The sequence below is a fragment of the Tiliqua scincoides genome, chromosome 5, assembly GCF_035046505.1.
Source record: "Tiliqua scincoides isolate rTilSci1 chromosome 5, rTilSci1.hap2, whole genome shotgun sequence".
Taxonomy (NCBI): Eukaryota; Metazoa; Chordata; class Lepidosauria; order Squamata; family Scincidae; genus Tiliqua; species Tiliqua scincoides.
This window is the reverse complement of record NC_089825.1, coordinates 77,251,768-77,512,290: the sequence shown is the minus strand read 5'-3', so window position 1 is coordinate 77,512,290 and position 260,523 is coordinate 77,251,768. Positions and strand designations below refer to the sequence as shown.

General features: G+C 44.9%; 5 protein-coding genes and 1 long non-coding RNA gene across 12 annotated transcripts; 3 read left to right on the top strand and 3 right to left on the bottom strand.

The window, feature by feature from the left end:
- Nucleotides 1-8,352: 8,352 nt before the first annotated feature.
- Nucleotides 8,353-62,327, top strand: PCGF2 (polycomb group ring finger 2). The gene is made up of 10 exons (XM_066628427.1): nt 8,353-8,518; nt 32,293-32,435; nt 33,643-33,739; nt 44,330-44,385; nt 46,947-46,997; nt 47,104-47,212; nt 49,966-50,014; nt 51,921-52,019; nt 53,046-53,126; nt 57,451-62,327. The coding sequence occupies exons 2-10, from the start codon at nt 32,324-32,326 to the stop codon at nt 57,808-57,810; spliced, it is 1,014 nt and encodes a 337-aa protein (XP_066484524.1). The 5' UTR covers nt 8,353-8,518; nt 32,293-32,323; the 3' UTR covers nt 57,811-62,327.
- A 52,381-nt stretch (nt 62,328-114,708) lies between these two features.
- ARL4D (ADP ribosylation factor like GTPase 4D) lies at nt 114,709-117,626 on the bottom strand. Its single transcript, XM_066628047.1, has 2 exons — nt 117,538-117,626; nt 114,709-115,550 (listed from the first exon to the last, which is right to left on the bottom strand). Exon 2 carries the CDS (start codon nt 115,476-115,478, stop codon nt 114,885-114,887), a length of 594 nt encoding a protein of 197 aa, XP_066484144.1. The 5' UTR covers nt 115,479-115,550; nt 117,538-117,626; the 3' UTR covers nt 114,709-114,884.
- A 4,415-nt stretch (nt 117,627-122,041) lies between these two features.
- On the top strand, nt 122,042-125,451 carry LOC136651625 (uncharacterized). Its single transcript, XR_010794532.1, has 3 exons — nt 122,042-122,063; nt 124,852-124,925; nt 125,261-125,451. It is a non-coding gene; the product is annotated as an uncharacterized lncRNA (long non-coding RNA).
- A 484-nt stretch (nt 125,452-125,935) lies between these two features.
- TMEM106A (transmembrane protein 106A) lies at nt 125,936-140,270 on the bottom strand. Of its 5 annotated transcripts, none has more exons than XM_066628196.1 (9): nt 140,103-140,270; nt 136,487-136,689; nt 135,244-135,490; nt 132,579-132,642; nt 131,294-131,453; nt 130,861-131,001; nt 130,686-130,729; nt 128,022-128,075; nt 125,936-126,889 (listed from the first exon to the last, which is right to left on the bottom strand). In XM_066628196.1, exons 3-9 carry the CDS (start codon nt 135,467-135,469, stop codon nt 126,757-126,759), a joined length of 822 nt encoding a protein of 273 aa, XP_066484293.1. In that variant the 5' UTR covers nt 135,470-135,490; nt 136,487-136,689; nt 140,103-140,270; the 3' UTR covers nt 125,936-126,756. The 5 variants fall into 5 exon arrangements, with proteins under 5 accessions (XP_066484293.1, XP_066484292.1, XP_066484294.1 ...); XM_066628195.1 differs by lacking the exon at nt 140,103-140,270 and adding an exon at nt 139,820-140,076; XM_066628197.1 differs by lacking the exon at nt 136,487-136,689.
- Nucleotides 140,271-143,529: 3,259 nt separating this feature from the next.
- NBR1 (NBR1 autophagy cargo receptor) lies at nt 143,530-172,478 on the bottom strand. 3 transcript variants are annotated; one of them, XM_066628276.1, is made up of 22 exons: nt 172,362-172,478; nt 167,258-167,368; nt 164,550-164,612; nt 163,729-163,747; nt 161,941-161,963; nt 161,108-161,311; nt 159,418-159,474; nt 158,651-158,847; nt 157,417-157,578; nt 156,560-156,766; nt 156,067-156,223; nt 154,651-154,929; nt 153,107-153,259; nt 152,852-152,927; nt 151,407-151,517; nt 149,408-149,569; nt 149,207-149,311; nt 148,281-148,602; nt 147,864-147,961; nt 147,530-147,605; nt 146,466-146,571; nt 143,530-145,512 (listed from the first exon to the last, which is right to left on the bottom strand). In XM_066628276.1, the coding sequence occupies exons 2-22, from the start codon at nt 167,357-167,359 to the stop codon at nt 145,333-145,335; spliced, it is 2,859 nt and encodes a 952-aa protein (XP_066484373.1). In that variant the 5' UTR covers nt 167,360-167,368; nt 172,362-172,478; the 3' UTR covers nt 143,530-145,332. The 3 variants fall into 3 exon arrangements, with proteins under 3 accessions (XP_066484373.1, XP_066484374.1, XP_066484375.1); XM_066628277.1 differs by lacking the exon at nt 172,362-172,478 and adding an exon at nt 171,897-172,162; XM_066628278.1 differs by lacking the exon at nt 153,107-153,259.
- Nucleotides 172,479-172,946: 468 nt separating this feature from the next.
- On the top strand, nt 172,947-257,789 carry BRCA1 (BRCA1 DNA repair associated). The gene is made up of 22 exons (XM_066629218.1): nt 172,947-173,012; nt 173,840-173,933; nt 186,281-186,334; nt 188,702-188,779; nt 189,608-189,696; nt 192,428-192,573; nt 194,731-194,824; nt 195,444-195,492; nt 208,966-209,093; nt 210,971-214,156; nt 216,875-216,963; nt 217,747-217,906; nt 232,316-232,462; nt 238,687-239,030; nt 241,923-242,010; nt 243,581-243,658; nt 245,361-245,401; nt 247,229-247,312; nt 254,280-254,334; nt 255,039-255,112; nt 256,228-256,288; nt 257,197-257,789. Exons 2-22 carry the CDS (start codon nt 173,854-173,856, stop codon nt 257,304-257,306), a joined length of 5,235 nt encoding a protein of 1,744 aa, XP_066485315.1. The 5' UTR covers nt 172,947-173,012; nt 173,840-173,853; the 3' UTR covers nt 257,307-257,789.
- Nucleotides 257,790-260,523: the final 2,734 nt, after the last annotated feature.

Here is a 260,523-nt window from a genome sequence, read left to right as displayed (position 1 = left end):
AGCACCCCCCCTCCAAAATCAGTAAAGTTTTCAGCCCTACCCAGTGCCCAGTTCAATTTAAGAACTTCTGTTTAAACCAGATCACTGTCAGGATCCACCTGGCTTCGCAAGTCTCAGAAAGGTTCACCTTATCAGCTGAAGCCTCTGTTTTGATCCTTTTTAGTGGGGGGGGCTGCCTTCTGGAGCACTTGTTGAGCTCCAGGTGCATAGGATCAGGACCCATGCTGATAGCCTTGCATTCTCCTTCACTTGATCTTCCACACCAGCCAAGGCACATTTGCTTACTCGTGAGTAAACGCGACCATGAGGCTTCGTTTCGCTTTCCATAGGGCTCAGTACATTCGTCTGCTTGGAGGGAAGGACTTCCTTCTCAGGTGTTTTTGGGGACAGCATTCATTTGTGTCGTTGGATTCCTCTCAGCCTGCCCTTTCTGACAAACTAAGGCAATTTTGCCTACTCGCGAGTAAATGCGCGATACGACTCACTTTCACTTTCCATAGGGCGCCATGCATTTTTTTGTTCTCCAGTTTTTTTGACCCTAACTTTTGTTAGAAAGGAGAGATTTCACTCTAGTTTGTTGCATTGCATTCTACTCGAAATTTCGCATCCAACGGTGTATAATATGATGGGGTTATTCCTAACCACCGCGATTTTAGCGTGTCACCCCCCCAGTGTGCGCCACCCCCCCCTGCGCCTCACCCGGTGCGGTCGGCACCCCCCGCACCCTCCTAGCGACGCCACTGATGACAACCACCACCATCCAGTTCACCCTTTCGAGAGCGCGTCGGTTTCCCTGGACGCCCAGGATTTGCCGATCTGCTCCATCCAATGGTGTAGCTAGAGAGGGTGGCTTACTTCCAGATAAGTGAAGAGAGGGTTGCACCCTTAAAAACTGTATTGACAAGACCGAGCGGGAGGGGAGAACTGGAGACCAGCCATTCAGCATTACAGCTCTGCACGACTCTACCACTTTGGGCTGCTGCTGGGGGAGAGCGAAGGATTTCTTTGAGAAATGGGTCTCCACACAACAACGACTCCCTGCATATCGAAAAACAGCGCATCAGACAGAGAGAAGGTTGGGCTGGCTCCGCCCTTCCCCTTGGCAGGCTAGTTTTCCAAGTGCAGGTCTTTTGCTTTGTGACGTTTTTCAAAACAGCGGTTGTCCAACTTTTGTGGCCCAAAGTAAATACACTCTGGCTAGGACTTTACCACATGAAGCTGCTGGAAGTGTAAACTGGCCCAGATTCATGTGAGAAATGAGAAAGGAAGGGGGAGAATTTAGATAAGATAACGTGATTGCTCCTGACATGAAAGATAAGGCCAGGAAATAATGACACATAGGACCTTAAATGAAAGAATGGGGATTTATTTTTTTATTTTATTTTAAGATTGATGGGAACTTATACAGGTCAGGCCCGGGTTGAACCGAGCTTTCCAAAGACGGAAGACCTCCTAAATGACAACTCAATCCTATGCGTGTCTACTCAGAAGTAAGTCCCACTATTGTCAATGAGGTTTACTCCCAGAAAAACGTGGATAGGATTGCAGCCTAAGAGCCCAATCTTATGCTTGTCTACTCAGAAGTAAGTTCCATTATAGTCAGTGGGGCTTACTCCCAGGAAAGTGAGGCTAGGCTAAATCTTCTATTTGAAGAGGAAAGGCTAATATGATCAAGGACTTGAAGAGGAGGGCTATATGAGGGTGGTGTGAATAGAATCCTGCTCTCACGAGAATAGATTTAAAAAATACCATCAACACACTAGTCCTCTTGGAGGAGGCCCGATTTGATGTACACCAGTCCTGGCTTTCCTGGACCTTCTGAGGAGGAGGCGAAATTAGATCAAAAACGTCAGCCCTCTTTCCCAAAAGAGCTACACGCTTTCAGTTAAGAGAGAGAAATTATTTGCTGACCAGAATTGAGACTTGGGGTGATACACTGCTAAAATAGAACTGGACAGGCACCTTTTTTGTTCTCTTGTGGTCCTTATTGTAGTGGCCCCCGGCCTCGAATTTACTCACGAAGGGAGGATTAGAGTCTGACGCGCCCACTTGTGTGCGGTCAGGATCAACAGCACGAGGCTGAGCTGACCGAAAGTCAAAACAACCTTTCAGATTAAGCTTTTAGGAGTTGCACAGGCGGCGCCATAGGGGGGCCAGAGGCCCACCAAGACAAAAAGCTAACTCCTCCCCCCATGGCTGGACTCCTGAGGTAATTAGAAGGAAAGGCACTTTGCACATTCTCAGAGGGCTTGTCTTTATTATCACCCAGAAATTGAGATGTTTTACATGAATTTCTGGGATCTCTTTGATTTCTGGGATTGAGATCTCTATAAAGGGCTGTTTCCCATGATCTGCTCACTTTAATTTCTGTTTAGGGTGGGAGCTTTAATATAAAAGATATGGTGATTTTTTTTTCTGTCAAAACTCTAACACAGTGGTCCTCAAACTTTAGCACCAGGACCCACTATTTAGAATGAGAATCTGTCAGGACCCACTGGAAGTGATGTCATTAACCTAGAAGTGATGTCATAGCCAGAAGTGACATCATCAAGCAGGAATTTTTTTAACAATCCTAGGCTGCGATCTTTCCCACTCTTACCCAGGAGTAAGTCCCATTGACTATCACTGTTCAAAGTACAGATGTGTAACGTTTCCCCAAATGCAGGCACATACCATGATGCTAATCAAATCTAATATATTAAAAATAAATTGTTGAAATGAATGGGGACCCACCTGAATGGCTCGCGACCCACCTAGTGGGTCCCGACCCACAGTTTGAGAAACATTGCTCTAACTTATGAGATAAATTAGTTAGCCTCGCCAGAAATGCACTTTGCTCCTTCTGTGCCCCCCATATATGTATTTCCCTCCCCCGTGCCGCCTCTACGTGGGTGTCATTTCCCCTGTACTTATCCTAAAATGGGAAGGAAAAGGCAAGTTCAGATCTATGGAAAGAGGAAGTGAGAGCCTCGTCTAGAAGTGACTGAAAAAAAACTGTTTGTGTTCCCGAAGATCAGGTTTTACAAAGGACACTTTCTTCCCTGTTCTCCATCACCTTGGTGTTTGCATCAGTACATCGAACTGCTGCCCTTTTGCACGCGGAAAAGAGGACAGCATTTCTGCGCCAAGAGAGAAGCGGTTTCCTGACATGCTAGTTTTCTTCGTGCAGGCAGTTCTGCCCGTGGGTTTCCATTCAAAAGCGCAGCCACGGCGTCCTAAAGTGGGGCAACCCGGGGGAAAAAGCTTGACCACTGAGTTCTGCCAACAGTATGAAATGGGCTCCTCAGGGTCGGTTGGTGTTTTCGGTTCACGTGGTGCTTGGGTGCCTTGAGAGACGCTCAAAGTAGGAAGGGACCCTCTTAGGCTCAGGGCGGTTGCGGGTGCGAAACGCACAACTCGATCCGATGCATGTCTACTCAGAAGTAAGTACCACTGAGTTTCATGCGGCTAAGTGTGGCTAGGGTGGCAGCCCAACCCTATCCATATCTACTCAGAAGTAAATCCCGTTGTAGTCAAGGTAAGCGTGGATAGGAGCGCAGCCTAACTCACTTTTGTTTGGGCACCCATCTGCACGGGCTCAGATTGACACCCAATTCTTTGACGGGAGGGTAATAGTCGTGGTACTGAAGATGTCCTGGGCAATGCCGCTCCCCCCAATTCACCCTCGAAATGCTTCTTGTCCCTCCCTGCCAGAGCCCCTTTCCCCATCTTCTTCTCCCACGGAGAGTCGCAGCTGCGTTCGCTCCCTCGTGTCGTGGGCCTAAGAAGGGCAGACAATACAGCATGGAAGTGAATCCAGAAGAGGGACTGGAGGCGAAACTCCCTCTGCAGGCTGCACGACGAGGCACTCACCCCAGAGGAGCCTCGTAGGCTCCGTGGGAACAGCCTGGGGGGAAGGGGGAGGAGGAGGGAGGGGATCCAATCGCCCCGGGGTTTGGGCTGCGATCCCACTTTCCTGAGAGTAAACCTCGTTGAACACCATCGCACTTACTTCTGAGTAGGCATGCCTAGGGCTGTGCTATAGGACTACCACTGCAAGGGTGAGACGGCAGCAGGTCCAGTTGGCCTCCAGAGAAACGGGCTTTTCAGGAGCCACTGAAACCAGAGCTCGAGGAGTCCACGGCTGGTGGCGATTTCCTTCCTCTGCTGGCCCCAGAGTGGGCAATGTGCTGGCCAAGAATGGACGGGTCTCTGGAGGGTGGCCACCCACTTTCCCTCCCCGCCACCCCCGCGGGTCACCTCCTGAGCCTGGAACAAGACCGCTGCCCAGCCTACCGCACTCACCACCCCAGAAGCAGAAGCAGGCTCCAGCGGGGCTGCGTCTAGAGGGGGTGGAGGCAACCCCCCGGCGAACGCGCCGCTGCTGCCCTCCATCGCCCCAGCAACACACGCTGCAGAAAGTGGGAGGCCGCTTTCGACTTGCCCCGCTGTGATCCACGACGCCGCCTTCAGAGGCGGACGCGGGCACCTGAGCCGAAGCTGAAAACAGGGAGGTGTGGAAGGGAGCCTCCAAATCCCAGCGAAGTTAGGCGAGCTGGATCCTGCCTGACCTCGGGCCAGTCACCCTCTTTCTCTCAGCCTCACCTACCTCACAGGGTTGTTGTGAGGGCACAAGGAGGGAAGGAGCCAAGTACTGAGCTTCTTGGACGAAGGGTGGCGTATAAAAATGTGAATGATTGTTGTTGTTGTTATTAAATAAATACCATCTCTCTCCTTCCTTCCTGCGTCCACTGTTCGCACGGATCTAGCCCGTGAACACACAGACCTGCCTTCTTGTCTTGGGGACTCCCTCCTCCGTCTCATGTTCCGCCTGACAGAGACCCACCCGTGATGTCCGCCCCCCCCCCACTACCGCCTCCTGATTCCCCTGGTATTTAACAAGGAGATCTCCCGTTCTCCGCCACTCAGAACTTGTACCGATCTCGATCATACGCCGCGGCCCCTCATTTGTTTCCACCGCCCCTCTCTCGACCCTTCCAGGCATCCCACTGACTGTGCCTTCCTTCTATTGGAAAGTCCACGAGAAGTGGTGTGGAGGAGGTCGCGATCCCTGCCCCCAAGAGTGAAGAAGGGCTGATCCCCACCTCCTAGGCTCCTTCAGAACCCAGGCAGAAGCGCCCCCTCCCCAGATCCATCACCTCGCCGACCATTCTGACAGTCCCAAGATCTCGGTGGGACCCACGCGGTGCAAAGTGACTTCCTTCGGGGGTTTAGAGGCGCTGCCTGAGCGGGACGTTGGGCTCAATCCCATGCATGTCTACTCAGAAGTAAAACCCATTGTAATCTGACCCATTGTAAAACTCATTGTAGTCTGGGAGTAAGCCGTGGGGCTTACTCCCAGGAAAGTGTGGATAGGATTGTAGCCGTTGTCTGGTGGATAGCCACTGCCCAAGAGACTTCTGAAGCCCCAGTGAATGTTCATCTGAAGGTCCAAGATTCCTTGACTCCGGAGGGCTTCTTCAAAGGGGAAAACTGAATTCATCGAGGCTGCAATCCTATCCACACTTTCCTGGGAGTAAGCCCCATTGAACACAATGGGACTTACTTCTGAGTAGACATGCAGAGGATTGTGCCCCACGTAAGCAGCTACCAAGTCCCTCCCTCGGTTCTGGTTTGACAACCACGATCCACACTCAGGAGTGTCCACACCAAGTCCTTCGGATCGGGAGTAATTACTGCCGCGACAAGGGCCAGCGGAACTCGTGTTCGCAAGGTTGTACACGTGACAACCACCGCGCAGTCCTAACCCCATTCTGATTGCCTGCCTGCCTGTCCACTCATAAACTGCACGGAAACAGTGAGGACGAACAGAGATTGCTTAATTAATTGTACTGTACATTCCTTACGAGGCAGGCGATGTATGTTTATTAATACCGAAGTGACAGCCCGATCCTAAGCGGGTCTACTCAAAAGTAAGTCCCATTATGTTCAGTGGCGCTTATTCCCAGGAAAGCGTGCATAGGATTGTAGCCTGACAGCCCAAGCCTATGCATGTCTACTCAGGAGTAAGTCCCATTAGTGTCAAGGGGGCTTACTCCCAGGAAAGTGTGGTTAGAATTGGGCTGTAAGGCTACAATGGTACAAAGTAGCTTTAGTTCCATGCTTTCCTGGAAGTGAGTCCCATTGACTATGATGGGTCTTACTCCAGAGTAAACATGCATAGGCGTGGGCTCCTACCTAGTGTCTGACCCTGAGCGATGGGAGGGGGGTTTCGCTTCCGCGGGGTGGTTTGACGTCGCTGTCAACAACAGCTGCAACAGGATGTGGTTCACACGGCGCTTGGAGGGACCTTTGGACCCGGAGCGCGCTGAGGTGCGGGAGGGAGGAGAGAGATCGTGTGCACCTGGAGTTGCGTGAAACTGACAAGACGGCACAGACAGTCCTCCTCTGGCACACGCACAAGAGCTCTCCTTTGGGAAACAGAGGAGTGAAAGGTGATTGACAGCCCAATCCTATCCACACTTTCCTGGGAGTAAGGCCAATTGACATGCATAGGCTTGGGCTCACAGATCTGTCAGGATAAGGCGCAGGCTCCCACCTGCCAGCTCCCAGGAAGATCCTTGGGAAGCGAACCCCAAAATAGAGCTCTTCCCAAAACAGACGGAAAATGTTTTCAAGATCTCCATTCACACGTTTGCTTGCTTGGGGGTACGTCCCACTCATCTCAGCCTTTCAGAAACACAGGCTGCAACCCCATCCACACATTCCTAGGAGTAAACGCCATAAGGGGACTTACTTCTGAGGAGGCAGGCACAGGATTGCCACTCTGTTATTGTCGCACTTTGGGCTTCCACAGCCATGGGGGCAAGAGCCCTGAACTTGATTGAGGAGCCACTTTTTCTTGCAAAGCGTTCGAAAATACAGTCCGGTCTATTTTCAAATATGCCGGTTCCATCCTACGTCGGCTAGATCGGTGCCCGATTGAGTTTTAGGCAATCGCACCTTTCGACACAGATGTGCTGTATGTTTTGGTAGAAAAGTGGGTCCAACCTCGTCCAGTCCGTACAAATTATCAGGTCCATTTCGGTTTTGCAACCAGGCAAGACAATAGTCTTGTGTTCTGTGTGTGCAGAAGATTGTGTAATCTTTATTCTGGAGGAGGGAGTACACCTTTGGTGTCCAAAAATGCCTGGGACTGTATATCAGTTACTTGTAGAAATAAGGCAGGACGCTTGGGACACCTCCAAGAGAAGATAAATATGGTTTCAACTTGTCAGTATCATCTCTCTCTCTCTCATTCCGTCCCAGCTTGTAGATTTTAATGGCTGCGTTAAATCGCATCGTGGAATCGAGTCTAGAATTCCTTCATCTCTCTACTGTACACGAGTTCAGACGTTCAACCCTCACCTCAAACCCAAGCACGCCATTTAGGAAGTTACAACACAACCCTGTGCATGTCTACTCAGAACTAAGTCCCACCGAGCCCAACCGGGCTTACTCCCAGGAAAGTGTGTATAGGAGACACACACACACCCGTGTCTCACGGTGTACACATCTCCTGTAGTCAGTTTGTGTAAAATCCAAACTTTAAATGTAAAAAATCGGGTTTTGTTTCATATCTCGGACCATACGAATGCCTTCTTCTGTTCCCCCTCTCCTTCCTCACACTAACAGCCCAATCCTATCCACACTTTCCTGGGAGTAAGCTCTATTGACTCTCATAGGACCGACTTCCGAGTAGACGTGCATAGGATTGGGCTGTAAGGCTGCAATCCAATCTACACTTAGGTGGGAGCAGGGCTGCAATCCACACTTTCGTGGGAGTGAGCCCCATTGACTTACCTCTGAGTACACACGCATAGGATTGGACTGCAAATCCCTTTTCCCCAGCAAAGGAAGAGGGGGCTGGGGCCAATGCGAGGAGGGACACACAGCCCAATCGTTTGCATGTCTACTCAGAAGTAAGTCCCATTAGAGTCAATGGGGCTTACTCCCAGGAAAGTGTGGCTAGGATTGGGCTGACACACACACACAAAACGGCGTCGCTTTTGTTCCTGCCACCATCACAGCTAAAACCTGCAGCTTTCTCTTTCCCTCTCCGTTTTGTTTCTGCTGGGGAGAGAAACGTGCCATGCTGGCAGTGGGGCTGCTTTTGGGGTGGAGGTGTTGGGGGGGGGCTTTTGCTGTATTGTCTGGATGCGCAGCGTGCCTGTCTGGGGAAGGCGGCGGGAGTGAAGCCGCCCCCCCCATTTCCCCTCCCCTGCGCAGGACTCGCCGCCAGCCCAGCTTTTTTTGCAGGCACTTGGCCCTTTTGCAAACACCCTGAAGGAATGAAATCACGTGAGCCCCCCGAAAGGGGCGGGACTTTTGGTCCGGAGGAAGGGGGGAAGGGCCATTTTGTCGCTCTCCCTGCCCCCCTCTGTAGCCCCGCCGCGGGAGGAGGGACTGCTGGCTGCTCCGAGGGGCTCCGCCGAGATCTGGATGCTGAAAGTGTAGCTGGAGCAGCGGGAGGAGGTGGCTCTGCTCTCCCTCCAGCCTCTGCTGCCTTGGCGCGCCCCTAGGAAGGACCCGGGACCAGGTAGGGCTTGGGTTCCTTCCCGTCCCAGATCAGCCCCCTCCTGGCCACGGCGCCTGGCAGCCTCTGCTCCCCCGGTCCTTTGTCGCCCCCCGTCTCTCTTCCCTTCTCGTGCTATTTCCACCCCCCCCCCGCCACCCTGGGTTGCTTTCAAGATGGCCGATCTTTTCTCCCTCTCTGGAAATTGGTGAGCCCTCCACGGTTCTCTTTGTTTGGGGAGCTGCTGGAAGAGAGGCTGTGGAAACCCCAGTGGGGGTCTCCAGCCTGGGCGTTTGAGCTGCCTCCCCCCCAGTGCTTGTCCTCCCCCATCCCCTTTGCAAGCAGGGAGCCTGCCTTTTTCCCTCTCCTGGGCTGCTGCTGCTGCCTCCTTCGGCTCTGCCTGAGTGGAGAGGGCCCTTTCCCCCCGCTTGCAGGGGCTGGAGAGGTAGCCCGCCTGTTGGGGCTGGGGGAGGGTCTCTCCATGGAAGAGGCGAGGCTTTGACAGCCAGCATCTTGCCCACTGTGCCTGCGAAGAAGGCTTGGGGGCTCTCCACCCCGGGGAGGGGGCTCCTTGGGCGATCCAAATGGGAGGCTTTCCATGCGCCAAAGCCTGCGCGCTCTTTCTCCAGGGGCGCACAGGCTGGAGGGGGCGCGCTATTTGAAAGGACTGGGGGGTACAGGGGGGCGAGAGGCACAACGTGGCGCGCTGGGTGTGCAGAAAATGGGGAGGGGGAGAAAAGGACGGGATATTTCCTATTCCTCCTGTCCAAGCAGAGCTGGTTATTGTGTTTTCTTTCTTTGGATCTGCGCCCCAGCCCCGAATGGGTTAAAAAACCTGATCTGGAGAACCTGGAGGAAGGGGTGTGTTTCTGTCATTCTCCAAATCACATGGGAATCTGCCTTGAAAAAGGGGTGGGGGGCAGGTTCAGCCACCTCGGTGTGTTTCCAGACTGGCGGAGGGAGGGGGGGGTTGACAGAGGTGAACAGCATTGGATGGGGAGGTCGGGAAGCCGGCAGGAGTTGGGCTTCACTGTCGCGATGTTTGGTGAATGAATGCGGTATGGAAATGAAGGGGTGTGTGTGTGTGTGTGTGTGTGTGTGTGTGTGTGTGTGTGTGTGTGTGTGTGGTGGGGGAGGGGGGAGCCGCACCACATCCACACATATATGAATGACTGAATGAAAGGGAGGTTGTGATAGAAAAGCGGCGTCGCAGAGCATTTTTTCCTATCCTGCTAAATAAATAAACCTCCTTCTAGTTTTTGTCCTCCCTCCCTCCCTGGCTCCGTTTTTCTCATTCCGTTCTAAAAGGGACACCTTGTAGCCGGTTAATTGTATCCGCTCTTCATTCGTCGTCCCCCCCCCCCCCACGAATAATAGGTTATACTGTGACATCAATTGGATCCGCTCTTCACCCCCCCAATAGTAGGTTATACTGTGACATCAAAACAAACGTGTGGGTGTGTGTGTAAAAGTCATCTAGGCGCGCACACAACCCCCCCATGTGAAGGTGGTTCGACCCTTCCCCCACCCCCAGGAAAACAGAAACACCTTCCCTTATGTCCCCCATCAAATCTGTATTCCCTTGCAAAAGTATCATTTATTCTTATATTAAATAAGCCCCCAATATTTTTGTTGTATCTGCATGTCCAAAACTGAAGGAAGGAGCATTGTCGTCCTTACTTCTCGAATATAGTAAAAATAGATGTTTGCATTCTCTAGAGTTCAGGGAAGAAAGCTCTTTTCTGTACCCTCTAGAATTCAAGGGGGGGGGGAAACAGGCGTCCATATTTCATGTAAGTTTCTAGATCTCAGAGAATGAACGGATCGCCTCCTTCTCTCCACTTTGCTGTAGCTAGAATTTAGCGTTGGGGGAAGAGGCCGTTTTTTCTGTGTGCCTTGAGAATTCAAGGGAAATCTCTCTTTTTTCCCCCCTCACCCCCATTATTCGCCTCTTGATTTCGGGGATAAAAAGCTGGACCTTTCATTCTAGAAAGGAGCCAAGCTGCTTGTAGAAATTTCAAAGAACCCTTGTTGGCTGCTCTCAGGTCAGTATGTTCCAGGTTCCAGCAGAGGGTTTTCTGTTGACCTTTTCTGGAGTGCCTGAGCTAGAATTCAAAGGTAGAAGACCTTTTCTAGAAAACTGAAAGACAAGCCAAGGAGAGACTAGGGGTCCAATCCTATCCAATTTTCCAGCGCCTGTGCAACCCTGCCACTGAGGCATGCGCTGCATCCTGCGCTGGGGAGGCAGTCACAGAGGGCTCTTTGGGGCTGCACCGGTGCTGGAAAGTTGGATAGGATTGGGCTCTAAGCTCCCCAGAATCTAGCCATAGATGAGAGGGAGCTGTTCAGACGAAGTGAGTCTCAACCACGTGAAAGAAGCTTAAAATTTGGACTGCATTGCGCCTTATAGAAAGGAGGGAGGCTTTTCCCATCGACCGTACATATTCATGACAAGCCCCCCCCCCAATCTTTTTTACTGGCTTAAACTGGTTGGGGGTGGCGGTGAGAGGAACGACTGTTCTGGGTCGAGATACTCTTCGGAGTATGTAGGCTGACCTGGTTTTCCTCTGTTGATCTAGAACAAGGACGCTCTCTTGTTGCCTTGCGAGTTCTTGCCTTGATATTGTGATCCCCATGTAAGCTCACGGAGTTTGTCAATGGAGGGGGCGGCGGGGAGATGAAGAAACTACTATACGTAGCTTTGGGGGAGGGCTGTCACAATGCGCTTTCCTTCTCGTACTGGATGGTACTGTGACAAGGCAACTGACCAGTGCTGGTCTGGGAGTACCATCTCAGTTGGCTTGCCCAGGTTGCGGGTGAGATGAAGGAAAGCCCCGAAGTGTGCCTCGCGGCTGGGCATCTCCTTCACCCCCACGGAACGGGGAGGGGGGCAGGATTCTGGCTTTCAGCGGTCGTAGGGTGACTTTCAACTTCAAGCCAAGCGAGCCGCAGCCAAAGGAAGCTTCCTGCTCCGTGGGGCTCCCCTGGGCTATCCCCCGCGTCTGAGCAGGGAGCTGTCGTGTCCACGCGTGTCCCAGTGGGGCTCGTGCAACAGAATTCCCCGGGAAGGGGCTCGTGCTGTCTCTCCTGGACTGGTTGCAGCGCCGTCGAAGGACAGTGGCTCAAGGGAGATGGGGGTCGGGGCTCGTGGCGGTGCCTTCCTTTGCCGCCTTGTGGCGGAGCATGTGCTGTGCCCGGGTCTGGCTGGAGTTTGTTGAGTCTGCCTTGCGAGAGCCTGTTGTGTCTGCTGGCGCGTCGCGTGGGGGTGAGAGACGGGGCGAGGGAGCGGGAGGGGAGGAGAGAGAAGAGGGCTTTCCCACCCCACACCCGCCGCACTCGGGGCGTCTGAGGCTGCAATCCTATCCACACTTACCTGGGAGTAAACCCCACTGACTATAATGGGACTTACTTCTGAGTGGGCATGCATAGGAGTGGGCTCTGATCTCCCAGCAAACGTGCGTGTGATCCGGGCAAGGAGCGTTGGAACTTTTGGATGTGGTCCTGGGGGGAGGGGAAATCCTATATAAACTTTAAAAGATCTTTTTAATTCGGAGGTAAATGTCATGGATTTCTATGGGCTAACAGTCCAAACCGAGGTATGTCTACTCAGAAGTAAGTCCCACTGTAGTCAGTGGGGCTTACTCCCAGGTAAGGGTGTATGGGATTGCAGCCCTAAGCCATTTCTGCCTAGCGTTGCATGTGCGCAACAGGGATCAAATGTGTACAGCTGTGGGCCGGGCAGAAATGGATTTAATCTCGCATCAGTTCACTCCGTATTGCAGTCCTGGCGTGCTGTGATCATATTTTTGGACTTGGTTTTAACCATGGTTCCCCTTTCAATGGAGGTTTGGAAGGTGTCCCGTTTCCCCTTAAAACTCCAGCCGAAGTGAACCTTATCTGAATGCTATGTAACCCATCCGCATCCCCAGGAGGGTGTCGAATTCCTTTTGTCAGAACCTGGTTCCTTCCAGGTGGATAACTCAAATGTGGAACTGGGCGGGATAGAGCTGGCCAGGGCGGTGGAGATGCAGATCCTGTAGTTGAGATCGGTGTCATCTCTAGTCGAAAGCCAGGCCCATCACCGCTACCCATAGCGGGGAGGGGGGTAAGCGCTAAAGGGCGGTCTTTCGGTGCTGGGGGCCCACTACTCTGTATATGTGCAGCATTCTGTTCTAGCTTATGTAGATGTAGGTTTGCAGCCTGGGAAAGGAATCCAGCAGTTCCAGTGAACTGAACAGAGGGAGAGGTTGAATGTGGAACAATGAACTGTTTTTTCCTGGAATTATAGGAAATGAATAATGCCTGGGGAGGAGGTCTGTCTTTAAAGGTGGGGTAGAAAAACCAGCTCTGCTGTGAATTCTGGAGAATGTAGAGAGTGGGCCCAGTTCCACAGGATGGCAGTGGAACTTGTAGGACTTCTGAAACCTTAGGGGTTCTAGACTGCATGCCTGTATTCCAAGAAAGAAAGAAAGACTGCTTCCTATCCTTGTCTGGTGAAATATGAATTATGCTCTTGATGTATATGCAATAGTGTAGTTAGAATAGGCTCAGCCTCTGAAGTTGTCTGTAATGGCTATGCTCAGAAATTAGAGCAAATGAAGTACTGTACTGTAATTGCAATAAAGTGTCTCTGAGCATTTGGAAAGTGCCTTCAATTCATTACTCAGTACTGGCCCATATATCTTGGGTAAGGAATTCAGGCAGCTTTGTACTCTGCCCAAAAGTAAATAAAAGTCAACAGTTAGGTGGTGATCCTAAGGTACTAATAAATGATCTGAAAGTTATCCTCTGTTTATTTATTTCTATATCCTAAACCTCCTTGGGCAGGGATCTCATTGTTTTATTTTTTTCCCAGTGCTGTGTGTGTGTGTGTGTCTGTCTACCCACACACACAATAGGCAATATATAAATACCAGATGGTGCCCTTGTCTGTTTTTTGTTCTTGTGTGTGGGGGCTTAAAGGTGGTGGTGTTTGATCTGTTTTGAGCTCAGAGAGGTGAGGAAAATGGTACATTCAATACCTCTCCAGATATTGTCCCTTGTGCTGTTCCTGTAGGATCACAATCCCAAGACTCCCAGTCCATTGTTAAATGTTATGATTTAGCCCTAGAATACGTGGAATGATAGAGTGCGTTTGAACACGTGTGGTGGGTTATGGAGAAAAGCTTCTTTGTCAGAAAACATGCCTTGTGGGGAAGCTAGAACCTGGTAGAGTGTGTGTGTTTTTTGGGGGGGGAGCTTTGCCTTATCTCATCTACTTGAATGCAAGTTCACATGGGACTGAAGGCTTCTGGGGCTGCAAATCCTAAACACAAGTACCTGGGAGTAAATTCCATTAACTCAATAGGACTTCTGAGTAGATATGCATAAGATTGCATAACCACACAATCCTACAAGTGTCTATTCCATTGTAAAATCCATTGTCTTCAATGGGGCTTATTCCTAGGAAAGTGTGTACAGGATTGCAGCCTAAGAAAATGTGTTGAGAATCAGTAGTGCCCCCATTTGCAGGAAACTCCATTGTTTGATATTCTAAAGAAAAACAATGAAATAGAAATTAAAATGAAAACCAACAAAATCCAGTTATCTCTTTCACCACTGACTTGCGGATTATCCCACTTTCTGTCCTCGTATATTTTTATTTCAATCCAGTATTAACGTTTCTGAATTTATCTAATGGATCCTAAATAAATTGCCCAGTAGTACAAATAACCAACTTATTTCCTGCAAATTCTTGTTCTGGGTTGCAGTGCAATTCTCTCTACTTGTTTACCTGGAAGCAAATCCTGCTGTATCCAACATGGCTTGCAGCACAACATGACTTGCAGTGTGTCTACTCAGAAGTAAGTTCAATTACATTCAATGGACTTACTCCCAGGAAAGTGCTTATAGGATTGCAGCTTTGGTTCCTAGTACTATAATTGTGTTTTAGGATTGTACATTCAGGGCAGGCAAAGGAGCAGGATTCTGCCCTCAAGGCTGCAATCCTCTTCCACTTTCTTGGGAGTAAGCTTAACTGAACTGGATGAGTTGTACTCCTCAATAGGTCTGGGCAGCACAGCACACCTTTTATGGAACTGCAGTCCAACATACACTTTATGTATGGCTTTAATAAGCCTCACTGAACCACACACTGGGACTTTTGTCTGTAAGCCTGAATGGGACTGTGCTGTGGATGTAAGCCTCTCAGCGCAATCCTCTGCATGTTTACTCAAAAGTAAGTCCCATTAGAATCAGTGGGCTTACTCTCAGGAAAGTGTGGATAGCATTGTCGCCTAGGCTGACTATACATTTTCTTCCCTTCCCTCTCTGGATTGTTGAATGCTTGAAAAACAGATTTAGCGAAGATGCTGCATTTAAATGGTCCATAGCCAAGATCAACATTCGGTGAGTGAGTCTCCTGGAGCCCAGTTTTGGGGTCGTGTGCCTTTAACAGTTACACGAAGGCGCAAACTCAGCGAGGGCTGCTTCCCCACGTCGCCAGGATTTTGCATAGTACATTTCTTACACCATCTTTCCTCCACGGAGCTCAAGGCGGCTTGCGGGGGATTCCCGGAAGGATGCCCAGAACCCTTCCTTTTAGCGAGATCGCCTCCCAGCTCAGCAATCTTGAGTTGATTTGCATCCTTATCAAATAACCTTTGGATGACCTCCTCTTCTCTGCGGGGGCGGCGTTGCCGGGGAAGGGGGTGGGGAATAGGAATCCAGACGAGCGTGCGTCTGAGCACGTGCAGAGTGGTTTTTTGTATACCACCAACCAACGGCAGGCTAACCATACACCTCCCAGGCTAACCATACACCTCCCATATTAGGACACCTCCCAGGTGAGAGGATGAGTATTTCAACGAGGTGTGAATCCTTTGTTTTAATTTTGGTACATTTTAAAAGTCGTGTATCCTGGTACCTCGTGACTGCCTGACTCCCTGCCCTGAGCACAAGTTTATTCCAAATGACCAAATGACCAAATGGAATTCCAAATGACAGGCGGCCTAGGGGTAATTGAAATTAATAAACACCCCCCCCCCTCCAATATTATTACAATTTCAAATAGGGGTCAAGCTCCTTTCCCCACCCCTTCCTCTCCAAACGCCTTTGCTAAAGGCTTCACCTTCTCATGAGATCCAGCCTGATGGACCCCTTTTTGCGCAAAGGTCTCAAGCTAAAGTCTTTTGCGCAGGTACTCCCTCTCCTCCCCCTCCTACTTTCTTTCTTGGGTTTTTTTACAATGCCCCTTGGGATCGCCATGGATTTTGTCCTGGGAAGAGTAGGGTTCCAATCCCAAACACACTTTGTAAACCCCATGGACTACAATGGGACTTACTTCTGAGTAGACATGCAGAGGACTGGGCTCTAAGTAATGCATTTTATATAGAAAGATACAAAACAGCTGCTCTATTTTTTTATTTTTATTTTTTTACTGCCAGTTTAAAAAAAAACCCCTGAGATTTTTAAATTTAAAAAATGTCTTTTCCCCCCAAAGAAAGATCGTAATAAAATATAATTCTCTAACTGCATTTTTAAAAAATTGACCTCAACCGTTTCAGGTCATAAGCTGCTGGTAGTAAACTTTTCTTAAACGGTGCAATGGAGAGAGATCTCTTTTCCTTGTACAGTTTTCAGAGCCTGCTGCAATCTGCGTGTATCGCCTTCCCTGCCCTCGGGAATATTCCGGGAACTATTTCGGGTTAAGAGATGTGCCTGCTTTTTTTTTTTTCCCCCTGATCCTAAACGTTTTCATCTTGTTAAACGCTTGGCAGTGTATTGTGGATGCCGAGTAAAGAAAGGCACAAGGTAGTCAGAATGAAATACTGGCGTGTGAGGAAATCCCACTATGTAGATTTACTCCCGGGGAAGTGTGTTTAGGATGACCACCTTCGCCCCTAAATCAGCATAGGTAGAAGGGTGCGTTTTAAACACAAATCTATACTTTCCCCCTAGAGATCGAAGGAGCTTAAAATGTTAGAGCCCAATTCTATCCACACTTTCCTGGGAGTAAGCCCCATGGACTATAATGGGACTTACTGCTGAATAGACATGCCTAAGATTGTGCTCTCAGGTTGCAAATCGATCTGCCCCCTTTCCTGGTAGTAAGTCCCATTGATTCAATGCGACGCACTTCTGAGCAGACACCCAGAGGATGCTGTTGGGTTGCATTGATCGGGCCAGTGGAGAACTTGCAAGCTCTCGAGTCTCACGGAGCTCTGCAGCAGGCAGCGGGACGAAAGGCGCTGTGTGGATACCTGTGTGTGTCTGTGTCTGTGTGTTTTCCTGGCTCTTGAACCAGTGGCGTAGCTGGGGGAGAAAAGCACTAAGTTTTGCAGGGAGCCTCACCGCGGCGTGCAAGCGGCCCTCCCCTTTGGAGCCATTCCAGGCGGAAGAGCAAAATGCCCGAATGGTTGCGAAGGTGAGGCTCCCTGCTGAACTTAGTACTCTCCCCCCTAGCTACGCCACTGCTGAGTTCATCCGACTCGGGTTTCACTGAACCTGGCTGGAGTCCGCTCTCTGGCGAGGAGGAGGCTGCTCGGCGGGAGGGCTCCTTGGGAAGGAAACCTGATTCAAACCAGGAGCGAGACGAAAGGCGAGACCCCGGGCGGGGACTGATCGCCCAAAGGCAAGCCGGAGACGATGGCTCCAGAGGGGGTGCAGGCTGGAGAGAGCCAGCCAAATCTCTGGGCAGGCAGGACACGTGGAGGCCGGGAGAAGGGAAAGCTTACCTGGAACAGCTGAGTTCAGGTGACTTGAGAAAAGAGAAATCTCCCTCTAAGCGTGTCTACTCAGAAGTAAGTCCCATTATAATCAGTGGGGCTTACTTCCAGGTAAGTGTGGCTAGGATTGCAGCCAAACAGCCCAATCCTGTGCATGTCTACTCAGAAGTAAGTTGCATTATAATCAATGGAGCTTACTCCCAAGTAAATTTGGATAGGATTGTAGCCCTAATCTCCCTGTTTCACCCTTTAGGCTGCACCCTATGCAGTCTGCACCTTCACTGAGAGTAAGCTCTGCTGAACAGAGCCAGAGTTACTGAGTTCACATGCAAGGGAATGGTGCTGTTAGTGGCCTCTGTAATCCTCTTGATTTCTTAAGCATGTCTTACTTTTTGTTAATGTAAGGACCATTCTCAAAGGTTGTACATAAGACCCCATGAGCAACTGGGGTGTACATTTCAGGCCTACCTTGGATGCAGGTTTAAAGGGAAGGTACCACTGGGAGTTTTGCTGTGTGTGTGTGTAAAAAATGCTTTGGGAAATTTGGGCTACACATCTGTGCAAATATTTTTCCTGGTTTCTAAGCAAGTTAGGAAAGGGGAGGGGGTTCTAATGCTATGCATGACCTGAGAGTAAAAAAGAGGGAGGGGAGAGAATTGGAGGAGTCCGGAATGCCCTTAATGTTGAAAAGTTGATTCATGGGTCATTGGTGTGTCTAGGAAAGGCTGTTTGATGTATCCCACTCATGGTTGGAAGGTCGTGTTGGCTGAAGCACATCTGAAAACCATAAAAGTTGGAAGGTTGTGGAAGTGGGGAGGGAGGGAGGCCTTTTTATTCATTATCTCTACACCATGGGAGGCGAAAACGCTTATACTGCAGCTGTGAGTTTTTTGGTTTTTGTTTTGAAAAATATCTGCGTGTCCTAATCCATGTAGTTATCTATTCTTTGAAATTCATTCATCATTTTGTAAAATCTTTTCTCTATCTCTGTTTCTGCAGATCTTTCTGCAAATAATCTATTCCATCTCTTGAAGGGGGAGAGGAGAGTCCTTTATAACTCAGTGCCTTTTGCGTGTTTGCAAGTTCTTACATAGCATGTCTTTCTGTAGAAAGTCATTAGGTTTCCCCTCTAATTAATGAGAGTTGGGGGCTTCTCCCCCTCATCTGTAGGTTTTTCCCCTCTCCCCAGACCCTTGAATTAGACCTAAATGTGTTTTAATTTTTCCTTGACCTGGAGGTGAAATAACAGCTGAGATGTATGACAAAACAAGTAGACCTTGATCAGGTGGATTCTTTGGCTGTACTGAGTATGATGATGGCCAGATCCCAAAGGATCTCCTCTATGGAGAACTCGTGCAAGGAAAGTGCCCGACAGGTAGACCACAGCTGCGATACAAGGACATCTGCAAGAGGGATCTGAAGGCCTTAGGGATGGACCTCAACAAGTGGGAAACCCTGGCCTCTGAGCGGCCCGCTTGGAGGCAGGCTGTGCAGCATGGCCTTTCCCAGTTTGAAGAGACACTTGGCCAACAGTCTGAGGCAAAGAAGGAAGGCCCATAGCCAGGGAGACAGACCAGGGACAGACTGCACTTGCTCCCGGTGTGGAAGGGATTGTCGCTCCCGGATTGGCCTTTTCAGCCACACTAGACGCTGTGCCAGAACCACCTTTCAGAGCACGATACCATAGTCTTTCGAGACTGAAGGTTGCCAATACAGACTGCTTAGCTTAGAGTGTGTGAGAGTGAGTGAGTGTGAGAGACTGACTGACTACAAAGAGGCTGTTGGGGGGGAGAGATAAGATAGGTCATAATATTCACAAGAATAACTTCTCCTCCTCAATTTTAGCCAATCATGACCCCTTCAGCCTTCTACAAATAGTAGCTAAAGGGGCCAGCCCCTCTCTGCAGTATGAGCACAGATTCTTCTCCTTCCTCTTTACACACTGGTCTAGTTTTTATCTAGGTCAGGAGCCATCACTGAACACTGTAAATATGTGTATAATTATGTGGCATATAGATCAATCATACTTTTGCTGGACCATGTTAGGCCAGTGACGTGTAAACTTTTTGGTTTGATGGAATTTAGCAGCAGAATGGGATGTATGAACCTTTAAGGAAGTATAAAACCTGAATTATAAGAGACTTGGCACATTTTTTGCAAATAACCCATTACCAGCAGTAAAGTTGCTAATATTTGCATGTGGTGATGGAGAGTTATTTGAAACTTATGCATGGGAGATAGCATTGGTCTTACTGATAAAAGGGTACTTTACACATCATCCTGCATTTGAAAATAAATTGCAATGATTGTAGCAACCCTGGAATCTCTACTCTACTCAAACCATTGACAACCTTGTTATTTTTCTATGTAGATGTTGGGCTTAAAGCTCTCTGCTTTGTAAAAATAGTGAGGCTGGGCTTCTGCAGCTTCCATGCGCCTCTAATTTCTTCAGGAAAGAATGAAGTAAAGGCACAATTGGTACAAGTAGATGGGTCTGGGAGACCTCTGTTCAAATAATACCTCTGCTCATACCTCATACAGGTATGTGGATACCTGTAAGAGGATGATAAAACACTATCAAAACATACCAGTCAAAAGAAAATGTGGGTGCAAAGAGTCTCCATGAGTGGAGTAAAATTGAAAGATTTATTTCCAAAACAGCAGCATCTGCTAGTTAATTACCCTACAAAGGAGCTTTTATAGGATTAATGTGTAAAAAAGGACTGCCAATTGATTGAAAATTTTGGTGGACTAATATGGTTTCTGATTAACTTTAAGAAATACGTACATTCCTTCTTGAGGAAACTGTTGAAATGATATATTTGATAAATAAAAGCTACCCCCCTCACTGGTAGAAAGAAAGGTCATCTTAAATATTTTGCATAAATATACCATATTTTGGTATATAGAATATTCCCTATGCCAGTTGACCAAAAAATGACTTTAAAAACAAATTCAGGAACAATCAACATTTGTAGATGATCCATGTTAAAAATATATATGTATTCATGTTAATGTTATTGGAGAATTGTCAACCCTTTGGTATTTTTATTGCTAGAAGGAAAGCCACAGTTGTTTCTTCACCCTGAAATTCCAGAATTGTTCACTTTGTTGTATTCTAATTGGTAAAAAAAAAAAAATTTCCTCCAATAAGGAAAGCCAAGGCTTTTATGCAATGTGTTGCCTTTCAGTCTTGTTGACTAACTATAAACATTTGCAACCTGCAATTTAAACTTTGGTAGAATCAAACTTTGCAGTTCAAATAAGAGAGGGGCTGGAACTTCAGACTTCTTGGAAATCTCACACCTTCTGTCATGGTGTACTTTAATCCCAGGTATAATGGGATAAGCTGTGGCTGCTTAGTGGTACAGGAAATGTACTCTGCTTATCTTCAGAGATGCTCTTGTTCAAACATTATTTTGAAAAGCATAGCCCTTGAATAAATTAAAGCTGTGAACTCAACTCAGATTTTATGTACAATTCTTATTCTACATCTTATTGTACATACATAATGAAGGGAGTGGTGGGACATCAAAGCAAAAGTTTATTTGAACATAGTTTTTTGAAATGGGCACAGTTTCAAGTCATCTTTATTATTAGGATCAGGGAATGGGAGGCATGGCTTGACTTTGGGGGAAAAATTGATTGACATTCTATATGCATGTAAGCTTGTGGAGGGGACCAGGAAAGACTAATGGCAATTTAATGTTACTTTATAGAACAGCTTGATACAAGGAATAGGCAGCTTTTACATGCCATAAATGAGATCCTGATTGTTAGCATCAAGATTTTATTAAAACCAGCTTTCTTTGGCAGCTTCATTGTTCAGCTTGTTTCCAGTGCTTGCTTACTTTTTAAATGGCCCTGAAACTGTATGCTTCAGTTTGAGTTTGGAGAGCCTACACCCTAATGCCAGGTGTGTGAGAACTGATAAAAAGTATTCTGCACATGCTCCTTTTTTCATGATACAGTAAGCTGCCCACAAGAATAGCTGTATGAATGAGTAGTCTGCACCCTTGTACAAGGTATAGTGCGTATGTAGTAGGCAGTGAGCTCCAGAACTGTTTCACTTTCCCTCATCCTAGATTTGGAGGGTCTCCAAACAGTGTCTTGTCAGTGTGCCGCAAGCTGAAAAAGGTTGAAAATGGCTGGCCTAGAGCATTCCTGTGCACTGATCAAGTTGAAAAATAAGTGGCGCTGCAGCAGAACAGTAAGGGTCACTCACGGGAAGGGCTTTTTCCAAATGCTGGATCTGGCACATGGGCCGGAATTTGGAGTGCCTTGTCCTAGATGTTTGGGGCTAGATGTGGTTAATGATTGCAGTAGGGCACTCTCTCCACATGTTCAGGAATGCTCTATGGAAAAACTAATGAGCTCTGACTTAAATTTAACCCTTTGTATCTTCTTTCAGAAGAGCGCAGTTGTCCCCCCCACCTGTGTCTTTGTCTGCTACATTTGCAGGTAGAAGGGATGACATTTTTTATTATGAGGAAGGAGTAGGGAAAGAAATTGCAAAAGACCTCTCTCAGATGTAAGAACAGAAATATGACACTTTGTAACTCAAAAATCAAATAAAACATTTTGAGGAGGAAAACAAAGAAATATTTAACTTCCCCATATCTCAAGGGGAGGAGGCTCCCCAAAGTATCCAGATAGGGAATTGAATTTCAAGAGCACGTTGAAGAGACTTAATAGGCTGGATTTTTCTGTTTTGTTGGCATCTTGCCATCTGGACCAGGCACGTAACTATAGAAACTGGTGTAAGAAGATTTGAGCCAATCAGGAAATGTGATGTCACCTGAGTGTGCAATGGAGGGAGCTACTTTGTTGATGCTGTAAGGGGGGGAGGGAGAAATGAAAGGAGGAAGAAACCCCCCCATATCCTTTTTTCTGATTATTCCTCATGTGAAATTGGGAAAAGTTAGGCATTATTGCATGGTGGGGGAGAAGGATCTAACTTTAAAATAAATTTTAAAAAAACCAATACCTCTGTATGGTTTATTTTCAAAATGTTTCCTACTTTATCTTGTCAGATGAAATTGCTGCTTTGAGATAGCAACAAACATTAAAACCACCAAAGCAGAAAAGCTCCATTGAGGGTTGAGTATGATTTTATCTCTGCCCATAAGGAAATTGTGGGTTGAAAATTAGGGTGGGTGTGTAAGTGTGGGGGGGACGGGACGGGACGGGGCAGACACATGGGCTTAAGAAACTCACAAACACAATATGTTTATACTTCAGTTATTGATTAATGCTGGAGAGAATAAACTGTTGGTTTTTATTTTTATTTTTTAATGGGAGGTACATCCATTGCTGTTTGCCCCAGTAGCCCTAGTTATACCCTGAGATGGTGTCTGAGGGTAATCTAGTCTCTAACATATGTTATACTCCATCTTAAAACCCTTGTAAACTGTAGACTTTGGGACTTTTCTACCAGGCACAGCTTTCCTCTTCCCTCATCCCTTTGTTTTGCTTAACATGTAGCCTGAAGCAAAGCCCAAAGCTTTGGATTCTCTAGAGCCCAAAAGCTGACTACTTGGAACTTTGTGTCTTTTCGATTGGTCCTAATAAAGGTATTGCCAGACAATGGTTTTTGAATATTTTCTGATGGGTCAATATGACCATGTGCCATTTTTGTGCACTTTGTTCCCTCCAACTCAAAATTAAGTTTTTGTTTTGGGGTTTGTACTGCTTTTGTATTTTTGTTGTTTTAATGTTTGTGAACACAGAGTGGATATTTCTTCTGAAATGGGATACACATTTTGAAAAAAAGTTTTTAAATCTATATTTGTATTTGCAAGCTAGATTTTTAGAGAGTGAGGAAGGAGAAATGCAAGCATCCATCCATGCTCACATATACCTTGTAAACTTGTGGAATACCTGCAGGACTAGACTTGGGGCAATTTGACCAAATTGTGCTCTGCGCATACAGGGGCCCTGCACTTGGTTGGCGAGCAGTCAGCCCCTCACTCTGTAGCCAACACTTCCACATGGAATCTTCCATACCAAGGCAAGGCACAGAAGGTGTGGTGGGTGGAGCATTGCCTACTGCCTGCCAGTCAATGCATTCAGTTGATTTGAAATCCCCCCCAGCTGGTGGTTTTGCATTGGGCCCTGCACCTAAGGCTGGCCCTGAATACCTGTGTTGATTACAGGAAGGAAGTGCAGAGGATTTGTTCTCAGTCTGCTTTGCCTCCTGCTGTTTTAACCATGCTCTTTTCATTCTTGGTGATTTCTTTTTGATCTTTGACCAGAGACTACCCTGCAGAATTAATTTGGGCAGGTCTGAAACCCTTTGTCACAAATATACTTCTTTCTTTGTGTGAACGTCTTATTTTTATTTTTATTTTATTTTTATTTTTCATTTAAAAAACAGAACCCCTTATTTTCCATAGGATTCATCTTAATAATAATAATAATAACAACAACAACAACAACTTTATTTTTACCCTGCCTTTCTTCCCTAAGGGACTCAAGGCGGCTTACAACAGGTTAAAACAGATTAAAAACATAATTTAAAACAAATAAAAACATATTAACACATATCATAAAAACAGCAGTCAGATAAAAAATAGTCCGGTAAAAAGAGCATAGAGCAGCAGCAAACCATAAAAGAATCAGGCTTGTAAAAAATATAAAAGATGTTAAAAAGATGTTTAAAACACTGAGAACTCAGAAGGCTTGTTTAAACAGAAGGGTTTTCAGGCCTCGCCAAAAAGTCTCAAGAGAGGGAGCCATTCTTAAGTCAAGGGAAAGGGAGTTCCATAGCGTTGGTGCCGCTACTGAGAAAGCCCTATTTCTTGCCGCTGCCCCACGTACCTCCCTAGGCGGCGGCACTTGTAAAAAGGCCTTCTCTGATGACCTAAGAGGATGAGCCGGATTGTATGGATTCTTTCCAGTTCTTTCCAGTTCATTCTGAAGAAAGCCCAAAAGCTCTTTAAAAACTTGGCTTGTGTTTCCAGAGAGGAATAAAATAGTGAATAAGGGGCAGTGAGAGAAGCAATGTCTGCATGCCCCACTTGGTGGGCACTGCCATTAGTACTGAGGGCTAAGGTGTCAGCCTTGTCAAGGGATGGGCATTGGGCATCATGGGCTCTGATGGGCATGGATCCCCAGCCAGTGATTGATGAAAGGAAAAGTAGAAAACTCAAATAAAAATGTGCCCCTTCTTTCTGCTCTGGAATCTCATCAAAAATTGAAGAATTAATTTACATTTCAAATTTTAATAAATTTACATAAATGAATACAGTAGAGTTGGAACTTATATGAATGAATGAATTTTACTGAGCTTATTTATAATACACATGAGAACTATAATACTGGCATGTAGAACCACATGAGAACTATGAACTGTTTGCCACATAACTCTTGCACAGTGAAAACATAGTCCAAGCCAGAAACACATGGAGGCATAAGTTGTTCAGAGGCAATGGGGACTTTAAAATAATGCCCAGGGGAAAGTAGAAAACACATGGACACATGAATTGATGCACTTGGGACAATTATGGATGTGCTTTTGCCAGATATGTAGACCAAACCAAAAAAGTGAAGGGGGGTATAAATAACTCCTGAGCACACAGCTTCAGCATAATGCACAGTTGCGGGCCAGCACAGGCTCCAACAGTCTCTGAAGGGCCAAAGGCTCATTGGTGACTGGGAGCTCCCAGGCAGAACTAGGGGTCCCCAAGGGCTGTAAATGCCCCTGGGCCAGGGTTGTCCTCTCTTAAGAGAACAATGTACTAGAACCTGTAACTTGGAGGTTTTGGGGGGGAGGGCTCTGGGGGGGTAGGAAATTAACCCTAGCAAAGTGTGAGGGTTAAAAAGATGGAAAACTTGACTTTCTGGGAGAGACAGGAAGAAGAGGACCAGGGTAGAGCAGAGGCTTTCTGAGAGACAGCCTCCAACAAGCTTCATATTGTGCTCAGAGATGCTGCTGTGAAAACAGACCAGAATCATTACTCTATGCCCTGTTGGACTGGCTATCTCTGAATCAGTTTTCTTTGCAAGTAAATGAATTCCCTCCCTATCTGGAGAACAAGAGCTCCCCTTCACGTCAGGTCTCTTGCACGTCATGCTTCGAAGATATTGTAGGAAATACAATTGGGCACCAGAGCCCTTTGTACATATGGTTTACGTTTTGTGTCTGTATGTGGGAGTGTTAGGAATCACCCAGCCGCAGAAATGATACAAGTCTCACACCAATTTGCAAATGCCAAGGTGTCTTTTTTTAACCCACTTCTCTCCCACTCACCCCCCCCCCCTTCTCCCTTTTCCACCTCCACCTTGAATGGTTGCAATAATAATCTGGCTGCTTGCCAAGTATAGGAGTTGCTATGGAAACAGTAAAGCTGCCTGAGCAAGTCAGGGTTTGTGGCTCCTAATGTCTCCTATTGTACATATTCAAGCATATATAGGGTTGGGGGGGGGAGAGAGAGATGCAATTACATTGGTCCCCCCCATGCCCTTATTACATTTGAGTACATCAAATGAGGCTCCATTTTCCAGTAGGAATAAATGGGGGGAGATAGAGGAAAGGGACCTCCCCTCCTTGAAAACAACCAGCATCCCACTAAATTTCTGTATCAGCTATGAAGGGGGGTTGGAGAACAACCTCCTTTTCTTCTTTGTGTTATAATATTGGGAGGCAAGTGCTAGGGCTTTCAGAAATGCTTTCGGCCACATGTTCTTTGTCTCTTCCCCTTAAGAGATGGCCCTGATCCAGGCAACTACAACTGCAGTAGTATCAATGGCTGCACCTGTGCAGAAAGTGTCTACTTGTGCCTCATGGGGGTTCCCAATGCAAGGGTTGCAAGGTGCCCACAATTACTAGGTGCTGTGCAAAGGTTAAGAAGAAAAGAAAAGGTCAGATCCTATCCTCAGGCTTTTCATCTAGGGCTAAATGTGCCTTAGGGAGTTCTTCCTCTTCCCCACCCCCATGCAGGATTTGCATTTCTGGTGCAGTGGATATGCAAACATTAACCTGTTTTTCATGCAGAATGGGTTGGTTGGCTTTTGGCATACAGGTTCTGTTGCTGTTGTGATTTGGAAGCTCCTAACTGTAGGGATTTTTTTCTTTCTTTTCTAGGTAAGGTGCAAAAAGCGACTCCCCCTCCCCCCAAATGTATTAAGATATGTGGAAGGAAAGAAAACCATGGGGAGAACTCAGAGGGAGGATTGGCAAAATTAACAAAACAAGCAGCAATAGAAAAAGAACTAGGTCTAGCACTAAGGTATTGTCTTGTTACCCAGAGAGAAGCCAATGAAAGCCATGACTGCCACTCTTCACTGTCTGTTCATAGCAAAGGGATGCGTGAGACACCCTGCAGTATTACAGAGCATGCTGTAGCACCTCCTGTAGTGTCCAGAGAGAGAGCCTAGTTAAAAACTTGGGAGCGGGAGTGCTGGGACTCCAGCATTCTGGTGGTTGGGAGACTGAATTTTGGTGCTATGCAGCAGCCATTTGCCCTTCTTCATGACCTCCAGAAGTGCAACCTGTTCTGCAAAACAAGCAGCTGTACGCACACGTGTATCGTTTTTACAGATCACAGAATTCAGCTTTTCTGGATCCAGAATTGTGATATATATTTAATCACACAGTGCACACAGCCAGCAGTAGGGATTTCTAGCTGAATATGTTTCTCCGAGGGCAGATGTTAGTTCTTTCAAAATCACTGTAGGAGCCGAAGGGCTGTGGCTCTGATCTCCAAAAAGCAAATAAACCACAAGAGCAGCAAAAGACGGCATGCACCTGCAGAGAAGAGGTTTCCCAGTGCACAGGCTTCTACATGAAGATACCTGGCAGTCAGTGAAGGAGGTCTGGCACTTCTCCGACAGCAGGAACAGTGACATCATGTGCAGAAGTGCTCAGGTGCTGCCTTTGAAACTTTTTCAAAGGATCTTAGCTGAGAAGGAGCGTCAGGCTCAGCAGGAGGCAAGTGGATAAATTTGTTTAGGGGGCAGTGTTAATGTCTAGGAAGACTTTAGAGCAGGGGTGTCAAACATAAGGCCCAGGGGGCTGGATGCGGCCTGTGGAAGAGCAACATACGATAAAAGGTGTTTGAGAAACTGCAATATTTAAAAGCCATTTAAATTCTTAAATATACTTACTCATCATAAACATTAAACTTATGTTTTAATCCAGTGGGCTCTAGGTTTATACCTAGTGAATAATATAAAGCTTGAAATTTTGTTCATTGTGTTTTTTATGTTCATTGTAATGCTTAAAGGAGCTGAGCCAACATGTTTCCTGGAGCTGTAGGTTGTATGTGAAAGAGCCGCATGTGGCTTGTGAGCTGTGGTCTGGCCGCCCCTGCTCAGACCATTTTCTTTCCCAAAGGCTGCCTCAAAGATATGTCACTCATTTCAAACTAAGGCTACTAGACTGATAACAGCTGCTTTTCCTGTAATAATATTGACACTGTCTTCTTTGGCAGGGGTGTCCAAACTTTTTGGCAGAAGGGCCACACCATTTCTCTGACACTGCATTGGGGGCTGGGAGATAAAGAATGAATTTACAGTTCAAATTTATATAAATGAATATATTAGACATGCAACTTATATGAATGAATGAAGGTCTTGCAATAGCTCAAGACCATAGGCCTTGCACAAAGCAAGGCCAGCCTTTCCTTCACTGCCGTTGCTGCATCACAGACATGAAACAACAAACAATGGAGGGAGCTCTCATCCCACACCTCATGCGAGAGGTCAAATAGTCACCTGCAAGCTGAGAGCAGTTGCACCAGACCAGCAAAGGCTCCAGCAAGTCTCCGGAGGACCAGAGTCTCATTGGAGACTGCAGGCTCCTTGTGGGCCAGATTGGAAGAGTCCTCGAGGGCTGCAAGTGGCCCCCGGGCCGGGGTTTGAGTACCCCTGTTCTAACGCAATTAAAACAAAAAGTAGTTCTGACTTTCTCTTACTGCTCTTCCCACAGGCTATCTACAACAAATGTTGTCCCTTTTTGTGGTGTTATAAGTCAGTAACTCAAAAACTCTTATTCTGACCCAAACAGAATATTGATCAATGACATCTCCAGACTTTTTGTAATCAGAAAACATGTGGTAAGAATATAGTAGTCATCAAAATGTCCCTCCAGACAAAAGCTGAAACATCAAGACAAAAACCTGATGATGCAACAGCCTGGCTACTCCTAGTCTCCAATGTTCTAGTTCAGCACTCTCCAAGGAGTGGAAGAAGGAGTAGTGGAGGAACATAGGAGGATGGAGATGGGTGTGCCCCCCACCAATCTGCCACCTGAGGCAACTGCTTCATTGGGGTGCATGGATAGACCGGCCCTGCCTGGACTGATGCTTGGGTTTAGTGAACAATTGGATGTCAGCCAACAAGCTGAAGTTGAATGCAGACGAGGTAAAACTGTTCTTGGCCAGTAGAAGAGTCAATTTGGGGTTTGATACAAGGCCTGAATGAAGCCATGTTCTCCTGGAAAGACCAGGAGACCAAGTTCTTCTGGGTCATTGGGTAACAGCTGTGGCAAGGTGTGCCTTTGCTCAGTTTTGACTTCTGTGCCAGCTGTGCCTTTTTTTAAGGTTGAATTTTTTAAAGGTTGAATTTAGCCGTTGTTGCAATACACCTCAATCATGTCTGAGTTGGATTAGTCCAAACGCACTGTACTTGTGGCTGCCTTTGAAAAGCATTTGGAAACTACAACTGGTGCAATTTACTGCCCCTGGAATTTTGATGAGAGCCCATTTACAGCTCCAAGTTATTCTGTCTTCACAGGTCTGTTTCTGGGCACATTTCAAAGTAGTAGTGATCACCTTTGAAGCCCAAAATAGTTTGGGCCAAGGATATTTAAAGGATCACTTCCTCCCACAGTCTTCCCTGCCCACTGAGGTCATCCAACAGAGGTTCAGCCTTGCACCTGCTGTTGTCAGAAGTGCAGTTGATGAGAAGGTGGGGGGGAGGCCTTTATGGCTCCCATGCCCAGATGTGTAAATCTTGCCTCTTTTATTTGATTTATGACTAAATTTGTCTAAATGCATTGTTAACATTGTGATCTTGGCTATTTTTGTCAAAAGTTGCTGTTGTGTTATAAAAATGTTATATTTTGAGATATAGTAGATTCCTTTGAAATGCTTTACAGTGGTTCTCAAACTTTTAGCACTGGGACCCACTTTTTAGAATGAGAATCTGCCATTGGAATGATGTCATGACTAGAAATGACAGGAAAATTTTTCACAATCCTAGGCTGCAATCCTATCCGCACTACCCAGGTGTAAGTCCCAATTTTTATCATGGGGATATTCAGAAAATACTTTATTGCTCAAACTTGTCCCATGCAATAAGAGTCATGCATGCTCATAGCCTGGTCTCTCTTCTCACTTTCTGGAGAGTCCAATACCGCTTTTCTTAAATCATGTGTGGGACAGCCTCCCCATTAAGAAAACTGCAAGCTCCCCCTCCAATGGAGGGGCCAGGATGCATGCACAGTTCTTGACTCTTGTGATTGGGGGGGGGGGGTCAGTTTGGCCCTTAAAATATCATCCAAACCAGCCCATTCTGATTGAATGTCTTGGTTTTGTTTGTCACTTTGAGTTTTCATTTTTGTAAAGAGAGACAGGATATAATCATTTAACATCTAAGCTGGCTCCTTTCCCTGGAGGCTCAGTTGGGCCTCTCTATATTACTGTTTTGTAGATTGTGAAAGACTATTTTGTTGTGTAACACTCTGGAGTTAGATTAATTTTGATTCCCTTGTGACTTTAGTTGCTGATCTCTATCATTCTGTTGATTTGTTTTGATGTCTGTTTTTTTTTTTTAAAGAAGAATGTTGTAAGCTGCCTTTTGAAACTTCATTTCCTCAGCATTGCCATCCCAGATTTCAGGGGGTGAAAGTGGAATAATATGCCTTGGTGTCTAGAATAGGGAAAGGCTACATAACTACAGGATGTTCCAAAAGCCTTTGTGTAGGTTTTACAAATGGACTTGTGGATGAATTCAATACTTGTCTACTTGGAAGTAAATCCTGTTGCATTGTATGGAACTTTGAGATGAGAGTGCGTAAGATTGCAACCTGGGTCTTCATTCTTTCTCCTAACCAGGGACTGCAGTCCAGTGCATAATTACCTGTGATTAAGCTTCACTAAATACAACAAAATTTAGGACCCAATCCTATCCAACTTTCTAGGGCTGATGCAGCCCCAAGGTAAAGAAGCAAATCTTCCCTTACATTGAGGGGGCCTCTGGGACTGTTCCCATGGGTGCAGTGCATGCCCTGTTGACATGGCTGCATCGCTGTTGGAAAGTAGGATAGGATTGGGCCCTTAGTTTTAAGTAAAGCATTCATAGGACTCCACTGTAAAGTTAGATGTGAGATAAACTATTCTCTGAAATGTCTCTATGATGCAGATAAGTGAAGGCTGTGTTCTGGAGGCTGTATGCTACACTGTCCTTTAGAAATGCTGCACAGCACTAATGGATGCTTGCTACTGGGGAAGGGAGCCTCTCCTAGTTTTGCAAATATATACTAATGCTAATTTTTACCTTCCTCCTCCTCCTTGGCTGTTAATCAGTACTTAGTCAAAGGACTTTCCTGGAAGGAATTATTACTCAACCTGAGCAATTGGCAAAATCTGGCTGGCAACTGGTGCTTATTTCATTGTGCTGTGCGTATCAAGCTCCAGAATAATGTCCCATAGGTCAATATTCTGAATAAAGACTGTACTCTATGCATTAAATGTTTGACTTGTTTTGATTTTGTTAGCCATCCTGGAAACAAAGGAGGGAGGAAAAAAGCATTTGAGGTTTCTGCACTTGAAGTTGCAGGACACCATTCCAGATATTCAGACTTTGCACACATGCCCCTTTTCATGTTGTTTCTGGTGGCAGTAGCCAGACATCCCATGAAAGGAGAATGGTCACTCCCCAGAGAGCATGGAATCTCATAAAGTGGACAAGAATAGAAAAGTCTGTGTGCGTTCTGGGATGTCAAGCACAGGCGCTACATGGGTGCTGAATTTAGCATCCCAAGAATCTTGGCTCTCACTTTAAACCAGTTTTTCTCAACCAGTGGTATTTGTACCACTGATGGTACTTGATGTGGTATCTGGTGGTACATGGGGGACCCCCAGCCCCTGCCGCCTGGCAGCAAGACCAGTAACACAATATGGCAAGCAGCAATAGGAGACTTAGCTCGGTGGGCAGAGGTCCAGTGTGCACTTTTCTTGCACTCAAAAAAGCCCTCCTGTCTACCCTGAGCCCCTTATCGGTGTTTGTTGCATTGCATCCGGCTTTCCAATCAGGAAGTACCGGTAACTGTTGATGCCAGTTATTCCAGTGGAACTTCCAATAGATGGACCATGCAAAGTGGTATGGCAGGGATAAATGTTGAGAAACAAAAGGAAGCTCCTTGTTCTTATGGGTGTGAGTAATGACTGTGAAGTCGCAAAAACCAGAGCAGGATGGATGCTGAGCAGGCTCCAGTGAACTGCATAGCTCTCTATTCCTCTCCAGGAACTAGCTCAATAAATGATATACATTGGGCAAATAAGTGCAGATTTTATGAGTATGTGTGACCTATATAGCTTACAGAATTATACTTTTCTTGATTCAGAATTCTGATACAGCAATACCTTGCACTTTTGCCTGGTTAGGGACCAGAGCATGGACAAAAGTCAAAAATGGATGAATGTCAAAGCATAGCTTTATCTAGGCTTGCCTTGCAAATTTATTTTGCCCAGTGAAAAACATAAAGAACAATAAAACACATGCAAATGCACATGAAACCTAAATGAACATAAAGAAAAGAAAAGAAAACATAAGAACGTTGACAAACGTCTTGGAAGTTGAATGAAAGAGAAAAGCATGTAGACATAAACTTGAAATATGGTTATAATTGAAAACAGCTGAAAGAGCAAAGCGATGGAAGTCAAGTGGCCAAAAGTCATAATGTCAATATAAAGTAAATGTAAATGATGCTCATGCTTGCTCATGGGAGACTTCCTGAGTGGCCTTTGTATAAATCCATATTGTGTCCTGCTGTGGCACTTCAGTTTTTAAAAGTGACTACTGTCATCACCTCAGTAAGATGGACTGAAGCTGTTTTATTAACTCATGGTCTTTCTGTTTTGTTTCCAGAGAGGACCTGTCCAGCTCCTTAAGATCCAAGATGCACAGAACCACCAGGATAAAAATCACAGAGCTGAACCCTCACTTGATGTGCGCCTTGTGTGGAGGCTACTTCATAGATGCCACAACCATTGTGGAATGCTTACACTCTTGTAAGTTTCAAACCAGACCTGGAAGCCCCCAGGGCTTCATTTGAGACCCGTCTCATTCCTGGATTTTTTTTAGTGCTGGAGGCCAGCCCTAGAATATGCAGAAAAAATAATCATAAGCTCAAAAGGCATAATTAAGATCTTATGAAGAGCTTATGCAAGTATTTATCTGCACAATCATAAAGGAATCTTTCCTTCTCCCCCATAACACTCTTAAAATAAAGAGGCAGAGATTATAGGCATTCCTGATCCTGACACTTCTCATCCTAGCAAATTAAAACCACTTGCCCCTTAATCACAGACGCACAGGGATGAGATGTGAGTACATTCAAGTGTTCAAGTACATTCTGCACATTCTCGGAGGCATTCACTTGATTGTGCATAGGCAGGCATAGAAAACCTTAAGTACACATGTGGTCCCTCAGTGGTTGTATGGGGCACCTGTCCACAGGAAGAAGGGGAAGTCTTCATGCTAAGAAAACCAGAGGTCATATTGCATGTTATCCCTTGGCATGTGAATATTCTTGTCCTCTGGGAGCAGATACCACATACCCACTGTTAACGATCTCATCTGAATTTTTAGCAAATGTTTCCTTTTACATTTTGGGTAGAAAATCCAATTGGAAAACCCAGATCACTAACTGACAATATGTTGCTTTTGTCATGGCTTGCCAAAATCTGCCACCAAAGTGGCCACAAGGGCTGGCCCAAGATTTGTTCATCCTCCCTCCCCCTTGTGTCTTGTATGCTGAGCAATATAACAGTAAGACATTAAATGATCAAGGTTCATCAGGATACCTTTTTCTCCAAATCTAATTTTTCCCGTTTGTCATGTCTTCTTCACTTTACAACTATGTGCTGAGCAGCTGATGGAGATCAAAAGGCTCTCGATCAGTTGAGCACTCTGGAACGTAGGAAACAGTCTGCCTCCACAGCAGGCAACCTGAGAACTTGCCTCCGTCTACCACTTCCAAAAGTACAGAAAGTGGCTTCCCTCTACCCCTGCCCCAATACTGCTATAACAGAGGCGGGGGAACCTTAGAGTATGGGCAAACAGGTAGTTAAGTTGAATCATTCTTGGTGACTACATCACTCTGCCTCATGGTAGGGCCAGCCCTGAATCACAGCTGAGCTGCCATCCTCATATCATACATTTGAGTCTCTTTCCCTCTGGTGACTTTCTCCTCCAACCTGTTCTTTCTCTTTTTAGTCTGTAAAACCTGCATTGTCCGTTACCTGGAGACCAACAAATATTGCCCGATGTGTGATGTTCAAGTGCATAAGACAAGGCCTCTCCTCAGTATCAGGTACAATATTTAATAATTTATAACTCCAGAGGTCTCTTCCAAGGATTAATTCATATGGTGGGAGCTGCCTGATAACAGCTAAAAAGACATTATGTGACATCTATAACTGTAAGGGGAGGTCTGAAGCCTCCACATGTGTGGCTAATTGTACTGCTGCTGCCAACCCCACTTTCCTGGATTTCAGAGATACTGTATGGGTTTAGCAACCACATGTGTGGAGGCTCCAGGCTTCTCTTCTCTTCTCCCCTCCCGCTGCCATCAAGTTCCACCTTTGCTCTGGTTTCTGCTCTAAAGCTTGCCAGACAGATGCTTCTGCACTAGTCAGGAAGGTCATGCCCTTGCACTGTTGTTTGTCTTGTTACTCAGTAGTATACTACTTCTGAAGATGGAAGCTAGCATTTAGCTAGCATTCCTAATAACCATTGATAGATGCCTCCTTGGCTCCACATGCAGCTGCAGTCTCAGTCTAACCCAGAGGTCTCCAAACTTTTCAATACGAGGGCACATTGTATATTTTACTCACATTTACAGGTTAAAAAAAATCAGTTTTATAAATGGATGAATGAAATTTAAATGAATAAGAACATAACAGCCCCACTGGATCAGGACATAGGCCCATCTAGTCCAGCTTCCTGTATCTCACGGCGGCCCACCAAATGCCCCAGGGAGCACACCAGATAACAAGAGACCTGCATCCTGGTGCCCTCCCTTGCATCTGGCATTCTGACATAGCCCATTTCTAAAATCAGTTGGTTGCACATATACATCATGGCTTGTAACCCGTAATGGATTTTTCCTCCAGAAATTTGTCCAATCCCCTTTTAAAGCATCCAGGCCAGATGCCATCACCACATCCTGTGGCATGGAGGTCCACAGACCAACCACACACCGAGTAAAAAAATATTTTCTTTTGTCTGTCCTAACTCTCCCAACACTCAATTTTAGTGGATGTCCCCTGGTTCTGGTGTAATGTGAGAGTGTAAAGAGCATCTCTCTACCCACTTTATCCTTCCCATGCATAATTTTGTATGTCTCAATCATGTCCCCCCTCAGGTGTCTCCTTTCTAGACTGAAGAGGCCCAAACGCCGTAGCTTTTCCTCATAAGGAAGGTGCCCCAGCCCAGTAATCATCTTAGTCGCTCTCTTTTGCACCTTTTCCATTTCCACTATATCCTTTTCGAGATGTGGCGACTAGAACTGGACACAATACTCCAGGTGTGGCCTTACCATCGACTTGTATAATGGCATTATAATATTAGCCATTTTGTTCTCAATACCTTTTCTAATGATCCTAAGCATAGAATTGCCCTTCTGCACTGCCGCCGCACATTGGGTCGACATTTTCATCAACCTGTCCACCACCACCCCAAGATCTCTCTCCTGATCTGTCACAGACAGCTCAGAACCCATCAGTCTATATGTGAAGTTTTGATTTTTTTCCCCAATGTGCATGACTTTACACTTACTTACATTGAAACGCATCTGCCATTTTGCTGCCCATTCTGCCAGTTAGGAGAGATCCTTCTGGAGCTCCTCACAATCACTTCTGGTCTTCACCACTTGGAAAAGTTTGGTGTCATCTGCAAACTTCACCTCACTGTTCACCCCTGTCTCCAGCTCATTTATGAACAGGTTGAAAAGCACCGGTCCCAGGACAGATCCTTGGGGCACACCGCTTTTCACCTCTCTCTATTGTGAAAATTGCCCATTGACACTGACTCTCTGTTTCCTGGTCTTCAACCAGGTCTCAATCCAGGAGAGGACCTGCCCTCTATTTCCCTGACTGTGGAGTTTTTTCAGTAGCCTTTGGTGAGGGACCGTGTCGAACGCCTTCTGAAAGTTCAGATATATAATGTCCACGGGTTCTCCCGCATCTACATGCCTGTTGACCTTTTCAAAGAATTCTAAAAGGTTCGTGAGGCAAGACTTACCCTTACAGAAGCCATGCTGATTCTCTCTCAGCAAGGCATGTTCGTCTATGTGTTTGGAGATTCTGTCTTTGATGAGGCATTCCACCATCTTACCCGGTATAGATGTTAGGCCTATAGTTTCCCGGGACACCCCCCCCCTTTCCCTTTTTAAAGACATTTGCTATCCTCCAATCTTCTGGCATCGTGGCCATTTTGAGGGACAAGTTGCATATTTTAGTTAAGAGATCAGCAACTTCATTCTTCAATTCCTTAATAACTCTTGGGTGGATGCCATCAGGGCCCAGTGACTTATTGATCTTTAATTTATCAATGAGGTCTGAAACATCTTCTCTTTTAACCTCTATCTGACTTAATTCCTTGGTCAGGAGGGGCCGTTTGGGCAGCGGTATCTGCCCGAGGTCTTCTGCCATGAAGACAGATGCAAGGAACTCATTTAATTTCTCTGCCATCTCTAAGTCTCCTTTTATCTCCCCTTTCCTTCCCTCACCATGCAGAGGGCCAACCACTTCTCTGGCGGGTTTCCTGCTTCTAACATATTTGAAGAAGCTTTTATTATTCCCCTTAATGTTGCTGGTCATGCGTTCCTCATAGTCTCTCTTGGCCTCCCGTATCACCTTCTTTCATTTCTTTTGCCACAGTTTATGTTCCTTTTTATTCTCCTCATTAGGGCAAGACTTCCATTTATGGAAGGAAGGTTCCTTGCCCTTTACGGCCTCTCTATCTTCGCTGGTTAGCCATGTGGGCACCCTCCTGGATTTAGTGGAGCCCTTCTTCCTTTGCGGTATACACTTCCTTGGGCCTCTGTTACTGTTGTTTTAAGCAGCCTCCATGCACTCTGGAGAGATTGGACTCTTTTTACCTTCCCTTTCAACCTCTTTCTGACCAGCCTCCTCATTTGAGGGAAGTCTGCTCATCGGAAGTCAAGGGTTTTTGTGAGAGATTTGCCCGGTATTCTTCCTCCGACGTGCATGTCGAAACGGATCGCAGCATGATCACTGTTCCCCAACGGCTCAGTAACATTGACATCTCTAACTGGGTCCTGAGTACCGCACAATATTAAATCCAGAGTCACCTGTCCTCTGGTGGACTCCATGACTAGCTGCTCTAAGGCACAGTCATTTAACATGTCAAGAAATCCGGTCTCATTTTCGTGACCAGAACACAAATTGACCCAGTCTATATGAGGATAATTGAATGAATAAGTTTGACTTGGATCTTTTTTGTAATCAGCATAATATGATTCAGAACAAAAGATAAATGTGACAATTACAAAGACACAAGGCCATGCTTAAACTGAGAAATGATATATAATGATTAAAAATGTCAAACATTACCAAATGCTGTGACAAAAATAAAGCTGCTGTGGGCTGGATAAGGTCCCCAGGTTGCAGTTTGGAGTCATCTGGTCTAACCAGAAACACCCAAACAGGGGGAATGGGAGTTGCTACAACCCAAAGCTGCTCTTCTTCTTCTGAAGCCTGTATGGATATCTTAGAAGTAAGGGAAAGGCCCTCTGTGCAGGCTCAGGGGCACTATTTCTTTCATAGGTCCTGGGGATAAGACCTTGTTTCTGAGCCAAGCCCCAGTGAGTCCTGGCTTAGATGAAACCAGGGTCCCTTGCTTTCCACTTATTCAACTAGCAAAAGCAGTCAGAGGACTGCCATGTTGTGGAGCAGTCTCTTTCCAAATTTTGACTTCCTGCAGCACCATAAAGAGACTCCTCCATTTGGGAACAGAGCTCTGGATCCTCACTCAGCCCTTGCCTGTATGCAAATCCTTCAGGTGGAGACTGGGGAGGCAGAGCAGAGCAGGGCTGTATTTCTGTAGACAGAGGTGGAGGTCTGCCAGTGTTAATTAAAAGGCTGTGTGAATGAGAGCCATGACAGAGCCCTTAAAAACAATCTTCGACCACAGACAAGCAGTCCTTTGAAGGCGCTACAATAACTATTTAACCTGAGTACAATTGTGGTTTATGGCACATTGATCCATGTGTCTCAGAACTTTATATTAACCTCCTGCCAGAGGCATGCTTAGAGCTGTGCATGCTCTTCCTTAAGACATCACAATTCTGCACCAATGTGAACTATCAACTCCCGTCCCCAGAAAAGCCCGTTTCTTTCAGCCTGAATAAAATTATTTAAATCCAGCATATTTACATCTGTTTAATTCTGTATAATCTAGTTGCTTTTATGAGGCTTGGGGAGGGTCAATGAGCTTTGCCTACCCCAGGCACTGGAAAACCTGCCCCATTTTAATAGGCACATCTTGAGTACTTTCAAGACTCTCTATATTTGTGAAATATGGAGAAATATATTTGTGAAATTTGTGGGGATGGGGTGGGGGGTTAAATGAAAGCAGAGCTTCTCAGGAGTCTGAAAGTAGACAATAATGCAGCTCTTGACTCCTCACAGCAATGCCTGTTTTTGGATGCCACTAACAACACTTCTTTGTGCGTGAGGTCTGCATTTTGGGATGGAGCCTCTCTTTCCATGTGCACAAAAACTAAACCGACCCAGGGAGGCTTTGGCTTTGAAGCTGTAATCTTGCTGCTTCCCTATTAGTCTGGATTTTGGGGGAAGCCAGACGCACCTTAATGAACTCTGCAGATGGTTGGCATAGAAACCAAGAAGGCAGCCTGCCATGGATGCATCTCTCTGGGCTTATTTTTAGCTGCTGCTCAGTGTAAATGAGTTTCTCTTGTAACACTTTAGGCTCTCTGCAAAATATTTACAAGCCTTGATCCCACTGGTCTCTGCTCTGAGGCCCCCAAATTTCCGCACACCCAGACACACACACCAGAGAGACTCAAGCTGTTAATACAGAGATGCACACAAGGGGAAACAAACACACAAACCACCAAGCAGGTTAAAAGTGCAGCAAAATGTCATTAGGAAACAGGATTGGTGCCAGGCTATTCTATGCCCTAGGCAAGGCTAACTACTTGTATTCCCCCCCCCCCCCAAAGATTGCCAACTTTGATTTTTTTTAAAGACTTTATAATGAATTATAGTCCATGGCACTGTTGTGGTATTTCTCTTAAAATTAAAAAAAAAAAAATGTAACCAGTTGCTTTTTTACATGGTTTTTTAAACAAACTAATTGAATAAAGCATTGCCCCTTAAAGGTCTGCACTGCACCCTTTTGAGGTCTGTGCCCTAGGCTGGCTTAATGATAGCATTGGGCCTGCTGGGGTGCAGCGATCAAGATGAAACCTCAATCTTGGACTAATTTCACATGTGCCACACACAGCACTCTTGATCCTTTCTCCTACTGTTATTGTTGCTTGCATGAAAGAGCAATGCAGTTTTAAATGTGCTTGTAAGAGGTTCTCAAAGTGACTGACAACATGCAATCAGGTGGATCTGTAATCACGTTTCAGCCTTTCTGAGATTTTTGGGGCATGTGGCACTTGTGAACAGAAAAATGTTCTATCTGAAGCACACCCATTTCTTTTAGTTGCACGCATCTGAGAATGGTTTATTGGTGGCCTTACATTTTAACTGTTCCCCTGTCTTTTGTCAATGAACATATTTTAAAAATTAGAAAATTTTGCCACCCTAGCAGGGTGTCTGGCACCAGCTTTGCCTTCCCAAAAACATATTTTCCTCCCTCTCCCGACCCTGCTGTGCACACATTGTTTCCCCCAAAGGAAGTTTATGAACATATGTAGTTAAATAACTAAATGTAATTAAAGGCAAAGGGACGCCTTGTTTTCATCTGTGCCTGAGATCATATAGCTGGAAATGTACTCATCAGTTGTCATCCCATGACGTCTTTCTCCATGTCTCCAGGCTCAAAAAACTTTTTTTTTGCTTTGTTCTATTTCAAAGACCATGTGTGTGCACCAGTGCTGAAGTGCACAATAGAGGGTTTTTTTTTAAAGGGCAGCTCAAATAAATAAGATTAAAGTTACTATAGAAGTGAAATGGACCAGAATTTTTGCCAGATAATTACTTTATGCATCTGGGTTAGATGGGCAGGTGATACAGAAAGGTGAGGCTTCATGCTGCATTATGGGTTTACATCCAGGTCTAGTAAGAGTATGACCTGGTTTACATCCAGGTCTAGTAGTATGACCAGCATCCAGGTTAGGCAGGAGAGAGTGTTTTCCTGCTGGAGTTATATGATGACACTTGAAACCAAGAAACCATAATTTGTGATGCACATCAATTGAAAAGTGATGCTGCTTTCCTGTAACTCATTTGCAGATTCTATCATCTCCCTTCACATCTATCCCTTATCACCTGAATTTGAGCCAGGGCTGGGCCTTGCAACCTATCTCAAATGCCAGGGCTCAAGCACTTCTTGGAACATGTGGTGGGATCATCAAGAAAAGTGATTCTGAACATGGCAGACTGCATTTCCTTCAATACTGCTGGTTGTTGATAGCTAGCTGGGATGGGGGAAGGGTCAGGCTTCCAGGTCAGAGGGTGTGACTTCTGGGCACCTTTGTGCCCTGACCTCTCTTAGTTTTAAGAAATTAAGTAGCAGCAGGCATTGTACCAATTACACTGTCTCTTCAGGGTTCAGAATGGGCTTGGGGTTAACTACATCTTAAATCATAGTCATGTAAGCCACTGTATAACTATTTGTGGGGAGCATCTTTGTCTCTCCTCCCCACTTCCAATCTGAACTCAATGTTTTAGAGTGTATGCTTAAGGGCCACAACAGATGATTGAATTATTGTCCCCAATTCTCTAATCACTCTGTCACTTCTAAGTGAAAGGTCAGAGGTATGTCTGTGTGTGTGCCTGCATGCATTTTAAGGGTAGTTCAAATAAATAAGATCGAAGGTACTATAGACTTAAAATAGACCAGGAAGTTTGGGGGTAGGGAAGTGAGAATTCTAAGCTGGTAGTTTAAAAAGCAAGGGCTGATCGTTATTACGAAACCAGAGCTAAAAGGCATGTGCAGGGTTAAATATAGTCAAATCCTGTATTTAAAACAAACTATGCATATACTATATTGTGGAAGCTATGTTTTAGCCCGTATGTTTGAGAAGATTCCCTATATTTGGAAAGTGTGAACTGCAGTGTGCCTAACTGACTGAGAAACTGGAAAATGGTTACTTCTGCTGTTTAAGTCCTCTGCAGTGAGATTCTAAGCACATTTACCTGGAGGTAAGTTGCACTGGGTTGCATGTGTCTTGTTTCCTAGTAAAAGCATTTAGGATTGTTGTGTTCATGTCTAGTGTTTCCTGGGTGCTGGAGAAAACTTAGCAATGACAACTATTCCTGGTTATAATCTATAGGTAAAGGTTGCAAAAGTATGCAATCTTTGTCAGTTTAACAAAGAAGAATATAGTGGGGATAAGGCATTGTCAAGTAACTTCTGAAGACAAGGAAGGAGAGAGTCGCAGGAAAAGAGGGGCAAACGTGGCAATGGTGGTCAAGGCGACTTGGAGGAGATATTTTAAAGGAGTCTTTAATCATGAATATGATGAGGATGATGATACTATGTGTTTGGGAAGCTGCCAGAACCACAACATCCAGGGCAACCCACCTGAAACCCTTCCTAATTTGCTAGGTTCTCCCCCCCCTTGCCTGCCCATGTTGTCATACTACATCTGACTGCTTTGGGAGGTTTTGTTTCATGGCTTCAAAAGACTGGGAGTTCACCACTGCTCTAGCCTCTTAGTTGCAGCACCTGGCTTCAGACCTCCCTTGTGATGAGGTGACTCATTGCCCATTTCACAACACCCCTGGAATAATTGAGTGTCCTGGACACAGGCTGGCAGAGTGAGTTAAGCGGGTTATTGACTTGAGCAAATATAATGGCTTTTCTTGTAACCTAGCTATCAATCATACAGCCCTTGGGCAAAGCTGCTATTTTCATTAGCTTGCCATAAATTATAAAACAAAGTCAATATGTACACGTAATTAAAAAATTACAACATTGGACTGGGGGTAGCGAAGGGGGGAGAACCTTAGGATGCCAAGTGGGGCTAATATCAGAGAGGCATTGTAGATTAAAAAGGAATACCGCTGGTCTAAATTTAAAAAGGCTAAACAAATCAAGCCTTTTTCCATCCAACTCTGAATGCTGCTGAGCAAACAGTGGTGTGCTTGCTTTCCTTCCCTCAGAAATTCCAAATTCATTGACGCTTTTTCAAGGTTTATCAATGGATCAAAGCAGCAGTAACAGTGATGCAAGAATTTTCCTTTCAAAAGGAAATCAAAATCAAATCACGGAAATCTGAACTCTGCAGCCTTCATCAATTATGCATCTTAAACAAATTTATAAGTATCTGCTTATTTTGCATAATTATCTTTCTTGCTGCTTATGGGGGAGGGGCATCACAGGGCTCCTTTCTTCTACCATGGAATACTTGGGAATTAGAGCATCGCCAGTAATCTGGACCACCCCCCCCCCGACTTCTAAGATCTCACAAGACTTTGCTCACACACAGTTCAACCCTTTCTCCTAAGATGTAGAAATTTACCTTTTTGAGAAATAAGAGCTGAGGGTTTTGAACATGCTGAACTGCACACTGCAATCACAAAACACGAAGCCCTGGGTCAAAATAATGTTTGTTGATGAACTTCAGCCTAATTTATTAACCAATTACAACATCACAATATTAATTAATGTGTGTCAGTGCTGAAGATACGGAATGAGATGTACTGTACTGTGTCTCAGGCCTCTTTACTGAAGTTAGATGCCAGCTTGCGGGGGTGCGGCTCTGTGGTTGCTCAGTAGTTAAACAATGTACTCTGCATGCATACACAGACGTACTCCCCTTTCCTGGCAGTGAAAATGCATTCTTGGAACCTTAAGCGTTGAATTAAGCCATGGTTTTAGTGAGTGCAATGTTTTAAAATTTGAATCTCTGATGTCTCTTATCACCACACTTGCTAAAACCATGGTTCAGTTTGCAGAGGCAATCATCCTGGAATGGTAGGTTATTGTAATAGCTTTAAGTCTGAATTGGGTGTGCATGTGTGTTTGAAAGAAGTGGGCAGAGATTGGCTCTATTTTCCTGTCATTATCAAAATGGTCCTGATATAGAAAAATTACAAGTTGATGTGTAATTATAGGCTGTGGTGTTTTTTTTTATTTTAGAGAGAGATAAATAGGCTGAAGCAATGTTTCAAGCTGTTAGTGTGCTTCCTGTGTGGCTCATTTAAAAATGACCAAATGGCAACTGGTCATTGAAATCAATTTTATGGAGGTCACAGTGTTATTACCATACCCTGTGGCAGGGGTGTCCAAAGTTTTTGGCAGGAGGGCCACATCATCTCTCTGACACTGTGTTGGGGGCCAAGGGAGGAAATAATTAATTTACATTTAAAATTTGAATAAATTTACATGTTTACATAAATGGATATATTAAAGATGAACTTATATGAATGAATGAAGGTCTTGCAATAGCTCAAGACCTATAAAAGACCTTGTACAAAGCAAGGCTGGCCTTTCCTTTGCTGCCGCTACTGTATCACAGATGTGAAACAGCAAGCAGTGGAGGGAGCCCTCATCCCACAGCTCACTCGAGAGGTCAAACAGTTGCCCTTACTGTGCAGGCTCCAACAAATCTCTGGAGGGCCAGAGGCTCATTGGAGACTGGGGGCTCCATGAGGACCGCATTGAGAGTCCTTGAGGGCCTCAAGTAGCCCCAGGGCCAGGGTTTGGGCACCCCTGCACTATGGTGGCACCATGTACCTGCATTCTTTAGATAGAAAATAGGCGGAAATGACGTCTGCATAGAGGCGGCCCCTTTTTCTAGCTCTGAGCTCACTTTTTCAGAATTCTAGTGTGGCTAGCATGCTAGAATCCGAAAAAAGGATGCAGCCATAGAGTCAACTATGCAGGACCTGAATGAAGAAGTCCTACCCATTCTGGAAGCTTCAGGCAGAGGCCTGTATAAAAGACAACTACCCTGAAGAGGGAGTTAGTTCTTTGCTGGCATATGCAGAAGAAAGAGAGGGGTAAAAGAGCTGAAAATAAATCACCTGACTAAGAGGTGAAGGAAGAACAGAGCTACAGAAGATCACTTACCTCTGAGGCCTTCTGCAGGCCTTTTGCTGGCATTTTCTGGGTCTGCTGCTGAGGAAGAAAGAAGTTTGTTAGCATTAGGATTGTGTTGTTGCTATATAGGAGAGGCAATAAAAGTTGGGGGTTTGCCTGTAATTTGGCTGTCTTGTCTTCAAATAAATCTGTTCACCATTTTTTATATCATCTTGCTGTGTCTCTCCCTTGCATCTCTTTCCTACAAGTTCCTGGTTGCGGGGGAAATTTCCACAACAGTCCTTGAATCTCCATACAGGAGGAACCCATATCTGCTGATTCACTTATCCGCGGATCAGATCCATGGGCCTCCTCATGCATTAAGAAGGTCACTTCCGGTTTTACAGAAAAATCAGAAGTGACTTTTTTTAATTCTAGGGTTTGGTCTGAGTCCAGAAGAGGTTGCGCATGGATGTCTGCGGCCTCTGCTTGGCTCAGAGAACCCTGTGGAGCACCCCTCACCTCTGGAGGATGGGGGGACATTTGCCTGTACGTGCAGTTTCAGTCAACCATAGCAGGTTCCGAAATAGAACCCCTGTGGATACAGGGCACGCCTGCCCTTGTTTTCCTTTCAGGAAGGTTTAAATTGGGAATTTTGTATTTCTCCCCACCCCCCACCCCCACTGCTAATCCATTCTTTCTCCTCTCATTTCAGATCAGACAAAACTCTACAGGATATAGTATACAAGCTGGTGCCAGGACTTTTCAAAGGTATCAGTGAGTGGTTGAGTTACATATACCTCAAGACCGAGAATTTGTCTTTATGTTGCAGGGTCAGTCCTGGGACCAGTCTTGCTTCTGTTGATTTCCAATGCAACCACAAGAAGAAGTTTGCTTCTGGTGTTGGGCTGATTTTTAAAATCTATTTATTGGTAAAATTTATATCCCACCTTTCATATGTCAAAGCAAATGCCCAAGGTGGCTTACAAAGTCCCATAATAAAATGTACAATGGATAAAAACAATGAGTAAAGTCATTAAAAAATGAAACACAAAACTGTAGAGCCATTGAGGGAGATAGCTTGAAGCAGCTGAGCCACAGCACAATTACAGAAGTGTAGAGGGCAGACATCAACCCATCACCCAAATGCCAGACAAAACAGACATGTTTTGAGCATGCACCAAAAAGCCAGGAGGGAAGGGTTGGTTCTTAATTCCTCTGAAAGGGATGGGAACTTGCAAGAAAATGCTGCTGTGTATCCCCAACTACTAAGAGGAGTGCTCCTGTTCAGGGCTCCAGCAAGCCCAGAATAACAGCCTTGTAGAGCTGACGAGGCCCACATAAGACACCTTTTTTTTCCTTTGCCTCCTGAAATCTTCCCCAGCTGTGCTTAAAAAGTGCTGAAGGGCTCAGAATCGGAGCTGGCTGTCAGCCAGGAACCAAAGCACTTTATTGCTGTATAGCATGGAAAGGAGAGATGTTTGCATACATCCCCTCCCCATTTGAAATTGCCTAATTACTATAAGCTGCTGCAGGCTCAAACAGGCCACTTTCCTGTTTCTCCCCTCTGAACTGATACCTTCAAATAGCATGGCAAAACTCCTCTCAACCATAGACTTCATGGATTCAGTTGTGCAATTTGTCTAACTTCCAGTTCCTTTTGGCTGCCCGCCTTTTCTTTTTTCCTTCTCTGGGGTGGAAGGGAGAGCTGCCCACAGTAACAGTGGAGAAAGCCAGGATTTTAACATAGCAGTTAAGAAAGGAATTTTGTTTTACAATCAATGTGAATCTGGAAGTTCCCACTCCTAAAACAGGGCTCTCCACACCCTGGCCTGCGGGCCGGATCTGTCACATGGCTGGATCCGTCCCCTGGGTGAACAGCACTTACCATTCCACCAGGGAGCTGCTGTTCCACGCCACTGATCCCTGTAAAAACATGCCCCAGCCAGCTACTTTTGGGTTCCATTGCCCCAGCAGTCTGGAAATCCAGATGCAGTTGGCTGGGGCAGTTTTGGGGAAATTGGTGGCACAGCACAATGGCTCCTTGGCAGAATGGTAAGCACTGTTCACACCAGGGGAGACTTTCCTAGCATGCAACAGTCTGGAGACTGCTGTCCTAAACCATGAGATGAGTTGCTCTACTACTTTCTTATCTCTGTGCTCTCAACATTCTGAAGGTCCTGAAAGCTCATAACACCATTTTTGTTTAAACCAAAGTTATTTCTGTTTACCATCATACACTTATGTATATCTAGGGAGTTCCCTGAATATGTAGAAATCACTACCTTAATTTTGGGCAGCCTTGTTTTACTTCCAGCCTGATAGGCAGCACCTAATCATCATTTAGAAGCAGGCTACTTTAGAATGCCAGATGTGAGGGAGTGGAAACAGGACACAGGTATCCTGTGGTCTTGTGCATTCCTGAGGCATCTGGTGGGCCACTGTGAGATACAGGAAGCTGGACTTAAATGAGCCTTTGGCCTGATCCAGCAGGGCTCTTCTTATTTTCTTACCGTTTGCTATCAGAGGTAATGATAAAGTAAGGCTGGCCAGGTTTTCAAATATTACTAGTTTATATTACCCAACAATTAGAGGTGCAATCCTTGCCAGCCCAACAGTGTCATGAAAGTACTGTAAAGCACATTCCTGCCACCATTTGAGGAGGGAGGCTATCCCAAGCCCCTCAGGATTGACGGAAATGGTACCAGAGCGGGGGTGGCGGTGAATGATGGGCGGGTCCTTGGACTGTTGTGAGTTTGAGCAGCAGGTGGGACCAGGATCCAGCACTTGTGCTGAATCCTTACCCTAGTCCTGGGCGGTCTGGAGCAGATCTGTGCTGTTCAGATTTGTGCCACTTCTTGAGGTGACGCAGATCCGTGTAGCCCCATTGGGGCTGCTGCGGGTTTACCCGGGGTAAGGGAAAGGAGTTCCCCTTGGCCTTGACTGAGCTGCAACCAGCCCCAATCCCACTCTGGATATGGGGTAGGCCAGCCAGCCTCCCTGTTCCAGCACGGGTTAGGATTGGGCTACCAGTCATATGAAAATTCTTTGTTGCATTTTTAAAAAGTGCATCTTGACTAAGTACCATCCAAAATCAATAGAGACAAGTTAGCTGTGTCCAATGTAAGCCCCATTAATGTGAATTGTGGATAGTCAGGAATCACTTTCTTTGAATTCAACCCTCTGAAAATGTGGTTGTAATATTCCTTGGTCCTAGTCAAGAGTAATTCTGATTGCTCTTAATTATGATGTCCTTTTATTATTTAATGTCTTATTGATAAATGTTTTTTAAAAGCAGAGTTTTGTTAAATGCCATTTCCTTTTCCTTGCAGATGAAATGAAGAGGAGGCGTGATTTCTATGCAGCATATCCCATGGCAGATGGTATGGTGCCTTTCTCTGTGTGCATGTGTTCCTATGTGTCAGTAGAAATGTTTGTTTTGTTTTTGAGTAGCTGTGGTTTTCATTTCTCTCTTGCCTGCTTACTTAGTTCCAAATGGATCCAATGAAGACCGGGGTGAGGTGTCAGAACAGGAGAAAGGAAACCTGACAGATGATGAAATTGTCAGCTTATCCATAGAGTTCTATGAAGGAATCAGGTAATATAGGAAGTCTAAGAAATTATGTTGCTCATTTGGTTGACTTGACTGGTGTTTCTTAATCTGTCTCGGCTTTCAATAATGATGAACTCTGTTATTGTTTTTGGCTTTATCAGCGTGTGTGTGTGTTTGGTTTGTTTTTCCTTTTAAATTGTAAAAGTGGTTTTATATCTGTGGTAATAACCATTTTTAATTGTATAATCAACTTGGTATTCTTATTGAAATGTGATGGATAAGGACAGTTTAATAAGAGCAGACTAGTAAATATTTATCACAATGTCTTTGGTTTCTTCTTGCTTCGTCACACCCCCAAAGAAGAGAAGGGGAAAACTTTTTCTCCTTTTATCTTGCATCTCTGATGCCCATCTCTGCTTTCTCTCCCACCCCTCCCTTGTCCAAAGAAGGTGATCACACTCAAAGGAGTCAGGCCTTCTGCGATTGTGTCACTTGCACAGTTTTGAACCATAGGCCTAAATCAGATGTGTATACAAATGCAAATCCTAGCACAGATGCTGTCTCTCTGCACCTGTGTTTTTAATGATGCATGCGTTTGGATTTGCAGGTTAAAGATACTGTGTGGGAGCATCATGCTTAGAGAATGCACGCTTCTTGCCTATCCTCCCCACCAACCTTTGGCCGCTTCAGCATCTGAGGAACTGTGGCTAAAGGGCATTTCCGCAGATGCTTTAAAGGACCACTGAGGAGGGAGACGTTTGCCTTGCATATGGGCACATGGTCTCTATCCTGCTCCGAGTACTGCTTTATCAATGTTCATTGTTAGCACAGTGGATCTGCACAATCCTTGATCCTCATGGTTTTGGGGAGAATGGCTTCTTTCAATACCAGGATTTTCTTGCATCTGTTAGCTGTGTCCCAGCACATCTGTGTCCTTTTAGAAATAATGTGTAGTATTTGTATAGTGCTTTCTAGTGTTCAGGGTACCTTGTGTATTGTGGTTCTTACAACAGCTCTGTTAGATAACTAGTATTATCCCCATATTGTTACTAGGGAGCTGAGAAGGGATTCCTTGTCTAGGGCCATCTAATGTTCATGGTAGAGGTAAGATTTGAACAGGGATAAGTTCTGATTTGTAATTCAGTCTCTTAATCACTGTACCACCCAGCTTTACAAATAGGAGGGATGATTTAAACTGTGTTTTAGGAGGAAGGCCCATACAGCCCAGGGGTGTCAAACATAAGGCCCAGGGGCCGGATGCGGCCCCCCAGAAGCTTTTTATCTGGCCCTCAGGCTCTCAGCTGCTGAGGTGTTATCACTGAAACGGCAACCAACATGAAAATTGGGCTTTCCCAAATCTTGAAATATGATCAAGATTTGCATATTTTCTCTTCTGTCATTTGCAGTTAATGAGTTTCTATGAGAACAAGGTCTGATTTCTGGCCATTAGCTGCTTAATGATGTCACTTTCTGCTTAATGACATTACTTCCGGCCCTTAACAGGAGACCTGAATGCTAACTTTGGCCCTCTCTATGAAATGAGTTTGACACCCCTAACCTATACCAATATGCTGTCAAGTGTCTGCTAGGGTTCACCAGAAAATAAAGCTCGCCCCCTTTTCAGGGCAATCCATGGGGCAAATGATGTTGTTTTGCCTCTTGGCTATTGTAAACCCCCCCCCCCCCATTTGGGAGCTGGCAGGGCTCCTTCCCCAATTCATTTAGCTTTGGGTCACTCCAATGCTTTTCCTTCAGGCTGAGGCCTTATGATTTGGTCCACAGTGGCCTGCTTGCTGGTGAAGCGGTCCACAAAGAGTGTGTTTTCAGAGACGCTCCCTATTTCATGGTCCCTGGTAATATACTATTCCAGTTTTACCTTTTGAAGATATTTGGGGGTGCCTTTAAAAAATTATAATAATAATATAGTAAGTTCTCTGTATCCATGGGGGATTAATTCACAGACTCCTCATGGACACAGAAATCTGCAGATAATGAAATCCATGGTAGGACCATCTGACAGACATTTCTGGTTTAGCGAAAATCAGAAGTGCCTTTTTAAGACCTCTGGGAGGCTTTATAAGACCTCCACATGGCCTCACAGGGTCTTGGAAAGCCTCCCAGATGTGACAGAGGTCACAGTGAGGCCATCTAATGAGGTTTGGAACCCACACTGAGTCAAATCCGTGGGCTCCAAACCCATGGATAAAGAGGGCTAACCTATAATTTGAACATATGAAGCTGCCTTATACAGAAGCCCCTCACTGGGACACTTTTTTTTGTGAGAATCCATCATTGCTAAAGCTCTTTGGCCCTTTAATTGTACTACATTTCCTTGGGTTCTTTGGTGGGTAGGGGCAGGTTGGTTAGGATCAAACTGGTTTAAATTTTTTTGTGTTGTAAATGTAGTGCATTTAGGGCCCAATCCTATGCAACTTTACAGCACCGGTGCAGCCGCACTGCAGCCTTGAGGTAAGAGAACAAATGTTTCCATATTTGAGGGGGCCTCTGTGGTTGCCCCACCACCACAGGATACAGCACATGCCCCATTGGCATGGCTACACCGGCACTGGAAAATTGGATAGCATTGAGCCCTTAGTCTGTAAAGCGCCACAGCATATTTCTGAGTGCTGTGACTTTGATACTGAATAGCATTTGGCTAAATCTTCTGTTGGCTCCACAAAGGCTTTGGGTTATTACGTTTTCCACCAGCAAGATCACCCATAAGCAGTCCTTTCCATTAAGCAGAGCATACTGAATTCCCTTTTCATTAATTTCACCTCTCATCCATTCTCTTTCAGAGAAGAAAATAAAGGTGCAGTTGAAAACGGGAGTGTGGACAAAGACAAGGTGAGTTCCATCACAGTGTGGCTCCTGAACAACTTTGGCAGCATATTCCTGCCTTGCTAAAGAATTCTGAACAGTTGTAACTATGATGCCCCCTCCCACCATTCTCTGGATGGCAATACAGCTGTGTTGAATGTGTAAGAAAGAGTTGAAGAGGGTCTTCTGAAAGTTCACCCTCTGAGCTGGGATCCCAGACTTGTGTCAAGGACAACTGTTATCTCTAGAATAAGAGCTGCAGAAGCCCAGGTGGCCATCCCTGGACATGGAAACTCCGTTGATTTTTAATGTCTGAGAACTGGTTGTGGTCATTCATTACCTATTCCTAGAAGCAGGGCTGGCCCATCAATGCAGCCAACTGAAACAATTGCCTCAGGGCAGCAGATTGCTGGGTTGTGAATGCGGCGGCCTGTGTGGTCACTGGAGCTAGGCGGTTTGACTCTGTCAGCCCGCTTCTCCGGGGGCTACATTGGCTGCCCATTCATTTCCGGGCCTAATAGGTGCTGGTTTTGACCTTTAAAGCCCTATACTGCTCTGGGCCAGGCTATCTTAGAGATCGCCTACTCCCGTACAATCCGGCTCGTCCTCTCAGGTCATCAGAGAAGGCCTTTTTACAAGTGCCGCTGCCTAAGGAGGTTCGTGGGGCGGCGGCAAGAAATAGGGTCTTCTCAGTAGTGGCACCAACGTTGTGGAACTCCCTTCCCCTTGACTTGAGAATGGCTCCCTCTCTGGAGACTTTTCGACGAGGCCTGAAGACCTTGTCCTCTCTGGAGACGTTTCGGTGAGGCCTGAAGACCTTGTTGTTTAATCAAGCCTTCTGACTTCATGGCCTTTTTAACATCTTTTATACATCTTTTAGTTGCTTTTTACAGGCTTGATTCCTCTAAGTACTGCTGTTTTATGCTCTTTTATTCTGACTTTTATCTGACTACTGTTTTTATGGGTTCTGCTAATGTGTTTTTTAATGTGTTTTTATCTGTTTGTGAAATTATGTTTTAATCTGTTTTATATGTTGTTAGCTGCCCTGGGTCCCTTTGGGGAGAAGGGCGGGATAGAAATAAAGTTTTATTATTATTATTATTATTATTATTATTATTATTATTATTATTATTATTATTATTATTATTATCTCTGTCTGCCTTCTTGCTGCCACTGCTCCTTGTGTTCCTTCCTCTCCCTGGATTGGAAAAGGAAGAGGAGGGCAGAAGAAGAGGAAATGTGGAGGAGAGTGCTGAATTAGAATATTGGAGAGTGGGAGGAGCAGAGGTTGGCACATCACTGGGTAAGGGAGGCAGCATTTGACATGCCAGGTGTCAGGAGGTTTTGGGCCAGCCCATCCTGAAGCACCCTACTTTTCCTTGTTACTTCATCTCTTCTAGGATTAAGCCATGGCATTAAAAAAGGGGCCCTAGGTTGAGCCCTGGCTTGAATCAGCCTTTCTTTGCCTTTTTGATTTTTTTCTGCTCAGATGCTGTCTCCCCCAGTCCCAGCCTACACCCCCAAATTTGGCAATTTCTCTAACACTACAGTGGCATGCCAGCTGCCAGTGGCATAGCTAAGGCATCTAGCATGTGGGGGGCACAAAAATCCCCCCCAATGCTAGATGCAAGTGCCTTTCTCAGGCTTCCTGGAGACCGTAAACCGCTTTTTTTGCCTTGGGTCTGCCTTCAGAAATGAAGGTTGGCACTCCCTAAAGGCATGGTACCCAAGGCAATGTATCCGCTCCCCTCTTAGCTATGCCACTGGCAGCTGCATCAGTGCCCTTTGCTTACGACCCATGAAGCTTCCAGTACTCCTTCCCCAACATCCTTTTGCCAGATTCACAGTTGCTCTAGCTGCATAGTTGCTAGAGTCTAGCAGCTTAGCCCTCTCCCAATGAAGTGTGTGTGCTCTCTCTCTCATCCCTCCTTAGAAGAACAGCATGAGGTTCCTCCGCTGTCCTGCCGCCATGACCATCATGCACCTGGCCAAATTTCTTCGCAACAAGATGGACGTTCCCAGCAAATACAAAGTGAGTCACGTTGTGCCACATTGTTCTTGGCAACCACAATTGCTGCTAGCCTGTGCATGTTCAGAACCATTTGTGCTTCCACAACCACTATAAACGATGCAGCTATGCAAATCAGCAAATCATGCAGATGAATCGATGTTTTGGTCATGATTTCTGCCTGCCCAAACCTGGGTTGTTCTAACATAAAGTCTTACGAGTGGCATAGGACAGTGGAACATTTTCTTTTAAAGTAAAGCATTCTGTGTCACCAAGTGCTAAATGCATTTTAGAGGCACCTGGGACCCACAACCCCCAATGCCAGATGTGTGGGGTTTTTCCCCTGCTGTGGGAATGGCACTTTACACCTGCTTAGAGCCACTCTGCTTGATATTTTTCAGCACATATCCTAGGATTGAGCCAAGATGCTGAAAGCAAGTTCTAGGGTGGCTAAGCCTTGGTGAGACTTCCCTTAGACGTAGGTATTGCACAAAAAGTTGTCCAATAGGTTCTGTCATTGCTAGGTCTGTGTATGTCTTAAAAATATAAGCATTTTTTCTGTACCAAAATAGCCCAGATTCTGTAAGCAGAAAATTCTGCCATCTGCACAGCTTATGCCAATATGCCTTTGTTTGCTTACTCTGCAAAATTTATTTTACATCTGCTAAAGTAAGCAAATAGGAGCACATTTTTGCCATTTGCATCAGTGATGTAAACAGAACAAAAATATTGATGGAGTCATAGAAAGAGCAAAGTACATTTTGGGCAAATTGGGATGGAGGCTTTGTCTCATGGGTAGGTTTCTGAAAGAGGAAATAATAGTATGTTCTTCAAGACCACAGGGATCCAGTAATGAGGGAACACATGTGTGAGCTGCTGGTTTGGAGGTGCTCTCCTCCTGACACCACCTTCAGGGCTAGAAAACAGCTTTAAAAAAAAATAAAAATAATGTTGTTTAGGATCCTTAAATCTGTGCCTGGTACAGTGCTTTGCTTGTGCCACATAATCAGGTTTAGAATGCCTTTTTAATTATAACATTTTCTGTGGTAGGTGGAAGTTCTCTATGAAGATGAGCCCCTGAAGGAATATTACACCCTCATGGACATAACTTATATCTATCCCTGGCGAAGGGTAAGAACTTACAGAATTCCCTTTCTTTGAGGAAGTTTGTCTTGTGAGAATGCACTGCAAGCAGGACCTTGTCTATTGGCACCCAGATGAAATCTAGTGTCCAAGCCATCAGTGGATATTGTTGGAATTTTCCCAGTTTTGGCCTGCCAATAGATGGACAAGAAATTTTAGACTTAAAAAAAAAATTAAGCCTATGATTTTATTAAAAAATCTGCATGCAACAAAGAAAAGGGTGAGGCAATATCAGCGAAGGAAGACGCAACGGATGTTGGTCATATTGGAAAGTGCTAGCAGGTCTGATGTGGCTTAAAATCTCTGCACCCAGTTGCTCAGACCACCTTGTTACACAAATGCAGGTGAGACTTGGTATCCACTGATTTGACTCACCACTGATACCGAGGTCCACCTTTAAATCCCTTGTAACAAGGAAAAAAGCACCAAAATCCAATTTCCTACCTTCGCGCTGTTAAATAATTATAATTTTGTTCCATTAGATTCCATTATTCACCCCATCTAGTGGCTAAATGAGGTATTACTCTATACCAATGCATTCTGGAGTGACAACAGAGGAGCAAGAAACCTGGAAGTGGGTCTTTAAAGCTATTTTTCCACTGATTTGATATTCCCTGATTTTTTTTTTTATCCCCTAGGGGTTCCGGAACAGAACCCCAGAGAAGAGACACAGACTGTACAGGTCGGGCCTTGGTGTTCTCTGGGGTTCCATTCTGGAACCCACTGTGGATACCAAAATCCATGGATACTGGAGATCTGCTGAAATGTGTGTGAGGACAGGCAGTCTGGCTGATAAAGTGTATATAAGCATCTAATTTTTGCACTTATTTACAAGCTGTTGTTTTAAACACTAGTACAGTATGATATAGCATACTGGCATTATCTCTTGGTTAATACCTTAATAAATCTCTTGGCATTTTTGGAGGGGGTGGATCCATGCAGGGAATGTGGTTCACAATTAATTGGATGCACAAACCTGCTGAGCCCACACGTGGCTCCAGTCTTTGACCAGAAGGTAAAATGGAAGTGTATGAAACCTTTTTTTTTTTTTTAAAAAAGCCAAATCCACACCCTGGTTTTTGTTGGAATGTTTAAGCCAGATGTTTCTCTTGTGCATTTTTATCTGGGTGGTTGGAGGAGGTGGGGGGAGGGCTCTCACCAACTGCATTCCACCTATAGACAAGGTTGCAAAAATATGGTCCACCTCTTTTTTTAAATTTGGGGGAATGTCACAGACAGGATTTTATGTTGCACGCTGTCACTGACCCTGGAAAGGCTATAGCCAGTCTTCCTTTCTTCATTGGCAGCCACATTTCTAGACAGAGCCCAAACACATGAATGAGAAATTGACAATTTCCTCAGAACCAACATAAACGTGCATCACGGGCTATGTAAATATCAAGTGGAACATAATATAACTGGCACATATTATTTCATAAGAAATAAGGATGTTAAGGATACAGTGAACAAGGGGACAGCAAAAGATGCAAGCAGAACAAATAACTATAACTAGGAAGTAAAAGAGTGGCACCTTGTTTCTTCAAAAATTCAAATGTTATATTACAAGATGAACCTCTGCGAAGGAACAGAGTAAGCACACAGTGCAGCCAAACTTATACTACAGTGTTGGGGGGAGGGAGAAAGCACAAGCTGGCATAGATTTTTTGTTGTTTTTTTTTAACTGCAGTTGTTCCTGTACTTAAACTAAGTTTTCATTCTTTAAATTGGGGTGATCATGTCAAAAATTAAAAAGCTGATTTGCTCCAAAAAATCCTAGGTAGGGCAGAGCAGTTCTCCTCCTGGTGGAGCAACACCACCCCATTAGCCCCCACCCCTCCGTAGGCCTTGTAATGTGAGCACAAATCATTAGCATGCCTATGCAGTTGGGACTGGAGATGAATGAGGAAGGTGCTTCAGAATTGGCAGGCTCTCCACTAACACTGATGGGTTCTAGCAATCATACTGACGCCTGGCTAATTATAACAAGGCAGGGAAGACAGGGAAGTGTGCAGTCACCTGGAAGTGGGGCTCAAGATCCAAAGGAGATGGTAAATAATTTCAGCCAGGCCTCTGTGGCTACCAGTTCAACACTAGACCTCACAGGTGCAGCAGTGTACACGTTCCTATTCTCGACAGCTTCCCCAACACAGCCTGTGCAACAACAGACCCAGAGCAACTTTTGCTGCTTCTCTACAGTCAGTCAACTTTCATTCCAGTTCTTCACTGTCACTGACTCCCAGCCTGTCACTCTCTCCCCTCCTTTTTTTTAAAACACCTCTCTCCCGCAAAGCTCCCTTGCTCTGTGACTTGCTCAGAGTCACAGGTCACAACAGGGGCTTTTGGGAAAATATACCTAGTAGGCACACCCTGAATGGGCCATATAATTAAAATGGGAACACTCTGTTGGTTAATATGGAGCCAGGAACACCAATTGGGGAGGCTGTTGCCCCCATGTTCTGCCAATTACTCCTGGCCTAGGGTAGCCAACTCTGACTGAAGCTATCTTTGGAGATATTTTTTTTCCCAACATGATGGAATTTGGAAATTCCTGGAGGCCCTGTTGACGTTTCCAAGAATGATGTCAATCATCTGGGAATTGATGCTGATTCCTGGAAATGCCAGACCTCTCTCCCTGGCACAGTTTTTATGTAAATGGGGTATTCTTGCTGCTTTTACCTCCCTATCAGAGACCTCTTGCCATGGCCAAGACGCATAGTATGTTTTCAAAATGTTGGTAGTACAAGCACGATGGTGAGAGGAGGTAGTGCTTTCATGGGGCCAGCAGAGGAAATGACATGAAATAGTGGGCAGGGGGGCAACAGGAACAAGAAAGGTTCCATATCTCTGTGTTACATCTCTTGAGGAGAATCAGAGCCATGTTGGCCCAATTCAGTCTTATTGTAGTTAGGAAGCTGAAGCTCCATATATAACGTCAATGGTTTCTTGGTGTGTTTCTCAGGAACTTGGGGACGGGGTGGGAGTAGGGTGGGGTGTACACAATTGGATTAGACCAAGACTATGGGAAGGAGGAAACTTCATTTTTACGTTAAGGTCAGCTTGGCATAGTCTGCATATTGGGCAAGGGAAGAGATTTTTTATTTATTTCAAGGAAAAGAGGGGAATGTGGAGGAACTTTGCAGCCCCTGGTTAAGTCTGCCAGTAGAGAAGTGTACCATGAAGAGAAGATTACAGGAAGAAAGAATACCTACAGAAAAGTGAATTTTGATTTTAAAATCAAAGACATGGAAAACTGGTATGTGTCCCAAGACTTGAGGACACATAAATAGGAGCAGATCAGATCAGAGGGTTCTTGGAAAAAAGCCACACAAGAACTGCCCACAGAAAAAATACCCTAACCCTTACCCTAACCTGTGTGTGGACTTTTCAATTTGGGGTCTTATTCCTGGTCACCAGATGAGAGCCATCCCTAGAAGGGTGCAGGCAGGATGCACTGCCTAGGCAACTCGACCAGTGCATGCCCCCACCCATTATAGCCTTATATTGGTCATGACAGCATGTGGCCCAGGTTGGCTGCCTCAGTTGCCCTACCCAAGAGATGGCTGAGGGTTAGATACTAAAATTATCTTTCTTTTAAAAAAAAGTTAATAATAAGAGTAGCACTGGAGATTTAGAAATTTTGAGAGAGAAGAGATGAGATGAGCAGATGGGAAAGGAGTTAAATAGCTCTGTAATACATGGCTGAAGAACTTGGTGAAATCATCAAGAGAGAATATTAGAATGGAGAAGGAAAGGAAATGGAGACTGAAGGATGCCAACAACAACATATACTGCACTCACTGCCAACCTAGCTCCATGCATCCTTACAATTCACATCCTTAGTTTTGGGCAGAGGCTGTCTTAGAGTTCAAGCAGATTCTGACCACGCACGGCCCATTTTGTTTCTGATTGAAAAGAACAAGGACTTCATAACTTCATTAAGAAGGCATAATGGATTTTTGGAAAGTGGGAAGGGCAAATCCTCTTCATTTAAAGGGGCAAGGGGGGGGGAGACTTTTTGTAGATCTAAAAGCCAACAGTTGCATGTAGAAGAGAAATGCACAAGAAAGAAAAATAATTTTAACTGCTGCGTCTTGACAATTTCTCAGTGGATCTGGTTGACATGTGCCCCCAATTTCAGACATTCATGAACAAACCATGTGGATTTTAATAACATTTATACTGTTCAGGGCTTTAAATGGCAGAGGATGGTTTGACCTTATCCACCTCAACTTATATAATGTATTGGCAAAAGTGTTTCATACACAGACATTTTGAAAACACTCAACTGACGATTGTTGCTTCCTCTCTGCAGAATGGCCCTCTTCCTTTGAAGTACCGCGTGCAGCCAGCCTGCAAGAGGTTAAAACTCTCCTCCCAGCCGGCCAACTCAGAATGCACCAACACTAGTGGCGCGTCAGAGTGTGAATCTGTCAGCGACAAGGCAAACAGCCCAGCCACCTTGCCAGCCACCACCTCCTCCTCCCTGCCGAGCCCTGCCACACCTTCCCATGGATCCCCCAGCTCCAACACCACCACCGTGAGCATTCCCACCAACCCTGCCTCTGGTACTGTGCTCAATGGCACCTCGAACTGCCACCAGATGCAGCCCTTGGCCAGCAGGGGGCGCAAAGCCATGGTGAATGGTGGTCCAGCTATGTCAGCTTTGACTTAAAGGAAGGAGCACCTCTTTTTCCTTTTTTGGTCAGATCCTGAGTTTTATAAATAAGTATATTACATGTAGATAAGGGGAATGGTGGGTGGGTGGGGAAATTATACATACTTATTTTCTATTGATCAGCTTGATTTAATTTAAGAAAAAATGGACAAACAAAAGGAACAAAAATTCAGTGGTGTATTTTTAAAGAAACGCCCCCTTTTTTAATTTTTAAAAAACAAAAATGTGTTCATGTACTTGCATGATAGCATCTGTGTAAAAGCTACAGCCTGTTATAATTTTTTTTTAGTCCTCAATAACAGTGAGACTTAACGCACAGACTGAATGGAGAAATGCACAGTCCCAAATCAGCCAGGCTTCATTCTTTAGAAGCGCATATGGCATTCTTGTGCTCTTTTTGTTACTTTAGCCCCTCCCCTGCAGCCAGTGAGATCCCATTGTGTCCCATCCCCTCATGCTGCCCTTCAGGCCCAGAACTTAGCCCTCAATCCCATATTCCTACTTCTACCTCTCACAGTTCCAGCCTCTTGCAGAGCAAAGATCCTGCTGTAAGGTAAGAACGAAAGTCCAGGTATCTGTGTGTGTGAAAGGACTGATGCCAAGGCCCTTCTCTATGTTATGAAGGTGAGCCACCACTAGAGATGCTGTGTGCCACAACAGAAGATGGCAACTACAGGACCAGCAGCCATGATAGGCAGCAGGGAAAGGGCAGAGGTTTACAAAGACCTGGAAGTTTATGGGTTGAATGCTGGCCATTGTGTCACTGGTTAATAATGCCACATGCATTCTCCCACATCAGGGAACCAAGGCTGCTGGAGTGACATGCTGAACTGTAGAAAGGAACAGGAGTGTCCTGCTAAGTTATATTTTTGCTTGGACACTAGGACAGGCTGCTTATTCCTCCAGCAGACCTAGATACAGGCTGCTGTGGCTTCCTCCCTCAGTATCTGAAGCAACCTTAAGGTAATGATCCAGGCATTCCCCAAATCCACCTCTTTCAGTGCCCACATCAGCACAGTGGTGCATCTAGGGAAGGGCAGCTATGGCTAGCATAAGCTGGCCAACCCACACAGCTACAGTGCTGCCATGACACCAGTTTGTGTCTTGTGCTAAGCACTGACTGGCTGGGGCAGCAGGTCTTGGAGCCACACACCTGTGCTTTCTCTGCCCACCCTCATTTGTGAAAGGTTTTCTACCTGTGTCTCAGAGCACATCTCCCCGTTGGGTTTTAAACCACTTCTGTCATAGTTCCTTCCAACAGACCTGAAGTTGTGGGGCAGGGGATACTGCTGATACTCTTGCATGTTTACAGACCTGCAGTCCCCCAAGCTTAGTCAGAGAACTGGAACCTCTATGCTCAGAGACAACCTCAGAACAAGATGCTGGGGAACAAACAGGAAGACCATTTGCCTTCATGCCCTGCAATGTGGCTTGGCTGGCCACTCTCAGACTGCTGGGCAAGGTGGATATGTTTGTTCTTGTCCCGAAAAACTGCTTGCATTCTTATGGTTCCTTGGTTGAGAACTATGACAGTTAACGTAAGTTTAAAACTGCTTGAAATGTGTAGCGTCAACCCGGTCCAGGTGTGAAATGCTAACACATGAACCAAGAGCCCATTCATTTTGGCCACCTTGGAGGTTGAGGGAATGTGCCCTTTGAATTCACAGGACCTAACCTCACCACAGTGCATAGAATGTCTGGCTGTCATGTCAACATTTCTCATGTTAGTGTGTGGGAACACCAGAGTCCACTCATGCCAAGTTCTCTGTGAATCAACTCTTAGAAATACTGTCACCTTGTTAAAGATTCTGGTCTATTATTTTTCTTTTTTTTTAAAAGAACACTTGCTTACCCTTCTTGTAACTTGAGTCTGAAAGAAATAAATACAGTGCCTTTGGAAAGGAAAACTTTTATTTATTGATATGTTGAGGCAACAGACAGGAGTCCATGGTTTAAACTGGATAAAAGAAAAAAGAGGGCATCTTGTCTTCTGCTAACTTAGGGTTTCAAGACTGCCAGGTGGAAACGCACAACTTCCAGTGGGGAGAGTTTTTTTTTAATTCTGCCACCGGCTTGAATCCTCTCACCTTTTTCTTACAAAGGAAAAGAGACCCAGAGTGATTTCCCCCCCTCCTTTTTGTGGCGATAGGAAGGGCTAACTGGACTGAAGCACATTTTGTATCCCTGGATGTCAAACTCCAGGGACTTCAATAGTCTTTCTCTGGTTGACTGTTTAAAGCAGTTGACCCAACAAAAGCAATTCAGGTTTGGAAATCAGTTTTGCAGGTGGATCTCCTGTACCAAGTGTGCAGAAACCAGCTGCAGGGGGGAGCAGGAGATGTGGGGAGGGTGCAAATGCTAGCGGCCTGGCAATGCTTCTGGACTCCCAGACTGCCCCACCTGCCCCAAACTTGAATTATCTGTGAGCACAACAGCATGGGTGCAAGCCTGCTGATGCCATGATCCCATCGATCAGGACTGCTAAGCACCACCTGGAATGCACAAGAACAGAAAGCTCTTCTAAGGAGTATACTGGATCTCTCACAATATAAAGTTAGAAGAACTGTTTACTTTTCCCCTCTGCTCCTCCCTTCTTGCTTGTAGAGTGGCAGAAAGAATCCTAGCAGGGGGCAAAGAATCCCCTTCCTCCCTGTCCCCCATAAGAGCATATGGTTGCCTTACTGGATTGAGGCCAAGAGTCCTGCTCTCCAGTGCATTGACCAAGACCCAAAGAGCCACCTAAACTCTTTCATGGGGCTTGCCTGGGCCATCCTGAGCTGGTGTGCCAAATGCTGCCAGATCCCCAATTTTCTGATGATGTGCTAGCCTCTCTTCCCCTCTCCCCCCCCCCACTGCCTAGATTGAAAAAGGAAGAGTGGGAGAGAGTAGAAGAGGAAGTGTGAATCTCCCTTCCAATCCATGGAGTGGGAGGAGGGGCAGTGAAGTTGAGTGGGCGGACAGAGGTGGATCCCAATACGTGACTGAGGTGACTGCCTCAGTTGGCCTTCTGGATGGGCCAGCCCTGGGGTCTGCACTAGCCCAGTGGGAATTTTGACTTCTTTCTTTACATGAAAGAAAACATCCCCTTCCATATTGCAAGCCAATTTAGGAGGTCTGTTTTAAAAATAGCTTGCTGCTGTCCAGCATGGGAGGCTGTTGGTAAGGAAAAACAAGTCTAACCTGCCTCCCCTGGGGCTGTGGAACTAGTTTCACAGTTATTTGGGTAACCAGCATCTGGTAGTGGGAGAGACTGCCTCTGGAGGTTCCGATTTTGGATACCGGGGCCAATAGTCATTGGAAGAATATCCTAATTTATATATCCCAAATATGTCCAACTGCCCCCTGAAAACCACAGCCTCATGAAGGCACCTTTATCCTGCTGCTGTGCTGCTCTCAGAGTTGGGAAGATTCTCTTTCCTGATCTGCTCTTAATTTTCTTCCCCTTGCTATGAGTCCTGTCACTGGTGGACAGGCTGAGCAGTAGTTCCCTCATTTTTCTTTCTGAGATCCTTTTAAAATAAGTGTAAAAAAGATCTTGCAGTGTTATAATATGCTTTATCAGCATTTGCAGCTATAATGTCGAGAGTTTGAGCATATGCAGGGGGGATCCCCGTACCAGTCCCCCGTCCCCCCCGCCAACAATTCAACATACCATGTTATGGAAGCTGAACTCATAGTGATGGGGAAGGGCTGTAACTCAGTGGTAGAGCCCATACTTTGTATATACAAGGTCATGGGTTCAATTCCTAGCATCTTCAGGTTAGGCTGGGATTGACTCCTGCCTGAAATCCTGGAGAATACTCAGGCAGACAAAGCTGAGCTGTAGATGGACCAATGGTCTGATTCCAATGGACTAAGGCAGCTTCATATGTTCATATATCTTTGGGGGAAGTAATTCCAGTGTGGGGACTGAATTACCATTTGTTCCTCTTGGGGGCCAGTTTAGGGGAAAAAATAGTGTGGAAAGGTGGGCCTTCGCTGTCCGAAATCAGTCTACTGGCAGACATGGTCTGTATCTCTTGTAGCATCTCTCCTTGGGTCAGATTTGGCCTTGGGGTCTCCCATGGGGCTAAGCCATTGAATAGTTTTTGTCCTCTTACAAGGAGGTACAACAGGTCTTGGAGGGAGCAGTCAGAAGCTTCTGAATAAATCCTGTTTTTCCTCTTGGCCAAGATTGGCTTTCAAAGAGTGGTCGGCCTTTGGCCATCCAAGACATGTTTCCTATCTCCTCATTATCTTTGTACATACCAAGAAAATTAATTGACAAAGGTGGGGAAAAGGCCTCATGTTTTTCTCTTCCAGTCCCCAGACTTGTTTTTTGTTTTTTTGTTTGGTTTTGCTGTTGTCATTTTTGTAAAAAAAAAAAAAATTTTTTAAATGGTACAAGCCAAATCGCTCTGTATGTTTGCAAACCTGTATGATGTTTTAATGTGCTGTAATATATTCTGATATTCATATATTGTTATTGGTTAAAACATTTGTATCAATAATGGAGTTTGTAAATGGTAATAAATGCTACAACTTTGTCCTTCAACTTTGGCATTCGGAGTATTCGGACAGGATTGTTTTGCACATTTTGTCTCCCCATTGGTGCATCTTGGGACCTGAACCACTTCATGCACAGAGAGCAAAACCTTGTCAAAGAGAAGACCTTGTCTGGTCAGAGACAATATACAGATGAAAGTTTTGCTGAACAGAATTTGGTTGTTTGAAAGCCTTATCTTAATATAACTGGCTAGGCAGCTAGCTAGCTTGCTTACTTACCTCCTTCAGTGGAGAAAACATTTCCCAGGATGGCTTGCAAGGTAATAAAACCATAGCCATATCATTCCAAGCAGAGTGATCAAGCCATCAGAACTGAACTGCTGTAGTTTAGTTTCTAGTTGACTAGAAACTAAAATTAGTCCTGATGACATGGTAGAGGACCTGAGTCAAATAAAAAGGTCTTTTGCCTGGTGCCAGAAACACATTGGGGAGTGGTTGCCCAACCAGTGTTTGAAAGTGGTGCTGGGCTGCTTGAGCTAGCAAATGGAGACATAATGAGTCCTCTTAGGGGGAGGCGGGATAAAAATATGATTGATACATAAATTCAGACAAAAAGGAGGTGGCTGATGGTCACTAAAAGAGCTGATAAGACATTCAGCTGGCTTTTGATGGGATTGTGCTTCCTCTGAAGACTGTGCAGCTTGGGGAATGCTCCTGGATATGACCCTGCTCCTGGAGGGACAGTGGGCAGCCCAGGCCCTGAGCACTCTGCTCGACTCCAGCCCTTCCTCAAGAAAGAAGATCTGGTGACAGTCACTGTTTTTTGGTCATGTCTCAACTGGATGATTGCTACACATTCTATGTGAGATTCCCCCTTGATGAGTGTTTGAAAACTACAGCTGGTTCAGAATGCTGCAGCCAGGTTGCTGATGGAGTCTGGTTGCTTATGGAGGCCATGCAAGGAGAGTGAATTATTCCCATACTGCAGGAGCAATACAGGCTTCTCATCTATTTCTGTGTTCACTTCAAGATACTTGTCCTTATTTTTTAAAGCCCTACACAGCTTGGGCCCCTGATACCTTAGGGAATGCAGAGCCTGTCCTTCATTGAGGCTTGATCAGTAAGCACACAGAACAGAGCCTTCTCTGAGGTAGCCCCCCCCCCCCCAGAGCCTGCCCTGGATGTGGGATTCCCTGCCTCCAGGAATTTGGGAGGATTCCTCTCTCTTAGCTTTTAAAAGACACTCAAGATGCACCTGTTCTGCCATGCTTTGGGCTGCTGCTGAAAGTCAGTATTTTGGTCAGTCTCTGCTTCCAAGGGGCTGGGTTTTGTGTCTATTGTACATGGTTTTCATGCTTTTCTACTCCTGTGGGCTGCCTCATGGGTTATCCACAAAAAGTGAGATAGATATTTGTCCTTGCAAGCCTCCCTGGGAGAACATTGCAAAAGCGGAGTGCCACAACTGTAGTCAGTCACCTGAACCTGACCCAAGTCAAACTACTGCCTGAATCAGGACCAAACTCTCTTCAAAACAGGCTGGGTTGGAGGATCCTGTTCATTATTTCCTCTGGACTCAGCTCCCTCAATTATCCATCTGAGCATCGGATTTTAATTATACCAACACCATCACCAGTGACATGGCTAGATAGAGGAGGGCCTGAGAAGGGAGAGAGACCTTAAGCAGTAATGATTGCCCTTAGAGAGTTTAGTTTTCACAGAGAAATTTTTTTACAGAAAAATTGCCTCCCTGTTGAAACTCGGCTTAAATCTTGGTACAGTTTAAACTTGAGAAAATTAAAGCCTTTTAGGATTTCAGTAGAAAGGGCCACCACTCCAGCAATCAACCTGCCACACGATGGCAGTAAAACACCATGTTGGAAAGTAATAGCTCGACGTTCTACAATACACTGTCTAAAATGCCCCCATATAAAAAATTTCAGCAAGAATGGCTTAACTCTGGGGTGCAGCAGCACTTAAGGCTGTGTCAGAGACCTGTTCTGCATACCAGGCTTCTTGGTACCAGCTGCGGTTCATATTCAGTAATATGAAAAGAAGGTGCACCAGGGCATAAGCAGAGTTCCATTTTCAGCACCACTGTGTAAAATACTACTTCTGCATCTCTGGAATTAGGGAAAAGGGCTTCCAGGTGAGCTGATGTGTCTTTGAGCCCTAGTGCCTTCCAGAGGTGGTATGATACATTTTGAAGTGCAGCAGCTGTTGTCATGCTCCCATAGCCACAAATCACTAAGCCTGTAAACAAGAAATCAACTTTAAATTTCTTCTCCTGTAGTGTTTTCTTCTCCTCCCATTTACTTCTAGTATAAGTATAAAAATATATAACATATTGAAAGGTGGGATTTTAAAAATCCCAAATAACATTGCAAAAGTTTGGATGAATGGGCAAAAAGCAGGAGCAGAGAGTGCCCCTCCCCCATGTGTTGGCTATGCAGTCTCTCTCTCTCTCTCTCTCTCTCTCTCTCACACACACACACACACACACACACACACACACACACACACACACACACACACACACAGAGCCTAACAGCACAATCCCATACATGGCTATGCTGATGAAAGTTCCATTGTCTGAAATGGGCCCACGCCAGGAAAGTATATATATAGGGATGCAGTTCTAATGGGCGAATGATTGTGTCAACTGGCTTTATTGAAAAGCACTGGGTTTGAAATAATGTGAGGAGACAGAACATCTGTCTGCAGAATTCTGTCTGTGATGCCCATTCACACACACAACCCACATCTGATGTTGCAGCTGTCTGAGTGATTATCACAGCTGCAAGAACATGGATGGACCAGGCTCAGCCTTTGCTCCTTCCCTGCATGGAGCAGGCAGAGCCATCTTGGGGCTGCAGCCATGCGCTTGAAGCAAAGTCCAAACCTTGGAATTCCTGACAGCAGTACACATAACTGAAGTAATACATTTTCCAGCCACACAGCATGCATATGGCTTGGCAACTGGAGAGTTACTTACTTACAGCCCAATCCTATGCATGTCTTCTCAGAAGCAAGTCCCATTGAATTCATTGAGGCTTACTCCCAGGGAAGTTTATATAGGATTGCAGCCTTAACTTACTTACTAAATTTCTTCCCTGCTTTATCTCCCCGAAGGGCAATCAAAGCAGCTATACTGGTTGGGTCAGGTGTTACTTCCTTTGCAAGTCTATATAGTGTTCCAGCCCCAGGATTCCTCTGAGAGCAGAGATGATGCCAATTGATCAAGTTGTGCTAAGAGAAGTGATCTGGAGTGAATTGAATACCCAGTTTCTTGTGTTTTCTGCTGTTATTCTTTAAAATGTGTCAGCTGTATGTACCTTTTAAGTTTTTGCTATACAGACTCCTAAAGAAAGTCCAAAGAGAGTAAGGCTGAATTCAGAATTGGAGCCAGCATTTAGCCCCCAAATAAGTTTCCAAAACCAAGGTATAATCCTGAAGCATCCCAAATAATACCATACGCCAGGGCTTTTCAAACTGGGGCGTCACGACACCCCAGCCTGTGGGCCCTGGCCTCTGCCCCCATAAGGGGCAGGGGCAGCCTGGAGGCAGGGAGGAGGCAGCAGCGCCATCCTGGGGATCACACCGACGTCTTCCACCCACCCCTGCTGCCTCCCCTCCCCCTGCAAGAACTTACAGTGGCTCAAAGTCTCCTGGAGAGTTTGAAAACCACTGCCATACACCTCTGGGGCTTTTCCTTGAGCCCAAAAAATGATTTGGGGAAAACAACCATGTTAATGTAGAAATTAAATTTCAGGGGGGAATTCTTTCACTGTATACATGAGTGAAAGAACACACAACCCAACTCTGACTCTGCAATCCTATACTCATGTAACTGGAAGTAACTGGATTTCAAACAAGACCCCTTCCATGCTTAAACCTAGGATGCAAAGGTCTGAATTGTGCAGGTCTTTATGTAATAAATGGAGCATTCACAGCCAGGTATTCTGTGGAGTCAATTCTGCAGGCAACATACTCACATGTACACCAGGCTAAAGCTCCATGCTTGGAACATCACATGGCAATGACACCTGTACATTGGAATGTGGCCCAGCTGTTTCTGCTGCCTCTGGGCAATTGTGCTTCTTGGAAACAAGGTGTGCTGAATTCCTTAAGTGCCAGCATCGATTGCACTAGTGCTGCAGTGTCCTTACATAAGAACATAAGAACATAAGAACAGCCCCACTGGATCAGGCCATAGGCCCATCTAGTCCAGCTTCCTGTATCTCACAGCGGCCCACCAAATGCCCCAGGGAGCACACCAGATAACAAGAGACCTCATCCTGGTGCTCTCCCCTACATCTGGCATTCTGACTTAACCCATTCCTAAAATCAGGAGGTTGCGCATACACATCATGGCTTGTACCCCATAATGGATTTTTCCTCCAGAAACTCGTCCAATCCCCTTTTAAAGGCGTCTAGGCTAGACGCCAGCACCACATCCTGTGGCAAGGAGTTCCACAGACCGACCACTCGCTGAGTAAAGAAATATTTTCTTTTGTCCGTCCTAACCCGCCCAACACTCAATTTTAGTGGATGTCCCCTGGTTCTGGTATTATGTGAGAGTGTAAAGAGCATCTCCCTATCCACTCTGTCCATCCCCTGCATAATTTGACAGCTTAATAATTCCTTGACAGCTTGCACTTACTCTGCAACCTCAAAAGTGGATCTCTCCCAAACAACACTTTGCTTCTTGTCCCAGTCAAGAATTCAGTCATACAGGCCTGGCCCATCCATGAGGCCAGCTGAAGTAGTCGCCTCGGGCAGCCGATTGGCGGGGGTTGCCTATCTCTCTTTGTTTACTTGCCTCCACTGCTCTTCTTTCCACTCCATGAATTGGAAAAGGAAAGGGGAGACAGAGAGGTAGAGGAAAGGAAGAGGAGGGAGAGTGCTGGGCGGGAACATCAGAGAATGGGAGGAACAGAGGCTGGCACATCATTGGGTACGGGGTATCAGGATCTTAGTCTCATGTCTTGTCATTTGGGTAGTGGGGAATTACACAGGCATATATCGACTTTTGATGATTTTGTAAAAGCTACATTTAACCCAAAAGCTTGCTTTCAGTTCTTGGAACCAGTGAAACAATTGAAGGAGAAAGTGTCTCTAAGCACAGGCAGTGTGTCTTCCCCAATCCCTCATCATGAGCTCTGGCAATTCCCTCTTTAGAAATTAAGCACTGGGCTTTTGAGGTGAGGTGGAGTGTGGGTAAGCAATCACATGACAATTTCAGCAGGAACCAAACTCTTCACAGATCTCCTCAGTCCACAATCATACCATGCCAAAATGAGGGTGTGAATGCAGCCTTACCCCCAACCCAACATATCTTTGGGTAATGAAAATTGCATCCTTATTGTATGGAAGTACTACAAGTCTCCGAGTAACTCCAAGGGTTCTGAGCTACCACTGGTGAAACATTAACACAAAGCCCAGGAAAGTTCCAGGTGAATGAATCTCAATTAGCTCCAGAACATGCATGTCATGTGAAGCAAGTCTGGGTTTATTAGTGGTGTAGTAAGCTTGTTCCCCTGAATAGCTTCTGCGATAACTATAATATTGGAGTCTCAATTTATAAAATGAAAGGTGTCAACTCACATCTGACAGGAGTTATTATTATTATTATTATTAACAGTATTTATATACCACTTTTCAACTAAAAGTTCACAAAGCGGTTTACAGAGAAAATAAAACAAACAACTAACGGCTCCCTGTCCCAAAAGGGCTCACAATCTAAAAAGATGTAAAAGAACACCAGCAGACAGCCACTAGAAAAGACGCTGCTGGGGTGAGGCGGGCCAGTTACTCTCCCCTGCTGAAAAGAGGAGCACCCACTTGAAAAAGTGCCTCTTACCCAGTTAGCAGGGGTTGAATTCACACCAAAATTTTTAGTCCAAGCTCAGATGGCTCAGACTAGTTGGCTGTCATTCCTCTACGGTCAGAGAAAGACACTCTGCACTGACTCAGAGGTGCTTTCCTCTGTCTTATTCCACCCAGGGCTGAATGCCAGCATTCAAAAGATATTCTAGTGCTAAGCCGTGGTGCAGATTAAGATCTATTTCTGCCAGTTCAATAAGTGCTGCAAAAAATAGCAACGTGGTACACGTGCATGGGATCAGAAGGGGCTGGTGCAGGATCTGATGTTATGCTTTCCCCAGCAGCTGTGCATGGTCACCACTAGTACAACCCAGTCTCCAGATTTAGCAAAATCAATTATTTTTTTTTTATCCTGCCAGCTTATCCCCTGGCTCAGTTAAATGGGGCAAACCTGTGTATTTATGTAATGGTTCATCTGACCCTTCTGAAGATGGCATCCAAACAGACAACAAGTCACAAAGTGGGGGAAAAGGATCAGATAATGAAGAACTGATTAAGGATAACAAGAGATCAATCTCAGGCACATCTGAAAACAACCTGCAGTTTCCCCAGCTTATCTTAAGCAGGCATCGTCACTGATATGTGTACATTTAAATAAGACACATAAATAAAATCTCTGCATCAAGAGAAGGCAAAACATGACATTTCCCTGATTTTCAGGGTGCTGAATAATATAATGGGCAATGTTTTCCCAAGTTATACCAAGGGAATATAGTACTGAATGTGTGAGAAGAGCAGCACTCGACTACTGTACTGATCATTCTTTCAACTTCGCTAACAACAACTAAATTATTTATTACTGTCACTGAAAAACGCCCAATTCCAAAAACACTTAAGACCAGTGAACAAAGAACAAACATAACTGCAGTGGATTGACTCTCATTTGTACTCCAGGGCTTGGGTCTATGCAAGCTCCTCAGGAGGCCAGACAAAGGCCCAACTATTCACACAGATTTTGAAGTAAACTGACATTGTTTCTTCGATGTTCTCACATGACCTTTTCACCCTGAGGCCCTTCTCGGCTTGCCTCTTATGGAGGTGGGACACAAGGCTTATGTCAAGTGCTTACTACTCAGCTTTGCAAGGCAAAATTGTTATAGCTCTTCAAACCAAAGCCAAATTTCGTACCCTTTTGGAACATGCCAAATCTTTGCAGCTTTCCAAATACTCAAATGTTGACGGCTACAGTGAAATTTTTCATTTTGAGTGACTTTTTGATTTTTTGAATAACGTAACCAAAGTTTTGTCTAAATACGTACGCTTCAGGCAGTCACTTTTCAAAATCAAAATGTTGCACTCATTTCTCTCTAGGAGTCCCAGCAGCAACTTCCAGGGTGTCCTCAATGTTCCAGCCAGGATCCAGAAAACCTTCCATACCTCCAAGCACTTTTAAGTATCTGTTTCTATGTCAGCAGTTTTCGTCCTGTCCCCCTTCCCCATGCAACTGGGGACTGCATGCTTCTGAAGATTAGAGGGAATTTCAAAACTTAAGCAGTTTGTAAGATAGAATTGGTGGGGGAACCGTATAACCCTCTGGATGCAACTCTAGTGACTTTTTCCTTCCTGTCCCTGCAATTTACAAGTGGTTGAATTTTTACAACCACATTCAAGCAAGGTGAAAGGGAGGCACTGTTTTCTCAAACCGGTTTCTTCTAGCTCTGAAATGTCTTCCATTTATTTTTATGATTTCTGCCAGGTTGCACAGTGAAGAGGGAGGGCTATGCCTTGTCCCTAGATGCTGAAACCCTGAATTCTAGAGACTTTGCAACTGGCACAATTCTCCCTCTCACATCTTTAGGGGGAGGTTTTGCTCCCTCTCTAATTATAGGGGACACAGCAAAATGGTTCTTGATAATAAGCTCTTCTAAATGATATCATTTGTAACCTGAGTGCCCCCCCCTCCAATCCCATAGAAATGGAAATGAAATGTCAGGCACAAAATGAAGCTTGTGGTTATTACGCAAATTTTGTAAACTATAATGCTCCAGTAATGGTAAGGGGCTGTTTTTTTTAAGCATGCAGCTGCCTGGCGGCTGATGCAAGCATTCACATGTGTCACTGAATCAATATTTTGTCAGTGCTTACTGAGCTACATGGAACAGTATTTAATTTTAGTTAGGACTGAGTCTCAGAACCTGTTCTGAATTCTCCTCTGTTGGGAGAATTCTTGGGAAGAATCACCAGAAGTAATCAAGAAAAATGTGCCTTCAGGTTGCCAACCTACATAAACATACCTCAGCTCCATTAAATGGGACTTCTTTCTGAGTAGACATGCATAAGATGGCACTGTCAATCTGGTGGATGAATTTTAACACAATAAAAATCAATGCTTCTTACACATTTTTTTTTCTAAAAGTGATTCCTCTCTATGGATGGATGGATGTGCTGCCAAGCCACAAGCCTGCATGTTGGAGCCTCTGCAAACTGAGGTCCTCCTCCTTCCTGTCTGCCTGTATGAACAACATGCATTTCACTCCTGGATGTGAAACAGCAATTTTAGCTCAGAGAAAGGGGGGTAGGATGACTGCATCCATGAATCACAAAGTGTTGGTGATTTATAAACTGAAGCAAGGGCAAGAATTTTCCGTACTGTGGTCTTCCTGACTCGTGCACGGACATGAGAGCGTGAAAGGATGGCTACAAAAAACCTGCTCACACAAGAACAGCTGAACACAAGAGTCTCTTGCCTGGTTCCCAAGGGATGCCAGTAGCAAGCTGTTTTCAACCCAGGACAATTTGTTCTCACAAAACACACCACGTCAGCAGAAATTGGTTTAATAAAAACAGAGGCGTTGCCTTGACAGAAACATTGACAAAAGGCCAGTCCTGAGATGGTTGTAGGCAAGCAGACAATAAAACAGCCTGGACTGTCTCTTTTCTCTCTTTTGCCCCCTGAAACATACTCTTTTTCCAGATGCCTTTTTCCAGACACTGAAGATCCCAGGAAAAGTCTGAGCTAAGGTGCACAGGTCTCTACCATCACAATATGATTCATGTTAGGAATGTCAATTGCATTTTACAGTGCATAAATAAGATGATGGCTCCCAACCCCAGGGAATTCTAAAATTCGACACAGAGAAGGAGTGGAAGGGAAGAAAAGTTAGGAAAAGCAGAGAAAGAATATTTATCTCATGTAACACCAAAACTAAAATTGAAAGGTGGGAGATTGAGAACAAACATTCAGAAGTAAATATTTCTTTACCCAGCACATACTGGTAATTAATCTGTGGAACTACTTGCCACAGGATGTGGTGATGACACCTGGCTTAGATGCCTTTAAAATGGGATTGGACAGATTTATGGAGGAAAAGTCCATCACAGGTTACAAGTCGTGATGACTGTAGACAACCTCCAGCCTTTAGATGCAAGGCAGTAGCAACAGGGTACAGGAATCATATTGTCTTATGTTCTCCTATAGGCATCTGGTGGGCCCCTGTGAGTTACAGGAAGCTGAACAGGATAGGCCCTTCCATCTACAGGAAGTTTCCAGGTGGTCTTCAAGGGCAGCCCCATGTACAACATGTTACAGTAATCCAAATGGAACGTAACCAATATGTGGACAATCATAGACACGTCTGATTGACCTGAAAGGATGCAACTGGTGCTCCAGCCTGAGCTGGGTTAAAGCACCCTGGACATCCAGGTACAAAGTCAGGCTCAGAATGCATATCTGTTCTTTCAAGGGGAGTGCAACCCCTTCCAGAGCAGTCTGACAATCAATTTCCTGAGTCACAGATCTCCTAACCAACAGCACTTCTGCCTTGTCTGCCATGTCATTTCAACCAGTTCACCCTCATCCAGCCATTTCAAGCATGTTATTTCCAATTCCGACATTTAAATTTATAATATATCATGCAAATTTGACATGTAAATTTGTATTTGAGTAAGAAGAAAGAAGTATAAATATGTTTTTTAAAAATAATATTCATTGGCTGCAACACTTCCCTGAGGGTAAGCCCCATTGAACAAAATAGGACTTACTTCTGAGTAGACCTGGTTAGGATTGTGCCCATTGTCAATCAGCCAAAATCAGTATGGCATAATGGGATTTGCTTTATTGTGTTTTGGATCCTTAGAACACCTAAACACAACACAGCATCCACATTTGAGAATGCTATATAAACCTATATTGTTTTGCAAGCAGATTCTAAATAGGATAATTTCCTGGAGTTTTTTTTCCCTCTCCCCAAATTTCTTTTCTGCATTTTAGGATAATTTTCCTGCCCTGGGAAGAGACAGTTTGCTCTTTCCTCCAATCACCACCATGCTGTTTCTCTGAAGGTCAGTTTGATGTACCTTTTGCCCTCTGACTCCAAGATTATTAGTCTGCCAATTAGAAGGGTGTAATCTCAAAGAGCACTCGAGGACTGTAATTCTGGGTGTGAAATCACACCAGTGTCTTATGGGCAAGCCCTGTCATTTGAGAGGTGTAGAGAGGGTAACAGGGACCTGTCACTTCCTGGGACAACCTCATATTTAGTGTTATGGGCAGAACCTTTCACCCTACATCCTTCCTTCCTGTCCTGCTGACTCCCTGAGTAGGAAGCAGTTGAAAGCGACTTTTCTCAGCTGGTTTTCTCTAGTTTTCGCCCCACCTATCTTTTTCACCCAGAATATTGCAGTCCCATCAGAGCATCACAAACTGTTCTCCGTTTAGCACTACAGTGCTAATTCAGTACCTAAAAATTGCCTTGTTGGGTCAAGTCAGTTCTCCATCTAGCACAGCATCTTATCCACCACCAACAGTGGTTACTGGATGCCCAGGAAAGTCCCAAGCAGGGTGTGATGGGACTCTTGTCCTTCGCTCCTACCGCCTGCTAGAGATTATCCTGCTTTCCCCTACTTGGCATCCCCTACTCTTGGCATCACTAATTTTTACTTATTTATTTTATTTTGCCTACTTTAAGCAAGATGTTGTCTGTGAACCGTAGGTTTGAGAGCTTCTTTCATTGATCAGCAGACCCTTATGGTCCCAATCAAGTTGGCTCATGGCATACTGAAGGGCGGAGGTGAAGAGCCTCAGGGAGATGGTGTCACTCCGTTGGACTCCTTTTTCAATGGGGTTGTGCAGCTTGCGGTCAAACAATTGGATGGTTGTTGATGTCCTAGTGTTGCATTGTTCTAGGATGTTAATGTACGATGGGTCCACTCCAGCATGCAGGAGAGAGTTGAGGACGGCATTGACTTCTACTGAGTCGAAGGCCTTTTTGTAGTCCATGAATGTCGGTATAAGCGGCATCTTGTACTCTTGGCATCACTCAATCAGCTGGGTAATGGTGTGGATATGATCCATGAAACAGAAGCCCTTTCAGAAGCCAGCTTGTTCCACTGGCTGGTATGTGTCCAATGTTGACTCCAGTCAGTTCAGGATGATCTTGGTAAAGACTTTGTAGGGGATTGATAGCAAAGCAATTGGCTGGCAGCTATCAGCATGGAGATGAATATGAAGAAAACTCAGACGATGACTAACAAATGGTGCGACAATGATGACAACTCTGTGGTGCCACCCTGAATAAAGTTGACAGCTACATCTACTTGAGACATGAAGTGAACATGGCCAAGGAAAGCTGCGTGGGCCGCCCTGGGATCAATCCGAAAAGTCACCAGCCAGATCCAGGATCCGCAGCTGCTTGACTACATAGTTATTCCGGCTTTTTGCTATGCCACAGAAACATGGGCCAATAACACGACCATAGTTACTGCCATGCGAACTGCCCACCGGGCACTTGAAAGATGCCTCCTTGGGATGAACTGCCGAAAGCAATGGCAACATGGTCTCAGAAGTCAAGACCTCTGGCAAGAATCCAAGATCCGCGACCCCGCTCAGGTACATGGCTTCTGCAAAGCACAGATGGGCAGGACATGTCATCTGCTGAACAGATGACTGATGGAGCACCAGAATCACACACTGCATCCCATATCACGTCAAAAGAACCCCCAGCCGACCAGCTACTCACTGGCCAGATACCTTTTCCAAGTCATTTAAACAACAGGGACTGCTGCACTGGACAACAGTCGCACTAGACCAAAAAACATGGAGCGAGTGTGGGCCACATTGGAAAGATTGTCAATGAGGATGGACCATCAATGTATCAATGTATGTATGTATTTTATTTTTCACATTTTAATGCTGCCCATCCTCCAAGGAGCTCAGGTTGCTCTATGTAGTTTCTCCCCTCCTTTTATCCTCACAACAACCCTGTGAAGTAGGTTAGGCTGAGAGACAGTGATAAGAGATCATCCAAGGTCACCCAGGAAGCTTCATGGCTAAGCAGGGATTTGAAGTAAGTCCAACTCCCAAACCACCACACCATATAAACTTCTATCTTTTTTTCCTTTTTGTTCCAAAGTACAAAATGCCTCAAGCCTTACATTATACAGAGGATCCTATGCAGCTCAATCACTTTAGTTGCCTTTCTCTGTACATCAGTCATTCTCAAAATGAGTACCGCACAATAATACCTGGTCACTGTTATGAGAACTGTATTAAAGAGAGTTTTCAAGGCTCCTGTGAATCAATGAGGGGCTTGCTTACTGAATCTCTGCATGAATCACTGCACTAATCTTTCATCCCTGCAACTTGTCTCCACTACGAGCAGGTCATTCTACCCTATTTCTGTACAGGGTGTGCGATTGTATACTTCTGTTATTTGTGATGCAGAGACACATCAGAGTTGCCTACCTTCTGAGAAAACCCTGTTTTCTCATGCAGAAACACAGGGCATGTCAGGCTGTTCTTACTCTTATGTGTTCTAAAAGTAGAACTTTGGTGTGAGGGTGCAGTGTGCTTCCCAGGACAAAATCTACAGCATCAGATGTAGGGATGTTGGGAAGCACTGCTATTTGATTTCCAACTCAGCAAGGTCCTTTTGAGTAGGAATCAGCAGAACAGGACCCTGTCACTGAAATACGGGTTCACCACAGACTTATGCATTTATTTCTTAATGAGTCATTAACATTTTTATATCCCACCTGTCAATTCAAGAAGCCCCAAGACAGCTCACACTATGATTATAACCACAACAAAATCCTAAAAAAATAAACAAAACAACAGTAATGATAGCAACTAAAATTAATGGCTCAGCGGCATCCAAAATACTCATCAGAGGTAAAAATGTAGCCACGGCTTAGTGTAATTACAAAGCCCCAAATGCCTTCTGGAGCAGTCCTGATTTGGCAAGACACCTTAAGATCCTCAGGGTGCTGTAGTAATTCAAGTGTCAGACTGCCACTGGGAAAACTCAAGCTTAAATCCCCACAGACATATTTTCATCTGGCTTGGCTCTTCCTATCCCCTGTGGATGTTCTCATAGGGAACTCCAGGGGCTGCTGACTCATTCCGATGCAGTAGCCATGTATGCCCTCTTCTTGTTGTTTATAGTTTGTCCTTCTTCCCCAACAGACCAGTAAACAAAGGATTTTGCTTTGAGACAGCTCATTGGCCTGTGAAGTTCACCTGGCTTCCAGGATGGGAAAGTCAAGTGCTCAAGTAAATCTTACAGGTAGCATCTGATGCTCCACTGAGGGTCACCTACCTGTAAGCTCTTTTGGGACAGGGAGTCATTTAGTTATTTCATTTTCTCTGGAAACCATTTTGTGAACTTTGGGGTTGAAATGTGATATATAACTATTCTTATTAATTCTTAATAATGTGGGTGCGTGGACTATGAACTACATGGCACAAGTCTGTAGGGTATAGAAAGCATCGGGAGAAGTCACAGGAGTGGTTTGTTTTATTTTCCACAGCTGTTTAACCCCTGGGCTATCCTTTGCTCAACCCATTCCACCCTAAACCACCCTTTGTCACTCCATGATTCCTTATGTGCCTTATTTTAACCTTCTGCTTTACCTCTTTTGATGTTTTTATTCATTTAATAAAACCCTTGTTGTTTCTGCTTTACCTGCCAGGCCTCCATTTCTCCCCCAGGGAGTTCCAGTCATGCATTTTCAAGGGTAAGCGACTGGGAGGAGTTGCAGTAAATTCACACACTCACACACAAAGACAACAGTGGTTGAGATTTGCCACATGCATTGTGTGTATAAAACTGCAATTTTTAAAGTGTCAAGGACACATTAAAAAAAGCAGTGTCAAAAACTGTTTGCCATGTAGTGTGGCAGAGGGTAGGGGCTGCTGCTCAAGAAAAACTGGTTGAAAGCCCCCTTGGCCTCACAAACTAGTTTCACGGGTCTTTCAATCCCAGAAATGTCTGCCGCTCACCCGCCATGTGGTGAGTTTTTCTGAACAATCTCCAGGCTACATTAACAAAGCGGAGAAGGACAAGAGGCGCAGGTTAAATGCCAAAATGGAGGCTCATCATAAACCATGCAGCATCTTACTCAGCAAACAAAGCAGCTCATCAGTCACTGTCAAGGAACACCACAGACTTGCCGGGTGGACTACCTCAGAAGGTCAAATGGGACTTGCGCAGCTGCACCAGGGCTTTCTATGGTTATGCTTGAAAAGCGTAAATGAGCTGTATAAAACGTAAACCCCAGCAGAACAGTGCAGGAAAAAGGCAGTGGGAACAACCTTGACCTCTTGACCACAATCAAATTGAGAACTGGGGTAATCAAAGAAACCTGGAGTCTGGATGGAAGTGAGAAAAGGCAAGTCATTTTGAGCCCAAGCTCAATCCTGGATCATGTTTGCAATGCCAGGGTTCAGACCTGGAATATATGAAGTGAAAAAAGGAGCCTCTAAGCATGTGAAGAGTGCCGTTCAGCCCAGTCCTAACTAGTATTGGCACCAGTGGAATACATATTCTGCCAGTGCAGGCTGCCGCAAAGCACCTGTAAAGCGCTTTGCAGCAGCACTAGCAGCCAGAAAGTTGGAGCCTTCCCCCAGGCATAAAAAGTAATGCAAATGTTCTCACTTGGTTGCGACATAGTTTGCTGTGTCATATATCCCTGAAAATCTGCTCGCTTTCTATTTTGCTGACAAGTTCTGAGTTCAAAAACTTGCATGATTCAGCATCGCCCTAGCTAAGTCCACTGTCTTTGGATTGTCCAGAATGGGAGTGAGGGAGATGAGGACCCAGCAATGCTCAGCATAAGCTGCCCCCTGAAAATGATGCTGGGGGGGGGGGGTTATGCTCTTTATTTCCATCACTGTTGGCTGCATTACTTGGTGCCAGCATTTAAATCTTGTTGCCAGTTCAAAAACGGAAAATGACGTGTCCTCAGCTCCACCTCTTGCTCTGGGCTAAGGCAGAGTCGGAAGTGAATCATGGATGACAAAGGCAAGAGGGCAACCAAGATTTGGAGAGAAAGTGCCCAATTAAATGTTCTCCATGATATATCATCAACCATAATCGACTACTGTTTGTGGGAAAAGGGAAGTCCAGCAGTTAGGGACAAGTATTTGTTAAAGTGGGAGGGACCATATTAAAGATGGAGGAAAACCTTGCCCACAGAGTTGTTCAGGTGGTTGGTCAGTGTTCATTTCTGAGAATAATGGTGTCAGGGTTCAGGCATCCTTCACCTGTACAAAGCATTATAAGCAGGCAGCTGGGGGGGCAGAGTGATATGTATGGCGGGCACCACAACGCACTCTGTAAGCTGTCCCCTACCATTGGAGCCATTTGGGACAGCAAGGGCAATGAGTTTGCCATCACTGCTTGAATGGCTCCAACAATGAGGGGGAAGGGACACTTACACTTACAGGTGTTTTGCATCACCTGCCATAGTTACTATGCCGCTGTCGTCGTCGTCCCCCGAGCTACGCTTCTGTAACCAGGGCTGGTGGGCTATTTTGGGCCCTAGGTAAGGCTAACTACTTGCACACGCCCCCCAAATTGCCAACTTCAGTTTTCAAAAACAGATGTCTTGTAAAAAAAGAAAAAAAAGAAATTTAGATTTAAAATATAAATTGTCAGTAGAATTTTTTGCATGGGTTAAAAAAAAAAAACTAATCTGTATAAAACTGTGCACGTCAAAGGTCAGCTCTGGTGAGGTCTGTGCCTTAGCTGCCTTAGTTGGCCTAATGATAGCACTGGCCCTGATTATGTCCCGACCTCCGACCCCACCTTTGCATTTCTTATCTAGATTGGGGCTCCATGCATTTGTTCTTGACATTACAAAAACAGACAGACAGGGCAGGTATGGTTCGGTTTGGACCTTAGCCCCCACCTGGTAGGTGCAACTTACAAATTCCATTAGCGGGTAAGCTATCCTTCATAAAAAAATCAATAAGCAAGCAATCAAGCTACATCAAAACATAGGGAGCTCATGTCTAAACTGAGACCACAGGATTGTAGTTCGGTGACAATGTGATTGAATATCAATACTTTTTACAATTCCAAGAGTTTGGGGCCTTTGGGGCGGAATTGATGAGCTCTCCAGGTGTCTTTACATGTTTTTGTGTTAACATGACAGAAAGTGGGAAAGAGCCATTTGACACTGAATGCTGGTGCTGACCTCTGCAATTGTTCCCATTCAGCTGAAAGGCTCAATGGCGGGGGAGGGGGGAACAGTCTAAGGCCATCATCACTGCTGAAAACAGCCCTCTTTGACAGTAAGGAGGAGGAGGAGATTTCCCAAGGACCTACTGGGAGGCGGTATAAAATAATGCAAGCACTTTTCAGGTCCAAGAGGCCAAAAAAAGGCATAAAATATTACCTCTCACACTTGGGTAACATTTTTCATAGTAAGCTATTAACTAAGCCATCAGAGATTGATTAGAGTTGGATCCCAGGTCTGGGAAACCGTTCCACTATATAGGGTGGAAAAAAATCACCTCATTAGTTGTCTTTTCCTGCACTATTCAAGCATCAGAAGGCTTGTGGATATCCAACATGGATGGATCTCTGACCAAGTTCAAACGGCATATTTTGGCATGACCACTAACAAATTAGAGGGTGAAAAACATCAGAGCAGGATTATGTAAGCAAAATAGACAGATCAGAATCAGAAGATGCTTGAGAGCCGAGTCACTTGTTTTTATGATACATTGTAAAGCAAGGCACACAATTTTATAGCAAATCTGAGATTATAATTTCAAATATTACTCTTAAAACCAAGACAGACTTTTTGGGGAAAAATTATTTTATTACAAAACAACTTGATTGACACATATGTCATCCATATAATTCACCTCCATAATGTAATACTTTAGAAATTCAGTCACAAATAAGCTGAACATAACCATTCATTTCTGTAACAGAATTCACACCCCAGTCCAGCACTGTAAGCTCCCTTGCAACAGCACAAACCTCTCGGCACTTTTGTGCGCTATGGAGCCACTGGCAGAAAGAGCAGAAGCTCCATGTGCACCAGAACCACCGAGATGTTCTCCCACTGCAAACAAGGTGACATAGGGCGTGGGGGCAGTTCATGGGCAGTTTGTGGGAGTGGATCTCAGAGGCAGTTGCATGTACCAGATCCTATCTCCCTTTCCCAGCCTAGAGCCCTTCCTCTAGTGGGCCATCATGTATACACTTCTCCTGCCAGAATTTTTCAGATTCTAGCCAATATACCCAGATGCTAGACAGAGGTTTCATTCTGACAGTAACACCTCAATCCTATCCATTTCCCTGGCATAGATCCAGCACTATGTTTCTTAATTGAGGATATAATATTGTTATTAAATTTTTAAAAATCGGGGTATTAAAATAACTCAGAATGTTAGGAAGTATATTTATTAACCAAATTAAGATCTGTGTCCCAAAGATCAAAGGTGCTGTGTGGGAGCTAGTTTACAGCTAAATTTCTTCCATCATTTTAATAAAGTATCCACAAGATTGACTGACACCACTAAGTTTGTTGCTTCTTTGTGATTACTGAGATTATTGAATGCAGTGGAGTCTTACAAAACACCTGCTCAATTAGCTCTCCTGCTTGGTCTCCCCCATCTTTTAACCATTCCATTATCCATACAAGCCTAGCAGCATTACAAAACGAACTTAAATTAAGCATTCTACATTCCCTGAATCTCCTTGGGTCTGGAAAGCTCAAGATTAGTGCCGAGTTGCTTTGTTGCCCAGAAAAATGTATTAATGTCACTTTGCCATTCTTTCAGCTGCAGGTTGCTTATCACGACGGACAGAATAAGGAACAAAAAATTGATCTTTAGATTTTTAGAGATTTATTTTTACAAAGAAACGCTAAAGCTTTATTTCTCCCATTCTTGCAAGGAGCCCCAAATGGAAAATCTTGCTCTTAATGCACAGTCACTAAGGGAGTATTAAAATCACTGAATGAATACTCACTTCCATTTCCCATCTCTCATTCAAAACACACACCCTGCCATATTTCTTCTCTTCTTATGTATCTTCCCTGCACTGATCTCTCTCCCAGTCAGAAAATTTCCTTCATCCCCAAGTTCAGACACTTGTGGGGCAGGGTGGTGAAAAGGCTAAGGAAATCCATCCCCTCCTCCCCATTTCTTGGTTTCGCTGCCTTAATCTTTAATGAGATCCCTGTTGTGAGCAGTAGAAATCAATAACCCTCATCTTTGTTTCTCACTGTACAAGAGAAGGAGGCCGAGAGCATTCCCAACAGGACTGGCTGATAAGCGTATTTGTATGGATGTCAGCACAAGAAGCAAGAGAAGGATATGCTCAGATTTGTCAGTGAGATGGAAAACGAGCAGGGCCCATTGACGGGACAAGAAGATCATGCAAGATGCTAACAGGAATGGCAAGCAGGGGTCTTGTAGGTATTTAAATACAAATGTTTGGTATAATTGTTCCCACAAATACACAAGAACAGCCCATCCATCCAAAATGAATGGTTTATGGCAATGGAATATTAATAAAAACTTCACAGGACATTGACTATGAAACAAAACAACCCCCCCCCCATGCACCCCAATCTGAGAAACCATGGCAGTACCAAAAAGCAGCATATGAACAAACAGGGTCTCTTGCAAAAGTGTGGGGTGCCTGGTGATCCCTATGGCATTACGTGTGCCGTAAGCCTTACTGCATTGATAGAAACTGTCTCTGGTCCCTTAGCACAGCAGGTTATATATTAAATAAATGTGCACCCCACCATTCCTCTCTGACATGGAGATATTTAAATTTTTAGGAACAGCTGAGCCGATGTCATGTGCTCTTTTTGAATGCTTTCATGTCCTCTAAACTAGGACTGGACCAGGCAGATACTCTACTTGGAAGGGCAACAAAATTTGGGTGCCCAGATTGATACCATATAGCAGAAGGGAACAGCAAACATACATCTTTAGATCTTCACCTTCCATTCATGGTGTCCAGTGTGGTAATTATATGCACAGGCGCTGGGCTTAGTCTCAGTACGTCGCAACAACGACAGCAGGCACACCTGCGTCTGCGCAAAGAACGCTTTGCTGCCCTTGGAAATATGCTGAGCCCTCAAGCCCAGTACCGGTAAACAATAGAATGTTATGAAGAAGCACTTCTTATCTACGTTGTGGTTAGCTAGAGAGCCAGCCAGTTGCTGCCAGTATAATCTTAGCAACCTTCAGTAATTTTCTTGTATTGTACAAGAAACACATGTTTAAGAATGAATAAAAGGCTGGGTCAAGCTGGGCAGGAGAGAACTTCTCTCTCGATCTCATTTCGTTCTGCTTCCGGCTCGGCTCCCTGATGCATCTATACCTTCAAACCTGTCTGCCGGCTCTCATTCATTGCTCTGTTCCTCGCTGCCCCTGTTCATAGTCTCAGCTTCTCAGTGCACTCTGCACTCCCTCAGGCACAAGGCCTTGAAGCCTTGGGTGCCTCCCAAGCAGTGTAGCGCTGCTACAGTCCAGAGAACGTATTGGACCAGAACCAGATTTTTCAGGTTTGGACCTGCAATCTAGGACTGCTACTAGAGACAGTCCAGGGGGAAGTTCCCAGGAAGGAGGTACCATAACGAGGGCCATTATAGCTGTCTAATTGCACAATCATGATGGCACTTAGGAATAAACCAAATGTATTTTGTTTTGCAGCCAAATTCTATGGTTCTCAGTGCCCATGGCTCCAGTGGCACCCAAATAGCAACCACTGAATCCTGTGGGCACCAAGATGTCGCTGGAGGTCCCCTCAGGGGAAGGGAGCATTTGCCAGCAGCCAGTAGTGGGTAGCAATGGATCTCCTTGGCTCTGCACCTGTGTTGGAGCAGGCACAGAGCCAAGGAGATCTGTGTCAGGTTGCCCAGGCCAGGAGGGAGGATAGGATACAGCGGTAGAGCCTACCGCTATCCCTACCCCCTCCCTGGTCTGATCCTCCCCTCCTGCCTCCCCCCACCCTGAAAATAGCACTGGCTGGTCCTGTAGGAGCGCCATCTGTCCGTCTGCATGGTCCTGAGGCTTACTGGCACTGGGCCAGAGCATGGCCCCTCCTCTATGGGTTCCATGAACACGCTTTTCGGCACATTCGTGACACCCAGCGCCAGTGCTGAGCAGTAGTGCTGGTGCTCCAAGCCCTCAGAATTGGGCTTTTGGACATATCATTGGCAGGGTTGGACCAAATTCTCTCAGCACCTGAGGCAGTGTACGCCATGCTGCCCTCTTTATATGGTGGTTCATCAGCTTTCACCACAACTCCCCCTCCCTTCATCCCATGAAAGAAGGGGGCAAAGTGGACCAATTGCTCCCAATTGGGCCCCACCCCTAAGGGGCAATCTACTCTAGTCTTGTCAAATATATACATACAACATTGCAATGAACACCTGACACTGCATTGCAGGTTTTATAGAGTACAGCCATGATTTTAATTTTCTTCTGAATTCTCAAAATATCAGAAGTGTGTGTTTGAACTGTTTATATTCTGAATTTTTTTACTGTACAGTTGGACCTCGGTATCTCGGTACACCACTGACTCCCTTCCCATCCCCGACTCTTCCAAACGTTTTAATCTGCAGCTTGGTGGGACCAGACCTGGTAGATCTAGTCTGCTGCCACCAGCCCAAGTGATCCGGTTCCCAGAGGGGTTCCTAGGGCAAAACGCCTCCCCAAGAATGCTATGCAAGGTTATAAAAATGCTCTCACTCTGCCAATAATACCTGCAGGGCTGTATTGATCCACTGATTCCAGAACAGTCAGAGATTTTAAGAAAAAAAAGGTTTATGTAACAGATGAGGAAGAAAACAATTGAAACAGGCTTGAGTTCTTATCAATAAATGTCCCCTGAATGGGGCTGGCTCTGTGGGGAATCCTCCATGTGCAGGCCCTGCTGGACTAGGTCAAGAGCCTGGATCCTCACTTGGTCTAGTCTGAGCTGAGGGGACAAGAGCTCCCAAGGTGGGGAGGACAGACAAACATAAACAGATTCTGATGCTTCTGGCTGGTCCCTTTCTATGTCCCTGGGGCTCTCCCAAGCAGCCTTCCTCTCTGCTCACCAGAGAGGCTCTCCCTGGCTTGCCCAGTCTGGAGCATGCAGCAGGAGAGAAAGAGAGAGAGAGCCTCTTTCAGGCCTAAGACCTTCCTCAGGATCCGCCTCTCCAGCTCTCCAACAGTCTGAAGTCTGTTTTGAGTCTGAAGCCCTTCAGACATTGGAGCAGCCATTTTCAACCAGTGTGCCGTCACACACAGGTGTGTCGTGGATGGTCTGCAGGTGTGTCACAGGAGTTTGGCAGAGAGTCATTTATTAATAGGGTCATTGGGGAATGTGAGCCCCCCATCGAAAGCATGGTGTGCTTTGTCAATCGTCCAAAAAACCGATGGTGTGTCTTGACCATTTTAGTACCTTGTTAGTGTGCCGTGAAATGAAAAAGGTTGAAAATCACTGCATTGGAGGGAAATCGGAGGGAAAATCCTCAACAGAAACCACAACTGTTAAAACTGTTAACTCTTTCTTCACAGACACATATTGAAACAGACGTGTTACATGTATTTTTAAAGAACTGGCAAAAAAATCATGTTTACTAAACATTTCATTTCACTAAACAAAACAAACAGAAATGGAGCACCGCTGCTCTTCTCACTGCCCCAGGCCCAGTATATTCCAAGCCTGGGGGTTGGAAGAGGTGGTCGGCACCCAAGCTGCTGCCAGTCCCCTCAGAGATGGTGATTAAATCCCCTCCCCAACAAGGTTCATGTGGGAGATGGAAACAACTGTGCAATTTCACCATCTGTTCTATTATTTGAGGCCCATCAAGTTGGAAGTGTGCCTGAAGGAACCTGGGATCATATCCAGTTGGGACAGTAATGGGATGCTGGTTGCAATTCCCAATGACACAGGACCTATTCCTGCCCCCAAACCTATTTCACTTTGATGGTCTGATTGAAAGGAGGCTGGTACAGAGAAAGGAAATAAGGAAGCCTGGCAAAGTGGCAAAAGCATTGCTGTTGGAAGGAAGTTATCTTGGTGGAATAAATGTACCTGATTACTGTATATTGCCTGCGGCTCTTCTTTTCTACTGATGCTATTATTGTTTGTCCTCTTGGCTATATTATTGGTTAAATTGAATTTTGCTGCTGATCTTGCTGCTGTTTTTATATATTGTATGCTCTTTAATGTTTGCATTTTTTTTAAAGGAATTTTTTTTGTAAGCCACATTGGGTGCTTGCCTTGGCAAGGGAAAAGGCAGTCTAGATATTTTTAAAAATAAATAAAGATCAAGAATCACACGAAGTATATCTGTGGCACACCTCTCCTAGCATCTCTCCTAGAATAGAGGAAGCCAAATAAACTTGGGACCAGCTTGGAGAAACCAGGGGTGGGCAAACCCCAGCTTGGGGGCCATTGCACCCCACAAGGTCCCCCAAATCCAGCACACAGGGAGCCCCCAGTCTCCAATGAACCTCTGGCCCGTCAGAGACTGTTGGAGCCTGCACTGGCCCGTGACTGCTGGTCGTGACCCCCAGATGCGAGCTGTGGGCCAAGTTAGAACAAGGCCTTTTATAGTGTCCATGTGGTTTCTGCTCCCCCTGCCTCTGAATAACTTATGTCCTGTCCCCCCCACTGCCTCTGAACAACTTATGTCTCCATGTGTTTCTGGCTTAGTCTGTATGTTTTCACTGTGCAAGAGGTGTGTGGCAAATAGTTCATAGTTCTCATGTGGTTCTACATGCCTGTATTATAACTCTTGTGTGTATTATAAATAAGCTCAGTAAAATTTACACCCCTGATCTAAACTATCCTATCTATCTTTTCAGACACATACAATTGATTTAAGCTTGTAGCACAGGGGTGCCCAAACCCCGGCCCTGGGGCCACTTGCAGCCCTCAAGGACTCCCAATGCGGCCCTCAGGGAGATCCCAGTCTCAAATGAGCCTCTGGCCCTCCGGAAACTTGCTGGAACCCGCACTGGCCCAACACACCTTCTCTCAGCAAGGGGGCAACTGTTTGACCTCTGGGATGAAGACTCCCTCCACTGCTTGCTGTTTCACATCTGTGATGCAGTAGCGGCAGCAAAGAAAAGGCCAGCCTTGCTTTGTTCAAGGCCTTTTATAGGCCTTGAGCTATTGCAAGACCTTCATTCATTCATATAAGTTCCAACTCTAGTATATTATGTAAAGTTATTCAAATTTTAAATGTAAATTAATTCTTTTTTCCCCTGGCCCCCAACACAGTGTCAGAGAGATGATGAGGCCCTCCTGCCCAAAACTTTGGACACCCCTGTTGTAGGACATGTCTACAAATCTGTTTTTAAATGTAACCGTTAGGACTTCCACAAGCAGTGGCATCACTAGGGTTGATGTCATCCAGTGCGCCAATGATGTCATCCCCATGGCCACACCCCTTCCAGTCTTACTCCAGCCCTGTCATCTTGCGATGATAGGGTTGGCTTTGCAGACCACTTGCTGTGATACTCCCAGGCCAGTCACCCGCCGCGGCACAAGTCATATCGGTGTAAACTCCCTGGTGGTATAACCTGGTGCAATCTGCACCCACCTGCACCCCTAAAGATTTCACTGCCCACAAGAAATCCCCAGTATCCTTTACCAAAACTACAACTCCCATGGTTCTTGTGTGAAATCAAGTGTAATGTTGTGAGGTTGAAAGTCCCCAATTCAAAACTCACCTCAGCCTTGAACTTACTTCAGCATCCCTCAAGCCTCAACTGTGGGGACATTGCTCTTTGTACACACAGCACCCTTCTCCTTGGAAAGGGGCAGGAGCAGGAGAGATGACAGCTGGTCACCACCCTCCCCAAACAGACCCCCCTTTATCCCCATCTGATGAAGCTTTAATTGATCCCTGCCACACAGCAGGGACCCTGATGTAAATTGCATTCATCAACAAATTACAGCAATTAAAAGAAGGGAGGGGGATAGAGATGAGAGTGAATTATAACCAAATGGCAGCCATTTAGCAGTAATTAGACTTTGGGGAAAAAAAAAAAGCCCACAAGGATGCATGCACACACACACAGGACTGTGTGTTGTGTGTGTGTGTGTGTGTGTGTGTGTGTGTGAGAGAGAGAGAGAGAGAGAGAGAGAGAGAGGAAATTATATTAAAACAATGTTTATTAATATGAAAAAAGCTAGCTCAATGTCAATTAAAACTAATTTCCAAGCAAATAATGAGTCTTACAGCACAATCCTAAAGCATGCTCGTGACACCTCAGGAGTAAGCAGTGCTGGCAGAGTGCCCTATGCCACTCTGCCAATGCTGAATCCTGCTGATTGGCTGGATGGCTCAGGTCACCTTGTTGAAGATGGCCCAGGGGCATGGGGAGAGTGTGGGGAGGCAGGGTTTCTGGGCAGAACAGGAGCTGGAACGGGTCTGGCAGAGCAGCCCTCCACCATACCCTAAGCCCCTTCCCAGCCTTCACGATGTTACATGGGGCTGTAAATAGCTGGTACAGATCCAGGAAGCCCCATAGGGATGGCTGGGGCTTTACTCAGGTAAGGGGAAATATACATCACCCTCTGTAGGACGGTGCTCCTCCAGTTGCCTCCTGAGCTGCATATCATAGTTCTTGAGCAAGTTCATGTGAACTAAGGAGATCTTTTCGGTATCCTAGTCCTGAGCTTTAAAGGGCTAGACTAACACTTTGGACTGTGCTATTTAATGACGAGGAAGCCAGTGAAGCCACTATCGCAGCAACTGGCACCAGGCAGTAATCTCGCATTAATTGAAATGTCTGAACACCTTTCAAGGGCAGCATCACATGCAATGCATTGTAGTAGTCTAATTTGAGTGTTACCAGGGCATGGACAGCGGTGGCCAGCCTATCTTGGTTCAGCAGGAGCCACAGCTGGTGCACTTGCCTTGGTGGCAGAAGGTGTGCTACAGACAGATGCTACCTCAGTGTCAAAAGTTAAGGTCAGATCTAACAGCACCCCCAAGTTGTGAAACTGATTCCATCCCAAACAGGTTGAACGCCACCTTTCTATGCAGCAGAACCACCTGCCAACAGAAACTTCATCTTATTGATGGATCTTTGGTTTACTGGCCCTCATTCAATTCCTTGCTGATTGCAGGCACCGGTTCAAAACTTTAACCGCCCACACCTGAATTGGATAGAAAGGAGAACAGAACTGGGTATCATCGGCATATAGAAGGCACATTGGTTCAAGTCTCTGAATGGGCTTTCTCATAGACTCATGTTAAATGCTACACTCAGTCTGCAATCCTATACACACTTTCCCCTATATCAGTTTGTCCCCTGCTATACCTCTTCGCATGGTCCACCTTTAGGAAGTACCAGTTACTTCCAGATTGGGAAGCCAGACACAATGCAACAAACACCAGTAAGAGACTTATGGTGGACAGGAAGACTTTTGCAAGCACACGAAAAGTGCACCCTGGAACTCTGCCCACTGAGCCGAGCCTTCTATTGCTGCTTGTTGCATTGCTGGTCTTGCTTCCAGGCAGTGGGGATCTGGGGTTGCACATGTACCATTAGATACCACCTCAAGTACCACTGGTGGTATCACAACTACTGGTTGAGAAACGCTGCATTAGACCAACTAGGCCAGGGGTGCTCACACTTTTTTGGCTCGAGAGCTACTTTGAAACCCAGCAAGGCCTGGAGATCTACCAGGGGGGAAGGAAGCGTCTGACAGACACCCCTTTTAATGTATGGAGCCCCTGCTGGAGTCTAGTCAGTTTCATCAGTTTTGTTGCTGCATGCCTGAAGAGCAGCTAAAGTGTCAGTTTCAGTTTCAGTGTCAGTTTAGTGTCAGCTAAATATGTCAGTTTTGTCTAGTCACTAGACAAAACTGACATATTAACAGTTTAGAGAGACAGGGCTCCGTGATCTACTCATTTTGCTTCGCGATCTACCGGTAGATCGCGATCCACCTATTGAGCACCCCTGAACTAAGCAGCTGCCTAGGGCACATACCTCATAGGGGTGTGGTGTTGTGACTTTGAGGGACACAGTTCTATACAGATTAGTTTTTTAACCCATGTAAAGGTACAACTGATATTTTTTAAGATAAATACCACAACAGTGCTAAGGAATATATAATTAATTATAAAGCCTTATGAAAAATGGGAAGGGTACAAGTAATTAGTCTTGCCTAGGGCACAAATTAGCTGGGCACCAGCCCCAGAGATTTCAACTGCTTCAGTTGGCCTCATGGATGGGCTGGTCCTGACTGAAGCTATTCCTGCAGACTCCGCCCCCCCCCCAAACAAGATGTAAAGTCATCCAGTACATGATGTACAGTCATTCTGTATTGTCATTCAGCCAGGAGGCCCTGTTAAAAATCTCCAGGAATGTTTTCAGTTCTGGAGGTTGATGCTGACTCCTAGAGACTCCAGGCCAGTCCTAGAAGGCTGGCAACCCTACCCTCAAGCAGGCATCAAACCCCCTTTTTTCCCCACATAAAGAAGACTAAAATATCCATCCTTTCTCACCAAGCAAGTTTCCTGATGTGAGAAGGAAGAGGATGGGAACTGAGCTACAAGGAGACAGTCTGGACAGGTTGCAAGGTTGGGGCTTCCCCAGACACTGCAGCCCCAGAGATTAGCCTATAGCAGCTGTCAAGGGCAACCTCTCCCCCCCCCCTTAATATTGTCCGTGACCCAGGCAGAGCTGCGAGAACTACAGATGGAACAGGGACCTTTTCAGTTGCCCTTTTACAGATTAGCTATTATAGGCCACCTCTCCAGACAGACAGGCAGCTGGGAAGGCATCAGAAGTGGGGAGAGGGGGGAGAGTGGCAAGGCAAGGTGGGGGAGGGGAATGGTTACGGCTGCTCCTTGGGCTGAAAGCCACCCCATGCAAGTGACACTCCTAATTAAACCCCCAAAAGCAAGAGCTGCTTGCCGAGCCTCAATCAATACAGCAGCCTCCTAGGGAGAGCTGCAAGGAATTTTCCTAAACTGGATTTAAAAGCAAAACAAAACCATTCCACACTGGCTGTTTACTCTGGAAGTGCCACCCTTTGTTTGCTCATTTTTAATGGAGCATCCTAAGGAAACAGTGATTGCCCTGTTTTTTTTACTCATTCTTCTTCTGTTCCTTTGAACAGCTCAGTTAGTCCGACTTTTTTGGGGAGAAAAACAGTAGAGCAGCAGCACAGGTGTAGATCATGTTAGCACTTCTGTTCTGCCGCTTCTCCCATTAATTTTACAGCCAGTTCCTCATCCCCCATTTCCTTGTTGCGCTGAACATTGTTGGCTTTTTAAGCTTTTGCTGCTGCACTCTTGGGGAGGCTTCCAGTTGCATGGAGCCTTTTTAAAACCTCCCCAAAGCGCCGTGTGAATGAAGGGGATTCCCCGCTCCTTTCTGACTCACATAGAGCCTGGAAAGCAGCATGAGATCTGGCTGCTTCTAACAAAACAAAAAAGTGTCCCAGCATCCTGGATTGCCTGTGTCACATCTAGTTCGTGCCTTGGAGCTTGAAAACATAGTCTGCTGAGAGAACTTCTCTTCCAGGCCTATGGTTTAGTTCCTATTGGTGGCCTATTCCAGTTCAGTCCCTGTAGGCTTTTGTAAGGCCATCTTCTCTGACCATAGCATTTCTGAGCAGAAAATGATGACCCGGCAAATTCCAAGAAAGGAGGATGGGTCATAGGACCGGCATGCTGCTGGTATTTTGCTAAACAGGCTTGCATTCCAAAGTATGTGACTGTATGCAGTCTTTTCCGGCAACTGCTTCATTAGGCTTGCCTTTATCAATGGGGTGGGATCCCTGTATCAGGAGAGCATTAGTGCTTTGTTTATTGTATAACACAGTTGTACCTTTGGCAAACAGGCCAGGTATACAAGCTTTTTGTGTAGTTTTTGTTCAGACTCTGTGATGATCTGCATGTGTCACTGTCCATACCAGCCTATTGGGTACACACTTGCATTGTAAGTTACTCAGTTAAAATTGTAAGCAAACCTGGATTTGACATATTATTTTCTTGGCATCCTAAAAACCTTCAAGCCCCTAGCCAGGGCATACAGTCCCCAAGTTGGCTGATCAACCCCATGAACTCCCCCCACCCCCAGCAAATCAGGCCATAAGTAGAAATCAGAATTTCTGTATTATTTCTGTATAATTTAAATTATATTAAATTCTGTATAATACAGAATTTCTGTATTATTTCTGTATGTATTACAGAAATACCTGTATTATTATTATTAAATTTTGCAGAAGAAAAAGATACTAAAGAGCTAAGCAAGCAAGCAAGCCAAGCCAAACATTCTGGAAATAATTTGCAAGTGTACAAAGAAAACAAGGTATTATGTACTCTGCCATATCTGTAGTAGTCAAGACCTAGGGAGAGTGGGTGCTTGTGCCTACCCATGCAATTCCCTGATGAAATAGGAAAATGAGAGTCATCTCCTTCCTAATCGATTGCCCAAAGTTTGGTCATAGCACAGTATCTGTGTATCCTCTGATTCCGTGTATCCTTTGATTCAGGTTCAGAAGGCCCTTCTTCCTCAACCTCTTCCTTCTTCCAGCTCTGATAGGCAGCTCTCCAAACCGCATCCATTTCCTGTTCACCCCATTCCACTCCTGATATTTGGGAGTAGAATCTTGTTGGCAATCTGGGTACAGCCTCCACTCCTGGCTCAGGGACTATCTCTGGCTTCAGTAATGGTGCTGCCACCCCCAGGTTATCCACGGGGAAGATGCAACCACTGACCACCTTCATGGCTGGGTTGCTTGATCGCTCTGTGGTTTGCCCTTTGACTTGTCCTTGCCTCATTTTCCATGAACCCTGTTCCATGAACGCATCCTCCCATTACGTTGGGGTGATGAGAATATCAGCTGACCTCACATTACTACAGTCCAACATATAACTTCCCATGTGAACAGGATTGATCCAAGCCATTTTGTCACCTCACCAGCTGTGCCATGTGATCTAGAAAGGGGTGTGTGCACGTGCATGTGTGATTTCAGGATAACTTGCAATATGGCGCACCCCACTCAGATTGCATTGCAGGGTCTGTTTATGTGTGTGCTTTGGGCTGTGTTGGTGTTTGGAGAAATCCTGGACATTTGAGCCCATTTATTCATTCATCCAAGTTCCATCTCCAATGCATTTATTTAAATTTTATATTTAATTTTTTCCCCTAGCCCTCAACATAGCGCCAGATGTTTGATGCGGCCCTTCGGCAGAAAAGTTTAGAGACACCTGCCCTAGACGATTGCTTGGGTGCCAGCACTGTTGGGCCAACCCCGTTCATAGCAACTTGCTCTTCTTTGCTAACTCACAGCCCAAGCCTATGCATATCTACTCAGAAGTAAGTCCTATTGAGTTCAATAGGACCTACTCCCAGGTGATTGTGTATAGGATTGCAGTCTCAGTCCTTTCCAAAATGTTCAAATTCCACACAAACCCCAATAAAGTATTCCTAATCTGAGGGTTGCTAACTTACTACAAACAAAACATGACAAAACACAACAGCAGCCTGACCTGCTCATGTCACTTTGACAGTTGCTTGATCTACGGAAACTAGCAGGTAAAGCGTTTTGCACAAGCATCTGCAGATCAAGTTGGTGTGAAAGGCATAGCCGAAACACTGGCAACCCTTCCCTTCCATGATCTATGCTAAAAATATTTGAATCTTCCGATAAGAAAGAAGTTGGATGTATTGTGCGTGTGTGTGTGTCTGTTCAACACACAGAGACACTTTTTAGGAAGCCTGGGAGCTCCGTCTCCACAAATTCCTTTCCTGCCATTTCCTTTGGCCAGTTCCTCCCATTGTCCGTCCATCCCTTGCATTGTTTGATCTGAGAGAAAAGTACAGGCTATTGAGAGAAAAAAACTTGCACAAACCGGGCTAGTTCTGAAAAGAGGGAGCAGGCAAAGCCTTTTCACAGAGTCTATAGAATGTGCATTAAGCACCAAACTACAGTTTTGCCCAATCTGCCATCTGGAGTGTCATCTAGACGGTATAGGCTAGCAAAAAGAGTGGACAGAGGGATGTTCTTTTCCCTCTCACACAACACCAGAACCAGGGGACATTCACTAAAATTGAATGTTGGGAGAGTTAGAACAGAATAAAGAAAATATTTATTTATCTGGCGTGTAATTAATCTCCTTGAGATTAAATTGATTAATCTCCTTGGAACTGAGGAGTTGAACTGCTTGCCACAGGAGGCCTAGATGCCTTTAAAAGGGGATTGGACAGATTTCTAAAACAAAAGTCCATCACAGGTTACAAGCTATGATGGGTATGTGCAACCTCCTGGTTTTAGAAGTAGGCTACCTCAGAATGCCAGATGCAAGGGAGTGCCACCAGGATGCAGTTATCTTGTTGTCTTTTGTTGTCCCTAAATTGCTGGTAGGCCACTGTGAGATACAGGAAGCTGGACTAGATGGGACTTTGACCTGACCCAGTGGGGCTTTCTTATGTCCATCCTTTTGGCAGCCTCGATAACCTTCTGGACTGTTTTCATTCTATAAGAAGTAGAATCTTGCAGAAAAGATTACTTCCGCGTATGCTCCTGCTCAACAGAGAACACCGCTGTTTTCAGGCATCTGTTCCTGGTAAAACACTGTTCACATCTGGGATACAGCAAGTAGCAAAAATCCTTCCGCATTATTCAGTAGGGGTGGGTGCCCAGAAAATCATTACTGATGGGAGAATGGGGTTATTGGTCACAGGCACTGAGAGTACTCTTCATTTCATCTGTGAAATTTTGGAGGGGATGCTCCCAGGCACGCTGGGCCTGACCCTCACTTTTATTAGAAAGTAGACGAATGTCGGGCCTTTGTGAAGAGGGAGAACACACAGTCCAAGAAGCTGCAATTACATATAACTGAACAAGCTCTCCAAAGATTAATAAATGACCTTCAATACCAGGAAAAGTCATGCTTTATGACCAGAACACATTATGCAATGATGCACATCTTGTGGATTCTGCATCATTGATTTTGCTGGTTGGAACAGGGAGTGGGAATCTATGTGATTCTATGAGAGGGACAAGGACACATGTCCAGCACTGAAATTCCAGCCTGTACTGGAAGATCTGCTCAGCTCCCCCTCCAGCTTCTGGGATTTTGCAAGGCATTGCCTACATTCTTTCACACACCTTTTTTCTTGGCCAGAAAGATATGCATGGTGTTTCAGATAAGCTCAAGCTCCTCTTAAGAGCTGAGTTTCTCCAAATGTGAAATTCAGTACCTGATGATGGTAAGGTACACTTGTGAGGTACAGTCATGGCTGTACGAATTGAACATCACCTGCCTCAAGATGACTACTTGCACCTGCCTAGGCTTCTGTGTTCATTCCACTGAGTTCACATTTTCCAGCACCACCCACAACAGCTAGAAGAAAACCAAGCCAGGGAACATTCCTAAAAGCAAGCCAGGCGGCCAGGTATGCATTCCACGCTGAGCAGGTGCTGCTTATTTGCTTCAGGCAGGAGACTACATCTACATCTTCCTCCTACATCTACATCTTCCTCCTACAGAAGACTTCCTACGGGTCTTCCTCCTCTACACCTGATTGACATGCCAGTTTTTGGCACACACAAGTGAAAGCACCAGGTCTTGTTTTACAACATTAGGCAGTACCCTGGAAAGCTGCCTTGTATCAGCCACAGCAGGCTCAAACCTCTTTCTGAAAGTCTCCTTACCAGGATGTCCCAATACCAGGGCTGGTCCACTCATGAGGCCAACTGAAGTTATCGCCTCAGGCAGTATATTGGTTTGTGTAGGGGTATCCACTGCTGTTTGCTTGCCTCCACAACTTCTTCTCCTTTCACTCCCTGACTCGGAAAAGGAAGAGGAGGGAAGAGAAGAAGAGAAAATGTGGACAGGAGGATTCAGTTAGAACATTGGAGAGTGAGAGAAGCAGAGGCTGGCACATCATTAGGTAAAGAAGAAGCAGTATTTGGCATGCCACCTCAGGCATCAGGTGGTCTTGGGCCAGCACTGCCCAATACAACATTCTTGTTGCACTCTGGGTTAAATGAGACCTGTGAGGTGCCACGTGGGGCATTTAGATGCAATATGAAAACCTCACCCCTCATTTCCAACAGCATCAGGTCCTCTGTCTGCATGCTGCCCACTACAATTTGTTTCAGTTTTTTGCTACAACACATTCCCTGGCCTATCTTCAATCATATTCCCTTTTCCATAATCTAGGGCAGTCGACTCACATGGACGTAGCCTCTCAGATGGTTCCAAGTAGTATGGTCACTATTTGGACACTTCTGCAGCAAAAAGCTGGATCCATTTCCAAACCAACTTTAGATCTCAGGACTCCCAACCACAGAATAGCAGACATAGTGAAAAATGGAAAAGGTGCAAAAGAGAGCAACCAAGACCAAGAGAGCGACTGGACTCAGGCACCTTCCTTGTGAGGAAATGCTACAGCATTTGGGCCTCTTCAGCCTAGAAAAGAGGCGCCTGATGGGGGACATGATTGAGACATACAAAATTATGCACAGGAAGGATAGAGTAGATAGAGAGATGCTCTTTACAATCTCAAATAACACCAGAACCAGGGGACATCCACTAAAATTGAGTGCTGGGAGAGTTAGGACAGACAAAAGAAAATATTTCTTTACTCAGCATGGGGTTGGTCTGTGGAACTCCTTGCCACAGGATGTGATGACGGCATCTGGTCTGGATGCCTTTAAAAGGGGATTGGAGAAATTTCTGGAGGAAAAATTCATTACAGGTTACAAGACATGATGTGTATGTGCAACCTCCTGATTTTAGAAATGGGCTGTGTCAGAGGCAAGGGAGTACACCAGGATGCAGGTCTCTTGTTATCTGGTGTGCTCCCTGGGGCATTTGGTGGGCCACTGTGAGAAACAGGAAGCTGGACTAGATGAGCCTATGGCCTGATCCAGCGGGACTATTCTTATGTTCTTAATCCTGGGACCACAAAGGTTCTTTGAAATAGAATGCTCAAAAGTTTGCTACTCAGGTTACAGCTCCGGGATTTTCTCAAGGATGCCATGACACTTGACTAAGTTTCAAAATCAGAAATTCCCCATTGCCTCCTCTCAAACTATGCAATCTTATGCTGGAAAGTTATGCTGATGCACAAGGTGAGAATGAGGATGAGGCTTTCAAGTCCGCTTTCTTCATCTTCCACTTGGGACCAAACCCATGAAGCTGAGATTGAAAGTAAGGACCTTCAGAAAGCAGAAAGGGACATCTCCAGACTCCAACTGTTAGTGGTTCCTCTGTGTTCTGCAACAGAGCTATAAAGCAGCCCTGACTTGCTGTGGTGTAGCTAAGGGGGTGCAGGGGGTAGCAGTTGCACCGGGCATCAAGCTTTAGGGGGGCAACAAGCTGAGCTTGACACTAGTGACCAAAATTGTGAAAATCTTGGTATGTATGAATAATAGGATCATGTTATATATCACTGGAAAGGTAATTTAATGCAGAATGCAATGAAACAAACAGCACTGGAATATCTGTTTTCTATCAAAAGTTATGGCCAATTAACCAGAAAATGAAAACTAACTTGTGGAACAAAAAATGGATTTGCTTAACTCCAAACTGACCCATGAAACTGTTTGTTCTGAGTGCCAAAGAGATGTTGTTATGATACAGCATGGAACCAATAACATTTTATTTATTTACTTAATTAAATTTGATTTTGTCATGTGGGGGGGGGCTAAAATGTTATTTGACTCCAGGTTGTAGATAGATGCCTTATCTATGCCACTGACTGGGGGGAGGCAGCAGAGCAAGTGGGTGGTGAGCTGCTTGGGGGAAGGAGGTGGGTTCCTCCCAATTTTCACTTTTTAAAAAGCCTGGGTGTGATGTCACTTCCGGTTGTGACATCACTTCCGGGGCAACATTTTGAACTTGGCACCAGGCTACACAATCATTAGCTACGCCACTGCCGACTTGCACAGCACAGGACTGTTCTCACAATACCCCTGAAACTCCTCCAGGAAGTGAGGGAGAAGGGGAGCCAGTTTTCCTCATTAAGAAGGGATTAATTATGGGCAGCTGCTTTAATTCGGAAGGAACAGGTCCTGTTTTACTGTAGAGCAGGGAGGCCTTGGGCAGCCCAAGAATGTGTGCTTTGTATTTTTCAACCTAGGTCCTAGGTAATGCATATTACCATGCATCTGCTGAACCCAAGCAGCAGTGTTCACAGGCTCTGCATCAAATGCTTCCAATGTGGAGGGAACCCCACATTGTAATAAAAGTCAGCTGAAGAGGGCGTTACACGCTTCTCTTCTCCCCACTTCTGATGCACGCAGTCTCCTTTGGAGACGTGGATGGATTTACAACCTTTTGCTGATGGCTTACAATAAAGGCCTGGGTTTGATCCCCTTTGTCTACTGAGTTTGCTTTGGAACCTGGGATTACATTGCAACATTTGGGATTGTTCCCGGGTACCTTGCAACATCTCCACATTTCCTCTTCTGCCCTATTGCCCTCTTCCTTTTCCAAACCAGAGAGTGGGAGAAGCAGAAGGTAGTCATGGGAGGCGGCAGCACTGGTCATTCCAGCTCAGGCATTGGAAGCCAGTCATGGCTCTAAGAAGCAAGTGGCCCCTTGAAGTCTACTTGTAAAACTGCCTCAGTTGCTACTAAAAACACACAGCTGCACAAAACACACACAGAGGCTGGATTAAAAGAAGCCTTGCCTTTCTTTTGTTCCTTTGGAAAATTCCACGGACAGCTGCATCTTGCTCGCACAGCAAATCTGAACCGGTAAACAAAAGCCACATGCTGGGCGCTTCTTGCCTTGTACTAAACAAGGTCCTTAGAAATGAAAGAAGGGTCCCCAAGGCTAAATGCCCTCACCAACTCCATGGCCACATCCTAGCAAGAGGGATATGTTCCTTGAGGCCCTGGCCTCTAGCACAAGTCAGGAGTTTGTTGCTGGACTCTGGGCAGGGTACAGAACAATTAAAGACACCCATCTCCAGCCGGGGATGAGCAATCGAGTACAAAAGAAAGGTCGTGGGTGAGCTCACAGCACAGAAGCCCCTATATAGTCCTATGGGAATTTGGGGCATAAAAAGCTCAGTCACAGACCCTTCCTGTTCTTCATTGGCCCCTGCTGAGGTCTCTCATCTGTTTGTTTTCCCTGCTAGTGCTGCATCAAGCAGCCCACTTTGTCTGCCACCTGAGCACTGCCTGGCTAACTGGCACCCAGGACAGGCAACAGATTGCTCAATTCCTTTCCAGTCTTCCTCTTTCTTCCCCAGATTCTCCCCCCCCCCCCCATATACTGTATACAGTAATCAGGTACATTTATTCCACCAAGATAACTTCCTTCCAAAAGCAATGCTTTTGCCACTTTGCCACCCTTCCTATTTCCTTTCTCTGTACCAGCCTCCTTTCAATCAGACCATCAAAGTGAAATAGGTTTGGGGGCAGGAATAGGTCCTGTGTCATTGGGAATTGCAACCAGCATCCCACTACTGTCCCAACTGGATATGATCCCAGGTTCCTTCAGGCACACTTCCAACACATGTCATTTGGTACTGATGGGCCTCAAATAATAGAACACAACAAAACACTCTCCAGCACCTGCTTTTACTAAGTTGCCACTGACTGAACAGCCTTGCACTCACCCCTTCCCCTGAGAAAGCAATACGGTATTGACTTCCTTGCCTTGCTTTCCATCTTGGAACTAGCTAAGGTGACTGCCTGGCCCCCTAAGTTGCTTTTTTGCCTTTTGCTCCCCTTTGAACTAAGAGATGACATGGTCTTGGGGACCCAGCCTCATGATCCCTGCAACACTGTGAACTCAAATATGGATTGGCAAATAGGTAACTCTGGTCTTTTGCAATTCTGCCCACTGACCCACAACTCCCCCTCTCTCTTCAGTGTCGCATGTGCACTCAAACTGAGGACATGCTAAGTGCCTCTATCTTTTCCTCCTTGGTGTGAGTGCTGTGTGTGTTTATGAGTCTAGCACAAGGTTGTCCAAACTTTTTGGCAGGAGGGCCACATCATCTCTCTGACACTGACCAGGGAAAAAAGGATTAACTTACATTTCAAATTTGAATAAATTTACATAAATGAATATATTAGAGATGGAACTTATACGAATGAATGAAGGTCTTGCAATAGCTCAAGCCCTATAAAAGGCTTTGCAAAAAGCAAGGCCAGCCTTTCCTTCACTGCCATTGCTGCATCTCAGGCATCTCAAACAACAAGCAGTGGAGGGAGCCCTCATCCCACAGCTCATGCGAGAGGTCGAACAGTTGCCCTCACACTGAGAGCAGTTGAGCTGTGCCAGCATGGGCTCCAGCAAGTCTCTGGAGGGCCCTGTGGGCTGTATTGGGAGTCCTTGAGGGCTGCAAATGGCCCCAGGGCTGGGATTTGAGCACCCCTGGTCTAACATATTGAGGGCCTAACTGTGTGAGTGATTGAATTCATATTGCATTGCATTTTATCTTTGATGCCTCTTTCCTGCTAGTTATTTTTGTCTCCTCAATAGAAGTTTTCTATTTTGTTACAGTTTTAACCTCATCTCCCTCTTCCTTGTACGCCATTCCACTGAGACATGCCATTGGCTCTTCACTTGGTCCTCTGCTAATGAGAGGGGAGAAACCAGTACAAATTACCAGGGCCTAGTGGTCTGGAGGGGGACCAAAGACCAAATATGTTGCAAGAGCTATGATGGTGTAGTTGTTTAGAAGTTAGACCTGGAAGATCAAGGCTCAGATCCCTGCCTGGCAATGAAGCTACCTCTTAGCCTTACTGGATTGTTGGGAGGACAAGAAGATAGGAGGAATTATATATGCCAACCTGAGCTTCTTGGAAGAAGCATGGTCTAAAAATGTGAAAAAAATAAATAATTTTTAGCCAATCCACCCTTGCTAGCGGCCCCAATTTTTTTTCAGGGCCCAAAGCCACTCTCAGTGGCCCTGCACATATGTAATTGGTTTTCCCTTTGTTGATGTGTACATGTGTCTTAAAAGCACACCCAGTAAGAGAGGTACCAGCTCAAGCTCACCTAGAAGTCTCAACCTCTGTATTAAAAGCCCTTCACCATTATCCCAGATGTGTCCGGGGTGTTGGTAGTGGAGGCAATGGCACTCTGCATATGCTTTTCTATGCTATTTCACATACCCCCAGGCCAGAGCCCTGGCACTGAAACAAAACTCCAAGATTGTGCCAAGTTGCAGAATGACCACAGTTCCTGTGTGCAGCAAATGCTCCCTTTCTGATGCTTCGGTGGTGGCCTCATGGGTGTGGAATTTCCTCAACAGCAGTGGGAAGGCATCTGGCAGCAGCATGCGAAACTACTGCCAATCTTCCCGCCCAGTAATAACCACTTACCACTTCATTCCTGTGTCACCTTTCCTTAGACTCTTGACAGATGGGAGTGTGCCTCTTTCGCCCCCATGGCCATTCCTGCCTCAGCATTTTCATAATTGGTAGGTTTTTCCATCAAGGAACCTCCAGCTTTACATGGAGGTAAAGAGGCCCTTTGTAAATATGATTGAAGCAACAAGGGATGGGCTGGAAATGAGTGAAAGTCCAACAGGTGTTTGCCATTGAATTCCAAAAAGTGAGTGTTCTCTGCAGCAGCTCCAGGCAGAGTCTTGAAACTGGAGCAGGAAGCCACTGTGGGCATATCAGAGGCAACTGTAAAATGCTCCATGTGGTAAGGGCTGGCCGAGAACTCCTGACATCTGTGGCAGCTTGCCAATTGCTGCCCTCCTTACTTGATGATGTGCCGGTCTTTGTTCCTCCTGCTCTCCAAAGTTCTAACCCAGTGTTCTGCACTCCTCCACCAGTGTTCCCTCTAAGGCAGTGTTTCTCAAACTGTAGGTCGGGACCCACTAGGTGGGTCATGAGCCAATTTCAGGTGGGTCCCCATTCATTTCAATATTTTATTTTTAACATATTAGACTTGATGGAACCATGGTATGTGACTGCATTTGGGGAAATGTTACAGACCTGTACTTTTAACAAGCTACGTACTATGTATGTTCTTAACAATGATAGTTAAAAGGATTTACCCCTGGGTAAGTGTGAGTAGAATTGCAGCCTAGGATTGTGAAAACGTTTCCTGCTTGATGATGTCACTTCTGGTCACAGCATAACTTCCGGTGGGTCCTGACAGATTATCGTTCTAAAAAGTGGGTCCTGGTGCTAAATGTGTGAGAACCACTGCTCTAAGGTGTATAGCTAAGCAGTTGTGCAGCCTTGGAGCTCAGCAACGTTGAAGTTTGGCGATGACGTGATGACGTCATCAGCAAACATCCAAAGGCAGCATCACAAACATGCACAAACACAGATCACTTTGGGGGAACTCTGCCCTCCATTTTTCCTTCTCTGCCCCCCGCTTCCTTTTCCCATCCAGGGTGTGGAAGGAAAAGCAGTGGAGACAAGTAGGTGAGTGGAGATGGGTGCCCCACCCCACCAATTTGCTGCCTGAGGCGACTGCTTCAGTTGGTCTCGTGAAGGAGCCGACCCTGATGAGGCAGTTGCTCCTGGAATATATGGGAGATGAAAAACCATCTCTAATGCCGGACACTGGAGAGCTCTGCTGACATGATGAATCAGCAAAGGGTGACTGGGATCTGCTTTGCATCTGGACTTCTGATAAGAATCAGGCTCAGCATTGGTTAAGGAGGATATCCAGTCCCTCTTCCTGCTTTTCTGCATGTTTACAAACCAGACAATCTCTGTGCAAGTCCTTCTAGGTTCATGCTAGGTGTGGGGCCTTAGCCACAAGCATTCACATTTGCCCTTGGAGACGTGCCTTGCATGCTGTGGTTGCAGCACCCGTTGCTCAAAAGCAAGCTGCCAGTTTCAACCACAGACACACACACACACCCTGAGAGTAGATGCAAGTCTGATATATGAAGAAAGATGCCTGAACTGAAGCCCGTATGGAAATTAGCACCCTTTCAACAGGAAGCCCTGCTTCACTGATCTAAGATCTAAGTCTAGGTTAACAGCAGTTACTCAGGGAGGTACTCAGAAGCACTTTTGTTACTTTGTTATAACTTTGTGCATGCAGACAGAACTTCCAGCTTTAAATGCCTGGGGTAGGTGCTGTACAAAATAGGATGTCGCATGCCCTGCCTAGACAGACCAAGCCGTAGACCACCTCCACTAGAGATCAGGGATGCTTCCACCCTGGTCCGCAATAACAACACAACTCACTCTCACTCACTCTCTCTCTCTCTCTCTCTCTCTCTCATTTCTCAAACCGATTTTTTGGGGGGTAGGGCATTCCAGGTATTCATCCACATTTTTTCTCCCTTGCACGGCTTTTCAATGATTTTCAGAGGTTTCAGTTGTAATTGTAGTGCTGTAATTTAAAGTCTGCAGAGTTATTGTTTCACTTGGAGCTGTGATTTGTAATGTGGTTGATAACAGTGTGTGAATCCCCCCTCTCTCTCCATTATCTGCCTCCAGCCTATGAATGCTGATTCTACAGCACAGCTCCCGCCTGCCATTACTCATTCTGAAACAGCCTCCTTCTCTGCTCTGCACTGTTCTTTTAGTTTGTTTAACTTACTTCCTGCAGTCAAGTGCACATGCACATCAAAAGCAGGAAAACAGAGTCTACAGTGAAGGGAAGGGGGTCCTTTTAAAGGCTCTTAATATGATCGTATTAATATGTGACTGCAGGAATGAGTACCCTGTATAGATTTCTACAGTGTGGGTGGTGTCCAGTGTTGCACAAACTTCAGTGCACAGCAGACACATGACATGGGCCTGATTTGGGGGTGTTGTGGAGTTGAAAGCACAAATTGTACAGACCTCATACCTGGAAGGGGGGAGCACAAGTTAGCTCCTATCACCACACACACACACACACACACACACACACACACACACGTATCAGTTTCCTCAGCAGCTAATTCCTGCAGACCCTCAGCCTATATTTCATTTGTCTTGGCTCACCAGTTGGGTCAAAATAATTATCCCTGTGTTGCAGAGCTGAACTTAACAGTTTACTCAGACTGGATGAAAAAGAAGGCAATTTATCTTTATCTGAACAGATGGGAGGAAAGCCCTTGAATGCCCCAGAATGTCCATCCTGCCCATTGTCTCCTCCTTGAATTTTCCCCAAGGACCACAAACCCATCAGGGCTCACAAGCAGCTGGGAGCGCCTATGTACCTGAGGTAACAAGCCTTGCCCAGAAAGGTCTTGCACCACCTGGTCAATTTCCTTGGGAAGCAATTTGTATCATACTACCCAGATTTTGAAAAAAAAAGTGTATAAGATGTTTTGCATATGCCATTTGAAATCTTTAAGAGATGGAAGATGAGACAAATTAGTATTTATTAAAGAAATATGATTTAACTTTGCTTTAGGTTAAAATAAATATGCATGCATTCAAAGTATCCCTGCTGGAGAGCAAAACTTGGAACACGTACATATTGGATTTCTGAAATTAAATAAATGTAATTTTCCTGTGCCTGTAGACAGGCATGGTCACCACCACCACCCTTCACACACAGTACTCACTTCAAAATTATATTCTAGCTCAATAGGCCAAACCTATGGGTCTTTTACAACAGTTGAACGTCTTGCTGCTGGGCTAGTTGCCACAGTCACTGCAAATCAGCGGCAGCTTCATGTTCGCACTGCCTCGGAGCCCGAGTTGCACTGATTCCAGTAAGTCAGCGGTGGGGGCATGTTGTGGGTGGAGAGGGGGATGGCAGGGGGAGTTTTGGGGTGGAGAGGGGAAGGTAGGAGTTGAATCCAGGAGGCATCAGTGTACATCAGGTTCCTATTTTTTCTTTTTAAACTAGCCCTGCCTCCTTTTCCTCCTCAGGCTTATGCCAGCTATATAGCTGGCAGAGGTCCAAGGAGACCCATAGGCCACAAGGAGGCCTACATAGATGTAAGTACTGTATATTTTTACTTATTTCTGGTGGAACTCCTGATAGTCATCCCCCCCATTTGATGTAGTGTGTACCCCATTGGCATGGTTGCATTTTTGTCAATGGTGGGGGATAGGATTGGGCATTAGCCTCATCAACAGTTGAACCCCGCTAGACAACAGGGCTCATCCCCCATGTGTACAATAAATGCATGTTCAGCAGGCTTCACTACCACACTGTATGTGTGCATTCAATCACAGTTCTGCAAAATGTATACTGGCAAAATGTATACAGGCAGCTGTACGTAGGCAGCTCTGCACACAACTGGAAATCTCGAAAAAGCAGGAGCTCCAATCTTGTGAGGTGCTGCCCAAGTACCTATACATGTACCTGTGTAGGCAGTGGCATTGCTAGGGTGGTGCAGGGGGTGCGGGTGACACGCACGGGGGGGTGAAGCGCACTGGGGGGGTGACAAGCTAAAATCACGGTGATTAGGAGTAACCCCATCATATTATATACCATTGGATGTGGAATTTTGAGTGGAATGCAATGCAAAAAACAAGAGTGAAATATCTCCTTTCTATCAAAAGTTATAGCCAAAAAAATGGAGAACAAAAATGCATGGAGCCCTATGGAAAGTGAAACTTAGCATTGCGCGTTTACTTGCAAGTAGGCGAACTTGCCTTAGTCCCTCGGATAGTGCAGGCTGAGAAGAATCCAACGACACCAGAATGGTCCTGATCCAATGAATGCAGTCCCCAAAAACACCTGCGAAGGAAGTCCCGCCCTCCAAGCAGACAAATGTATTGAGCCCTATGGAAAGTGAAACTAAGCCTCACTGTCGCGTTTACTCACGAGTAAATCAACGTGCCTTGGCTGGTGGTCAGGCCAGGCAAAGGGGCATGTGAAGCCAAAAGAATGGTCCTGATCTGTTGGAACTGGAGCTCAGCAAATGCTCCAGAACCCCCCCCCCCCCACACACACACACACTAAAAAGGATCAAAACAGGCTTCAGCTGATAAGGTGAACTTTTTTGAGACTTGCAAAGCCAGGTGGATCCTGACAGTGATCTGGTTTAGACAGAAGTTCTTAAATTGAACTGGGCACTGGGTAGGGCTGAAAACCTTACTGATTTTGGAGGTGGATGTTATTGCAGGCAGACTATAGAGGAAATTCACTTGGTGGAACAGGGCTGGCTTCTGCTTATTTATTCGTTTTACTTTATTTATACTTATTTATTTTAATTTGCCTGATGATGTCACTTCCACCATGACATCACTTCTGGCGGGTCTTGGACAGATTGTCATTCTAAAAAGTGGGTCCCAGTGCTAAAAGTTTGAGAACTGCTGCAATAAGGTGTTAGTAAGCTGACACCCGGGGTGTGTGTGACACCACTAGTGACCAAAATGGCTGTGACTAAAAAGCTGTGACTTGCCAGCTGAAGTGGTAGAATCCACTACTCCCTTGTTGGTGAAAATTGGGCTGTGTCTGTTTTTCAGCTAGCAGCTAACTGGCAGTGACATCACTAGCATGCCTCTAGCATGCTTCTATTTCAGTTCATTAACAAAAAAACAAAGTGGTGTCAAGTCATTAGAACTCAAATGCATGGAGATCACCATGTTTCTACCATAATGTATGGATGTTGTCATGTTTAATAGCTTTGAGCTCAAAGGAAAGGTTGCAAGCGTGGCAAGTGTGCTAGAAGTTGAAAAACATATGCAACCAGAGTGTGCTGGGAGGAGATTTACATACACCTATCCAGTGCTACGAACACTGCTACCTGAAAAAATATATGCAGCCTTGAACTCAAAGGAAAGGTTGCAAGCGTGGCAAGTGTGCTAGAAGTTGAAAAACATATGCAACCAGAGTGTGCTGGGAGGAGATTTACATACACCTATCCAGTGCTACGAACACTGCTACCTGAAAAAATATATGCAGCCTTAAATCTTATCTGCAAGGCCCTTGCAGAGTGAGCAAAGCTACTGCTGGAAGCCACCATGGGGCTGACTTTGCCAGTACAGGGATAGGAAAGAAGCTGCCCTGGTACAGGCTGGCCTTAGAATCTGCAGGGCCCTCGGTTCACAGCCAAGATGTGTATGATCTTGGAGATATAAAGTCTATAACTGTGAACTATCTGGGACTATATGTGGTAGAAAGGAAAGCAATCAAAATGTGTGCTTAAAAAGTGCATGTGAGTTAATGGACCAAATCAATCTAAGCACATTTTAATACAAAATTGCATACAAGGCTAGATTACCCAAGTGCAGGGTACCCTTAGGCACAGGGCCCAGTTGGTCCATCTGGCTTAAGGCTAGCCCTGCCTGGTACAGCGCTGCTCCCATCACTGTGAGGACTGGAAAGGGCCTGCAGGAAAGTAAAGTGATGGGCAGGGAAAGAGACTTGCTTCAAGGTTATCCCAGTCAAATAACTTTTTTTCATTTCAATAAATGTATATGCTCCAAAAATTGTTCAAGGCAGCTAATTATAATTTAATTAAGAAGAAATGATTTTCCAAAGTCAATCTCTTTGCAGCTGGAGTCGCTGCCAGGAAGAGATGGAGACAGACACCCAGGGGCTTACCCCGAATCAGGATTCAGTCCCCAAACTGGTTTTTCATGACAGAAGTGGGGCATGAAATTTAATAAAATGAACAATAGGCTACCGTGAGGGTTCCTACTCTGCTGAGCAACCACAGCCTTTTACCCCCAGCCCACATTGCCAGGGATGAGAAGACCCTGTTCAGAGGCCAGAGGACGTGACTTCCAGACAGGGCTTGAATCAGGGCTAGCCCATTCATGAGGCCAAGTGAAGTGGTCACCTCAGGCAGCAGATTGGGGGACACACGCCCATCTCTGTCCACCTAATTGCCTCCAAAGCTCCTTCCATTCTGTGGATTGGAAGAGGGGGCAGAGAGGAAATGAGGAAGGGAGGGGAGTGCTGAGCTAAAACAATCAAGAGCAAGAGGAGCAGAGGCTGGCACATCATCAATTGGGGGTGGCACATTTAGCTTGCTGCCTCAGGCGTCAGGAATTCTTGGGCCAGACTGGCTTGATTGATCGTGGAAAGTGGTTCCTTAACGTGCATGGAAGTTCCTTAATGAAGGAAATCTCACTATCCAGCTTTAGCCTCATCATGCTCCTATAAGTGTCTGAAAAGAGTAGGTAAGGGAGCCTGCCCAAAGGGCAACAAGACCACCCTGTAATTCAAAGACTACTTCGAGGCCTTTTTAATCCACAGCACCTCTAATTTTAGTCATTTGAACAGATGCTCTTAGCGAATGGACAGGGCCAGATTGTTCAGTTCGCATTCTGCCTTCCCCTATAGCCAAGCACAGCTCCCAAACCTGTTTTCAGTGACACGACTCATCCCCTGACCTCGAGAAGCAAGTAAAGACAATGCCTCTGAGCTGAGCTGGATTGCCTGCAAGACACCCCATGTCCGCAAATGATGATGAAATGAGTCAGCATGCAGCTCATCCAGGGAGTGGTGCCTGAGTGCGAGAGGACACCAGATTGGGAAAGCCCTTATATAACAGTTCCAAAGGAGATTTAAACCTGCTGCCCTCAATTCTCTTACATAAAAGGAGGGATTAGTGGCCTGGGCCTGCTCCCAGCTAGGAGAGCTATTGCTTGGCCAGAGCCTCCAGAAAGTCTTGCAAAGCTGTCTAAAGCAATACAAGCCCAGTCAGGACAGGGGAAACCCTTTGTGGTACCTATTTCCTCACCACTGGGAATGATGATTCCTCCAGAAGATCTGCAAACTAAACTAGGAAGTGCATGTGCTAGAGGGCTACCATCTCTAAAGTTCCTGACTGGTGTGGGCCTAGTTTTGAGGGCTTGTGCCTGGTATTGGGCAATCAGGACAGGTTACAGATTTTGTTGGTGTACCAACCATCCCGCTGCTGAACTGTCTCTCTGCCTGAGCTGACCGACATAGTCTTGGACTGTGGGGTTGAAGACCCCACAGACTTTTGATCTTGGGAGATGGCAACATCCTTGCGGAGGGCAGGGCCAGCCCAAGGCAGCATGCCTGATGCTGCACCTCCTTACCTGAAGATGTGCCAGCCTGTGCTCTTTCCACTCTCCAGTGAAGCCCTGGTTGAAGCTACCTTGTTAGGGGTGACTCATTATTTCATGGCTGCCACCACAAATATGGGGCTGTCCCAACATCCCGACAGATTTGCATTCCCTTAAAAGGGACACGCTCATTGTTTGAGAATGCCGACGGATCCAGTTTTGTCATTGAAGGTCTGTGACAAACCAGCATCCATGACACAAAATGCCTTTCACCAGGTGAGACACTTCCTGGACAGAGATAATTTGTCACAGTTACCCACACTCTGGTGACCTCCAAACTAGGCTACTGCAAAACATTGTACATAGGACGGCCTTTGAAGACTTCTCAGAGATTTCAGTCCAAAATACAACTGATAGGTTACTAGCTGGGATCTGCCAAATGTACATGTCCATCACTGACTGCTATTCTGTTTCTGGCCACAGTTCATAGTGCTGGTGCTTAACTTTAAAGATCTGTATGGCTTGAGACCTCTGCACCTGAAAGTCCACCTTCTCCCTCATGAGCCTGCCTGAACATTAAGAAGGCTTTCTGAGCCCCTGCCCTTCCACCTTCTGAAATGATGCAAAGGGTGACTGGAGAGAGGACCTTTGCTGTTACATGACCCTGCCTGTGGAATGGCCTCTACAGAGAACCTCACTTGGTGCTAAAGTGGATGCCTTTTTAGTATTAGGTGAAGAATTTTTAAAGTGTCTATACACCATCCAACAAGGTCCTCAACTGGTTTTAATCTGCATTTTATTAGCTACTCCTGATTTTTATGTGCTTTAAAAAAATATGTTCTGGTGTAGTCATTTAAATGCTTTATTCTATTTTACTACTGTTGTGAATCACCCTGAGAGCTTTTTAATTGAAGGATGGCATAGACACGTTTCAGTTAAAAAAAAATTAAATGTGCCTCATGTATGTAGTGGAAGCACTACAAATGCTAAGGAAGGCCCTGGCCCAGTGGCATATGAAGTAGGTGGCAGGGGGGGTGTCTGTGGGCCACAGGGGTTTCTGAGGCCAGAAGCATACTGGGGCGATTGGGGCAACATCCCCCCTCAGCGGCACTCCAGGTGTTTCCCCAGCTCTTGGGGGGGGGGGAGATAGCATTCATCACTTAAAGCAGCAAGCGCATCAAGGTTGGGCCCACTCACCCTCCCTTGCCTCTATTTGGCTCTGAAATTGAGCCATTCCAGAAAGGGGGAGAGAGAGAGAGAGTTTCAGGCACAGCAATGACACAATAATGCAAAGGGTTATGTGTCAATATCACTTGGCCCCAGGTGCCTGGAAGCTCTGGGACACCTATGAGACAGGTCTTATTGGAGCTCAACCTTGAGCATGCAAAGACATTATGAAGAGTGTGACAGCAAAAATGGGCACAGTGCCAGTTCCTCATCACTGCATATTCTTCATAACCATTTCCATGCACATGGAAAGGGGGTGACTTTCTACACAGAACGTGAGCTCTGATAGCTCTTGCTTAAGGGAGCGATTTTCAACCTTTTTCATCTCATGGCATGCTGACAAGGCGCTACAATTGTCAAGGCACACTATCCGTTTTTGGACATCTGATAAGACACAGTGCTATGCCAACAGGGGACTCACATCCCCCAACAGCCCTATTAATAAATGACCCTGCCCCAACCTCCTGTGGCATACCTGCAGACCATTCACAGCACACCAATGTGACGTGGAACACTGGTTGGAAACAGCTGCTTCAGGGAAAGAACCTGGCTGCTTGTATACCAGAAAATGCTCTGGCCCACATTTAAATGGCAAACCTAAGTACAGTTCCTAGTCACTTTAACTGCTGTAGTATTCTCCCAAGTCGCAGTACTAAGAGACACAGTTGGAACTAGTATGTGCAAAGATGAAGAATGATGTTATTTGAAGAGGCAGGAGAATGTGTGTACCAAGGACCAGAGTGTACAAAATGGAACATCTTTGGAAAATTCAAGAATGTAAGCTTCCAATCTAAACAGCACATGGCACACACAATCCAGCTCAGAACCATGATTTCGTTGTAGAAATTAAGCTCACTTGCTGAATTGTAAATACTCATTGCTTCAAGAAACATTTTCCCTGCCCTTGATCTGTCCTTGATCTGCACGGAAAGCTCTTCAACCTCTCCAGACTGATAGCAAAGTCCAAAGTCCAGCTGAAATGTCTGTGTGACTTCCTCTTTGCAGACGATGCAGCTGTCACTACCCACTCTGCCAAAGATCTCCAGCAGCTCATGGATCGTTTTAGCAAGGCCTGCCAAGATTTTGGACTGACAATCAGCCTAAAGAAAACACAAGTCATGGTTCAGGATGTGGACTCACCTCCCTGCATTACAATCTCTGCGGATGAACTGGAGGTTGTCCATGACTTTGTGTACCTTGGCTCAACGATCTCCGACACTCTTTCTCTCGATACTGAGCTAAACAAACGCATCGGTAAAGCAGCTACCACGTTTTCCAGACTCACAAAGAGAGTCTGGTCCAACAAGAAGCTGACGGAACATACCAAGATCCAGGTCTACAGAGCTTGCGTCCTGAGTACACTTCTGTACTGCAGCGAGTCATGAACTCTCTGCTCACAACAGGAGAGGAAACAGAACGCTTTCCACATGCGCTGCCTCCGACGCATTCTCGGCATCACCTGACAGGACAAAGTTCCAAACAACACAGTCCTGGAACGAGCTGGAATTCCTAGCATGTATGCACTGTTGAAACAGAGACGCCTGCGTTGGCTCAGTCATGTCGTGAGAATGGATGATGGGCAGATCCCAAAGGATCTCCTCTATGGAGAACTCGTGCAAGGAAAGCGCCCTACAGGTAGACCACAGCTGCGATACAAGGACATCTGCAAGAGGGATCTGAAGGCCTTAGAATGGACCTCAACAAGTGGGAAACCCTGGCCTCTGAGTGGCCTGCTTGGAGGCAGGCTGTGCAGCATGGCCTTTCCCAGTTTGAAGAGACACTTTGCCAACAGTCTGAGGCAAAGAGGCAAAGAAGGAAGGCCCATAGCCAGGGAGACAGACCAGGGACAGACTGCACTTGCTGCACTTGTGTGGAAGGGATTGTCACTCCCGAATTGGCCTTTTCAGCCACACTAGACGCTGTGCCAGAACCACCTTTCAGAGCGCAATACCATAGTCTTTCGAGACTGAAGGTTGCCAATACTATACTAGATCTGCACTTTTGATTCCGGGTGTTCAATCACTGGCACAAAAATGAATTAGGTACCTACAATTCTGAGGTAAGAATCAGCCTTTTGGAGGAAAAAAAAATTAGAAGGTTGAACTCTGTGGCTTTTGTCATAGCCAATGCAAGGGCTGAGGGAGACGTGTAGAGAACTGCAGGGAGGGGAAACTTTACCATTCTTTCACCCACCCAGTTCTCCTCAGGCTGCCTCCTCTCTCCAGGCATCAAAACCTAATTAAAAAAGTAATTCCAGCTGGGATGGGAAAGATAGGCATAAGGAGGGTGCAGACATGGGAGCTAAAATACCCTCCTTTCCACATGCAGATTTTTCCTTACAAATGCCCTCCCCCTTGCATGCTCAGCAAACACAGGTTACTTTGCGGAGATAATGCTGTATCCTGAACACTGACCTTCCAATCTACGGAAATACATACAAAGTAGCTGGACAATTGTTCTGCCCAATTTAGTAAGGAAGCCCACTTTTAAAATCAACAGACTTCCACTCTACTCAGGTGCTATAAGCCTGGGTAGAGAAATGGAAATAGCCCCATGCAGACATGTTCCTTGGACTCACACCCCATGCTGCTGCTTATTCAGCAGTTGTCTGCAGAGGCAAGCAGGCGTACACCAGCATGGGTTGGAAGTGGGGTTATCGGGCATACTCCTGTTTCTCCCCTCATGGATTTATAGCAACTGAGTGTTGCAGGGTAGAAAGAAGGCAACTCAAGAAATCTCAGTACTCAGGAGTGAAAGTTTGCAGGCTTTATTTCATTGCAAGCAATGGGCATCTCAAGGGACTCATGTCCAAAGCATTGAGAGCAATTTCCCAATGTTAACTGGACCCTTTATACCATTCTGGGTCCTTTGTTTGAAAATCTGAACTTCCCATTGGCTGAAGTTTGACATCATAGATGGGGTTAACTCTTAATAGGCTATAGGTAACTTTAGAGACACCTGATAGGCTTGTTTCAGGTTACAGTTCCCATAAAAGGTAAAATTAAACAATTAAACAAAGTTTTCAAGAACCAGCAGGGGTTGCTATAATATCATTTTATCCAGTACTGACCCAGTGCTGACCTTTATACACATCCATCAATCCAATTAGGGACTTCCTTGACAGGTCTCCGTAGCATCCTCATTAAAGAGATGACACAATGTGCTTCGACTGGTACTGTTATCTTTCTCTGCATGCCTTTCTTCTATGCCAGGGGTGCCCAAACCCTGGCCCTGGGGCCACTTGCGGCCCTCGAGGACTCCCAATCTGGCCCTCAGGGAGCCCCCAGTTTCCAATGAGTCTCTGGCCCTCCAGAGACTTGCTGGAGCCCACGCTGGCCTGATGCAACTGCTCTCAGTTTGACTGCCAACTGTTCCACCTCTTGCATGAGCTGTGGGACGAGGGCTCCCTCCACTGCTTTCTGTTTCACATCTGTGAAGCAGCAGCAGCAGCAAAGGAAACGCTGGCCTTGCTTTTTGCAAGGCCTTCATTCAGTCATATAAGTTCCATCTCTAATATATTCATTTATGTAAATTTATTCCAATTTGAAATGTAAATTATTCTTTTTTTTTTTCCTGGCCCCAGATACAGTGTCAGAGAGAGGATGTGGCCCTCCTGCCAAAAAATTTGGACACCCCTATTCTATGCTAATGTCAACATAGAAACACCTGTGAAGCCTTCCTGCAATGTTAAAGCTTTTGTCTGTTCTTAAGACTTTTCTAAAACCAAGCAGTAAAGGTTGCTTAAGACTTACTTCTAATGACTACTATGTCCCCATATATGTTGGTTACACTTTAGGGCAAAAACTATTTTACCTATATGTGTCTTTTCCTTTGAAAGCATGAAATAAAATAAGTGAGCACTGGCAGACAAGCATAGTGATGTCCTTTGCAAGATGTGTACTTCTGCCAAGATGAGGCCTATCTCTTCGTTGCCTTAGTTGCACTATCTTTTGTAAATTCCAAAGTGTATAACACAGCCTTTGAGGCCCCAAAGTCCCAGTTTCTGTGAAACTTCTGTGAAACGAACAATCAACTACTAAAATGATTCTTTCAAGCAGCTGCTTTTCTGTGAGACTAACAATTCGCTTTTAAATAAAAACGGCTTTTACTATTCTGCGTGCCTTTCATGCTTTAGCAGTGTGGCTTTTAAGCTTTTGCCCCAATGGCATATTACCATGGTTATTCTGTCACCTTCCATTATGAGTAGGGCTTCTGATTTCTACCTTTGACACATGTGTGAAATCACAGGTCAAATCTTCACTCAGTTCATGCAGACACAGACAGACAGGCAACCTGAGGTTCCAGACCATCTGGAAAGCTGGTGTTTTTGCCAAGTACATTTGCCAAGTCAAAACCAACTGCATTTCATTCCGTGTCAAAGCTGAGCCAATGCCAGTTTTTCTAGGCACAGCAGCTGTTGTCAAAACACATACTGGTTTTATATGATTGCTGAAAAAAGCACCAGAGGTCAGATGTGCCAGGAGTGAAAGTTATGCTTCATGGTCCTCTGTCTAGATGTGTGAAGCCTGGTTGGGATGACTAGGTGACCAGAAACATATGCTCTAGACATGTTCAGAGGCTAATGTGTCCAGAGAAGCTAGGAAGATCCAGGAAAAGTTCATTAGTGAATAATTTCTTTTATAATCAGTTGCTGTGACATTGTATAGACAATGTTTTATTGATCATTTTGTTTTCTTTGCTACAATTACCTCTCATTTATGCCCCAATAAATATTTGCATAAGCATGTCCAGTGACACTGTAGCCTCTCATTAAAGACCAAGCCTTAGCACTGAAAATTGCTTTCTGGGATAAACCCTGACTGAATTAAATCCAAAACAAAGCAGGGACTGTTGGTCTCTAGGCCTTTAGACCCATGGGCAGAGGGAGGGCATAAAGCTGATGAAACTGCACAGCCATTTAAGCCCCTCCTGTTACACTCACCCCTCCCTCACAACTTTGGCTGTTCCTCCAAGGCTGGAATTCAAGACAGACTCATTCTCCCACAGCAGGGAGAAAAACTGGGAAAATTCCAATCAGCATGTAATTTCTAAAATGAATCATTCCAGGGCTTAAGCTCTCCTGAAAGTCACAGCCTGTGTTCCCAGATGATATTTTCCCTCTCTCAGACATTTGGAGGCTGCTGTTGATACTCTTTGGGGAGAAGAAAAGCATATACTCATAACCCAGAACATGTGAAAGAATCAAGAGGTCATAATGTCCAACATACACAGATGTCTTTCCCTTAACTCACCATTGAGCAACCATAACATTTGTTTGGGTGCCTGTGGGAATTAGGCAAAAAAAAAAAGTGACCACCAAGATCCTGGAACTACATTATCACTTTGTTTAAAACAGTATTTCTCAAACTGTGGATTGGGACCCAATAGGTGGGTCATGAGTCAATTTCAGGTGGGTCCCCATTCATTTCAATATTTTATTAGACTTGATGCTACCATGGTAAGTGACCGCATTTGGGGAAATGTTACAGACCTGTACTTTTAACAAGCTACTACGTATATTCTTTTAACAATGATAGTAAATGGGACTTACTCCTGTGTAAGTGTGGGTAGGATTGCAGCCTAGGATGGTTAAAATTTTCCTGCTCAATGATGTCACTGCTGGTCATGACATCACTTCTGGTGGGTCCTGACAGATTCTCATTCTAAAAAGTGGGTCCTGGTGCTAAATGTGTGAGAACTACTGGTTTAAAGGGTTAAGTATAGACTCTCTTCCCTGGAAAGACCTACCTTTCAACAGTCATGCAAGGAACTTTTTCTACAAAACCCAGCCGTGCCTCTTTGTCCTCTTTCCTTGTTGATCCTCTGGTTCCCTCTTGGGTGTGTGTGTGCTTCCCAGGCTGCCGATTTCCTTGTTTGTGTTTTGGTTCAGTGTCAGGCAGGCTGGGGCACCCCCTCCCCATTGCTCAACCACCACCCCAATGCACAAAAGGTGACAAAAATGCCTTGACCAAGTCTGCAGACTGTCTGTTTAATAACTTAGGCTTTGTTTTATTAAAAAAAAATCCCATAAAAGGGCTGTGGATGGCATTATTATTTTAAAAAGAATAGAAACATTTGCAGTTGAAGTAAAGGGGAGGTTTGGACAAGTTCTATCACCTTAGCTTCCAGCCCTTTGGAAGATTTTCCTTCCTTCCCATGTTGTTGGGCCCCTGGTAATCCCACCCACCTCCCAGTGTAAAGGGAGGCTGCTGAGCTATCAGTTTACAGTCCACAGCTCACACAGAGGCTCATCAAATCAGAAGTCAAAAAAATTAGAAAAAGAAACTGGAAGATGTCAGGTTTGGTCCATGTATTGCCTGCATCATTGCCTAGGAGGTTGGAAAGACTCTTGTCCAGGTGTAAAGTGTCCAAATTGCTGAGAGCAAGGTCACACGAAGACACATGCCAACTGCTCTTGCTCCCTTCTCAGCGCTTCTTTTTGCTGTTGCGAAAGAGTTTTTTGCGTTTGAGAATCATCTCATAGAGCTTCTCCAGGCCCTGTTGAAGGCCCAGTCCGCTGACAGCACTACAACCCTGGATGTGGCTCAAGGTGGAGGTGCCCAGTTCATGCAAACCAAGAAGTTTTTCTATTTCAGCCACTGACAGTGCTTGGGTCACATCCTGTTTGTTGGCCAGCACCAACACGGGGACACCCTGGTTGTCTGATGAGCGGGTGATCTTGTGCAACTCAACACGGGCCTCCTCTAGGCGTTCAGCCTCTGCCGAGTCCACCACAAAAACCAGCCCATCTGTGCGGCGTGTGTAGGACTTCCAGAGTGGGCGCAGCTTTTCTTGGCCACCCACGTCCCACACTTGGAAAGTGATGTTGCGGGAGCCCCCCAACGGCACTCGAATCTTCTCCATGTTGAACCCTTTGGTGGGCGCACTCTTGACAAATTCCTGGAACTTCAGGCGATACAACAGGGATGTCTTGCCAGCTGCATCTAGCCCTACGACCACAACATGCAGCGCCTGCAAGGGGGGCAGGAATGGAGGCCCCGGTGCCAGCTGGTTCCCCATAGTCCACCAGAGGGTGCCAGACCTTGGAGAGGGCTGATGACTGGATGATCACTGCTCAAGGCAGCCGCAAGACTGAGAACAAGAGACAAAGATAAAGTTAATACATGTACAAAGCTACACACACACACACACACACACACACCCCATGTCACTCCAGCTCATGAAATCTGCCTCAGTGTAAGATTTCCAGATACTTTTAATACATGGGGCAGGGGGAGAAATAAGGAGCACTGAAATATTTGTTGTATTTTCTCAGCTGATACTGCATTTGGTTCCACTCTTTAGATTCCAAGCTAAGTCAAATTTGGGAATCTTCAAATTTACTTTCAGAGGTATCAGTCAATCAATCATTCATTCAATCAAAATACAATAAAATAAATCACTACTACTGCAGCTATACTACTACAAAAGGGAAAAAAAGTAAGTCACCTTTGGCATTTGCCAACAAGGAGGAGAAAGGCAGGATACAAACAATTTTAAAGAAATTTAAAGAATTCACACGGGACACAAAACAAAGAAAAGGAAGGATGCTGAAATCCCATTCGATCCAATGAAAAGTCAATTTTCTGGATTGTGCCCATATTCAGTTCTCCCCCCCTCCAAGGATTTCTTTCCACATTGTTCCCCCCCCCCCCCAGCATAGCATCTCTCTCAGTGGCTGTCTGCTGGTGTCTCCTTTGTGTCTTTTTTAGACTGCAAGCTCTTTGGGGAGAGGGAACTATTGCTTCTTTTGCTATGCAAATCAATTTGTGAACTTTGTCATTGTTGACAAGTGGTATATAAACAGTACATAAGTCAAAAAGACTTCCAGAGTTTATTCTACATCTTCAGGTCACTAGCTGGGGTAGAAGAAATAATCAAAGACTGTCAAAACAAGCAAGGAGGGTGTCTGGAGACAAAGCAGAATGATTCAGCTAGGATCTGTTGCCAAAGAAAATGCCTGAAGACAGGTCTCCATTTCAGAGAGAACAAATTCCCCTGACGCCTCCCTACAAAGTATTACAAACCAACTTCATACTTAGAAATACGTGCATGAACAAGACCTTGCACAAAAGGTGCAGTGCTCAGTTTCTGATATGAGATGCACTGGTGCTTAAGCCCACCTGTCCTGAATGCCATTGCTCCAGATCTCAAAGGTGTGGAAACCAGCTATAGTTAAAAGAGGAAAGGATATCTAAGTGCTCAGATAACATCCTGCATGTCTTCCTTCCAACCTAATTTGCATGTGTGCACCAAGACCAGATTCTGAGGCTTGGTCCCATCTCACCAGGGCTCACATTAAAATTTTAGATCAGCAATTTTCAGCCTTTTTCATCTCATGGCACACTGACAAGGCACTAAAATTGTCAAGGCACACCATGAGGTTTTTGTCAATTGACAAGGCACACTATGCTGCCAGTGGGGGGCTCACATGCCCCATTGGCCCTACTAATAAATGACCCTCCCCTAAATTCCTGTGGCACACCTGTGGACTACTCAGGGCACAGCACAGAGGTTGAACACGACTGTTTTAGATATTAGGCAGTTTCTTCCTGGTGGGCACATGTGTGGAATAAGCAAGATCAGAGAACTACACGTGCTCAGAACAGTAGGCTAGATTAAGAGATCCCTCTACACTACAGCAATGCCATTAGTACCCACTGCAGCACATGGCATGCCAGGTTGCTGGCACAGCACAGACCCGGCACCCAATGTGCCTCCTTCCTTCCAACTTCCCCTACTTAATCTGGAGTAAATGAAATATGCAGCCTTGCTGAACAGCCGTGCTCCAGTTTCTGGGGTGGGAAGCTAAATGCACTCTGCACTTGCTCAGGAGCCCCCTTCCTCTACTTGGACATTCTATGTTCCAAGGTTCCAATGCTCTAGCGTTGAAAAAAGCTTCGAGGGCTCCGCCCCAAAACAGAACTAAGCCCCGTCTGAGGACCTAGGCTGCAATCCTATGCATGCTTTCCCGGGAGTCAGCCCCATTGAACTCCATGGGACTTACTTCTGAGTAGACACGCGTAGGATTGGGCTCTTAGCAGGGCGCAGACGGAGATCCGAGCCCCCAGAATCTTACCTTCCATCGGAGGGGTCACGGGCGCTGGGAAACAACCGCCGAGCCACGGGGAAGGATGTTCTCCGAGACACAAGCGCTGCTCTCCACCACCAGCCTCACGACTGAGCTCCAGACTGGAGAAGCCGCAGCCGCGCAGCCAGAGGGCGCCGCCTGCTCGGTGGCGTCACCGCCGCCACAACCAGTCAGCGCTCGCCCGAAGAGCAACCGGCTGCAACGAGGCGGAGCGCTACTGGAGGCAGCTGGGAAGCGCCCGGCGAGGGTCTGTGGTCGGCTCCGGCAATCAGGGGCGCCCAGGCACGGGATCGCTCCTGGCCACGGGGCCAAACGCGGGCACCAGGACTTGGCGCAGTGGCAGTGCACACGCAGAGTGCACGACTCAGACCCGGGATACGGGAAATAGGAGCCTGTCTCGGGAGCATGTGCAGAGTGCATTCGCTCACCCGTAGAACTGCAGCCCTCTTCCCCCACCCCAATGAAATCTGGCTTTAAGCCCTTTCTGTCCAACAGGGACCAAATGGGTAACACCTGTGGGTTAACCCAGTTTTGCCCAGCCCACAGGTGTTACCCATTTGATCCCTGCTGCGTATATGCAACGTTGGGCAAAAAAAGCAACATTCTTCCAAATCAGAGGCTGTAGCTTCCAAGGAGAAGGCAAACCCCACGCTTTTCTTTTTAGTAAAGAACATGTTCTGCTTCTGCTTTTCTCAGCCCGCCTTCCTTCTGTTCTAGAGCCCAATCCTATGCAGGTCTACTCAGAATTAAGTACCATTATGGGGCTTACTTCTAGGTAAGTGTGTATAGGATCGCAGCTCTAGACTCCACGACACATTGGAGGCTGCGATCCTATACACACGTACCTGGGAGTAAACTCCATTAAATTCAGTGGAATTTACTTCTGAGTAAACATGCATAGGATTAAGTTGCCACTCACCTCTGTCTTGTTCATGGCATGTAAATGGTTAATCGGTTCTCTGGGCAGAGACTGCAAGTATTTCTCCCGTTCAATAGCATCTGAACTGGGGTTTTTTTTGGCGGGGGGGAAGAATCCTAAATGCACATTTAGTAGTAGAATTACAAGAACAGATGAGCATTTGCTCTCAAAATGACAAGCCCCTCTCTGATTTGTCTTTCTCCATGCACAAAGATATCGAAAATATGTTTGGGAATTAATGCGTATGACCCGTCCCTAAAAGATTTTTCTTCCTATAGTTTGCTGCCCAGAACTCCCACCAGCTTTGTAGATCCCACTTCTACAGTTCCTCCTCGGAGTAAAGTTGCTTCTGAGTTTTGTACAGCGCCTTGCATGCCACAAAACGACTGCATGTGTATCCGTGCGCGCACGCATACAGTTTCCTTCGTATTGCCCAATAAAAATAATTTAGGGCAGCTTCTGTTTCATTGTACAAGACATATCAGTTCCATGCACTGGGAGCATTTCCTTCCCCCTCACCCCCGTTTCTTGCAAGGCAGAGACCATATAGGTGGATCCAGGACTGAGCTCTTGAATGTACTGTACTTTTGGCTCCAGCCTGAAACATGGAAAATCAGAATTGTAAGAGTGCTTCCCCCCCTCCCATACATACATCTGGGATTAGAGGACATAAGAGCCCAATCCTATGCCTGTCTACTCAGAAGTAAGTCCCACTGAATTCAATGGGGCTTACTCCCTGGTAAGTGTGGGTAGGATTGCATCCAGAATCTCCTGGTCAGAAAATGTGTGATGTGTCCACACATCTTCTCTCTTCTTTAGGTACTTAATGAGTCTTGGAACAGCCACGCCTGAAGCATCGTTGAGACGCTGGTCCTGGCATAAGTGCTCTGACAGGTACCCCCTCCATGTGCCCTATAGTATGCCCCCCAAATCGATTTCAATCTGATTCTGTTCAGAGCTCCAGCAGCAGGACTGAGCCGAGGAGCAATAGCTAAGGACGCCCTTCTCTGAGCATGTGCAAAGTGCCTGCATACTGAAGCCCGCGCTCTTCCACAACTTCGGGCCCAATCCTATCCAATTTTCCGGTGCAACTGTGCTAATGGGGCATGCGCTACATCTTGTAGTGGGGCAGCAGTCCCAGAGGCATCCTTAAGGTATGGGAACATTTGTTCCCTTACTATGGGGCTGCATTGTAGTTGCACCGGGGCTGGAAAATTGGATAGGATTGGGCCCTTAGGTGGTAGGAGTAAAACTGCTGGGCCAGAGGGCGTCCCTTCTAGCTATGTCTGCAGGATCCTATTAGGAAATATACATTTCATACTCCATATATAGGTTAGCTGCTTCATGCTCTGCGATTTCCGTTCGCTGTAATGGATCGTTCTGGTTTGGACGACGCTTATTATGATTAACAGTATTTATATACCGCTTTATATAAATTTATATACCGCTTTATATAACGCTTGAGCAGGATCTGGTTTTCATTCATACCCTTACCATGCGGGGGGGGGAGGAAGCACGCCCCCCACCAGCGCTGAATCGGATCATTCCCACCTAAGCACAAGCGCTGAGCCTCCGCCGCCACGCGCGCGCCTTCCCGCACTCAAGCATCGCCCCCCGGGCTTTCCCAGCTCGCCCGGGCTGCAGTCCGCCGCTCCCCGAGCCCGGGAGTCTCGCGCGTGCTTTGACTGCCCCCGCCTGGCAGGCAGGAGCGCGACGCGCAGGAGGGAGTCGCGGCGTCCCTTGCGTTGCCCAGCATCGCTCGCAGCAGGTATTGTGAGGCCCCCGACGGCACAACGGCGCCTCCTGGCCGCCCACCCCCGGGCTGGCAGGCGGCAGCACCATGGCCGCCTACCACTGGGAGGCGCGACGCAAGCAGATCATGCTGGACCGACGGCTGGCTCTCCAGGTTGGGGGCTGCTAGGGGGAGGGGGCTGCAGAGGCGGCGCTAGAATGGGGAGGACCAAAGGAGCCCAGTGCATTTCCAGGGGGGAGCGAGCAAGGGAAATCGCAGCAGGAGAAGGCTGCAGTCCTAGCCACACTTACCCGGGAGTAAGCTCCATTGACTATAACTGGACTTACTTCTAAGTAAGTATGTATAGGCTTGGGCTCTTAAGTCACAGCCATTTCTGCCCACACGCAACAGGGATCAAATATGTGCACCTGTGGTGGGCTGGGCAGGAATGGGTTAAGGTTCCTCTTCCAGACATTCTTGAAAGTTGGTGTGATTATTTTTGAGATTGCGTCAACTGGTATCCTGGCAGCAGGACCAGAATGGCTGACAACTTGAATTTCCAGTTTAATGATTCAGCAGTGAGGGGGCAGCGGGTGAGGGGGTGAGCTCTTGCGCGGGAGGGCACCTCGCCCACTCACACTCCCTCCCTCCTTCCCTCTAAGTGCAGCTGATGGAGTTTAGCCAGAATAAAAAGGACAGGGAGGGAGCAGAAGGGCCAGGAAAAGTGGGGGAGACTGCATGACTCTGAGCAGAGGTGTAACTAGGGTGTAGCCTGAGGGGTAGCTGCCCTGGGCACTATGGGGGGTGGTGCAAAGTGCAAGGCAATTACTTCTGGGTTCTCCATGGAGCTGCTGGCAGCTTCACACCCCCATTCCTTCTCCTGTGGAAGTTCCCCAAAAGGAGAAGGAACAGGGGTGCAAAGCCACCAGCACCTCCTCCTCCAGGGAGAACCTGGAAGTGACATCACAGTGTCATGTGACTTTGTGGCATCACTGCCCCAGGCACTGGGGCTTGCCCATCATGCAAAACATTTTGATGATTGTCCCTCTCATACACTGTTTCTGAATGGTAGAGGGAAAAGGCTGGGAAAAGTGGGGCCACTATGAGGAAAATAGCAACTTAGTAGCAGAGAATAGAAGTAGAAAGGGGGGGGCAGGATGGATGGTGGGCTGAGAGCCAGGATGGTGTACTGGTTTGGGAGTTGGGCTTAGACTCCTTTTCAACCATGACTCTTCCAGGGTAACCTTGGGCCAGTCACTCACTCGGCCTCACCTACCTCACAGGGTTGTTATGAGGATAAAAGGAGGGGGGAAACTACATACACCACCCTGATGTCCTTGGAGGAAGGGTGAGTAAAAATGTGAAAAATAAAGCTGGAGGGGAGACTTTCAGGAGGAGGGCACACAGCAGCTGGTTGCTGCATACATACCTGCAACATACATACCAGCAACAGCTGGTTGCTGTTGATACCTTTGGTATCTAGCCAATTAACCACCAAAGAAAAACAAATGAACCACAATCAATTAAAAAAAGAAGAAGGGGGAAGTAAGATGAGGGGCCATTGGCTACCAAGCAGCATTCGGGGCAGGGGAATAGAAAGGTGGAAGGGGAAAGGAGCAGGAACCCAAATGGCAAGACAGGAAGGGCATGACTGCAGAATAGGCTGGAAGAGAGCACTGGAGCAGGGTGACCAGGAACTACAGCCTCCCCCCTTCTTTCTCTCTCTCTTTTGTGCATAGGCAAGAGCAGCTAGAGAAAGCAAGAATGAGGAAGCTCTTGGGGAGGCGCCCCAGAAGCAAATGGCCCCCCAGAAGCAACCAAGTCAACTTTGCCCTGACTCAGAGTCTCAGCATCCAGAACAGGGTAAGGAGGGGCTGAGTCTGGAAAACTACCACAGAAGAGAAGGGTAGTGGTCTACGGAGGTGCCTATCAAAGAAGATATTTGCTGCATTGCACTCCATGTTATACTACTCTAAGTCCTGTTCACCTATCCCATGGGAATGTCCTACCCCTTAGTCTAATGAAGCTAGGCTCCCACTTCGCCCAGATTGCTCAGGTTTATTTGCTTGAAGCTACTTGAACTGGCCCCAGGACTAATCGGTGGGAGAGCATCTCTAGAGAACCTGAGCAGTCTACTCAATTACATAGAAGCAAGTGGGATTTAGGCCTAAAGCCTCTTTTGTGCAACTTAGATGTGAAGTGTTACTAAAAAGGCAGGTCAATCTAAGCATGTACAGAGAGCATTTCATAAGTCAATGTAACTACATGTAGTCATGTAACTACAACCAGGCCAGCCATTGTGCTTCTAAGGTTCCTAGCAGATTTCAGCCTCAACACTGCTCATTTTTAGGAACTAACCCTAGGAAGCAAATGGTTTGAGGGGCAATTCAACTTGTTACATGATCAATTTGTGCGAGCCAAAAAGCAACTCTGCATGGGAGCTGAATTTGTATTTCAGATGACTGGGGAGGGGGAGGGAATGTGAAAAGAATCCCCAGCCTACTCTATCACTAAATTTGATTTTTATTCTGTTCTATTCCATTAGCTTAGAAGTTTGCAGAATTTTTCCCCCCAAAGTGTTGAATTGGTCTGGCTCCAAGAGGCTCATGTGATATAAACAGGAAAGAAAAAAAAAAAACAGGTGCTGAAAAGTGAGCTGGGGCAGGTTACTGTACTCGGAAAGACATTTTGGAACATAACCAACTGTAGCAGATATCAGACCTGTTTGGGCTGCATGAATCAGCCCTTTCACTTTGATAACTCTTCAAGAAGTCCTGTTGGAGGATAAAACTGATGCAATGTTGTTTTCATAGCCATTGCATACTGAAGGCAGATAATTTCTCCAATGTAGATGCACCGTATACTTCTATGCATATCTTTTTTTAATTTGGAAACTCACCTGCCTTCCACATGGAAATTATATGGGAAGGATAAAGTGGCTAGAGAGATACTCTTTACACTCTCACATAACACCAGAACCAGGGGACATCCACTAAAATTGCGTGTTGGGAGGGTTAGGACAGACAAAAGAAAACATTTCTTTACTCAGCACGTGGTCGGTCTGTGGAATTCCTTGCCGCAGGATGTGGTTACAGCATCTGGCCTGGATGCCTTTAAAAGGGGATTGGACAAGTTTCTGGAGGAAAAATCCATTATGGGTTACAAGCCATGATGTGTATGTGCAACCTCCTGATTTTAGAAATGGGCTATGTCAGATGTAAGGGAGGCCACCAGGATGCAGGTCTCTTTTTATCTGGTGTGCTCCCTGGGGCATTTGGTGGGCCACTGTGAGATACAGGAAGCTGGACTAGATGGACCTATGGGCTGATCCAGTGGGGCTGTTCTTATGGAACCTGAACCATAAACAAATCCTTATTCTTACCTCAACACTCCCTCTGTTTCAACTGAGCTTGGTGTATGAAATATTTATGTACTAATACGGTGTAGAATGTCTTAGCCAGGAGTCTTCTCTGAAAAGGCAGGTCAGCTTACAAGGATATATCATACTAAAGGAGGAGTGCATATTTACAGGACTTGGAGAAACAAGCCTGCATAAGATTGCAGCTAAAGTACTAGGGTGATTGCACCTATTATTAGAGTTAAGCTGCGAGGCAGGCTGAATTAAGCAGGATCGATACATAAGGTGTAGGTCATAGCAGCAGCCTCTTCTACAACCCGATATTACAAACTAATCTGGAAAAAAAATATTTATAACAATTACTGCACTTAATTAAAACCAGTTACTAAAATGGGTTAGATAGAGATTATGAACAGTGAGCAATGTTGTATTTGTATCAGCATAGCTGTCCTTGAATAGGATAGGATGTCTTGTTGGAAGGTGGGCTTCGTGTTCAAAGTGCTTCACACAACTGTTATCTTTCTAACAGCCCTGTTAAGATGAGTTTGTGCCATTATCACCATATTGCAGATAAAGGAGCTGAAGCTAAGAGAGAGCATGGCCTGTCCCTGGTGTAAGGGCCCAATCCTATTCAACTTCTGAGCCCCAGTGGAGCTGCAGTGCAGCCCTGAGGTGAGGGAACATACACTCTCTTACCATGAGGAGGCCTCCATGACTGCACCCCCACCTCAGGATGCAGTGCAAGCCCTGTTGGTATGGCTGCATCAGTACTGGAAAGTTGGATAGGATTTGGCCCCAATTCCGTTAGCCAAGGTCAGTGCTGCACATTATTTTCTAGGAGAGGTCCTGGGGCTCATATGTGCCAGCAGTCACACCCTCTTGAGATTTTAGGGAGGATAATTTCAGTAGGCTTGTTGCGCTGACACAATGAAAAGAAACTTGCACTCTCACATTTTTTAGGTAGCAAGCCCTTTTGGCACAGGTACTCCCCCCATTTCTTTGCTATGTACATGGCTTCAAACTTGAAAAGTAGTACTGTGAACCCTCAATTTAACAGACTTCATAAACAGCATTGTCTGATTTTACAAACTGGTCATGCTTGTGCATGCATGTGTGCATTGTCCTAAATGCATTGGGATTTAATGGCATTCAACAGCATTGACAGATATCCCTTCTACCTATTACTCTGTTAAACTGAGGGTTCATTGTAGATATTCTTAATAAAACTTATGCAGAGGCTCTCCTTACATTGCCTACAACTGCTGCCCTGCCTCTTGCTTCCTTCTCATGCAGGGACCACAGAACGTTGCCCGTGTAACACCGAACATGTGCCCAACCACAGTGGCAAACTGCTGAAGAGATATTCGGTAAGTCCTGGGGATCTGAAGATAAAGAATGTACTTCTTGGCACTGTCACTTGGGCTGGACCTTGCTCTAATGCAGCCAGGCTATGAAGCAGTTTGGTTTTCCCCACTCCCTTAGCTCTGTGACCAGCTGAATGCCTCAAAAAGCAGCCCACCCAACTACCTCCCTCTTCAGATTGCTTCACACCAAACACAGAAGCAATGAGCCTTGATTGACCAGTTAAGTTGGTGATACCAGCCTGCTGGAATGGGAGAAGGGGAAAAGTGACAAATGTTTTGTTATGTTCGTTCGTGTCACACACTCAATTTGGTACCAATGGCTTTTCCCTCTCTTCTAGGATTTTGAGTATACACAACAATGGTAACCACTGAAGAGCTGGTAGTGGTGGGAGTAGGACATAATCCTCACCTTGTAAGACAAAACACTGCCCATGATGATACTGTTCGAGCCAGAGAGAGCAATGAAGAGGCTCCACACATGAAGAACTGTTGTGACCATAAAATAAAAGCTCTGCAGCATCACAAACTCAAAGCACACTCCAGGGCCTAGCTGTGGTTTCTTCCACCTCTGCATTCTCTTCCTCTCAGATTTCTGAAATTGTCAGCTACAAAACTACTGCACATCCTTACATTGGGAGAAAACAGGCATTTCCCAAATGGGTGAGTTGCTCAGCCCCGCCAAAAATCAAATGATAGATGTAAACGGGAAAAACAGCATTAGAACAAGCCTGCCCAGTTAAATTGGAATTCCTAAGAAATGAGGTAGCGAAGATAGAATTCAAATTAATTTGGTGGAGATGCTTTTAGGTACAGCATGCTTGATGTTGGGGCAGGACGTAAGACTAGAGGAGCTGACCTTTCTAAGGACCAAAGCATCTTTCTTTTGCTCATCTGCAAAGTTCCCACTGACAGCATTACATACAGCCACCATCCCATACTTAAAAAAAGTCCCGTCCACCACATGTGTAATTTCAATATGCACACCTTGTCACCCACCAACCCATCAACTCTGATAACAATGCACAATAATTTATTTTGGAGAACACTTTTTGTGAACTGGCCAGGAAAATATTGAAGTCCATCAAAGTCCTATAGTCCTTCTCCTACTTCTGCCCAAGGGAGATCTTTTTTGGGGAGGGGTGGGGTGCAATATCTGGAAAGGCAACAGTTGAACATGGAGACATTTCTGGCTTCCAAAACATCTTCAGTGCTGCATGCTCCCTTCACCACCCCTCCTTGTCACACAGGGATGGCTACCGAAAGCTGATCTGATGACATGGAGGGGGCTGGTGGGAGGGAGAGGAGTGCAAACACACTCACAGAGCCTCATTAGAAGCAGTGCTCCATTGAGCAAGCAAAAGGGTGCAATGTCCAAGGTTCCTCCCTGTTGCTCAAGAGCAGAAAACAACTGTTTGAACAAGTGAGGAAAACCTCAGTGCTCAGCCTTCCAAAAAAACAGCAGGCTGGCAAGGCTCTTGTATCCCCTGTTCCCAGCTTTAGGCCAGATCTAGGTCAACAGCCTGTAGGAAACATTTATAAGAGATAAATGCAATTTGAAGAGCCCCAGTCTGTTCAAACTCCCATCACAAAATCCTGCAGTTTCCCTGCATTCTTTCTTCCAAAGCCAGGTAAATTTCTGTCACAAATCATCCACCAACAATATCCCCAGATCTCTTAGCAAGAAGAATGTCTTGATACAACTGCCCCTCTATTTTGCAGCAGAATGGGCAATTCTGAATCAACCCTGCCAAATGCCCTCCATCCCACAGTTCATAAGAGGGATCAAACTAACGCCATTTAACTGAAGACGAGACCCAGTCGCTTCTCTGGGGCTTCACGACAGCTGTAGGGAGCGCTGGAATCTTGATATCCCAGGGAGTGTGGCATTCCCCCTGCAGTCCACATACTGGTATTTCTCAAAGGACAGCTGTTCCGAGTGTGAGAGATAGGAGCAAGTCAGGGTGCCTCTGGTGGGAGAGAAAAACAGAAGCCTCAAAAGGTTTGCAAATGTGATCTATGTCATCTCTGCCAGGCTTACTTTCCAATTTGGTGTGACCCCGAGGCAGACGTAAAGCACTCCCTCTTTCTCATATGAAATACCAAGAAAGGAGATGGCATTTTGAGCACATGTATATATTGCAGGGCTTCATTTAAGCAACAACTGGAAAGGCCCTCTTGGGTATCCACTGGCTGCATGTCTGATGGTGGGAAAATCCAAAGCAGGGGACTCACATGTAGCGTGGGGCTCCCCGGCAGGATCAGATGGAAGGGGGAAATACTTGAGATATTCTTGTCTTGAGCATTTATGGCTTTAAAGATCAAACCAGTGCCAGAAGGACTACAATTTTGGTGTTCATGACTGGGAACCAGGGCAAGGACTCACTGTCCAGTGATAGGGACAGCTTGTTTGTGGAGTGAAAGGGCAATATGTTTTTGGCTCTGAGAGGAATGAAAAGAGCTTATCAGGGGCTTCAGGAATTGACATGCAGCAGGAGAAAGGGTTGATTTAAGAGTAAGAGACAGTTGTCTAAAACAGTGGTTCTCAAAACGTTTTAGAGCTGGGACCCACTTTTAAAATGACCCATCTAGCTTTAAGACACCTTTTAAAAAAGGTGATCTAGATAGACAGTATTTACTTACAAGTAATAGTTTATTTGCAAAAAAAACTTGATCAATTTCACATAATCAGGCTCCCCTAATGAATAGCCTCAAGGCTCACTACCGGTCACTGACAGACTTGGGGGGAAAAAAACAACACACCAGAAAAAAAAGACGGTCAGACATTTATCTCTCTATATTTACAGAAGCTTGCAAACTGCAGAAGCTCCTTAGAGGGCAAATAGCAGCTGTCTGATTTTTGAATAGCCTCAAAGCTTGAGGCAGTTAGTTATCTGATCTTTCCATAATCCATGTTTTCTTCGGAGGCTCTATTGGACCCAGCAGAAATCGGGTCCCAATCCACCAAGTGGGTCCCCACCCACAGTTTAGAAAATGGTGGTCTAAGACAAGAGGTGACAATCATGTCTGGGGGGAGGGATTGCTTGTTTGTGTGGAAGAATACAGAGCACAAAACATGTTTATTGCAGGAAGTACACTTACTGTATGTGCAGGAGAACATTGTGAACTTTTATTCTGGACCACGTGCAAATATTGCTGAAAGACAGAAAATGAGAGGGATTAATTTCAAGCTGCATATGCAAGATCACTTTACTCAGTTTAGGTACTGCATAATACACTTTATGATGGCATTTTACACTCTGAATTGGAATGGAGGAAATGGGTATACTTCATATTAAAAACCCAAAGCAGGGACGCCCTGTAGCTCAATGTAGAACATCTCCTTTAAATGCAGAAGATCTCAGGTTCAAGCCTTAGTCTCCTTTTCAAATATCTTAGGAAAGCTGGGGACCTCTGCTTAACACCTGGGAGAGCTGCTTCCAGTCAGGATTGGACTAGACAGAGGACCTCAGTGTAAGGTAACTTTAAGTGATCTTGTTCTTGACACTTGTCCTACCCACAGGCATAATTATTTCTACATTATCTTGGGCCAAGAAATCCATGCAGAGCTGTGAATGTGGTAGGGGAGGAGTCAAAGTTGCTTGCTCAAGGGTTAAGTTCACATCTGACAATGGCATAATGTTAGGCATCTTTACTTAAGTAAAATCAGTCCCACCCAAGACAATGGAGTGGCCTGGACAACTCCTCCCCTCCATTCCCCTCTCCCAATAGAGGATGGAATGTTGACCTTGCAGCCAATAAGCTGCACACTGTACGTGCTCTATATACAACTATATAAAACTTAGGCTAGAGACCCACACATGTCAAAAAGCAAAAGCCCTGCATGGAGCTAGGTATTCTGGTGAACTCTGATGAAAGGACACCGGATACAAAACTGGAACACACTTGCTGTAGAAACCACACAGCTGAGGAAACACCTCATGTTTCCTCACCTGAGGAAACACTGTATAGGCAGAGCAGATAAAGATGCCTTTTCAACACAAATACTGTACTGCTTCTGGACTCCACAAGTACCCACCAGAAATCCCACTCCACAGTTTTGAGGGCACAATGCTCTAATATGCAGGTAACAAGGGAAAGATCTCCCCAGGGTGAGGGAGAACTATACTTCAAAAGCAAGACTCCGGAAATTTTTCATCCTATTTGTGCCTAAGCACCCCAGAATAGAAATGGATGTTTAGAATGCATTCAAATGCCCATGGCCACTCTGTGTGCTCCCAATGACCATGGTGACAGCATCCTCCACATGTGGTAGATCCAAAGTTTGCAGGAAGAGGGCCTCGACAGCCGCCAAGCTTCAAATACAAGTAACATTCCACCGTACAACAGTGGACTGCAGTTCCAAAGTGAACACAGAGGTTCTACCCATTACGACTGCCAGGCCCAAACCCATAACAAATTGCAGGAAAAAGTTCAAATGAGCACTCTACAACAGATGGGTCACCTCAACAACTACATTCTCACCTTGAACATGTTTGGGTAAAGTCCAGAAGGACTGCCAGTGGGGGAGTGGGAAACAGGATTGAGGTATATGGTACTGAAGAGCACCTGGATGACGACACTCACCTACTCGCTCACAACCTCCAGCAAGAGTCACTGGTATCATCAGCTAAAGCTCCTACCTCCAACAAAACATTGGTTTTCTCTTGCCTCTCACCAGCAACTCTTCAACAGGGGCAGGAAGTTCTCCCTGTGTCATGTCGTCCACAAGTGAGTTGTGCAGCAGTAACACTGTCCTGCATTTGTGTGGGATATTACAAGAGCATTTGGCTGCTACTATAAATTGACTGGTGTCTTCCATGCATAGGTAACGTGAGAGGCTATTAGTCACAAATTAGTGACTGATTTGTGGGTGGTGGCAGCTTCCAGAATGCTCTGGTAGTGTCCATTAGTGTTCCTACATGAGCATTTGTTTCTATGGCCATGTTATTGACTTTTCTGCTGGGCGAACTTAAGATTGTGAATACATTAGGCCTGATGTGGAGGGGGTACCTGGTTTAGGAACCTGAAGGGAACTTTCCAGCATATTACAATGTGTAACTCTCTGCTCCACACTTCTCAACCAGTGAAGCTGATAAGCAAAATTCTAGGATTTGGGACCAGAGCATCCTGCAGAGCACATACACATGTGCATCAAACTCCATGGTACCGAATTTGACGAATAATTCCCTTTAAAAAATGACTCTCAGTTCATATCCAAAGCTAATATATAAATCTTATTCTGAAGACAGACATCATGGCTTTCCTTCTAACTGTAACAAAAACAAATCAGAGACAACCAAAAAGCACAGTATTCAATGGAAATCAAATAAAGCCTCCCTCTTAAATGTACACAGATGTTGGGCAATACAGATGGGTCTTGGATGTGCTTATTTTTGAGACCACTATTTTTGAGACTCTGCTATGTGACTGTAAACAGGGTGTAATCCACGCCTGTATAAATTTTATTAAGTGAAAATATAAATGAGGACATTTCCCTCCAGGACAGAGGTCTTTGTTTAACTGATCTGTAAGTTGCTGCACACTTTGGCAGGAATAAAATATTCCCTTTCACTATTTTATATATTTTTTAAAAGCCACCTCTGTTAAGATACACAATGTGCAAATGAGTCAAGCAGTGAACCCACTGATGTCAGATGTCTTAAATGAAAGTCAGATGTCTTAAATGAAAAAGAAAAGCACCCTTTCAAATTTATGAATTGACATTTTTTTTAATGCAGTAACAAACTTCACAGGTATACTTACTAAGTGTTGTTGTCCAGGATTCTACTGGAGATAGCATAAAGTATCTACAAAAAGATTGGACAGAGGGGTGCATGTTAAGGTTGCAGTTTTCACACACACACACACACACACACACACCCACATCTACAGCTTGTGGGTAAGCAAGACACACAAGACATGCCCTCACAAGTCCTACCTGAGTACTCTGCAGGGGCTTGATGTCCAACCGGGTTATCATAGTGTTTTTCCCAATCACCAGGGCCTTGTGCAAGACCTCAATATCAAGTTGAGCCACATGGATGGTATAAAAGTTGTTGTTTGTCACATTCAGCATATTCTAGAGAAACAGATAGGCAGGATGTGAGAATGGCACGAGGGATGAGAGGATAAAGTGATGCCATCTTACATGCATGTATTCCTCCACTTAGCTGTCCCAGTACGGTTTTTTCATTTCTAGAATCTTTGAGACTTTGCCTCCTGGTTTTTGGTTTCTAATTCCCTTGATGCTGTCCCATCTTTTTTTCTCCTGCCTGAACAGGATCCAACCTTGCTCTCTTTTACACATACATCCCCCTAGTTTTTAATTCTACTCTGGAGTGGAATCACTCTCCCTCCTCTCAGACACTCACTGTCATATTGAGAATGATGCTTAAAGTGGAGTTGTCAAAGGAGATGGAGGAGGCATTGAGTCCAGCAGGAATCACTGCGATGGAACGTGGAAACAGGAAGTACATCATGAGACATGTAATCAGGAGGCAGATGGCCACCGTAAGGGATACGTAGAGCTTCCTGCAAAAACAACTGCATTAGTAGTAGTAGAAACTCAGTAGGACATCCCTTAGCACTAGTCACAAGCTTCCAGACAGCTAGGATAAGATGTCCGTTTGTAGACTTACTGGGTCTCCAGAAGGGGGAAGTAGTGAGCTATGACACCTGTGAACAGCTGAGAGCCACAGCTCCTGTTGCAGGGTTCATGGCCAGGACAGCTTAGCCAAGGTGCCAAGTAAGCCTGTCAAGGCCACCTGTGCTCCCTGCATTGGCGGCAGCCCTCATGCCTACACAGGTGCTTGCACCAATTACACAGGCCTACAAAACTGAGGGTCAGAAAACTTTATGGTGGTTTGATATTAATTTGGGGTGTCGATTCCAAAAATGGCATCCATTTTGCCCTATCATGTCTAGTTTTAGAGATATAGTATAGCCTCATTAGTGAATGGTTCAAGCAACCTCCTCATGAGGAAGCCATGGTGTAGGCTTCCTCATGAGGAAGCTGCTTGAATCATTCACTAAAGAGGCTATGCCGTGTCTCCAAAACTAGATGTGCTAGGGCAAAACAGATGCCATTTTTGGAATCAGCACCCCAAATATATCCAAGAATTGGTGTAACATTTAAAGAAGCAAAATGTGTGTTGGCCCCAGCGCCGCAAATCTTTGCTCCCCAGCGCCGCACCTGATTTCAGCCACTGACCCAGCACTTTGAGGTTGGAGGAGGGAGGACAGGGATACACAAGTGAAGGGATTCAACCACCTGGGCTTATAGGAGCTAGACAGGAAAGAGCAGAGGACACTGGAGACTATTAAAGGAGTCAGGGTGCTGATAATGGGAGCTGGTGGATGTTGCAGAGGGTGGTGACACAGGCCTCTTGGCCTGAGCTATGCAATTCCACCTAAGGATGCTGTAAATGCTCCTACAAGGCAGCAGAGGAGAGGGAGTGGTATGACTCCCTCTCTGCCTTTGAAGTTCCAAGGCAACCCCTGGGATCCAGTACCCAAGTGAGGTGATTTGACTGGTGGCTGCCCACTAAAGTGCATATTTCCCCCACACACATGGTCAGCTTGCACAGAACATACATAAGAGGTACTAGAAAATGGGGAAGGGGACACAATGTTCCCCCCCCCCCCACAGCCACTTACGTCCGCCTGGGCTTCAGCCGCTGGTCTCCATATGGAATGAGAGCCACCAGCTGCTGTTCTTGCTCTGGAAGAAGGAAGAGAATAAGTCAGGGAAGGGTCTGGGAAACCAGACCCACAGGAATATCACTGTTTTGTAGCGGGACGGGAACAGTCCATTAAGAGAACACATGCAGAATCTTTATGTGCAATTTTGGTCACTCTAGTCTCAAAGAAGATACAGCAGAGCTTGAGAACACGTGGTGGGAAAGAAAAAGACGAAAAGCAACTGGATTAGTTGTACAGGCAGACTAAGCTGCTGTCTAGGACAGCACAGTTCAAGGAGCATGCAATCTGGTGAAAGCATGGCCAGGTCCTTGTATGAGCACTTGACACTGCAGTGGGTTGGACTGCACCTTCACTGTTTGTGCAGGAATGAATGGGAGGGAGTGTCTTCTTTATGAAGAAAGGCTTAAATATATGGGACTGACACAGGCTGTATCCCAACATAGAGGCTGTTGCTATTAGTGTCACACCCATAAGTCACAGGGGACCCGCGACAACCCATGTTGACTGCTCCTGTTTCAAATTGACAACCTAGGGACTAGCAGGATTCAAGATACAAGGCCCAGAAAAAAGGAGGAAAATTTAGAGAAAAAAAACTGTTGCTCCCCAGGGCACTGTTCAATCTTACCAGTGAAACATGGAAATTTGGGGGAACATTGAAAGTAATTCTGATAAAGGATTTTTTTTTTTTTGCATGAGTGAAGCAATTTTTAAGATAACACAGGCCAATACACATTTTGCTTCCTTAAACGTTACACCAATTCCTGGGTATATTTGGGGTGCCGATTCCAAAAATGGCATCCATTTTGCCCTATCGCGTCTAGTTTTGGAGACACAGCATAGCCTCTTTGGCGAATGATTCAAGCAGCTTCCTCATGAGGAAGCTGCTTGAACCATTCGCTAATGAGGCTGTACTATATCTCCAAAACTAGACGTGATAAGGCAAAATGGATGCCATTTTTGGAATCGGCACCCCAAATTCATATCAAACCACCATAAAGTTTGGGAAAAACTTTTCCAACCCTCAATTTTGTAGGCCCGTGTAATGTTTTACTCATTTAAAAATGCCAGGAACTGTGTGGTATGAATACTTTTATGTACAATAGTTATCAAATATTGATTGACTATCAATAATTACTATGCATAAGGTAGACAAAATACAACATTCAAATCCAAACTACAGTCCTACACCTTGAGAGTCCATAAAGATAACTGAAGGCTCAGATTCAGAAGCTGATTCTAATTAGGTTTGTTATGCTAGCATTTTCAAGGATATGGTTATTGCCTGCGATTCATTTTGTCCACAATTATTATACCATATTACGTGTATGAGTTCAGTTCAATACTGAGTGAAAGTTTATATCCAGATAGGTTGCTAACCAAGACCTTAATATTGTAACTGTATGAAATAGCTGCCCAAAGCATATACTTTCATGCACATTACAAAATTTGTGGTTTCTGTTTTCATTTTTTTTCCTGCTTATCACATGGCAAAAACTGATACTGATGCTTAGATAGCTTAGGGTGGTGCAGCAGTCTACACCTTTTATGGGTATTTGCAGTTATGCATGTACAAAATAAAAATTGATACTTTTAGATTTCATACATATGCTGAATAGGACAATTATTTTGTACTATGATAAGATAAATGATGAATTTTGTACAGCTAAAGCAGTAAATAAGGTTAGCTTGATATGAAATAAGCTTAATATGAAAATAACTACTGCATATATTTCCATTTTCCCCCAATATTTCCATTTTTCAAAAAAAAAAAAAAAACCCTAGAAAAATGACAGGCAGCACAACAGAGAACCAAGGATCACTATGTAAATGTTTGTATAATGTGTCATTCACTCTGGGGCAGCAAGTCCCCCAGATTATGTGAATTGACAGTGGCAGAAAACGCTTTTCAAAAGGATTAATCACACACATGGAAGAAAGTACATCTACCACTGACCATTAGCCATGTAGCCAGAATAATAAACCTCCATATTCTGGGATGGGATATCTGCAGTTACTAGAGACTAGTGACCAATATAAGCAGGGGACGGATCTTCCCAAATATTGTATGCGTTTTTGGTGAATTCCCCTGAAAAGTTGCATCCAATCCTTGTTTTTGAGTCACACTATCTTGTGGTTGCAAAAAGCATGTGTGAACATTTTTGCTAATTTCTGCTCCCAAAAACCTGCTCTGGTAGTTTGCAAGATTTCCAGGAATAGAATGGTATGGGGGATAGGAAGGAGAGGAAAGAAAGAATGAAAATTTCTCTCTCACAAACACAAAAACATGTGACCTACAAGATGATACAAGCTGAATAGAGGGTTGGAATAGACCTGGAAGATCCAGGTTCAAATCCCTGCTCAGCCATGAAACTAGCTGGGTGACCTTGGACTAGTCACCATCTCTCTGTCTCACCAATCTTATAGGGTGTCGTAAAAACAAAAGGAAAGGAGGAACAATGTACACTGCCCCAAGCTCCTTGGAGGAAGGGTGGTATAAATATATGACAAACAACATTTAAAACACACACACACACACACACACACGACTACCCCTCTGGAAGTTGCTGTTACGGAAGACATCCAAGCACAAGGGGCTCTAAGGCCTGTGAGTGGCACCTACCTCGGGGAATCCGCCCAGTGCCCTGGCAAGTAGGGCAGGTGACAGACCCCCGGCTGGCAATGACAGCAGAAGGCACATCAGCAACCTCGGCAGCTTTGCCTCCATTAATACTGGCATAGTCGGGCATTTCATCCTTAGCACTTGAGCTTTTCTGCACAATCGATTTGTCTTCTTCCGCCTCCTTCCCAGGGAGCAGTGTCCTGAACCACGAGCAGATTTTGTCCATTGCTCAGAGGTGACCTTCTCACTGGTGGAAGACACAAAGCAACTTTCACAAATTAGAAGCGGAGGGGTTGCAGATCCCCAAAGGCAGCACTTAACTTCTGAAAATGAGAGACTCTGCTGAGGCACATCTAAAAGGCCATTACTATAGCTTTGCTATTTAAAAGATTTCTATTCAGCATTTCTCATGCTCAAAACCGGTGGTCTTCAACCTTTTCGTGCCATGACCCCTCCCCCAAATAAATAATGAGACTGGTCATTCACTGCAGATCCCATTCCCTCCTGGGACCTGATCTGCCCACCCCTGCCCCCATCACCCCTGCCTGCCCCATTTCTAAAAAACTCTTGTGTCTTTCCAACAACCCTGTAAGTACACAGTGCTCAGGGTCTGCAGGACATGACAGTGAGAAGAGGCTGTGCAGGATTATATCAATAACTCAGGTTTGATAAGGCAGTACAGTTATTGAATAGGATTCAAGCCCTCTCTTGCACAGGCTTTGAAAAGGTTGCCATGACCCCTCCCCAAAATGAGACTTCACAACCCCATGGGGGTCACAACCCAAAGGCTGAGGAACACTGCTCAAAGTTGTGATGTTCCCATTTCACACCATTTCCTCCAAGGGGCTCCCTACTACTGGAACAAACATCTATCCCTTTGGCCATATTGGTTACAATATGATCTAACATTTACTAAGCTCCCACCTCTTGTGTCAGAGATTCTCCCTCTTCTCCTGTTCCCTTTCACATCCAGTCTTTTAAGGCCAAACTAGAGATGGCATTAGCACATAACCCGCACTACTGTGTGCATGTGCACACAAGGGCTCAATCTAGATTAGGACTGAGGTGAGAGTAGGGAGCTTTAACTTCCCCCTTGATCATTCCACCACCACATCATGCACTGTTTGGCAAACTCCCATTGAAATAAGTGGGAATAAATGGGATCTGGGGTCACATAGTATGGGATCCAATTTACATTAGGACTACTCCTTTCATGGAAGGAGCTTAAAGATAGAATGCTCACCTGACAGATGGGGAGACAGAGGTCAGCAGAGAATCACTCCCAAAGACTCTTTTCTCAGACAAAGCATCAGAGGGGAGCACTAGGGGACTCTGAGCAGTTCCCAAAGGTATAAGCTGCCCTGGAGTATCCCACAACCAGTATCAGAAATTCATGCTTCCTCGAATCAAATGCCACACATCTTGTTTAAGAGAAGAAAATTAGGCCTGGGGGTAGGGTGGAGAGAAAGAGAGGATCATCCTCAAATTGTTCACAATGCTGGTTGGCTGCTCTCCCACAAACGCTTAGGACAGGGGTGCCCAAACCCCAGCCCAGGGGCCACTTGCGGCCCTCGGGGGCTCCCAATCTGGCCCTCAGGGACCTCCCAGTCTCCAATGAGCCTCTGGCCCTCCAGAGACTTGCTGGAGCCCGTCCTTGCCTGACTCAACTGCTCTCAGCATGAGGATGACTGTTCGACCTCTCACCTGAGCTGTGGGACGAGGACTCCCTCCACTACTTGCTGTTTCACGTTTGTGATGCAGCAGCAGCAGCGAAGGAAAGGCTGGCCTTGCTTTGTGCAAGGCCTTTTATAGGCCTTGAACTACTGCAAAGCCTTCATTCATTCATATAAGTTCAATCTCTAAAAAATCCATCTATGTAAATTTATTCAAATAAAAAAAATGTAAATTTATTCATTTTTCCCCCCTGCCCCTGACACAGTGTCAGAGAGATGATGTGGCCCTCCTGCCAAAATGTTTGGACACCCCGGCTTAGGAGATACATCCCAGCTTTCTCCTAGTGGGGCAACATTTTAGACTTTTTGACCTGTATTTGAGAGAATGGGAAGCATTTGCTGAAGCAAAAGCAAATTGGGGAGAAAGCACATATCCTGCAAGCTCTCCTCTCAACTTCAATTTTAGCTCAAAAAATTAAGAATTAATATTCTATGCATTCAAATACTTTACAAAATTCCCCAGTTATGACTACAATTTAATGTGTTGTTTTAGGAGATAAATGCCAAGGTGTAAAGTATTAACTTTGGTTCTAGCCTTTAAAATTCATTAATAAGAATTAAAGATCTACCTTTCAAAAGACGTCCCTCACAAGCTTTCAGAAATGCAGATATTAAGAGGTTTATCAAGTTTCAAACAGCCAATCCAATGTACTTCAGAGCAGAAGGACTTTTCTCACACACACCAAACCTCCATGAAATCAGGGGTTACAGGGCTCCCCAGGAGCGCTCTTTGAAAAATCTAATTAACTTATGGCTTCGTCACTCTTGCTCAATAAAAAGCGGAAAGACAAACAAAAGCCTTTGAGCCATGAGTTACCACTTGTAATCATAATGAAAAACATCTTTTGACATACACAAAACTATTATCAAATTTGAGGCTCATGTTGGCCTAATCTATTTTACAGCAATAAGCAGGTCACAAAAACATAACAGGATGGGAGCTGGCTGCTTGGAAGTAACACCAACTATTACTAACTTTTCCATTGTTCTCTGTAGCTGTGCCTTTAACAAGAGATATTAATGGCTATCCCCATGCTGTGCAAAGCTTCAGCTGCTGATTTTAGCTACTTAAAAAGTCAAAGAGTAGGCCAAGTTGGTCAGCTGGCAACCTTTTTGCAAGGCATGGGGGTCATAAAGGGAGGGAAATGTATCGTGTGGTCAGTACAGCCCAACTTAACCCATTTTTGCCCACCCCGCTGGTGTACACAATTAAGTTCCTGTTGCGTATATGCAACATTGGGCAGAAATGGCTTAAAAACTTGCTGGGAAAAGTTGCCAAGGCCACAATCCAATGCACCATTTCCTGGGAGTAAGCACAGCACCATTACAGATAGCAGGACTTACTCTGAAGTAAATTTGTACCTACTTGCACTGCATAACTTCCTTGTCGGCAAAAGGGAGGGGAGGAATTGCTAGTTTGTACTAGAGAGGTTAGTACAGCATTGTCTTGTTGCTTGCTTCCCACCTCACCAACCTGCACATTTCATAACTCCGTCTGCCACAAAAGGAACAGTGTCCCCAGTCTTCCTCATCACAAGGAAACAGATCCTGTAAGAGTGATTTTCAACCTTTTTTCACCTCAAGGGACATTGGGAAGACACTAAAATGTCTTCCCAATGATGGTCAAGGCACACCATCAGATTGTTGGAAACTGACAAAGCACACCACACTGCTGGCGGGGGGGGGGGGGCACACATCCCCTACTAATAAATAACTCTCCCAAATTCCCACAGCACACCTGGAGCCTATTCATGGCACACCAATGTGCCACAGCACAGTGGTTGAAAACAGCTGCTGCAAGAGGCCACCCTGAGGACTTTACATACACATTTTGCAAGCAATTATAATTGTTTTGAATGCAAACTCTGTTGTTGAAGTTTCACTAGGGAGAGAAGCTGGGTACAGTGCATAAGCAGGATGCCTCAGGCCAGTGGTTCTCACACATTAAGCACTGGGACCCAATTTTTAGAATGAAAATCTGTCAGGACCCACCGGAAGTGATGTCATGGAAGTGACATCATCAAGCAGGAAAATTTTTAACAATCCTAGGCTGAAATCCTGCCCACACTTACCCAGGAGTAAGTACCATTTACTATCATTGTTAAAAGAATTTATACAGTAGCTTGTTAAAAGTACACACCTGTAACATTTCCCCAAATGCAGCCACCCACCATGGTAGCATCAAGTCTAACATGTTAAAAATAAAATATTGAAATGAATGGGGACCCACCTAGTGGGTCCTGACCCGCAGTTTGAGAACAATTGCCTTAGGCAGTTTGGGCCTAAGGCCACTGACAATGGCCTGAGAGGTAAGCACAAGGAAGTACACAAGGGTTTTTACTTATCAGTGGCGAGAAAACTACCAAGACACCACTGTGTAATCCTGGAGGCAAAGCCCAGGCTCAGCATTCTTGCAGGGGGCCCAGTCACCTGTTGTAGGGAAGGGTCTGCTCCGCTGGTGGTCGTGGCTTGAGAGTGGTACAGGCAGAGAAGCAAAGGGCAGGGGTGCCTGGGATGATTTCTCAGGGTACTTACTGTATTACTCCAGCCAAGGGGATCACTTATCCACCGAGAAAAATACTGCTCAGTACAGAAACTCGCTGTACTCGAGGAGTAAGGAACAGAAACTAGCAAGCAAGAGACTAGCAAGAGAGAGACTACCTTACCCCAAGAGACTAGCAAACTAGCAAGAGAGAGCAAGTGCAACGGTGGGCGGTCCTGGCTCTTCTGGGGCTTGCCAAGAGAGAGGGATCATGGCACAGGGCTCGCCAAGGGTGCCCCTGGAGAACACACCCCGCCTCCCCCCAAGCCACCCGAGGGGAGGCTGCATCCTCACGACTCACCAGCCAGGGGTCCGTCCCCACCAAGAGGAACAGAAAGCGAAACCAGCTGGCTGGGACTTTATCCCTCCTCCAGCCCGAGGCGAGGCGCAAGGCACGCGCCACTCAGCCCCTGCCGGAGCCTTTTCATGCCACTAGAGCAGCCTTTCTTCCTCCCCGTGACGCTGCAATAAAGAGGGCTGCGCGCATCGGGGCTGCACTTCCAGCGAGGAAAAAGGAAGAGGCTTCGGGGCGGAGACCTGCTGCCTGCGAGCTGCGCACTCTCTCCTGCCTCCGGCTGACTTACCGCGCGATCTCTGGGCAGGAAACCCCGCTGACTGCCTCCCTTCCCTGGCACTGGCTCCCTGCTAAAGCCTCCATGGGCGGGGGCAACTCTGCAGGAGCCCGATCCTCGGATTACTCGGAAGGAAGAGTCCCACCCCAAGTGCAGTGGGTCGCCCTCCTCCTTCCACCCACCCACCCACAAGGGTGCCGGGGGCTGGAGCTGCAGAAACCCCACCCCTCTCGCTCCGGGGGCGGGGGGCGAAATGTGGAAGGCGGGGAGGCTTTGGAGCTGCGTTTGGTTCGATTGATACAAATGCAGCCAAAGGATTCCCTCGTAGGCTCAGCCCAATCCTTTGCATGTCTACCCAGAAGTTAGTCCCATTAGAGTCAATGGGGCTTACTCCCAGGAAAGTGTGGATAGGTTTGGGCTGTCTGTCTTCAACCCTTCCTAGGCTACTACAAGTCTGCTTTCCCCAGCCTCATACCTGGCCTGACCAGTGTTTTTAGGGCCCAATCCTTTCCCACAGTGCCAGTGGGGTGTGCTCTGCATCCTGTAATGTGGGGGGCAGTCCCAGAGGCCTCCTCAAGGTATGGGGATGTTTGTTCGCTTACCTTGGAGCTGCATTGGTACTGAAAAAGCTGGCTTTTTGACTTTCCTGCGTCGATGCAGCTGTGCCAATGGGGAATGTGTTGCATCCTGTGGTGGGCAAATAGTCATAGAGGCCTTCTCGGTGCAAGGGAACTTTTGTTCCCTCACCTCTGGGCTGCATTGATGCTGGAAAGTTGGATAGGATTGGGCCCTAAGAGCCCAATCTTCTGCTTATCAACTCAGAATTAAGTCCCATTATAGTCAATGGGGTTTGCTCCCAGGAAAGTGTAGATAGGATTGTAGCCTCAGTTCTTAGGATATTGACAGATTCATTTTGGAAGTCTCAGTGGTGATAGCTTTGAGTTAAAAAAACAACCCAATTTCCATGGACTCCTACTTTTGAATCAGGTCCTTTCCTGAAGTGTTCCAAGTTTGTTCACTTATCAATCGCTTTCTCCCTTTGTCAATACTGTGGCCCTTTGTGAAGGTGTGAGCCATTTGAAGCCCCATCACAAGGTGACTCCCCCTCCAGCCTTTTTCCATCCATGCTCCACTTCCTCCTTTCACCTTGGGAGTGAGGAAAAGGCCATAGCCAATGGCTGGGCCCATCCTTTCCTCAACATCTTGAGACTTGTATTGGCAACGTTTCCTTAGAATGGCCTCTTTTAATTGGGATAGAAACAAACCCTGACTACTGCAAGTGGCAGTACTAGGAAGCAGCTCCAGTGCTGGTCAGAGCTGTGCTTGTGTGTTAATAGTGGCATCACCCTGACCACATTATCTCCATAAACTGTACAGGTGTGAGCCACTTAACAATGGGGATACATTCTCCCATCCCTGTTATGTGATTAGGTCGTAAAGTGATCATTCAGTCCAATATATTGCCTCTGTTGTGTAAACAGACACTTGCTGGCTGCACAGGCTACTGGAGATTGCTTCTTCTTTGCATTAAGAGCCTCTTTGCTGTGTAAACAGACACTGCTGAAGGCTGTGGGAGTCCCAACTGCCTCATTAAGGGCCTCTTTGTTGTGCTTTGACCATGTGCATTAAGCAACTCATACCTTTAATTGTGTTTTTATGTGCAGTTTATGAAGTGGGTAGGGGGAAGAGAAGCTCAATGCCAGCAACCCCCATGCCCAGTCTTGTACCACCCTTGTATCATCCCCCCCACCACAAGATCCAACAATGGCTTTGAATGCTTTGGGGGAAAGATTGGGCAAATATGTGACTGAAGAAACAGCTGTCAAATTTAGACCCTACAGTGTGAGCCTATGATTTTTTACTCTCAAGTAAGTCCTACTGTGTTCAAGGTGGCTTACACCCAGGAAAGTATGCACAGGATTGTTCTCCTATTTCTTACTGGACAGGCTCAGCACTTCGCTCTCTCAGCATCTTTCCAAATCATATAAAGTTTCACTGTCACTCACAAAACAGCATCACAAAAAAAATCATCAACTAATCCAGAAATTGACTTCCCCAGAATGGAGCAGCTTGTGAACCACCTAAAATTCAATCAGAAAATAAGTGCTTGGTGAGGAAGTTCCAGAGAGAGAGATCGACCCCAGCCAGGAGACCCCCCAGCCTTCCACTCCCAATCTGAATGTGTATGACATTCTTTTGCTATGTGTGTTATGCTTTTAACACTAGAATGCACATCTAGCAAGTAGCTACACTTTTTGTTTCTGGAAAGCTCAGAATCTCAGACTCAAAAACCCCACTGCTGCATTCTTCGTGTGCAAAATACACAGCATCTTCCATTGCTCCCAGATTTCTGGTTCAAGGGTTAAAGATGCTGGCTATAGGAAAGTAGCTATATGTTATTTGCAGTGGTGTCACTAAGGTTTGCATCATCCAGTGCAGGAAGCCAGCATGTCAGCCCCATGCAGTAGGCAGGGCAATGCCCTGGGTGGTGGGCATGGTGATGCTCCATTGCCCCACCCCTATATAACATGATGGTATTATTCAAAATACCAAGAAAATTTTGGCCAGCAGTGGCGTCACCCCACTGTGCGTGTCAGCCAGTGCAGCTCGCATCCCCCTAGTCACTCCACTGGTTATCTGTTTAGCAGCACTTGGTTGTTAGACATCTCTGGGTAGCAGGAAGGACAGAAGGTGATCTTTTATACATAAGTGTGTGTACAACATAGTTAAGGTTGCAATCCTATGCAAACTTACCATCAAATTCAACATGATTTACTTCTGTGTACACATGCACAGGCTTAGAGGGAAGGGGTGTGGCTCAGTGATAATGCACATAGTTTACATCCTTGGTATTGGACAGAGAAACGTTCCTGTCTGAAAATCTGAAGAGTCACCACTCAGTGATGCGCGGTTTGGGGGCAGGTGAGGTACAACTGCCACACCCGAGTTCTTTGAAAAGTGTCACCACCGCCACAGCTGTGATCACGCAAACACAATCTGCGTGCTCCAGCTGCTCAGAGCACGTGGGTTGTGTCTGTGCACTAACAGCTTTGGCAGCTGTTAGTCCTCTTCAAAGGACCCTAGTGAGGTGTTACTACCTCACCTTCCACCCCTGCACCACACATCACTGCTGCCACTAGCCTGATCATACTGTGCCAGATGGACCAGTGGCCTAATGCAGCATAAAGTGGCTTCCTAGGATTGTGTTGTAAACATTTTCTTCAAAGGGAGCCCTTGACCTACAAAAGAAGCTGCTATTAACAATGAGAAAGTGTAACAGGTCACTATGCTAGCACTCTTTTGCCCCAAAGAAATTCCACTGATTTCAATTTAACCAACTTTCCAATAAGTCTGCACAAGAATGTAGGTTTCCCCTACCCACCACACAAAGTAAAACTTAGTAGTTGAACAATAGTTTTCACAAAAAAGGAGTCAAATACTTAATGAATGTATACTTTATTTTATGTTTCTGTCACACCCAAAGACAGCTTAAAGTGCTTATCCTAAACAATATACAAAGATCTTAAAATTTGCACTATTTAAATTACCCATGCATCCTTCCACAAAATATACAAAGCCAACAAAAGAAAACCTTAAAGTTTCAGCTTCTAGGAAACCTAAAAAGAAACTTCTCTCTACGAGGGCTAGCAACATGTTGGCTGATTTGATTGGAAACTATCTGAGAGAGAGAAGAGAAAAAACTGAGAGGCAAGATTATCTAGAAATAGCAAGATTCTTCCCATCACCCCCAAAAGAGAAATGTTCCAATCAGAAGGCTACTGATCAGAGACTGCCAGCTTTCCATACAGTGATTTAAACAAGGTAAATAAAAAACGAGCAATTTCTTAATTATTTTTTTCATCCTATTTAAGCAAAGAGAAGCCCTTCTCACTTCTGCATTTTGGATTTTTTTCACCCTAACTACGTTAACATAATAATTTTGTTTTTTGGTGGCTACAGAAGAGCCAGACTTTGGTTCACTTCATCATCATATTTTATGGAAAGAGAAACTCTATTATTTGAAAAGTCAAAAGGAACACCTGAGAGTAAAAGGACACAATACAGCAAGATCAGGCACAAATCCTATTGATTTCAATAGGATAGGGCAGAAATTCCAAATGGATTCTTAATGGTCCTATATCAGACTGGACAGGTGAGTTGGGAGAGGGAAAGCTGCCCTCCTTAATGCCATCTCTTGCCCTGCATATTCTTTTCTGCTCTACTCCATGCAAGAATGTTTGGCAAGCATTATTACTATATTCCATTGCAGCATGGTTTGTTAAATGATCTTTTTATCTCAAACTGGTCCAAAAGCAGAGAATCAGAAATACTGCTTGAGAGAGTCCATTCCTCTGAAATAACTTTGGAATGGCAAGAATGGGTCCACATAAATAGTTTTTGAACACCCCAAGTGTACCTTGACCACCTATGCTTCAAATACTCTATGTAATAATTAATACCTCAAAAGATTTACATACCAGGAGCAATTGCTCTATGTTTTGGTATTTGTATGACAAAACCTCCTGCTTAGTCCTGGTACCATTTTGCTCCTTTCACAGTATTTCACTCCCACAACTAGCAGCATCAGGATTTGGTGGGACTAGCCAGGAGGAGGTGGAAGAAACGACCATTTGATCAATGCTGTTAGGTACAGCCAGTGCCTTCCAGCACATGCGACATAAAAACGCTGGCAGAATTATTGCTTCAACAAGATCAGTCACCACCTTTGTGGAAGAACTGGACCTGTGGGGGGGGGGGGGGGTCTCCAGCATGATGCAAGTCTAGTTTCACCACCACTTCTTACCTCCACCACAGGAGAAGACTAGATGGGCAGAGAGAAGTCAGGACATTCCCTAAATCCCTGGCTCATGTTCATCTGCTTACAGACCCACATAAATGTGAAGCACATGAACATCAGCCACAGAATACTAAGGGACATAGCTCACTCGCAGCTCATCGATGTTCATTTCTCTTCTAGAAAAATCTATTTATGCCAGTTTTAACTATAAGACACTAAATTTTTTCAGAGTAAAAAAGCCTAGTATTTGAGCCTTGAAGTATTGATGGTGGGCATGGGAGTGGGTGAAAAAGGAGGAATGTAAGATTTTAAAAGAAGAACAAAAGAACTAGAGGTGATGAAAACTGGAAGCTAGGCGACCTCCTCTCTGCTGGAACAGGAGAGAGCTGGAAGCTGCTGGTGCCATATGCTCCTCAGGTCTTTAATGAGCAAGATGAACATGGCTCAGTATTGGTTTCCGTAACAGTCGCCATGACTCAACTGCAGCAACTCTGTGACAACTTGAGCCATGTCACAGTTGTGTTTCCGCAGCAGTCGGAGATTGAGTTGCCGATCACAGAAGCCCATCTCGTTCAGGTTGGCCAGGAAGGGAGCTGTTTGTTCCTCAGTAGTCACAGGAAAAGTCTTGAATAAGACAGAGTCATTATCAAAACAAGGAAGGAAACTGTACATGTGCGCGTATGCACAGGTGCAAAAGTGTGTATACTTGTATGTACATGTCTGGAACTCTTTGCAAATGTTTCTCTATTTCTGCACCCACAAATCATCCATCTTTGAAATGGGAATGAAATCTACAAATCTGTACAATTTCATTTTTAGAACCAGAAAGCACCAAAAGACAATGTAAACCAACTGCCTGCTGCAAGAAGAGACTGTTAGTCCATGAAGCCTGACTCCAAATCCATTGATTCGCTCACACCACCTAGGCTACAGTGTTCCACAAAGCAAAGAACAAGCCTGCTATAGAAATGTGTGCGCTCAAGAAATCATTACAAGAGACTCAGACTGCAATCCTATATATATTTACCTAAAAGTAAGACCCATTGAACTCAATGGGGTGTACTTTCTGAGTAGGCTTGTACTGTCAAGTCAGCCCCTTAACCAACATGCTGCAGAAGACGGACTAACTAGGACTGTCAGTCAAAGTCTGAGCATGAGCCAAATCAAAGTGATCTCTAAAGGGGAAACGTGCTTTCCAACCTGCTTTTGGTCACAGCAATCTCTCATGCCACATGTTTTCAACCCTATCTTTGCAGTCAGGAGACCTCTAGAAACATGCTTTTAGGATGGGACACCTACTACCAAGTTTGTGCCCACACAATGTGATCTTGGTAGCCAGAATACACACATCCCTGCTTTTGGTCCTGCTTTTGGTCACAGCAATCTCTCATGCCACATGTTTTCAACCCTATCTTTGCAGTCAGGAGACCTCTAGAAACATGCTTTTAGGATGGGGCACCCACTACCAAATTTGTGCCCACACAATGTGATCTTGGTAGCCAGAATACACACATCCCTGCTTTAGCCCCCGTCCCTGCCCATCCTATGGGGTCATCATCAACACATGAGCTACTTACTTGCTCCACAGAGGGTGGTCCAGCAAACAGCGCCTTGTAGGCTGAAGCAGCTACTGACAAAGCCCCCTTTACCAGGCCACCAGCAAGGCTGTTTACCTGGGTGTGTCTGTAGGGAAGGTTGAAATGAAATAACATCAAGGAGTAAGAAAAAAAAAGAACCTGGAAGGTTCCTCTTAACAGAGCAAGCACAGCAGTTTAACTTGTTATTCTTGTGACAAGAGAGAATATGTTGCTAGGACAAAGTGTTCAGAAAAGGGTTTGCTAGAGGAGGGGTTGGTCTCATGGTTGTGTATTTATTTATTTATTTATTGGATTTGTATTCTGCCTTTCTCCCCGAAGGGCACCCAAGGCGGCTCTCTGCTAAAAAAGACAAATGCTAACCAAGAAACCTAGTATCCTGGGACTAGAGCAGTATAAAATATATAAAAATGCCTTAGCAGAGCCAAGACAGATGACCTCTTAAGCTCAGTATGATCATCTGGCAGTGGGTTTCCAATCCTGTTGCTTGACATTCCCTTTCACTAGAGACTGAACCTGGGTCTCTATGCATGCAAAGCATGAACTCCATTACTGAGCTATGGTGACTTTTCTGCATAATGTGTTTTGCTTTAGCTTGTCATGAGGAAGAAAAGGAGTTTTACAGCACATGGAAGCCCTGTTCTAAATGACAGTCCTAGTGTTTGGTTTGAAGACACATGTGACAGCAATCTTACTGAGGCCAAGGTCTGGATTTAGTCTTTGTCTTCCTGGATGGAAGATTGCCTAGAAATACTATGATATACTGTTTTAAGTTCCATGGAAGAAATGTAGGTCATGAAAATAAAACGAAAATGAAAAACAATTGTTCCACTGGCTTCTGAAATCATTTCACAAGGTATTTCCTCTCTTTGCAGACTTAAACCCAACTCAATCCAAAAGCTCTCCAAAACTCAACCCAAAAACACTTGCTAGTCTCAGAACGCTGAATTCCAAACGTGTAGCAAATTTCAGTTGTGGTTCCTGATGCACAGAACACACAGCCTGGACTAAAGTACAACTGCAAGAATAACTAGAATTGTTATTACCTAGAAAATTCTGGACATGTTGCAGTGTTGACGACAATCCCATTAGGTGGAAGTCCAGAAACATCTTCCTGGAGATCTAGAAAAGAAATTAGAAGCATGAGAGTAGGAGTGGAAGGAAAACAAGCAAGGCCATTTGAAAGATTTAATGGAGATTAACATTGTCCTTATTGAATCTGTAAAATTAACTAGACTTATTTAATGAGACATTATATATCTGTGTATGCATATAATGATATTACCTGCCTCAAGCCTTTGGAACAGGAGAGGCTATATTTAAACTAAATAATTAGTTAACAAGCAGTTGCTAACCTACTATGAAATTATGGTGCAATACCTTCTCTTATTTGGTCAGGAGCTGACAAAAGGACTTCACTTTCTTCTCTGGGAGAACTTGTTTCTTGGGGACTGTTACTTTGGGAAAGAGTCACAGTTCTGTTTAAAAAAAGAAAAAGCAGACATTTGCAAAAAGATATAGGTTCACAATGGAAAGCAAAAGATCTGTTTTTCCATCAGTACAAGCTTCAAACACACATACACACACACTTTGGGAGAGACACTTATTAAATCAGAGGATGCGTTTACATCGAACATCTAAGACAGTAATGTCCCATTTGGGTTTTGACCCATTTTGTTTTTACTCAGCTTAATTTGCACACTGGTCCAAACTCAGCAGCCAACACTTATGCTCCTCTAGAAGGTGTCCAAGACTATAGAAATGAGGAGATCTTAAGATCTGCTTTGTTGTTGGTACCTTGCTGGCTGTGGTTCCAGGATCTGAGGGACCAGGGGCACTTCATCCAGAGTCTGTGAGGTTGTTAAGATATTGATAGTATGAGCTGTGGGATGGCCTTCAGGGGTTGCTGGGGCCTCCACAACTTTCTCCAAGCTCGTCTGAGAGAGAGCAGAGCTGTACATGGACTCGCCCAGAGGGCGGCTAGTGTCAAAGCACTCTGGGAGGATGATGATGTAATCCTCAGAGGAGGTGGACGACGCCTGACTGCGGACCTCATCTTTAGCATCATCCTCTGCCTCCCCGTCACTTAATTCTTCAGCATCTTGCACCAGGAGTTTCTCTAGTAGAAAGGAGAGAACATCATTTTACTGCGCACAATATTATAATCCCTCTCCCTGGGCCTTAGTGTCAGTTTTGTAGGGCTGTCACAGCCATTGCCATCCTGCCCAATCCCACCACAAGATGAGTCCTCCCCCATGAACAGCCCTCTCAAGAAAGTTGGGAAAGGGACCAAAAACATCACATTCAGTCCTCTGCCACCTTTTCCCTCACCTCCAAAACACAACCTATACAATGCAAAGCAGTCTACCACAAACAGAAACTGGGAGCAATAAAATGGAAGATCTCTTAATCTCTGCTCCAAAAACAGTTTCAACTTCTTGGGTATCTTCTTTGTACCTGTTCCAGACTGAATTAATCCTTCCCTGGTATAGTGACAGCTCTCTCAAGGGAGGGATCATTATTATTTATTATTAAGAACACATATACTGTATACTATTGCTTTTCAACAAAAAGTAGGTTTACAAGGGTTTACATAGCTAAATAAATAAGCAGTTTCTTGTTCCAAAGGGCTCACAATACAATCTGAAGATGCAAAAGAAACACTAGCAACAGCATGGAAAACACACCATGCTGGGGCTCAGGTTCTTTGGTCACCTCTGTACCTTTATTCATAGACTCGGGTTCCTGTGATGCAGAATTAGGGCTGCTCTTGATCCTAACGGAGTCTTCACTCTTCGGGCAGTAATGGAGGGGATCCTGTAGTGAACCTGAGTCCACAATAAGCAATGTATCAAAATGTGCCAGGGGCCTTTATAGTACCCATACTGTATTTTCAGCACAGGTAGGGCAATTTAGACACTCACTCTGCAAAGACTTCTTCCTTTGCAAGGGCTTGTGGTCAGGAGCAGCATCTAAAGTGAGAGAGCGTATGACTGTTTCGCATACAAACTGGGTCCCACTCATGTCTTCCTCTCCTTCTTCTTGGCTTGCTGGATTTTCTGGCTTCCCTTTCTCCACTTGAATGTCTGTGGGATGAGAAGTTCGTATCAGCATTTAACCACCACAAGTTCTGAAAGTCATGTGGATAGGAAGTGTGAGACTTTCAGCCAGCCAAGATAACAATGCAATCTGATAAACATTCTGGGCAAAGATAACACAGGCCTACAAAATTGAGGGTCAGAACAGTTTTTCCCAAGTTTCATGGTGGTTTGATATAAATTTGGGGTGCTGATTCCAAAAATGGCATCCGTTTTGCCCTATCACATCTAGTTTTGGAGACACGGCATAGCCTTGTTAGTGAATGGTTCAAGCAGCTTGGAAGCTGCTTGAACCATTCACTAACAAGGCTATGCCGTGTCTCCAAAACTAGATGTGATAGGGCAAAACGGATGCCATTTTTGGAATCAGCACCCCAAATATACCCAGGAATTGGTGTAATGTTTAAGGAAGGAAAATGTGTGTTGGCCTGTGTAATCAAAGCAATTTAAAAATATTAATGGTTGTCTTGAGCAACAGCTTAACTTGGCACTGTGTAAATTTAAACTTACTAAGAAACTAGGCTGTATTTTAAACCATTTCTGCCCAGGTGGCAGAAATGTTGCAAGTATGCAACAGGGATCAAAGGTGTATACCTGTGGGCTGGGCAGAAATGGGTTAAAGAAAAAGAGCAATACCCAAATTTCTAAGCTTTATGAAATGGCAAATACAGACTTGAACATGTTGGGCATGGCCTGGTGAAATATCAGAAACCTATGATGAGCTGAACAGATCTTTCTGGTGATCAGGGAATGGCGTATAGCTCCTTGACCCTTCCCATAAGATGTATATTCTCTTTCTGCTGGAGTTAGTGAGATGAATATGCCCTGAACTCACCAAGGAACAGACTCTTACTGTCAAGGCAGATGCTGTATTGACTTTTTGTAAGATATGTTGCCTAGTTGCACGCAAGTAGCTATGACATGAGGGTGAGGAGTGGAGTAATGGCTGCCAGTATCACAGAGGCACAGATGCCACTACACTAGGAAAAACCAGTTCCATTACCTAAATGGTTCTTAGGGTTCTCTGAAGCACTCTCTCAAATGAAAGGTTGATGGTACTCCTACCAGAGTCAGGGCAATGGCATTTTTGGAGGGCAGCCTCCAGATCCATTTTGCACTACTGCCCAAAGCCCAACTGCTTTTCTGAGAGACTTGGTGAGCATTCTGGAGGGGACTTGTGCTTGTCGTGATGCTTTGTTATGACATACATATTTTAGCTATGCTGAAATCAATGCATATTGGCTATTGATTGCTAGACTTTAGTAAGTGAAAAGACCTTTTCACACCTCCCTCTGCCTATACCTATCCTCTAAGAACGTAGGTATCTATATAAGATAGGAATTAGAAAAAACAAGAGTGTGGGCGCAATCCTAACCCCTTATGTCAGTGCTTTCCAGCACTGACATAAGGGCAAAGCAGCTCTGAGGTAAGGGAACAAACATTTCCTTACTTTGAGGCGGCCTCTGTGAGGGACACCCAACTGCAGGATGCAGCACATGTCCCATTGGCACCGCTATGCCAGTACTGGAAAGCACTGACATAAGGGGTTAAGATTGCACCCTGTTTGTGTTTCAGGCTATGTCAAACATATCTTTCAAGGCTGGAGGATCAGCTGACATAAGGTCAAGAGATGGGAGGGGGAGAGAGATGGCTGAGTAAGTGGAGCCCATGATTTAAAGATCTAGTTTAGACTAGTTCAGAGGACTGCCCCCCCACCTGAGACCAGACTGCTAAGGCTAGAGGAGCTTATGAGATACTTTTATAGCAAATGGGGGGGCCTTGCCCAAACAAGGGACCCTGGACCATCTTAAAACTCACTGCTTACCAGGCAGTGGCTCACATATGCTTCCCTCTCTCTCTTCCTGTATCTGGTCCAAGTCAGCCTTCTCCAGCAGGGAACTATCATGGGGCAGGGGTGACACAAGCGGAGTCATGTCTGAAAGAGCAAGGGAAGAAAAGATGAGACCAGGAAGAACAGCAACCAATACCTGAGATTCTCAAAAGTATTATTATGGCCTCTTTTCAGTGCTTCACTAGTAAAAAAAGGTATGTGGGTAGAGTGCGGAGGGGAGCAAGTCTGCCTGGAACCACACAGAATACTACTGATTTCATGTGGGATATGCACTCTATGTATAGTTCCGAAGAGCAGCACAGCTCACACTGACACCATCATTTCATTGGTTAACAACCCTGGGAGAGTGGAGATGGGGCTAGAAAATTATATAACCTCTAAACAGTAGCTGCTCAGATAGCAGCACCTCAGCAATCAGGGTGCTAAAGGCAAGCAATGCAGACACCAAGTTTCTTGGATTGTACTGAACTACTGATCTGAAGGAAGGAGGATCTGATGTCCAGATCTTGTTTCATTTGTCTCAGTGCAGGATGTGGCAGCCGGTGAGGATACTGATGGCTTGCCTGAGGCCACACAGAGGCTGTGCCTGGGCATGGGGGTAAGTGGGTGGGATGAGACTTGAGCTGCATTCGCTTCCTTCCTGTTGGCCGACATCTCATGGCTCAAGGTGGCAGGAGGAGGAAGCACCTTGGCTAACACAACAGCAGCAGGGAGGAGCTCAAGCCTGATATCACCACCTGAGTGGCTTGACTGGCTTCACCACCGATACCAGTGCATTGGGGAGGGGTGAATGGCTATGTCAACTGGCTAGCAGATGCAGTGAGGAAAGCAAGATGTTGGAGGAGGTCTGGCAATGGGATGGGGTAGCCTTATATCCCTGGGAGAGGAGATCTCCCAGGGATATAAGCACTTTGGGTTAGGGATGAGAGACTGGCTAGCCTAGGAGAAGGACTGAGGAAAGGACTAAGGGAGGAGGTTAGGCCTAGGCAGGCTGGCCTGTCCCACAAAGAAGCACCTTCAACAGCTACAGTTGGAGTGAGTTGCTGTCAATCCCCTCCCTGGCTATCCTCTGAGGCCTTTGTTTCAAGGGCTCCAAGAAAGCTTTGCATGTGGCCCACTTTTGGGCCAAGAAGTGGGGTGGCGAATGCATGCCAGACAGTAGCCAGCACCAGCCCACCCCTCTGGGGCAGGGTGCTTGCCAGATCTGGGAATCCAGCAGTGCCATCACAGTGGTATGTCATGAAAACAGTAAAGTAGGGAAAGATCCAGAAGTGTCCCAAAAATGCAACGGGGCATTGCCAGAGCACTATGCCCTAGTATTCAGAGGGACTAGGCCTGCATCTCTTGAGGAAAATGGGGTGGGCATGTACTGGCCACAATCAGAATTCAAGAACCTGTGGAATGGGGATGACACTTACCAACTGGAGTATTGTGAGGGACCTGCTCCAGTTCTTGTACTATGTTAATATCCAGTAGTTCAAAGGAGAGTAAATCCTAAAGGAAAAAACAAAATAATTCAAGTCACGGGGTGAAGGGAAATCTGCAGTGCACCCCCCACCCGCCCTCCCAATTCATAGAGTCAGACACTAATTTTCTGCCTTGAAGAGACAAAATCATCTAGATTTCCTGTGAAGCCTCCTGCTCTCAAGTCTGGCTTCTGCCTAGAATTTCACCTGAGCCGTGAGAAGGTCGACTGATGGGATGTAAAACTCTCTTGCGCTGACGATGCTCTTCACCTTTGGTGGAGCAGCCAGGCTGGCCAAACCGCCCTGCGTAGCACTATCAGCAACTTGCAGAGCTTCTGCCTTGAGCTTTGGGGGTCTTTTCTGCAGGAAGCAGGGAACAAGAGTCATACTGAAGGGACCATCAAGACCACCCCTAAGGAAACCTGCTTCATCCTAAATCCACACAAGCAAGGTAGATGTATTATTATTCATAGTGTGCTATCGACACATGATATTATCTTGATCACTAAAGCCCTATTTTGTTGTCTGAAAGACTGTGGTGTACATTTCAAAGAAAAATAAACCACAGGGTAGGAAGGGCCTGGAATTTGCTTCAAGCTTCTGTTGATCCAAGAGTCTGATGAGATGCCAGGATCTAACTAGCTGAGACTGCGGGTGCTATATGTCTGACTGCATAAAACAGGATCCTGCTCTAACTGACTAAATTCTTTTCAAAAAGGCAAGCTAAAGCTGGTTCTACTTTCCTTCCTTCCCAGGAACAGATGCAACTACAGCATCAGTTAAATTACATGCTCACTCCACTTATGGAAGGAGTCTGGAAAGCCATTGATGTAGTATGCTATTCAATAAATACCTCATTTTGTCAGCAAGCAGATGTAAATGAACTCTGAGTCCACTGTAGGTGGGCTCTTTATCAACAAAAGGAAAGAAAAATAATTATGTCCCTGGTTGATTTCTTATCAGCCGACAGGAAAATCATCTTGGTCTAAAATTCTCAAAATTGTAAGACCTTGGGGGGGAAAGGTCTTTAATATTAAGCTATTGGGGGGCGGGGGGAGGGAGAAGAAGGGAAGCAGATGCAAATAAAAAATACGTACACATATATGAAATATGCTATTAACTGAGTGGTGATTACTTAATCCTTCCTGCTTGTAAGATCTGCTAGCTATTGGATGAACTGTTCTGACATCACAGAATTTTCATAGGCATTCAGCAACTGTTACAAACTGTTACCCTGCACATGCCTGATCTTGTCAGCTAAGCAGGGCCAGGCCTGGTTAGTACTTGGATGGGAGACCACTTGGGAATACCAGGTGCTGTAGGCTTATACCATAGTCTTTTGAGACTGAAGGTTGCCAACCATTTCTAATGACTGACAAAGGGAAACAATAGTGTATGTGGGGGGAATGCCTGACAGTACATGGACTAGCAATGCAGCTTTCTGACAAAAATGAAGTTTGCTGGGGGTGGGCAGAACTGGACTATGTGCTGCCTGCACAATAGGCTGAGATATCTCAGTAGACTAGGCTTGAAAGAGGGCCTGGGGGACAATGACTGAAGGATGAAGAAGCTAACAGGCAATAAGCTGAGGTGGTGGAGAGCCTGAGAGAAAGATGAAGTGCAAAAGGAAGAGGCAGAAGCCTGAGACAAAAAAGTGTCAAAGAGGCATATGGTACACAGAAGGAGAAAAGTTATTAAGAAACCAAGACTGGGAGAAGAATCACATATATTCAAGGACAGGGGCATCTTACCTCTTTTTTACAATGGGATTTGCCCTTCTGGCTTAAACTGCCACCCTCTGAGCAGTCAATGTTGGAAGCGGAGGGGTCAACCACAATGCTGCACCAGATCCGGGGTCCAAATTGCTCCCCTCTGTGTGACAGCCGCCAGTGAGATGTGTACGTTCCTTCCACTGGAGGGGCCACAAATTCCACAGAGACAACCCCCACTTGTCCAGGTAGTAGGGCAGGCACAATCACATCCCTCTTTCCTGAGAAGGCCAGCGTTAAGTTCCCCCACATGAATTTGAGCTAAAGATTGGGGGGGGGGGGAGAGAGAAGAAACACAAAACAGAAGCCTGTTAGAGTTCCACCTCATTCCAACTGAGCACTTGGAGGGAGGAAGCAGAAACATTGTACAGAGTCTTCATATCTTCTAGTTTACTTATGCCACAGACAACATGCAAGCACAAAGTGAGTGGAAAGCTCAGGGTCAAATCCTCATTCAGGCATGAGCCTTACTGGGTGGCCTTGCTCTGCCTCATCTAGAGTTAAACAACTGTAGGGATTAAAATGATATTAGAGTCTTACCCCCACCCCATTATACAGTCTGCAGGCCCCTGGAGCTCACAGTAGGAAGGAACAGGACAATTCTGGGGGCAAGAAATGAAAGGCCACCAAGCCCAGGGGCCAGAGGAGCAGTCCACACATGGACTGGAATTAACCTACTAAATTTTGTAAATGATGGTTTTCCAGAGCAGGGCAGCTAACTTTAAAACATGTTCAGAAATAGTGCTTATTTACTACGGGGCAGGGTCAGAAAGAGGAGGGAATAATTTAGGGCGCAATCCTAACCCACTTTCCAGCGCTTGACATAAGGGCAAAGCAGCTCCGAGGAAAGAGAACAAACATTCCCTTACTTTAAGGAGGCCTCTGTGAGTGACACCCAACTGCAGGATGCAGCACACATCCCATTGGCACTGCTATGCCAGTGCTGGAAAATTGGTTAGGATTTGGGCCTTAATCTGGTAGGTCCATCTTCCCTCTCTTGCCTGGTCCAAAAATGGCCCATCACTAGTTTGATGCTATTTCCTGAAATTAACACTATTTCCTGAAATTAATCCTCTTTTGCTGCTGAGCAAAATCAGAGAACAACTAGGGTTGGAGATCATTCCTTTGTGCTTTAACAGTCTGTCCAGTGCTCCAGATCTGTGGATGCTCTGTTTACAAGAAAGTAGAAGTAAAGAGAAGACACCACATTTCAGTTCAGAAATGCGTGATGTAATAACAAAAGAGCATTGCTGAGCCTGTGTGGAGTGTTCTTCCTTCACAATGAATAACAGTAAGTCTCTACGTATCTGGGCTGAAGGATATGAGAAAAGAGGGCATGACTTGCAAACAGATTCGAGTTCCAGCACCTCCCTTTAGGAATTAAGCAACACAGGGCACCTTGGTGTCAGAGCTCCACTCCATGTTTCCAGTGTTCTTCATGTGCCAATGTTTGATAAAGGATGTCCTTGGCTGGAGATGGGTTCCATCTGGCAGGTTCTCATCCACAAAGGAGGCACTCAACGTGGGAACAATGACTGGGCAGCCCTGGAGAGGACTGCAAAGCAGAGGAAGCAACTGGGCGTTATTCAGCTCAGGCTTTGTTCCATGGGTTTACTTCCTCCCTTTATGTGAAGCTTCCAGTGTTTGCAGTCTTAATTTAAAAACAGGTCTATACTATATTACAAATCATTATGATTCCCCCAACCAAGAAACCCAGGAAAACAAGAGTCTGAAAATGGTTGAGGGATCTCAAAAAATTCTCAGTACATGAGGCAGAGATCCCAAAGCCTGACTAGAGCAGGGTATCCTCCAGAAATGCTCAGAATCCACCACACCCAAACCTTTGGATACAACTGCCTTCACCACATGGCCCAGTACCAAGATTGCTTACAGAAGTGTGTTGGGTTGCAGGCTTTCAGATTTGGCAATTGTCAAGCCAGTATTGTCCAGAGTATGGACAGAGTTCCACAGGTGGATTTTCCGATGTAACTTCAGTTGCTTCTTGAGTTCCCGAACCTCAGCTTTGCGCTGCTTCTTCTCAGCTCGCAAGCGCTGCTTTTCTGCCTTCAGGAAACGCTTGTCCATCTGCTTCTGGAGCCTGCATGTACCAAAAGAAAAAGTCAACTACACTGCTTACGGGAGGTTCCACACACCCAAAGCTGGACCAGGGCCACCATCAGCAACAGTACTCCATCAGAAGGGCAGTGGTATTGGAACTATACCTGAGCCTTTAAACTCCCTTATTTATCAGGACGCCAAACAGTCCTGGAACTAGACAGGATAAGGGAGGTCGGGGCTGATGTCCCATGGACACTCCAGCAGTGAGCTAGCAGATTCCCAACAGGGATACAAATGCTCTCCATAGTAGATTGCTGGATGGGTGGTTGAGCCAAACAGCTTAACCTCTCATCTTCCCCCCCCCAAACCACCCACCCTACTGAGACGCAGTCTAGTCAGTTAGGCAGAAGAGTCAGAAGCAGCTGGGGGGAGGGAGAACACTGCAAAGAGCACAGAGACAGGTGGGAACGGTCAGGCAAGAGAAATTTGGAGACTGGAGGTCAAAAATCCCAGGTAGCAGGGTGGAACCTGAATTTCATTATAGATTTCTAGGATTTCTAGATACACACCTTCTGTTTTTTGTTTTTCCCCCCTTTCCCCATTGTATGTGCTTATTCACAGCCCTACACATACCAAAAAAACCAAAGAAGATTCAAGCTGGCTCATGCTGGCCAGAAGTTGGCTGCTCACCTGACTTGTTCCAGAGCAGCGAGGCGAGGAGAGAACTGCCCAAGGTTGTAAGTTTCTGAGACGCACATAACAGGCCTCCGTAGCTTCAAAAGCACATGGTTAGGATCATGGGTGTATATTCCTGCTTCACACAACTCACAGATGCTATATGATGGGCATATACTGTGAGGAGAAGACAGGCAGTGGATTACTGAATAGCTTTTTCATTAACACCATCCAATTGGGCAAGACCAATTTGCATTAATATGCAACGATGCAAAATAAGAGTACTTACAGAACAGGTTCAACGATTTATCAGTATATCATGCGATTATTGCCTATTAGTAAGCTATGCCCCCTCTCTCACTGAGCGAGCAGTTGGTCCTAAGTAGCTGCCTTCTTCTGAATCAGACCCTTGCTCCATACAGCTCAATACTGTCAACCCCGACTAGCAGTGGTGCTCCAGGGTTTCCAAATGGAGCATAAAATGGGGAGTCTAGGGATTGAACATGTCACTTTCTGCATGCAAAGCACGAGCTCTATCACTGAGCAATGGCCCCATCCCTTTAGGGATGTTGTGAAAGGTTCACAATTATTCTAATGGCTCAGGGTGAAGATGTCAGCAACAGAATTCTGGCAAACAGTGCAGCTCCTATGAAGCAGAGCGGCTGAAGGAAAAAGGACCAGAGACCTCTGGCTAGCAACTCGCTTCACAGCAGACCACTCACAGAGCATAAAAGCCCAGTTTTTGTCCTTTAAAAGTCTTGTAGGAAAACTCAAGTAACACCTTGCCCCTCCTTTTCATGGTCCCTGAAATATGAAAATCGTAGGAAAAGATCAGATCACACCAGTGAGAAGAGCATTCTTCTTGCTGGAGTAGTTTGGTTTGCCTTCCTTTTTTTCTGCTTTTTTGCTGAGAAAAACAAATTGAGGACAGACAGGCCAAGAAGAAAGAAAGCAAAGTAAAAAGGCAGATGGGCTGCCAGTGAGAAGAGGGCTGCAAAGCCCTGATTGCTTCCCCGTTCTGAATGTGAGGCCCACCATCCATCTGCATTCCAAGACTCATCCCATGTTCTTAAGCTCCATTTTGGCCACAAGGATTAGAAACTTATTCTCTACATACATCTCTGCATATCCCCACCACCATCTACCCCCCCCCCCCAAAGAAACTCAGGATATAAAATTCTTACATCCTGTGCATAAGGAACAAATGCAGCCACACAACTGCCCTTTCCACCCTCTGCTGATGTCCTACCTGCACTGGTAACGAATGCCCACAATGGGGGCCTGACAGTTACTGCAGGAGAGGAGCCAGTCGAAGAGGCTGCCTTGCATTGAGGAGTTTGCAGGAATACGCTGGCTGGAACTGCTCAAAGAATTGGAAAGGAGGAGCTTCTCAGTCAACTTCTGTTCAACTGTTTCAACAGTCTCTTGGACGACTTGCTCCCGGAACTGGAGGTCGGAGGACAAGAGAGAGGAAGAGATGCTCCTTGAACCTGATCACCCAACTTTTATCCAAAAGGTACCCACTTCCCCCTATCCACCTCTATCTTCCAATCTCACAACTGGTTGACTCAGCTCCACACTAGAATCAATAGGCAGTAAATTACATGTATGGCAACAAAAGAGATAGGATTGCCAACTGTACACAACACAGACTCTGCTGTAGAATCCAAAATGTAATGATGGCTGCGTTTATACAACAGAGGATGAATTTGGCATCACGTCCACAAAATCCTTCCTTCTCACTGACCCCATTAAAATTTTTAAGGCTGATCAAGTGCCTGCTTAAGAATACCAGCCATGCATCATATATGCTAATTCAGTTTGAAGTTGGGTATAATCTTGCATTAAATTTCAACTCGAGCACCAAGCTCCATCCATACTTGAGAAAGCACAAGTGACAAAATGGGTTTGTAGTTCTTGTGGTTTAGCTTGAGACATCTTCAGTGCTACTTTCCCACAGTCTCTTGCATAAAGGACTGAATTAGCCAACAAAAATATATAGAGGGAAATACTTACCCTTTCCAAGTAGCTTGTGAACCACTCAGGAGGATCCTCAATGGGATGGTGCTCACTCTGGAGAGATTAAAACAAAAAATGGACTCACACAGTGTAACATATATCTTCCTTGTACTCATTTACAACCAACTTGAGAGGCAGAGTAAACACTGGTGCTCTTCAATCTTGGCCACATATTTTTTTTTCAGGCAAAATGTGACTGGGCTTCCTGCTAGGAATGCAAGTGCTATTCTTTTCACAGAGCAGGGACTGTGTGTTCCAAGAGGCTAACAAAACTCACAGGGGTTCTCCTCTGTTGAACAGTGGAGGAACAGGGAAGAAAGGACAAAAGACTCAAATCCTAAATTCTGCTGCAGGAATACAAGGATTCCTTAATTCCACATGTGACCTCCAGGTGGCAACACCTGAGATGCAATTTTTTTCCCCTGTTAATATTCTGACAAAGGTTAGAATAAGACACCGAATTCATAATCTTGTCCCCAACCTAACTTTATCCATCCAGTAAAAAGGATCAAAGTATCTTATCACTATTTATTAATACAAACAAAACTAGATGGTGGTGGTGTGGTATCTACAAAGAGTTTTTGAAAGTTAAATAGCATAAAGAAAAAGTTTAATGCATTTTTATGGAGTCTTCATTTGCCAGTTAAAAGTTGATGATCGAAATTGAGGGATATGTCTATGAAATTGGACTTATCTGCTGCAATAAACTCAGCAGTTATGCTTGGCATGCAACTGTAACATTCCAGGGCAGGTATGAGAAATATCTAGACAACTTGAATTAATCTGCATTAAAAAAACATTCATTCGTAAAGGTCACAGCAAATACCTTAAGCTGTTTTGTTGGGAGATGCAGGAAATTCCCCTACAACTTATGCATCTACAGAAAGGGGCATCTGAGAATCTGTCTCATGTATTCATCTGCTCAATTTCTGGAGAAGCCCAAAGCAAGTCTTTCCTTTTACTTTGCAATGTGTGGGATAAATTTATAGGAAGCTGTATACCTGCCTGCCAGTTCTGATAAGAGGGAAACGCTACAAGCTGTTGTTTTTGCAATGTTAGTAGTTCAACTGCCTCAACTGTATTTTGAGTCTCATATGACAGACTGCTACCTGAAATTATAACTGTATACGATATCATATATGATTTAAAGATGGATTGGATTTTGGATTTTGAATAAGTCTGTGGTACATTTTGGCATGATCCATTCTAGGGCCAAACAAATAAGCAATCAGAACAGAATATTTTATCATATATATTAACCTAAGCTTTCAATGCAGGAATTACAATAGGACTTATGAAAACAGGATAGAATTCATGGAACACTGAGGCCCAGGGGTAGGACTAAACAGGAAGCAGGGAATTGTGCAAAGTAAAGCTATATGCAGTGCATGAGCTCTGAAACTAGTAACAGAGAAAGGGAATTCCAGTTAGTAATTATTAGAATTAAATGCATTTGGGAGCAAATTCTCAAATCTTGCTAACCTGAACTTGTTTTCAAAACAAAGATCTTATTCCCCCCTCCACCCATATTTTCAATGACTAATGCTGCTGGATTTGGAGATTTTGGAATTTTAGAAAAAAGGATTCAAAGTATTAAATTTGGCAAACTGACAATATTATGTGTGATGTTAGCATTTGGTAAGCACAATAGCTTCAATACTTTAAAGGGCATGCTTTTTGGTCTTACCCATGTCTTCTCATTTTCTGTTTCAATGTTTCTGCCCTGCCCTAAGGTCCGAGTAAGCAAAGAATCGCGGGAGAGAGGTTTCTTCCCATCCTTGGGAACAGGGACTTTCTCAGACTTCTCAGGGGCTTCTGGTGAAGAAACATCTGGAGGAGCATTCAGTTCATACACATTCATCTGTAGCCTGTTGCCTTGTTTCACTGCAATCTAATGAAATAAAGATCTCTCTCTTTACACACACTCAGCTTCTCTCTCATGAGTCACTGCAAAGCTTTCTTATGAAGGAGAAGCCAAAACTGCAAGTCACATGCCAACCCTGAATCACCCAATCTCACTCTTCAAATAAATATAGCTGTGGGGCAGTGGTTAGAAAAGGGGGGGGGGAAGCCAGGAGGCAGAGCAGAAGAGACATTCTGACAATGGCTCTAAATTTGAAGTTATGGATTCTAGTCAGTTTTGTTTCAATAAGCAGCACTCAAGGCATGGAGAATTGAACCCCAGGAGTAGAATCCAGAGTTCCCGAAAAGGAAGATCCAAATTAAGATGATTTCGACAGAAATTTCAGTTTGAGTTATTGTGTGTGCGCGCAGTGTGTGAATGAGCAGTGTTGGCAACAGTATGCACCTCACCTTTCCCCCAAAATCAGGAACAAAATTCATGTGAAAACAATGACCCCTGCAGCCCTAAAGAAGAGGTGCTGATGCCACTGCTGCCAATCTTCAGGTGCTTACAAGCAAGGTCAATTAAAATGCATGACAGACTCTTCTGGCGTAAAGAACCCCCAAGGTTTTGGAGCTATGGCAAAAAGAGACAGAAAAGTTGGTGATTTCTGTTACCTTCAAAGCTTCTTCATATTCCTCTGAAAAGAGAAACCAGAGAAAGATGGTGAGCACTTCTGCACCAAAACGCACCTTAGCACTTCACAATCTGCATTTATGCCAGCTAAATTAACGCTGATGTATCTCGATAGATATTTAACAGATCTATTATTATTAAGATTTATATACTGCTTTACAACAAAAAGAGGTACAGTAAAAAAAAAATGGTTCCCTAACCTAGAAGGATTCTCAGTCTAAAAAATACTTGCAAGACACTGGAAAAGATGTTTTGCTGGGGTGAACAGGGACAGTTGCTTCCTCCCTGCTAAATATGAGGGCAGAGCCACTTTAAAAGGTGCCTCTTTCCCTGGTTAGTAGGAGTCTTCACCTCTAACTTCAGTTTACCTTCTCAATCCCAGCTGTCACATGACATCCCTAGTCCTACAATCCCTGCAAAAGGGATATTCCTACATGACTGCATTCTACCTCTGCATGGACGAGCTTGACTGTTAGGTATTAAACTGCTGACCGTTAGGTATTAAAACATTTCACTTTCAGCCTCTCTTCCTCAGTAATCAGTTTCCCCTGCACCATGTTTCAGCTGTCTGTTCTTAAAACACTCTAATTTATACATACTGTTGAGTTTATCAGGCCCATGGGTTATATAAACACAGGGATCTCACTCAAAAGAGCATAAAAATTGATAGTATACTAACAGCCCAATCCTGAGCTGCCCTGTGCTCAGGGCTGCTGCAGCGCCAAAATGGCTACCATGGTATCCTGACCACGCTGGGCAGCTGGTGGACGCTCCTGACATTTCTTCGGGGGAAGGGAACATTCATTCCCTTCCCTTGAGTAAGGTAAGCAGCCCTGCAATGGGGCTACTCTGCACCAGCTATTTAGGCCTGACCATGGGGCTACGGATCCGGTGGAGCTGAGCTCCACCAGTCCTGCCCTCTCCCTCCTCCACACCTTCTCCCCACCCTGGAATGCCTCCCCCACTCACCTCTCCACTGCCTAGCACTCCACTAGCCTCCAACCAGTATGGACTCACGCTGGGCCAGTTTTGGCACTGGGCCAGCGCTAATAGCATGGCATGTTTGCAACAGTGAACACTGGCAGTGAGCCGGTACCATTCTTCAGCATTGGGTCCTAAGAAAACTACTTGCCTGTCATCTGCTAACTCCACTCCCACTCACCACGTTCTGTGATGTCACAGAATATTTATTAACATTCTAACTACTATGTTACTTCAGTTTTGGAAAGTTTCACTCAGGGTCTAGAGACAGAAGGTGCTGTATGGGGGGCAGTGGAAAGATGCTTAGTCAGGGAAGCATGACAGGGAGGGAACTGAGAAAGGGTCAGCAGAGAATGAGAAAAAAGACAGGCAGGAGTGAAAAGAAGCTGTGGAAAACCTCAGCGGGGGAGAGGTGGAGGCTGGGGAGTCCAAAGAAGCAGGGAAGGGTTCATGCAACATATTTGAACAAACCAGCCAAATCTTTGGTCATAAGGAATCAGGGGTAGTAGCATTACTGAAACCCAGAAACAATGAAGACCGGAAGCCTATTGGAAAGGAGAAGAATGCTGGGAAAGTCATGTAACATCACTTAGCAGAATCCTCCTTCCAGGAAGACAATTTCTCCTGTGCACAAAAAATTTATGCTGTTAAAAAAAAAAAAGACACTGAATGTCCCTGGATTGCCTGTTCCCTACATAACTATCTAAGGCTGCTGGAGGATGCTGTTACTCCTAGGAATGCAACCAAGAGTCCACAGTGGACATTACTACAAGGTAAAGACAACTCACCTGCTGTGTTGACAGAAACCTGTGGGGAGAAAAATAAAGAATGAGTGACAGCTTCTTTCCTAACACTGGTCACACCCACCACCCCCAATACCAAACAAACAGGAATAATTTCTTATCCAGGATTTCAGAAAGTGCTGCCTGGTTTCTGTCACCATGCACACCTTCAATTCTAGCAACAAGTCTCGGGAAAAATAAAAAAATCACTATTTTCCCCCTGGGATATTTTTAGTCTTGGATAAACAGACTAGAGAGTGATGTTCACCAAGTGACATGTAAAAGACTCAGTATCATCCGCAAATGCTAGGTGGCTGGAACAAACTGGAATTCCTTACTGGAATCCCAATTCCTAATAGGCTAGGGTGGTTGTTTCAGAATATCTACCCCAAGATAACTTTTGAACCCTGACTGTGTAAACAAGATTCAAGAAAGACATTAAGTAACTGAGATAACTGTAAACTCAAGTATTCCCCAATGCAGATGATCTGCTTGCTCACTAAGGGCACAATCCTAACCCCTTATGTCAGTGCTTTCCAGCCAATGGGACATGTGGTACTCGCGGGGGCCTCCTCAAAGTAAGGGAATGTTTGTTCCCTTATCTCAGAGCTGCATTGCCCTTACGTCAGTGCTGGAAAGCACTGACATAAGGGGTTAGGATTGCGCCCTAAATCTATTTTGTAAAGAGATAGAGGTTTCTCAGTGGGGAGGGAAGGTCTCACAAAGTTCCCCAAACCCTCTTGCCCTTTCAAAAGTGCATGTATGCATACTTCCACAAGCTTCCTTTAAAGCAGGCCTCTTGACAAAAACTACTCAAGTATAGATACCTCATCATGATCCTCATCAAGGTATTTGATCTGGATAGTGTCCAAGTCAAACGACACTTTCACCTGCAAGAGAATCAACAAGCAGTGAACTGGGCTGTTACACTCTCTCTTATAGCCAGACAGGGCTCAAGTCTCAGAGATAGACCTGTTTCTCTATTTTCCAAAATGTGATCTATCTGAACTAGGAAGAATCTCTCTCACCATGATCTGGGTTGAAGTATCCTCCTGCACCAAAAAGTTCACAAACATCATGCAAACTAAGAATATTAGCATTCTGTAGATACTCGCCTATAAGGCAAGAAATTTCTACTAATAAACCAAGCATAGATTGGCACATGGTCTTATGTTCAGGGGTCAGGGCTGTTCGTGTGCCTCAGCAGCCAGGAGAAGCTTGAAGGAGCTTTAATAGTGCCTGCAGAGGGTCTGTGAAGCATCTGAGGAACACTTGGAGTGATTGCAGACAGCTTACAAACAGGTAGCTTTGTTTACATTTCTCGGAGCTCCGCAGTAGAGTCTCTGAGCAGGCTTGTTAACAACAAACCAAGGAGTGCCTCTTAAAACGACAGTAAACAGTATACAAAGTTGTTGGCAGCAACTGAAGTTGGGTGTTGTGCTGTGATAAGCTGTTTATGTTGCTTTATATTGGTGCTGCATTTGTTTTGGAGCGTTTTTTAAACTGCTAATTCTTTTCTACAGTTTCAAACCTGAATTACTATTTTTTTTTAGTAATTCAATGCAATATTTAGTTCTGTTCCTGTCCAGGGCAAGCTGCAGCTCCTCCTCACAAACACCATTTCCCAAGTTTTACCCCCGGCTTATCTGAAGGTCATGGAACATTCCAGGATTTCTGGCTGAAAACATCCCCTTATCTGTGAGATTGACTTATAGGTGAGTATCTTCATTTATTATTGCATGATTAATTTTGCTTCTGCTTGTCATGAACAGGCACAAAGTTAAGCAGAGCATTGAGATCCACTCTCTCAGCACTGGAATTCCAGTTTAGCTACTCCCTTCCATCCCAGCAACTGCAATGTTAATCATTTAAATAAATAACGTCTAATACCCACCTTTCCCTTTGAACAAAGTGCTCCTCAAGCTAAGCTTAAATTCAGAAAAACGATTACTTAGAACCTATTGAACTCCATGCAGATGTTTTAAACAAAATCAATATAAAACCCCATCTAATTGACCCAAATGCCCTTGAAGTGCGCATGAACTTGGTATCCTATCATCCTGGTTCAGAGATGCCCAGTGGTGATGCCTTCCTGAACTATGTGAGTGAATGGATAAACTTAGTGTTAGAACTCCCCTTGAGCTTTTCAGTCAAAAATGTATTTCTGAACTATACTAAAATATACACTGTTGGAGTGGGGTCTTACAGATGGTTGCCAGATATGGGTATTGTGGCAAATACCCTGGTGGCAAAACAACTGAAAAGGAGACTCCCCCCTCCCCTGCATCAATTGATGAAAACTTGATGGCTCTATCAGTCTTTAAACTGGCAGCAAAACTACACCAACACCTGAATAGATGCTCTATTGGTATCTATGCTTAATGTCTCTGGAGATCTCTGGTCCATGCTATTGTATCTTATTATAACCACCACCAACTTTACTACCTTCATTTAAGCTAAATCCTCACCAGCCTCACTCCCTCCCCATTCTGCCTTCCAATCTGGCAGTATCATAGTCTATTTAAAAAACAAAAAAGAAAATATGGCCTTAAAAAAATATTTCTCACACACCTTTTCATCTGTCTAAGCTGCCATTAGAAACAGAAACAGAGGCAAAAGTAATTCTCATTGTGCTAACTTCAGCACCCAAAATAAATTCCAGAGAATCTGAGGGAATGCAAGTAAGATTCCAAAACTATGTGCAAAATTTAAGAGGCAAAAGGTACAATTTAGCAATCATGCAAATAGACTACCAAGAGTACACTGTGAACCTGTGAGTACACAAACAAGGTAAATATCTACATCTGCATCCAAAGGGCAAAGCAAGATCATTCTGAAGCCCAGCCAAACCATCCTCTACAGCACAGAGCCAATAACAGTCCTTTTACTTCTCCCCACTTGTCTCCTTCTATAAGTAGTAAGCAGCGCTGTGATGTAGTTCCTACAAAGATGTCATGCACCAGCCATCATTCATTAGACCAGTGGTTTCCAACCTTTAGCAGCCCATGGACCACTGAGGTATACATTGGAATTGTCAAGGACCACATTCAACCCCCTTCATCCCCATCAGACACACAAAAAACAATTCAGTTTGGTAGCCCATGCCATGGGGGAGCGCTGGGTGAGACACTGGAAATTCCAATTGTGGGGGGTCCATTTTCTTCCTTCTCTGGTCGTTCATGGGGAAGCATCTTGTCAAGTCAGTGATTAAAGGTGATTACACAGGCCAACGCACGTTTTGCTTCCTTAAACGTTACACCAATTCCTGGTGCAATTGGGGTGCCGATTCCAAAAATGGCATCCATTTTGTACTATCATGTCTAGTTTTGGAGATATAATTTAGCCTCTTTAGTGAATGGTTCAAGCAGCTTCCTCATGAGGAAGTTTACATGATGACTTCCTCATGAAGAAGCTGCTTAAACCATTCACTAATGAGGCTATACTATATCTCAAAAACTAGATGTGACCGGGTAACCTAAACCTACATTTTCTCTGCACTGCTCAGTGAGGATCACGTAACAAAAAGCCAACTCACCATGGCTTCCACATCAGCCCAAGTAGTGTTCATTGAATCTGACACAAGGAAGCTCTGAGTGTCACCGCGGAAGGTCACACTGAGATTTACCTGTGGATCCATGCTGCAGCTCTACAGAAAGAGAAAAAAGTGTCAAATTCAGGAAGCAGATGACACACCTTCCCCATATCACTGTTCTGTTGTGTTGTGTTGACACAAGTCTAAACGCACCCTTAGAAATCAACAGAGAACAAAAAATGCTCCAAATTCTCACATTCCCCCCCACTCTAATTATCACAAAGCATGAGATACAGTCCAAAGTCTGCAGCAGTTCATAGCTCTCCCACCCCAGTAATTACACTTCTGCCATGGAGACCATAACCTAGAAATAATAGGGGACACAGCCATGAGACTATACATTTCCTGTCTCATGACAGAACACATACAGAACACAAAGAGGAACTATGGGAATGGAAATGGCAGAGAAAAGGCCCCTAACAAACAAAGACAGCACAAACTGCCTGCTGCCCTCAGATCAGATCTGGAAAGAGTACTTTCTTAAGACGTGCCTTCTCAGAATTCTCACTGCAGGAATTCTGCCCTAGGAGGCCTCCACACACAAACATCCAACTGCAATTTCCATTCCATCACTCCAACAGTTAGTGCAAGGTTAATACACCCTACGCAGGTAAGGAGGGGGAAAGAATTGCATGCCACAAAATAGGAATGCTGTACATATTGCTCATGACCCCCTGCCTTCAGTACTGTCAGATATGCCATTGCTATAAACTGTGCTGCCTAACCATTGCTTTTGCAATAGCTAATAGCATTGCGTGCCTGCACTCCCTTGCGGAATGCCAGGTGCCCCAACCATTGCCACTGCTGCCCAAACCCTCATCTTGAACCCTTTATTTTTCATGAGTGTAGCACTGCCATGTGGGGGAGAACAGTAATTTCTCACAGAGTTTCACTGCATCTCCCCTCAGGAGTGAGAAAGTGCAGTACCTGCGGGCATTACCTGTCTTCCCCAACAGGGCACTACTGCTTGGGAGGCTAAGGTGGCACCAGTCTCACAAACACTGAATATGCATCTTGACCCAAAGATCTTGTGCGGCTGTATAGTCCTTGCTATGCTCTCTCTGTTTTTCTTTGCTCGCCACAGGCAGATTTCCAACATGGTGAGAGGATGCCAGATCTCCACAAGTCCAGTTGTGCAAACCAAAAGAAAAGTCCACACCATGCCTATGGCTGTGACTGCTGTGATTCCAGCTGTTTCTTTGTGAAGCTGCTAACCTACTTGCTCCAAACAGCTGGAACCTGTTCCTCTGTTGCTTTGCAAACTCCACGACAGTGATGTAACTGGTGTAACCAGACCACCCTGACACTTGCTACTTCGTACTCTCTGTTGGATAACTTGTAAGGAGAGAAGAGTCCTGTTGGCTTGAGATGACTGGCAATCCAATTTGTGTTTTTCTCTTTCATATGCTGCTCCATCTTTGAGACTGTGCAATAAAAACTTTGACTTTATCATGTTTGCTGTCACTTTGTTGACAGGGACCCCTTCTCCCCAACCTAGTGGTTCCTTTTCTCAGCTGACCTCAAGGTGGGACTCTGCAGGAAGAGAGAAGCGATCTCTCTGCTTCCATGGTTCTGGATCTGCACCGGCCCTATTCTCTTATCCTTTGGGCTTGGGACGGGGAAAGGGCATAAGCAGCCTGTTCACTACTACCATAATAAAAGAGGTAATCAGTTGGGGAGGGGAGGGAGGACATCATGATCAAGCTCTCTTTTCTGCATTAGTACACAAGGGTTCCAGAGACTATTTGACTGTAAATTAACCCATTTCTGCCCAGCCCACAGATGTACATATTTGATCCCTGTTGCATATATACAACATTGGGGAAAAATGGCTTAAAGCTGGTGTGTGTGCATTTTAAAAAACAAATCCTTAATATTCTATTGTGTCTCAAGCCCTATCCATAGAAAAAGCTGATTTTACACTAAGCTATTTTTAAACAGCCCAAAATTACCACTCACTTTTTTCTTTACAGACTACTTCCAGAAGTCTCTGCTCTGTTCCAGTTAATCTGTACACAGGCAGTTATTTGCATAACTACTTGGGATTAGGTCACCAGAAGCACCAATTTTCTTGACATCATAAATGTACTAGGGCACATATACTTTGCCCAACCACACCCAATGACACCAATATCTCTCTCATGCAATGCAACTCACTTGAGTCTTGTCTTATAAAGACATACATGCAGTGCTTTAAAGGTATTCAAATTCTTCACTTTGCAACAACAGTAATGGTTGGAATCAAAATTAAGGATTTCTGGGTCAGTTGAGCTGCCTCTACTACTCTATCTGCAAAAGTTGAATATTTTGTAAAGTGCAAATGTGTTACAGTTTTTCAAGTTCCTGCATTTCCTTTTAATAACAAACTATGACGCTTAATTTTTTCTTGTATATCTTATCCCAATGGACTTAAGCACATCTACCTATATGTGAGAGATAAAGGAAGTTGGACTAGATGGGCCTATGGCCTGATCCAGTAGGGCTGTTCTTATGTTCTTACATTCTTACACTACTTCTAAAATGAATCTCATTAAACATATTACAGTCGGTTCACATGACAATCAAATCACTTTACCACAGATTCTGGACTCTCCATAGAAAAAACGTTCACCATACAGTAAGCCAGTGGTCCTCCTGGGGTAAGTCTTTGTGGGGGCAAGGGCAGTGAAGTGATCCCCTGGATTGTGCCCCTGCGGGGGAAGGGGGGCAATTTTTAAACTAAACATATGTGCTCTCAGGGTCCAGGGGGTGTGGGGAGCCCCACAGAGTGCTTGCAGGGCTCCATGTGGCTTTAAACAGTTAAAGTTGCAAGCGCGATTAAACCAGAAATTCCACTTCTGGTTTAAGTGTGCTTGCAACTTTCAGTATTTAGAAGCTGTGTGGAGCACTGCAAGCCGTCAGGTGCGATCCTGAGGATCACGTCACTGCTTTCCCCCTGCCCCCACTCCTTAAAGGGAACAGGGCATCATTACAGGAGCTGGTGGCACCTCCGCCAACAGCAGCTTTTTTTAACATCATGGCTATGTGTCTGGAGGAAAGGGTATAACTGATGTAAATGGGAATGCAAATGCAAGCCATCTAGGTAGCATCTCAAATGCAAATGCAAGCCATCTAGGTAGCAGTGTTTTTAACCTCATGACTGTGTGCAATGAAAGAAAGATACTGCCTTGTAATTTGTGTTTTATAATTAAAACATTGTGTAAACTGGTAAAGAAGGCCCCTAAAAAGTACAGGAGGCACCTTTTAAATCACCTTTAAGAGAAGGAAAGAACTTAGTTCTGTGGCAGAAACTCCAACTTCTGAGATATTGGAACAAATTATGAAAAAAACAATATGTTACTGGGGTCACATCAGGGCCTCCAAGAGGAATTTATTCAGGATATCCGAAGTTTCTTCTGGACCCCTTCCTTTCTCCATTGGATCATAATTTTATACAATCACTGGATCACAATTTCTATGAATTTATACAGCATAAAACCATGTAAGTTTACACAAAATGTGAATGCTAGCCTTCACACAGCATATGCAATCATTTTTGTGAAATCCCAGGAAATTTCTAGCTTCCCTCCTTTGGCTCCTTTTTTGGCCCTGGGCCCAGGTACGATGTATCCTCTGAAACCCCCTCTCATGGGCCCTGGTGAGACTGGAAAACATAAGATCCCAGAAAATTTGAGGAGACCTCTCCTTTGGTTTCTGGGCCCCCTTTTTGACCCTGGACCTGGGTACAATTTACCCCTGCACCCCCCTCTCATCAGCTCTGGTTCACATTACAGGATTTTCACAACACTGTACAATGATGCTGCTGGAACGGACTACCACTGAAAAGCAGGTGTGATCAACTGTACTTCATCTACATTTAAGTTCATTTTATGTAGATATACCTTAAGGTAGTAATTCCCAAACCCTTTAGCACAGAGACCCACTTTTTTAAACCACACTTTCCTAGGAACCATCCAGCTTTACAAAAAAGTTTCGCTTTACCAGCTGATCAAGTATCTGTTTATATCTTTTTTACTATGGCCGCCTTCTGGAGCCAAGGCACATTTGCAAGTAAACATACATGTGTGGCTCAGTTTCGCTTTCCATAGGAATACATCTTCCTTGTCATTTACCAGCTTGTCATAAGAACATAAGGAGAAAAGCGCTGGATCAGGCCAAAGGCCCATTTAGTCCAACTTCCTGCATCTCACAGTGGCCCACCAGATGCCTCAGGGAGCTCACAGGACAAAAAGAGACCTGCATCCTTGTGCCATTTCCTTGTATCTGGCATTCTGAGGTAGCCCACTTCTAAAACTAGGAGGCTGCACGAACCCAGTGGTTTTCACACATTTAGTACCAGGACCTGCTTTTTAGAGTGAGAATCTGTCAGGACCCATTGGAAGTGACATCATCAAGCAGGAATGTTTTTAACAATCCTTCCCACACTTCCCCAGGAGTAAGTCCCATTGACTATCATTGTTCAAAGCATAAACAGAGTAGCTTGTTAAAAGCACAGCTCTATTTCCCCAAATGCAGTCGCATCCCATGGCAGCATCAAGTCTGATATATTAAAAATAAAATATTGAAATCAATGGGGACCCACCTGCAATGGGTGGGTCGCGATCCACGGTTTGAGAAACACTGCACTAACCCATCACAGCTTCTAACCTGGGATGGGGTTAGAAATTTGCCCAATCCCCTTTGAAAGGCACCCAGATGACATCACCAAATCCTGTGGCAAGGAGTCCCACGGACTAACTAATACTTTGTCAGTTACATGACCCAACAAAAACTGGGGTGCGGTCCACTGGTGGGTCCCGACCCACAGCGTGAGAGTCACTACTGTAAGGTGCACCGGCCTGGGCCCCACAGCGCCTGTTCTCCCAACGGGCCGGCCGGCCACAGCCAGGCTTTCCGAGGCGCCCCAGGGAGGCTGCAGCCATCTTCCCCCGGCAGGACACACAGGGGGCAGCGAAGGGGAAATCTTGGGGCGGGACTACTAGAGGAAAAACGCCTCTTCCCCGTCTAGGCAGCAGCGTGGAGCTCGGGCAAACGGAGCGGCGCTTACCGTCGCACAGCCGGCCCCAGAGCTGGAGAAGGCGGGTCAAGCCCGCCGCTGGCGTCCCGAGAACAGAAGCTCCCTCCGCCTCCGTCTCCTCAGCCCTGTGACGTGTAACATGGCGGATTCCCCACCCCACCTTGCAACGGCCGCTGCTGACATGCGATTGGGCCGGCTCGTCTGCCATTCACCGCATCCTTTCACTCCATTGGATAACGTACAACGTGTGGGCGGGACGCAAGGGGGAGGTCCTGCCAGAGCACAACAACAACCGAAGCGGTAGAAACAGCTGTATCCTGCGTATCAGGGGAGACACTTCCGTTTTCTTCAAGAGACTACAATTCCCAAGATGCTCTCCTCCCAGACCGGCCGGGAAGTCGCCGCATCCTCAACTAAGGTTTGCCAAACTGAAACAAACGGCTCTGTCACGCGACGCGGTGGCGTTAACCGTCTTGCGCGTCATACGCGGCGCCACCAATGGGAAGCCTTCGTTCTAATCCACGTAGCCGTGATGCATGAGGAAGCTGTGAGGCGATTGGTCGAGCAATGGTTGCCTCGGCGACCGTCTCGAGGAAGGCGCGAAAAAGAAGTTGGGTCGGCTGAGGGAGTGAGAGAGAGAGTCACGTGAGGGGAAAGAGAAGGAGCCCAGGGTGGCTCGAGGTGAGGGGGATGACGAGGAGCCAAGGTCGTGGTGGGGAGGTTGTGTGAGGGATGAGGCGTTCCTTGACTTGACTAAGGAAGGAAGGCTTGGGGTGGAAGTGCTGGCTGGCGCATGTCTACTCGGGAGTAAGTATTATCTAGTTCAGTAGGCTTACTCCCAGGTAGGTGTGTGTGGGATTATGGTCTGAGGTGGTGAGTGAGAGCAAACAGAGGGAAGGGCCTTAACACCTGTGGAAATGCTGTGTGTCAGAGATGTGGGGTGGGTGGTGAGGCAGGTGAGGCAGAGCCTCCCCACTGGCGTCCTTCGAAAAGCGCTGCCGCGGCAGGCACCCAAGCACCCACAACCCATGTGCAATGCAACGTGCATGGGTTGTGGGTGCTTGGGTGCCTCCCACGGCGGTGGTGCTTTTTGAAGGATGCTGGTAGGGAGGCTCTGCCTCACCTGCCTCACCACCCACCCTACATCCTTGACACACAGCAGTTGACTGTTTTTTAGAAGACCTACACCACTGTTGTTGCATGTAAGGGCCTATCCAACTTTCCTGCACCGATGCAGCCCCAGGGTAAGAGAACAAATGTTGTTTTACCTTAAGGAGGCCTCTGTAACTGCCACCCAATTGCAGGATGTAGCACACACCGTGTTGGCACAGTTGTGTTAACGCTGGAAAGTTGGGTGGGATTGAGCCCTTAGTCCCATTGATTAAAGTGAAGCTTCCTCTATACATGCTGTACATGTTTGTACTTGTATATGTTTAGTAGAATCTTGCACCTGGAAGCCTGTTCTGGGGTTCAGAATTACGACTGACATAAAGCTGTTTGTTTTAAAGGTATAAAAGAAGCTATGGAGTTCTCCGGTCCAAGTATAACTGAGATGCAGGGGATGCTGCTGGCTATGCAAAAGAACTTGGAATGCCCAATATGGTATGAAAAAAATCCAGAATGTCAGGTTCTGATTCAAAATCAGAATCCTTTAGGCTGCAATCCTATCTGTACTTACCTGAAGAAAGCCTCAGTGAACTTGGGAGTAGTTACTTTTAAATAAACATGTAGAGGATTGTGCTGTAAACTTTGAATTGAAAACAGTAGTGTTTTAAGGAAGAGCTGTGGACCTCTGTATAGTGTAGCAACAAAACGTGTTTTTAAAAACTGCTTCCCCAGTTGATGGCAAGTTGGCACAGAAACCAGCTTAACTCCAACATTGGCAATAGATTGCTTTTTCAGTACTCAAGTGCTTGAAGTGCTCTATCACATTCCAAAAAGCCCCCCCACCTTGCAAATAATTAAGTACTGCAAAACTCCCCCATGTTGCTCCTTGCTTTTTTTGTATAAAACATTAATATTTCTCAAAATAATTGATAGATGAATGACTCAAAAAACCCTTGAAATAACATATTTCTGGTTTAAAATACATTATCAGTACTTTGAATTTACTGTACAGTCTATGCAACTGAAGATGAACAAAGGCCAAAATCATCTGATTTTTTGTAAAACCTTTAGTATTTTTCCAGATGGGCCTCTGGCACTCTTAGTGAGCTCACTATTTGATTCAAATACTGTATTGCACTGGAAGCTAGAGAAAGGTGTGCAAATTAGTAATGCATTTTCTCTAGAGATTTATGAATAAATGTTCAAAGCTTTACTGTGGTAGAGGTACCTGTAGGCACATTTTCATTGCTTTCACCTGTTACTGAGTACTGAAGCTGGCATGTTGCTGTTAAACCCATGGATCACAAATGTTGGGGAGTGTGCAGTGCTGTTTTCTGATAAATATCATAGTGGCTTTTGAGGATCAAATTAGGATGACTTTACCTTCAAGTATAGGCATTGCATTCTTCACAGTAGGATTGGTTAATCTGAGCCCTGTATGATTTGCAGTGTCATACCACTAATGAGTAGCTAAAAGTAAGCCCTATGTTCATTCTTGGAGGCAGAGGAGATTGCCAAAATATCACAGGCTGCATTACCCACATATTTCCTGCCAGTTCCCTCTTTCACCAGAGGAAAGCAGTACATAAGTCTGTGTCTTACAACTTCAACCAGCTGTAACTCCTTATCAGTGACAAGCAAGTAAGGAGCTTTTTCACTGGCCAGTCTTGCTCTGTGGCCTGTGTGTATGAAACACTTTTCCTTATTATGCTGGTGTCATCTTAGAGCCCAATCCTATCCAATTTTCCAGTGCAGCTGTGCCAATGGGTGTGTACTGCATCCTGTGATGGGAAGGCAGTCACAGAGGCCTCCTCAAGGTAAGAGAACATTTGTTCCCTTACCTCAGGGCTGCATTGTGGCTGCACTGGTGCTAGAAGGTTGGATAGGATTAGGGCCTTACTCTACCTGCTACATTTTTTAAAACTCACATTATATGAATATACCATGATTTACTCCTCTGTAGTTTTATTTGGTCTTTTTATGGGACATCTCCACTAGTCATGGAAAAAAAATCGTATCAATGAGTACTTATCATAATGGCTATATGCTACCTCCAGGTTCAGGCTAGCAGTTGCTGAGAACCAACAGTGGGAGATGGGTAGTGTCGTAAACCTAGGGGGGTTTGGGATGCTCAGAGTTCTTGGTTCTCGAACCCTAAAGCCCTCAAGGCCCCTCTACTCAGTAGTACTGCCACCACCCTATATGTGCCAGTGCCTCAGTCCAGGGGCACTGAGACCCTCTAGGCTTAATTCTATCCCTTGCAGGCACTGAGCGCTTTTTCCAATTAAAGCTTCAGTCCTCAAGTGACTAGACCTCAATGAGCACTTGGTAGCTTGCTGAACGGCTAGGCAGGAATCTGAACCTTTGTCCCCAACAGACAATGAAACAACTTAGGAAAAGAGATTTTAATTTATTAAGTACATAAGGTTACACACTCTACAATAAGGCAGCAAATGCTAGAGGTATAAACATCTAGAAAACGTATTAGCAATAAAATAAGAAAGCTAGCTGGCTATCTCTATTAATACCTATCACTCACCTGGGTCAGTTACTCTTGTAGATTTCTTAGCTCCCGGGCTAGCTATGAGGCCAGGTGCCCATGATGGACAATGGAGCTCACACATGTGCAGGATGTTGCACCCAAAAACTCTGTCCAAGAAGGAACAGGACACACCCTTGGGCACTCATTATTATACTTCTTATGCTAATAGTACTGAGGTGACTTCATACTATTTAGACTGTCCAATCGGAAACGTTTGAGAACAGAACCTTCTCGGAGTTGGCCTAGTTGCTAACCCCTCATAGTTCTTTACCCCTCCCAACTGGAGATCCACAGCTGCACTCCATCAGCTTGATAAGGCACCTCTCTGTCTACAAAGGTGCTCAACATTCCAATGGGTTGTAATTCTTGTTATCTGTCCTTTCTGGCCAGCAAAGGAGAGACAACAATCCTTTTGTTTATTTACTCACATTCCTGCAGCTAGGAATGGCTAGCAACTTCTCAGTCCCACTGCCTTAGTTTGGTTCAGGCTTCACTGCCAACGTAGGCCTAACATGCACTTATTCATGACAGGTGGATATTCATTTTGTATTTGCAGTTTCCCAGAGGCATTCCAATGGCCACTGTGGGAAAACAAATACTTGACTTGGCAGACTCTCTGATTTGATCCAAATAGGCTTTTGCTATGTTTTTATGTGCCAATTTAAGCTAGTTGATGTAGCTTTCTCAGAAGGCTCCTGTAAAAGGTACTGAAGGTTGTTTGTTCAAGATTCCTAGCTTCTTTGATGGCCTGCAGCTTGTAATCACTTGGTTGGGTGTTGTGACAATTGAACAGTTTGAAAATTGCTTAAATTTGTAATTTAGACATAGTCTACAGCAGGGGTGCTCAATAGGTGGATCGCGAGGCAAAATGAGTAGATCGCGGAGTGCCGACCCCCCCTTCAGGTGCCTCTGGGAGGAAACGCCAGGAGTAAGGCCCATTGTACTCAATGGGGCTTACTCCCAGGTAAGTGTGGCTAGGATTGCAGCCTCACAGCCTAATCCTAGGCATGTCTACTCAGGAGTAAGTCCTGTTATACTCAGTGGGGCTCAAGGTACACCAACATACATTGTACACATAAATGTTATATGTTATGATGGCGCGAACATTGTAAAAAAAACTCTGGTAGATCTCCGGGCCTTGCTGGGTTTCAAAGTAGCTCTCGAGCCAAAAAAGTGTGAGCACCCCTGCTCTACAGGCTTAACTGTCAAATCCTATTGAAATTCCCCCATGCTGATGCAACAGGGCTAGCACAGCTTCAATTGTATCCTGCAGGGGAATTTTGCAATCTAGAGGTCTCCTCAGGTTAAGGACACAGCCATCCCCTGACCCTGGGGAAAGCCCCAGCTGTGGCAACAGGTCTGCTTGGACTGGTGCAAGTCCCAATAAGAACATAAGAACATAAGAACATAAGAACAGCCCCACTGGATCAGGCCATAGGCCCATCTAGTCCAGCTTCCTGTATCTCACAGCGGCCCACCAAATGCCCCAGGGAGCACACCAGATAACAAGAGACCTCATCTTGGTGCTCTTCCCTACATCTGGCATTCTGACTTAACCCATTTCTAAAATCAGGAGGTTGCGCATACACATCATGGCTTGTACCCCATAATGGATTTTTCCTCCAGAAACTCGTCCAATCCCCTTTTAAAGGCGTCTAGGCTAGACGCCAGCACCACATCCTGTGGCAAGGAGTTCCACAGACCGACCACACGCTGAGTAAAGAAATATTTTCTTTTGTCTGTCCTAACCCGCCCAACACTCAATTTTAGTGGATGTCCCCTGGTTCTGGTATTATGTGAGAGTGTAAAGAGCATCTCCCTATCCACTCTGTCCATCCCCTGCATAATTTTGTATGTCTCAATCATGTCCCCCCTCAAGCGTCTCTTTTCTAGGCTGAAGAGGCCCAAACGCCGTAGCCTTTCCTCATAAGGAAGGCGCCCCAGCCCCGTAATCATCTTAGTTGCTCGCTTTTGCACCTTTTCCATTTCCACTATGTCTTTTTTGAGATGCGGCGACCAGAACTGGACACAATACTCCAGGTGTGGCCTTACCATAGATTTGTACAACGGCATTATAATACTAACCGTTTTGTTCTCAATACCCTTCCTAATGATCCCAAGCATAGAATTGGCCTTCTTCACTGCCGCCGCACATTGGGTCGACACTTTCATCGACCTGTCCACCACCACCCCAAGATCTCTCTCCTGATCTGTCACAGACAGCTCAGAACCCATCAGCCTATATCTAAAGTTTTGATTTTTTGCCCCAATGTGCATGACTTTACACTTACCGACATTGAAGCGCATCTGCCATTTTGCTGCCCATTCTGCCAGTCTGGAGAGATCCTTCTGGAGCTCCTCACAATCACTTCTGGTCTTTACCACTCGGAAAAGTTTGGTGTCATCTGCAAACTTAGCCACTTCACTGCTCAACCCTGTCTCCAGGTCATTTATGAAGAGGTTGAAAAGCACCGGTCCCAGGACAGATCCTTGGGGCACACCGCTTTTCACCTCTCTCCATTGTGAAAATTGCCCATTGACACCCACTCTCTGCTTCCTGGCCTCCAACCAGTTCTCAATCCACGAGAGGACCTGTCCTCTAATTCCCTGACTGTGGAGTTTTTTCAGTAGCCTTTGGTGAGGGACCGTGTCAAACGCCTTCTGAAAGTCCAGATATATAATGTCCACGGGTTCTCCCGCATCCACATGCCTGTTGACCTTTTCAAAGAATTCTATAAGGTTTGTGAGGCAAGACTTACCCTTACAGAAGCCATGCTGACTCTCCCTCAGCAAGGCCTGTTCGTCTATGTGTTTTGAGATCCTATCTTTGATGAGGCATTCCACCATCTTACCCGGTATAGATGTTAGGCTGACCGGCCTATAGTTTCCCGGGTCCCCCCTCTTTCCCTTTTTAAAAATAGGCGTGACATTTGCTATCCTCCAATCTTCTGGTACCGTGGCTGTTTTGAGGGACAAGTTGCATACCTTAGTCAAGAGATCAGCAACTTCATTCTTCAATTCCTTAATAACCCTTGGGTGTATGCCATCAGGGCCCGGTGACTTATTGATCTTTAATTTATCAATGAGGTCTGAAACATCTTCTCTTTTAACCTCTATCTGACTTAACTCCTCGGTTAGGAGGGGCCGTTCGGGCAGCGGTATCTGCCCGAGGTCTTCTGCCGTGAAGACAGATGCAAAGAACTCATTTAATTTCTCTGCCATCTCTAAGTCTCCTTTTATCTCCCCTTTCCCTCCCTCACCATCCAGAGGGCCAACCGCTTCTCTGGCAGGTTTCCTGCTTCTAACATATTTGAAGAAGCTTTTATTATTCCCCTTAATGTTGCTGGCCATGCGTTCCTCATAGTCTCGCTTGGCCTCCCCTATCACCTTCTTACATTTCTTTTGCCACAGTTTATGTTCCTTTTTATTCTCTTCATTAGGGCAAGACTTCCATTTACGGAAGGAAGCTTTCTTGCCCTTCACAGCCTCTCTAACTTGGCTGGTTAGCCATGCGGGCACTCTCCTGGATTTAGTGGAACCCTTCTTTCTTTGCGGTATACACCTCTGCTGGGCCTCTATTACTGTTGTTTTAAGCAGCCTCCATGCACTCTGGAGAGATTGGACTCTTTTTACCCTCCCTTTCAACCTCCTCCTAACCAGCCTCCTCATTTGAGGGAAGTCCGCCCGTCGGAAGTCAAGGGTTTTTGTTAGAGATTTGCCCGGTATTCTTCCCCCAACGTGCACGTCAAAACGGATCGCAGCATGATCACTGTTCCCCAATGGCTCAGTAACGTTTACATCTCTAACCAGGTCCTGCATACCGCACAAAATTAAATCCAGAGTCACCTGTCCTCTGGTGGGCTCCGTGACTAGCTGATCTAAGCCACAGTCATTTAGCACGTCAAGAAATCCGGTTTCCTTATCGTGACCAGAACACAAATTGACCCAGTCAATATGAGGATAATTGAAGTCCCCCATGATTACAACCCTGTCCTTCCTTGTCACCTCCCTGATCTGTTTCCTCATTTCAAGGTCCCCATCAGATTTCTGGTCTGGAGGACGATAGCACACCCCCAGTATTACATCGCTGCTCAAGCCTGGTAATTTAACCCACAGAGATTCTACGGTGGAGTCGGACCCACCTTCAATCTCTACTTTGCTGGATTCTATCCCTTCCTTAACATAAAGGGCCACCCCACCTCCAACACGCCCCTGCCTGTCCCTCCTGTAGAGTTTATAGCCCGGGATTGCGGTATCCCACTGATTCTCCGCATTCCACCAGGTTTCCGTTATGCCCACTATGTCAATGTTTTCCCTTGTCACCAGACATTCCAGTTCTCCCACCTTTGCTCGTAGACTTCGGGCATTCGCATAAAAGCATTTATAAACGGAATGCCCCAGGATGGGCTGCTTATTCGCTCCTTTGTCCCCGCATCCTCTCATTGTGCCAAACCGTCTATCACATCCCATCTCCCTACCTTTCCCAATTTCTTCTCCTACCCTGCCTTTGTCTTGTTGTTCCCTAACCTCCCCATCCTCATCCCATAGGGATGAGGAGTCCCGAACCGGATGCCCCTCGGCTCCTGTCGGCCTTCCCCCAGGGATCAGTTTAAAAGCTGCTCTGCCACCTTTTTAATGTTATGCGCCAGCAGTCTGGTTCCATTCTGGTTCAAATGGAGCCCGTCCCTCTTGTACAGGCCCCGCTTGTCCCAAAACGTTCCCCAGTGCCTAACGAATCTAAACCCCTCCTCCCTACACCACCGTCTCATCCACGCATTGAGACCCCTGATCTCCGCCTGCCTAGCTGGCCCTGCGTCAGTGGATCTGCGTCAGTGGATCTGGCCTGGGAAAGGGGATGGTTTGTGGTGCACACCAGCACCACCGATCTCGCCCCCTCCCAGGAATCAATCTGCCTCTTCTTCCTGCCCCGTTACACTGTCCTTCTGCTGTTTGGCACGGAGCTTACTTGCTGTAGCGGACATGGTGGCCTATACTGGCACAGACAGGACAGTGCAGGCTTTCCTGCCAGTGCTGCTAACTTTTGTGCTGTTGCAACATGTTTTACATCACTTTTGCCACAGTTTGCCCTGGCAGAGCACTCACAATAGGATTGTGCCATAAGACAGGTAGAATATGACAGGGTTGCCACTTTCTGGAAAGTTAGGGAAATGGAAATTGGTCAGGGAAAGTCAGGGAAATTGGTCTGAAGTCAGGGAAAGTTTATATTCAGGCAGTGTATTTTTGATCTGCTGCTGCAAGAGCATGATCTGTTCTTGTGGCAACTGGAATAGAGAAGTAGCACAATGCAAGAAAAACTTAATGATGCCTTTCCCAGCTCCACCTTTTTGTCAGCTGCACCCCCAGCAACCAACTCAGCTCTGTCTCTGCATGATTTCTAAGGTCTGCCTATAGCATTTGCAAAGCAAGGCTAGTTTAAATGTTTAGCAATATACAAACTTTAAACATCTGTTTTCATCCCTACCTCCTAGTACTGCATTTACATATAAAGACAAGCATGTTTTTGGGTCATGTTTGTGTATGGAATGGACTTTTGTCTCCTACTAAACCCAGCACAGAGTTGCAAATGAGTTTTGCTGCTGTTGGATTTTACAGACAACTAGTACACAGTAGCACTTTCTACTCTGCACCATGCAAAGTAAATTTTGCAAATGTGATTGCTTGTTCATGCTGGAGTTTACAGAGAGTACCAGCTCTCTCACCCTCTTTCCTGACTTCTCCCATGCATAAAGGTTGCAAATGAGGGTTGTCTGCTTCTCTAGATTGCAGAAACTTCACCTCCTTTCTTGTTGCTGATCTGCTCATTACACTTTCTGGAACCTGAAAGTAAAACTTTCCCAGCTTTGGAAAGTTCCTACTTGCCAGAAAACAAATCTGCTAACATCTTGGTGTCAGGCAGGTGGTTCTATGTACGGCTGTATCTGAAACCACATTTTGAAGATGGCTTCCAAAAGGATAATTTTTAATATGCAGTGACTGGATTTCAAACTTCATTCTGACTTCGTTCCATTGTTTTCACCAGTTGCTGGAGACAAATGCAAAGGTTATTGTAAAGTGTGCTGCAAAACCTTGAACTAAGTAATATGGGAATTAGAGCTGTGGAGTCTCATGCACAAGGACCATTACATCAGAAGAACCTGAAAATTAAATCAAGTCAACAGTCCATCGCAATATGTTTGTGTCTTGGTGTAATTTTTGGTGCAATTGCAAAACAGATGTTGCTGCAGTTCATGTTGAAAGAAGCTATTAAATCTTACTTTGACAAATATTTTTGCAGTTGAGACTTGTGTAGTTGTAGAGTGGAACATTTCATTAAGCCTTGCATTAATGCAACATGACCTATTAATTTTTTAACTTGTGTTTATATATGAATGTTGGTCAGGGAAAGTCAGGGAAATGAAAAATAAAATCTTAGTGGCAATGCTGTATGAAATCATGATAAAGTTTAGCTAAAAACATGATTTCCTTGGTAATGTTTGTAATTAGAGATTTTCTCTGTGGATTGTGAAATATTGCCTCGTATAGTATGTCTGTGATCTCCCCATTCCTTCATAGCTGCTAATTTTTTGTTGTCATGGCAGCAAACACTTGGGGGCACCAAACCAAAAAGATCAGGTAAATTATACTAGACAAGTAGTTCTCTCTCCTTTAGCACCGGGACCCAGTTTTTAGAATGAGAATCTGTCAGGGCCCACCAGAAGTGATATCATGACCACATCATCAAGCAGGAAAATTTTTAATGATCTTAGTCTGTAATCCTGCCCACACTTACCCAGGAGTAAGTCCCATTGACTATCATTGTTAGAAGCATCTTCATAGCAGCCTGTTAAATGTACAGATCTGTGATATTTCCCCAAATGCAGTCAGTCACTTACCAGAGTAGCATCGAGTCTAATATATTAAAAAATTTTTTATAATATAAAAAAAATAGTGAAATTAATGGGGACCCATCTGAAATTGACTCACAACCAACCTAGTGGGTCCTGACCCACAGTTTGAGAATCACTGCACTAGACAATGCAGTCCCAGCATCAGGATACTAATAAGCTTCACCTTGCACCTTTTTTCTCCATTTGTGTGTATGGAATTTCAACAGGGAAAGTCAGGCCCTGTGGATTTTGTTGCAAGGTCAATCAGCAACTCAGATCGACTTGGTACACAGGGATGAAGGTTCACAGGCTTTTATTGAATTGTATACAGTTGGTCCACGGGACTCATGTCCAAAGCATGGACCCCGTCTGAATTTATTTTGGAGGGGAAGTTCATTGTGAATTGTGGCCAGTGTTCTACACTGACCTTTCTAAGAACCAACTCTGGTTGGCATCTTTTTGATGGTTATCTTTGTCCCCTGTTGCATTGCACTTACCAGTTCCTATATTTAAAAAGAGAGATTCCCATTGTATCTTAAAAATTAGCAGATTTGTTTTGGAATAAGCTCTCATGGATTAGAGCAGCAGTTTTCAAATTCTCAAGGAGAGTTTGAACCACAGTAAGTCTTGGTGGGGGGTGGGGAGGAGGCAGCAAGGTGATCCCCAAAATCGCGTCACTAAGGGGGGCTGCAGGGACTGGGATGCACTTACCAGTCCCTGCAGCAGCCATCCTAGGGTGCAGGGAACCCTGCGCAAGCGTCTGCAGGGCTCTCCAGCTTTCCAAAAGTGACAGTGGAGCAATCGCGCTCCACTTCCACTTTTAGAAGCCTGGTGTGCCCTGCAGACACTTGCACAGGGCTCCCCGCACCCCAGGACAGCTGCTGCAGGGACTGGTAAGTGAAGATCGTGTTGCTGCCTCCTCGCTGCCCCTGCCCCTTAACGGGGCAGAGGTCAGGGCCTTCAGGCTGGGCCATCATGATGCCTCAGTTTGAAAACCACTGGATTAGAACACTCTTTATCAGATCTATATCTAGGGATCCCCAAATATCAGCTTGCTTGAAGCTTTGAGATCTATTACCATTCAGAATAGATGATGTTGGTCTAGATCAGGGGTGTCCAAACTTTTTGGCAGGAGGGCCACATCATCTCTCTGACACTGTGTCAGGGGCCAGGGGGAAAAATTAATTTACACTTCAAATTTGAATAAATTTACAGAAATGTATATATTAGAGATGGAACTTAGATGAATGAATGAAGGTCTTGTAATAGCTCAAGGTCTATAAAAGGCCTTGCACAAAGCAAGGCCAGCCTTTCCTTTGCTGCCACTGCTGCATCACAGATGTGAAACAGCAAGTGGAGGGAGCCCTCAGCTCACGCAAGAGGTCAAACAGTCGACTGTCACACTGAAAGCAGTTGCATCAGACCAGCACGGGCTCCAGCAAGTCTCCAGAGGGCCAGAGGTTCATTGGAGACTGGGGGCTCCCTGAGGGCCGGATTGGGAGTCCTCGAGGGCCGCAAGTGGCCCCAGGGCCGGGGTTTGGGCACCCCTGGTCTAGATGCAAAAATCTAGCAGGAAACATCCGCTGATGCCAAATATTCTTGCCTGTAAAAGACTAAGGGCCCAATCCTATCCAACATTCCAGCACCGGTGCAGCCGCAGTACAGCCCCAAGGTAAGGGAACAAATGTTCCCATGCCTTGAGGAGGCCTCTGGGACTGTCCCTCCACCACAGGTTGCAGTGCATGTCCCATTGGCACAGCTGCACTGGCCCTGGAAAACTGGATAGGATTGGGCCCTAAGGCTGTAATCCTAACCAATTTTCCAGCCCTGACATAAAGGCAACGCAACTCCGAGGTAAGGGAACAAACATTGCCTTACCTTGAGGAGGCCTCCATGACTACCCCCCAACTATAGGATGCAGCACATGCCCCACTACCATGCCAGTGCTGGAAAGTTAGTTAGGATTGCACCCTAAGGGTGCAGTCCTATGTGCACCTGGGAGTAAGTTCCATTAAATTCAGTGCAATTTACTTCTCAGTAAACATGCATAGGATTAGGTTGGTGAATAAAAGTTACCACACAGTTGGATTTTAATATTTATTTCATCCACATGCAGGGTTAAGAAAAGTTATAAGGGCCCAGCAACTAAGAGACATGTTTTGCTTTTGGGTTCTGCACCTCCCTCCCCAGGCAGCACAAAGCTTCATGTAATGGGGTACAGTAGTAAAGAAAATAAAGATAGGCATGGACAAGGTTGTGCATCTCAAGATATTCTACCTTTTATGTCCCCCTTCCCCCAATGCTTCCTTGCATCTAAGGGTGCCAACGTAGACTGAATCTATTCCTGGAGATTTTTTTTCCCAGCATGATGCCATGTTGGAAATTTCAGGAAGCCCTACTTAAAATCTTCAGGATTGCTTTCAGTAGTCACATGAAGATTTATGCTGATTCTTCGTGACACCAGTAGTGCAAAGCTGGCAGACCTACTTCCAACCTAACTCATCTGTTTTGCCTCTGAGGTTTATGATTTCTTCTCTTTCAAATTTCAAAGCCTACAAGGCACCTAATTTTTAGGATTTCATCTTCTGTAGCTGCCATTGGTCAGTGGTGTGAAGCCCTGTTTCATGGATCCTCCAAATCCATTGATTTTGGTACCCCCTCTATACCTCCTACTGCCCTAGCTAGCTCAGTTTCTCACCTTACAAAGAGTTTGATCACTGTCTTTCTACCCTAGGATCTGGCCTAGGGTAAAATCAGACAAAACTATAATCAAACACCCGCCCCAACTTTATGACCCCGACTTATCCGAGGGTCATAGAAAATTCTATGATTCTTGCCTCAAAACCTGCCCTCGACTTCTCTGTGAGATCAACTTATGGTCGGGTGTCTGCGGTGGGTTTGGATGAGTACTGAATTATAACAAAGCTAGGAAGGTTGTGATCGCCATTTTCTTCTGTTGTGAATGGTCACACTGTTTAGCTAGTATACATTTGAACTTTGCATTGAAATATCACAGACGGACTCTCTGAGTTTCATGGCCTTTTGGCTCCAATTTTATGTTGTCTATGCCTCTAAGTATGTGCGTAGTATGAAATATACATGTGTGATACTTGATTTTCTGTGTAAACTACTTTGTGTATTTTTTAATTAAAAATTGTATATAAATATTATTAATTAATCTGTCAACTGAGGATGCAGTTCATGCTTCTGATGAAGTGTGCTGTATCCACAAAAGCATATGACACTATAATTCTCTTAGTCTTTAAATTTTGACAAGATATTTTTGTGGGTTTTTTTTTCATTTGCTGTAACATTAACACGGCTGCCTTCTGGAATCTACTTTATATAAGCATTTATGCTGAGGATACCTTATTTGAAATGGTTAACTTTGATACTTTGTTTATTTCTTCTAGCCTGGAGGTGATGAAAGAGCCGGTCTCAACTAAATGTGCCCACATATTCTGCAGGTAAATCTTCTCTCAAGATTCTTAGGACATGGCAATCAACTGATGAGTAAATCATCCTTGAAGAAGTTTCCAGTATTAATCTCCAGAATTTCTAATTAGCAGATCTTGTGTAGAAAGCTGGAAAAGATCTCTGCCTGGGATATTGAGGAGTTACAACCAGCACTGATAGCATGTGGCTACGTGTATCATGATAGTAACTTGCTGTAAGGTAGTTTCTTTAAAAGTATGAGACGTTTGGATAGTCCAGTTAGATGCTCATCCAAAAGGCCTAGTTCCTGGTATTTTATAATGTCTTGCTCTTTGAAACATCTGGTAACACAGATAGCCTATGATCCACTTGGGAGGCAGATATTGCTTGTGCCATACCAATAGTTCTGTGGTCCTCTGTAAGACATAAGTGAGCACTTGGATCTATTTCTTTTAAAATTAGGGTGAATCCCTCAAAGCTTGTCAACATCTATTGCTACTCATGCTCAGTTCTGTCTATAGAAAACAAGTCTCCTAAGAGCTGTTATGGGTGTAAATAAAGGGTTTTCACCATCACATGTAGTAGATTTTTGAGATGGTCATGGAAACTGCCGTATTTTTCGCTCCATAAGACGCACCTGACCATAAGATGCACCTAGTTTTTTAGAGGAGGAAAACTTACTTTTAAAGTAAGCCTGCCCTCCCCCTGTGGCGCCTGCGCAAATGAGGACCTTGGCTGCACCTTGGCTGGGCTGAGTTTTGAACCAGGTGGGGGAAAAATTGCATCTTATGGAGCGAATACTGCAACGCTGCAGGCGTTCTCAGGGGCAGGAGAGCCTCCTCAGCAGGCAGCTGCGGCACTTTGCCGCCTCCCCTTCCTGCCTCCCTGCCGCCTCTGCGTTCCCACGGCTGGCACCGCAGCTTCTCTGGCTGAGGAAACACAGAGGCGGCGGGGAGGCAGGAAGGGGAGGCGGGGAAGCTCCGCAGCTGCCTGCTGAGGAGGCTCTCCTGCTCCTGAGAACGCCTGCAGCGTTGCAGTATTCGCTCCATAAGACGCACCGACTTCCCCCCCACTTTTTTGGGGGGGAAAAGTGTGTCTTATGGAGCAAAAAATACGGTAAGTCATAACTATCTAAAATTATAGATCAAAAATATCTCCTGATTTTCTCTTTTGACAATAGCTGAAAAGATCTCTTCTATAAAGAACTCAATACTTTGCTGCTTACATAGAAATAGTGCTTTGTTGGAGCAATTACCAGAACCATGGTATGAATTTGGTACTACCATAACTGGTAGTATATTGCTCTAATAGAAAATTTAAGGAGAAGAATGCTATCAAAGAATGCTATCTTTTATTCTGTAGGGCATTCATTATTTCTTTATATCAACAGAGATCCTTTTTGCAGTCAGCCTTCTTTTGGAGTGATTTTCTTAATTTGTAAACTTCTTAGGACTTCGGTTCAAGTGCTGTATTTGAAAAAGCTTTGATAAGAATATGATTCATTGCTGTCTGTTTTTCATTGTGACTTAAAGCCCAATCCTAGGCGTGTCTACTCAGAAGTAAGTCCCATTATGGTCAATGGAGCTTACTCTTGGGAAAGTGTGGATAGGATTCTAGCCTTAATGACTTACTTATAGCTTGATTGCAATTAGTGTAAGAATACTTTAAGTAAAAATATAAGGTGGAGCAGGAACCTGCTAGCTCAGCAGTTCTCAAGCTGTGGGAACCCAAGTAGGTGATAACACAATTTCTGGTGGGTTGTGGATCCACCAACACTGCAACCTAAAATGGCAGGCACACACTGTGTCATTTTCCTTATCACATCACTCTTCCCAAACAGTGTGTTGCGCCGTGCCAGCTTGACACATAGTTTGGGAAATGTGGCACAACATGGAACTTCTGGGTCGCTGGCCATTTTAGGTTGCAGCCTCCTCTGCTCGGTGGACTCTGGAATCCATCGTAGATTATACAGTGGGTTGTTAGGATAAGTAGTCTGGGAATTCCTGCACTAGCTCATAGAATCTTTTCTGCTTCCTGAGGGGAAGGTTCTGGAGAAGCAAACACTCAGAAATCACTTCAGGGAGGCAATACTGGTAAGAAGAAAGAGCTGGCAGGTGATTATTTTGGCCATGAGATCCATTTGATGCACAGACTAAGGTGAGAGAGAAGTTGTGCAGGCTTTGTGATTTGGAAATGGGAAGTACATTGGAAAGTAAGCAGTTTGTTTTGATTCATACTTGGCAAAGGAAAGCGGTGCTAATTCAGCACGTTGTGGTTTATATGTATAATTATGCCAGCAGGGGATTTGGTAGTGAGGCTTTTTCCCCTCTCTTTTCAACTGAAGATCTTACTGAAGATCTTAACAGTGAGATTCATTGTTTCTCTTCTTTCTATACTAGGTTCTGTGTGTTTAAGCTCCTTAGTCAGAAGAAAGGTGTAACACAGTGTCCTCTCTGCAATGCTAAAGTTACCAAAAGGTAAATTCTTCATAACCAAATTTAATTCCAGCAGCAAGGGAATGAAGGGATAAAGCAGTCTTGCCCAGAATGTGGTGCCACTCAAGATCCCTTCCTCACCTTCCCATAGATTTCTCAAAATCTGTGAGCCCTGTGGGGAAGGAACAAGAGGGAGTACCCAGGCCACTTATTTTCTCCTAGAGGGATCAGTTCTGGCCTGAAAGAATGGTTATTTACTGCATTGGATTGTATTTTTAACATGTCGTATGCTGCTTTGGGCCTCTTTAGAGAGGAAAAGATAGATGAATAAATGAATAAGATGTCAATGGTAGTTGGAAAGCTAGAACCAGTTCCTGCAGTTTGGATATGTATGCAGAATGATCCTAATCCTGAACTGTGGAGGGGCAAAGAAAAGGGGCTGTGGAAGGAGTGAGGGGCTCTTATAGGCAGCAGTTCCTCCTACTCCAAGACTGATATTCAGTAAGTGGAGGAGCAAGCAAATAGATATTCCACAAAGTTCCACTAACAGCACTGTTGTTTTAACATCACCCACCATTTCAACATTAAAGCTGCCTTCGTACCCTTAAATGGGTATAAACCTGCTGCTGTAATGCTTAGTATTTCTTCCTTTTTTTCAAAAATGAGTAATTCTTTAATTGTCCTAAAAAAAAGATTTCAGCAGCTTTGAAATTCATGCTTTTGTTCCTTGAAAACCATTCTTACTCTCTTGATTACGCCAGTTGCTCAGGCCTGCCCCCTGAGCTCAGTCTCTCAGGAAACTGTTGAGGAAATTATCCATGTCATTATTTTGACAACACATTCATTGTTGGCTTGTTCTGTTTGTTTCAGAAGCCTGTGGGAAGACGTCCGATTTAAGCAAGTAATTGAAGGTGTGTTGAAAACCATCTGTGCTTTTGAGCATGATACCGGGCTCAAGTGTAAGTATTGTGTGCCACTATGAGCACCTCCCAACAAGGCTTGCTTTGACAGGGTGAAGGCAGACTGATCAAGTTAGGCTTTCTATCCACATCTTTTCTTGTGGTACAGGACTTCGTAATGGGTTTTCTGTCAAGTTTGATTCAAGTTAATTGTTTATATCTTTATTATTTTGACCAATAAAGGCCTAGATTACTTGGGTCATACCAGCCTGCCTTCTCTTGACACCCTGTCTCTCATATATCTAAAAAATGGCCTCTAAAGAGCATCTTCCGGATGTCAGGCTTAAAGAACAAGTGTGCACAGACAAATGTAAGCTGCTTCATAATTCTGGGAAACCTTTTCTCTTGAAGTTCAAAAAGGTTTCAGTGTGTTTCAGAGACAATGTAAAGTACAGCTCCAGCCAAAATACACGGATTTAACTCAACATGAATGGCCCCCTGCAAATGAGAAGGAATGTGCCGATCCCTGGAGAAGGGCAAAAATGCACCCCTTTAAAATCACAGTTTAAAAAACTGCTTTTTACTGTTGCAGAGAGACAGTTGTACAAGTGATTACAGGTATAACCTAAATATCCACAGATTTTTTATCTCAAAGCTGATGAGAAGGGCCCTTTAAATTAAATGAAAACAGTCATTTAATAATACCAGAAAGGGAAGCCGGCTGACAATCCATCAATCATTCTCTCTGCAGGCTTCATTCCTCCCTTCACCCTGAGCATGTGAAAGAAAGCTAAATGGCAGTGATTATCACCTTCTCTGTTCTTTCCCCCTTGCTGGGCTCCTCATGAAGGGAGGGATTGAAGCCTAAGCTCCTGGAGAGAGACTGATTGACTCTGTGTGCACTACAAAGGTCAGCAAGGCTGTTTTTAAATCACCAGGGCAAAGAGACTTTGTTTTTTAAATTGATTTGCTATAGCATGTTTTTTGCCATCCACATGAGTTCTTGGAACAGAATCCTTGCGAATAATGAGACTCAACCTGTATTTCTGTTTGGACAGCCAGGGATGAGTGAGAAGTTTGTTTGCTATATATTTCAGAATAGCATTCTTTATAGAATATGTCTCTGAAATACTGTAATAATTAATTAAGCTTGTGTGGGTACATGACCTTTGCCATTACTGGAAGTGTCCCCTTCCCGATCAAAGTCTGAAGAGGCAACAAAACCCCTAACACCAACATGTTTCTGCTGGCTTCTATGGTAAGGTAAACTTCATTCCCCAGATTTGGCACTTGTAAAAATGTCTTCCTTTCAGACTTGTACTCAGAGTGCCTTTGACTATGTGTCCCCCAAATTTAAAGTTTCTGATCATGTGGAAGTACCTTAGTAATTTTAGTATCTTATGTCAATGTTTTTCAAACTGTGGGTTGGGACCCACTAGGTGGGTCACAAGGCAATTTCGGGGGGGGGGGTGGCCCCATTTATTTTAATGTGTATTTTATGTTTAATCTTTTATACTTGATGCTACCATGGTATGTGGCTGCATTTGGGGAAATTTTACAGATCTGTCCTTTTAACAGGATATTATGTATATGCTTTTAGCAATGATAGTCAATGGGCCTTACTTCTGGGTAAGTGTGGATAGCATTTGGGATGTTTGGAGAATTTTTTTAATACAGGTTAGGAATTACTTGGGAGGGTTAAGAGGGTAGTTCTTTATTTTAAATAAATTTTTAAACTTAGAGTTATTGTAAACTTTTAATTTACTTAATTTGATTTGATTTCATCATATGAGAGTGTTACAGATTTTCCTGCTGGATGATGTTACTTCTGGCCATGACATTTCTGGTGGGTCCTGACAGATTGTCATTCTAAAAAGTGGGACCCAGTGCTAAAAAGTTTGAGAAACACTGCATAAGTGATTTTTATAAAAGCAATAACCCAGCGCTAGACCTTCTGAGAGGGCAGGTTATAAATGAGAGAAATTCAGCAGTTTGAAAAGAAACAGGGCAATTTGCTTAAGTTATTTGGTCTATAATTTCTGTGTTCTCAAAAAAGAATATTGATGTTGTCTGCAGGTGTATTTTTCAGTTTTCTTTTTTCATTTCTTTTTTTTGTTTTTCACCTTCATTTTTCTTCTTCCTGGATTTGGCAGAGGATGAGGGAGTGAGTTATTATGATTGCTTCATGGGTTGGGTAGGGGAGGAGTCAGTTATTTTGCTTTTATGTCTGCTTTATCTGTTGTTCGTTCAAAAACCAATATATAGTGAATACGTTTTAAAAAGGTAGGAAAATAAGTATTCACACATTGCTTGTGTGAAATGAATACTGAAAACCACCCACAAATTCTAAATTGGAAGCATGAATGGCAGTGTGCAAAACTTTATAAAAACTTCAAATGCTAAATTCTGAATTTCAGATATGGATATCTCAGCTTCTTGAATTTCAGGTTTCAGCATTCACCTCTAGTTCTGAGAATAACCCTGAGAATCAGTTGCAGCACCCAGCATTTCTCATTGCAACTCGAGTTTTGTTAATCTGAAGTCATTTGCTGAGGCCTGCATTCAAGTTTAAAATACATTAAATTAGCTGAGTGTGTAGTTTTAGTATTGACTTTTGATGGGTAAAAACCTTTGCTCTTATAAGGTTGAATTTCTGCCTGAGTCTACTTGTTTGTATAAATCTGCAAAATCAAGGTTTTAGAAATGCTTTTCACTCTAGACCAAAATAGCTTACAAAATCTTTAACTACCACCACCATTATGCTGGAAGATGTACTACTCTGTCTTCTCAGTTGCAGATGATCAGTGTTTTCCTAAGAGAGCCATAGAAACTGTTTCCTCTTCAGTCCCACGGAAAAATAAGTCTATTATTGACAGTAAAGGCTACAGGAACAGACTGAAAAGTGTAAAGGAAAGAAAAAAGGAAAATACTACTCTGGTAACAGCATTTTTCTTACCTTCTGTTTCCTATCTTGATATTGCCCATTTTAAAATTAACAGCATCACTTTGACTTTCATTCTATAAATTGGTACTTGAGTTGTATTCCTAGGCTGTAGAAAAGTGCTAGTACATAATATTTCCCTTTAGAATAACTTTTTCCTTTTCAGCGTCTGGAGGAAAGCTGTTTTATTGCTTTGGAATATCAAAGCTATAATGCATTTTAATTGTCATTGAAATTACCGCTGTGAGGGATATTTTTCCCTACTAATATGCAGCAGGGAAACTTCATTGAAGAACTGTTAAAAAGAGACACTGCAGAATAAAACAGTGTCTATTAAAACCAAATGGCCTTGACATTGCAGTAACCTTGAAGAAATTGGAAAATAAAACCTTTTTTTTCTTTTACTGTTTAACATGATGACCTATTCCTTCCTAGTTTCCCCCTGTGCCTTGAAGTAAGATTTTCTTTCTGGTGGATCCTGCTTGTCTCACACCCTGGGTCAGTTATCTGTCACTACCATGTTTAGGTATGTCAGGATACATCAGAGGGAAAGAATCCAGCTATGGGTCTAAAGCAAGGCAGCTGAATTAGGTTGGAAGAACAAGAAAATATAAATGATGAAGTAGTATAGGGCCAAGGACCAGGCATGCTGAAAGTACAGTTAGACCAGTCTTGCAGTATAGTTAGATTAGCCTCAAGTGAGCAATTGATCACTACTTGAGTTTTGAGGAGAGCAGAGCTTGTATATGAGCTTCAGGAGGCTGTTCTGGCAACCATTTAAGATCTGAGTGTTCAACAAAGGATATGTAAGAAGCCATAGAACGCTTCTCTAAGTAGAACCCTTAGCAAGGAATAAGTGAATAACTAGCAAAAAGGCACCTTTTAAACCCATTTCTGCCCAGCCCACAGGTGTACACATTTGATCCCTGTTGTGTATACACAGTGTTGGGCAGAAATGACTTAAAGTCACGACTCTTCTTTATTTGGCAGAGGGATAGCAACTATCCCTGTTCATCTCTGCACTGTGTCCCTCCAAAGGGCTGCTTCTAGTGTCTCTTTCTGTTTGTGTTTTTTAGCATGGGGATAGGGAACTATTTTCTCATTCCTTTTGCAATGTAACTCCCTTGGGAAATTCTTTTGATGCTGGTATTCCACCCAAAAATTTTTGAAATTACATTGCAATAGAAATGAAAAGATTGCTCCCTGTTTCTGGTTTAAAACACAGAAAGAGAGGGGGGGGGAGAGAGAGAGATGCACACAAAACTGCCCTTAGGGGGTGCACATGCTGAGGAGATCTGGGGCAGTTGTTATGTAAATATTCTTAATAATAATTAAAATGAGCTTTAGGAGGCTGCCCTACAAATCCATCAAGACCTGAGGAATAACTGAGGAACTCTGAAAAATAGGGAAGGTTCTACCACCTGCCAGGCTTCTGACAAGGAGTTGCTGAATACCACTTCAGTTTTGGCCTTCTGGTTGCCAACATTTGACAGAAAGAAACTACTTGGCATGATCTGCTGTTTCCAAACTTCCCCACTTTTTGCATCATTCAAATTACAATGTGCCCTGTGCTGGCATACCTCCCACAGACCAAGGTGTCTTTACAGGTGCATACAATTTCTTGCCCTTTCCTTGTCGGTCCTAGATAGATGCTATTCAGAAGCCCCTAATTGAAGCCATCCGGGCAAGCACTAGTTCAGAGTCCTCATCCATCCCAGTTTGGAAATTTGTAGATAATCAATGTCCTCTTTGGTTTCTATAGATTATTTTCCAGCCTACAAAAAGAAACATTTTCTTTGACCCAGTTCAGACCTATGGAGAGTGAAACCAAGTCTCACATGTGCATTTATTTGCGAGTAGGTGAATGTGCCTTGGCTCTTACCAAAGGCCAAGCAAGGGAAATGCAAGGCCATCAGAATGGTCCTGATCCATTGAATGTGGAGCTCAACAGAAGCATCAGAAGGCGCCCCTCCCCCATCATAGTAAAAAGGTTACCAGCTTGAGTGGCTGGCAAAGTGAAACTTTTAAAAAATCTTGTGTAAAGTTAGGTGGGTCTCGTTCAAGTGTCATTTTTAAAAGTGGGTCCCAGTGATAAAAAGTTTGGGAACCACTGCACTAACATTTCTCATTCTTAATCACCTTTTTGTTGGCAGGAGAACTCTAGCTCACCATTAGCCAATGGCTCTGTCACAAGGCACTCTCTGAAGAAGAAAAGAAACTCCAGTAAAGCCTTTGTCTTTGAAATTGGCAAGTATTTCTATATACCCAGTATATAGTAAATAGTAATACAATAATTCTTCTGTCCTGCATCTTCTGCTAATACAGGATCCAGGCAGGCTGCAGCCTCTCCGTATCCTTAATGCTGCCTTACATTTGTAACATAGAATTTTCCCTCTAAGGAGCTCACTGTTTTAATGCATACTAGTGTTTAGCCTAACAACAACCATGTGAGGCAGGTTAGGGTGACAAATCTAATAAATATTTTTACTGCCCGAAGTTGCTCAAAGCCATCTACATTATCTGGACTTACCTGCCCTGTCTCTGTTATGAGAAGATTCCTGAAGCTGTTATCTGCCCTAAATTTGTTTCTAGTCCCATCTTCTGCTTGCTTTAGGTTTGTTTGGTTCCTGTAGTTGAGAACCTGGTCATGATCTGATATGCTTACCCACATTTCAGTCAGTCCCTTGACAATAGGCACCCTTGATGTAAATGTTGTTTCTGAGTATAATTGCTGGCTTAACCAACTTGAATTTAGTGGGAAAGTACCAGGCCCTCAAAACTGTGCTGGACCTTTGACCAGCAGTGCCAAAGATTTTGATTTTTGAATCCCAATTCTGTCCAAACTTGCAAGTGTTTTTTATTTCAGGATCTGACTCATCTGAAGACCTCATTAAAAAGGCAGGTGCAGTCGAGTGGTGAGTACGACCATGATTCCACAATATCAATATCTTCTTGGTTTACAGCATCTATGATTTCCCTTGCTGTTCTCTTCTGGATAGATCAGATACTGTCATGTTCTGGAGAGGGTGCTGTAGTATTTAGCATTGCCAGTGGCCTCAAGATCAGTGAATTGCAGCTGTGCCACGTGGATGAGGAAGAAAAATCTTGTGCTTAGTAAGAAACCTAGTTTCCCTTTTAATGTCCTACAAAGAGGAATGTTTTGAAGAAACTTCTCTCCTTTCTCCCTGACTATCCTGGGAATTTTACTCTACCCTTCTCGTTCTCCCTTAAGCCTCAGTTCTCCTAAACACTCTATGAAATCCCAGAAAAGCCACTCTGCTTGTGTGCTGTGCTGTTGAGACGATGACTTCAAACTAATTCTCCCACACATGCTGCAACTCCACCTTGTTTACAGCTTTCTGTGCAAATTCTTATCAATTTCACTTATTACGACTGTGTCACTTCACATGCTTTTTACTCCATCCCCTGCTATTGTGATTAATCCCCTCAGATTGTGTTTCAGTTATCTTTAGAACATAAGAAAAGCCAGACTGGATCAGGCCAAAAGCCCATCTAGTCCAGCCTCCTGTGTCTCACAGCGGCACATCAGATGCCTCAGGAGACCTGCATTCTGGTGCCCTCCTTTGCATCTGACATTCTGAGGTAGCCTACTTCTAAAATCAGGAGCTTGCACATCATGGCTTGTAACTTGTGATGAAGTTTCCTCCAGAAATTCGTCAAATTCCCTTTAAAGGCATCCAGGCTTGATGCCATCACCACACCCTGTGGCAAGGAGTTCCATAGGCTAATTACACACTAGGTAAAGAAATATTTTCTTTTATCTGTCTGAACACTCGATATTAGTGGATGTCCCCGGGTTCTGGTGTTGTGTGAGAGGGAAAAGAACATTCTTCTCTCCACTCTATCCATCCCCTGCATAATTTTGTATGTCTTAATCATGTTCCCCCTCAGGCACTTTTTTTCTCAACTGAAGAACCCCAAATGCTGTAGCCTTTCCTTGTAAGGGAGGCACCCCAGTCCAGTAATCATTTTGGTCACTTTCTTCTGCATCTTTTCCATTTCCGCTATATTCTTTTTGAGATGTGGCGACCAGAATTGGATGCAATACTCCAGGTGTGGCCTTACCATCGATTTGTACAATGGCATTATAATGACAGTTGGCATCCTTCAGTCTTGGAAGACTATGGTATTGCGCTCTGAATAGTGGTTCTGGAACAGTGTCCTCTCCAGTGTCCTCTTCAGCGTTGCTGAAATGGTCCAATGGAGAGGCAGAAGCCAATACGGTTGGTTCCAGCGGCGTCGCAGGAGTTGCCAGAACGTGACTGTGTTCATCCATGAACTGCCTCAGGGACTCCAGCTCTGGATTTTGCCTCAAGGTTGACTCCTGAAGCCTTTTCCATAACTGGATGTATTTATTATTATTAACAGCCGAAGGTGGGTAGCTCCTCATCCCAGGCAGGCAGGTTAAATGAAAACTTCCTGTGGTGAGGAGCACCCCCTGGCTTCCCAGACTGACCTCACCTGGCAGAAAGCAGGTCGAGTTTTTTGTTGCTCTGGGCAGCTTCCCTGTCCAGTGCCTCCTTTTGCCCTTCTGGGCATTTTTCTCTGGGCCCTTTGGCCCCCCCTTTTTTGGGAGCATCTGCTCCCCACCTCTTCTGCTGGCCGCTCAGCCTCCCCGCGTCCTCTTGGGCTCCTGGGGTCTGCGACCTGTCGGAGCAGGTCACGGCAGCCATTTTGGCTGCCTGGGGAGCGTGTGTCAGCTTGGCTGCGCTCCTAACTGCCGCTTGAGGGGCAGGAGAGGGGTTGCAGCTCTGGCTGGACAGCTTTAGGGCCCCCCGCCTTCTATAATCCTGGGGGGGGGGGACTTGGCTGGTAGCCTGCTCGAGTGCCGCCAGCAGCAAAGGCGCAAGAGGCTCTTTTTCAGCTGTTCCCGAGCTTCAGCCACGTGGCGTGACTGCGGGTGGCTGAGAGCCAGGATCAGGCTGGGGGAAGTCGCTCACATGCCCCCCTCCCCAGCTCCCTCTCTCTCATAGAGGTTGCAGCTGCGGGCGTCGTTGGAGCAGCTCTGGGGGCTCGCGCATGCAGCCCGACCCCCCCATCTCTCCGAACGGTTCCACCAAACGGTGAGTCTGATTTGCCCCTGGGCAAAGGGGTCTGGCTGGTTCCCCCCCTTTTTTTCTCCTGGCGCCCTTAAGCACTCCTTCCCCCCCTTTCATGCCCCCTGCCCCTTGGAACGGCAGAAGAGGCTCAGAGCAGACTGGTCTTGGTGGGGGGGCAGGCTCAGAGAGTGAGCGAGTTATTCCCTCCCTCCTTTTTTTCTTTTCTCAGCGCCTGAAGTCCTCTGCCATGGCTAGCCCGGCTAGAGACTCTCCAGTAGTACTCCCCGCCTCAGGGGGGCCAGCGGCTTCTGTTAGCTGGGAAGGCCTTTCTGCCACCATCCAGTCCAGGGTGCAAGCCTCTGTCTCCACCAGCATGGCTTTGGCCATGGCTTCCTTGCATGCCTCCATTCCTGGACTGGGTCTTCCCCCTCGGCAAGGGCCATCCACCCTGTCTCAGGCTCCCCCTGTTTCTCCTCTTGACCATGCTGAAATCGAAATTGAGGTCTCTCCTCCCCCAGCTAAGAAGCAAAAGAAGTCTGGCACCTCCAGTGGTCATCTAGACCACTCCTGGGTCGTAACGGAGTTGGATTCTGAGGCTGAGGGTTCTCTCCCTGGATCAGCCTCCAAGGATGGGCAATTTTCAGAGGAGGATGACGCCTTATCTGATCAACTGCACACCCTCGTTTTTCCCCCAGTCGAGTTCCCTTATTCCAGGGCATAATTGACACCCTGGAACTTCAATCTGCTACACCTCAACCTGCTGACCCCCAGCCTCTCGCTGGGGGTCCTCCTCTGTCTTCCCTAGTCATCAGGAGCCCCTTCAAGGGTTACCACTCCCTGATTATTTCAAAGACTCATTGACAAGGAGTAGGCCACTCCTGCCAAGCCCAGGGACTCCTCTTTGCCTATGGGAAAATTTTACAAGGTGGCCAAGGAGGACCTTCCCAAATTTAAGCTGCACCTGGTGGATGCTCCAGTAGCTGTCCTGGGCTCTCCCTCAGTCCTGCCTACAGACACAGAAAGCCTGCCCAAGATCCGGTGTGGCTTCCTCCCTTAGTGCTAGGGCACTAGTTTTGTGGATGCAAAAGTTTGCAGAGCAATATCAACTGCCTTCCAAGGTTCCAACTGCCTCTGACCTCCGGAAAGTGGCTTCTGCAGCAGCATTTATAGCAGGCACCTCGGCAGACTCTCTTCAACTCTCAGCACGAGCCATGGCTGCTGGGGTGGCAGTTCGCAGAAGTACTTGGCTGTGTAATTGGGACCTAGATGCCGTGTCGCATGCCAAGGTGGTAGCCCTCCCCTCTCATGGGACCAAGCGTTTTGGAGAGGACCTGGAGCCCCTCTTTGTGGAGACCAAGGGGAAGTGCAAGGTCCTTCCCACCAGACCCAAGCCTGCTAGATCTACTAACAAGCCTCATCAGCATTCCTTTCGTGCTCACCCCTCAAATTCCAGCTCCGGGAATTTCTACAAATCCCAGCACCCCATCTGGCAGCCTAAGAAGTCCTCCTTCAAGCCCCGCTCCCAGCAGTCCTCCCGTTTTCCTGCCAAGTCCAAACGACTGCCTGCCATCCTTTGCCATCCCCATAGGTGGAAGGCTGCTGTTCTTTGCTCACAAGTGGGACGCCGCTCCAATGGACCAGTGGGTGAAGGACACCATGCACAAGGGCTACTCCATCAAATTCAAAGCCGTCCCATGGGACAGATTCATGCAAGCCTGCAGGCCAGCTTGCCAAATCAAGCATGCCCAAACACTGGAGGCCATTCGCCATCTATTGCAGATTGGAGCCATTGAGCGTGTCGGAAGACCCGAGTGGGGCCGGGGGGTCTACTCGCACTTCTTCACTGTCCCCAAGAAGCCCGGAGAGACCCGAGCCATTCTCGACCTCAAGTGGCTCAACAGATGGCTACACCAGCACCGTTTCAAGATAGAGACACTGAGATCCATCCTGATGGCCATAAGGAGGAACGATTTCTTGACCTCGCTGGATCTTCAGGAGGCTTATCTGCATTTGCCCATTCTACCATCTCACAGGCGCTCTCTCTGTTTTGCCTACAGTGGCGCTCACCTCCAGTACCGCTGTCTTCCATTTGGGTTGACTTTTGCGCCGAGAGTATTCTTGAAGGTTCTAGTGGCTCTCATTGCACACCTGCGCACCCAGGGGGTGGCGGCTTTCCCTTTTCTCAACGATATCCTTCTGAGTTCAAGTTCATTTGAACAGGGACAGCTACACATCAGCAGGACCATCCGCTGCCTGGTTTTGTGATCAACAGGGACAAGAGTCATATAGTTCCCTTGCAGCGTATTCTCCATCTGGGTGCCATCATAGACACGCGCCTCTATCAGGTTTTCCTTTCTCAGGAGCGTCGGGACAAGATCACCCAGCTTGCCTCCTCCGTCTTGATACGGAGATCTCCTAACTCTGGCATGCCTCCTGGGCATGTTTACTTCATGCCTAGACATCATTCCATGGGCCAGATTCAGGGCAAGAGCCCTTCAACACCTGCTCCTGTCCTTCCAGGATCTCATCACCAACCGGAGGAGCAAGCTATGAAATCTGGACCTGGCCTCCAAGCTGAACCTTCACTGGTGGCTGCAGCCACACAGACTGAGCCAGGGTTCCCCCATTTCTGTGGTCGAGTGGACAGTTCTCCATACAGATGCCAGTCTCCTGGGCTGGGGGACAGAACAGCCCAGGGAAGGTGGTCTCTGGCAGAGGCTGCGCGAAGCATCAACTACTTAGAGCTTTGAACCAATCTGTTAGCACTGAGGGCCTTCACTCCCCTTCTGAGGGCCAAGGACATTCTGGTTTACACGGACAACATCTCGGCCAAGGCCCCCATCAGCCGACAGGGGACACACACACTCAAAGTCACTGCAGACTCAAGCCCGCTCCCTGTTCCTGTGGGCAGAAAGGAATGTTGCTTCTGTCAGGGCGGAATACATTCCGGGAGTCAGCAACACCATGGCTGACTAGCTGAAAGGAAATCGACCAGTCAGAGTGGGAGCTCCACCCTCAGGCTTTCAGGATGCTTCTCAAGCAGTTCGGCCCCTTCAGGATGGACCTTTTCACTTGTCACCTCAACCACCAAGTTCCTTAGTTCTTCAGCAGGGGTCGTTGTCCTCAGTCTGTTGGCACAGACGCTCTTCATCTTTGTTGGCCAATGGGCGCCTTATACACTTTCCATCTGACCAAGCTCATCCCCGGGGTCGTCTCCAAGATCAGGTCGGAGTGTGCAGAGGTGCTACTAGTGGCTGCCTTCTGGCCTCATCATCCTTGGTTCCCAGATCTGATAGAGATGTCCACCCTCTCCCCCCCCCTGCGCCTGCCATCGAGGGAGGATCTGCTCCTGCAGGGTCCAATCTGTCACCCTCAGCTTCAAATGTTACACCTAGCTGCCTGGAGGTTGAGCGGCGCAGACTAGCCACCTTGGGCTATTCAGATCCTGTTCTCGGAACCCTGTTAGCAGGCAGACAGCCCTCCACCAACAGGGTCTACAATTACACCTGGCAGGCTCCAGCAGTCTGGTATGCCTCTCGCAATACATCTCCTGAGTCCATTAAGGTGAAAGACTTCTTGGAGTTTCTCCAGTCTGGCCTTGAAAAGGGCCTTAGTACTTCCACCCTCAAAAGGCAGACCTCTGCTATCGCCTCCATTCTAGGTTACCCCAAGGGTACTAAATTAGCTTCCCGCCCACATGTAAGGAAGTTCATCCGAGGAGTCTCCTTGCTCAATCCTCCCCCTATAGCTAGGGCCCTTTCCTGGGACCTTAACCTGGTCCTGAAAGCCCTTTCCAGACCACCCTTTGAACCCTTGGCTACGTGTTCCCTCAAACTCCTTACATATAAAACTGCCTTCTTGGTAGGGATTGTATCAGCCAGGAGAGTTTCTGACATAGCGGCCCTCTCCATGGCCAGGGAGCTTTTCCAGGTCCAGGTAAATTTGAGCTTACCTGTGAATTCCCCTTCTCGGTGGACTCCATGGTGGGTTCAGTCCCCCGCCCTCGCAGCTTGATATGTGGGACACTCATTCTCTCACCTCCAAGATTCTGGTTAAATTCATCCAGTGGTTTCTTCTGGTTAGGTTGCTCTAGTTCAGGGGTACTCAATAGGTGGATCGCGATCTACCGGTAGATCGCGAGGCAAAATGAGTAGATCGCGGAGTGCCAACCCCCCCCTTCAGGTGCCTCTGGGAGGAAACGCCGGGAGTAAGGCCCATTGTACTCAATGGGGCTTACTCCCAGGTAAGTGTGGCTAGGATTGCAGCCTCACAGCCTAATCCTAGGCATGTCTACTCAGGAGTAAGTCCTGTTATACTCAGTGGGGCTCAGGGTACACCAACATACATTGTACACATAAATGTTATATGTTATGATGGCGCGAACATTGTAAAAAAAACTCTGGTAGATCTCCGGGCCTTGCTGGGTTTCAAAGTAGCTCTCGAGCCAAAAAAGTGTGAGCACCCCTGCTCTAGTTGATCCTTTTACCTTACTGTACAGTTTGGGGATCCAAGTCAGCCCAGTTAGAAATCTGTGTTTTTCTTGGGGTGGCTGCCTTGCATTTCTCCTCAGTTCCGTTTTTGCAGAGATTTGAGATTCCTTATTCAGACCGTGCATTTGGAGAGGATGTTCCTTCTCCAGTCTTCTCCAGTCTCCAGTCCAGGCTTTTGCAGTCTGGGAAGCCAGGGGGCGCTCCTCACCACAGGAAGTTTTCACTTGACCTGCCTGCCTGGGATGAGGAGCTACCCACCGTCGGCTGTCTGAACCCACCATGGAGTCCACGGAGAAGGGAAATTCACAGGTAAGCTCAAATTTCCCCTTTTTCTAATGATTCCAAGCGTGGAATTAGCCTTCCTAACCGCTGCCACGCATTAGGCTGATACTTTCATCGAGCTGCCCACCACCACCCCAAGATCTGATTTGTCACAGACAGCTCAGAACCCATTGTCCTATATGTGAAATTTTGGTTCTTTGCCCCAACGTTCATTACTTTACACTAACTTACTTTGAAATGCAACTGCCATTTTGCAGCCCATTTTCCCAGTTTGGAGAGATCCTTCTGGAGCTCTTCACAATCCCTTCTGGTCTTAGTATGTGGAAAAGTTTAGTGTCATCTGCAAACTTAGCCACCTCACTGCTTAACCCTGTCGCCAGGTCATTTGTGAACAGGTTGTAAAGCACCGGTCCCAGGAGAGATCCTTGGGGCACTTCGCTTTTCACCGCTCTCCACTGTAAAAATTTCCCATTGGCACCCACTCTCTGTTTCCTGGTCCTCAACCAGTTCCTAATCCATGAGAGGACCTGCCATCTTATACTCTGACTGTGGGGTTTTCTCAGCAGCCTTTGGTGAAGGATTGTATCAAATGCCTTCTGAAAATCCAGATATCTAATATCCTCAGATTTGCCCGCATTCACATGCCTGCTGACCTTTTCAAAGCATTCTAAAAGGCTTGTGAGGCATAACTTGCCCTTACAAAAGCCATGCTGGTTCTCCTTTAGTAAGGCTTGTTTGTCTATGTGTTTAAGATTTTATCTTTGATGAGGCATTCCACCATCTTACCTGTGCAGACGTTAGGCTGACTGGCCTATAGTTTCCCGGGTCCCTTTATAAAGATCAATGTAACATCTGCTATTCTCCAATCATCTGACACTGTGGCCATTTTCAGCAACTTACTCTTCAGTTTTTTAATAACTCTTAGGTGGATGCCATCTGGGTCAGGTGACTTATTGATCTTTAATTTGTCAATTAGGTCAAACATTTTTTGTTTTAACCTCTAGGTGGCGTGTAGCTCAATCCTAACTTGTACTGGAGCAGGCAGGCCAGTGGAAGTTTGGGGCCAGAAGCGGTTCAACCCAAGGCAAGGGGAAAACTTCTCCTTACCCCGTGTTACGCTGCACTGGCCCCAATGAGTCTACCCAGATCTGCACCACCTGATCCTAGCAGAACAGCGCAGCTAGGAGTCGTTCTGCGTTGCCCAGGAACTTGGCTTGGATCCGGCATAGCTGCTAGATCCTGGCTCCCACTCCTGTCCGCCTGCCCCCAATAATGCCCTGCCTCCTCCCCGCCCCCCTCAGAGCCTAAGCAAGCTTACCCCACGAGGCCTGGATCCGGTGCAGGGAGCCCAGCGTGACTCCTTGGGCTGGTTTCCCCGACTCCTGAGTTGGCGCAAGTGACTTGTGGCAGCCTAACCTGGGGGTTAGGGTTGAGCCCTGAATTCCTTAGTCTGGAGGGGCCATTCAGACAGTGGTATCTGCCCGAGGTCTTCTACCATGAAGACAGATGCAAAGAACTCATTTAATTTCTCTATCATCTCCAAGTCTCTTTTTATCTGTCCTTTCCCTCCCTCACCATCCAGAGGGCCAACTACTTCTCTGACAGGTTTCCTGCTTCTTACATATTTGAAGAAGCTTTTATTATTTCCTTTAATGTTGCTGACGTTATGCTCCTCAAAGTCTTTCTTGGCCTCCCGTTTACATCTTCTTACATTTCTTTTGCCACAGTTCATGTTCCTTTTTATGCTTCTTATTAGGGCAAGATTTCCATTTAAGGAAAGAAGCTTCCGTGCGCTTTACAGTCTAACTTTGCTCGTTAGCCATGCTGGCACGCTCCTGGACCCTTCTTCCCTTTGCAGAATACACTTCCGCTGGGCCTCCATTACTGCTGTTTTAAACAGCCTCCGTGCACTCTGAAGAAAGTGAACTCTTTTTACCTTCTCTTTCAACTTCTTTCTAACTAGTCTCCTCATTTGGGGGAAGTCTGCCCTTTGGAAGTCAGGAGTTTTTGTGTTGGATTTGCTTGGCACTCTTCTCCTGATATGCATGGCAAAACAGATTGCAGCATGGTCATTGTTCCCCAACGGCTTAGTAACATTTACATCTCTAACCAGTTTCAGAGAACCACACAATATTAAATCCAGAGTCACTTGTCTTCTGGTGGGCTCCATGACTAGCTGCTTTAAGGCACAGTCATTTAGCAAGTCAAGAAATCAGGTCTCTTTTTCATGACCAGAGCACGAATTGACCCAATCGATATGAGAGTAATTGAATCCTCCATGATTACAACCTTGTCTCTCCTTGATGCCTCCCTGATCTGTTTCATCATTCCAAAGTCCCCTTCAGGTTTTTTGTCTGGAGGATGATAGTATGCCCCCAGTATTACATCACTGCTCGAGACTGGTTATTTAACCCACAGCAATTCAATGTTGGAGTCAGATCCACCTTCAGTCTCTGCTGGATTCTACCCCTTCTTTAACAGAGATGGCCACCCCACCTCCAACACACCCCTCCCCATCCCTCCTATAGAGTTTAAAGCCTGGGATTGCGGTATCCCACTGATTCTCCTCATTCCACCATATTTCCATTATACCCACTATATCAATTTTTTTTCCTGGCCTCCAAAGATTCCAGTTCCCTGCTCTTTGCTTGGAGACTTATGGCATTTGCATAAAAACACTTAAATACAGAGTCCCACAAGATGGGCTGCTTATTTGCTTCTTTATCATTTGCAATTTATTATTTTTTTGAAATAGTATTCTCTTCCAAGCAAACATGACCGGTATTAATTTTATAGCTCATAGAAGAACACTTCCATATGCTTATTTAGAGTTTCCAATCCAGTTTTGAGCCCCTTGAGCAAAAGGTTCAGTTGAGTATGAAATTGTGCTGTCCATCCACTAGGTGTATCTGATGAATCAGCCTCCTGTTTACAAAAACTCATGCCATAATAAATGAGTTGGGTTTTCTTGGGATTTCCTGTAAACCAAAGGATTATAGTACTCTGTCTTTTTGCTGCATTAGTATAGGAATCATGTGGAGTGAAATTTCTGGGGTATATTCTGTGACTTTATTATGGGGTGCAAAAACAAAATCCATTGGTGAACACCTTTTTTATTGCTAATACAGTGGACGTGGGCCAAGTGTGTGGAGTTGCATCCTTTGCTATCGATTAGCTACGTGTCCCTCACAGAGCTCTTTACAAGCTTTGTGGAAAGGGTTTTGAGTGCAAGACATAACTGGAATGGCAAGGTTACTTTCCCAGATACATAATACTTCAGATAAATTCCTTTGAGCCATACATTTTAGCCACAATAGCTGTGTGGGGGAGTGACGTTTTAAGAGTTCATCTTTAAATCAACTTCACACATTTGACTGTCCTTCCCATCATCAAAATGATATTCTTATTGTGTCTGCCAGTTTCAAATTTCTGCCGCCATGACTTCCTTAAAACTAAATTAAAACTAAAAGGTAATCATTTCTTGAATTTCATAGCTAAAGCTAGAATTGTCCTCAAGCCCACCTATCTCAAGAATGGCACAACAGTTCCAGATGATGTAACCGTGGTACCGAGTTGCCAGGGAAAATACAGACTACATAAACCAGAAATACAGAAAATTACATAAATTACATAAATACAGAAAATACATAAATACAGAAAATTACATAAATACAGAAAATATAAACCACAGTGAGATTTTTAGACAATTTGACCAAGCAAAACCATCCATTAAGTGCAATCCTAGGCATGTCTACTTAGAAGTAAGACCCATTATGTTCAGTAAGACTTCCCAGGAAAGTGTGTATAGGTTTGCAGTCCAGGTTATCTCAGGGACACCACATCACCCTAACTTCCTGACCCACAGTACAATTTATGCATGTCTACTATACGCATAGAGTTTCCAATCCAGTTCAGTCCAATTGTATGGAATTTATTCCCAGGAAAGTGCAAATAGGATTGCAGCTTCAGTGGTTCTGATAGTTACTAAAGCCTCAAAAGAGTTTTGTGTGTGTGGGTTACATAAGACCCATGATCAGTGGTTGGGGATAGAAAAAATTCTTGCCTCAGAAGTGTCCTTTTTGTGTACCCATGGATTCTCTTCAGTCTGAGGTGGGAGGAAAACCTCTATCGTTGACACTGGATGGCCTGTTCATTTCTGATAGGAATCCTGTTGGGGGCTGAGTGTGTGGGTCTGTGCACAAAGCATTGTGAGATGCACTCTCCCCCCCGATGGGCTTTTGCAAACCTTCCTTCCACATACACTGCCTTTCATATTGAAAGATACCTTTCTCATTCTGAAATAATTTTATATACAGTATATGCAAAAAAATACATATATAGATAGAACAGCTATTAATATGAACAGAGTGGAAAGCAGAAGGAACATACCCAGTTGAAAAAGCAGGCATAAAGACAGATTGCCTTACTCTCCTGTTCCTCCTCCCTTGTTCTCTGTTTGTTGTAGCTACTGTAGAAATGTTGTCACTGTTGTTGCAGTCAAAACAGCAAATTGGAAGCACGAGTAGCTTTCAGGGAAGGTGGCAGCTGTTGCTGGGTTGAACAAGATGTAGGGCCTAGTTCCTTCTCTTCCTACTCCATTGCTGCTAAGAGTTTCTATACTCTTACTATGCCGTTTCTATACTCTTACTTCTGCCGCTAAGAGTTTCTATACTATAATGTTTTGCAAATCTTGTCTGCTTCATGCTGGCTTCTCAATCATGCTAAAAAGCAACTGTTACTTGCAATATTTTTTAAAGTGCTATTTATCTGCTAGGAGCCTTTTCTTGGTTAAGGGCAATGCTCACCAGTCTTTGTTAACTGAATGAAAAGACCCTGAACGCAGAATAAAGGGACCAGATGAACTCTGCCTCGGCTGGTGTTCACAGCAGGCACATGTGAATCCAGACTTCCACAATTACACTTTTGAAATGGACAGCAATTTACTCTCACCTAAACATCAGCCATAAGTTTTAGATTTTGTATGTCTTTATATTCTGCTTTTTTTCTGCCATACAGAACTGACAATGACATTCGGCAATATAACGTTCATATAAAACAAAACGCATTAAAATGAAATAAAATAGGAAGCACAAAGGGCTCTCTCTAGAACTAATATGTTGAGAGAGAGAGTGCATTGCCAATTTCCCACAGTAGTTCAGTTTTATATGAATTGGCTAAAAACCTAATCAAAACATATACCTATCCCGCTAGTTACCTGCTGCTCAGGGATGCGGAGAGCAAATGGAGTACACTGGGTTCAGAAACAGGCCCCTGAAGAAAGAATGGGTGGAGGGAGAAGGGAAGAGGCACAGAATTAAAAAGAGTTATACAGCACCTAATGCCAAAGATTTGAGCAGGGAGAACAGGCAGGGAAGTGAAGGAATAATGAGGTCTGAGAGGAATGGGGGGGTTACTAAATTTTCCATTTGTTCTGACTGGTGAGGTCACCTAGGATTGCTCCATTAAGAGATGAATAAAATGGTAACATGTTGTTTCATTTTGCAGCTGTTTACCCTTTGGTTTTGCTATGCATTAAAATTTGACCTTGTTGGCCCTGTGACATGGGAGCAGAAGACTTAGCAATGCAAATCCAGTGTTGCATAGAGACTTTTCTGCAGTAGCTTGTTCTGTTGGAGTTGGGTTAGAAAACACAATTATAGCTCTGTAAATGAGTCACTGGGATATTTGCTCCTCTCCCTCCCTTCTGAAGCACTTCTGGTGGATTTTTTGGGAACGGCTGCTGCCTTGTCACAAGGGTTTTAGTGCACGGCAGCAGTCTATGTAGGGTATTTGCAGTAGTTTTTTAAAACACTTGACCCTTCTGTACTTCTGGCTTAGCTTTTCTGTTTGTACTAGGTTGCCAAAGGCAAACAGTTGTGGTGCTTATCTGGCTTCTTTAGCTAGCCTTTGCAAATGCTCTAATGCCATGGGAAATTGTTGTATGTACTATAATGGCTGACTCTGTCCCCAACTGACTAAAGTCTCTATTAGTTTAAAAGAGAATGGAAAGTGACCAACTTCACTGGCCACATACAATCCCAAGGTAGTATTTGCCAACTGGGAGTCACTAGATCAGTTCTGGACTCTTGGCACCTCCTGAGAGTCCAGAACTGATCTAGTGACTTCCAGTTGGCAAATACAATTGGCCATCTGCCTCTTTCCCTTCCTATTTCTGAATTTCATGGAACAGTTGGAAGGATTGGATGGAGAGTGCAATATGGAGACAAAATAATGAAGCTATCTCCTTCCCTCTCATCTCCCAGAAGAGAAAGGACTCGAGACAGGAAGGTATCCTAGTCAAAACTGAGTGGCAAGACTAGTTGACAACCAGGATTCTAGGGGGTCTTTATTTTATCATCTCTTACCCCAGCAATAGATGAAAAATAGATGTGTCACATCAATTATCCAGAATTCATTCTAGTTTTAGTCTTGTGAGTAGGGTTCAAGAGGTGGACCTGTAAAGCCCTAATGGCTTGAGCCTGATTTAAGAGATTGCCAGACAGTTAACCACCCCTTTGATCACCCAGGAATTCTTGCTTTGTCCTCTTCTCCACAGTGTGGGTTTTGGAAGCGGTTCTCTGTCTCAAGATAGTGATGGGTGTGCTGAGAAGCAAAGCCCAAGCCTGTGTCATATGAAACTTTCTGAGCCAACTACCGAAGATGTGGCACCATTAGATATCCTAGGTATGAACTCTCTCCAAATTTACAGGTATACAGGTAGAGCACTTAAAATGAGAATTCAACTGTCCTGGCATTAACCAGTCTCTATTTACCACACCAGGAGTTTATTTGCATCTTAAGAAATTTCTGGGTCTAATTTTTTGATATGCTGAAGTGTTAAGCGGATTTAGGTCAAGATATAGACAGGATGGTTAAGTTCATTCCTAATGTTGCATAGCAAACTTTGTCAATAGTTCACTTCTTAGTTCCATATTTAGTGATTTTTTTGTAGGTTTGCCAGCTGATGAAGGTTGGGATCTAAAAAAAATGTTTTAGGGAATGCTAAGCCCTAAGGCAATGGTTCTCAAACTCTCTGGGAGAGTTTGAGAGCCAGTAAGTCCTTGCAGGGGCGGGTGGAGGAGGCGGCGGGGGTGGGGGGAAGGTGCAGGGAGCCTGACGCAACTTCTGGCAGTGCTCCCTGCAGCAGGGAAAGTGGATTCGGAGCGATTGCATCCGGACCCGCTAAAGCGGAAGTGGAGCGCGATCACTCCGCATCCACTTTCGCTGCTGCGGGGAGCCCTGCTGCAGGTTGCGCCGGGCTCCCCACACTCTGGGGAGGCTGCAGGAGGCTTGGGTAAGTGCACCCAAGTCCCTGCAGCCTCCCTGAGCGGTGCAATCCTGGGGATCGCGCCGCTGCCTCCTCCCTGCCTCCAGGCTGCCCCCGCCCCTTAAGGGGGCAGAGGCCAGGACCCACAGGGTGGGGTGTCGTGATGCCCCAGTTTGAAAAGCCCTGGCCTAAGGACTGGCATTCTTAGTAGATTTTTAGTAGATTTTTACTTAGTATTTACTTTGAGCAGCAACTCCTGCTCCAATAACTATCCTCACTTTCAAAATTTGTTTGCCATGCAGCAGGAAAGAATGGGGGACCCCTGACAGAGAAATACAGACCAAAGGCCTTCCTGGATATATGGATCTAGCTGCCTGGCTCTTTAGATCCTTGCCAAATGATCTTTTGGTTCATCAATTATATTCTAGGCCTTTACAGAGAGATTTTTGTAAATCTCTATAAACTTAGCATCCTAAATAAAGGTTGCAGTTTGCTTTTGAGATAGCTGTATTTTGATTTTACTTTAAAAAAAACAACAAAAAACCTTTTGCTCATTGCTTTGAAAAGGAACATTTAGCCATACAAGAAGATTTTGTTCCATGGTGTGACTGATTTGACAGATAACTGACCTGTATTTTAATTGGTTATTTAAGTTTTTTGTTGATTGGCACCTGTTAAAACCCTCAGTTCTAATTTCTGCTTTTAATGAAATAGCCTTAAGAGCGCTGAGTGTTTGTTGTCTTTTGTATTTTGCCCTTTCCTTAAATTATCATTAAAACCCCCCCCCCCACACATGCACACAATATATATCGTGCTGTTTTTCTAAGTAGATTTCTGTGACCCAGTCTTTGGCCTAAAAAGCTGCTGGGCTATCCTTTGCAAGCAGTCTATGTTATATCCTTTGCAAGCAGTTTTGTTTGAAACTTTGTTATTCCCATGTTCCAAACAAAGGGCACAGGCTGCTTGGAAAGGATACCCAAGCAGCTTTTCAGACTGCTGAATCTGCATAGGAGCTTCTGGGGAGATGAATACAAAATACAGAAGAATAGGCAAGAAAAAGGGGGGGGGAACAGAGCATTCATCACACATGGTCACTGGGTGTCCCAGCATTATGACCTTGTTGCAGTTCACCTGCCAGCTTTCCTCCTGGGCAGGTGAAAATAGGGTCAGGACAGAGTGGCAATCTGTAGAATTCCTGGGAAAGTAGTGGCTCCTGGACTAATGCAAGTAATGCTGGGAAATGGTGGTCAGAAAGGAAGTGCTAGATTTCATATCTAAGCTTTTCTGTTTTCAGGTGCTTGTGACTTATTGGAGGAAGGACTAGGAAGCACTGAAGTCATTCAAGTGAATACCGGAAACTCTGAAGTTGTTGAAGAGAATGTAGCTGTGGAGAAGAATCAGCGCCTGTCTTTTCCAGATTCCTGCATGCAGCAGCATGGCAAGAAATCTAATTCTATACAGGAAAATGGCTCTTGCTCCTTACTTAGTAGGGAGCAATTGGTTTGTGAAGACACAAAACCCACCACTGATGCAGGTCATGGTACGGAAATGATTGGTGTTGTGCTGTCAGCTGGAAGTGCACAAATTTGTTCCATCCCACCTGAAGATAATGATCAGCTGCTGCAACCCCAGTCTCCCCCTGACAGTCCTTTAAGTCAAGTCTCTGGGAAGAGACTGAGGCGAAGCATCCAGAAAGTCAATGAGTGGCTTTCTAAAAGCAAGGGGATCCCCTCTTCTAGGCCCATGCAGGATGCTCAGACTGAGGAGTTGGTTCAAGATCTAGATCCGTACTTGTTGGATGCAGACTCTTGTATCTCTCAGAAGACTGAACAGGTGAAAGACTTGGGAGAATTCATAGTGGAGTGTGAAAATGAGAGATGTTTGTCTAAACCAGTTGCTTCTAAAATTGAAGATAAAATATTTGGGAGAACATACAAGAGGGAACGCAGGTCAACTCCACTACGGAATGAGAAGGAAACAATCCAGGTTCCAACAGAGGAAGAAATTGCTACAAACATCAAATCCTGTGACACACCTATAAGGAAAATTTTAATGCGAAAGAGGAAGGCCACATCAGAGTTGACACCTGAGGACTTCATCAAGAGGCAGGATATGAAAGAAAACAGTAAGAGGCCTGCCGGAGACGAAGATACTTTTCTGGAAGAAGGTGGCCACACTTCTCCACTTGATAGATGTTCTGTGGCCAAGCAAAAGAAAGCCATTCTACCAGCAGAATCTGACAAGGAAGGGGTGTCCATTTTGAAAACTGAGGTGGGCAAGCAAACTCGCAGCAAAAGCTTACCAGAATCAAACTTGTGTGACTCAAAAAATCTGAAGAAGAAAACTAATTCTTTGAGCAGAAGAAGCAGGCTCACAATGAGCCAGGTTGATGCCAAAGAGCCTGGAGCTTCTGTCTATCACCAAGGCAATGCCGAATTGCAGATAGACAGTTACCCAAGCAGTGAGGAGCCAAAGAATGTAGTCGCAGGCCAGGTGCATGTCAGGAGGAGCAAGAGGCTTCAGTTATGGACTGAAGAAGCCTGCAGGAGAAGTGAGCCAGCAAAGAGAGGAAGAAAGGTGGATGAGAGAGGCAAAGGGGAGAAACAGAGGGGGTTTCAAGAAATAAAAACATTGTCATTTCCCTCTACAGCTGAAGATGACCCCATTTTGTTGCAGGGCAGGCTGCAGAAGGGCATGTCTTGCTCCGAAGCCAGCCTGATGGGCATCGAAGATAATGTAAGTAAGGCTTGCACTAACCCTGTAATCCCTCCTGCTGCTTTGGAAGTTGTAGAAAGTTCTCCGAGTGTCAAACAAAGGATAAAGGGCTGCGGTCCTTGTTACACTGTTGCCAACATGAACTCCCAAGGCATTTGCTCACTCCCACAGTTTCAGCCAAAAGTGGAACAATCCACTTTTGAAGGCAAACAGTTTACAACAACGCCTCAACCTGAGAAGAGTGGACTGTGTCCTAAGGTACCAGAAAGTGATGAATTTTACATAGGGGATGTGACTGAAAGCTGCAAAACTCCCAAAGCAGGTGGTAAAGCTGCAGGCACTTTGGAACTGAACCCAGAAACCGATGACAGTGAATTGGATACAGGCTTCGTGCAGAAGATATTCAGCCGCTGCACACGCCAGTCATTCTTGCTGCATCCAAGTCCAGTAAAGGAATCTGCTGCAGAAATTCAAAGGAAGATAAGTGTTGGGTGGGAGAAAGATGGTGCAGTTGACTGTGTGACAAAGTCGACTCAAGGCATAGACAGGATTTATGAGGAAAGAGGAGAAGCTGTTGTCTGTGAAGTGAGCAAAGATATCCCTGTCCAGAGTCTGGTATCCTGTACCTCCAGCTTCCCTGAGCAAAACAGTGGAATGGAGCATCTCCAGGTTGTGTCAGAAGTTTTATCCCCAGGTTGTCCATCCACACCAGTATGCTCAGCTGCTAAGAATGCCCAGGACAAAAGTCAGCCTCAGAGTCGAAAGTTGGCAAGTGAAAAGGGAGCATCCGCAGAATTAGGGAGAGAAACTTCAAACAGTAGCAGCAGAAGCCCCAGTGTCCAGAGTAAAACTGACTTCCAAGACATTCATTTAAATTCCCTTAATGAGACAAATGCGAGTACAGTCCGTTTTCAAGGAACAGGACCTGAAGGTGCTGAAAACAAAATGCTACCATTTAGTTCCCAACCAGACTTAATGCATCTGCATCCTGAAAGTTGTCAGCTAACGCCTCCTGAGCTTAGTTGCATCCACCCTGAGAAGAAAAATAGCACCATGGAACAAGCACCTGACAGTTGCAGCCCAGGTGTTCCCAAGTGCCTGGCTTCTGGAGAGAATGTTGAACAATCATTTGATGTGGAGTTCCATAACTTTCCACTGTTATTAGAGACACCAAAGTCTGTGCATGATTCTGCAGTCAAAGGCAAAAAAGGTTCATCTAATCTTTGGGGAATGGGCAGAAAAGACATCTTGGCTGTGTTTGTTAAAACTGCTGAGCAAACACTCCATGGAAGAGACCTGGACAGCAGCAACAGTTCCAAATCTTCAAAATGCAAAGGTCTTGTTCGGTCACGTCGGAGGCTGGTGCAGAAGCTGCCTTCCTCAGAAGAGGAAGATTCCAGTGAAGATGAAGAGTTGCCATGCTTTCAGGCACTGATATCTGGTCAATTGGAAAGCACACCATTGCAGCTAATGAAAGAGGAGATGTCAGCTCTGAGCAGCAACAGCAGAAGTAACCCCAAGTCTGAAGAAGAGGGTGCCTCTCCAAGCCAGCAGTCGGGGTGCTCTGTCAACCTGTTTTCCTCCCAGTCACATGCCTCTGAGGACAACTCTCCCAAGCGTTGCGACTCAAAATTCATAACTCCAACTCCCACTTCCAAAGAAAAATTGGCAAGTCCTAGTAGGAAAAACAATACCACTCACCCTAGGGGCAGAATCTCCAGAGATGATGGACACCAAGAACATGTGAATGCCGAACCTAATTTAGGTACAAAGTTGGCTTTTTTCTTTTCAAAAACAAAAAAACCCCCAAAACCACACCTGATAGAGGCAGCACATTCACCAGTTCAATTAAAATGTTTCCCTCTTTATGGAAGGAGTAGGATAAATAGCAAGAGAGCAACTTTTCATTCCTTAATTACTTTTGGTGAAATACTGAAATCTCCCTACATCATAATCTGCTAAGCTTCTCTGATCTGTTTGCTTCTTCAAAAAAAAGTCACTGAAAAAGAATTGAGAACCTTAATGACAGTAATTGAGTCACATAACACGAAACAATTCCTACCTTTACATGGATCAGCTGCATGTAAGCTTTCAAGTCACACTGGATTCTTCTCCAAGCTGGTTAGGTGTATTTATGCTGCAGCAAGTTGTTTGATCCATTAGCTTATGTCTGCAATTCCTGACCTGGCATAGAAACATCAGGGGCATGTTCCTTTTTTTTTTTTTTTTAAGTGTCCAGCTTAAAGAAGAGTCCTGTTTCACTTCAAGCTTTCATCTTGCATTTCAAGTGGTAACTGAAAAGTAGCTCCTTTCTCTAAGAACTGACTTACATAGCACTATTGCATTTCTTCTGTTTCCTCATGTATAGAGGGGAGAGGTACATCTCCAAACATTTTACATGTTTACTGCCACAGACACGGGGTTCTAGGTTTGAACCAAGGTTTTGGCCCCTTCCCTAAAAGCCTGTAAGACTTGATGTTTCTTTGGCATCAGCCCAAGCTAAACCCACACAAGACTGGCTTGGGTTATGCTCTCCTGGCATGCACCCAGCACTTTGAACACATGTAGACAAGACATGTTGGACTACAATATATACAGAGGAATGTTTGTAGGCTCGGATAATTGGATTATATTTACGTATGCATATTCAACACTTCTTTATACTGCATAATTTAAGCAGTTAAATTCATTGCCATTGTATACAGCAGTGACCAATGACTTTAAAAATAATGTAGACCTACATGATAAACTGCTATTGCATGGGGGTGGGAATTAAAGTATTTCTTTCCCTTCCATTCCCCCTCCCCAAAAGAGACTATCGGGGTAGCTTAAAGCAGATACAGTAAGCCCTCGATATCTGTGGGGGATCCATTCCAGGACCACCTGCAGATACCAAATTCCACAGATAATGAAATCTGGAGGGGTGGGGGTTACCTGCAAAATGGAAGTGCCTTTCAGAAGTGTCTGGGAGGCCTTCTGACTTGGAAGCTGCGTCCCCGTGCCTCAGATGACATCCTGGACGTGACTGGTAGGCACTTTTAGTTGCACCTGGGAGGTCCTCTGCGGCCTTCCAGCCATAGGCTTGGCACCCACAGATATCAAATCCACAGATGCCAAACCCACGGATAAGGAGGGCCCACCATGTTAAAAACAGTACAAACTATAATCAATGTATAAAAATAATAAAAACATAAAAATCATAATAAAATCCTCCTCATGGGGCTGTTGGTGTTTCTGTGGCCACTGTAAAGGGGGAGGGACACAGTCCACACTGTGGCAGCAACTGAAAGTGGCGACTGTAGCTCTTAACTCTGTTGCCTTGTTTTTCTCCTTTTCCCTCCCCTCCCAGAGCTGTTGGTGTTTTTGTGCTCATTGTGAGGGGCACAGTCCATGCTTAAGGAATCCATGTGGATAGAACTGGTTGTCTAGGTCAGGGGTGTCCAAACTTCTTGGTAGGAGGGCCAGATCATCTCTCTGACAGCATGTCGGGGACTGGGGAAAAAGTTAATTTACATTTTAAATTTGAATAAATTTACATAAATGAATATATTAGATATAAGAATGAATGGAAGGTCTCATGATAGGCCTTGTGCAAAGCAAGGCCGGTCTTTCCATCACTGCCGCTGCTGCTTCACAGATGTGAAACAGCAAACAGCGGAGGGAGCCTCTGCCTGCAGCTTGCATGAGAAGTCAAGCTGTTGGTCCTCGCACTGAGTGCAGTCACATTGGACCAGCATGTGCTCCAGCAAGTCTCCAGTGGGCCAGAGGCTCATTGGAGACTGGGGGTCCTTGTGGGCTGGATTGGGGGTCCCTGAGGGCTACACATGGCCCCTGTGCAGGGGTTTGGACACCCTTGATCTAGGTCTGTGCTTAGATTGGCTCTCTAAAGTAGGCTTTTCATCTCAGAAGGTGCCCCTTTGTGTTCAGTTAAGTGAAACTCTTTAGTTAGTTCAGAAGGTGCCCCTTTGTGTTCAGTTAAGTGAAACTCTTTAAGTGAACACCCAAAATATTTGTGTTCTCTACTATAAATCAAACTCTTAAGATCTAAGTAAGTGTGTAGAAGTAAGCAGCCTTGTTTATTTTATTTAAATGCTTCCATCCCAAGACAAGAAGAGCTACCCTTTTTTGGAAGTTCTGCTCAGTCCTCTAGCTTCTGTGATTTTAATGCATACTTGACAGTGTTTTCATCATCCAACATGGAATATTCACATTTCTCCCTAGCGCTGAGGAATCTGAAACATTTATCCAGCCCTGTCACTGCTTATGCTGCCTGTGTACTTCCAGCTCAAGTGTGCCACAAGCCAAAAATCTGCAGTTTCCTTGTCTTCCCCAGCTCTTCTTGTTGTCTTTTGGCTTATCACTGGCCTTCTAAGAGTGGGTGTTTGGTACTTATTTGAATCAATAAATACATTGTCCCTACTTGGGAATTGTATGTCTGCTCTTTTACTGTTTGCTCATGAAACTGAGTTTTTGTCTGTTGAAGGTGAGGAAACCATGGATTATGACAGCGAAGCTAGTCACCCAGAGGATTCTTCAGGTCTGTCCTCTCAGAGTGAGACCCTCACCACACAGGTATGAGATTTTGCATCTTGCAGGCATAACTGTAAAGTACTACAGCTGAAAAACTGATGTAATGTCTTTTTTATTTCCCTGTATTTGAATCCTCCTCTTCATTGCTCCATTTAGGAGCCCAAATTGCCTGTGATGCAATCCTTCCTCCTCCTGGCCATTGAGCCTAGATTTTTCAGAGTGCTCTTCTGTTTTGCACTCCCAGTTGGAGTGCAGCTCCCAGTGGGAGTGCAGAACAGAAGAGCACATCTTTCGCTGTGGCAGAAAATAGTTCCCTGTAGTTCTCTTGCCAGTGGTAGAAGCTAGCTTGACCTTCGCTGTTCTGCCTCCCTGGGGGTGGGGGGTCAACCTCCCATTGGCCCTTAGCCTCATGATCACCAGTAGAGACCAGGGCATCTTTCCCCTCACTTTTAGTCCCAGGGTTGATTTGTTTCAGTGGATGGAAGGATCCTACTTGCCCTGATCTAGTCTGAGGTTAAGCTGAAAGGATCCTACAACTCCAGTGGTTTGAGTCAGAATAATTTGACCTCCCTATCTGTACTATTTATTATAAGGCTCTGTGGTCGCCCACAATCTCAGTATTGTTGTATGGGTTTTTTGGACATTTTGTGTACAGAGTCCTAAAACCTTCCATTTGAGAGAACCAAGAAAGCTTAATTAGAAATTACTGTTCAAACTAGAGGGAGTGTGGTGGGAGGAGTAACCACACAAATATACCCTCCATTAATTGAAGAGAATGACCTTGTCACAGTGAATCCAGAGTTTTTTTTTCCTTTTCCATTGCAGCAAAAAGAATTCATGCAGAACAACTTAAAAAAACTCCAGCAGAAGATGGCCATTCTCGAAGCTGTTCTCAAAGAGGGAAGCCAGAGTACTTCCCCAAAAGAGTTGCTGCCGACTTGCAAGGAAGATGATTTTCCTTTACGGCAGATAATAGCAGCAAGTGGTGAGTATGCCTTGAAATGTTTCTGATGGAAAATCTGGATTCCCTTCCCACCTGTTGAAACACAAATAACTTTCCCTTTGTCCCTTCCCACAAATAACTTGAAACACACTTATGCCACTGGTTACTACAGTTGCATTTTTCATTGTATAGTTTGTAAACTGATATGCAGAAAGATGCTAAACACTCAGGTCTTGCAACACAAGAGATATCTTTGATTGAGTTGTCCCTCCTACTCAAGTAGGCAAGACTATGCAGATCACACTTGTTTACATCCTCCTGTGATAGCAAGCCCCTCCAAGTTCCAGTTTTGTTTTGCTCCAAGGCACAGGGTGTTGTTGAAGCTTCTTTGTCAAGTTCAATTGGAAGAAGAAAGGGGGAGAGGTGAGAGAAGCTTGAAGAGTTGTTTATGCAGTGACTGAGTTCCTGTTACTGCTCTGCATATGGCAATGGACTTGTGGAGAATTGCAGGCATGGTCAACATTGACTCTGTATCAAAGGAGGAGTAACTTGAGGGCTGGTTTTACCAAAAACAGGACAATCCTCATCAGGGAGCCTGAGCCCATTGAGCAAAGTCTGCCTAGCTTGATGAGACAGGTCTCCTTGATGCCTGCCACTCTGTCTGAAGCCCTTGATTGTATCAAGATCCTGTAGTCACAGTGTGGCCATTCCAGAGAGGCACTTGACTAGGTTCACCCAAAGTCATTTTGCCAAGGAAATGGCAGACATGGAGGCAAGTGCTTTAAATAAGCAGACCTGTCCTGTGTGCTGCTTTGTGTGAATTATTAGCAAGATGAAACCTTCTCACAATCCCTAGCAGAGCAACCATTTGGGGATAATGCTAATTAGTAGCTGCATGGAAGTGTGAAATGGCGTGCAGAGCCCAGCATGAAATATGGAAGGATATTTCTCCCATAACCAAGCCTACTTTCTCTTTCTACCTCGAGTACTCAGTGGTGAGTCCCTTCACCCAGAGTTTATCATCCAAACAATAAAATTGGTTCCAATCATCATCAACCTAGAAGTTATGCATAGAGCTGTGTAGGCATACATGAAACAGAGTGTATGTGCTGCAAAGTGGGTAGAGGATGAAGATCTTTTTGTGGATTCCTCAGTGTGATTCCTCAGAGTGTTCTCAAAAATGTGTTAAGGAATGATGAGGAAATCTCAGAATGTTCAAGACACCCTACTGTGGTATAACTTGGGGCATGTAGGCTGTAATCCTATACACATTATCTGGGAGTAGGCCCCATTGAACTAGTTGGGACTTACTTCTAAATTGACATTCAAAGAATTGTGCTATTGCACCTCACACAAAATATTCTGCTCAATGAGGTTCTGGTCTTCAATTCTACTTTTGTGGCATCTGCTCTTTTCAGTTTCTGTGAAGTTTCTTTCCATTCTTTACACAAAAAGATGGCATTTGCATCTGTGTGGCACATTTCTGAATTTCCTTTTCCATTAAGGCAGCAGTTCTCAAACTGGCGCATCACGACACCCCAGCCTAAGAACCTCTGCCTTTGCCCCTTTGAGGGGCAGGGAGGGGGGAATGCAATGACATGATTCCCAGGATTGCACCACTGCCAGGGGTGCAAGGGGCTTTCTTTTACTTACTGGAAGGAGCAGCAGCCACCCATGGAAGCCTCCGCAGGGCTCCCCAAGCAGCAGAGAATCTAAAAACTATTGCAACCCAATTTTAGTTTTGCAATTGCAAACCAGAAGTGTATCGTGGTCATTTTTAGATTCTCCACTACTTAGGGAGCCTGCAGAAGCCCTGCACCCCTGGGAGACTGCTGCTCCTTCTGGTAAGTAAAAGAAAGCCCAGATACCCCAACCAGATACCCCCCCCCCAGTTAAGAATCACTGCTCAATGGAAAATCCAGAGTACCTTTTCTCCCTCCTTATCCTCACTGTTTCATTCTAAAAACAAGCATTTCCTCTGTGTACTTCCATACCACACTGTAGATTCTGCCACTGATGAAGTTCTGAGTTAATTTGCTCATTGTAACCAAGGAGCCTATGCAAATTTAAACTTGAGCTCTGTTGCCATGGCAGTAGTTTTAAAATGCATTTCTATCAGCATGTTGTTGTGACAGTGTTTCAGGTTAGTTTGTTTTCTTCAACTAGATGAATTCAAGAAGTCACCTATGCCCTGAAGAACTGTGCTTCTCTTTTGAAATTACCCCAGTTGTTTTTGGTTTTTGTTTTTTTTTTTTAAATATTTTATTTGATTTAAGGCATGGGTACAGGGAAAATCACAGATATATATATTCAGGGTAATACAGAGGGAAAAACACTAGGGAATCACAGAACTGCAGTCAATACTGTCTTATTTCTATAATTATCATCTCTTCAATCAATATTTCATAATCGTTTATCTAACCATGAAATTACCCCAGTTGTAATGAGTTGTGTTTATAAATTTTACCCCCTGCCTCCAAAAGTGAATCTAATCCTAGACGTGTTTTTGCAACTTACTCAGACTGACTTTGGGGGTATAGTTCAAGATAGCTTCCACATCAATAACCAACTCTCTTTCTTAGACTGACTTTGCTATAGCAGATTCCAAGGTCTCTTTGACTGTTTCTAAGGCGGACAAGGCTGAGGCTGGTGGGCATCATTGAAGCCTCCCTTAGTAAGTAAAGACGGGAAGCAGAGCAATGCTAATCTCTCCAGCAGGTTTCAGGTCAAAGGTTCTCCTGGGATGCCTGCACAGGAGCTGGTTGTAAAACACTAGCAGGAGAAAGCAATAAAACTGGATCCAAGGGAGGTGAGAGAAGAAGGCATGCCAAGTAAGCAAGATGACCCAGAATTTTCAAGCAACTAACAAGTTCCAAAAAGTTCAGAATGACTTTGTACCTGACTGCCAGGGGGTATCGAGGACTCCTCCTCCTGAAATCAGTACCAATCTTTCTTTTTTTTAATATAATGTTTTATTTATTTATTACAGATATAGGTAAGGAAAATGGGATAGACTTAGGGTTGGGACTACATAGGTTACACGCAAGGTGGTGGCCATTGATTATAACATACATTAATCCAAACGAAATTATTCATCAGTACAAAGATTATCATATTAATTAATCTGCTGATTAATAGTTTAATTAAACAATTAGTATTTTTCCTCTAACCTTATCTAACTCATCATAAAAAGGCTTCAAATTTTTACTTATACAAACTTCTTACCACTGACCTAATCTCTAAAATAAAATCTTTCTTATCTAATTCTTACTATCTTATATCGCATCTAAAAGGAATACCTTCAATTACCATGGTATTACACACTTCAGTGTCTCTTATAACATATTATATATCATTTTCCATATCTAAACAATCATAAAAAGGCTTCAAAATTTCACTTATAAACTCTTCTTACCACTAAACTAACATCTAAAATAAAATCTCTTATCTGATTCTTAGTTTCTAATATCACATCTAAAAAAATATCTCCAATTACAATTCTTTTTCAAAAAAATCCCTTATTTATCTTAATACCACTTAATTTTCACAATATTTATATTTCCAATTTTCAGTTACATCCATTTTGACTTAATATAGTTTAAAAAAAATTTCTACTTATTATTTAGCCATTTTAACTTTCTGTCTTAGTGCTTACTTTGTTCTCTGTGTACAATTCTTTTTTTAAAAAAGTACCCCTTATTTATCTTAATACCACTTAATTTTCACCAAATTTGTATTTCAAATTTTCATTTACATCTATTTTGACTTAATATGAATTAAAAAAATTTTTTTTTACTTGTTGTTCAGCCATTTTAACTTTCTGTCTTAATGCTTGCTTTGTTCTCTGTCTTATCAGTGCTCCTTTTTATTCCTTCCACTGTTTCTTCCACTTCTTTTTCCTTTTCTTCCTGAATCTCTCAAATTTCTTGGCTCCTCCCTGTTTTTCTTTCTTCTTCTTCATTCTGTTGTTCATTCTGTTTTTGATCCATAAATTCTTCCTCTTCTTGAGATAGCTTGCTCCCTGCACGTTTCCTCTTTTTTCTTCCTTAAGACTCTTAATTGTTATAGGAACAATTACTTCTTCCGTCTCCTGTCTGATTTCAAAATAGTCCACTTCTTTAATTTCACCCTCCTGCGTGCTTATAAGAGAGGAGCTTGTTTGCTTAATTTGTTCAGCTAATTTTCTGACCTGTTGTTCCATTTCTCTTCTAAAATCCATCAAGAAATCCCTTAATAAGTTCTGGCTGTTACCAACATCCTTTAGATTTTGAAATGCCATTTTTGTCAGCATCAAGTCCAGCAGCTTGTTATAGGGCTACTTTCCAATTTTTATATCCAAAAAAATATGTCGATATTCCAAATCCTCAATATCAAATCAGTCAAAACGTTAAAGAGTCATCCAAATCTTTATCTTGGCTGCCTTCTTCCAAAAAGGGTATATCAATAATCCAGAACAATAACAGAGTCAAAGTAGGTTAGTATGTCTTTAAATGAGCAGGACAGCAGGACAGATTTCAAGCCTGTTGCTGGGAAAGTGAAAGTGTTTTCCTTTTTTCTTTTTTTCCCTTTTGAGCCATTGAATATTATTTCTTTTCCTCTTATTTATTTCTTACATAAATTTAAGAATTTATGATGCATACCATCAAAATAATCTTGTGTTACTCCAGTAGGGGAAATCCAAATTTGCTTATTTCTCTCTGGGTGGCTACCGGCCAACGTAAATAATCTAAAAATTTACTTCTGCCTCCTTCTTATGTCTTGATTGCAGTTCTCGTTAAAGCCTTTTAATAAGCAAGTTTACTCACAGTTTAAAGCTTTTTTTGCTGTTATGTTGTTTTATCTAGGCCGTGGGAGGGGAAGTTCTCGGCTTTCCATATCTCCAATATGGCGTCCGGGATAGATGTGATTCAGCTTACAGAGCAAACGGAGAAAAATCCTTGAAATTGCCTGTTTCAAAAGACTCCCTCGTTGAGCTCTAAGCTCTTCGTACCGTCTTCCTGGCACCGAAGCGTGCCTCAGTTTTTGAGGCACATGAAAAACACATCTATTTAGCAATTCCCCCAGGAGCCCACGAGGTTCGTTGCCACTTCGCCGAGTGTTCAGTACCAATCATTTTGAAGGTCATGCTTGCCTTTGTGTATCTGGCATTCCCATTGGCACAAACACATAAGCTTCTACCTCCCATTGTGGTTTCTTTCAGATCTGGTTATTTTTCTGCAGCTAATTTCTGGAGCGATATTGATTTAACTTGTATCTGACTTTTCAATAGACATGGGGTGGAATTTAATTTCTTATTATCTGTAACACAAAATGTTATCTAAATTCTGATACTACAAAGTTCATATTCTAAACCAGGGTGCCCAAACCCCGGCCCTGGGGCCACTTGCGGCCCTCGAGGCCTCTCAATGCGGCCCTCAGGGAACCCCCAGTCTCCAATGAGCCTCTGGCCCTCCGGAGATTTGTTAGAGCCCGCACTGGCCTGATACAACTGTTCTCAGCGTGAGGGTGACTGTTTGACCTCTCACGTGAGCTGTGGGATGAGGGCTTCCTCCACTGCTTGCTTTTTCATGTCTGTAATGCAGTAGCAGAGGCTAAAAAAAGGCCAGCCTGAGCTATTGCAAGACCTTCATTCATTCATATAAGTTCATCTTTAATATATTATGTAAACTTATTTAAATTTATTCAAATTTTAAATGTAAATTAATTCTTTTTATCTTTTTATCTCTGACATAGTGTCAGAGAGCTGATGTGGCCCTCCTGCCAAAAACTTTGGACACCCCTGTTCTAAACTATTATAGTGCAAAAATAACTGCTAAGTGTTCACTAATTGCAAGAACTTGAATCAATGCAAGATCCTGAGTCAAAGATCAGTAAATTCAACCAAAATAATCTTTGTAATCTGTTGAGACACCCTCACATTTTCCTGAAAGTTATGAGCTCCAACTCATAAAATTTTATACTTTAACTTCAGGGAACTATAGCTGCTTTTATAGAATCTCAATTTAAAGTTGTTCCTTCATTTTCATTCTTGTTTAGCGTTAAGTTCTCCGGTTCTTTGGAATTGCCCTGAAATTACGTCTCTGCCAAATGTGTCCCAACAAAGTTTTGTGGCCTGTCAGGTGACTGAAAATACCACATTTTCTAGTCACAGGCAAGCAGCAAAGTCAGATTTATTGAGTCTGATTGGGCTGATTTTATGTAGTTTCTGAGCTGTATTTGGTTTGGTAAGTCACAAGTTATGTAGGTCTGTCCATACAACCATGTTGTTCCATCTAGCTTAAGTATGATCAAAGGAAAGGTGGTGGAAGGTCTGCTTTGGTGCTCATGAATTGTCACAAGCAGCATGTTGAATAACCAATAAACCTGCTTCACTGAAGAAGACAGGTGGGGTGGGAATGGATTCAAAGATTTTATTCCATGGAGGTGAAAGGAAGTGATTCTTTATCATCCTAAAGGAGCTTTTCTCAAACTGGGGCACCAAGGAGAAAAGGTTGTTACCTCCTTAAGGATCATGGCAACGTCACTTTTGGGATTGTGCATACTGCAATACAAAAAGAGGGGTTTTCTCACTTACCGGCAGTTGCTATGGCCCTCCAGAGGGTGCAGGGGGGTCCACAGCCCCCTTTTTCAGGCCTCCCCATGCCTCAGAACAGTGAGAAATGTTTTTGTTGTGATTGCTGCAGGGAGCTGTTCTGAGGCGCAGAGGGGGTCGCAGACACCTCCCCCTCCACACCCTCCAGAAGGCTATAGCAACCCTCGGTAAGTGAGAAAATCCACCCTTTTGCATGGTGGTGGCATGATCCTGGAAGTGCCATTGTAGCATTTTCTCCCCCACAATTACTTAGGGGGGTCTCTGCTTCCATGCAAAGTTTGGGAACAGCTGTTAAAGTGATATAAAGTAAGCATCTTAGTAGGAATTTCTGTTAAGATCTGCATCTAGCTCAGGCTGTCATTGTTATTTGTATAGTACCATCAATGTATATGGTACTTGACAGAGAAGAAAGACTGTGCCCTAACAGCCTCACAATCTAAAATAGACAAAAGGGAGCCACCTAAAGGGGAGGGGAGGGAGGAGAGGTGTCAAGGAAGCATATGCAATTATTAAGGAAGTTTTTTATTCTTAATAATTATTTATAATTATTTCACATATGTCCTCAGGCTTGGTTGCAGTAGATGGGGAGGTAGAGCAAAAGGCTAGGTTTGGAAGGAAGGGGGGCATTCATCAAGGGAGCAGAAAGGGAGTTCAAGCATTGGGAAAGAATGTGGGAGAAGGGGTGGAGCCATTTGAGGGAGCAAGAGGATCTTCAGGTGACTGAGGGTGCTAGAACCAGTGGGGCAAAGACCATGAGTAAGGGTGCAGCAGGATATGAGAGCAAAGAGGTAAGGAGGAATGAGACTGTGGAGGGCTTTGAAAGGGGAAGAAGTAGGAACTTTAACTGGATCTAGGGGTTTTCAGGAAGCTAGTTCAAGAATTTGAGAGGTTGAAAAAGGTAAATAATTTTGTGGCAGAATACTGAGTTGAGGTGACTGGGCTGAGGGGCGAACCAGCAAAAGACCAGAGAGAAGGTTGCAATAATCAAAGCAAGGAATTACCAATGTGTGGACTTGTGTTTTTGCTGAGGAAGGGGTGTAATTTTGCTATGAAGTGACATGATTTGGTAACCAACTGGAATTGGAGAATGAGGGAGAGAATGGAGTCAAAGAAAGCAAAGGCTTGAAGCCTGATAAACAGTGGATGGTGATATTTTCAATGGGAGAAGGAAAGAACACATGGTGATAAGGACTTGGGATGAGAGGTTTTATTTCTGTCATAAATTGAGTTTGAAATTATGATGAAGCATCCAAGAGAAATGTTTGACATGTTTTGAATCAGAGGGAGGGAGGAGATTCTTGAGTATAGAGTAGAGCTGGCCTTCAATATTACCTGAACACTGATATAATACTGAAAGGCATAGGACCTGATGAGAACACCCAGAGAGAACAAGGAATCTTGTCAGTTTCTCTAGGATGCGGGGTGAAGCTGGTGTGCTCTTTCAGCCTTTGAAAATGCCCACCACAGTAGTGGATGAAATGTCAGATAAACATGAAAAGAAAAATAGGATCAAAAATAAAAATAGGACTGGATCTTTCCAACTACAGCCTATCAGCCCAAGTAGTTAATATTAGTCAATAAGTTAATATTGCTGTAGGCGCCAGGAATCTACAGGAATTTGACTAATGCAGGCACTTGTATATAAGTCGATCTCACAGACAAGCCGAGCGCAGGCTTTGAGCCCCAAATCTTGGAATTTGCTATGACCCTCGGATAAGTCGGGAGTTAAACTTAGCAGGGATCTGACTATAATTTTGTCTGATTTTACCTGAAGCCAGGTCTTGAAAAATAACCTTCCAGTAATTGTTACCTTAAAAACTGTACAGTTTCTAATTAATTAAAAGATAATAAGTAAAAGATAATAATTTAATTAATTAATTAATTAAATTAATTAAAAGATAATACAGTAAAAGATAAGATGCATTTCTGGTCATTAACTTTTAAAATTCTGGTCTTCACAACATTAGTGTAAACAGTGTCAGAGTAAGTGCCTGTAAACAACATACCAATAGAACCATTAAGCAAATCTTTCTTTAAGGTGCCTGGTGTGTTAAGCCACAGGCTCTACATATAACATGTAACATAAAACATGTAATTGGGAGTGTGCAGTTCACAGCAGGGAGACAAGCAACAAGGACTGAGCATGAGCAAGTGCAGCTGCGCACTCAGAAGCAGACCCACTGCTTTCCATGGGTGTTATTCTTAAGTAAGGGTGCATTGTAGCCTGGGACTTTGTTTCAGATGGAAATGAGGATCACATCCTGGGGTTTTAAAAACCAGACCTCTAAACTTGGGGGGGGGGGTTGGTTTGAAATTCTTTGCAAGTGACTTGCCAGGAATGTTCAGAGGCAGCAGCAAAAGAAGAAAAGGAGGTATTTCCCTTCCTCTCCAAACTAGAAGGGAGACAAAGGGGCTTCTGGGAATTGTGGGGAGGCTTTGTGGGAGTATGTGCTATGCTTCCATAGCAAACTACAACTCCCAGAAGCGCCTTCACTTCTCTTCCTGTCTGAAGAAGAGGCTAAAATGGCTGCCTCTGAACACCGTAATTACTGGTAAAAATTCTCCTTTTTCTCCACCTACTTCCTGCTTCTCAACCCGTTTCCATGCCCCCCTACTTCACCAGACAGCTGCTGAGCTTCCATAAGCTTCCCAGAAGCTCCCAGAGGATTCTGCTTCATTTACTGCATTGACCCGGGTATAAGTTGACCCAGGATCTCAGGCTCCTTTTTTAGGCATGTTTTTTTTTTTTACCTATAGGCGAGTATATGCGGTAGTTTGAAAACAGAATAACACCCAAGTTGTAAATAGAGTCAAATAAAAGAGAGTGATCACCTGTGTTAAACTCAGGAGAGAAGTCAAGAAGGTTGAGGACAGTATAGACCTTTCCATTTGACGTTGAGAAGATCACTGGTGATTTTTCTGAGGGCAGCTTCAGTCAGAAGCTTTCAGTCAGAAATCAGGAAGGGATAGGAGTATGGGTTTCATGAGAACAAGGTATCTGTTTTGGTGGTCTAATTGCTGTTATGGACTCACCTGCTGGGCTCCTCTGGCTTTCCATCTTGAGTCCTATGATTGTGGATGCTCTTACAACTGCTTAGTTCCTGGTTTTGACTTTTGTTCAACTGTGCTAGCCCAAAAGCCAAAGGTTCCAATGTGCTGTGATTAACAGCTTTGGGAAGGTGGTTTTTATCTGATATGTGTATATAAATTCACATTAGATTCTTCCAGCCCCGCCCCACCCCAAAGAGAAATCTAGTGATTCTGGTAACAGTCTTGCTGGGTTTGAAGCTCACTGGATTCTAACCTAAGCAGGGCTTTATTTGATCTGAGGAAAATATGTTGCTGATGAAGCTGGCTTCTATACAAATGTGTTTGTGGCATTTCCAAATCCAATCAAAGCCAGCCTTTTGATAACTATAAATAGCACGTTTGAGTATTAAGTCAGTGAAATCGATTAATTAGCTTTCTCTCAGCGCAGAAACAGACTGAAAACAACTTAATTAATACAACCCTTGTTTGGGCTGTCAGGCCAGAAAAAAGTATTTTGGGCCTTCACATAAACTCTCAACCTGATTACGCTTATTGATGGCTTGATTACAAATTACAGTCCTTCTCTTGGTTGTTCTCAAAAGCCTTTTGCTTCTTCCTAATCTCTTTCTGGGGAGAAGAGATGTATTAATGCTCTTCTGAGGCATCGTAAATAAGAAGCGTTAAAAAGTAGCAAACAGAATGTTGCCTCAGGCCCGTTAAACTGTTTTCATGTTTGTTCTACTATTTTGTCATTAGTTCCACCAAATGCATCACTTGGCACCTTCTGGTTTTTTTAAAGGTGATTGAATATTCAAAGTGTAATTTGAGTATTGAGTTAAGTATGAGTAGTATTGTATACATTGATGCAGGACTTTGGGTGTTTTATGGACTCATAAAAATGCAGCTATTCTCCAGAGTCAGGAACTAAAATGGTTCTACTTTTCATGGTTAATGTTTCATACTAAATCAACAAAATACTGAAACATCTTTAAATACTGGTGTCACTTGAAAATAACTGGCTGAAAATCATGTCACTGGCACTCTGGTTTATGCAAGACTTATTCTGTAAATAATTTCAAAGCTGGAGAGGATGTCCAATGGCTAATCTGGACACAAACTCTGGCCTAAAACAGGTCTAAAGTTTAGAAATGTCTCCATTGTTGGCTCCTCCCACTCCCCTGCTGTGAAAGTTGTAATTACTCGTGGGTAACATTTGTCAGCAGTAAAATACTGACAAATGGCCTTTCAGTGAGATGCATGAAAAGTCCCTTTTTCCTGAGGAGGGACTGTGATGAGATTAGTGACAGGCCATGTGCTGTTGACAGGGGAAGTAGGGGGCAAGGGAACTTTGTGGTGGGCCTAGAAGCCAAAGAGGCAGGGCGAGCTGGTTTTTGAATTAATGACTGATTCGACTAAATATTTTGACTAAATATTTAGATGCGTATCTCTAGAATCAAAATGATTCCAGCCTTTTCTTGAATCTTCAAGGATGGACACTCCACAGTAATTTTACTCAATTTTACTCTGTTTTTGAGTTGCTCTCTGCTATAGGGTTTTCCTGATGTAGCTGTAATGAATGCCCTGTTTTTCCCTACTTTGCCTAGTTTGTCTTTTGACACTTCTGAAATTCCCCCCAGAAGGCTCTTTGTTGGCTCAACACTTAAAAGCTGCTGAGACATCCTCCTGCCACAACTCCTTGTCAAAATGCCATTATCAACTAGCCACCTATGTTTGTGGATTGAAATTATCCCTGTCTAGAGTAGCTAGGCTTCCTAGAGATTGGCATGTGCTTATTGGTTGGGCAGCCAAACCTGTCTGTCTAGCAAAGGGATGAGATGCAGTGGCCAGGTGGGTCCGTGCCTCCAGTCGGGTAACTTACATAAGTTAGGGTGCAATCCTAACCAGCACATAGGCTGGCATAAGTCCCCCGGGAGGGTTGCAAACGTACCATAAAGCACGTTTGCGCCTCCGTGGGAGGAAGCTGTGTTGGCGCATGTTGATGCACTGACGCACGGAGGCCAGCAGAAGCCTCCGCAGCAGCTTCCTCACCGCCATTTGTGTCAGTGCACCCGCACCAACACAAGCGGCAAAGGTAGGCATGGGGGTGTGTGGAGGAGGCAGAAGGGAGGCGTTTCTAGGCAGGGGGAGGGTGGGAAATGGGCGGCTCCCGGGGCAGGCACGTGGGGAGCCAGGGGCGGGGCTGGGACCCGGCAGTTATGCCAGATCCCAACCCTCATCCCCAGGGAGAACAGAGCGACTTGGAGCCGCTCCACTCTCCTCGACTTGCACCACCTCCAGAGGTAGTGCAGGTCCGAGGAGACCCATTGGGGCAAGCAGCCCTTACCCAGGGGTACGGGGAAGAGCTTTCCCTTGCCCCTGGCTGAGCTGCTGTAGCGAACGAACCTGCGTTGGATGCAGCGCAAGCCTCCTGGCTTGCCTGCTCCAGCGCAGGTTTGGATTGCACCCTTACTGAGGTTCAAGCATCGGGCTGTTCTGTGAGTTTTCTGCCTAGTCTGCCATGAAAACCTAATGCTGGTTCATATGTGGCCCACTCATGCACCGCAGACACCCGAGCGTCCGAGGTCACAGATAAATCGAGGGCAGGCTTTGAGCCGAAATCATGGAATTTTCTATGACTGTTGGTTACATCAGGGGTTAAATTTAGGAGGGTTTCTAACTAGTTTTTTCTGATTTTACCCGAGGCCAGATCCTGAAAAACATATGTACCAGTAATTGTTACCCAAGAGCTGTACAGTCTCTAATTTAATAAAAATTAGCAATAGATCATAAGATACATTTTTATTCATTAACTTTTTAAATTCTGGTTTTCACAATCTTTTTGTAAACACTATCAGAGTAAGTGCACTGTAAACAACATACCAGTAGAACCATTAATCAGATCCTTCTTTAAGGTGCCTGGTGTGTTGTGCCAGAGGCTCCACATAAAACATACAACTTATATAACTGGGAGTGTGCATTTCAATTCACAGCAGAGAGACAAGGAACGAGGAATTACTGTAAGTGCAGCTGCACATAGTTGCAATCCTGTTTACTCAGAAGCAGACCCATAGCTTTCCATGGGTGTTATTCTTAAGTAATAGCGCACTGAATTGTAGGCTGTGTGTTTCAAATGGAAACAAGGATTACATCCTGGTGTTTTAACAACCAGACCCCTAAACCTAGGGGGTATGTGAAATTCTTTGAAAATGACTTTCCAGGAACTGTACTGAAGCAACAGCAGAAAGGGAAAAAAAGGAGTCATTTTACCTTCTTCTCCAAACTGGAAGGGAGTTGAAGATGCTTATGGGAGTTGTAGGCTTTGTGTGGAGGACAGTGCTGCACTTCCATAGCAGCAGCCCTCATACAGACTACAATACCGATAAGTGCCTTCACTTCTCCTCCTGTTTAAAGAAGCTAAAATGGCTACCTCTAAATACTGTAATTATTTGTAAAATTTCTCCTTCCCCCCCCCCCCGTGTCCTGCTCTCAACCCAGCTCAAACCCAACCCTCCCACTTCACCAGACAGCTGCTAAGCTTTCCGGAAGCTTCTCAAAAGCTCCCATCAGCATCTGCCTCATTTATTGTATTGACCCATGTATAATTCGATGCAGGTTTTCAGGGTCAATTTTTCGGCATAAATTTTTGAATTGTACACAAGTATATACGGTACATTTTTCTCAAGATGAGAATAAAAGATTAACTTTGGTTGCCCCTGGAGGGGTTGCGGTGGAGTCTAATAGCCCTTTAATTATCTCTGCATTGTCCTCTTGCTCCTCTTGGTGCCATGACTTGCCTGAACAGCCCTGACCCCTGAATGACCTTGCAGATAAGGCGAGGAGATTATCTAAGCTTGATTTATTGGCAGAAATTTCTCACCTTATAGGTGAGTATCTACAGTACTCTCCAGGAAATTCAAAAATTCCTGAGACAATGTAAGTAGCTAGCAATAAGGACTGTATTTATAGCTTGTTGTGTTGAGGAATTTATTTTAATTTGTTTACCTTGTTCACTCTAAGCCAGGCTGCAAACCTTGCTTGTTTAGCAACCATAGGGGTTCCATGTACTTCATTCTTAAATAGCAGCCAGCTCCATCTGCTGGATATTACTAGTTACTGTGCCTAATTTGATCAAGCTCTGACTTTCTGTCCATCCAACCAAGTTTAGGCATGTCCCATCAGCCTGCTTGTACTTCGTTCCTATTCCCCACCCCTTTCCCCCCTTTTAAAATTCTCTTTCATTTGGATTTTTACTCTGCTAGTAACGTTTTGACTCTTCAGTTCATTTCAGCTGTTTTGACTCTTGCCTGCCTAGTCTTCATTCACAGGTAATTCAGCAATTAGTCATGCGTGATCACTCTTGGAAGCACTACTGTGATCTTGATTTATAATAAGAACCCCTGGTGTTCTGTGCTGTCTCGGGAGGATTCGCTCCCCCCGCCCCGATGCCCCCGTCTGTTCTCTGGAGCTTTGGATAATGATAGTGGATAGATGTTACTAGTTTCCTCCCCTGTTCAGTTACAGATCCAGTAGAGGGAAAACAAAGTGTGTTTGAGCACTAACCACTAGGTGCTCTTCCTGTCAGTCAACCTACCTTCTCTAAGTCCCTTTCCCTGACCATAGCCCAAACCTCACTTCATGGACATTTTTTATAATTTGAAAGGGAACTTAAAAAAATATCTTTTTTTTCCTTGTCCAGAGGTTCTGCAATTGATTTGATAACCACACAGAACAATATGGAACCTGGAACCCCATTTGTTTGAGAAGATTGGTACACCTATGTATTGTAGTGCTGAGTTTGCCAATATTTTTTGTTTGTGTCTTTTTGGAAGGAGTGACACTGGTCATGGAAGCTAATTCTGAAAATCTGAAAACAAGCAATTTGAAAGAGGATTTGCCTGAAGAAGTGCCAGCTACACCAGACCATGCTGTCAGCAGCAAAAACCTAGAACCAGTGGTTCAAAAACTTCAGAGTGCAGGTAATTTAGGGAAGTGTGTAGGCTTAAAACTAACCACTGCCTGCCAGTGCCCCTCTTGCTGAGTGACTGTGAGGTCATGAAGTGTTCTTCCTGGAGGGAAAGAAGGCAGCTTAGAAATAGGATAGGACGTTCCTTCAGGGCCAGGGAGGCAGTCTTCTTCCCCAGACAACATCCTGCCTTTGTCCCAAGAAACAGGTTTCAGGAGGGTTATTTCCCTAATCCTCCAGGCTATAAATGTGGATACTTTCCAGTTTTACCCAGTTCACTAGCAACACTGGGATTCTATATCTGAAAACTATCCATATCCACTGGAATTACCTCTGACCTTTCAACTGTCCTACCACCTGCTTCTCTTTCTTGTCCAGTCTGCTTTGATTAGATTTTTTTAGATTGTAGCTTGGGTCAAACAAGTCTGGATGCTTGCTGTGTCAAATGTAAACAGTAGCTGTGCAGAGCCTCAGTCAGGACTGTGGCATGAGAGGAGAGAAATTAACCTTTTTTTTTCCTCCTCCATCATCCTGATCTGTATCAGGCCTCCTCCTGTGGCTGCTTTGGCAAGTAAAATAACTTCTGGTGGCCAGCTAACAGTTGAGAGGGCACAAATTCTTTGTAATCCCTGAAGATGCTTTCCATAGCTGAAAGCAAAACGTTGGGACTAGATCCTACAATGTGTTTTAATCTGTGGCTTAAGACTCGAGAAGCATTTCAAATTACGTTTTGAACTCATCCAGCCATGAAAGCTTTAGTATATTTATAAAATAACTTCTATTAGCACCTATGGGAATTTTTTTTCACAAGGGCAAATAACTGTGGAAGACAATTGAGTATGGAGGGTGAGAGAGGCAAATGGTTAGAGTTCCCCTCCCCTCCAAACCACAATGTCCAGATTGGGACCCTACACTGCTACTGTTTCACAGTGTGGGAAAATCAAGAGCACAGATCCGAATTGCACAGTAGGCATATTATCTAATTTGATCCTCAAACCATTCAATACCAGATCTTATCATCATTTCTGTGACAAGTTTCACCACCTGCCAGGCGACATAGGGGATAGTTGGGTCTTGCGCAAAATAAATTCTCCCAATACAGTCTTTACCTCAAAAGCACTGCTGCTCTCATATACTGATGAGAGACCCATAGACTACAGAGCTGGAAGTCAAAGCAACCTTACTCTGTTTGTGGATGGGGGGAGTGGTTGCTTCAACTGATCTTATAGCAGCGGTTCCCAAACTCCTCGGGAAAATGCTTATGCATGTTTACTCCTCGGGAGTTTGGGAACCAGGGTAAGTTTTTGCTGGGGAGAAGGGTAGGCAGTGATGAGATCATCAGGATAGCACCACTGCCCAGGATGGAAAGGAAGGGTTCAAACTTACCCTTACTCTAAGGCAGGGGTGCTCAATAGGTAGATCACGATCTACCGGTAGATCGTGAGGCAAAATGAGTAGATTGCGGAGCCCTGTCTCTCCAAACTGTTAATAGTGACTAGACGAAACTGACATATTTAGCTGACACTAAACTGACACTGAAACTGACACTTTAGCTGCTCTTCAGGCATGCAGCAACAAAACTGACGAAACTGACTAGACTCTAGTCAGTTTCATCAGTTTCCTGGCGCTGCATGCCGGAAGAGCAGGAGCTAAAGTGGGCAGCGGCGGGAGGGGGAGCTGGGCTGCACTGGACTGAGGCGCTTCCTGGGGCTCCGTAGCGGAAGGGGGGAGGGGCAGGAGTTCGAGTTGGAGTCGCTCTGATGGCAGTTGCCGCGGGAGGCCCCGAGTGACCCTCCCCTTCCCTTCTAGTCAGGTCCGGCCCAACCTAGCCCAGCCATGCCCGGCCCAGCTGCCCCTGTAGGAGCCCAGAGGTAAGTGGTGCGGCTGCTTCCGCTCTTGGTCGGGGCTGACAGGTGAGACGACCCCCCTGGCCCCCCCCCCGCTGCTGCAGGAGGAGGGCCGGTGGGAGCAGTGTCTCCCCCACCTGCCGCCTGCACGTGCAGCCCCTCTCCATGGAAACGGGGAAGCCCCCCACCCCTTCTGAGGAGGACCTGCGACGCCTCCCTCTACCTGCTGGTCTCGGGGCGCAGCCACAAAGAGTTTGGGGGGGCGGGGAGTGGGGAGCTCCTCCCCCTGTAGTGCAGCAAGGCTGGGCATGTGCCTCTTGGGGGGACTTGTGGCTGCCCCCAGTATGTGGGGTGGGGAGAGAGGAGAGGCCTCCCGTGTGCTTCCTGAAGCATCTGGTGGGCCACTGTGGGGCACAGGAAGCTGGACTTGGTGGGCCTACTCTGACCTGGTCCAGCAGGGGCTCCATACATCAAAGGGGATGTCTGTCAGACGCTTCCTTCCCCCCTGGTAGATCTCTGGGCCTTGCTGGGTTTCAAAGTAGCTCTCGAGCCAAAAAAGTGTGAGCACCCCTGCTCTAAGGGGTGCGGGGTGTCCCAGGAAGCTCTCCGCAGGGCTCCCCAAGTGGGTCACAACTGTGATTTTTACACTTTCCAAGGCTTGGGGAGCTCTGCAGGACTCCCAGTCCCTCTTCTCCAGAGGCTGGTGCAGCAATGGTAAGTTTAATCCCCCCCTTCCATCTCTGGCAGCAGCATGATCCTGGGGAATTGCATTGCTGCCTTCCCCCTCCCCCGCCCTTTAAGGGACCAGAGTCAGGGTTTCGCAGGCTAGGGCATCTCAACATTCCAAGCTTGAGAACCTCAACCTTATGAACAGCTTGCATGGCTCATCTCCTTGTCAAGGCTGCCTTAAAATGAGTTCATGAGGTTCTGGACAGCTTGTATAAGGAGACAAAATTCCTCCTTGAAGTATCTCTCTCCACAGGGTGTGTGTGTGTGTGTGTGTGTGTGTGTGTGTGTGTGTTTTGAAGGAAACTTCCTTCCTCCGCTTTGTGAAGCCTGCAGGCAGTCTTGGAATTCTGAGAAAGAGTGGTGGGCATCACTGCAAAATGTGTGCCAAGAGTTGTGGGGCCTGTACCAAAATCTTTTCTGTTCCTAGCATGCACTTTTGTCTTATATATCTTTCTCTTCCCCTTCCCTGATGCAAATGTTTTTGGTTGCAATTAAATGGCATAATGACTATGTAGAACTTGAATGTTCAGAAAGTATGTAGTATGCTTCTTGAATGCCACTTGTAAATAATACTATTCAGATTCTCAGACTCAAACTAGGACACCTTCCTGATAAAGAACATAATGAACAGAGCAGATGCAGTAAAGCTCATTCAGCAATGTATATAATGCTAGAGGCAAGGGAGAGGCAGCTTTTGAAGGGCACCCACTGATCAAATCCAGTTCCTCATGTCTGCCTGCTTTAGCTTCCCCATGCAGGAAACAATTGACTTAGTAGAAGACTGCTTCAAAGACATCAGGTGACTTGCAGTGCAATCCTATGCATGTTTACTCAGAAGTAAGTCCCACTGTGTTCAGTGGAACTTACACGCTTAGACTGCATGTAGTATCAGTTCTATGCGCATTTACCTGGGAGCCAGTGAACCCCAGTATTGCTTACTTCTCTGTAAACTAAGAAGTTACATACACATAAGAGGATACTAAAAACCAGAAGTTCACAAAAGCACTCGAGATAGCTCACATTAATTTTAAAACAATAACATTTACCATAAAAAGGCAAGAAGTAGAAGATAACAATCACACTAATAAGTCAGGAGTTTACTAAAAGTTCAGACAGACAGCAGAAACGAGATAATCTTCAGGAATTGATAGAAAGTAATTAGGAAAGGAGCCAGATGGCTTTCTCTGTGCAAGGGAGTTCCACAGTGTAGGTATGGCTTTAAAGAAGGCCTTTTTGCATATTCCCACTCATTGCAGTTCTGGAAACAGCAGAATTTTCCAGCTCATCCTAGCAAATAGGCAAGCTCATTTGGGAAGAGGCAGGCCTTTCAAGTATCCTAGTTCTGAGCTATTTAGGGCTTTAAAGGCAATAACCATCACCTTGAATTTGGCTTGGGAATCAGTAAAGCTGATGCAAATAAGACACTTGTGCCACAGCAATGGCCCTAGCTTCTGTTGACCTCACCAGAATGGGGTCCTGTATCCCCATCAGGACCAGGCACCAGTATCCAATTAAGCAATGCAATTCCAAGTGTTTCCATTCAACTACTTTTCAACTCCCAGATTCTGGTTGTTCAAATGACATTTTTGAGGTTGGGGTGAGGGAATACATTTATTTATACATGGCTGGCCTTAGGTCAGTCCCTCAAATAGAATAGGGTGATTCATCTCCTGAGCTGAAGAATCCTCCAAAAGGTTTTGCGACCATAAATAACAGTACCATGGAGTAGTTGGGCACGAAGAGGTTTTTCATCCCAGAATACATTGCTCTGCAATGTCATAATGCTAGGTGTCTCCACTCCCCTAAAAGGAAATACTAGACTTGCCAATGAATTTCTGTTCTTGACAGAAAGAGACCTATCAACATAGGAAAACACACTCTCACGATCCTGAGACCACAATCAAGGACAGCTGAAGGAAGAGATCCTCCTCTTTTCAACTCTCTGTTTGTGGTACTCTCTCTACATTCTTTGTTCTCAGGTTTCCTACAGGAATGGAGAGAATACATAGCTTTTTTTCTTTCAATGATGTTACTGTTTGCTGTCTGTTGCAACAGTTATTTGTAGTTTGATGTGTCGGTAGCATAGGAATTGTGTTTGTGGTGGCTAGAGGTTGAGAGGAGAGTCCTCACTCCTCTAGACCAGTACTTGAATTATAATGAGAAAGTCAAGGGTTCCTTTTATGAAATCCACAAGTGCTATCCTTGACCCCGCCAATTTTAACCCCTCCTCCTGGTCCTACTCCTAACAAACCATTTTTGTAGGGTATGCTTGTGCTGCCTCAACAATTTGTATAATTCCACTTTGGGCTCTTTACCATGTTTCACCCTTTTGAAATTGCTCACACAACTCTTACTGGAATGCTTCTTAACTAGGCACACAACTTCATCTTTTCCCACAATTACATGTTCATCCTGGAGATCAAGGACTCTGTAATAAATCACAGTAAGGCATTCTCTGAAGCAGTGATTCTCACACATTTAGCACCAGGTCCCACTTTTTAGAAGGAGAATCTGTCAAGACCCACCAGAAATGATGTCATGACCAGAAGTGGTGTCATCAAGCAGGAAAAATTACAATAATCCTAGGCTGCAATTCTACTCATGCTTACCTAGGAGTAAGTCTCATTTACTATCGTTGTTAAAAGAATATACATAGAAGCTTGTTAAAAGTACAAGTCTGAAACATTTTCTGAAATACAGTCACATACCATGGTAGCTTCGAGTCTAATATAAAAAATAAAATATTGAAATGAATGGGGACCCACCTGAAATTGGCTCACGACCCACGTAGTGGGTCCTGACCCACAGTTTGAGAAACACTGCTCTGAAGTGCATCAGCTAATGCTCAGAAAATTGGCCAAATTCCACCTTTTTCCTGTCTGCGCTGTCAACTCCTTGAATTCTGGCTCCTGATTGGCCAACTGTCTAACCCAAGGGTGCCCAAACCCCAACCCTGGGGCCACTTGCGGCCCTCAAGGACTCCCAATTCGACCCTGAGAGAGGCCGCAGTTTCCAATGAGTCTCTGGCCCTCCAGAGACTTGCTGGAGCCCACACTGGCCTGATGCAACTGTTCTCAGCGTGTCAGCCAACTGTTCGACCTCTTTCGTGAGCTGTGGGACGAGGGCTCCCTCCACCGCTTGCTATTTCACATCTTTGAGGCAGCAGCGGCAGTGAAGGAAAGTCTGGCCTTGCTTTGGGCAAGGCCTTTTATAGACCTTGAGCTATTGCAAGACCATCATTCATTCATATAAGTTCCATCTCTAATATATTTATTTATGTAAATTTATTCAAATTTGAAATGTAAATTAATTCTTTCCCCGGCCCCCAATACAGTGTCAGAGATATGATGTGGCCCTCCTGCCAAAATGGCTGGACACCCCTGTTCTATCTTAATGCTCTTTTGAAAAATTTCCTGCCTTCATGTCTTAGAAAACAGATATAGTTTGCTGAATTCCTAAAAAGGCATCACTGATGTCCTGTCTAGCTGGAGGAGTAATACGTAACATTATTGCTCACAGCTTATTTTTCATCATATCTAAGTTTTCACAAGTGACAAAGAGATAAGACTGTTGTGAAACACTGAATGTTCATGTTACTTAGTCCCAAGAATGGAGCGTCCCAAGGAATGCATTGGTAACTGAACTTTTTTTTCTCTCCCAGGAAGTACAGTAAAACTGAGATCTGGAAGCAAACAAAATCTCCTAGGTGATTTTTCCCCTGGTGCAAATGAGCAAGGGATTCCAAATGGTTCCTCTGCTGCTTCTTCAAGGTCTAAAGGGCATACTTCCATCTGTCTGGCCAAAGGGACAGCAAGGAAATCTCCTCATGGTATGCAAGATACAGACAGATTGAGTGCTGCAAGGCAGAAGGCACAGGAAGAGCCAGACTCTTTCCTGGCACCCATTGTATGCTGCAATGCTGGGAATGGAAAGTTGAAGAGTTCACTTTTGACCTGTAAGAGGAATATGTTCCTGGTGGCATCAGGCTTAAGCCCCGGCGAGTTGGTAAGTACTCTGCCATACTTGTATCCTCTTGGCAGCTTAAAGAATAAATGTGCAAACAGTATGGTCTGTGTTATAGAATAAGACTCAGAGACTGCAATTCAAATTGGATCTCCTCTCTGCTTTCATCTGAGTATCTGGTCCAGATCATGGCTACTATTAATTTGTCTCCTTTGTACTTTTTTGGCTTGATCTTGGCTCTATGTCTGGGATCTGGGGGAAACAGAGGCAGCCCTGAAGACACTGCCTGCTTTGAGAAACTCTCCTGTTGATGCTTTCTAAGTCCTTCCTCTATAGATTATTTTTAAAATCAAGTCTAGATAGATAGATAAGACCTTTATTGGCATACATAAAATCAAGTCTAGAAAGTTTTGAAACTTATAGGAGCCAGAATCAAGCTTTCATAATTCAGTTCGGTTAGGGCTGAAAAGTTATGTAAAATGTTATATGCCAGTGTAAAACTTCTGAACTCATCAGGGCTCTCCCTGTTGGGAGGCAATGAATTACTCCTACACTTACTAGAACAGCCTGAAAGCTCACAAACTGGTGAGTTCTTCTTCAAGCTGGAAGTTAAGCAAGAAGACAAAGAGAACAGGGAGGAGGATGCTGGAGAGTGTGATGGGAAAGCCACTGTTCATCATCTGTAGCCTCTTTGAATAGAAAGGAGGAGGCACTTTGCAGACATCATTATTGCTCTTTCATCTAGCAAAGTACTTGAGTATCTTGTCTGCATTCACTCCCAGTAGCTGTGTTGAGGAGGAACCCTAATACTCCCACCTTATTAAGAAGTGAGGGTGGGCGAACTTGAAGTGTCCAAAGTCATGCAGTGAGCCAGTAGGAGAGATGGTAGATGATTAGGACCGTGTGTTCTATGCTTGGCAAAACCACCATTTTACACCAAATTCTGTGCTGAACAGAGTTGAATTTGTGACCTATATAAACAACACATTTCCTTGTTTGTATGTTAAAATCTTCATATACTGGTTTTTCGAAGTTTGGAGTAGCGTGTAACAAAAATAAATAAATAAAACAATTGTAAATGTTTAATGTTTATAGTTAATGTTTGCATCTGTTTGCTTGTTTATAATTCTGTTTATGGTAGCCGTAAAGAAGATACAAAATTCTGCAGGGCACTGTAGTGGTCACTGGACATTAGCCATATTTTTGCAACATTAAGAGCTAAAATGTACCTTCCTTTTCTTCAGATCAAGCTGAGATTCTTAGGATTCTGAATGTTATATTTGGTACCAGTTCTGACCTTGCATGGTGACTTTTCAGAATAGGATGAACACGAACAGAATCTCAAGGCCAACAGTAGCCATTGGGTCACATAGGGTGTAAAATAGCTGCTAAGAGTAACAGACGACTAAGAGAAGAACCCAAATTTTATTCTACTGTTTTCTGTAAAGATGCAGAGATTAGGGGTGATAAAAGGCAGAGTCTGAGAAAATCAGTATTTCACCACCAGCTCATAGAGTTGCTCAGGCAGTAATGAGCTGGTTGAATTTTTTTCCTGGGCTGCTATTGATTTTTAGGGTTCTGTATACAGACAAATGCTTGCTTTTATTTAGCATTCTGCTTAAGGATGGCAGCTCTCTTGAGCATTTCTACCCAGTTCGAATTTTCTGTTTTGGATTCCCAACCCTGGCAAGACATGGTATGCATACAATTTCTAGGCTGCATGGGGCTAATTTTCCTGCCTTCGATAACCGTTTGTCTTATTGATCTGCGAAAGTATTATCAGGCATGCTTTGTACGTTCTTAGGATGAAATAGCACAAACATGAAATTCAACATCTTAAGACTCTCACAGCCCAATTCTAACCTGCACTGGAAGGGGGGGGGGTTGACTGGCCAGCTCTGTATCCAACATAGGGTTGGGGCTGGTTGCCAGCTCAGCCTGGGGCTAGGGGAATTCATTCCCCTTACTGTGGCTAATGCTGCAGCCTCCCCAATTGGGCTATTTGGATCTGTGCCCCCTAAAGAGGTGGTGCAGATCTGAGCAGCCAGAAGCTGCCCCAGGCTGCCTGGAACCAGGGTTGGGATCTGGCAGAAGTGTCAGATCTTGGCCCCACCCCCTGCTCAACCATGGCCCGCCTGTAGACCTGCTCGCCCTTCCCCTACCCTGGAACACCTCCTTCACATCCTCACTACTGCCTCCCCGACTCCAATGCCAGCCTGACTCAGCCACCGCAGGCTTACCTTTTGCGCTGGCCCCATGGAGCTTGGGCCGGCCTTCCTTCTCACTCTGGTGCCTGATGGCATGTCTGTGACACCTCTGGGCCAACGCACAGGACTTGTGCCACCCCATCTCCTTTTTTGGATCATGCCCTCAATTGGTTTTTTGTTTTAAAAAATATCTAATCATGGTTGTGAAGATAAGCTATAAAATGCACAGGTAGTATGGTTATATGTAAGAAACAAGAGGAGATGAGCAGTTCAGTGACTCAAGTTTCAGTCTCCTGGACAGTCTTTGCACCCCATTATTGCTATTGGAAACAATGCAATTATTTAAAGTAAGCAAATAAGTATGAATGGATTGATTAGCTTAATTTATTCCTGTCAAGTATTTTAGTTAGTTTGGAGAAGCATTCTTTTTTTTATTATTATTACATGCAACATATTTTCAGGCCTTTTAGGTCTGTTTTAAGGCAAGCAAATAGCTAAATTAATGTTTGCTGAGGCAATCATAACATTTGCATAACTGTTGGCAGAGAACTCTGCCTATTTCTTCAGAGTGCTTTCTGTCGTGTGGCCATGTGGGCCTCCCCATGGACACTCTTAATCACTCAACCACAGCATTTGTAATTTTAAAAAAGCCCCATTCAGAAGCTTGCCATGCCTAATGTGCCAATGAAATCAGTTTTTCCTAATACAATATTTGCTTTGCTTCTAGCGATTAGTACAGAAGTTTGCCAAGAAAACTGGGAGCACATGGTCTAATCAACTTACTGAAGAAACAACTCATGTAGTGATGAAAACCGGTGAGTTGGGACACAGAGAACAACTTCCCAGCTACAGTACCACTTTAGGTAGATGGGTGACTGTGTCTAGGAAGGCTGTCTGAATTCAATGTAATGACTGGAGAATCCCTCCTCCTCCCTCAGTAAATTCATGAAGATCTGTCAGCAGTTATTAGTTGTGGTAGCTCAATGTGAACCTCCAATTCAGAGCAGAAGTATTTGGATTACCAAGTGGTGGATACAAACCACACAGGATGGCCATCATTGTCCGATGCAGTTCATGAATATCTTAGGGGCACTTGGCTGGCCACTATTAGATACAGAATGCTGAACTGGATGTCCCTGAGTAAGAAGAGCTCAATGGAGTGGCCAACAGCACTGTCCTGTGCATGTCTACTCAGAAATTAGTCCTATTGTGTTCAATGGGGCTTAGTCCCAGGGAAGTGTGCACAGAATTGTGTTCTAAGAGTCTGAGCTGTGAATTGAGACTCTACCTTTTCAAGTCCCACCTCTGCTATGAATTCAAGAGGTGTCCTTAGGGCCAAACTGTGTTAAGAGAAACGTGTTTTTTGACCTGAGGTTTTTGTTTTCATTGCTAACAGTGTGGGAAGGTGAATGAAGGGATTGAAATCACAGCAGGGACAGAGGGCTTTAGAATTTTGGCCTGCTACAGTTCTAAGCCCAATAATGCATGCCCTTCCTGTCCACTTGTAACCTGAAATAATAAAGTAGAAGTACTGACAATTAAATTTCATGGCTCCTTGTTGATCTGCAGAACTATGTATGATCCTTGCATCTGTGCTCAAGCTCTGCAGGTGCTGGATTCTGAGACTTTCAGTTTTTTGATATTTTATAAAATACAATTGTTTAGCCCTTAGGGCTCCAGATATAACTGGGAAAGCTGGAGAGATATAGGTAACTAGTTGTGCAGGACAAGAGGAATGGGAACAAGCTGAAGGAGACTTTCAGGCTTATAACTGCTGTCCCATGATTTGCATATGCACAAGTATATACATTTCTTACTTGATTAACGATTCAAGTTATCAGTACCAGTTCTTGGCACAGAATTTGCATTTTTAACAACACAGAGAAGGTGATAGTAATGGATCATCTAGATCAGTAATGTTTCTAATGTACAGAATACAGCTAATTCCTGGAAGACAAAGATGGGAGGGATTTCAATGTTTGTTCTGTTCTTTTTTTTACCCCGTAAAAGCACTATACACCTTAAAGTGGATTAGTGTATGTATGTGCAAAGGATATTTTGAATGTGCAAGATTGGAAAAGATTCATCTAAGAGTTTGTTTACCTGTTAGATCCCTTGGCTAAGATCCAAACAGTTGTGGATCTTGTTCCATATGACCAAATTGAGCCATTTTTTTCCCCTTCACTGAGCAAACGACTTTTGAAATGCAGGAAAGTGTTCAAAAGCAGTTTGTAATATGGCATGAGGATCTACTGTTAAAGAAAAACATTCAAGAGTTCGATTTGGCAAGCCCAAATTCTTGGATATGCTTAAAATAACTTGAGGGCTCCCTGCCCTTGGTATTAGTATCAAGCACTAACTGAGATATTTTTGTGTAATCTGCAGATGTGGATCTGGTTTGTGAAAGAACTCTGAAGTACTTCCTGGGTATTGCTGCACAGAAATGGGTGGTGAGCTACCACTGTAAGTGTGAACACTCATTGAACTGTCAGACTTCTCTTGCAGTTCAGGTCTGTTGCATTCTAAGCACCTGACGTTTAGCAAACTTCTTCTGGGATGATCTGGTTAAGGAAATACCCATAAGGAGCTCATAATGCATTTGTTTGTGTTGTTGAGGATACTACAGAACAGTTTTTTCTTTGTATAATTTCTTTTCTTTCTCCCATCAGCCAGAGGACTAGTGTCTAAGGGAGATTACCCCCTTCTAGCAATAATATCTTGTCAAAGGGAAAACCAACTGGTCCCAGCCATCAGCCAAAAATGGAAGAGTATCTACAGGAGTTTGCTTTCCCATTCTGTGCTCCATCGAACTCTGCTTGCCCCCACTGTCAGTTGCTTAGGAACTACAGACCTAAAGGGAAGCACTCTGCAGTTTGCCAGAGAATTAAGGCTACTGGTTTTTTTGCATGAGTAAAAAATAATTTAATATATTTATTTAATAATATATTAAATTATTATTTTGAAATTATAAATTGAAATTATTTTATTATTTCAGTTGATTGAAAATCACTGTGAAGATCTTTAGAGTGAAAGATGGAGTACAAATGTCAAAGTAAATTTATTAGACAAGATGTTGAGAGAGACATGATTGCAGTTCTCACTTTTTTGTTGCTCAAAACTGCCATGGGGGATTGTGGGAGGGGGTAATACTGTTTGCCCAGTGAAGAGAAAAAAATATAAGAACCTCCATGTTTTCCCACTGTGGGGCAAAGAGCAGCTTTGGGGGAGGGGAAGGTAGTGTTAGGATATCTTCCCAGCATTTCAGTCTTGATCCAGTTTGGCCCCTACTGGCTTCTTTGAACTAACCTGAACTGCAAGCAATCAAATCCTTAGGTCTCCCAGTGTCTTGACTCAGTTGGCCAGTATACAGCTATCCTTTTTTGTAACTTTATGCAACATACAATCTGAGCTCTCTCTTTTGCACTCCATGATTGCATAATTCAGGTGTGGAATTTGGCAGTGGGCAGAGAATTCAGCATCCAGAGAATCACCATATGGTTGTGATGGTGAGCTTGAAAACATGGGCTGAGCCTGCTAAAATAATGGGTGTAAACAGCACTAAATATTTTTGGGAGACTGGGCACTGGACACAGAGTTATGTGAAGCAACTGAAATAGAATGAATTATGGAAAAAGAGCAAATGGATATCAATTTGCTTTGCTTTGCATAACTTAGGGCACAATCCTAACCCCTTATGTCAGTGCTTTCCAGCACTGGGCAATGCAGCTCTGAGGTAAGGGAACAAACATTCCCTTAGTTTGAGGAGGCCTCCGTGAGTGACACTCAACTGCAGGATGTAGTACATGTCCCATTTGCACCACTACGCCAGTGCTGGAAGGAACTGACATAAGGGGTTAGGATTGCGTCCTTATTCATGTTACCAGATTGAACTCTTCCTTGATGTGGAATCTGGCTTTTTGTGTGGAGTTTGTTTTATGCCACCACCTGACCTGCAGTTGCTCTTAGAAAGACCACCTTTTTTTCTCTGGAAGTTAAATCACAGGCTGTTTCAGTTTTGTGCAGCATTGATATTTAAGGAGAGGTATACTGGAGAGGAGAGGTAATACTGTAGTATGTAGAAACTAAAAATTGCTCATACTGAAATGGCTACCTACTGGTTCTTGTTGGTGCTCACAGTGACTAATTCCTATTTGTTCTGTCCTAGGGATTATTCAGTCACTTAAGAAAGGAAGTGTCCTTAATGAGGTAAGTCTGATATTGGGCTTGTGTTTTTCTGCTTGTGTTTGAACTATTTACAGAGGCTTCGGGGGAGAGAGATTCAAGCAGGGACCACTGCTTTGCTGTTCATCTCATCTGTTGAAAAGGAGACGTTCTGAACTACTCTGAATTTTACTTCCTCTTGAAGAGAAGAGAGCAGCTGACATTGAGAAAAGCCACACCACCCAGGCTGTGAAGGCATATCAAGTGGATGAGGATTTTTCACCCCATTCCCCAGAGACTACAGCTAGGAAGAACTTGTTTATGGCATATTAAAACTGCTACGAACCTTTGCAAAGGATGGCAGCCAATGCAGGTGGTAGACATTGTCACTGAAACTATGGTGTGGTTAGTTCTACAAGGTTTATGCCACTTGTTATAGAGAACTAGCTCATTGAAACATACTGGAAATGTAATACAGGGAGGTGCCATTGGGTCAGCAGAGGGAATCCCTGGTTCTTAAGATTGTAATGTTTCACTACTTTTTGCTAGAGCAAGCTAGAGAATTTTTCATCACCCTGGCTTGGAAGGCTGGTAGGCTCTCCTAAAGTAGTTTCTCTGTGGCCTTTTCTTTTCCAGAAAGCTCCCCTTAGTGTCTGAGAAAGGCTTTGACCAATCACAGGATGGAGACCTGGATCCCTAGGTGCTAAAAAAGCCATCTGTAGGGATGGGTACTAAATAGATGCTAAAGAAGCCATCAGTAGAGATGGGTGCTAAATAGGTACCTCTCCTGGGAACATAGAATTTCTGGAAACTATACCTGAGGTCCTGGCCTCAGGAGAGTTTTCAAGACCTCTTCCAACTCTCCTTGCCCTTGGGAGTGGGAAGAGGATGTTGAAGAGTGGAAGTGTTGTGAAGTAAAGTGGGTGGAAGAGGAGTGTTGGAGAGTATCATTCATGGTTATTTGTGGACACTCTGCTGCTGGGTGTTTGGGAGACTCTGAGGGGGGGGGAACCCTGTGCTAGATGGTATCTCTGGAGTGCAATTTTAAAGCAGTTATGGGAGCGGGTTAGAGTATTTTGTTTCCTATGCCTGTAGTGGGAGGAAGACTTATACATTGATTCCTGTTTTCTCTCTGGAATGTCCAACTGAACCACCGGTGGCTAACTTATGTATGCCAGGGTGCAGAAATCCCTCTTTGGTGTGCTGCTACTCCAACACTTTGGTCCTTTTCTCTGGTTTGGTTTACTACTTTATCTTTTTTTTTCTACAACAGAGCAGGGAGCTCTCCTGAAGTAAGAGAGACATTTGGGGAGTGAGGAGAGAGGCCCTTCCTCCTTTAACTAAAGCGTGGGTTCATGCCTTTTTAGCTACGGAGGGACCTTTATTAATGCTAACTGCCCTCTGAAGATGAGAATTTTCTGTTGGATTTTTAGACTTCCAGTTAGTTTCTGGAAATTGATTTTAGGGATGTGTGTGTGTGCACACACACTATGTCATTATAGTTGCTAACCTATCCTATATATGTTTTAGTCCTTTGTCTTGACTGAAAGGCTCATCCTGTCCTACCATTGGCAGTGTTGTTAGTAATATTCATGAATATTCTAACTGCCATGAAGCAGTTGCATAGTTAAATTGTGCATGTTTTTAGTTAAATATATATTTCTTCTTTTTTAAAATAGCACTTCTTTATATAAGGTGTGAGATATGAACCCTTATCCTGATAACTCCACTCCCCTCTCTCCATCTGTTGTTGATGGTGAGGGTTCCAGCTTCTGAAATACAAGCACTCCTCTCCTGCCTCGTATAGAACTGGCCCGACCAGAATTTCATTGGCCTCTACAGTAATTTCTTTTTGTTTGCATTGTCTTCCAGGTGGACTTTGAAGTGAAAGGAGATGTAGTTAATGGGAGAAGCCATGAAGGGCCCAAAAGAGCACGGGAATCTCCTGCTGGAAAGGTACAGATACTTAACCATTATCAAATGACTAGCAGTGTTTCCCAAGCAGTGGTATGGATACCACCATTGGTACTTGAGGTGGTGTCTGGTGGTACTTGTGGAATCCCTGGACACCTGTTTCCCAGCAGTGAGAACAGGAATGCAACACAACACAAACAGCGGTAGGAGGCTCCAAAGCATGCTTTTCCACAGTTGAAAAAGCCCTCCCATCTACCCTGAGCCTCTTGCTGGTGTTTGTCGCATCGCTTATGGCCTCCCAATCCAGAAGTAACTGGCAATAATGTTACTTCATTGCTAGTTACTTCTGGTGGTACTTCAAATAGGTGGACCAAGTGAAGTGGTATGGTGGAAGACAAATGTTGAGAAGCACTGGACTAGCGTGATTTGCTATGGTATTTAACTACTTTAAGTCCATTTTGACTCCAATAAACTTTCCTTTGAGTGCAATGAACAACTGAAATTTAACACAACTATCCCATGCCAGGCAACACCCTGTAATTATTGAAAGTCATGGTTCCATCAAATTTTTGTGTTTAATAAATTGATATTTTTGTATTTTGAATTGGTTTTGTGCTATAATAGCATAGTACTCGTGCTTCACAAAGGTATTTGTAAAAGTAAAGGAAAACAAATTAAGAAAAAGTATATGTAGTTTGAATAAAGCAAAGCGGGTTGATGCAGAAAAATGATGAAGTGAAATTTGAAATATGACATTTGATAAGGAAATAACAAAGAGAAGATGATAGTGAAAAAAATAATCACAAAAAATACCTATGACCTTGGTTCCCTACTTGAAAACCTCTTTGTATACCACATTGTGGTTCTTCTCTTAAGTGCTAGGATCACTGGGTGATCCTGGGTGAGTTCACTTTGGAGCAGACCACATCAAACTGCCCGTGTGAGAAGCAGTCATCCCTCAAGTCAATTCCTACTAGCTTCAGTGACTGCCCCTGGGACTTGTTGATGGTCATAGCAAAGCAGACCTTGGGGCGAACTGCAGCCTCTTGAACTTGAAGGGATACTCTGATTGAATGAGTGGTATGCAAGATATGAACTCCGACTCCCCCGAGCAGAACCGGTGAACACTGTGGACTCAATGATGTTCCTGTGGAGGGCCTTCACTCACAGCCTGGTGCCAATGCAGTGTTTGGGTGGGTTGAGGTTCTAAAGCAACATTATTGGAGCCCCCACTTTGAGGAGAAGCTTGTGGGCTGAAAAGCCAGGAAGATTGTTGAGGAACTCCACGGGGTAGTGGACTGCGTCATCAGTTTGCACAGACATGATGAAGAACTGCTCCCAGTTGTCCACCACATGCCTCTCAATGAACTCACATGTCTCCCTAGCCATTAGCTGAGTGTCATATATGAAACAGGAGAGGGACCAGAACAGGCAGCCTCCATCTCTTGTGATGGGAACAATAGCGTGTGGCACCATCCCCCCATTGACATTTAAATACTCAATTGCAACTTAAATTGAGGGAGCCTCAGTTGTTATTTACAGCAACTTCAGTCAAGGGAAAATGCCTCTTGTGAGGGAAGCTAGTCTGTGTCACAGAACTCTCAAGCCAGTGCCCCTCCCTAACTCTCACTGGAATACAGGGATAAGCAGAGCAATGCCTTGTGCAGTGGCGTCACTAGGATTTGCATCACCCGGTACAGGAGGCTTGCACGTCACCCCATGCAGTGGGCGGGGCAACACCCCAGATGGTGGGCGTGGTGATGTACCATTGCTCCACCCCCACTGGTTTTTTGGCAGTACCTTTTGATAGAACACAGATATTTCAATGTGGTTTGTTTCATTGTATTCTGCATGAAATTATGCATTGATTGATATATAACATGATGGTATTATTCCTCCAAATTCTGATTTTAGTGATTTTGAAAAGTTGTGGAGTCACACACACACACACACACACACACACACACACACACACACACACACACACACACCCCTGTGTCGACTTACTAACACCTTATTGCAGCAGTTCTCACACTTTTAGCACTGGGACCCACTTTTTAGAATGATTGCCTGTCCAGGACCCATTGGAAGTGATGTCATGGCCAGAAGTAACATCATCAAGCAAATTAAAATAAATAATTATAAATAGTTAAATTAAAATAAAAGAAATAATTAAATAAGGGGGAGCCAGTCCTGTTCCACCAAGTGAGTTTTCTCTGTAGTCTGCCTGCAATAACCTCCCCAAAAGAATCAGTGAGATTTTCAGCCCTCCCCAGTGCCCAGTTTAAAGTCCTTCTATTTCAAGCACATCAATACAAATACCTACCTGACTTTACAAGTCTGAGAGCCCAATTCTATGCATGTCTACTCAGAATTAAGTACCATTAGAGTCAATGGGGCTTACTCCCAGGAAAGTGGGGATAGGAGCCTCAGAGCCCCATTCTATGCATGTCTACTCAGAAGTAAGTCCCATTAGAGTCAGCTGGGCTTACTCCCAGGAAAGTGTGGGTAGGATTGGGCTGTGAGGGAAACTTTGCAAGTGCAAAAAGGATGTTCAAGCCTCTTTGTTGGTCCTTTCTAGTGAGGGGGAGAGGCTGCCTTCTGGGGCTTTTGTTGCACTCCAGTCCTATTGGATTGGGACCATTCTGGTGTCCTCACATTCTTTGCCTGGTCTGACCACCAGCCAAGGCACATCTGCCTACTCGCGAGTAAATGCTATGTGAGGCTGCTTCGCTTCCCATAGGGCTCCATACACTTGTAGCTGGGGGGAGGGACCTCCTCCTCAGGTGTTTTTGGGGCTGCATTCATTGAATCGGGACCATTCTGTTCAGTTTTAAAAACTGATTTTAAAGGATTGCATTTTTCCCTTTCTCCAAGGATCAGCACATTCTTTATCATTTGCAGGAGCCATTCGAGTTGAGTCAAATCCATGTATAAAAAATCTGTGTATAAATAGGCTGGACCTATATATATCTTATCAGGCATAAGAGATACTGAGGAATCTGAAAACACATTTTACCCCTTTTCATCTCCTCAGGGGTTGAATTTCTAAAAATTCCTTGGTGGGTGCTTATGTGATGGAAGGAATACGCTCCCTGAATTTCATGTTTCTAGGTCCAGGGGTTTGGGCTGGGCGTTGATGAGTCGGTCAGGACATTAGTTTTTTTATATATATAGATAAGAAGATAAAATGAAAGCAGAGCATATACCACTTCTAAACTGATTGCTTATGAGACTTTCCCCAGAGTGTGCTTCTTAGTGTGCTTCCCACCCTTGCATTCCCACCCTAGCAAACTGAAGATTTAGAGGCCTGCTGGTTCGGCCTGCATTATAAGCTCTTTGCATGGGGCTCAGTTCATACCGTAAAGACTGCAGCCAGTTGGGTTGGGAGACATTGCACCTCAGTTTGGATGCTGACTTTTTTAAAAAGCCCGATTCTTTTTTCTCATATAAATAACTCTGCAAAACTTTTTTTGAACTACTTTTTCATCTATGTATATGTGCACATGCACACACTCATGTCCCTCATTGCCCCTCTGAAGTCTGCCACAGGCGAGGTCATCCAGGATCGGGCGCAGCAGATGGAACGCTGGGTGCAGCACTACTCTGAGCTATATTCCAGAGAAAATGTAGTCACCGAAGAAGCACTGAACAACATTGAGTGCCTGCCTGTGCTGGAAGAGCTTGACAGTGAACCAACCCTAGAAGAACTTCACGTGGTCCTGGACTCCCTTGCCTTTGGCAAGGCACCTGGAAAAGACAGCATCCCTGCTGAAGTCCTAAAATGCTGCAAAGAGATCATAGTCACTGAGCTGCATGAAATCCTCTGTCTCTGCTGGAGAGAAGGTGGAGTACCTCAAGACATGAGGGATGCAAACATCATCACGCTGTACAAGAACAAAGGTGACAGGGGTGACTGCAACAACTACCGCGGCATCTCTCTCCTTAGCGTTGTAGGAAAGCTGTTTGCCCGAGTTGTACTAAAGAGGCTCCAGGTACTTGCAGAGAGCGTCTATCCAGAATCGCAGTGTGGATTCCGAGCCAACAGGTCCACCACTGATATGGTATTCTCCCTTAGACAACTGCAGGAGAAATGCAGGGAACAACGACAGCCACTCTTTATAGCCTTCATAGATCTCACAAAGGCTTTCGACCTGGTCAGCAGAGACGGCCTCTTCAAGATTCTCCCCAAGATTGGATGTCCACCCAGGCTCCTCAGCATCATCAGATCTTTCCACAAGGACATGAAGGGCACTGTTGTCTTCGATGGCTCCACATCAGACCCTCTTGACATCCGAAGCGGAGTGAAGCAGGGCTGTGTTCTTGCACCAACCTTGTTTGGGATTTTCTTCGCTGTCCTGCTGAAGCAGGCCTTTGGAACTGCAACAGAAGGCATCTATCTCCGGACCAGATCAGACGGAAAGCTCTTCAACCTCTCCAGACTGAGAGCAAAATCCAAAGTCCAGCTGAAATGTCTGCGTGACTTCCTCTTTGCCGACGATGCAGCTGTCACTACCCACTCTGCCAAAGATCTCCAGCAGCTCATGGATCGTTTTAGCAAGGCCTGCCAAGATTTTGGACTGACAATCAGCCTGAAGAAAACACAGGTCATGGTTCAGGATGTGGACTCACCTCCCTGCATTACAATCTCTGAGCATGAACTGGAGGTTGTCCATGACTTTGTGTACCTTGGCTCAACGATCTCCGACACTCATTCTCTCGATACCGAGCTAAACAAGCGCATCGGTAAAGCAGCTACCACGTTTTCCAGACTCACAAAGAGAGTCTGGTCCAACAAGAAGCTGACGGAACATACCAAGATCCAGGTCTACAGAGCTTGCGTCCTGAGTACACTTCTGTACTGCAGCGAGTCATGGACTCTTCGCTCACAACAGGAGAGGAAACTGAGCGCTTTCCACATGCGCTGCCTCCGACGCATCCTCGGCATCACCTGGCAGGACAAAGTTCCAAACAACACAGTCCTGGAACGTGCTGGAATCCCTAGCATGTATTCACTGCTGAAACAGAGACGCCTGCGTTGGCTTGGTCATGTCGTGAGAATGGATGATGGCCGGATCCCAAAGGATCTCCTCTATGGAGAACTTGTGCAAGGAAAGCGCCCTACAGGTAGACCACAGCTGCGATACAAGGACATCTGCAAGAGGGATCTGAAGGCCTTAGGGATGGACCTCAACAAGTGGGAAACCCTGGCCTCTGAGCGGCCCGCTTGGAGGCAGGCTGTGCAGCATGGCCTTTCCCAGTTTGAAGAGACACTTTGCCAACAGTCTGAGGCTAAGAGGCAAAGAAGGAAGGCCCATAGCCAGGGAGACAGACCAGGGACAGACTGCACTTGCTCCCGGTGTGGAAGGGATTGTCACTCCCGGATTGGCCTTTTCAGCCACACTAGACGCTGTGCCAGAACCACCTTTCAGAGCGCGATACCATAGTCTTTCGAGACTGAAGGTTGCCAATACAATACACACTCATGTGTTTCCTGAGGTATCTGATGGGCCACAGGAAGCTGAACTAGATGGGCCCTCTGCCTGATCCAGCAGGGCTCTTCTTACATTGCCGATTAACTAGAGCTAACCAGAGTGGTAGAAAGCAAAAAACCGAGACTTTCAAGTGATTTATTTGTATGTATGTATTTGAGTTATAAAATCTTACACTCTACCCTTCAGTTCAGTTGGCACTCTCAGAGCAACATACAATGGAGATAAAATCAATAAATTAAATATAAAGACTAAAAACAGCAAAAGACTAAAAAGAGGGGTGAGCAGGTACTGTCAGCATAAAGTGGCAAAAGACCTGGAGAAATTGTGATTTGCCCGATATTTAAAGCATAAAAGTCTTCAAGCAAAGTATTCTATCAAACTGCTTACAGGCAGTGTTCCTGCTGAGTTGAATGGCTGCAGAGCTCTCCACTGAGCTGCTCGGTTGAACTGGAAGTTGGTGATGATGCAATGACATCCTTGCTGAATGCTGGAAAGAAGCCACTGCACAGTCATGGGGGGGCTCTGCACAGCGGCACTGATTTTTAGGGGGAATCCTGCTCACAGGTGGTGCCCCGCAGTACACACTCACTCCTGTCAGATGCCCTGTGAACTCTCTCCTGTGCACCTCCCTGTCTTATGAAATCCTTATTTTCCAAAGTCTCTGCTCCTTGGCAGTTTACCTATTCCACCCCCATTGCTTAGCTGCTATGCTTTTGTTTGGGGGGGGGGTCATGCCTAGTCAGAATGTGACATCATAGTTACCTTAGCCACTTTGGGAAGGTAACAAAGAGCCAATGTCAATTATGTGCTTCTGCTTAAGTGAAATTAAACTTTACATGAAATTCTTTGGGGAGTATTGTGATCTAGTGAAGAAATGTTGCTGAGTGAGCTTGCTAGGAACTAGAACTTTGCAAGCATGAACAGCAGCAAAATTGAAAGTAGGGAGATGGGAGGAGGCAGTGATGGGTAGTAGATGAGATTTTACAGAACAGAAAGAGCAAGGCAGTGCATAAAGGTAGATGAGGAAAGAGATTATCAGAATTGGTGTCATTTAAAGTTTTGGTTAACTACTCAAAATACATGCCAGTTTATGCGTGTATGTGTTTTCTCTCTGTTCATAATCCTTGCTAACTGGGTATGAGGCACTTTTTATGTGGGTGCTCTTCTTTTATTTAGCAGGGGGAGAGTAATTGGCCCTCCTCACCCCAGCACTGTCTTTTCTTGTGGTTGTCTGCTGGTGTTCTTTTGCATCTTTTTAGATTGTGAGCCCTTTTGGGACAGGGAGCCATTAGTTGTTTGTTTTATTTTCTCTGTATACCTTTGTAAACTTTCCATTGAAAAGCGGTATATAAATACTGATGATGATGATGATGATGATGATGATGATGATATCAGAGTAACTGTATGCATTCACACCTGAACAGGAGTTTGGTTCATGCTTATAGGAATTCTACATCTCTGGTTTCCAGGATTGTGTTGTGCCACCCCAGTAACACACTTGTCTGTCTTTCCAGCTTTTCCAGGGTCTAGAAATATGCTGCTATGGACCATTCACTGACATGCTATCAGGTAAGGGAATCTTAGCCAGTTGAAGAGAGTTGATGTGAGGTGAAAGCAACCCTCCTGAATTCTCAGGGGCTCAATATCATGTAGATTGCAGCAGAGCGGTTATTTTTCAGTGGTGGTTGTTCACTAATATTGTCAAAAAAGGGACTCTGAAATTGTTTGATCAATTAGTTGCATTTATCTCTGGGCAGGGTTGAATTGTATATTCTGTTCAAATTCCCCTACAGGAGCAACTGGATTCTGTTGCCTGAATATACATTGCAAATTAATGTGCATCTGTTAACCTAGTTTGCATAATTTATTGTGCTTCTGCTAGACAGAAGGTATGGGCAGGTGAGCTATGCAGACCACTCAAGCTCCAACTCTGAACTTACTTAGTTCCCTCTGGTTTCTAAACAGTCACTGTTTACACCTTTCCAAGTTTACCTTCATAGCTTAATGGACTAGAAATTTGGTTCAAGATGCCAAATTTTGTGTCCAGAACTAAATTCTGCACTTTGAATAGTTCATTGTTCCAAATGACACAGTATGTTGTCCTGTCTTGCAGTAGCAGCTCACAAGACACTCAGATTCTGTTAAAAAAGAATTGTTGGTGCATCTCCTAACTGATGTGAGGGGTTGATTTGGGTTTGAGGTGGGGGGGGAGGGGTCGGCTGCTCTGCTACTGTAGTTATTATATTCTCACTCCCTCTCTGTAACTTTTTCAGAACAACTGGAGTGGATGGTAGTGCTGTGCGGTGCCTCTCTTGTGAAGCAACCTCACTTATTTGCACGTGCAACCGTAAGTGTACTTTTAATATTATGGATACAGGCAAATGAACCAGATTCCCCACCCCTATACATACATTCTGTTTGTCCCCTTCTAGCTACTCTAAAGCACTGATGAATTTGACCAGCCTTGCTTATGGACTAACCATAGTCTGATGGCTTCTGTTGAGCAAGAGTGAGTGTACATCTGATACCATACAGAGCCATCCTACAGAGTCACTTTATCTAACTTTATCAAGTCAGCCCACTTGTCTAACCCTCTGGCTGGTAGCAGATGTGCAGAATTTTTCCTAATCATGCTACCTGAACTCCTGTAGCCTGAAACATAATATATGCATGTTATGCGCATGCTCTGCCACTGAGTTACATCCCCTTCCTAGGCACTTGCTTATCATAGGAATCAAGCATTCCCATGTCTGAAGCTGTGTGGAATGAATTTATTTAAAATGTTTATACCATGCTCTTGCACCCCCAAAGGGGCATCATCAGGATGACTCACAATATTTTAAAACAATAACTCATAACAAAGCTGCAAAAACAAACAGCTGACAATTACAGAACACAGCACCATTAACAGAAAGCTAACCAAAATAGAAATGTTTTATTGCATGGTTAAACCTCTCCAGAGACTGAGTGAGCTTGACCTCCTATGGGATAGAATTCCATTGTCTTGGTGCCACAACCAAGATGATATTCCCACATCCCTATTATCTGAACTACCCCAGGTATCAAGACATGAAGCAGGCCCTCCATGATTAATGCAGTGCACAGGCAATTTCTCACTATATTGAGAAAAGACCCATGAACAAAAGGTCACTGAGGTGCATACATCAGAGAGATTGCAATTTTCAGTGTAGTTCATAGGCTGAGCCTGTGCTACCATCAGACATGGCCCTCCAACACTGCTTTCCACTATCCTCATGGTTGCTTCACTACCAAAACTAAATTTTATACCCTTCTGTGGGGTTTATCCTCTTGAACTTACCCGTCTGGTTGGGAGAGCTGCGGTGAAGAACTGCCTGCCCCACCGTTATCTCTTCTTGCAGACAGGTGGAAGAAATTGATCCTGTGCAGCTCAGCTAATGCCACCCTCTCTTCATTCTTGTCTCTTATCTCACAACCCCTTAGAAGTCTGATGCTGTGGTGGTTGTTCAGCCTGATGCTTGGGTAGAAGTCGCTGCCTGTCAAGGTGAGATTATGCTGCTGTCCATTTCTCCGGAGATAACACACATTATAAAGTGTCCAATTGTCTGCTGGTTTGGGATAATAAATACCAGCCATGGCAGATTCTGCCTAGAAGAAACAGAATTAGCCATACTATGATGGGCCCCAGGAGTTCACAAATATTAGCTTCACTTACTAGCCAAGCATTATTTGTGATCACCATCAACCTCTTGTCTCCCTCAAGCCATTAGCCTACAGAAGACTTGGATGGGAGACTGAATCTTCTCTCATTTGCACTTAGGGTATGGAATGTGAGGAGTAGCAGGGAGCTTTCCTGCTGCTTGGAAGATTCCTGTGGTTGTTTTTTTTTGTTTTTCTTGAAGCTACGATGCAAATGAGCTCTTCTTCCCTAGAGTTGATTTATATATTGCAGTGCATCCTGGTTGTTAGAGGGCCAGGAATATTACCCTAGAGAATGTGGCAAGTGGATTTGTAGGTGCCTACTAGAAACAGTTTTAGTCACTTGTCATAGCCTTTCTCTAGTCTCGCATTTTAATAGCAGATTAGCACTTGTAACTTGTGCCCCTGGGCTAAACTTCACATTGGAGATGGGGGACAGTGGTGGCTTGCATGAGGGAGGGTAGACTTGGCTCACATGTGCACATGCATGCCCACAGATGCATTTTTTGTTCCCAATGTTGCATGCTGGCAAAACTAATTTTTAATGAAAAATGGAAAGGGGGGGATGTTACAATAACAATGCAAACCCACTTCCAGGAGCTGGCCCTCACCATCTCTGCATTGCTAGCATTTTGCAAGGTCATTCAGTAAAGATGCTCTTGCAGAGAGCCCACTCTAGATCCCTAAGAGTTGGGGGGGGGGGGGAGAAGAGTGCATGGACATTAAAGTTTCACTGTTGGTTTTGTGTTGCAGAGATTCTGCTGCAGTGTGGTGCTACAGTAGTTGCACGTGAGTGGGTGCTGGACAGCATTGCATGCTACCAACGCCAGATGTTTGAGAAATATATGGTACAACTGATGTGATGGATTGGCCCTTTGGAGTCCTTCAAATCTTGCAGAGTCTTCAGGACAAGATGTCGGCGATGCTTTCATAAAAGACCTCCCCACACTGTGTGGTTTCACTTGCAAGATAAATATTTCAGGTGGCATAAAAATGCCTCTTCTCTTGCCAAAGGCAGAACTTAAGACTTCTTTCTTTCTCATAGCTCTTGCAAGTCAAGAAATAATATGTTTCTCTGTGGCAATATGGATGCATTATTTACTATCTGATTGCTGCCTTGTTTGGGGGGCTTTTTTCTTTCTTCACAACATCTCAAAGATGTAATCGTTGGTGAGAGTTATATAGAGCTCAGGGCTTCAATTAACTCAGGAGGGTTGCCGCAGTTTCAGCAATTTATTTGCTTTGTTTCACGGGAGGGTGTTCGAAGGCCTGCCACGTACAAAGATGCACTTGTGCTGGATTGCTGCCATACTGTTTCCATTCCAAAGAAACTTCTCCATGTTGCCAAGCAATTGAATTTCACAAATATATTTGAATACTCACAGCCAAAAGAGAAAATGCATCCTTTTCCTGTATATTTATTTTAGTTCTGTGAAAAGATTATATCAGAAGACAACTTTTGAAACAGTTTTATATTGGATACATAGGCCTGCCCAGTAGGGGCCCAGCCAAGTCTGGAACATCTGTATAATAAATGGGAAGGGATGCTTTGAAACACTAATTCTGAAACTAAATAAGACGGGCACAGGGTTTTCTCAGTTAAGCCAAATGTGTACACCTGTGGGCTGGGCAAAAATGGGTTGAACAGCTCTAGTATGTATGTAGAAAGATGGTTTTCTCATAGAGCTTAGAGTCTGTATCTTGCTCTCTCTTTCATGAGAGAGAGAGAGGCTCAACAGCTTACAAAAGCTGTAAATGCAATGTTATAAAATATCACTATACCCATAAACATAAAACCCACTCAGAACAGACTACTGCAAGAAAGTTCCATTACTCGGTGGAGGGGAGTTCCATGGTAGCAGGGCTGCCTCTATGAAAAGGCCCTATTTCCATCTCTGCACTGATTTTACTTTCTGGATAAAAGACAGCTTGAGTAGTGCTTCTCTTTAAATTCTTAATGGGTCTTAATTCTTCTGGGGAGATATATTCCTGAAAGACACAAAGTTTTGTAACAAAATTGTCATACAGTAACTGGTCAACTCCCTTTTCTGTCACCTCCACAATGAGTACTGAGAAAAAGATCCAACCTGCATAATTCCAAGCAGAATTGGAGCACATCCCGCCGCCTTTTTCTCTCTCTATCCCTCCACTTACTTAGAAGATGACTAGACAGGAACAAAGGAAGCAGGCTGGCACCAAAGTCCCAGCACGGCCTTGCTCATCATGTCACTTTAGTTTGCTCCAAGTACAAGTGTAGGGCTTTCTTAGGAGCATATTTTTCTCTGTGTGTGTGTGTGTGTGTGTGTGTGTGTGTGTGTGTGTGTGTGTGTGTGTGTGTGTGTTTAAATATTTATTTGCTTTAGCTTTTTACTGCATTTTAATTTTAAAAGATTGTTATCTGCTTTGGGACTCTCTAGATACCAGCAGGTTGATAAATTTTACAAATTTGTTAGTAAATGATGAGACTTCCATTCTGCAGCATAGATGCATGCTTCTGGCTGCTCTCCCCCCAAATCCAAGCCCTCAGACAGCTAATATAACCTACAAACCTGTTGTATCTAGAGGGCTTTCAGACAGGTAATAGCTTGATGAAAACAGAACATGAAGCCCAACTTCCATTCCACCTGTGTCTTGGATTGCTATATACCGTTTCAATAACCTCACCAGTCAGTCAGTGAGACTCAAGAATCTTTTAAATTTAGCTTTATTAAAGTTTTGCAGCTATATCAAAGTAAAATAAATTGGCTAGACTGATGAAAAGCTTTCTAATCAACTAAAAATGCCTGCAATTAATTGGGAGCAGATTTTTAAACATTTTAAATACAAACACTTAAAGTACAAGTAAGAAACACCACCATAAGAGAGATATTTCTTCCTTTTCTCTCTCAGTAGGAAGAACTGCCTCTTCAAAGATGATGGCTGCTGCAGCACAAGCAAGCATCACCTAAAATCAAAGAGAGGATGCTTATTCCTTCAGAACAATTACTCTTGCCTGTATACAAATTATGCTAACTTAATTTTTATTTATTTATTTATTTTTTTTTTTGCTGTTTGGCTGCAGTCCTGCACACCCTAAATGCAGTAGGACTGACTTTCTGAGTAGAAATGCTTGGGATTACACTGTTAATCAACTAAGACGCTTGATTAATTGACTTAGATTCTCAAATTGGGTGACAGCCTCCAATGACATCCATATGTTGTTGTTGGCAACCTTCAGTCTCGAAAGACTATGGAACCACTCTGAAAGGTGGTTCTGGAACAGCGTCTAGTGTGGCTGAAAAGGCCAATTAGGGAGTGACAATCCCTTCCATACTGGGAGCAAGTGCAGTCTGTCCCTGGTCTGTCTCCCTGGCTATGGGCCTTCCTTCTTTGCCTCTTAGCCTCAGACTGTTGGCCAAGTGTCTCTTCAAACTGGGAAAGGCCATGCTGCACAGCCTGCCTCCAAGCGGGCCACTCAGAGGCCAGGGTTTTCCACTTGTTGAGATCCACTCCTAAGGCCTTCAGATCCCTCTTGCAGAAGTCCTTGTATCACAGCTGTGGTCTACCTGTAGGGCGCTTTCCTTGCACGAGTTCTCCATAGAGGAGATCCTTTGGGATCCAGCCATCATCCATTCTCACGACATTACCGAGCCAACGCAGGCGTCTCTGTTTCAGCAGTGAATACATGCTAGGGATTCCAGCACGTTCCAGGACTGTGTTGTTAGGAACTTTGTCCTGCCAGGTGATGCCAAGAATGCGTCGGAGGCAGCACATGTGGAAAGCATTCAGTTTCCTCTCCTGTTGTGAGCGAAGAGTCCATGACTCACTGTAGTACAGGAGTGTACTCAGGACGCAAGCTCTGTAGACCTGGATCTTGGTATGTTCCGTCAGCTTCTTGTTGGACCAGACTCTCTTTGTGAGTCTGGAAAACATGGTAGCTGCTTTACCGATGCGTTTGTTTAGCTCGGTATCGAGAGAAAGAGTGTTGGAGATCGTTGAGCCAAGGTACACAAAGTCATGGACAACCTCCAGTTCATGTGCAGAGATTGTAATGCAGGGGGGTGAGTCCACATCCTGAACCATGACCTGTGTTTTCTTTAA

Coding starts and splice junctions, on each gene's coding strand:
- PCGF2 (XM_066628427.1), top strand. CDS start 32,324: ATGCACAGAACCACCAGGATAAAAATCACAGAGCTGAACCCTCACTTG. Junction 44,386..46,946: donor GGTGCCAGGACTTTTCAAAG/GTATCAGTGAGT, acceptor TTTTCCTTGCAG/ATGAAATGAAGAGGAGGCGT. Junction 50,015..51,920: donor GGAGTGTGGACAAAGACAAG/GTGAGTTCCATC, acceptor ATCCCTCCTTAG/AAGAACAGCATGAGGTTCCT.
- ARL4D (XM_066628047.1), bottom strand. CDS start 115,478: ATGGGGAACCAGCTGGCACCGGGGCCTCCATTCCTGCCCCCCTTGCAG.
- TMEM106A (XM_066628196.1), bottom strand. CDS start 135,469: ATGGACAAAATCTGCTCGTGGTTCAGGACACTGCTCCCTGGGAAGGAG. Junction 131,454..132,578: donor CGGCTGAAGCCCAGGCGGAC/GTAAGTGGCTGT, acceptor TTGTTTTTGCAG/GAAGCTCTACGTATCCCTTA. Junction 128,076..130,685: donor ATCCTGGACAACAACACTTA/GTAAGTATACCT, acceptor TCTGTCTTTCAG/CAATATTTGCACGTGGTCCA.
- NBR1 (XM_066628276.1), bottom strand. CDS start 167,359: ATGGATCCACAGGTAAATCTCAGTGTGACCTTCCGCGGTGACACTCAG. Junction 159,475..161,107: donor CAGAAAATGAGAAGACATGG/GTAAGACCAAAA, acceptor TAATCTCTCCAG/AGTGAGCACCATCCCATTGA. Junction 147,962..148,280: donor CTGGAACCACAGCCAGCAAG/GTACCAACAACA, acceptor TTTTTTAAACAG/AACTGTGACTCTTTCCCAAA.
- BRCA1 (XM_066629218.1), top strand. CDS start 173,854: ATGGAGTTCTCCGGTCCAAGTATAACTGAGATGCAGGGGATGCTGCTG. Junction 188,780..189,607: donor AATGCTAAAGTTACCAAAAG/GTAAATTCTTCA, acceptor TGTTTGTTTCAG/AAGCCTGTGGGAAGACGTCC. Junction 245,402..247,228: donor AAGGAAGTGTCCTTAATGAG/GTAAGTCTGATA, acceptor ATTGTCTTCCAG/GTGGACTTTGAAGTGAAAGG.